The sequence below is a fragment of the Lissotriton vulgaris genome, chromosome 5 (assembly GCF_964263255.1).
Source record: "Lissotriton vulgaris chromosome 5, aLisVul1.2, whole genome shotgun sequence".
Taxonomy (NCBI): domain Eukaryota; kingdom Metazoa; phylum Chordata; class Amphibia; order Caudata; family Salamandridae; genus Lissotriton; species Lissotriton vulgaris.
The window spans coordinates 1805463996-1805752353 of NC_141693.1; positions in this window are offsets into that span (position 1 = coordinate 1805463996).

A 288358-nucleotide genomic window follows, 5' to 3' on the forward strand; every position below is an offset into this window, starting at 1 on the left:
GCAGGGCACAAACACTCCCACTAGAGAGTGCTTGAGAGAGAGGGAGGATGGGAGACAGCAGGGCAAAACACTCCCACTAGAGCGTGCTTGAGAGAGAGAGTGGAGATGGGAGACAGCAGGGCACGAACCCTCCCACTAGAGAGTGCTTCAGAGAGAGAGAGCGAGAGGATGGGAGACAGCAGGTTGAGAGCCCTCCCACTAGAGCGCATCTGAGAGAGGGCGGACAGGAGACAGCAGGGTGAGTGCTCTTTCCTCTGCAGTGTGGGGGCGGCTCCAGTGTGGGCAGGGGCTCGCCTTAGCATGTGTTGATCGTCAGCCGCAGAGTTAGTCATGCACCCCACACTGAGGTGCCTGTAATGTACAAGATGGCTGTGAAAGGGATAGCAGTGAAAGGATGTGGCGTAACCTTCGCCCTTTGTACTGTAGCATGGACTGCAGTAAATATGTTTGGAACTGGAAAAGGGAAATGCAGAATCTCCGCTCCATTTCCAGGCACCTCTTCCGCCTCCTCTCCGTCCTTTGTTTCTATGCGGCAGCGTCCTTGTGGCATTATGCAAGATATTATGTAAGCTCATTCTTTAAAAGTGCTACAAGCATGACCGAGCTCATTCGATACACTCACCACGTCACCGGCCGAGCAAGATAAAAATCTTAGAAGACATGAAGGGAGAAAGGAACACAGAGACAGACAAGCATTTACAAGTGAGGCTTGCGAGGAATGTGGAGGAGCGTGGAGGGTTGCAGTGCCAGGCACGGGTGAGCCCTGCACCCACGGGTGGGCCCCGGGTGAGTGGGAGGGAAAGAGCGGTCTGTGGGGGAGGAGGAAGAGGCGCTATACAGGGAGCAAAGCCTTCACAGTTAGTAAAAGGAGACACGGACAGCGGGGGGGGCAGTAAAAGGAGACACGGGCAGTGGGAGGGGGGGGAACGGAGACACAGACAGCAGGAGGGGGGCAGTAAAAGGAGACACTCCAGCGGGAGGGGGGACGGGAACGGAGACACGGACAGCGGGAGGGGGGGCGGGAACAAAGACACGGTCAGCGGGAAGGGGGCAGGATACAACGGGAACGAGGACACGGACAGCGGGAGGGGGCGGTAACGAGGACAGCGGGAGCGGAAAATAGCAAACAAGCACTCACCTGAAGACGACGGTGGGCCTGAAATGGCTGCCACAAAGCTCTGACATTTTCGCATTCGGGGCGTGTTTTTGCAGTGACGTCAAGATTAAATAACAAGATTAAAAAATTGCAAAAACACGCCCCCAAATCCATTCAAGACGGGGTTTGAACCGAGTGAAGCCCCTGTCCTCCAATGGCTGGCCTCCGTTTTGGAAGCCAGCCATTGCAAGAAAGAGGTGGGTTCAAGCTCCAGTACTGTGAAACATAAAATCTCGGCTGCGCGACACTGCTGCGCAGTGTACACTAGGCCGAGACTTAAAAAAGTAGACAGCAGCGAAGGGGGTTGTGTGGGCAGACGGGGGAAGGGTTCAGCGAAGCCATTGTCTCATGTTACTGAGATCGAGAGTCTGAATACTTGTCAGAGGGGATTACGCGCAGGGTTGGGGTCAGTCAGGAGTATAGCGTCCTCAAAGAGTCGTAAAGCCCTGAGTTTTGAAGGTAGGTAGCGTGCATGTTCTATTTTACAAAGATATTTAACTAAGGGTTGCCAGATGGTGGTGAAGCGGGGGTCACGTGATTGCAGTCGTGCTGTAAATAGTTCCATGGTTACTACGTGCCATAAGCGCACAAACCAAGCGGCAATTGGGGGGGTCTCCACTTTCTTCTAATATAACGCTATAAGTTGTTTAGCAGCTCCAAGCATGTGAAGTGCTATAATCCAATCGCTGTGGGTAAGAGCTTTTAGGTTGTCAGGCTTGAGGCCTAAAAGGACCGTGGCTGTGGACTCAGGCAGGGGGAAGCCTAATACCTCCTTAATATGGCTGAGGACTTCTTTCCAGAGCAGGGTCAGGAGTGGGCAAGCCCACCAAATATGAATGAAGTCTCCAGATGCACTCCAGCACCTCCAGCACAATGGGGATGTGGCAGGAAACATTATGTGCAGTGGAGTAGGCATGTAATACCATTGCGTCATTATCTTGTACACAGTTTCCCGCTGCAAAATACTGTGATAGACCTTTCGAATGTCGCGCCACTGTGCGGGTGTAATTTCCGTGGAGGAAGTCAGTTGCCATTGGCGTTGAAATGGGTGGGCAGTTATTAACGGGGGGTGCTGCACGATCTGGTATGTCCGAGAGAAAAGGCCCTTCGATTCGTCAAAGGAACAAACCAATCGCTCAAAGGGAGTGAATGGGCGAATGGCTGCCTGTTGCATCTCAGGCGAGGACACCCAGTGGCGCAGCTGTGCATACTGGAAGGTGGAATTCCTCTCTACACTGAAAACGTTTTAAGCATTCCCCCTTCGTACAGATTACTGATCACTCTGCATCCCCCTTGTAACCATTTGGCGAATGTCTGCGGGTTAAGGGTGGGAGGAAATAGCGGGTTGCCTGCAATGAGAGTGTGGGGGAGGGAAAGGTCTTAAGTCCCTTACGCATGGCCACTTTGTCCCATATATCAGAACCGTTTTTGTGGGCACTGTAATATATGCGCTACGAGAGCACGCAGTACCGTGGAGCCACGTAAGATCCCAGATGGTACGCCCAGTTACCATCCTTTCCATGTGGAGCCAGATCTTTTCACTTTCAGTGGTTGTCTACCCCGAAACAACACGAAAATGGGCGGCCCAATAATATTCCAGGAGGTTGGGGCATGCTAGCCTTCCTCTGTCTCGCGGGAGCATGAGGACCTTGTGGGAGAATCGTGGTCTATGCCCGCCCCATATGAAACTGGTGAGGTCTGGCTGAAGGCTCTGAATCTGGTGCTCTGGGATAGGGGTGGGAAGGCATTGAAATAAATACAGGATTTTAGAGAGTATCGACATTTTAATATCACTAAGTCGGCCCAGCCAGGACAGGGTCAGAGATTTCCATTCTCTCATATCCTCCAAAACAGTTCTCTTGCACTCCTGCCAGTTTACTTGGGTCCACGTGTCAAGGGAGAAGCCCTAAATATCGAATGTGGTCAGTGGCCCATTGATAAGGAGCGAGCTTTTTCAAGACTGGTATCTGCTCCTCAGGAATTGTAAGGTTCAGAGCCCAGGATTTTCCATGATTAATTTTAAGACCTGTGGTCCGCTCAAAAGACTGTAGTAGGGAGTGGAGCGCCGGGAGGGATATATGTGGACGTGGTAATGTGAGGATAAGGTCATCCTCGAAAAGCGCTACCTTATTCTGCCGACCCCCTAGGGAAAGACCATGTATATCCTCAGCCTGCCTGATCATTTACGCTACAGGCTCTACCACGAGGGCAAACAGCAGAGGAGACAGGGGGCCACCCTGCCCTGTACCCCTGTGAATGGAAAAAGGATCCGTAAGCTGCCCGTTGACCCGTATTCTAGCTTGTGGGGAGAGGTAGGGGGCCATGATCATAGAGATCCTGTTCCGGCCTAGTCCGATTTCAGTGGACACATTTTTAACTGGTTTCGATGCCATTGATCAACCTTGCCAAGTGCCACGCATCTCTCGTTAGAATAACGCATTTTCGTTAATGTCCTTGCATTATCGCAATGCTTGAGTTTGTCACGCAAAAGTGCTACTCCTCGCAGAGCTTGCACAGCTGATCAGATTAAGCTATGCTTTGAACCTGTTCCGAAGTACCTTCCTGCAGCACACAGTCCTCTCACTTCCCCTGTTTGAAAGGAGATCAAGGCTGATCTGCACAGACAGTTAGAGTTGATGGGCGGCCCTTATTCTATGTTCACTGAAGCAACTGGTCCTTCCCCTCTTTGTAACAGCGGGATTCAACATTCTAGCACTCAGCCAACTGCGTGCATTTCTCCCCAGTTCTAGCACAAATGTTGTGAGAGTGGATGTGACGCAGGGCGGGCCACCAGATCGCAAAGACATTTTAGGTGAGCCCTCATGGGGACTTGTCAGTCCTGGCAATTGAATTCTCTCTGTTGCAAGTGGTCAATGCAGCCTGGGCACCTCTAACTTGCATTATGGACAATCTGGAGTTCACACTGAACGTGTCAGTGCACTTTCACCACAAATTAAACTGATATTGATTTCAATGCATGTCATATTCATCTTAGCATGTGTCATATTCCTTTCAATGAATGTTTCATTCATATTAACACATCTTATACTAATTTTAATATAATTCATATCCATTTCAACACATATGAAAATCATGTCAATGTGCATCATATTAATTTCAATGCAAGCCGTAATAATTTTGATAAATGTCATGTTCATTTTAACGTTACTTATATTTATTTTAAAACATGTTAAATTCATTTCAATAAAACTCATATTCATTTCTACTTATGTCATTTTTATTTTAACATGTGTTATATTCCTTTCAACTCATGCGATATTTAGTTGAGTGGATGTAATATTAATATTACCATTTGCCAAATTCATTTTAACATGTCATTAATTCCAACTGGACTTATAGTCATTTCAACATGTCACATTCATCTTAGCATCTGAAATATTCCTTTCACTGGATATCACATTCATATTAACAATTATTTTATTGTTAACACAAGTCATATCCGTTTCAACATATATCATATTTATTTTAATGTGTATCATGCTTTTTTCAATGAAAGCCATATTCATTCTGATGAATGTCACGCTCATTGCAACATTACTCATATTCATTTTAAATCATGTCAAATTCATTTTAACACATGCCATATTCATTTTAACGTGTCATGTTCCTTTAAATTAATGTTAAATTTATTTCAATGGATGTCATATTGATATTAACACTTGTCATATTAATTTTAGGATTCAACGTATCCACTTTAATATATATCATATTCATTTGAATATGTATCATATTAATGTCAATGCATGCCATATTCATTTAGATGAAGGTCATGAGAATTTCAGCTTTGGTCATACTCATTTTAAGGCATGTTAGATTCCATTCAATAGGGCTTATATTAATTTTAACACAACCTATATTCATTTGTAATCATCTCCTATTCATTTCTGTATTTCTCAGATTCATTGCAAACTGGGCAATATTAATTTCAGTGCAAGTCATATACATTGCAACATGTGTTATGTTCGTTTCAGTGTATGTTATATTATTTTCAATGTGTATCATATTCTTTTCAGAATATAATAAATTCATTTTAGTAACTTATATTCATTTCAGTCCATCATATTAATTTCAAAGTATGTAATATTCTTCTTGGCATATGTAGGTCATTTCAAGAAATGTCCCATTCTTCTTGATGCTTATTGCGTTCGTTTTAGTGATTGCTCTATTGTTTACAGTGAAGGCCATATTCACTTCAGTGTGATTGATATATATTTCAGTACATCTTTTATTTAATTTGGAGTGTGTATTACTCATATTAATCACTAAATAGTATATTCACTCTGCCAGGTTTCATATTTGTTTAGACACATGTTGCATTTATTCTGGTGTATCTCAAACTTATTTTGCAGCACTCCATACATTTCAGGAGGTGTCTTATGTGGGGATTTGTAATTTTGACGTGAACGGCTTCCCATAGTCGTGGGCTGTCACAAGAGGCTTCAAAAACCAGAAACCAGACAGTGGCAATTACACATACCAGACGGGCTGCTGGAATGATGAATGAGAGTGGGAAGTAGAAATTAGGGACTGGCTGCGCAGGGGATTATGTAGCCATGGTGAAATTGTTATGAAGTTACTCTATTAAATCAAAAAAGATACACCGTGGAGAAAAGTATTTATTTGTAACACATTTTAGGGCAGATTTACAAGCTCCTTGCGCCACTTTTGCATCACTTTTAACATGGGAAAAGTGACGCAAAAGTGGCGCAAGGGGCTTGTAAATCTGCCCCTTTATGTTTAGGTCCAATCAAGAAAACAAAAAACGCGTCTTTCATTGTGATCACTTAATAAAGCAATGTGATGTGAAAGGACAAATGGTGATAAAAAGTGCTACATTTATTAGAAAAAGGAAGCGTCAGGGTACGGGACGCGATAGAATTAAACTTTATTTCACAAGACAAAAGATTCTATATATGTGAGGATACTTTTTATACTTTTTATCAACTTGTAAAGCCTTTTGGGTGGTATTGACTGGTGGACGCTGTGCGGCCTGAGCTTTCAGTTGTTTTCGTTTGCTCCTGTTTCTGAAAAACATTCATTCCCTCCTCTCTCTCATTGCTCTTTGCACTCTCAACTTACTCTGTCTACCGCACCTCTCTTTCTACCGCTCTCTGAACAAATCTCTTTTTCTCTCGTCTCTGTTTCTGTGTCTCTAACCAAGAACTCTCACTTAAAAGACATCACTTTCTCTCTCTTCCTCTGCGTTCACTTCACCTTTCATTCTCCACCTTACCTATGTCTCTCTATTATCACTTTTCTAACTGCACCCTACTTTCTTTCTTTTGTGTTCCCATGTCTCTCACTTTCTCTCTGCCTCACTACTCTCTTTACCTGACTTTGTCTTGCTACTCTCGCCTAATTTTACCACTCTTTATACTTCACCGCTCTCTCTCTGCCTTGTGTCTCGATCTACTTTTCTCACTACCTCATCTGCACTTCTACACCTCTCTCTGCCTCAACCTCTCTCTAACACACCTCTGCGTCCACCTTACTTCAGTGTATCTCATTACTCACCTTGAATTTGAATTAAAAACTATTTATAAAGCGCACGTTCTCCAGCGGTTTCATGGCGCTACAACTTGCAGATAACAGGGAGGAAATGGCAGAGGCTAAAATAAAGGAATTCGAACTGCAAGAGGGCGGCTAATTGAAGACTTTAGTGAACAAGTGGGCTTTGAGCTGTTTCCTGAATTGCGGATAGAGAGTTAAGGCTCTGAGCTCAGGAGGCAGGGAGTTCCAAAAGAGAGGAGCACGGGTCGCAAATTTCGATCTTCCCCATTTCTTCCTCCGGAATCGCGGGACTGTGAGAAGGAATTGGGTGGTTGAACGTAGTTCCCTGGTAGGGACATAGGGGATAATCTCAGAAGAGATAAAAGCCGGTGCCGTGCCCAGTCGAGCTTGGAAGGTGATAGAGGCCAGCTTGAACTGGACACGTTTACGGACTGGGAGCCAATGCAGAGATTTGAGAAGGGGGGTGACATGGTGGGACTTTAATAATTTAAACACCAGGCGTGCCGCCTGGTTCTGAATCTGCTGCAGCTGCCTTAGACTATATGCAGGTATACTGGCATATAGGGCGTTGCCGTAATCCAGGCGGGAGATGACCATTGCCAGGGTAATCAATTTCAAAGCGTGAAAAGAGAAGAAGCGAGACACCTTGCGTATAGTGCTTCATTTCCTTCTCCATATCTCTAGCTTTTTAACAGTGGCGGCTGGTACGGCACAGAGGTGGGTTGACGGGAGGTGGCGGTACAAAAAGGAAGAAAATGTAAAATTAACCCAACTGAGCAGCCGTCTCTCCGATGTCCTCTCTCCTCCACCAGGAAGCACCCAGGCTCCCATAAGCCAATGCAGCGTTGTGATTGGTTCCCCTAAGCCAATCACAAAGCTGCAATGCATCATTGTGATTGGTCTGAGCATCGTGGTTCGGCGCTCAGATGGGGAATTGGGCAGGGCTGGACTGGGAATCAAAAACGGCCCTGGCAAAGTGCTCAGCCGGCCCACTGGGTGTTTGGGGATGTGACTGAGCTATTTGCCAGGGCCGGTTTCAGGCGATTTTGTTACATGGGCCGATACTGCAGCTATGCTGCAAAAACGGCCCTGTAACAAAAACGCAACCCAGGGGCCCGAAACCGGGGCCCTCCCCAGCTGCCCACCGGGGAAATGCCCAGTGCCTGCTACGGCCAGTCTGGCCCTGAATGAGAGCATGGGCATGTTCTTCATCCAGACTGTAACTGTAATGTAGCTTGGATGGAGAACATGCATAGTGCGTAAGGCTGTTTGGCTGATCCAAGACAGCTGGTCAAACCATCATGTGCACTTTAAAGTGCCGCAACCACGTCAAGCACTGTTATTATCATTTTATTTTTTATTTTACACAGCTCCGGGCGACCACTGCTCTCTATACCATCCTACCTCTCTATCTGAATCTAAAACCTTATGTACCTCTCCACCTCTTGTTCTCTACCTACCTCTTCCTCTTTGTATCTCTCCCTTTGTTTCTGGCTAGGAAAAAACAATCAGATTCCAGCCAATGAAATGGTGACAATCCTTCTAGCAGAGCTTTTGTTTTCTTTCTTTCAGCAAAAAATGACCGTTGTGAAGGGGGATTTATTTGTGATTTGAATATCTGGCACTTACATGTACCTTTTCTTGCACCATGCCCATAAGCTCACATTTTATTATTATGCACTATTCCATGAATAATGAAGTCCATGCCGTGCAAGTACTGGGGTGCATGCGCACAGGGGGCACATCATGTGGGTAACTGCATGGACCCCATGGCACAGAGGCACAAGGAGGCCCTATTGGGCCCCCTGTGTTTCCTCGCCGCCCCACTTTTCATGGCAGTCGCACCACCAGGAAAAATGTGGCATTGAGGAAACTCGTAATATGCTTGGCAGTGCCGCAGCGGCCCCGCCAAGCAGATTGTGGCCACAAGACCGCCATGCCATCGCCTGAGATCTCTAATCCCTAGCAATTGCACTGGTTCGAGGGTGGCCTGACTGCCCTGGTCATAATAGGGCGGTCAGAAAACCGCCACCACCATGCCCCTTTGAGTCTGGCGGTCCATGGACCGCCAGACTCCTAATAATCCCCTTGTTAGTTTTGGGGGTCTCTAGTTGGCACAGGTAGGTATTTGTGATAAATAGGGACCCTTGCCTCTAGTCATGGTAAGGGGGTACACTCCTAAAATAACCCCTGCTCACCCCCTTGGTAGCTTGGCACGAACAGACAGGCTTATCTCAGAGACAGTGTGTAAAGCATTTGTGACCACATACAGTAACCCAGTGACAACACTACATATGGACACCACACAAGGTTTTATATAAAAAATAAGTATACTTTATATAGATTTACCACAAGACCATAAATGATAAAATTACACAATACTGTTACTTTAAAATGGTAGTTTTAGCTTAGTTCAGTTCAGTTCTTAAGATGCAACACTGCGTCAATGAACCTAATGATGCGTTGCGCTTCCACGACAAGCAATGTCGCAGTGATAGAAATGCGGCAAAGTTCCGGTGCAAAAAAATAAAGACGTGAAGATCTTTCAGATGCGGCACGCTTCCCCTGGGATGCGAGAAGTTCTCGGTTCGATGCGTTGACTGCAGCGGCGACACCCTTGTTCAGCAATGCGACGGCAACAGCCTTGGCTGTGACACTCTTCTCCCACATTTGCGGGAAGCTACCGCACGATGCGACAACTACAGCTGCGAATCCTTGTTCAGAAGTTCCGACGGCGGCGCGCTTCTCCTGAGATGCAAGGCGCTTTCCTCGATGCAGTACAATACGACAGTTCCAGCGCAACACCCTTGTTCAGAAGTGCAACGGCAACAACAGCGATGGCGACACACTTCTTCCTCGTTGTAAGACCCTTCTCTTGATGCGGTGCAATGCGACAGCTCCAGCTAAGACACCTTGCGAGACGCTTCTCTCGATGTGGTGCAGTGCGACAGCTCCAGTGGCGACACCCTTGTTCAGAGATGCGACGGCAGCAGCAGCGAAGGCGAAACGCTTCTTCCTAGTTGAGTCGTGCTTCCATCTCCTTGCGACACGCAGTCCCTTAGAAGGCCCAAAACAGCAGCAGGCACTTCCAAAAGAACTCTGGGGAGCTGGGGGTTGAAGTCTATTGTCCCTGAGACTTCAACAGGAGGCAAGCTCTATTGCAAGCCCTTGCCGATCGTTCACAAGTTGAAAGTAAAGCACACAAAGTTCTTTCTCCTTTCTTTGGCAGTCAGGCAACCACTGCAGGCCAATCCCCTAAGCAGCACTTCAGCTTAGGGATAGTTTCTCCTCAGTTTCTTCAGGTTCCTCTCCTCAGCAAAGGTTTCTTCTTGTAGTCCAAAAGTGATCTAATTTCTTGGGATCAGGGTCCCAATACTTATACTCCAAAATCGTTTGTCCTCTGAAGGCAGAGAGGCCTTTGCCCAGTTCAAACCAGTTCTAGAGCACTCTGTTTACAAAACTCCTTCTTTCCTTTCACAGTGCAGGGCAGAAACATCAGACGTCCCACAGAAGGTGGAGCCAGCACTGTGGAAGGCAAGCACAGCCCTGGAGCACTTTGTTGACAGGATTCCTTCTATTCTTTCACTGTGCAGGCAGAGACATCAGACGCACCCCAGGAGGTGGAACCAGCATTGTGGAAGGCAGGCACAGCCCCATTCAAGGTTCAGGTGCAACTCTTCCCTCCCATCTAGATGCAGATCTCTCTTTTCACCACTGGGCTGACTCATTCTGTCTCTTGGAATCCCCCAGCCCTGTCACTCACAAATCCCACACAAAGGAATACACAACCTAGCAGAGGCAGGCTTGAAAGGTTAGGCAAGAAAATACCTACTGTCTAAAAGTGGCATTTTCAAACACAGAATGTTAAAACCAACTTCACTAAAAGATGTATTTTATCATTCTGAGTTCAGGCATACTAAACTCGAATTTCTACCATGTTCTCTGAGTCAGTAAGGATTATAAAAATGTAATAACCTAACAGCCCATTCTGGCCTATTGAGAACAGGTAGCCTTGCAATAATTCCCCTGTTATACATAATATGTGCCATCTGGCATCTATGGGAATATGTTGTCCAAGGACCTCCGACATCACCCGTTTTACCTTCTTCCAAAAATTACATATAATAGGACATTCCCAGAGGATATGGAAAAAGGTGCCTTTTCGGTCACAGCCCCTTACACAAGTATCCGTGTGGATGTGTCCAAGTTTATGCATGAGTGTGGTTGTGGAGTAGGATCTATGAAGGATCCGTAGTTGCACCAGCCTGAATCTTGCTCTAACCGCTACCTCTCTCGGGTTCTGCAGGGCCTCTACCCAGTCATCGTCTTCCAGTAACCCAATATTGGTTTCCCAAGCCTCTCGGAATGTCCCTAGGGGATCAGGTGAGTTATTGATGATCTTTTTATAAGCAAGGGATAGTGCCTTTTCCGGGATTGGGTCCAATAGGAGTCGATCCTCCAGGGGACTTTATTCCAGGATACGTTCTCCCTCTCGGATGTGAGTACTGAGTACATGTCCCAGCTGCATTTACCTAAAACTTCTACCAACTGTAACTCAGACTGTAGGGCTTCAAATTATACAATTGCCAGACCTGCCACACATCACCTAGATCTGCGATATCTAGCAGCTTCCATGTGCTGAAACTCTGTAGTTTCCCTCCTCCTCCAACATATCACTGTCCCAAAGCAGAGTATGTTCCGTCAGCCTATTGTCCCATCCGAGAAACTTGTTAGCCCCTTTCCATGCATCCAAAACTGCCTTAGTATGGGGGGGGCATAGAATTCCCAACTCGTTTGCAATGCAGTGCGGCTGGATAGCCTCCAATGCCCATTACAAAATGGTCCACTCAGTATGCCGGGTCGTTCCTATCTCTGAAGACCCAATCCTTTATGACCATCAGTTGCGATGCCCAGTAATACTTCCTGAGATCTGGCACTGCCATGCCCCCCTCATAAATGCCTCTCTGGAGTTTAGCCAAAGCTATTCACGCAGCACCCTCATCCCATAATAACTTCCGCAATTCGCTATTGACCTCATTAAAAGAAACGTCAGGTATCTTGTACGGAGTGTTCTGGAGGACATGTATCATTCGGGGCGGCGCACGTAGCTGGGGAGGAGATGAATGAATGGATGAATCAACTAGGATTTATAAGGCGCGAACTTAGCCCGAGGGCATCAAGGCGCATCAAGATGGTGCAGCTGAATGAGATGTAAAACATGTGCCGACTACAGGTAAGCTTCTGTCTATAGCCAGGTCTTCAAGGCTTTGCGAAAGAATACGAGAGATGCATGGCCCTTGAGCTCAGCGGGAAGCATGTTCCACAGTCTCGGGGCAAGGGAGAAAAAGGCCCTCCCTCCCCATCTGGCCTTAGCAGATCGAGGAACAGACAAAAGGTTCTTGTTGGCAGAGCGCAACCCCTGCTAGGAGCATAGAAAGACACAAGGGACCTGATGTCTTCTGCTCCAAACCCATATAGGGCACAGTGGGTAAGGCATAAAACCTTAAAGTTTATCCTACCCTGCATGAGCAGCCACTGCAGATATTTTCTAATTGAGGAGCCTGATCAACGTCTAGGGGCATCCGCAATAAACCTGGCTGCCGCATTCTGCACTATTTGTAGGCGTTGAACTAATCTTTTATTTATTCCTAAATATAGTGCGTTGCTGTAGTCCAAACACAAAGAGATAAGGACCACCGTGAACTGTTTCCGGGCTTCCGGGGAAAGGTAATGCGTAATTTTTCTCAGAGTTCTTAGGACGCCACAACAGGTAGAGACCGTCCTGTTGACTTGTTTGTCAAAGGAGAGAGTGGTGTCAAGAATAACCCTGAGGTTACGGGCAGCATGAGAGGGCGTGGGGCAGGTTCCTAGAGCAGGAGGCCACCAGTCAACCGACCAGACCTCTTGTTTACCTCCGAAGATGAGAACCTCGGTCTTTTCCCCATTTAATTTCAGGAAGTTCTTAATCATCCAGCGCGCCACTGCTTCCATGCAGTTCCCGAAATTTAAGGCTGTGATGTTCACTGATTGAGATAAGGATACCATAATCGGGGTGTCGTCAGCATAAGACAAAACTTCCAGTCCAAACGATCTTACTAGCCTGGCGAGTGGGGCCACATAGATGTTAAAAAGTGTGGGGCTCAGGGATGAGCCCTGAGGAGCCCCACACTGTACAGGCTTAACAGGGAGAGGAAGTCACCCAGCTTGACCCTTTGCTTACGCTGGTTGAGAAAGGATGTCAGGAGGCTCAGACTCCCATCTCACTAAGGCGAGTAGCCAGAATGGCGGGGGACAGGGTGTGAAATGCAGCTGTAAGGTCGAGCAGGACCAGAAGGGTAGTCTGGTCACTGTCGACCTTAGCGCGGATGTTATTGACCACCACTGTAAGGGCGGACTCAGTACTATGCGCCTTCCTGAAGCCATGTTGAGAGGGATCAAGCAAGCTGGAGTTGTCCAGGAAGGTGCCCAGGTGGTGGTTGAGGTGGGCCTCGAGCATCTTGGCAGGAGCAGGAAGCAGGGAGATGGGGCGAAAGTTTTTTAAGATTGCAGGATCTAGAGTAGCCTTCTTCAAAAGGGGCTTAACAATCGCCATCTTTCATGACGCCGGGAAGACACCTTCGGAGATCGCCAGGTTCATCACCTCCAGAAGCGGAGGTAGCAGGACGCCCCTACACTCCTTCAAAGTCTTTAGAGGACACGGATCCAAGGGGGATCCGGATTTAAGTTTATCCAAGAGTTGATTAAGATGTTCCAGCGAGAGAGGTGGGAAATTAGAGAAGTCACCGCTAGGTCCATTAGCCGGGTTCTGCATAGGAGGTGTGACCGAGGGTGACGCAACCTCTAAATCTAGGTTAAGGGCTTCCAGGGTTGTGTGAATATCCATAATCTTAATATGAAAAAAGGTGGAAATCTGATCACACAATTCTTGGGATGCCACAATAGGATTGGGCGGTTGAGAAAGGGTCAGAGAATCTACAATTTTAAATAGTTCTCTGGGGGAGCTAAGGGAGGCAGTCAATTTGGTGAAATATGCTTTCTTTTCTGCCAATACTGCGGCTTTATATCCCTTAAGCAGACTTTTATGTTTAGTCCTTTCATTCAGATCAAAATGAGACCTCCAGAGTCTCTTTTGCTTCCTGCACTCCTGCCTTAGCAGTCTAAGGGAGTCTGAATTCCAAGGGGCAGAGGGTCGTTTCCTGGCGGAGTAGTGAGGTTTAGCCGGGGCTAACAGATTCACGGCATTCGAGATAGTGCTGGCGAGATCAAGGGCAGCCGTGTCGGTGTCCTTTGTCGGGGGGTGGGGGGGCAAAGGTTGGCCAACACCGGGCCAAGGGACTCATTATTCAGGCCCCTGTAGTTCCTTTTCAGAACCCAGTTCTTGGTGTCCACTATGGGCACAAAAAGGGGTTGTGGTGTAAACTCAAATGGGACGGCCATATGGTCTGACCAGGATAGGGGGAGAGGGGAATCTATTTCCAACCGGGGGTCGTTGGTAAATACCCCATCCAAGGTATGACCAGCAGAGTGTGTGGAGCTTTCAACTCCAAGACGCCAGCGAGTCTAACAAAGATACTGTGTCAGCCGAGTTCGGGTTTTCCAAATGGAAGTTAAAATCACCAAGGATGGTCAAGTTTGGCTTATCAATATATGGTTCCAGAACTTCCAGAAGGTCCTGGCTAAAAGCAGACCTAGGGCCAGGAGGTCTATAAATCAAAATACCTGCAAAGGACACCGTGGGGGAGGGATTTAAGATGAAGTGCATGGCCTGGAAGGAATCCCGCGGGGAAGGGAGGTGCTCGGTCCGGCATCTTATGCAGCTTTTGTGTAGTATGCCGATACCCCCCCCTTCGACCCACTCTATCCATTCTCGAGAGGGCATATCCCTCGGGGATGGCATTGACAAGTTCGGGCCCGGTGGATTCTGAGGTCCATGTTTCAGTGACAAAGGCCCATGAGGGTTTCCTATCCGAGATTAAATCACTAAATGCAATGTTATTCTTAACTAGGGACCGGGCATTAATAAGAAACCCTGTTTCCTTACTAAGTGAAGGAGAGTTTTGTCCCTTAATTATGGCCGGAATACCTAGAGAATCAGAGCAGATGGAATTATTAACCCCCTCGATGCATCGGCACTCCAAAGTATCCAGCAGTCTCTCGGGCAAAAACCTGTGATGACAAGGCTGCCAGGATGACCTCAGTGCTTGAAGGGCGCTTAGGGGGTAGAGAGGACTTACTGGATCCTGGGTGTAAGTAGCACCAGCCTCCCTGGCCCCTGGCGCTTCCTTGGCGCTGACGGGCGCAGACGGGCTGGACTCAGGCGCGACTCCGGCGCAGGTACGGCGCGTCCGCTGATTGCATCTGCTGTGCAGAGGCATGCCCGTCCCCTTTAATGCTGTCAACTAGAATGCGCGAAAGCGCTTCCTCCCACCCAAGATGGCCGCTATGAAATTTGGCCGCCCGGGACCGTCGGACTCAGCGCCTGACTCGGCTGAGGCTGTCCCAGAGTGCGGAGAAAAGATATTAGGAATTAAAATTGCTGACTATTCAACAAAGTGAGTAAAAACAAGGTTTCAGGTCCGTGACACAACAGGGAGATGACACATGAAGGAATAGTAGCACAACACAGCAACCTCCCGGCTTCCGCCTCAAGAGGGAAATGACAAATAGCAAGGTCTCGCGCCCAGCCTAGAATGCCTTTTTAATGTTGTCAACTAGAATGTGCGAAAGCGCTTCCTCCCACCCAAGACGGCCACTACGAAATTTGGCCGCCCGGGACCGAAGGACTCAGCGCCTGACTCAGCTGAGGCTGGGCCAGAGTGCGGGGAAAAGATATTAGGAATTAAAATTGCTGACTATTCAACAAAGTGCAAAGTGAGTAAAAACAAGGTTTCAGGTCCGTAACACAACAGGGAGATGACACACGAAGGAATAGTAGCACAACACAGCAACCTCCCGGCTTCCGCCTCAGGAGGGAAATGACAGGAGGCATTTGCGGAGTACTATGAGGGGTTTTATGCCTTCATCCCCGCCAGAACGGAAGCAGAATGTCGGGAGTTATTGGTTGACGTCCGGTTGCCTACATTATCCGATGAGGAAGAGGATAGGGAGGATATGGACTTTTTTTTTACGGTCAATGAGATTGAAGGGGCAATCTAGGATTTGTAATCGGGGAAGGCCCCTGGGCTGAGTGGCCTACCAGGGGAATTATTTAAGGCAATGATGAACGTTCTAGCAGAGTACATCCTGTTTATGTTTGAGGAGGCCAGCGGCGTGGGCTGCTTACCAGTGGAGCAGCGGACAGCCACTATTGTGGTCATACCCAAGCCGGGCAACTGTAGCTCCTACAGGCCTATATCCTTACAAACATGGAAGTTAAGATCCTCCCTAAAGTCCTAGTGAAGCGCTTCTCAGGGGTGATCACATCATTGATACATCCTAATCAGTCTGGCTTCATGCCGCACCGGAGTACCAGATTAAATCTACGCTGTTTGTATGGCTTGATGCATTTGACAGAGACTCAACCAGCTGAGGAAGCAGCGTTGCTGTCATTGGACATGTGTATGGCATCCAACAGCATTGAATGGCACTATTTGTTTGCTTTCTTAGACATATTTGAGTTTGGGCCCTGCTTCCAATCCTGGATCCGGCGACTTTATACTAAAACTTTGGCTAGGGTGCTGGTGAATGGTTCCGTCTCTCGCTCCTTCACTTTGCACCGGAGGACGAGAAAGGGATGTCCGCTGTCCCCCGTGTTGTTTGCGCTGGCTCTGGAGCACTTGTGGCATGGGTAAGGGGGGAAACTGTGGCCTCCGGTACCATTGGTAATGGACAGTGGGAGGAGAAAATGTCATTGTACGGTGATGATGTCCTTTTGTATGTGACCAGACCCCGCTTTATGATCAGTAGACTCCTGCAAATTCTTCATTTATCCTGGGGGGTACTGCGGTTATCAAATTAACTGGGATAAGTCCCTTCTGTTTATGGTTTTGAGCTGCCCACCACCGGTTCACCCCGAGGAGATACAACTACAAGTGCATTATCATTTTAAATACTTTGGCATCGTTGTTATCAAAACGGAAACAGAATTCATGGCTTGTAATTTTTTGCCCCAACTAGAATGGCTAAGAAGAGATGTGGCACACTGGAGGACGTTGCCAATCTCCATTATGGGGAGAGCCGTTCTGTTTAACGGCTCTCATTCTAGACGACAAGCTCAAAATGAGAGCTCAAGTCAACCCAGTATGCACCTACTGCTTCCACATCCTAAAGAGACCACCTCTGCCTCCAATGTGTCCCATTTGATCCTCTTTTCTTTTTTGCAGCCCCCCAAATGGGCCTGGATGTGCCCCCGGATCATCGTTTGAACATCCTATTAATCTCTTGGTCTCTGTTATGAAGGGTGACAGCTTGACCCTTTGGGTTCTTCCTGTGAGGAAGGAACAGATCCATATGGGAGTAGATCCTTGTATGCCATTCTTGTGAAGTCTTCTGATGAGGGTGTTATGGGAGACAGTGTTGAAGGCCGCATAGAGGTCAAGCAGAAAAAGGGCCACTGTTTCTCCTTGTTCCAGGATGATTTGAATGTCACCAGTGGCTGTGATGAGAACTGTTTTGGTGCTGCGGTTCTTTTTGAATCCTGATTGAGTGTTGTCTGGAAGATGGCGAAGTTTGATGTGGGTTGTGAGTAGCTTGTTGATGGTATTTTCAATCACTTTGGCTAGAAACGGGGGCAGGGAGATGGGTCGGAACTTGCTCAGTTGATTTGGGTCAGCTGTAAGCTTCTGGAGGATGGCGTTGATTTCTGCAATTTTCAATTTCTCCGGAAAAGTGGCAGACATGATGGAGGTGTTGATGATGTTGTACAGGGTGGTGCTGATTGGTGACATTTCCAGGTTGTAGATATAGTGGGTTCTTGTTTGACAGGCTGTTGTAAAAAAAACTCTGCAGGAAGCCTTTTGCTACAACCAGAATTCTTCCTGTCAATATCACTTTGAACTCACTGTAACCTTTTGATTTTGTAGCTAGAGTTCTTCTGCCACATCGGACGATGTTAGGTTAGAATAAGACACATTCATTTCCAGTTAAGGGATAGTGCAAGAATGGTGCAATAGTTGACATTGTACAAGTCTGAAATGTGATTTGTTCAGCTTTGATCTTATGCTGCGTGGGAAATTTCTATTGACTTTGACTGAATTTGTCCATACACACTGGATTATTTGGAGGTGAGCCAGTCTAGTTTGCCCCAGCAGTAAGGCAGCTGAACTCCGTCAGTCTGTCTCTTTATTTTGACTTATATTTTTGCTTTTAGATTTGGCTTTATGTGAGACTCTCTTCTGCATGTGAGTGAGCCGTTTAATGTTTCCCTATACTGAGTTACGATGTACTTCTGATTAACCTTATATTTCTGTCTTCTGTATGGATCCTTAATTTTAAAATAAACCTTCATGGTTTCAAAATTCATTGGGCTCTATCCTTTTTTATTCAAACTATGCTGATTTATTTGCTTTCAGAACTGTTATCTGCTGGGAGACATTGCCTCATATTTTTTTGAGGTTAACTCCGTCTCCAACCCTGCCAAGGCACTTTATCTTATATTACCTGATAAGATAGTGTCAAACCTTTGTTAAGGTTGTATTTCTGTCTTTGTGTAGTTAGGAATTTGGTAGAGCTCCTTGTTGTGATTTTGAGGCGAGTATACAGATATCTAATCGTTATACAATATTAGATTAGACATAAATGATAGTTCTGACAATAATATATACTTTTAGGTATTTCAACATAGGTTGTTCACTGTTTTTTCAACCTTCATTGAAACTTTAGAACGAGTAATGGAAAGCGCAGTAGTGAAAGGTCCAGCAATTGTTCTGATAAGAATATATGTACTTTTGTTCTTTTTTCACCTTTGGTTTCTGAATTCTCAGTAAATGTGGTTAATATTATGAGATGTATGATATTTGTCACCGGATCAGCAGTGTAATTCAGATACATCTACACTTATTGAATGTCCTGGGATTATTTGGTTGTTGAAAACAAAACGCATATTGTGTGTCGCACAAACACATATAGCATGCTCTAAAAAGTGTGGGCTGGAGTCTAAGGCTGCTGAATGCTTGTTGTATCAGGGAATTATTGTTTGATGTGTGTCCAGTATAGGAACTCCTACACTACTTAGGACCAGACAATTTCATAGTGAGCTGCAAGGAAGGAGACTCCTTTGCTGTGTTACATTATTTTATGTTATATGTATTTTTATAGCACATCCATTAGCGTATCCTGGTGCTTTGGCAGGTGTGTAAGGCTAGTCTCAGTGGGATTTATTCAAAGTCCCACGTATTCATCCTTCTGCGGAATTTAAGAAGGGAGGAGGCTGTAGTGTGGTGTGGGAGGTGTTCCATGCTTTAGGAGTGATGTACAAGAATGCACAACCCCTTGATCTGTTTGTGCCTATGCGTGGGACGTGTGCCAGTGATAGTCCGCTGAATAGAGGTGCCTGCAGTGTTGGTGGAATTGTACGTGGCTGTTCAGGAAGGCTGGGCCTGTGTTGTGTTATGCTCTGTATGTGTGGCTGAGGAGTTTGAATTGTGAGCCAGTGGAGCTCCCTCAGGTGTGGTGCGACATGAAACCAGCATGGGAAGTTGAGGACCAGTTGGCTGCTGTGTTTTGAATGATTTAAGTATTTTTATGAGTTGGTTGGTTGTTTAATTCTACGTAGATGGAGTTCCTGTAGTACAGTCGCCTGGTGATATGCGCTTGGGTGAAGGCTTTTCTGATGTTGTTGGGGAGCCACATGAATATCTTTTTCAGCATCCTCTTGATATGGAAATAGAACATGGTGATGGCGTTGACTTTTACAGACATGCCCAGCTTGATAATGGTTCAGTGGTTTCTTGCTTGTGTGTTGGGGGTGGGACCAAGATCTGTACACCAACAGGCAATGTCCCACGGCAAGGTGTCTTTTTCAAAAATCACCACTTTCGTCTTGTCTGTTTTCAGCTTGAGGTAGCAGAACTTCATCAAGGTGATCACTTCGGCCTTGGATGTTTTGAAGTTGATCCTGTTGCTGGGTGTTTTGTTGGAGAGGGACAATATCAGCTGCATGCTGTCTGTGTGTTGTTAATGTGTGCACAGATGGCATCTGCTAGCGGTGTCATGTAAATGTTGAAGATGGTCGGTATGAAAAAGAAACCCTGTGGAACACCGCAAATGTGTTCCTGTGCTTCTAAGGAGTATGGTGGTATGCTAACTGTTTGTGTCCTTCCAGTGATAATGGTGCGGATCCGTTGGTGGTCAGGTCCTTGGATGCCATTCTCATGGAGTCGTCTGATCAGGATGGGATGAGAGACTGTGCAGAAGGCTGCAGAGAGGTTGAGTAAGGTAGCTGCTGTGGTTTCCCACTGTTGAGGATCATCTGGATGTCACCTGTAGCTTTGATGGGAACAGTATCTGTTCTGTGGTCTGAATCCTGACTGCGTGGCATTGATAAGCTGCTGGCTGGTGGGGTGGTCAGCGAGGCGCTTGTTGATGGCTTTTTCTAAGACCTTAGCTGGTTATGGTAACAGGGAGTTTGGTCGGTAGTTCGCCAGCTTGGCTGGGTGAACTGATGGCTTTTTCAGGAGGGTGTTGACAACTGCATGCTTCCAGGTTTCCAGGGAGATGGCTGTGTTGATAGAGGTGTTGAGGATGAGGGTGAGTGCTTTGCTGATGTGAGTTGTCAAAGGAACTCACGTGGGCACATACTTGTCCAATTCTTCCTGGATTGCCCTCCATCTCCTTTCTAGCTATTTGCAGTGCTGTTTGTTCATTCTGAGTTCCTCCATGTACCAGCTGGCCTGTATTCATGTTCTTGCTACTTGGCTTATTTTCCAAGGGGAAAGGGTGTCGGGAAGGTGGTGATCCAGTCGTTAAAGTTGTTGATGCCTCTGGCTAGGTGGCCTGTGTGCTCAGGTTAGTATTTGTGATGGTGGAAACCCAATCCAACTCTGATATGCCACTGTCAGCAGTCTTGGCCTGTTGTGCTGGATCCTCTGTGTGGGGGGGAGGGAATGTCGACCTGGAAGCTAACAAAGGCATGGTTGGACCAGGTGCGTAGGAGAGTGTGCTGTTTGTGATATTGTTCAGTGAGGTGAAAATGCGGTCCAGGATGTGTCCAGCGCCATGGGTAGGGGCTGAGACATCTTGGGTCGGTTTTATGGCCCAACCCTGAAACTAACAACAGTTTATGCAACTCAATTTAGCTTTAGGATAGCAGTGGTGCTGTGCATATTTGCACACCATGAATTATGCGACTGCAGTGATGCTTTATATTATGTCCGTTTTGTTTCTGACTTGTCAGTGGTGTCTTACATACACGAGTACTGTAGAAACAACCATGTCAGACTTGAACAATGTTGAACCTGGCATCATGGTACTAACAGTAATATAATGGATATTCCAATAGCTAGTGCCTTAGGCATTAGAGCGGCTTGTATCTAGCATTCACCCTGGAGCACAGCCTTAAAGGGCTACCTCACACACTGGGTAGCAAACACCTTGAGGGGTCTTGTGTCAAATGAGCATCAGAGACCATTCTGCACCCTCAAGGAACACATGTATAAGAAAAAAAAGGACTAGTATGTGCTCGCTTTACTAAAGAAAGTGAAACCATTCATCCAGGAAGTTAAGTGTACCGGGTCTCACCGATGCTCAGCGCCGACAGTTCAAACAAGCAGGTGCTCTCTTTTTTTGCCCTCACCCTCAGGGTGAAAGAAAATCTTAACTCTGCAGCAGTGCCACCCTTCACTGCCACTGATGTAACGTCAAAGAGACTCAGTATGCGCTTTCACAGTCTCATTATTTCAGAAAGGAAGCATTTCCCGTATTATATACAATTAAGCCATAGTTGTTGCTTATTTGTCTTATGCAACTAACACCAATTGACAAAGCCAATAGTTCAGGCTTGTTGTAAGTGTAATGTTCACTTGTTGTATTATTTACCTGGAAGCAATAAAAGAAGCAGCAAAATACCAGTCAGGCTGCACACCGTGCTAAGCACAGATTTGTAGCTTCCGTGTTGGTAAGCCACACGCTTAATTAGATTGGCCATACCCCTCTGAGAGACCCCCCCCCCCCAGTCTTTTTATCCCAATTAAAGACCTGACTTCCTCCAAGAAAGCAATTTCAAAACTGTTTTTCTAGGACTAGCACTCTCACACCTGCATAGCGGCAATGCCCAACTCCACAACCTCCAAGACTCCTATCCCCCAACCGCCTTAGGGGCATTATATATATACTTAGTAGCATGCCTCATCGAAGGCAGAAGCAATATTACATTTATCTGCCACCCTGAGGGAGCTCCAGTAATGGCCCTTGCTAGCCTGTACCCATGCTTGCTCAGCTGACAAGTTCTCGTATATGCTGGCTCTCTGCATGTTTGTAGTAAGGACACTAGTGAACTGGAGACAAAGGAGTGCGAAATAGAAAAAATCATAGAAAGCGTCCTTTTAGATTAAGGCTCTGGAATCACATCCCATATTCCATCAAGGCTGCCCCAACCCTGCTCCAATTTAGGAAAGAGCTGAAGACACACCTCTCTAAAGAACACTACACCATGACACACTCATATTTACCAGCGACTTCCAATGACACATGGAGAAGCCTTTGACCCTGTACAGCTCTGGGCTGACTTTTTACTAGGTTTGTACTATGTAAACCTACATACTAGTATACTCCTGAAAAGCTGGCCTCTAAAACAGTACAGTGGTTTCCTCTGACAGGCTGGCATTTTAACCATCATGTTATTAACAGGGCAAACAGCCTGATTCATGATCGGGCCGTTTTGCGAGGCTCAAATAGCGAATCATAAGGAATCGCTATTTGAGACTCGCAAAACGGTAATCATGTAGGAATCGCAATATTAATTGCGATTCCCACTGATTCCTTATTTGCGATTAGCTAATTGCTAATCGCAAATAAGGAATAACTCCCCATGCATTCCTATGGGCCAAAAGGCCCATAGGAATGCATGGGGAGTCATTCCTCATTTGCGATTAGCAATTAGCTAATCGCAAATGAGATTGCGAGTACAAGGGTGCCAGGGGTGTCCAAAGGACACCCTGTAGCACCCCTGCAATGGAAATGAACACAGGTGTTGCACACACACATGTCCAAAGGACATGTGTGTGTGTAACGTGCAACTCAGAAAAATGCATTTAAATGCATTTTTCTGAGTTTTCGCAATTTACCACGAGGTTTGACCTCGCGGTAAATTGCGGCCCGAAATTGCGATTTCGCAATTGTATAATGGATGATGAATTACATTTAAGGAATCTCAAATAGAGATTCCTTAAATGTAAATCCTCGCAAATATGCGAATTAGCAAATAGCGATTTTTGCATTTGGGATGTTGAATCCCAAATGCAAAAATCGCACTCGCAAAGGGCCAGATTCTCAGAATCTGGCCCTTTGCAAGCCGATTAGGCCTTGATGAATAAGGCTGAAAGATTTCCTTCTCACCGACTCGCTATTTAAAATTAAGTATAATTTCTCTTGGCATATAATTTTTGCCCCAGCATTTATTCTGTGGAGCATAGAGCATCTCCAAAGTCCATAAAATTGTTTTGTTTGCTTACTTAGTGCATTGTGGAGCCGGTTTGAACGCTTTTTGCTAGGGTTGATTTGGTTCCTAGCTGTGCATTGCCGTGCAGTGTGTGCCTTGCAAAGATGGAGCATTAGGTTTGGGATATAGCCAATCACTCTGTTTGTCCACAGACACAGGAAACACAATCCACGGAGGATAATGCCCACATTCAATCTTCCCCCATGTCATGAACCGAGCCCTTGAGTGTAGCACAAATATGTATTAGTACTGCAGGCCCCAGAGGTACCCAAACACTCGCCGACGCAAATGTCTTCAGGCAATATTTCCGGTCTCTGTTTTACAGTCGATGTAATAATATATTTGCTTTCTTGCAAATCAGTTGAACGATTTTCAAACACCACTTGAAAAGGGACTGTGTTGTAATCTCTGCTGACAGCCTCACTTGAATCTGACATTTTGCAGACAAATTTTAGTAACCTCACTCACCACGGAATGGTAAGCAAACAGTCTGGTGCTGACTCACGCCACATTTCAGACAAATAAACACTGTTTTTTATCACATACCAGACATCAGCAGGTAGAAACCAGCATTGGCAAAAACAATCCTTTTGGCTTACGTACTGGGTTACCGTTTTTTAGCGTGGCACTGGCAGTATGTTAGAAAGGTCCCATCGTTCAATCAATCAATCAATAATAACATTTGTATAGCGCGATACTCACCCGGAGGGTCTCAAGGCGCTTGGGGTGGGGGGGGGGGGAGGGGTTCGCTACTGCTGGAACAGCCAGGTCTTGAGTTGCTTCCTGAAGGAGAGGTGGTTTGAGGTCAGGCGGAGGTGGATGGGGAGCGAGTTCCAAGTCTTGGCAGCCAGGTAGGAGAAGGATCTTCCTCCCTTTGTGGCTCTTCGGATGCGTGGAACGGAGGCGAGGGCGAGGCTGATCAATCGTAGCTGGCGAGTGGGAGTGTAGAAAGTCAGGCGGTTGTTGAGGTACTTGGGGCCCAGGTCGGGGAGGGCCTTGTGTGCGTGGGTGAGGAGTCTGAACGTGATCCTCTTGCTGACGGGGAGCCAGTGTAGGTCTCTCAGGTGTCCGGAGATGTGGCTGTGTCGGTGGATGTCCAGGATGAGGCGTTCTGGATGCGTTGGAGTCTTTTCTGCAGTTTGGCTGTGGTTCCGGTGTAGAGGGTGTTTCCGTAGTCCAGTCGGCTGGTGACGAGTGCCTGGGTGACCTTCTGCTTGGTTTCGGTGGGGATCCATCGGAAGATCTTTCGGAGCATGCGTAGGATGTTGAAGCATGACGAAGAGACGGCGTTGACTTGTCTGGTAATCGAGAGGGAGGAATCCAGGATGAAGCCCAGGTGCGCGCGTGGTCCGTTGGTTTGGGTGCGCTGCCCAGGGCAGGGGGCCACCAGGAGTCATCCCAGGCGGAGGGTGAGGATCCCAGGATGAGGACTTCTGTCTTGTCTGAATTCAGTTTCAGGCGGCTGTTCTTCATCCACTCGGCTACGTCTTTCATCCCTTCGTGTAGGTTGGTTCTGGCGGTGGCGGGGTCGTTGGTGAGGGAGAGGATCAGCTGGGTGTCGTTGGTGTAGGAGATGATGTTGAGGTTGTGTTGGCGTGCGATGGCCGCGAGGGGGCTCATGTAGATGTTGAAGAGGGTCGGGCTGAGAGATGATCTTTGTGTACGCCGCAGATGACTTCGGTGACCTCGGATCTGAACAGGGGGAGGTGGACTCTCTGGGTTCTTCCGGCAAGGAACGAGATGATCCACTCCAGTGCCTTCGCTTGGATTCCAACGTTTTTGAGGCGCTGCACTAGGGTGTGGTGACAGACAGTGTCGAATGCTGCGGAGAGGTCCAGGAGGATGAGCGCCGCTGTTTCCCCGTTGTCGAGTAGGGCTCGGATGTCGTCATTGGCTGCGATGAGGGCGGTCTCGGTGCTGTGGTTGGCTCGGAAACCGGATTGCGAGTGGTCGAGGGATCCATTCGTCTCGAGGAAGGCGGCCAGCTGTCTGTTGATGGTCTTCTCAATGACTTTGGCAGGAAAAGGGAGGAGCGAGATGGGGCGGTAGTTTTAGAGGTCGGTGGGGTCCGCTGTTGGTTTCTTCAGTAGGGCGCTGAGTTCGGCATGCTTCCGGCTCTCCGGGAAGGTGGCGGTGTTGAAGGAGCAGTTGATGATGTCCCGGAGATGTGGTGCGATGACGGAGCCGGCCTTGTTGAAGACGTGGTGGGGGCAAGGGTTGGATGGTGATCCGGAGTGGATGGTGTTCATCGTGCGGATGGTGTCTTCTGTGCTGACCGGGGTCCAAGCGCGGAGGGTGGTGGTGGGGTGCGTCGTTTCGGTGGTAGTGTGCGTGTGCTGTGTGCTGAAGCTGTTGTGTATGTCTGCGATCTTGCTGTGGAAGAACGAGGCGAGTGCATTGCAGAGGTCTTGCGAGGGGGTGATGTCTTTGTTTCCGGCGCTGGGGTTGGAGAGCTCTTTGACGATGCTGAAGAGCTCCTTGCTGTTGTGGACATTGTTGTCTAGTCGTTCCTTGAATGCTGTCTTCTTGGTGGTGTGGATCAGCTGGTGGTGTTTGCAGGTGGCGTGCTTGAGGGTGGTCATGTTGTCTGTAGTCAGGTCGTTGTGCCAGGCTTTCTCGAGGGTACGGCAGTTCCTCTTGGAGCTTTTGAGTTCGTCCGTGAACCAGGGGGCTTTCTTGCTGCCGGGTCTGCTGGGGGCGGTCTTCAGTGGAGCCAGGTCATCTGTGCAGATGGTGATCCACTGTGAGAGGTTGTTGGCTGCTTGGCTGGGGTCCGTTGATCTTGCGGGGGTGATCTGGGTCAGGGATGTGGTGAGCTGATCAGAGGTGATCTTGTTCCAGCTCCTGCAGGGACCCTGTTGTGGGTGGTGGTGGGTCGTGGTCTTTCGGAAGCTGAAGTGGACGCAGCTGTGGTCTGTCCAGTGAAGTCCAGTGGCATGGCTGAAGGAGATGTACTTGCTGGATGAGAAGACGGGGTCAAGCGTGTGTCCGGCGTAGTGGGTGGAGGTTGTCACCAGTTGCTTGAGTCTGAGGTTGGCGAGGTTGTCCAGCAGGGTGGTGGTGTTGCTGTCATTGTTGTTCTCCAGGTGGAAGTTGAGGTCCCCTAGGAGGATGTAGTCGGCAGAGGGGAGGGCATGCGGGCTGATGAAGTCTGAGATGTCTTCGCTGAAGTATGTGCGGGGTCCAGGGGGTCTGTAGATGAGGGTGCCTCTGAGGGTGTTCTTGGGGTCGGTGTGGGTCTGGAAGTGCAGGTGTTCACCAGCTGTGAGAGTGTCGTCTGTGTTGGTCGTGATGTGGATGGTATTTTTGTGGACGATGGTGATGCCTCCTCCGGTCTGGTTGACGCGGTCCCTCCGGGTGATCTTGTAGCCGTCCGGGATGGCGATGGCGATGTCTGGCGCTGAGGAGGCGTTCATCCAGGTTTCCGTGAGGAAGGCAACGTCTGGAGATATGGTGTCGAGCAGGTTCCAGAGTTCTATGGCGTGTCTGTGGACGGAGCGGGTGTTGAGCAGGATGCACTTCAGGTGGTTGTTGCTGGTGGTCGGTTTTGCAGGTGCCGAGCGGGTCCAGAGGCAGGTGAACTTGCAGGTTCGGCAGGTGACGGGTCCCTGGGTGTGTCTCGGGATGGCTTGGTAGCAGCCGGGGCTCCGGTCGGTGTTGAGTGCGTTGAGGGTGGTGCCGTCGTACGTTCGGCGGGTAGGCTGGAATCTGCGGGGGCCAGGGGTTCTGGCGTTGGGCGCGGTCCAGGCGCGGACGGGCGCAGACGGGCTTGCCTTTGGCGTGCCATCGGCGCACAATCGGCGCTCCCGCTGCACGTGGCCGCTGCGCGTACGCGCGGTCTCCACTTAAGGCGAAGTAGGAGGGAAGGGCAGCTGGGAGGCGGGAGCGGGGAGGGCACAGAAGAAAAGGGGGCGGGCCGCGATGTACGGCGACGGGAAGCGGGGAGCGGGGGTCACAGGGAACAGGGGCTAGAATACAATCACAAAGGGAACAGGGGCTAGAATACAATCACAAAGATACACGGAGCAAAACAGGGGCAAAACAGGCAACAAGTGGAGAGAAAACACGGGCACAGCACTTAGTGGAAAAACGGCAACGATCAGCAGCGAGCGAGGGAGGGGGCACACAGACACAGCTGGAGGGCCGTGCGGCGCGGGGGTGTCCTGAGGACAGGTCACACTCACCTGCGCCGCGCGGTCTCCATTTAAGGACAAGTGGGAGGGAGGGGCAGCTGGGAGGCGGGAGCGGGGAGGGCACAGAAGAAAAGGGGGCGGCCCGCGATGTACAGCGGCAGGAAGCGGGGAGCGGGGGTCACAGGGAACAGGGGCTAGAATACAATCACAAAGGGAACAGGGGCTAGAATACAATCACAAAGATACACGGAGCAAAACAGGGGCAAAACAGGCAACAAGTGAAGAGAAAACACAGGCACAGCACTTAGCGGAAAAACAGCAACGATCAGCAGCGAGCGAGGGAGGGGGCACACAGACACAGCTGGAGAGCCATGCGGCGCAGGGGTGTCCTGAGGACAGGTCACACTCACCTGCGCCGCGCGGTCTCCATTTAAGGACAAGTGGGAGGGAGGGGCAGCTGAGAGGCCGGAGCGGGGAGGGCACAGAAGAAAAGGGGGCGGGGCCACGATGTACGGCGGGGGTCACAGGGAACAGGGTCTAGAATACAATCACAAAGGGAACAGGGGCTAGAATACAATCACAAAGATACACGGAGCAAAACAGGGGCAAAACAGGCAACAAGTGGAGAGAAAACACAGGCACAGCACTTAGCGGAAAAACGGCAACGATCAGCAGCAAGCAAGGGAGGGGGCACACAGACACAGTTGGAGGGCGGTGCGGCGCGGGGGTGTCCTGAGGAGATCGTTGCTGCATAAGTAGTGACAAAGGGCCCGATTTCCAAAGGGCCTCCACACTGGTGGTGGAGACGTGACATTCGTGGCGGGACCTGCATTCTGCAGTTACCCATTGCAAACAAAATGCTTTTTTAGTCTTCAAATGCAAAAGAAGCCAAGGAGGTCAGGGTATTCCTAGCCTGTCCCCTTCTCTTTCTTTAACCTTTTTTGTGGGACTCGGCTGGATCCGAGTCCCAAGATGGCTAGCAGCACTTCCTTGTTGAAGTGTTGGCAGTCAATCACATTTCAGCATAGGCACTGCTCAATCCTCGAAGGATCCGCACCCCTACATATACAAATTTGGATTTCCCTTAATATTTTCAAAACTACTGAATGGATTTACATCAAATCAGAAAAAGGCCCTTCTCTGGACCAATATCTATCTTTTCTATCAAATTTAGTGTAATTCCATTCAGCGGTTCCGGCTGTAGTCGCGTCTAAAATTCCTATGGGAATTAAAATGTCAAACAAATATTTTTGTTACACACCTCTTTTTCTAGGTCCCGCTTGACGAATTCCCCCAAAACGTTACATGCACAACAAGACTCATCGGGGTCCTAACTTTGGAAACTTTCATGAAGATTCGTCAACCTGCGCCAAAGATATAAACAAGTCACAAAATGCTTTTCCTTTTGAAACATTGGCCTAAATATAACTACCTACTGATGACCGCCAGTAGGTAAATTAACCTGTGCTCACCCTCCGGTAGCTTGACACATAGCAGACAGGCTTAACTTAAGGGGCAATATGTAAAGTATTTGCACAACACTTCTACCAGTAACAAAAGTAAAAACACTACAAAAAGACTCCGAACCATTTTAGAAAAATAGCTTATATTTTTATGATAAAAACAAGTCCAACACTAAGCAAAACCAATACGTATAACTAAAGCTTTAAAGAATAAATTGAAATATAGTGATTAAAAGCTTAAAGCACCAATGGGGACATCTGGTCATGCTTAACCAAGGGTAAATCCATAAGGACAGTCTGACGCAATGGAGCATGGGTTGGATACAGGGATCAGCATTGGCCCACTAAAACATACCTGAGATGTGTCGTCGATGGAGACCAGATTAGGCATGGGCAGAAAACTCCATTCCGCTAGCAAATTTCATGAAGTTTTGCACCTAAGGTTCGGGGAAAACCCCGTCAAAAGCTGCCAGAGTGAAGGTTACCGGCGCTCTCTTGTCTCTCACCCAGAGTGACACCTAAAACTCATCATGAAATTAAACAGTGGCCATAAATCCCCCGAGGGCACCAAAGAAGAGCATTTTTAAGTATTTTAGAATGAACCGCAAATCCCACCTTCTTCTCCAGCCTATTACCGAACTCCTCACTTTGATGAGTGGTCTGATACAGCATATGAGAGTATGCCTCTTCCTGCAGTCTATCAACACTTACTTCTGCTGTAGTGAGTTCTTCCTAGCCTATCGAGGCTCACGGTTTTGTAGTTCCTGTTATCCATGCCTGCTCGTCTCACATTTCCTCTGCTGCTCTGTGTTTTTGCCGTCCTTTTGCTACCCTTTGTCTTCGGGACTCAGTGTTGCAAAAAGGACATCTGAGACTATGATGCTGCAGACATGACGCGGTTGCTTGAGGAGTAGGAGGTGACTGGGGAAGAAGAAATGAAAGGGAGCCTTTGGGAGTAGATGAGAACACAGGTGGATCTAGAGATCCCAGGAATGCACAACTCCCCAGACTAGAAGTACTTGGGGGAGCTTTATTTATTGGTTCACAGTCACCGATTGGCAAATTGTGGCAAACTCCGCAGCAAAAAATGAGATGCGCCACCACTTGCAGGCGTCCTTCAAAAGTAAAGGCCAGCTCGTCAGTAGTAAATGCCAGCTCGACATTTGAAACACAGTTCTTCCAGAACAGCAGTCTAGCAGAGTACCAGTCCTTGTAGCAGCGCAACTGTCCTTCTTCCTGGCAGTGATCTTCACAGGTCCAGTAGTAGTGTCTCATTTGGTGGGATCAAAGACACAGTACTAATACCCAGTTGTGCCTTTGAAGTGGAGGTGATTTCAAAGTGGCTTTGCAGTGCTCAAGGGACCTCCCTCCCACCCCTGGCACCAGGCTCACTACAGGTCTTTGTGTGGTGACAGGACACAACCTATTCAGGTGTGAGTCCCAGCCTCTCCCTCCTATCTTGGCCTCGATGGACCATCAGGACGGGGCTGGACACTCAGTAAAACCTAAGCTTCTGTTGTGTGTGTCTGTCTAGAGGGAATGCACAAAGTCAGCAGTCACCAACCCCAGATATTTATTGGGGACAGGCTGCATGCCTAAGAGCAGTAAAATGTCACCTTTATAATAGTGGCATTTTAAAAGGGTAGTGAAAAATTCATTTTTACCAGTAAAAAGGATTTATCATTACCACTCATGGGATATGAAACATGATATATCTACACCTTCTCAATCAGGAATTACAACTTATAAGTGTACTAAGGATTTCCCAATGTTGACCTATGAGTAGGGTTTACCTCACAGTAGGGAAAAATGTAGATGTCATAAAAGTACATGTCCTACCTTTTGATTGCCCTCTGGTCTACCTAGGGCCCACCTTGGGAGTCATGTATATATAAATTGAGGGGAGATTAAGGCTTGGCAAGAGGTTTCAAAAACCAAGTTGACATGACAGTGAAAACTGCATACAAAGTCTCTGCAGTGATAGGCCTAAGACATGTAGACAGTGCTATTTGTGTGGGTGGTGCAATCAGTGCTGCAGGCTCACTAGTAGCATTTCATTTACATGCCCTGGGCACAGGTTGTGCACTCTACTAGGGATGTATGAATAAATGAAATATGCCAATTGTGGATAAGTCAATCAAACCATGTTTTAGGGAGGATGCATATGCACTTAAGCACTGGTGGGCAGTGGTAAAGTGCTCAGTGTCTTAAGACCAACAGAACAATTCAACAAAATTTCTTCGCCACTCTCCTATGTGCTTCTTATTCACAACTGGCTTCTTTATTTATTTATTTATATCTAGAGTTTTGTATAGTGCAGACTTGACCTTGGGTGTCAGAGCGCTTCACAGTTGCACATGGAACATTTGTGATACACTTCGATTGGCTACATAAAACATTTCCTGTACAATATTTTCTTATCAGTTTCAGCAAAACGGCAGCATTGCTAAATAAAATATTCCTGTACAAGACATTCTTATCTGTTTCAGCAAAGTAACATTCCTATCTGTTTCAGCAAAGCAACAGTATTTTGTATACAAGGTTCTGAAGTGCTTTCTGTGGGTTTTACCACAAGACTGGTTCATGATCGATGTTTGGTATTCAATGCTAAAGGGTAGTCTAGGCTTATGGAGGGAACTTGCTCATTAGGAAGCTCTTTGCTTCCTTCTTGAAAGTTGCTATGTTTGGAATTTTTCTGATGTTTGGAGGGAGTGAATTCCAGATTCTGGGGGCTGCTCCGGAGAAAGCTCTGTCATAGGCTTTCTTCTTCCGAAAGATGGGTGGTTTCAGCAGCAGTTTTCTGGCACTCCTAGCTGGTCTGCTTCCCCCTGAAAGCTCTATTTTCTGAGCTAGGTACCTTGGTGTTTTGTAGTGGAGCACTTTGTGAGTAGTACATGCCAGTTTGAATTGAATTCTGGCTTCGTAAGGTAACCAGTTTAATGCTTTCAGGTGGGGGAGATATGGTCATATTTTCTGGATCCAGTAATGAGTCTTGCTGCCGCATTTAGACATGCTTTTAGTGGAGCTGTGGATATTTTTGACAGACCTGCTAGAGTTGTACATCCGTATTCAATCCTTGAGATAACGAAAGACTGGACTGCTAGCATGAAGTCCGCTATAGGGATGAGTGGTTTAATTTTTCTAACATAGTTCAGGTGAAACCGGGCACTTTTTATCATTGATTTGATGTGTGCTTTCATGTCTAGGTTCTGATCAAGTGTGATTCCCAGAGATTTTGCGGATTCCCCTAGTGTAGGGGTGCAGTTTAGTGCTGTGATCATTTTGTTCCATTCTTTCACTCCTGTGTGTTTCTTCGGTGGTGATATTAACAGAAATTCAGTTTTTTGTGCATTTAGTTTCAGATGATTACTAGTTAGCCAGTGTAATGACATTTTTAAGGCCTCATTCATTTTCTTTATGTTGTCCATTGATTTTATCTTGATGTAAATCTGAGTGTCATCAGCGTACATGTGATAAGATATGCATGCGTCTCAGAGAATTTCTGTGAGTGGTTCGACATATAGGTTGAATAGTGAAGGGGATAGTGTTGAACCTTGAGGGACTCCAATTGAATTTGGGCAAGATGGGGAAAGCGTCTGGTTGACTAGGAATCTTTGAGTTCTATTTTGTAGGAATGATTCAAACCATTTCAGAACAACTCCAGATAGTCCCATCCTGTCTTGAAGCCTGGCTAGCAATTTTTCATGGTTTACTGTGTCAAAGGCAGACGACAGGTCAAGAAGTACTGATAGGCATGTTTGATTGTGGTCTAGGGCCTCTAGCGCATTATCCACTATGTGTAGGATTGCTGATTCCGTACTGTGGCCCGGTCTGAGTCCGGATTGGCAGTCGTCCAGCAGCTTGAAAATTGGCGATGTGGTTGCTCAGCTGATTTTTTACACGTTTCTCAATGAGTTTGGTGAGTATTGGGATATTGGATACTGGGCGAAAGTTGTTTCTCCTTTTTGTGGTTACCCCAAATGAAATGACCCATCGTTAGCTACATAGACATTAGAATGAACGGTTTTCTATGGATAGTCTTATGTTGCATTGAAATACTCAGGTACTTCAATTGGCTTAATGCCATAACCTTTTAGTTTTATGCTAGGTGGACTTAATTCTTTGTCTCCTAACTTTACAATTTGGGCATCTCCAATAAGCATATACCTAACACCAGAATTTGTCATGGATAGTACTTCAACCTCATCTATCTTAATATTGAAGAAAGGGCCTTTTTTCATATGTCCCACTTCTAACACTTCAAATATAAATTCTTGTACTTATTCATTGCTTTCCTTTACCTCACTCACTTATGTTTACTTCACTGGCAATTCTATTCCCACTCTGCTGAACTTTGCTAACACAAAGGGCTCTATTCAGAGTCTGGCGAGCCAAAGAGCACCAGAATCATGAGGCAGTCTCATGACCGCCCTATTACAATAAGGGCAGTCGGATTGCCATTGCCCTGCTGCAGCTGCCAAGGAACTGCTGTTCCCTGGCGCTTCTGCGGTGGTCAGGAGGCCGCAATATGCTTCAATATTTGGAAAAGTAATTGCTTAGGAACTCTTCTGCTTTCAGCCTAACCAATGTTTAAGCATAGCTAATTTATGTCTTGAAGTGAAGCTGTTGTCCCATACTGCTTCAACATACACTCTCCATTGACCTCATTTATGTTTGGGATTCCAAGGAGTTAGTAGAAACATAGTAGGAGATCTAATTCCTTCTATTGTAGTAATTGACCCAAGAAACAGAACATTAAAGTGTGTTGAATTTTCCATTCCCAAAATCCTTCCACTTCAAATGATTATACTAATTTGTTCACAAATTTATAATTTGTAATACCATGGAACAATATATATGTGCCCAGTGTATTCCCAAGAGCAAGAACATCATTTATGTGCAATGAAAAAGCAGCACCTCATCTGACTTATGAGCAAAAATTGCCCTCAAGAAGGTTGCGTGTTGGTGGTGACGTCATGTACCAGACACCGTAGTCTTTCTTCTTGGACTAGGTGCACTATTTAGTTCCTGCTGTGTTGCTTCTGCATGAGATGTGACAATTAACCCACATCAAGCACTAATACTAAAGGCACACACACAATACTCCTGCACTGTTGCAGAGATGTGGTGCAGCGGCCAGGGCAACTAACTTCAGAGGACCGGGTTCCCCGTTCGATCCCCTGCTCCTGTGTCAGCTCAGCACCATATGACTCTGGGCAATAGCTCACTTAATTTCCACGACAGCCCCCAGCGCCTTGAGACCCGCAAGGGTGAGTAGTTTGCGCTTTACAAATACAGATTTACAGATTTGTACACTGTTGGATTTCGTGCAGCTTCTGACCTTTGAATCTGACTAAATAGCAAACGCACAAAGTGCAACCAATGTTATGTTATGTTATGTTATAACGTATTTATAAAGCGCGCAGGTACTCAAAAAGAGTGTCCCGGCGCTAGCGAGGCACATCAATTTAATGGAAGCGAAAAAAGTCAGCTCATAAAGGGGGAGAGAATGACTGCTGAAACAGCCACGTTTTAAGTTGTTTCCTAAAAAGCCAGATGTCCGATAGTTCCCTCATTGTGGCAGGAAGTTTGTTCCACAGATGAGCAACTTGAATTTGAAAAGAGCGACCACCTTTGCGAGAGCGTGCAAATTTAGGCACACTCATCACATACAGATGGGATGATTTTAGGATTCTGCCCGGCGAGTAGAAGCTCACTCTTCTCCTGATGTAGTGAGCACCAGAGGCGTGCAGGGCTTTATAAGCCAGTGTCAGGGTCTTAAACTGAATTCTATGGTGGATAGGAAGCCAATGTAGGTTCTTAAGGTGGGAGGAAATGTGGGCCCGAGGGCCCAGCATGAGGATGGCTCTTGCTGCCGCATTCTGCACCACCTAGAGTTTACTTAATAGATATTCCGGAAGACCCTGAAAGAGGACGTTGGCGTAGTCCAGCCGTGATGTAATAAGAGCTTGGACTACCGTCTTTCTGTGTGAGAGTGACAGAAGAGGTAGAAATTTGTGGAGTGTTTTCAAAGTTGCGTAGCAGGTTCCAGCCACTGTTGAACTTGCTTCTTCATGTCCAAAGAATCATTCATTTGTACCCCAAGATTTCTGGCTACCCCCACAGAGGTCTGTGGGGGTGACATATCAGACGGCCACCACTGCCTCCACACATCTGGATCAGAAGCTCCGAAGAGGATCACTTCCGACTTTGCCGAATTACACTGAAGCTGGTTAAAGCTGAACCAGGAGAAGACCTTTCTCAGGCAGCTATTGATGTTCTCACTGTCAAAAACGTCACCTTTTTTACAGGTGAACAATAACTGAGTGTCGTCGGCGTGAGATATAATTAGGGCTCCTGCCTCTTCAGCCAAAGAGGAACGGGAGACTATGTATAAGTTAAACAACAAAGGACTTAAAATAGATCCTTGTGATACCCCCACCTTCATAAGAGGCATACAGGAGGAAAAAGGCGGGTTCAAAATTTCCTGCCTTCTGTTCCCCAGAAAGGAGGAGAACCATTTTAACACCATGCCCTCCACTCCGCAGTCACTCAGTCTCTGAAGGAGTCTATCATGGGCCACGGTGTCAAAAGCGGCTGACAGATCTAACAATATTAAGGCCGCTCTTCCGCCTGAGTCGAGAGTCTCTTTAATGGAATCTGAGATCTCAAGGAGAGCCGTTCCAATGCTAAAATTAGCACGAAACTAGATTGGATCAAGTGAAGGAGGTTGTTCAATTCAATATATTCCACAGTGACTTGGTTCACATATTTTCCAATTGTTTTCGCGAAAAAAGGCAGAAGTGAAATAGGTCTATAGTTAGAGGCTGATAGTGGATCCGCCAAAGGCTTCTTCAGCAGCGGTAAGATTTTAGCCTGTTTCTATATAGAAGGAACCTGGCCGCTGCTTAAAGACAGATTCAGCACTCTGTTGACCTCAATATTAAAAACGTCTGCCACCTTTGCCACAATTTTAGCAGGATAGGGGTCAGATGGAAGGCCAGATTTTAGACTCTTCATAATCGAGAGGGATTGTTCCAAGGTGATCGGAGGGAACTGAAGAAAGGAGACACTACATAGTGGTTTGGCACTAGAAAATTGAGGATTAATTAATGTACTGGAGGAGGAGTTTAACTCCTTGGATGCTCATGACGAGCTGAGCTTGTCATGAGCCACGGCGCTTCGGTGCTCATGACGAGCTCAGCTCGTCATGGCCCGTGCAATGCTCAGGTGCGGGGAGAATTCCCCCGCTGTGCTGAGCGTTCCACGGGAGGCAATACACCTGTGATGAGCTGAGCTCGTCACGAGCACAGGAGCGCCGTAGCTCATGACGAGCTCAGCTCGTCATGAGCATGGGGGCGCTGTGCGCGCACCCCTTGCCCAGCACAGCGGGGGATTAACCCCTGCAGCGAAGGGGTTAAGGACATTTGGATATCAGCTATTTTTTTATAAAAATAAGAGGCCAGCTGGTGTGTCCAACCTTCAGATGCTTCACCTTTGGAGGTGATTGCTGTGGGCGACGTGAAATGTTTTACAATTTAAAAAATGTCTTTACTCTTATTGGCCGATTCCTCAATCTGTGTAGCAAAGAACAGTTTCTTTTCCTCCAAAATTTTATGATGGTACAATTTTAGTTCTTTCTTATATAATGTTTTGATGTCATAGCTAACATTTCTCCTCCACGTCCTTTCCAGACGTTTACAGGAACTTTTACATTTGTGCAGATTTTCATTGAACCAGGGAGCAGATCGGTTTATCGTCCGTTGGGGACGGAGAGACTCGGGCACCAAGAGCTCTGCGCCTTGCTTTATCCAATTTTCTAGATTGATGGCGTCCACCTGTAGCTCATTGCTTCTGGAGAGGGGTTGCGTTGACAGCATAGTGGTCAGTGCCTCAGGGAGTATTTTATGGAAGAGACTTGATTTAAGAGGGGAGTGCTTTTTAAAAATGTGTCTTACCTTCCTGATTTTGGCAATTCTCAGATCTATCAGAGAATGATCGGTTCAAACAAGAGGAATTGGCTCTTCCGTTTGGACAGGAATGTTTGAAAAAAATTGGTCCAAAATGTGACCATTCTCATGTGTGGGGCTGGCTATGAGGGGTAGCATGCCTAAGGAAGCTAAAGCCTCGTATAGTGCAGTGCCTTCCGAGCTCTCGAGATTGTCCATATGGACATTAAAATCTCCTAAGGCCAGGCAGTGATTAAATCTGAGGGCAAGAGGTGCCAACGCATTAATCAGTCCCCTTAGAAAAGGTCCTGCATATCCTGGGGATCTATAAATAAGGGCTCCTCCCAATGATTGGCGGGCGGATATAACCCAATGAAAACCCAAACTTTCCGCCACTTGAATGTCTGCTCTGCAAGCTGCTTTCAATTGGAACGATTTGGTAGAGTTCTATGTGAGAAACTCTCTATGATGTGACTCATGTACAATCGTTCTGCTGTGCAGTTTTTCGGCTCGAAGATTTTCTTTAGTCAAACACCCACCGAGAATGCTGGAGACATGGAGGTCCACGAGCAGAAATACTTAGAGAATATATATATAACACAACACAGTTCCGTCCTGCTTTTCCCATGTTTGCTCTCCCAGAGTTTTATCCCAGTCACCTCTAGGCCTTTCATGGCCTTTCATTTGAAGAAGCAGGTAAGACTCAAAACAATTGGTTAAATACATGTTGCTGTGGGAAGGTGGTTCAGCTTTGAAGCAATCACATGGTCTGGTATGTTTTTCAGTATACTGCCTGCAGAGGTTATTCAATCCCACTCTGTGAGAGAACTCCCAGACTACCATGCGAACATCTGTTAATGTGAAGTCCATTCTCCTGTGAAGCCCAGTCCAGGTGTTATGCCTTTCAATCTTCCCTTCTCTGCCGCTCTGAGTATACTGTTAGGAGATGGTTCACGGTGTAATTCCAAGGTATACTGGGAAAGATGTTTGGTATTGTCATAGACGGCGTGCTGTGCACATCATAATCCTGACATGTTGTATGCTACCATGATCACTGTTTGTACATTAAATGTATGAGAGTGTGGTGTGAAAATTCAGGGTCTAGAAAGCAGGCTTACTCATTTATATAGGGCAGCTAATAAAATATGCTCTCATGAGTCTAATGTTAACAGGGTGTGGAAGGAAAATGTTCAGGCCTCTCTGGTCGAGGTCCAACCTGGCCACAAACTGTGGGTAACGGAGTGCAGGGCCCTTGAAAGAACATTGGTCTGGACCCAGAAGGCAAAGGAGAGAAAGGGGGAGGTCCCTTACTTGGTGGACCGCAACACCCCCAGGAACACCTTAACAGTACTCCATGTAACCTGCCTCAAGCCACACTGGGGAAGGTCGAAAATCATCATGCTCCTGGTTACAGATGATGGGGTGTAACTGGAGAGTGAACCTCTCCCTGAACTCCTATCTTCCAAGGAGCAGGATGGGTGGGTGAAAGATGTCAACTCTTCCCCTACCCTGCCCCCAGGACAGCAGAGGGACTATCACCAGTTGCTGGGGCTGTTTGCCTCCGTGTTCTCGCTCACCCCGGGTTTCACAAACATGTTGATGATGAATAGTTATCCCCACTTTCAGCTGGGAGGGACACATGTTAGACCTGACCTCCTTGGTGTGGTTTTCCCCAGACTTTTTGCTTTCCCTCCTCCTAGTGTGCTGAATTCATTTTGACTGGCTCAGGACTCTTCACACTTTACCAGTGCTAAAGTGCTTGTGCTCCCTCCTCTCCTCTAAACATGGGAAAACAAACTGGCTTACACTCAATTGGCACATTTAATTTTATTGGAAGTCCCTAGAAAAGGGGTACTACATGTACCCAGGGCCTGTAGGATAAATGATTCTAGTAGGTCCACAACACTTATTGTGCCACCACTTAAGTAGCCTTTTATAACATGTCTCCGGCCTGCTACTGTACCTGTGTGTAATTTTAAACTGCTATTTCGATCTGGTAAAATAAACCTTCTGCCAGGCTAAAAACTTCCTTTTTAATACATATAATTAACCCCTAGTATAGGCCCTAAACCACCCTTAGATTAGGGTGCAGTGTATTTAAAAAGTTGGATATGTCCTTTTATATTTTACATGTCCTGGTAGTGAAAAATTCACAAATTATTTTTTCACTACTGTGGGGCCTACCTCTCCCATATATTAAAACTGGGTTATCTTATTACACATAATACGTGTTAACATTTGCTTGGGAATAGGTAGAAAGGTCATGTTTGGTCCCTTCACCTGGAGGCCTCCGGTTGTGGCCTGTGGGGATACCCATGGGGCTCAGCCGGTCCATTTCCCTGAGACCGAGTTGTTCGGAAACGATTCCGACAATGAGTCGGCCGACATCGTAATGAGGTACAAAGTCTTTTAGACACAAACTTGACTCAGATACAATTAATTGGAATCACTTTGGTCTAATTATAATTATATCTCATTAAACAATTGAGTTTGACAATAGGAAAATACATAGTAAAAGCAATTTTTCATAACAAAAGAAACAAGACACCAATTGGTGACTTGTGCCCTGTGTATGTGTCTATTTATATTTCATCCTACATAAGAGATGCACCTAGATGCAGGAATTTCTGAGATTACATTTAATAGACATTCCCCTATTATTACTTCATTGTAATTAATTATGCCAGATTATATAACAAGATTAAATATACTATGCCAAACTAAATGATGAGGAGAGATAAAGATTATCAGCTTGCTTAGGTGAAAAACTCAACATGGCTTTTAAAATTATTAGTGTCTCTTAGTTAGAGAGATACTCCATCCATGCATGTGGGTAAAGTGATTTCTAATTACAGGATGTTAAAATAATCATTCTGTTGCACTTCAGAATAGAAACTCCACATATACGCATGGGGGAAATGTTTACCAAAATGCCTGTCCTCCAGGTTCTCAAAACTTTCACTTAGGCTGCACCTCAGAGGAAGAGCCTATGTGATACAAAGAAAACAGATTAGTGGCGCAACAATATGAGAAAATATTATGCATCCAGGGGGAAATGTGACTTCCTACACGCTAATATAAAAAGAGTATGCACACCAATGTTATTCCTTTATCCCTTTAGATAAGTGGAATAAAGGAACAAAGGTGGATATATTTAAACATTTATGAAATAGGTATCTCAGACTCTTAGCACTAAGATATATATTTTACACCCTAGGGATTCTAATAATTTATAAATATCAAAGGCAGACAAAAAATCTAACAAAGGTAATCTATTTGAATTCAGATACTATTCATGATCAGTTTTGTTCCCAGTTATTGAACACATTCTTAGGTGGTAAAACATGAGACTAGATAAGAGATAATAATGCCCAATGACTAAATGCAATAACCCCAATATACGGTTTATATTGTCGACCAAATGATAAAAATGCTCAGGTGCATGCAGCGAAATAACAACAGTGAGGAAAGATCATCTGTTTGGCAAGAGATGTAGGTTTTGAAAATAAGTTTTAATTTCTTTAAAAGATTAGTAAAGCTTTGAATATATAGTGAATCCCTTTGCAGATTTGTATTATACAGGGTGGGCTATTATACTATAGAGTTGACCATAAAGAGAAAAGTTGCTACTCTATGAATTGCACTAATAAAAAAACCTTTTCAGTTCAAATACCTTTTTCGTACTGACCATAAGGTAAATGGCTATTTGAGACAAGGGGTACAAATGGATGATTAAATCATCTAAAGATTTCATTTTCATTCAATTGTAATTAATTTACACCGACCACGGGGCATTGTGAATTCCAGGCCAAGTCCGGATAGTGAAGAATCCATACATTAAAGAGGAATAACTCCTTCTAAACAAATTATAATAGTTTAGCAGTGAGTGTGTACTTTCTTGTAAGGATTAACCCCATAACAGGTATTAAAATAAGAGGTACAAGAGACACGAGATTAACAATATGGAAATCATTTGTATTTTTTAGAAAACAATATTTACATATTATATTTTATTTATTAACAAACACATCATATTGGATGAAACGTGCTTAAGCAGAATAAGATATTAACAGTCATTACATTATTTGGTTATCCTGATGAATGAAACCAAAACTTTGTACACAAGTTCAATTAAGAGGACAATAAGTGCCCACACAAGAAGAGGAGTCTTTCGATATTGAAGCCAAAGCAAAATGATTATGAAGATTAAAAGTTTCATTACTCTATATTTATAAACGTCCCTTTACCAGAAGAAAAATATGTCATATATGAATGCGTATGGATGTCTGATTATGATTGGTTTTAGTAAATAGTGATGAATTAATGTTTTAGATGTATAATTTTATTGCTCTTTGCATTTTTTGCACTTTTGTTATTCATGAGGTAACATATATTTGTAATTAGTTTGAGTAACTATGATTTTTTCTATATGATACAAATAGAAAAACAAAGATACAAAATTATAGTCACACACTACTAACAAGACGGTCAGTCACACTATTGGAAACACTCTAACCTCTAACAGCAAAGCAAAAATAGCTGGCTGAAAACTGAAAGTGCCTCTTCAATGATTGGTAAGTTTGTACATGCGCTATTGTGGATACGTGAGTGGCTGAATGCCAAAATGTAATAGTTGGTGGGCGACTAGATGCACAGGTGACATCATAAGGGACTACATTAACTGAAGCATCCAGGCACTTTTAGTTGTAAGCAAACCTACTGGTTTTGACAACTCTTGTGTTTTTTATTCAAACATGTATGGGGTAAAATGAGGTGGTATCCTAAATATGCATCATTTGAGCTATGAATGAAGTGAGTGTTAGTACTTTTTACTTAACAGATGTCCTTGCAAGCACAGTCATCATATGCTGTTACTTGAATCTATTGAGAAGTAACAGATGTTTTATTTTTACCACTTCGATGATTGTTGTTATGCTGTTAGAGAGTCACCCACATGTCATTTTGGCCAAGTGCAGAGACGTATGCATAGCCCTGGTCAGGCTTTGACAGGTAGCTGGCAGCTACCTATCTTGGAGGCTTAAGAGGCGGGACCCAGGAATCCCGCGGGAGCTGCTGACATTAGAGAAACACAAGATAGAGATATGGGATAAAAAAGCAGAACAGAACATGACAAAGAAAGAAATGTATTATAAGGTACGGAATGAGTGGGAGCTAGAAGAATGTGTTTGCTAGAGACAATTACAACACACTGGACCCTAGAACTCATATTCTTGGTACTTTCAGTCTTAGTGCCAGATTCTGATCTCAGTCGGAAGGGCTTCGAATCGGATTTGGTTTTACCTAAACCGAACCGGAGCCCTTGTTTCCGACTAACTCGTTCCCCATTCCGAACAACCAAGTACGATGCCTGGGAATCCTTAGAGCTGACCGAATCGTTTCTGAAAGGCATACAGAGATACAGAGCCCTCTGGAGCCAAATTGTACAGCTCTATGAAGTAGGTTTTCCAAGCGAGCAAGTACGATGAACGATTCGGACAGCCTTTACGATTCCTTTTGCCTGCATCAAAAAGGCTGCTGGAATCAATCTTTGGGGCCCCATAGCAGGCCCCCTTCACTCGAAGCCATACCAATCGTGCCTTTGGGGGTACCCAAGGGTTCCCCCTTTCCAACCATCCACAGGGTGTAAAATTATCCCCAACCACCCCTTTTGTCAATGCAAGCCTGTGTATGCGTTCGCTACACAAGCTCCCATTGAAGTCAATGGGATTCCAACCGAATCGTATCCGGATGCACTCAAATGCAGAAAGCATTCCGGACACGATACGGTCCCAATGCTTTCCGAACGAGATCGGAATTGGCCCCTAAGATGTGTTCACAAAGTCATTAAGACTTTCCACAAAAAAAATTCTATGTAGTTATTGAGGGCTATAATTTGCCGATTTATAGCTTTGTAACAAATGTAGCAATTATTTGGACTATTTTCTGTGAACAACAAAAGCCATTGGAATAATTTCTACATTTTTTATTTAAAATAACCTAAATTCATTCATAAATATATTAAGCAAGGTTGAGCTACATACACAACTTCTAAATTCCTACTGTTCCTCCTTGCCAAACCCTGAGTTTAGCACAGTGCCCTAGTAGAAAAGTGTGAATGCTCACCCATAGATGTGTTGTAAATGAATCTAGGACCCTAGTGTAATTTTCCCGATTCATGCCCTTATTTAGGTATAAATTATCCGAACCTTGTATAGGCATAAGTATCATTACCTTATTTAGACTGAGCCTATGCAGCCCAAATACGGCATGGCTACCTCCACTAAGTTCCGAGAATCAACAACGATTTCTTAGAGAAACCCGCCTTCAGCAGCTAGGGACTTCCTCTCGCCTAAATACTAATTTATCTAGAAAATCATGGAGTTTTCACAGAACTGGGTCTTTGGGTGACGTTATTAAGTGCAATCATACGTCAAACTCAGCACCTTCAAAGTATAAATATGTCTATATTTGCCCAGACAAACACACAGTGGTTTGGAGCAGTTCGACTAACTACTTGCCAGACACCTTGCAGAAGCAAGTGCTGAAGGAAGAAGACCCTCCAGCTGACGCACTGAGAGACGCTGTCTTTTCTCTTGCAGAGAAATCCAGCTCGTGTTTCCATGCTACCCTTGCGAGTTGCTTGGAAATCGAGTCCTGAGAGAGAGATACAAGACCTCCTTCATTCTAAAACCAAGGTACGGAGCTGATTAGACCCGTAGAGAATTCTTGGATAGATCCTTGGCAGAGAAATACTAAACTTAAGCTACTCCTCACTTACTCCTTCCCTCGTACTAGACTTAGGTTAAGTACACCGGGGTAGGCGTATTTTAGAAGCACCAGTTGAGTACTTTTAGTCATTATTTTATCACTGTATGTATTTTAAATGTTTTAAGGCAACTTATGGCTTAGAAACCATATCATGCTTTTACAGTACTACTTTATAATACTGTTCGTATTATATGCCTTATACTTTATAACCAGTATTACGATTGTAGCAGTACATTTCTTATGCTTGAGAAAGAAGACTGTTCAATAAATACTTTTTATTGAAAACGCCCGTCTCTCTATTTTCTCAGCACTTCTGGTGAAACGAAGCATGCACAAAAGACTGAGTAAAATAGCTATGTATTGTTTCCGCGACTCTAGAGATACGTTTCTTATCCTGGGGAAACAAAGTTGTCATGTTTATGCCGTTGTCAGAAACTAATCCCTTCTTGTTTATTCAAGAAAGTTTCTAGTGACCTCTGAGCTAGCTGGCAATCACAATTAAGTTTAATATATACGATAGAGACCTAGTCGACCTTAGTCCTACGTCTAAACTATAGTATATGTTGTTCCAATGCGCAGAGCCTATTGGGAATATAGGAACTACACTACATGGCGCCCAACGTTTGGTAAGGCAATAATTTAACGCTAGATACTAGAGTAACTCAGTGGTCCCTTTTTCCCGTAAAATATTCCAATAGACGTCTGGAATGGGTAAAAGGTTAATATCCGCCAAAACTGAGTAGGACGAAAATCCTATGTATTCGTTTTTGGTTTGTTCAACGTTGAAGGATACAGTGTTCCAAAATATTGTGCACCTAATTTTTGTTGCTTTGAACCTATTCTGCAAAATTTTCAGTCAATAAAATAATGATGTCTGACGAAGAATTAGCAGCAGCAGCTCAAGCAGTTTCAGATGCCAGAAATAGGCTACAGAATGACCCTGATGTTATAAACATCCCGGTAAATGTAAGAAAAACTATAACCTACAAACTGATAAATAATGGAGTATCATCAAGAGGTGGTAAAGTAATCTTTGTTATAGAGGCACATGAATATCGGCAAACAGAGGTATTCGATTCATGGGTTCTCTTTCCTCCAGCAGATGGAGGAACACACGAGTTTGTCTACTACAAAGTAGAGGAACATCCAGAGGAATATGTTCCTTACGAGGACATTGAAATTACATTAACTTACCAAGAGCATCAGCTCTGGTTTGAAGGCGCCCTAAAACATGAAAATCACATTACGAGGCTCGGTCCACTAGGTAGACCAGGAGCTACATGGCCGGTACTAGCCAGCTATACACCACATCCTGACATAGATAATGTGACAGGTCGAGAACTGTTAGCTCAGCTGAAACAGTTAATCAAAATACATAGACAATTGGTTCAGTATGTCATGCAGACTTTAACAGTCCAACCTACTGTGAGGATTCCACAGCACACCCCTCACCAGGGGAACACAAACAAAATCACACCACAGACTATACAATCAGTCATTGGTAGATTGCCTGCCAAAAGGGAACAAATTCCGTTTTGGTTAGCACAAAAAATTACTCAAATTGAGGCAGTATTCCTTGATAGTACACCCCATGAGAAACACAGAATTCTGACATTCTGTGTACCAATAGGTATAGCACCACATGTGGAGGACTGTGACACTTGGGGTACAATCTTTGCTTCAATCTACACAAAAACACATGGTGTACCGTCCATGGTGGTAATACCAGACGTTCTGAGGCAGATTCAAAATGAATACAGTCCAGAACCGGCCTTAAATCTGGGTATGAAATTACTGAAAGATTTCAAACAGGTCTCGGCTATATTATTAGCTAACATTAAAGGTGAAGCAGCTTCCATGGCAATACACCAAAAGGTAAAAGAAACAGATATAACAGACCAACCATATGAGCTTGCTAGAATTATTGAAAAGTCTTATGAAGAACTAGGAAGAGATAGTTTGGGTGGGAAACCAGTAAAACACGAATTAACAGAAAATCCTGAAAAGGTGTTTATGAAAAATAATCTCACTACTCCTAAAAAGAAGTGGGAAAATAATAAACAAACACTTTCTAAAGAGAAACGTTCTCAGTCCAGAGGAAGATCTCCCCAACGGGGAGGTAGGTCTCCCCAACGGGAGCCCTCTGAAAATAGGTATAACCTTAGAAATAGGGATACTTTAAGAAAACCTGATAGATATCAAGATACTGATACACATTCCTCTCGTACCTTTCAGACTTCCTTGCAGAAATCCGAGAGGAGAGGACGATCAGAACAGAAAGAGGAACGCGTGAAGTCCAAAGAAGAACAGCACATTCCAAAAAATAAGAAAACTCAATTCACCAAAAAGAAGGCAGCAAGCATAAAAATCAAACATGCCGAGGATCTTGAGGACACAACTCAAGAACGGGGAGTGGGCCCAGACAATGATAGACAGCGCAGCAGAAGTCACCATAGTTCGCAGGATCCTGATGGATCATCTGGAGACAGTGGACTTGAATTAATGCATTCAAGTTGAAACTGCAGACACCAGGGTTAGTGTACCCCAAAAGTTATTTGAAGTAACACTCCGGATGGAGGGGGACATAACTAGAAAAATAACAGCACTCTTTTGGGAGAATCTCTCTAAGGGCTATGACATTCTTCTAGCTGAACAAGACTGGCCACCTGAATTTGTCATGAGTACCCACATGCCGAAGAGACAATTATGCCAGCCTTCTCAAATTATATTCCAATTCACAAAAATACACATATGCCAGAAAATGGGCTGTGGCCCAGGCTCCAGCATTTTATAAAAATCACGCAGGATGGGATTGTTGTAGACGAATCTAGGGCTCTAGTGTAATTTTCCGGATTCATGCCCTTATATAGGTATAACTCATTATATAGGCATTAGAATCATAACCATATTTAGACACAGCCAATGTAGTCCAAATACGGCATGGCTACTTCCACAGATTCTTAGAAATCAGAACGAGTTCTTGGAGAGACCAAACCAAACCTGCTTACAACGAAGCTTGGAAAGTAACGTAAAATGAAACTGCTGAAAAAATACGATAAATTGATCGTATTCATTTGGAAAAAACACTGTCTGTAGTGGACAATGGGTTAACGACTCTGTCCTCCAGAATTTATTCTTTGGACAGCATTGTATCATCTGCTATTGATATAATAGAACAGGATATGCTAATCTTACAACATGGCCAGTCCCAATTACGTTCTATTGTACAGTTAGGCTGGACGTTACAAAATCTCAGTTGAGGCTACGTGCCATGGTGTCTAATCAACACAACGTCACTATTTTCTATCTTTAACCTTACAGATGAACAAATTTCTTTGGCACAAAGAGGAGCAGACTATACGGTGCTGAGCATTGAAAAACTAGAAAGATTACCATTGACAGTTTCCGGAAAGCCTGGATATTACATGGCACCATTACAGTACCAATAACGACATTTCAGTTTCAATATTGCCTAAAGCACATACCAGCGGGCCTGTATGAAATGTTGGGTAAAGGGTACATCAAGTCAACCTGAAATTTACCTTACACACATAGATGTTGGAGTGGGGGGAAAAAAAGAGGTATTTCTTAGTGGTAACAATTGTAAAACTCACTAAGTGGTACACTTCTGTGTCAAGGAATTAACTTGCATGGAGCCTGCGAGTGTTCATCAAATGACCTTTCATGCCACCTGCACGGCACCCCAGCCACACAAATAGAGCCTTTTTTCAGACAACTTTCCAACAACAATTACATTATGTTAAGTGACCACAGCTGTTTTGGCATGTTGCCAGGAACAGCCTATCACGTTAGTGTTACATCCAGGGTCACTTGCTGTATGCAAGTATTGTATCCAAACAGCAAACCAGACAAGGAGGCAACAATATGGCCTTCATTGAATATCTCTTCTATTCAAATTGATAGTTAAAGCAGAATGAAAGCCATTCTTTTACAAAAAACTGTGCCTTTGACCTCGTCCAGAGAGACGTATGATCTGCAAGTCGCAAGGACGTCAGCAGAGATACATGCATTATTATCAACAAATTGCCCTGTGCATTTCGTAGAAATGTTAAGTCAAATCCAGTGGCATCGCACATGTATTTAAGACAATTTTTTCGTGACTATTATCACCCTTTGAAGCAGTCCTGAGCATCTTCCCGAATTTCGTGCACTCTGTGTTTGGCGGCCTGCCTCTCATCTTGGGACTCGTAGCAGGAATTTTATTTTTGTTCCTTCTGCTCCGATATGGCAAGTCCAGTCACAAGCAATACCCAGGTTACCATGGAACAAACGATCCTAGCAATGCGGTACAGAGATAGGATTACCAAAATCCTCGGCTTGGCTCGGCTAAGATATCTGAATACCACATGGTTTCTTTCATTCAGACCAATCTGGCAAGATTGCATCTTACCTGTTCTACGATGCCTGCTCTGCGGAGAAGAATGCATGTTAGACGTCTGTCTCACACTCCCATCAGCAGTACCTATGGATGTCGATACTTTGCTTGGTTCGGTAACGGCTCATGCAACGTGTTGTCCCCAGCGGCTACCAATTCTGATGACGGCATTTGTTGAGACCTCACAGCAACATTCTGGCAGTGAGGTACGAGAGGAAAGCGGCACACAGGTACAACATTCTGTGACCATTGCTGATCTAGACAACGATGACGGCAATGCCTCTGACATATGCACTATTTCTACTTTTTCGAACATGGTCCAACTTTCACCTACTGTTGTAGACAAATTCTTTGCCAGCCTATCTGAATTAATGTTCTCTCCTAACAACGAGAATAAGTTTTAAAAACACGAGCACACAGCGTTCCCTGAACTTTGAATTCGGCCTTAAGTTTTGATAAACAGAACTTTTAAAACTTTGGAACAATTTTTTCCTGAAACGAAATTATTATTTTTTTTATTCCCCAAATATTTACTTTTTTTGGCACAGAGTAATCTGCTTAAAGTAGAACTATTCTTAGAGAACAAGATTTCTATTTTTAAGGAAAAATCTAGAGACAATATTTGAACTCAGCTTCTAGCACATGTACAGTCTTGTATAAATATGTGATGAAATGGTCTCGACATTCTCTTCTGTATTAAGAGCCATTTCATGAATGTAAACTTTTTGTGATTCATTCAGTCAGCATTTCAAATGTAAACTATATGCATTGTTTGAATGATACCACTGTTTAGAAAACGTACAGTACAATACTCATTTTTCACGTACAAACCATTTCAAATGCATCTTATGTATTTTTGGGTGGGATTGTAAACACATGCGTAGATATGTTATACTTGCTTTAGTACTTAGTAAAGATGGACATTCTACGTGGAGTGGGTGTTGTAGACGAATCTAGGGCTCTAGTGTAATTTTCCCGATTCATGCCCTCATATAGGTATAACTCATCTTATCCTTATATATAGGCATTAGAATCATAACCATATTTAGACACAGCCAATGTAGCCCGAATACGGCATGGCTACTTCCACAGATTCCTAGAAATCCCAACAAGTTCTTGGAGAGACCAAACCTCCAGCAGTCCGGGACTTTCCCCTGCTTCTGTATTGATTTGTCCTAGAACTCCTGGAGTCCTAAAAGAACTGCGAGTTCTTAGTGACGTATTATGTCCAACCTTACGTCAAACTCGGCACCTTCCAGGTATAAATATACCAGCATCTGCCCTAGCAAAACACACAGTGGTTTGGAGCAGATCGACTAACTACTTGCCCGACGCCCTGCTGTAGCGAGTGCCGAAGGAAGCCGACCCTCCAGCTGACGCACTGAGAGAGACGCTGTCTTTTCTCTTGCCGAGAAATCCAGCTCCGGTGTTTCCCGGCTACCCTTGTGGGTTACTGGGAGATCGAGTCCTGAGAGAGAGATACAAGACCTCCTACATTCAATAAACAAGGTACGGAGCTGATTAGACTCTTAGAGAATTCTTGGATAGTTCTTGCCAGAAACTATTTTAACTCAAGCTAAATCTCACTTACTCCTTCTCATGTACTAGGCTTAGGTTAGGTACACCAGGGTAGGAGTATCTTAGAAGCACCAGTTGAGTACGTTTAGTCATCTTTTATCATTGTATGTATTTTATCCATTTTAAATATCTTATGGCTTAGAAACCATATAAATGCTTTTACAGTATTATTTCATAATACTCTTTTTACTGTACGCACTTTACTTTATGACAAGTATTGCGATTGTAGCAATTCACTTCTCTTGCATGAGAAAGAAGACTGCTCAATAAATAACCTTTTTATTGAAAACGCCTGTCTCTCTATTTCTCTGCACTTCTGGTGAAACTAAGCATGCACGATTGACTGAGTGAAATAGCCATCTATTGTTTCCACGACTCTGGAGATATATTCCTTATTCTTGCGGAACATAGTTGTCATGTTATATGGTTGTCAGAAACTAATCCCTTCTTGTGTATTCGAGAAAGTTTCTATTGACCTCTGAGCTAGCTGGCATTCACAAATTAAGTCTAACATATTCAATAGAGACCTAGTCGACTTCAGTCCTACGTCTAAACTATCGTTTCTGTTATTCCAATGCGCAGAGCCTATTGGGAATATAGGAACTACACTACAGGATGAGGATTCTCCTCACCATAAAATCCAGTGAATAACTCAACCTACTGCTCAGAGGCAGTATCCAGTTAAGCAAGAGGCTAAAAAACAGGTCAGGGAGATTTTAAATCAACTTCAATACCAAGGGGTGATTGAAACATGCACCTCGTCAATGAACAATCCTTTGTTTCTTGTCCCCTAACCAGACAATTCATATCGTCTAGTTATGGATTACAGACATTTAAACTCCGGTTGCAAAACATTTGCAATACAAAATGCACACAGTGCAGCATTGATGAATAACATTGTGCGGAAAAAATATAAAACCACATTAGATATTTCGAATGGGTTTTTCTGTCAAAACATTGCACCTGAAAGCAGGCATTTGACTGCTTTATCAATTATGGGGACACAGCGACAATTTTGCCGTCTCCCCCAGGGAATCAAGAATAGTCCAGGGTTATTTTCAGCCAGAGCAACAGAGTTACTACAAACGTACGATGATGAGGCATTATCTTATGTCAATGACATCTATCTTACAGACTTCAACTTGGACGTGCACTTGAAAAGAGTGAACACGATAATACTTGGGTTTGCATCTGAGGGGTATAAATTCAATTTTAAGAAATCACGAATTGCCCACCTCAACGTCCTATTTCTAGGCTACAAGTCATCAAGTGAAGGCAAAAGCCTGGCAGCTAACTTTCTAGAGAAATGTGCGCTGCCCCAACCTCCAAAAACGCTGAAAACTTACAGTCAATTCTAGGTTTCCTGAATTTTGGAAGAACTTACATTCTGAATTACGCAGAAAGGGGTAAACCTCTCTACGAATTAATCAAACCTGATTTCAAACCACTTAATTGGACTCAAACCCATACAGAAATTTTGCGTTCAGTGCAAACAGACATGTTAGCAAAAACACAGTTAGAAACACGCTACAATATGCGCAATCTTGTGATCCGAATCATCCCAGGGAGATGCGGATTCACATACCTGACCAATATTGAAGGTGAAAAGGTACTAATAGCATACAAATCACATTTGTACACACAAGCTGAAGTAAAAGTCACTTCTACAGAAAAAATTCTGACAGCGGTTCAAACTGCAGTAGCAAAAGAAAGATCTCTCGCACAGGGAAAACGAATAATGATCATTACACCTGTACCTGCCTTAGAGGCAGTGACGAAAGCAAGCATTCCAAATGCAAAAGCTTTACATCCGAGATGGATACAATGGGTTAACTCTCTTGCTGCCATAGACGTTGAATACGTCTTTGATCCATGCTTGAAAACACAAGAATTCCTACAATACGAAAATGAATGTCCTCTGCCGACCGAGATTCTGCCTCTAGAACATTACGGCTGTATAATCTATACAGAATTATCAGCACAGCCCGCAATTGGGGGTAAACAAGCCTATAGTGCTGCGAGCGCGATTGTTAAAGGTCGCTGGCGCAAAGGTAAATTTAGACCTATGGTCACTAAAACTCAATTACTCAGAGAATGTATAGCTCAGCGAGCTGAACTACAGGCTTTCAAGATGGTGCTCGAAAATACCGATGGCGAGTTCCCCACACTAATAGTGTGCGATTCGTATTTCTGCGTTGAATCTTGAAACGAAAATTTGCAGAACTGGGTTAAAAGCAGGTTCAAAAATTCAAAAGGTGACTCAACTAAGCATAAAACGCTTTGGGAACAAGTAGTTTTTTTAAAGAAAGAACTACAAAAGACTCACATGATTCATACACCGAGTCATCAGCGTGATGGCGTTCACGTTGCAGGGAATTCATTGGCTGATAAAGCCGCAAAGGATGCTGTGCAAACGGCTTCCATAGCTACAATCGCTCGCTCAAAAAGAGTAATAGACGGTGAAACGTTATTAGCAGTAAAAGCCTCAATGGAAGGAAATCATGCTGCTTTACTTCTAAACTATCCACTCGGAAATACATACATAATTGATGCAAACTCCGTTCCTTTTGCTCGAATCCCTGGAGTGGGGGACAGAGTAATTCCATACAGGAACCAGAGAGCTGCTTTGGTACACAAAGCACATATGGGAGAGGGTCTGAGACATCACGGGATCTTAGAATCTCTAATAGAATTAGAAGAGATGTACTGGTGGCCAGGAATGAGCGTCCAAGTTTACGAATTTGGAATAAACCGTGAAACCTGTTACACATATCATAGCTTTAACAACCACCAGATACCTGACTACAGTGTAGCCAGCCCAGTTCAGATACCTTTGTTAGACAGCATTAGACTATCTACACGCAGACATCACCATGTACAAATGCGGTCCCACAACTACTAGGACAAGATTTATTTGGCTGTGTCCCAAGAGCTCGGCTGACGCCAGAACTGTTATAAAGGATTTGTGAGTCTTTATCGGCACATATGCAATCAGCATGCTACATTTGGGCCAGGGTCCTGCGTTTAGCTCTCGAGCTTACAAAGAGGCCATGGCTAGCTTGGACGTTGCATTGCGGTATTCTAGTCCCTTTCATCCTGAGGGTAATGCGGTAGTGGAAAGAAAAAACCATGACATAAGCAATCCATAACAGCTAAGGTATTAGGTTCGGGTGATGGGTGGATCAAACATCTAATAAGTGTCCAACGTAGTCTTAACAATCTGCCAAGAAATTCTCTCACTCCATATGAATTACTGTTTGGTAGTAGAATGATAATCGAAGACCTCGATTGTCAAACTTCAGTGGTGGAACAAAAACCCTTTGATCTCAAAGATCATTTGCCTTCTTTACAGGACTTAAATGAAACAAGAAAAAGTCTGAGTAACACGATACAGAAGCCAACGACCACTGAAGAGAAACCACCTGTCCCAGCAAGACCTGTCTGGATTCCAAAGATTGGGGATCTAGTCAGGGAAAAGCTCGCAGTAAAGAAGGATTTTGGGCCTTCTTTCAGAAAAGCAGTACCTGTCTTGGCAATCCAAGGAACAAGATCAGTAGTACTACCGCCTCTTGCTGGTAAAAGGGAGAACAGAGTTGTGTCCATCGACCTGGTCAAACCACAACATGTGGCCAATAATAAGTAGTAGGCCCAGTGGACTCCCACGATGTATCAGAAGACTAAATCCTGCCACTATCCAAGAGGTTCAAACTGAAAGACTTATCACCTTTGATAAACCTGCAGTAAGAAAAGAAGGACTATGTAACAAAGCCATGGAACTCGTGCCTCTTGAGACCTAAATAACAGTTTGTCAAGAAACACTTGTCTACAATGATGTAGCCTCTGACTATACCAATATGACAAAGGAAGAAGCAACTCCAAAGATTAATAACAATACTGATGCAATTCCAACAATTGACAGAACTGCCTCTGGCTATTTCGTCAATTTCGATGACTTTTCTGAAGATCAAAGTGAACATGAAGAAAAGCCAGCAAACAAAACGTTCAAAGAAAAAGTAACAGAACTCTTTCATCAACTTGGAGAAAAATATCTGATTTCACCATGGATTGAATTGTGGATTGTGTTAGGTGTACTTTTCCTCCTGCTCTGGCTCATTTTAGTTTTAGGCTTGGGAAGAATGATTGATGGAAAATACACAGCAAGTCAGAAAATCAACTTGGTCCTAAAACCTCACAAATCATCTCATCGTGAAAAAAGAGACCTGTCATCAGTAAACATCACAGCCATTCCTATACCTGGTGGTATAGCAAGAGATAGAACTGATTATGACATCTATGGCCCGGTGGAGCTCCTGAAGATTCAACACCAGTTCAAGGTTTCTTTGAGTGACTTTGTATCGTCCAGCACATTTTCTGATGATTGGGACTTTGAGACTATTAATAATATGATGTCAGATTTAGGAATGTCTGCAAAATTTACAGAACATGACTACCTAGAAGGGTCATCAGATTATGAACACATGTATTGTTTTAATCATTATGGTCACCATTATTTGCATAAATCTGCAAGCCCAAGGAATGTTTTTAGATATAATCAATGGGAACTTTGTCCAACGCCGCCAAAGGGCAGCTCAAAAACATTTCATGAAAAATTTCCGTACTTCTCAGGGTTTAATGTGACAAATCCAGAAACCTTTTATTTCAAAAATGTAAATAAGACAGGAATGAAAACAATGTTGACCAATACTAAACAAATTTATTCTGCAAACTTTTATGCTCAGCTGTCTACATTAGGTTTCGACTTTTGGAAAGACAACATTGAGATAAAAACTGTCTGGGGCACGAAAGACTGGCAGGTGCAAGGTTTAGAAGCCTTATTCAGAGCCTGCATTATACCAGAACAAATAATGTTTTTAAATGGCACTGTTCAACAGACTTCTAGTCTTGGCCTGGCTAAGATAAAAGATTTAAATAAACCGTCTATACCTAAACCAACATCTGAGAGTAATGATACTACAGAAAAGGAGGTAGACGTACAATATATTTTAACACACAACAGAACTAATCCTGATTGGAAAAAATGGTTAATCTGGCCCACAGACACTAATAACTGTCATGATAGATTCCTGAACAAAACACAGGGGTTAAAAATGAACAGGCCAAATCCTAGATATTCCCAACAACACCATCCAGGGATAGTAACAACATACAGTGTAGGAAAACTATGCCTTGAGTGGCTATAGACATCCACACTTCCAGAAATCAAACAACACTTATCTTTACTTAAAGAAGGCAATGATTTGGGAGATTTCTTAATGGGGCCTCACAAACCACGCCAAAAACGTTTCATATACGGAGATATATGGAGAAGTGTGGCTCACTGGTTAGAGGAGGCATACCCTGAAGCAGAGGTCAGACCAGGGACCAGGGTTCAATTACCGACGCAGCAGGGTCTGAGCCCAAGTGTCCACGGACTCGATAATTCTCACTTCGGTGCCTACTCGAATCACGGGTTCACACTCTGCAACTCTGGGCAATAGCTTGCTTAATCTCCACTACGGCCCCCCCGCGGCGGGATGCCTGGCTTTCACCTTGGGGATGCCCAGTACGGGTTATCTCACAGGGAAAAGCCAGGACGGGTTCCCAATGCAAGCGCCCAGATGCCCTAGGGTAAGTCGAGCGCTATATAAGAACACACATACATACATACATATACGCCGGTATATACACTGCGTACAATGAAGCTTGGAAAATAACGCAAATGGAAACTAGAAAGAATACGAGAAATTAATCGTATTAATTTAGAGAAAGCACTCTCTGTAGTGGGCAATGGGTTGACGACTCTGTCCTCCAGAATATATTCGTTGGACAGCATTGTATCCTCTGCAATTGACATAATGGAACAGGACTTGCTAGTGGTACAACATGGCCAGTCTCAATTACGTTCTATAATGCAGTTAGGCTGGACATTGCAAAATCTTCATTCAGGCTACGTGCCATGGCGTCTAATCAACACAACGTCATTGTTTGCTGTATTTAACCTTACAGATAAACAAATCTCTTTGGCACAAAGAGGAGCAGATTATACGGTGCTGAGCATTGAAAAACTGGAAAGATTACCATTGACAGTTTCTGAGAAGCCTGTCATTGAATGGATAATACATGGTACCATTACGATACCAGTGACGATTTTCCAATTTCAGTATTGTCTACAGCATATACCAACGGGCCTGTATGAAAGTTTGGGTAAAGAATACATTAAGTCGACCTGGACTTTACCTTACACACACAAATGTTGGAATAAGGGAAAGGAGGTATTCCTTAGTGGTAAAAATTGTAAGAACTCACTAAGTGGTACACTTTTGTGCCAAGGTATTAATTTACATGGAGCCTGCAAAGGTTCTGCAAATAAAGTCTCTTGCCACCTGCACGGTACACCCTCCATAGTGATAGAACCCATTTTCAGGCAGCTATCCAATGGCAGCTACATTATGCTCAATGATCACAGCTGTTGTGGCATGTTGCCAGGAAAACTTTATCTCGTTAGTGTGTCATCCAGGGCCACTTGTTGTATGCAAGTATTGTATCCAAAGAACAAGACAGACAGTGGGACGGCATTATGGCCTTCACTGAATATCTCTTCTATACGAATTGATACTTTAAGCATAATGAAAGTCATTCTTTTGCAAAATATTGTGCCACTGACCTCGTCTAGAGAAACGTATGATCTGCAAGTAGCAAGGACTTATGCAAGAGATACTGCCCAGTACATTTTGCAGAAATGTCAAGTCAAATCTTAAACATGTCTGATACCAGTGGCATCGCACATGTATTAAAGACATTTTTTTCGGGACTGTTAACACCATTTGAAGCAGTCCTCTGCATTTTTCAAAATTTTGTGCACTCTGTGTTCAGCGGTCTGCCTCTCATTTTGGGACTCGTAGCAGGAATTCTATTTTTTTTTTGTTTTTTTTTGTTGTCCTCATATTTGCCCTTGGAAACCAAACAATAACGATCAGTTAGAGGGGGTAACTGAGACACTGACCCAGATTAACTGAGGGGGACTTTCTTGGATCCTACCGGGGTATCCCGCAGTGCCAAGCATCAACACCTCAATGATCGAAAAATGGTACCAACTGGACTAGCGTACTGCTCAATACAACCCAGATTGTAACCGATGTCGCCCTAGTTGGGTATGTATAAAAGGCGAGGATCGAATAGACGACCCAACAGGCAGCGAAATCATAGGTCATGGGGAAAAAAAAAAACCAAAAAAAAAAACCCCATTACCAATTCAAAAGCAGCCAAAATCTTCTCTTGTGTTGGTTACCTTCTCTAGCCATGTCTAATTTAGACATCTGTAGCATTGCTGCACGCCAATCGGTAAAAAGAGGGGGTGTCTTATCTTTCCACCGTCTGCATATTTCTCTTCTGGCTAGCAAACAACTATAGAAAACCAATTTTTTACACATGCCGTCTAGCTCTGGTATAATGCCAAAGAAAATTAACATGGGACTAGGGTTAACATGCGAGCCTATTGCTAACGAGAGAGAAGCACAGATTTCATTCCAAAATAATGATATAAACGGACACTCAAAAAACATATGGATATCTGATGCTGCTACCAAGCCACATCTAGGGCATGCCACTTGATCATTATTGGGGAACTTTGATAGACGCAATGGAGAGTAATACACCCTATGCAGAGTAAACAGGTGGTTGCGACGGAGCCAAGATGGTTTAACGATCTCACCCAAAATCCTACATGATTTTATCCACAGGCCTTCCACGTCGGTGTCGGAGAAAAAGGTTTTCCAAAGCGAAAGGGGTAGCAGAAACTCGCCATCAGTCTCATCCAGAATAAGATTGTACCAAAATGTAATTTCTTTTTTGAAGGGTGGTTTATCCATCAGGTGAGTTAGTAAATTACTCTCGATACCTATTTTAAACCTACCCCTTCCTTGGCTATAGGCCTGTGACCAACTCTGAATTTGGAGATATTTAAATCGTGAAAAACGAGTTCCTATAGTTAGGCTCAACGTCTCCCATGTAAGTAAAGTTCCTTCAACAAATAGATCCCCCCATGATGAAAGTCCGGCTGCCCTAATTGGGAGAGCTAAACTATCTAAGAGCCAAGACGGTGCTCCTGGGGAATCCCAAAGTGGGGCCCTACTAGAATAGTAATCTAATTTGAGTATTCGTCTTAGACTAGCCCATGTTCTAGCCAGGTCCCTTAAAACATTTAGTTTGACCTTCTTGAAATATTTAGGGTCGCCAAATTTTAATAGAAAATTTGTCGGCCCGATTTTTTCCCCCCTTAGAAGTGCTGAGAATAGTTTCCCACATCCAGCATTATTAGGGGCCTTTAAGAGCATCCTGATATGTGAGAGTTGGAAGGCCCAGCCATAGAGTTGCAAGTCTGGTGCTGCAAGACCTCCTTTTTCTCGACGACGTCTAATCTTCTTCCAAGATAGTCTAGGCGTATGACTGTTCCATATGAATCTATTTATTTCAGTTTGAAGTTTGGCAATCAAGGATGAATCAAAAAAAAGAGGGATTGTATTGAATAGGTATGTGATCTTGGGCAAAATGGTCATTTTGACGAGATTAGACCTGCCTATTAGGGAAATAGGGAGAGCAGACCATAATCTCATCGATCTTCGAGCCGCCTTAGCTACTTCAGCAAAGTTTAAGGGGACAATCTTATTGATGTCAGTGTAGATGTTTAACCCAAGATATCTGAGGGTAGAGCTGGGCTGTACTCCTACAGTCGGTACAGGATGATTCCAAACCATGATATCAGTTTTGGATGCATTTACTTCGTATCCGGATATAGCCCCGAATTCTTCCGCAATAGATATAACGGTAGGAAAGGACGAGTTCAGCTCGGATGAAAAAATAAGAACATCATCCGCATACAATGCTACTTTCTTCTCCCATCCTTCAAAAATAAAAGGTTTTATATTAGAGTTATCCCGAATTAACTGAGCAAAAGGTTCAATATATAAATCAAACAAGAGTGGTGAGAGAGGACACCCCTGACGAGTTCCTCGCGAGATGTTAAATGGCTCAGTAAGTTCACCGTTAACAAGTAGTGAGGCAGAAGGGCTTTTATATAGTAACTTAATAGCTCGCCTAAAGTTATCACCTAAGTTAAATTTACTCAACACTTCCTCTAGATAAACCCAGTTTACCCTATCGAAAGCTTTTGTTGCATCAAGGGTAAAGACTGCTAAAGGTAGAGATGCTGATGTGGCCATGTCTATTGCTCCAATAAGGTCGTAAGTCAATTCATAGAGTTGCCTTCCTTTTACAAATCCCTTCTGGTTGACATGTAAGATGTTGTTTGCAACTTCCCCCAATCTGTTTGCGAGGACCGATGTAAAGAGTTTATAATCTGTACAAAGAATTGAGATCGGCCTGTATGACCCACAGCTAGTTGTAGGTTTACCGGGTTTTAAAATCAATGTTATAGAGGCCCTATCCCAGGATGCAGGAGGTAAGGCACCATCGACTAGGATACTGTTAAAGAGGTCTGTTAGATGGGCAAGAATTATAGGGCACAAAATTTTATATATTTCGGAGGGTAGCCCATCGGGACCTGCAGCTTTATTTTTTTTACTTTTAGAGATGGCAAGGTTTACTTCCTCCTGTGTAAAAGGGCGATTTAAGGAAATCCTTTGTTCTAAATTTAAGGATGGTAGAGATATACCAGTTAGCCAGTCCCTTGCTTGACTAGATTGTACCCTCTTATCCTCTTGATATATATCCATACAGAAACTTTTAAAAGCTCCACTGATTTCCTCATCTGTAGAGAATAGAACTCCATCCTTACAAATGGAACTAACATTATTTCGGACCCTATCTGTCTTAGCCTTCCAGGCCAGGAGCTTCCCGGCACCTTCCCCATATTCAAAGTGGGCCAACTTACTAGCCTCCCATCTCTCTAAGACCCGAGCATTTAGAACTGAGGAGAGATCTCCTTTCAAGACCTTTAGTTTATCTTGCAGCTCCACTAGTGGGGACCCTAGGTTTAGATCGATCTCTTCTTGAAGGCCTGCGATCCCTAATTCAAGCGAGGCTACTGCATCCCTGTAGGTCTTATTTTTATGTGAGGATAAGTTGGTTAAATAACCCCTTAGTGTGGCTTTAAAGGCATCCCAGGTGATCCCGGGTGAGGCAGTCCCCTGATTAATCTCCCAAAAGGACTTAGATTCCTGTATTAATGCTTCTACCATATTGGATGAAGCTAGAATTGATCTATCAAAAGACCAATTTCTTAAAGAGGGCCTAGAAGCAGCGTCAAGCTCAAGAAGGATGGCTGTGTGGTCAGAAAGATGAAAAGGTAAATGAGAGATTGATTTTACCTGTTTAACTAAGATATGGCTAATCAATATAAAATCTATCCGAGACTGGTGGTGAAATTTAAAATTCTTAAATGTCACCCCCCTTTGAGACCCATTGAGTTTCCTCCAAATATCAATATAATTCAATTCTTTCATGTTATTTAGTAAATACATCCTAGTTTTGGATAGGGATTTAGCCCTATTAGAGGGTGACTTATCCAATACTGGGTCCAATACTATGTTATAATCGCCTGCCAAGATAACAGGTTCTGGGAATAGGTACAAGTGAGAAAAAAGTGTGGTTAGAACAGATGGATCGTCCTGGTTAGGGCCGTAATACCCTACTATCGTGAATGCTGAGCCCAAAGCAATAACAGAGGCTATTGCCCATCTACCGTAAGGATCTACCTGTTTAGAAATTAGCCTTGCCTTGATAGATTTTTTAAAAAGAATGGCCACCCCCCTAATGTGTGAAGTTTGTGAAGTAATGACCCCAAAGTCTATCCATTTGTTCTTACACAGCAGATTTTGCATTTCAATCTCTGCCAAGTGTGTCTCCTGGAGCACTAATACTTGTGCAACCGAATCTCGTAAATATTGCATGATAATGTTCCTTCTTGGGGTAGTGCGGAGACCATTAGTGTTCCAGGATAAAATGCGTATATTATGCATTATACTGAAACTGAGTTACCAGAACCAAGGGCCAATACCGCCAATCTATGGATAATGAATTGTACATATTCTTAACTTTCCCCTCCAAGAACTGTTTTAAAGGACATTTAAGAGGACAAATTTTGCTTTTTCCCCGCCCCCTACCCCCCTCCCCACCAGACCCCCCACCCGTGGGAAACCCCTACTCTATCTATCTGGATTAACCAGAGAGATAGCACCCTGCTATGGACCCCCGCCACCATCGACAAAGTACCAAAATTTGGAGGGAAGACCTAAAGAGAATCAAAAGTGGAAAAGTGAATCGTGAATAGATATAATATTATTTCCCAGTTTGAGAAAAACCTTTTGACAGGAGATAAAGAGTTCTTTTTTTATTTTTTTATTTATTTATGTATTTTTTTTATTTTTTCTGTTCCTTTCTTCTTTCCCCCATTTTTTTTTCCTCTTTATCTTTTTTTTCTTTTTTTTTCCCTTTCTTTTACCCTTCTTCTTTCTTCTTTCTTCCCCCCCTTTCTATCCCTTTTTTTTTTTTTTTTGCACGTATGCATTTCACTGTGTACTATATACCTCCCATACTATTATATTATTGTATTTATTCTTGTATTTAGAGTGTTTAGTCTCTTTATCTCAATACAAGGAATAGAATCTTAAACCCTTTACGAGATAATCTAAGCAAGCCTCAAAGACTCCACTGAGATCAGACAAGGGAAATAGAAAAGTAACTAGTATATACACAGTATAAACAGAGAAGCAGATAGTGTAGAAAAGTAGACCGAAACTACTTAGGAGACTCCGACCTTCTACCCATACTTAAGAGGAATTCATCTGCGGCCTGCACTGATCTTATATTGTGCATTGTGTTCTTATACATTACTCTTAGTGCCGCAGGGAAGACCAACTGGGCTACGGCCCCCTGACTCCTGAACGCTTCCAACCTCTTACCCAGCTCCCACTGCCTATCCAGCGTTATCCTAGACAGGTCTGATCTGATCTGAAAGTTAAACCCCTTAGCATTTACCACCTTCTGTTTCAATGCTATATTCAGAATGGTTTCTTTAAGGGAGTAGGTAAGAAAGTTGACCAAAACTTTTCTGGGTTTAGTTCTCTGAGGATTCTTTCGAAAAGGCTCTCTATGAATGCGCTGAATGTCCAGAGCTATTTCTTGCTCAGAGAAGTCCAGTCTTAACACTTCCTTTAACAGGGAATTCTATTTTTATTCCTTCTGCTCCGATATGGCAAGTCCAGTCACCAACGAAACCCAGAATACCGTAGAACAATGCCTTGAGGTATCGTGAGAGAATTACACAGATTCTTGGCTTGGCTCGTTTAAGAGATCTGAACACAACTTGGTTTCTATCGTTCAGACCAATCTGGCAAGATTGCATCTTACCTGTTCGACAATGCCTGCTTTGCGGAGAGGAATGCGTGTTGGACATTTGTCTTACACTTCCATCAGTCCTGCCATCGGATGTCGATGCCTTGCTAGGTCCGGTAACGACTCATGTATCGTGTAGTCCCCAACGGCTACCAATCCTGATGACGGCATTCATTGAGGTCTTACCAGTAAGTCTAACTGAGGGTGAGATACGAGGAACAACAGGCACACAGGTACCATCTGATATGAACATTGCTAACGCGGCACTTGGCGCGGACGGCAGTGCTCCTCATCTGTGCACATTTGATCTACTTTATGAAATGGTTCCACTTTCCCCTACTGTGGTAGACGATTTCTTTGCCAGCCTAGACAATCTGATGTTTTCTCCTGACACCGAGAATAACTTCTGATTCATGCACACAGCATTCCATGAATTCTGAAATTCGGCCTTCATTTTTTCAAAACAAAGACTTCTAACTTTGGAACTCTATTTTTTCATAAATAATTGAATTTTTCTCTCCAAAACATTCAACTTTTTGGCACAAAGTAATCTGCTTAAAGTAGAACTATTCTTAGAGAAAAAGAAATTCTTTTTGAACACTTCCTAGAGGAAATATTTGGCCTTTTCCTTATTACTATAAATATTGACATGCTATGTTATATTATGAAATAGTATCGACCTTTTTTTCTGTATTTAAGAGCTATTTTCATAAATGTAAATTACATGGTTCATTCAGTTTGCATTTCAGATATGATAGTTTATGCTTAGAATGACATATTTTCCCTGAAATGTGTACAGTAGAAATGCTAAATTTTTTCGTGTACAACCATTTCAAATGCATTTTATGTATTTTGGGGTGGGATTGTAAACACATGCCTTAGATATGTTCAGTGCTTATACGTTTAGTTTATTGAACTTACTATCGTGGAGTGGGTGTTGTAAATGAATCTAGGACCCTAGTGTAATTTTCCCGATTCATGCCCTTATATAGGTATAAAGTATCCGATCCTAATATAGGCATAAGAATCATTACCTTATTTAGACTGAGCCTATGCAGCCCAAATACGGCATGGCTACTTCCACTAAGTTCCGAGAATCAACAACGATTTCTTGGAGAAACCCACCTTCAGCAGCTAGGGACTTTCCCTCGCCTGAATACCAATTTATCTAGGAAATCATGGAGTTTTCACAGAACTGGGTCTTTGAGTGACGGTATTAAGTCCAATCATACGTCAAACTCGGCACCTTCAAAGTATAAATATGCCTACATTTGCCCAGACGAACACACAGAGGTTTGGAGCAGTTCAACTAACTACTTGCCCGACGCCCTGCAGCAGCAAGTGCCGAAGGAAGCAGACCCTCCAGCTGACACACTGAGAGACGCTGTCTTTTCTCTTGCCGAGAAATCCAGCTCCAGTGTTTCCAGGCTACTCTTGCGGGCTGCTGGGAAATCGAGTCCTGAGAGAGGGATACAAGACCTCCTTCATTTTAAAACCAAGGTACGGAGCTGATTAAACCCTTAGAGAATTCTTGGATAGTTCCTTGGCAGAGAAATACTAAATTAAGCTATTCCTCACTTACTCCTGCCCTCGTACTAAACTTAGGTTAGGTACACTGGGGTAGACGTATTTTAGAAGCACCAGTTGAGTACTGTTAGTCATTATTTTATCACTGTATATATGTTAAATGTTTTAAGGCAACCTATGGCTTAGAAACCATATCATGCTATTACAGTACTACTTTATAATACTGTTCGTATTATATGCCTTGTACTTTATAACCAGTATTACGATTGTAGCAGAACATTTCTTATGCTTGAGAAAGAAGACTGTTCAATAAATACTTTTTATTGAAAACGTGTGTCTCTCTATTTTCTCAGCACCTCTGGTGAAACGAAGCATGCACGATTGACTGAGTAAAATAGCTATCTATTGTTTCCGCGACTCTAGAGATACGTTTCTTATCCTGGGGAAACAAAGTTGTCATGTTTATGCGGTTGTCAGAAACTAATCCCTTCTTGTTTATTCAAGAAAGTTTCTAGTGACCTCCTAGCTAGCTGGCACTCACAATTAAGTTTAATATATACATTAGAGACCTAGTCGACCTCAGTCTTACGTCTAAACTATAGTATATGTTATTCCAATGCGCAGAGCCTATTGGGAATATAGGAATTACACTACAGATGTATCCATTATGGCTCGTTATTAGTTACCTCTTAATTATGATGGGGCTAGTAACAACAGTTGCAGATCCCATCAGAAGTATCAGATCTACAGAAACACCGCAGATCTCTTAATTTCCACCGAAGCAGCTGAGATCTCTGAGGCAATCTATGGCCCAAAATGAAATATTACCTGGGAAATGTGACCCTAGTAATTCCTCATTTCTTAGTGGACACTCGGGGTCCAACTCATAATGGAGCACATTTTCAACACTCCAAGGGTTACTGCTATTGTAACGGAAAACCAGGGGTCTATAGACCGGGCCTCTAATAATGAGGGTCTTTAGGCTGAAAGCTGGGTTTCCCTCAATGGATTACTATTCATAGACCCAAAAACAATTTTGAGATGTTTTTCTCTATGAATTGGAACCTCTTCTAGATAGTTGAAGTTCACTTCAGAAAAACATGGTATGCATTAATAACTATGTCCTCCCTAAAATGGCACCATAACTGGGGGAGTGATGGGAACATTGGGAATAGCTACTATTAAACTATAGGGGTTTAGGGAAAGTTAGGGAGCTGTTTGCGTGGGGACATGATAATACAACCACATACACACCTCCAAGACCTCTTCTATTTATCAAAATGTTCTTATATGGTTACAGTAAAATAAAAGAGAAATCCCAAAGGGTAGCTACTTATATGCATTAAAGTAAGAGAAAAAATTCTCCCATTCACACCTAACTAATTGTCTTGGTCACTATATTCTTTCACACTTCATGCTCTGGTAGGTATTTGTGCCACATATAATAGAGGGACAATATACACAACATATAATTCAATGGCAACAGAACGAATTGAATATAATATCACATTTATTTCATTACAAAAAACAGATTAAAATATTCTATCTGAAGACACTCTGTCTACAGTTTCAACAAATTAAAAACATGAAGATAAAAATAATTACAATTTGTAACAAAGCTCTAAAATAAATATACAATATAGCAGCACGAGCGAGTATCAAACACAGACCAGACTAATTGGTCTTGTAGTTAAAAACATCTATAACAAAACAGGGGCATGTAACTCGCATTGCCAGGTGGTTAGTACATTTTCCTCCTTGTTCCAACAATGCAGAGTGAATAGATTGTGTGTAAAGTTAGGGCATTGACGCGTTTCGATGGTTTTCGTGATTTATTCCATCTTTATCAAGACCAAATAATGACTCTCTTTGTCAATTGTTACGAGGATAAACCTTCACAATAAAGGGAGAAAGCAGCTTCAGTCTTCCAATAGCTCCTGTGATTCTTATAAGGTATGGGCCTTCTGAAGAAAACGTAGTCCTGGTTCACTCTAATTCGAAACTCTTAAATAAAGCAGTTAACACCTTTACAATAACATTTGGGTCAATTTCTTGTGAGTCAATCTTTTCCCTTCAAAAAGGCGAAAATAGGAGGTCCTAACTGTGGAGCCTTTTTCGTAATTTGGTGGCTGTGTGGGTAAATACCGCTGTATCTGACCGTTTTGTAATTTTTATAATTTTGATTGGGCTTGCCCTCCGTCAAGGCGGTCAGGAACATGCACGGACTTCATACGTCTGCTTCGTATCGCTGCGACACGAAGCAGACGTATGAAGTCCGTGCTTTTTTTTTCTCTTACTTTAACACATATAAATAGCTACCCTTTGGGATTTCTCTTTTATTTTACTGTTTAAGTGCCCTAATCCCGTTGGGTCTAAGGGGCTCCTCTTTAATATAAAGCTTATATGGTTACTACAGCCCTGAATGTGTCAACAATGGCTCAATTGTATTTAAACCAAATCTTGCTGGTAAATCAAGCAACAAATATTAGGTTTGCGGATATGGTACAAATTAGGTTTGTTAACTCTGGTTAGTGCCATCTTGGTTTTGGTTAAGCTAGAGACAACGGTCCTTGACAGGAAAGATCAATGTATCAATAATTATAGGCCACAATAAGCACTATAATGAAAAAAAGTCCAGCCGGACTTTGAAATTTATTCAATGTTTGAATATATTAAATCAGACGAACCAACAATTAAACAGTGGGACACAATCCTGCATCCACAATGCTACACATACAATTAAACAATACAAATACTTGGGGTATTTCAGGCATATAGGAATTAGGAGCAAAAAGAACATTTAAAATGCATTTGCTTCACATATGTGGAAAACATTAGAATTTAGGCACATAATAGTACATTATTGTTTAAACCACATATCATGTCAACGGCGTTTCGATCCTACTAGCATTAAAGGATCATCATCAGGACATTCATTGCTTGCCTGAATGAAAAAAGCCTGTATTGACAGGAAGGAAGGGGACATATAACATTTCATTAGCCAACTGTGTTATTCACAGGATTTTTCAACGCAACCTCATGCCAAGTTTTTAAGGTGCTAATTGGTCATTCAGGTGAGCAGGTGTCAGACAACCTGTGCCCACCATACAGGGCGCAGTGGAAGGCAAGCATGCCATGCTCGGAATCAATGCCGTGAACAAGTCGTGTTCAAGTGCCTATAACATGCTCTGGGTGAATTTTGTCAGAATAGTGAAAGGTCTAAGCCGTTTAGTGAACGATTTAGTGAACGATTACCGCGTGGGGATAGAAACCTGGCCAGTGAAAAGGGAGGCATTGATCAGGTTATTGATACCCAATGATTTTCAGGGGAGAATGTTCGAGGCAAGTAGTAAAGCACAGGTTCATTTGAAATTTAGATGATTTTGGTTTGGTTGCCAGATCCACAACATTGTTGGCTTGAAGAAGGTAATGGAATACTGTAGCTGGGGAGGAGAAATGGGGAATGGGAACCTACATGGAGCTCATCAAATATATTAACAGGTTATTGTAATTGTGGCTTCGAGGAGCATGAGGAGGTATGAGCAGTAATGCAAAGATGATCGGGCGGGTCACTTTTAAGTGTGCCTGTGTCGCTCAGTTCCTGGTATGTATTAAATATTTTCAATCTCTGCATCAGCTGTTGTGGTGGATTTCTGGTGGCCTCTCCTGTATCTCTTGAAGCAGATTTTGACCTCCTTGATCTATGACTTATGCCACTGTCATTCCAGGGTTCGGGTCCCATATTTTAGCTCGGCAAGTGCCCCACTGAATCACTTACTGGTAACCTTCTACGACTCTTATGAGGATGGGCGTAGAATCAATGGTATCAGATATGATTTGATGCATTAGAAAAAAATGGATGTTGCTCTGACACGTAGTAAACCTTTAAGATGAAATGTAAAATAGTCCTCATGATGGATGGTGGATGCAAGTGAGCATTAGTGGAGGGCCATTCTGAGACAGCTGAATGAGAGGTCACTATTGTGCAAACTTCTAAGGCTCCAATTGCAATTGAAGAGGAGGTAAATTTCCAGGTGGAATTCTGATCCACTATTAGGGGGAATTCTGATAAGCTCAATAATAAGTCAGCCTTATTCCTGCACTCCGATTTTCCAGGTGCATGAACCCTGGACTCTATTTCACCATCTAGAAAACCCAGCCAGAACAATCGACCTGGAAATAGCACACAGTGTAGCCCAACTACTACCTGATCCCTCGCCTAACCTCCCGATCTTCTAACCCACTCCGCCTTCTTGCACACAGTTACCACCTGCTCAGAGGAGGTGGCAACATTTGTGCAATAACCCCACTGGAATCTGGAATTCCATATGAATTTCCACACAGCATATCAAGGCCCACATTGTTATTCCTCATGCTGTGGGGCTTACCTCCACCAGGAGGAATTATTTGTGGAAATACCAGTAACAATTGTTAATGACAGCCTCCGTATCTCCACAAATGTGGCCAGATGTGCAATCAATCAATCAATCAATCAATCAGAGTACTTGTAAAGTGCGCTACTTACCCGCGAGGGTCTCAAGGCGCTGAGGGGAGGGGTGCCGCTACTGCTCGAGGAGCCAGGTCTTGAGGAGTCTTCTGAAGGCGAGTAGGTCTTGGGTCTGCCGTAGGTGGGTAGGGAGGGTGTTCCAGGTATTGGCGATGAGGTAAGAGAAGGATCTGCCGCCGGAGGTTGTTCGTTGGATGCGGGGGACAGCGGCGAGGGCGAGGCTGGTGGAGCGGAGCTGGCGGGTGGGGGTGTAGAAGCTGAGTCTGCTGTTCAGGTAGGCTGGTTCGGCATTGTGGAGTGCTTTGTGTGCGTGGGTGAGGAGCTTGAAGGTGATCCTCTTGTCGACAGGGAGCCAATGTAGGTCTCTCAGGTGGGGGGTGATGTGACTGCGGCGGGGGACGTTGATGATCAGTCGGGAGGAGGCGTTTTAGATGTGTTGTAGTCGTCGTATGTGTTTGGCTGGGATTCATGCGTAGAGTGCGTTGCCGTAGTCCAGTCTGCTGCTGACGAGGGCCTGTGTCACCATTATTATTATTATTATTATTGCATTTGTACAGCGCACAGCTACCCGAAGGTTTCCCGGCGCTAGAGGACACAGAAGGATGAAGGCTCGACATCTGTGGTAGAGGGGCTACTGATTATTGACCATTCTTCTTGTTTCGGTCGGGATCCACTTGTAGATCCTGCGGAGCATGCGGAGGGTGTTGTAGCAGGAGGAGGAGATGGCGTTGACCTGTTTAGATATGGAGAGGGAGAAGTCGAGGATGAATCCTAGGTTGCATGCGTGGTCGGTGGGTGTCCGTGCTGTTCCCAGTGTGGGCGGCCACCAGGAGTCGTCCCAGGCTGAGGGGGTGGGTCCGAGGATGAGTCTTGTCCGAGTTCAGCTTCAGACGGCTGTTCCTCATCCAGTCAGCGACTGCCTTTTTTTTAACTTGTGGAGGTTGGTTTTGGAGGTGTGTGAGTCCTTGGTGAGGGAGAGGATGAGCTCGGCGTAGGAGATGATGTCGTCGGCGTAGGAGATGATGTTGAGGTCGTGTTAGAGGGCCACTTTTGCGAGGGGGGCCATGTAGACGTTGAACAGCGTCGGGATGAGGGATGAGCCCTGGGGGACACCGCACATGATGTCGGTGGCCTCGGATCGGAAGGGCGGGAGGCGGACGCTCTGGGTTCTGCCGGAGAGGAAGGACGTGGTCCAGTCAAGGGCCTTCTCTTCCGGCTTCTAGGGGGCAAAGGCTTTGAGCTTTCACAAACCGCTGATTTGGTACATCAGAGTGTTTTCATATGCTAAAACGTTTTTCAAATTTACTAAGCCCAGTTAATGATTCAGAAAAGGTTTTCTGAATTGTTAAATGGGTTTAGAAAACTACACTGAATTGGTTTTTGGAAGATACATGTTTAGGGAGTATGTTGCAAATGCGATTCCTAATGGTATGTATTAATGTTGTGTGATAGAAATCCGGTTGCAAAACATGAATATATTAAGGGTAGTGGTAACCCATTCGTAAACGGGTAGGGACCCTTCCCCTTTGAGAATGATGACAAAAATATTTTTTAGGGGTAATCACTGGTCCAATGGACAACTGCGTAGTCTTCTTGCATTTCAATTATTAGTTTTAATAATTATAATTTCTTGGACATATAAAGTCTATATGACAATGAATGGAAATGTTCATGTATATACATCACTGTTACAAGCACATGATTAACTAAATAACAAAACACCCCTTCAATAATTAATTTCAGCAAAAGCTGTTATCGCTTCCCTGCACATCAACAGCGTGCAATATGATTGCGCCTTCTCCTGCACCAAATATCAAATAATGTACTATACAATGATTTTCATTAACTACTTTTAAGAACACTTGTGGCGTAATCCAACTTTGAGGTCCCTGGTTTTGTAGAAACTAAAATCACTGAACCTTCCCCTTGAAATGTAGTTCACAATAAATAAATGTACATTTCTACTTCAGAAAGTTACCCCACCCTCCTTCAAACTTTGCAACTGATCACTTGTGCTACTGCTAAGGCAATAGAGAGCAATTTCTAGGCGTAGAAGAGCATGGAGAATAGTTCTGAACTGGCAATAAGTAGAGCAAATCTCATAAGTGGTGTAGTCACCACGATTTCAGTTTTGAGTGCATTCCAAATTCCATGCCAGAAGTGGGAGAGTATCTTGTATACAAAACATCAAGAGAGAGAAAGGGATTTCCACTGTGTGGAGGGGAGTACTCCTGGTCCCCTTTTCAATCAAGTAAACAAACAATAGGAGGAGTATCACCAAGAGACCACTCAAAGTCTCAAAGTTTTTGGGAGAAGTTGCACAAGAAGGGAAATTATCCTGTCTTAAGAAGACCCCGCACTCACCAACATAGTTGGCGACATGCTTCATCACCGGGGTCCCACTCGAATAGCAGAGTGTCATCCGGGTGTGCTGCGATACCTGATTACAGTGGAGCGGGTTGTTTTTGTGTATGTGAGTGACAAAGTGGTTTAAAAATTGGCCAGATATGACTCACTGAGAAAACGTTATTCCCGAGCAACTGGTCAATATTAAAATTTGATTGGATACCTGTTTAGATTAGATTTACCTCTGGTAACTATAAAGTGAAAAGAAAGTGCCAAAAAGGTGCATTAAAAGGTCTACATGTTTCAACCTGTAGGTGGTATTACCAGGTTTTCGTCAGGACCATGTGTGCATGACCTGGGCGGTATACACGCGCTAAGGTGTATCCTACCTTTGATCACTGATACCTAACCGTGTACTTACAGTTGGGTGTCCTTTCATCCAATAATTTGAAAGGAAAAACCTGAAAAGACAAAAGTAGAAACACAAGCAAACATGATAAGTGCCTGTAACGTAGTGTTTGGATCGTTGCGTGCTCCTTGCTATCCCAATTTTGTGTATTAGGAAAGCGTGACGAATACACAATTATAAATGTCTGTCTCCTGAGGTGAGAGACAGTTTAAGGTAATATTCATACTGTGCACATTCATTCAAGTAACAGAGTCAGTCACTAGGGAATAACGTACCGTTCACTCGTGACATTCAGTCTGGTGGGTGTAGGTGCACATAAGTGGACATGACTTGCCGTGAAATACAAATGCATTCTTCAACTCACATGGATATCAATTGAACCCGTGAGTATATGTTACAACACCACTTTCATTCATGTTACAAAGTGGGTGTCTGCGCTCTCATTACATAGGTGAGGGCGTATTTAAAACAGTATGCATGCCAGTCAACGAGCGTCACATTCAAGGTACCAAGAATCGTAGGAGGAAAATGGGATGCTAACAAAACGAATCACAGCGTTGTGTGCCTCATGGGAGTCGGGTCGTGGTGCTGACTCCATTACACAATCTAGATGAAAGAGCGTGATAAGTGGGAATGGCGGGTATCTCAGAAATCGAGAATCAATTAAAAGTAGGTGTTAAAGCGGAGCCCACCAGCATCTGGTCAAAATACTCACTGTGTATAGTCAATCACAGGCTATTGCGCCTAAGGTTTGCCGCAGCTACCCATGGTAACCACATCGGAGCTGCTCTGCTGGTTAAATGCAGAGAGCTTCCGGGTGCGGGGTCAAGGGGGCGTGGCGACGTGGTCACGGGACCAACATCAGTGCGCAACAGCGCATGTTGCCCAGGGTCGGATTGGGATCACAATTTGGCCCGGGCACTGACGAAAAAGTGGCCCACATTAAGGGGGCGTGGCCTACATTTAAGGGGCGTGGCCTACATTTAAGGGGCGTGGCCTATATTTAAGGGGCGTGGCCCACATTCGAGGGGCATGCCCTTTCATGAAACACCATTTGGTTACTCTTTGAGGTCTAATTTGTAGACAAATATTTAGTAAATTAAGCCTTTTAAAGCTTACAGAGCAAGTAACATTGGTAAAGACTAGGAGCACTGCAGTTCAGATAACTGAATACTTACTTGCAGTCTTAACGCCCTGCACAATGTCGTTGGATACTCTTTCCTAACCAGCTATGTCCTAGACTCTAATCATCACATAAACCAGAAATCTAGTACAAAGTCAAGGAGAAAGGGTAAGACTGGAATCTCTGGTAATAGAACATGTAATAACAAAAGTAAGAATTCACAAACGAGGAAAGGGCAGTCTGGGGTGTAAAGAATGCTGAAAAAATGTATCTGTACAATCTAGTCATACATTTATTTCACAGTCAGCAGGTGATGTCTATATACAAAAAACACAGTTTTATTCATATCTGTTGCTGCCTTAAAGTCTGGGCCATGGGGAGTGAAATAAAACAATTGCCTAGGATCACATGATCTGATTAAGATACAAAACCAGTATTAATGCCAAGTTGTTGGTATCACATTGTGCAATTCAGAAACTAGATGTATATGCCTCACTTCCCTTACACTCACCTTACCCCCAACGGCAACTCATCTGGTATCAACATAGCTCTTGGTCATAACTCAGACCAGATGTTGTTGCTCCTGGCAAAATGTTTGTGAGCACCTATGTTCAGGCCTATATCATAATGTAATACAATCTGGAATAATGCTGCAAAATCATTCCTTGGGTAAATTGTGTACATTAAATTGCAACAACATTTGACGTGGAATTCTGTGTGCAACCTGCCTATTTCTCACATTTTTAGTGGTAAGGGTGATTTGGTTGTTGTTTTGTGAGCTAGCACACAATATCACAATAAACCATACGGGCATTGTGTTTGCAATTGTAGCTTTAGTTATGTTTACTTATGCCATTCTTTCAGCAACAATGAAAACCAATGCGATGTTCTGAGGATTTTCACCATTCCATTGGAGGAAATCTAATAATTTCCTCCTTATATAGAAGAAGCAATACACACACTCTGTTCTCTGAATCATGGTACAAGAGACCTGCAAACAACTAGTGCTATTGGTTTTAAATATTCCAACCGTGTAACAATCCCTCACAATTTTTCGCATGTCCTCCATGTGTAAGACACATTATGTAGCACCAACTCTGAAGCACGTTCTGGGGCCCACATGCATGATAACAAAACACAACCAACCAGAAAAAGTTGTGCAATACCCTAAAAACTAATCCCACCATGGTCCCTTTAAATACCCCTGCACCCCATAATCATAACCCATCCTAACCCTAAAAATACACCCTGCACCCTAAAACCCAAGCCTATCCCTGAACCCTAAAAATACCCCTTTACCCCAAACCCCAAACCTATCCCTGAACCCTACAAATACCCTGTACCCCAAAACCCAAACCTATCCCTGAACCCTAAAAATACCCCTGTACCCCAAAACCCAAACCTATCCCTGAACCCTAAAAATACCCCTGTACCCCAAAACCCAAACCTATCCCTTCACCCTAAAAATACCCCTGTACCCCAAAACCAAAACCTAGTCCTGAAACCTAAAAATACCCCAGTACCCCAAAACTATCCCTGAACCCTTAAAATACCCAATCACCCTAAAACATATACCTCAGAACCCCAAAACATATACCCTATATACCCATACTTACCTTATCCTAACATATACAAAAAAACATGCTTTTATCATTCATGCATTTACGAGTTTCGTTGTAAATGTATGCGTGGTAAAAGCATATAAAATGTAATGCCATGCGTTATAACGGCATTGCGGAGTGCTAGTAGATTCGTAATAAAAGTATGCGGAGTGATGGTATGCGGCAAGAAAGATTCGGGATAATGGGTGTTTACTGTCAGAATGACCTACAAACTACAAAAAAAAACTAACCAAAACTTACTAAATGATATTTTTGGCATATAGAGAAATATGCCCCTTGTCTGCATTTTGGATTAGGCCTTTAAAATAGAGTTAAATTGTTAACTGGCACATGAAATGGAAATTTTGTATCGGAAAAGCTGTGTTAAAAATATGGACATGTTTTTATAAAGTGTCCTCTTTAATTATCATGGTCCCTTTGCAGAATCATAAAGCATGAACAAATGGTTATTTTTTATAATTTTCTTACCATTTGACAGTTTTATGTCGTGTAAATTCAGCCCAAGACAAAGGCTATTTGAGTTCTATTCATGAGTGCCAATTACAGTACACATGATCTGATTTTTTATTTAAGGGCCTGGGCGAGGAAGTGATCTGCCCAGAATCACAGGCTGTTGAGCAGACCCTGGGATTCAAACTTGAATCCCCATCTCTGCAACTCTGGCGTTAGGCCACCTATGCCTATGCAAAGATAAGGAATGAAAGTGGGAGGATACTGTTCTTGCGCAGGACACAGGCCCAAGGTGACAATGGCCTACATGCTGAGCAACTAAAAAAATAGCAAGGCCCCTTTCTGTCACAAAATTATTCAAGAACTTCAGTGCAGGAGCACCTGAAAAGAAGGGAAGCCCCTGCTATTACTAACCTACTTAGCTCAAGAGCACATGAACAGCAGTATGGCCCCTGCAATTAGTAAATTAATCAACCCTCCCCAGCCCTCCAGGCCCCAGGGCAATGTCTTGGCAGGGGAGCACAATGGTAGACAGGGGAAGGCTGAGGTGAAGATGGTGGGAGTTCAAAACATCACCTAGCCCCCACAGCCAGACCCATTTTTCCTCGCCCACTGTGCCCTGAATGTGAAGGGCTGTGGGCGAGGTGTTAAGATTAACACCGTTTCTTGGCTGCGTGGGCCCCAGGGGGGCCGAGGTGGAAATGGCTCAAGGCCTGAGCAACACCTGGCCCCCAGGGAGGCCGATTTTCGCAGACAATCACCGCTCCCCAGCCCACCCTTGGCGTGATTGCTTTTCAGGGGCAGGGGGTGAAGTGAGGCCACAGCTAATAATCACTGCATGGCACACAGTGAAGCGCTTTCATTTCTGTCTCTGTTTCCGTGCGCTCTGTGGGCCGTTTTTTTTTCTCCCCTTCCCAAGTTCACAGAGAGCAGATAGCAGAGAGCACTCTCTGTGAACTGAAAAAGGGGAGAAAAAAACTGGCCCACAGAGGGCACTGAGACAACGGCCCTTCGGCCGTTTCCCGAATGCCCGCCTTGCCAATCCGACCCTGATGTTGCCAAAGTAACAAAGGTAAACGATAGACGCAGTAACGGATATGCAGCGGCTTCAGTGTAAAAGTATGTGGGCCAGGCAAACGCCGGCAGTATAGAGCAGGCAGAGCGTTCTTCGTGTTGCTACGTGGATGTCAAAGTACTACTTAATATTTATAATCACTGGGATCTAAAGAGAACAATAGTAACTGTGTGGAAGTGCAAGTACTTCTTGAAATTCGTATCCAAAGAAATCAAATAAACGCAATCAATGACTGCATGAAGGCTGTTATTGTTGGGAAACTTAGAGATGCCAGTGTAGCAAGTTCTAATTATGATTTATACTGACTGGAATCTAATAAAAGCAATAATGACTATCTGAAAGTGCAAGTTTTTCTTAGGATTTAGTTTCAATGATATGTAGTAAGAGTAATCAAAGACTACATGTAAGTTCTTATTGTAGTGGGGAAATTAAGTAAGAGCAATCAGAGACTGCATGAAAGCTCTTATTGTAGTGGGGAAACTAAGTGAGACCAGTAGTTTATACAGACTTAGTGGTGGTCATTAGATCACAGATTGTATCTAGACTATGCATGATGGCAGGTGTAGATCTAGTCAGAAATGTACTATTGTCTCATCATAAACGTCATGGAAAGTACTCTTGAAGTAGATCTGGATAGGATGTAGGATATGATCTTATTTAGAAAGGACTGAGTTCCACAGAATATTGTTGTTTAATCCTACTTTATGGGTGGATAACCTATATATCCATCGCTGTTCCTTCTCAAACAGGCGTTGTTGGATTATTGTTCCTGGTTTAACTTGTTCGATAATGGTCCATTTGATGTCATTAGTTATATGATTCTTTTAGAGAAAGTGCTCAGTGAGTTTGGTTGTGTTTTTTTTGTATCTGATTGTGCTCCAGTGTTCACAAATCCTCTGTTTTATTTTTCTGCAAGTCATACCCACATATGCAAGGTTGCATGGGAATTTTATCAGATAGACAACGTTGGTGCTGTTGTAGTTTGTGTGGACTCGTTGGTTCCACACTTTTCCTGGTTCCAGTGATAGCATTTTTGTGTTACAAGTCAAGTGGCAGACACTACAATTGCCACATTGATAATGCCCTACGATGTTGGGTAGGCCCCATCCATTGTTATAGTTTGTGTTGTTTCCTGTTTATTTTCCTTAGGGTGTGTGTTCACCAGGGAATCCTTCAGGCTCCTTGATTTCTTGAAGGAAAAACGTGGTTTCTCCCAATGTAAATTGCATGTGTTGATGATAGACCAGTGTTTGTTGATAGATTTGGTCATTAGGTTATAGGCTGTGTTTTATGTTTTTACACATGTCGGTGGTATTCCCTCGTCCTTCTGTATTTTATCTTCCAGAAGTGCCTCTCTGGGTTGGTTGCGCGCTCTTTTCTGACACTTGTTGAGAATCCTATTTGGGTGGCCTCTGTTGGTGAGTTTGTTTGTGAGGTCTGTTGCTTACTGCGGTAGTCACTGATTTTGCTGCAATTGCGACGTAACCTCAGATATTGGCCATAAGGCAAATTCTCTATCAGAGGTCTCGGATGGAAGCTCTTAAATCTAAGTAAATTGTTCCTTGCACTTGGTTTGTGGTATGTCTTCGTCTCTAAGTGGCTGTTCTCCTTGGTGATTGTCACATCCAGGAATATCATTGCATTCGGGCCAACGGTGTTGGTGAACCTCAGGTTTTGGTCACAGGTACTGATCCACATGGTAATGTCAACTAGTGTCTCGATAGGTCCCTGCCAGATCGCAAGGACATCGTCGATATACCTTTTCCAAAATATAATGTTGGAGGAACAAGGGTTTTGTTTGATCAGTATGAATCTCTTCTCAAACTCAAAAACATAGAGCCCTGCCACACTCGGGGCAAAGGTGCTCCCCATCAAAGTGCCCCCCGTCTGGAGGTACAGTGCTCCCTCGTATTCGAAGTAGTTCTTCTTCAATGCCAGTCTGGCACATTCCAGGAAGAAGCCCTTCAGTGTCCTGTATGTCCAGGTGGTCTCATTTAGAGCTTTCTCAAGTACTTCCAGGGTGTCATCCTGTGGGATGCTGGTGTAAAGTCTCTCAATGTCGAAACCAACCAGAATGGTGTTTTCATCCACTGTGATGTCCTCAAGTAGTCTCAGGAGACATTTGGTGTCTTGTAAATAAGTTGTGGTATTTTGTACAAGAGGTTTGAAGAAAAAGTCACAAAAGCATGACAGAGGCTCGAGTAAAGAATTTATACCCGACACAATGGGTCTGCCAGGAGTGGGGATTTTGTTCTTGTGCATTTTGGGAAACGTGTAAAAACAGGGGATCTTGCACTCACTGTTACAAAGAAAATTGGCTTCTTGCTTAGAAATGTGTCCCATTATCTCTGCATGGTCCACAAGGGTTCTGACTTCATGTTTCAGTTCATTGGTGGGGTCAGTCAGTAACTGCCTGTAGTTTCTGGCATCTGAAAAAAAAAAATGACATTCCACACGGCAGGCATCTTTGTCTTGGACCACCACACCACCCCCTTTATCCACTGGTTTTATAAAGATGGAGTCACAAGATTTCAGACTCTACAGGGCCATGTTCTCCTCTTTGCTCATGTTTTGGAATGGGGTTTTGGATCCAGATTCACAATGTCATTAAAGACAGCTTGTTTAAATGTTGCTATCTCTACTGGAATGGTGTGTGGTAGGGGAATGAAGGTGGATTTCACTCGCAATCCGGTCTTGTTGGGATCTTCGGTGGGTAAAGTCTCTCCCTGTTTTTCAAAGAAAGCTTTGAGTCTTAGCTTCCTGAAAAAGCCTGCCAATGCACAATGGAGTTGAAATTTGTCAAGGCGTGATGTCGGGACAAAATCTAGGCCTTTGTTCAAGACTTTTTCTTCCATAGTCGATAAAGGTCTAGTCGCGAGGTTGGTAACTAGGTTCTGTTGTTGCTCGTCCCTGCCTGAGGTTCCTGTGTCTTGCTCCGTGTGTAGCTGCCTACCGGGTCCTCTTCCTCCCAGTGCACTTGATTTGCGCCCTTTCTTCTTCCTCTCCCCCTCCTGCCCCTGCCTAAAAATGGCGGCCTAAAGGTGTTGGGCGGAAATAATGGTTGTGGGAAAGGTGGTTGACACCCATGCAACGGGTAGGTTTGTTGTGGGTTTTAAGGGCCTTGTAATCCAAGTGGCAGGTGCGTATTGTACATAGGCCAATTGTTCTGGGCTCTATTCTTTCCTCTTTGTCTCTGTCTGCCGCTTCTTGTACTGGAGCCACTGCTCCCGGTCGAGTCGATGCTGGAAGCATCTGAGTCATGGTCAGGCCTTGTTGGAGGTATATGTTCTGGATCGGAGTATGGGTATATGGCCTTCTGTTAACATAAAAATAACGATTACAGGCTATACAAAAAGACTGGACGAAGTAAACAAGGTACTAAACGAATACTAGGACAACCCAACTCAACAAAAGGTACAGAAATTCCAAAAAGACCTTAAATGGTTCTCTTACGTTAAGACATACCCATACTCCGATCCGGAATATAAACCTCATGCATGGGCTAACTGAGAAGCTAACCATTATGGCTCAGTATGGGACAGACACAGTCCACACGCAGTTGTCGCAGCATATAGTTTGGAGGCTTTAAGTCTTGGTCTGTTCCCTCTCCAGATAAACTTCCTGATGATCTATTTCTCTAGGATTTAGATCGAAAAAATAACTGAACTTCAAGATCACGTTCATTTTGGCTATTATGAACAATTGGAGGTTAGACCAATTACTTTATCTAGAATGAGGAACATATTGGTTTCATCATGTGAGTAAGCCCTGTCCAGAGGTAAACTGCAAGATATTTGAGACACATTTGTAACCATTTAAATGGAGATTCACCTATCGATGTTCTCTTTGTATATGGGGGTCATCAGAAGCACCTTATCGACCAACGTCAGTGCTTTTATGAAGTCAGGTGGTCGGAGAGAGTTACCAAAATGTCACCTGCATAATATAGTGCTTTATGTTCACCAGCATTTTGATGTTTGTGAGCGGCAATGACCCAGGGCTCAATTGCAAGCAGAAATGGTGCTCCTTTGCATTATACGCATGGTGAAGAGAAACCACTGCAATTTACTATGGCTTTGGGATCACTGTACAGCTAGTGGACTTAATTCATGAAAGAGTCATCCAAGCCCATCCTTGCCATCACTCAAAATAGGTAAAACTATTCCACTCGATTGAATGCCTTCAATGCTGTCAAGCTGTTGCATAATGCTATGTCTATATCTTTTCATGGTAATACCTGGCACTGGCAGTCTGCTTATCTTATCTTATCTTAATAGGAATTTATAAAGTGCACGGTCACCCTAGGGTTTCATGGCGCTGATTAGGCAGATGTCACATCAAAGGGAAGTTACACAAGAGCTTGCTCGTACAGCCAGGTAAGCAATCTTCTGAGCCCCAAGAGATTGTTGCTCATCCGGATTGCTGAAGGCATGGAGTTCCAGAGTTTAGGGGCGAGGTAGGAGAACCTAAGCCCTCCCTGGCGTCTAAGCTTGAAGGTAGGGATAGGCAGGAGATGAAAATGGGCGGATTGAAGGTTGCGGAGAGGAGCGTGCCTTGCTATTAGGCAGCTGATGAATTTGGGGCTACTACCGTACAGGGCTTTAAAGATTATACATCCTGACTTAAAGGCAATGCATTGGGCAATAGGCAGCCAATGAAGTTTATCCAACAAAGTCCAGCAGAAAGACATCTAGGTTGCTTGTGAATTAACCTATCGGCCTGATTTTGTACCAGTTGGAGGCGCTTGAGTAGGCACAAGGGAAGGCCAAGGTAGAGAAACCAGATTCCCAGACCTGAGGCGGAAGCCGGGTTCTGGAGGTACGCTATTCTGCTTTTAAAATTGTACATACTGCTTTTAACTTGTTGACTTGATAACCCTAAAAGCCTACCTGACCACTGTATTCCACCTTTACTCCTCGCAGCCGATTGAGCTCTGCGGCGGTAATTGCTTGTTTGTTGTCATCCAGCGGCCGCCATCGCAGGCGTGCTCGCTAGCCACGCCCCCTTGAGGCCACGCCCCCCTGCCCCGTTATAAGGCGCCGCATCCAAAGCATCTACAGAAACCAGATTCCCAGACCTGAGGCGGAAGCCGGGTTCTGGAGGTACGCTATTCTGCTTTTAAAATTGTACATACTGCTTTTAACTTGTTGACTTGATAACCCTAAAAGCCTACCTGACCACTGTATTCCGCCTTTACTCCTCGCAGCCGATTGAGCTCTGCGGCGGTAATTGCTTGTTTGTTGTCATCCAGCGGCCGCCATCGCAGGCGTGCTCGCTAGCCACGCCCCCTTGAGGCCACGCCCCCTGCCCCGTTATAAGGCGCCGCATCCAAAGCATCTACAGAAACCAGATTCCCAGACCTGAGGCGGAAGCCGGGTTCTGGAGGTACGCTATTCTGCTTTTAAAATTGTACATACTGCTTTTAATTTGTTGACTTGATAACCCTAAAAGCCTACCTGACCACTGTATTCCGCCTTTACGCCTCGCAGCCGATTGAGCGCTGCGGCGGTAATTGTTTGTTTGTTGTCATCCAGCGGCCGCCATCGCACGCCCCTTACTCAACCTTTATCATGTGCTTGGTCAAGAAGCGCAGCGGACGAGCGCAGCGGACGAGCGCAGCGGACGAGCGCAGCGGACGAGCGCAGCGGGAGCGCCGTTTGCGCGCCGAAGGCGCGCCTAAGGCAAGCCCGTCTGCGCCCGTCCGCGCCTGGACGGGCCCAGGGACCAGGCAGAATGAAGAACTCACCAGGTATTCCTCCCTCGAGTTGCATTCTCTTCATAATCCCGCTCTTCAACTCCTCGACCCGATCACTCACGCTCGCCTAAAGGCAAGCAATATCCTTTCCCATCCTCACTTACAAGTACCGACCCCTATCTTATCTCAAAGCTCTAAAAACAATAAACCCTCCCCTAAACCTAATCTCCGGACGCTCCGTTGTCTCTATCTCAACACCAGATCCCTGGTCAAACACCAACTAGATATATTCCTACTCCTGAAATCGGATAGCCCTGACATAATATTTGTCACTGAGACATGGCTAACCACAGACTCCTTGCCAGATATACTCTCGGCCTTACCATCAGACTATTACATCCTGTCCGCAAGTAGAAAATCAGGAAAAGCTGGTGGAGGTGTTGCCGCCATTATTCATAAAGACCACACGTTTACCACCTTATCTCCCCTGGACTTACCAGATACGGAAAACTTAGTCATCAAATCTGACACCGATACAGGCACCATGGCGCTAGCATTAATCTACCGACCACCTACATCCATGCCTTCCTTCCCTGCTTCCTTGTCTGAGCAAATAGCAGGTCTAGTCGTTGACTATGACAAGGTCATAGTCATAGGAGATTTTAATTATTGGTACAATAACTCAGAAGCTGGACCTCACTCCACAGAACTTTTCGAACTCCTCTCTAATCTAAATCTCCACCAACACGTCTTGATCCCCACCCATGAAAAGGGACATATCCTAGACCACATCTGGTCTTACAACATCTCTACCTCTTGTCCCACGGCCTCACCATGCATATGGTCTGACCACTACTTATTGCAATTCTCTATTACCACTCAGAGCCACCCAAAAAACCAAGCACCCCCGGGGGGGTCAGTCAGGAAATGGAGATCCCTAAACCTCCAAGACTTCCTCTACACCCTGACCAACTCCATCCCTACCCAGGGACCAGACATCAATCTGATGGACAAAGCGCACACCGAGTGGCTCCTCTCTGCATGCAACGAACATGCCCCCCTCACCAAGTTCTCCCGCGCCCGCCGTATGAACGCACACAAATGGTTTACCGCTGACCTAAAAAAGCAGAAACTAGAACTCCGTCAACTAGAGAGGAAGTGGAGACATGGCTACCACGCCATAGACAGAGCACTATACAAGACAGCCCGCAAAAATTATAACAACTCTATCTTATCCGCCAAAGCTACTTTTTTCTCAGACAAAATCTCCAACGCCAAAAACAAATCACGGGAAATCTTCAGAGTCGTAAACAACTTATGCAATGACTCCAGAACCTCTCCCTCTCAACCTGCATCACAAATGATGTGCAACCGACTTAACGATTTCTTCAAGGAGAAGATTGATACCATAAAAAACAGCATCCAGACCAACCATGCTGCAACTGACGATCCGGACATCTGTATAAATCCTAATACCCTTCAGGACATCCCCCCCATTGACCCACCCAAATTACTGGAACTAATGACCCGAGTAAAATCGGGCTCACCTAATGATCCCTGCCCCCCGCATATTCTGAAAGAAGTCTATGCCGCACTCCCTCAGGGCATACTTCCCATTTTGAACACCTCCCTATCTCGAGGAATAGTTCCCGATTACTTCAAAAATGCCACCCGGGTTCCTCTAATCAAGAAACCAGGTGCCGATCCCTCTAACCTCTCTAATTACCGCCCCATTTCCCTCCTCCCTTACTGTGCCAAACTGCTGGAAGCCTATGTAACCAGCTGCTTATCTAATTTCATCGAAACATCAGACTATCTGGAACCCAACCAAGCGGGATTCCGCCAGGCACACTCCACTGAAGCAGTGATCCTCGCCGTGCAGAACACTCTAAGGGCCAACGCCGACAATGGAATTCACCAGGCCCTCGTACTTCTTGACCTATCGGCCGCGTTCGACGCGGTGGACCATACCATTCTTTTACACCGTGTCGAACAGGCCGGCCTTAACGGCGCGGCTCTCTCCTGGATTAAGTCCTTCCTGATGGACCGATCCCAGGCTGTAAAGCTGGAGAACTTCACAGCCCCCACACTCCCAACCACTTGCGGTGTCCCACAGGGCTCCTCACTGTCTCCCCTTCTTTTTAATCTGTATCTTAAACCCCTACTGCACTCCCTGAAAAATAGGAAAGTCACTATATATAACTACGCAGACGATCTGCAGCTGGTATTCCCCCTCAATTCCCCGGACTCCGTCGAGGAATTTCAAAAGACCATGCTGCACATTCAGAGTTGGATGGATCAGAACCACCTTAAGCTAAATCCAGGAAAGACTGAGTTGGTACTCCCTTGCAACAGCGCACTCAGCTGGGGCCCCCACTTCTGGCCATCCTCAATGGGCACTCCCCCTTCCCCCTCCCAGTCAGCTAAAAGCCTCGGGGTTACTCTCAGCGCCAATCTCTCACTGAAAACCCAGGCCGGAACAGTGATCTCCTCCTGCTTCTTCCAACTAAGAAAGATCAAAAAAATCGCCCATCTGCTGACCCATTCTGCCCTCATCCAGGTAGTACTTGCACTGGTACTCTCGCGATTAGATTTCTCCAACTCTATCTACCTGGGCCTTCCCCTCACCATCGCTAAACGCCTGCAGATTGTTCAAAATCAAGCAGCCAGACTAATATTCAAGAGCAATCGCAGGAAGTCAGCCAAACCTTTGTTGGCCTCCCTCCATTGGCTCCCCATTTCCCATCGGATCACCTTTAAGACAGGCTGCATAATTTTCAAGGCTCTCCACGGAAAAAGCCCCAGGTTCGTTAACCAACTTATAAACAAACACGAACCTACTCGCGAGCTCCGCTCTGCCCATCTGTCCCTCCTCACGGTGCCGACATTCAAAAAGAAACGACTTGGCGGATCCAGCTTCGCATACCTCGCCCCAAAAACCTGGAAATCACTGCCCTTGTCTATCCGGAACTGCACCAAGCTGACAGAGTTCAGGCGTGCATTGAAGACCTGGCTATTCATACAAGCGTACGGTTAGAGCACGACTCCATCTGCCCCTTCTCTTACCATCCACCATCTGTTTTCTTCAGTGCCATGAAACCCCTGGGTGACCGCGCGCTTAACAAATTCAGCATAAGATAAGATAAGATAAGATGGAGTTGAAAAAGTCTAGACGGGACAAAACCGAAGCAATCACAACCTGTATCAGGGCAGAGTGGGTAAGCAAGTCGGCAATTTTCCAGATCCTGCTCAGCTGAAATAGGCAGGACGAGACCACTGCCCCCACTTAGCCTCTGAGAGAGAGGTCAGTGTTAATGATGACCCCAAGACTTTTTACCGATGAAGAGGGGACAGGAGAGGGACCCAATTCCACCGGCCAATATTGAGGGCCTCAGGAGAGTTCGCTCTTCCCAGGCAAGATTAATTCAGTCTTGCCAGGGTTGAGTTTCAGATAGTTTAAGTCCATCCAGCTCTGAATATGGAGCATAGTTTTTTGGAATTGAAGGATGGAATCAGTGGAACTGTCCAGGGTAAGAACTAGCTGGAGGTCGTCCGCATAGTTAAAGGTAGTAACCTTCATGTTTTTTAAGGAATGAATCAAAGGCCGGAGGTAAAGATTAAACAGGAGTGGGGAAAGGGACGAGCCCTGTGGGACTCCACATGAAGTCGCAAGCTCGGGAGCAGTGAAAGAAGCAAGGCGAACAGCTTGGGTTCTGCCCTCAAGAAAGGATTTAATCCAGTTGTAAGCAGAACCCAATATGCCGGCCTGTCTGACACGGTCCAACACGATTTTATGGTCGACCGTGTCAAACGCGGCCGACAGATCTAGTTGCACTAAAGCCTGAGAGTCACCTTTGTCTGCATTGGCTCTCATAGTATCCATCATAGCCAGAATAACAGCCTCAGTAGAGTGGGCAGGGCAAAGGCCAGCTTGGTGCGGCTCTAGATATTCTGTCTGATCGATAAAGTTGGAGAGGCTCTTAGTCACATGAGCCTCTAAAATCTTAGCAAGGAAAGGGAGGAGAGAGATAGGCCGGTAATTGGAGGGATTCAGAGGATCAGCCCCCAGCTTTTTAAGTAGAGTGACGACAATAGCATTTTTAAAAGCAGGAGGGACCCTGCCTTGCGTGAAAGATTCGTTAAGAAAGGGTAACACGCTGTGAGGTAGGTTGGAAAGAACGTCCCTCATGATATGGGGGGGGGGGGCACAGTCGTTAGGGGAGCCGGATTTGACACGAGTCAGCAAATCAGAAAATGTTGAAGGGCAAATAGTGGGCAGAAGATCCAGAGTGGATACATTAATTATCAGATTATCCAGGGATTCTCTATGCGATGTGATTGAAATTGGAATACTGGCTTTAATGGTGGAGAGATCTTCTCCAGGAAAAGGTTATTCAGAATATCACATAAATCTTGGGTTGGTGTCTGCACGGGAAGGGTCCTCTCGGAATTACATAGGTCATTGACTATTGAAAAAATGTCCTTCGACTTATTCTGGGCGTCTGATATTCTTTGAGAAAAATATGCTGCTTTAGCTCCAAGAATAGCAGTTTTGTATTCTTTAAGACCTAATGAAAACTGGAGTTTGTCTTCCAAGGAGTAGCGGGACCTCCATTTCCTTTCTTTTTGGCGGAGCTCAAGTTTCTGTTTTTTAACTCATCAGAGAACCACTTTTGGGAGTCGGAATGACGAGCACGGGTGAACTTAGTGAGTGGGGCGTGAATATTGCAGGCTGACAGTAACCAAGTGGAGATATTCGCTTCCATGGAGTTAACATCTGAGTTAAAAGTGGGTACTGAACTGGCCAGTGTATCTGCGAAAGCTTGTTTATCTAAAGCCCTCCATTTCCTGGTCACTCCGCCCTCAGATGTGAGGATCTTAGACTTGGAAAGCAGTAAGACATTGAATTGTATTAAATGGTGGTCTGACCATATGCATGGGGAAATAGACAATTCTGTCAGTGTGAGATTGATGGACCCAATTTGGTCCAATGCGTGACCTTTTGTATGAGTGGCAGAGTTAATATGTTGGACAAAATTTAAATTTAAAAGTAAGTCAAGTAGCTCTGTAGCATGTGGCCCACCCAAGGCGTCATTGAACCAATAGTTCAGGTCACCAATAAGTAAGATGTGAGTGAAGCTCATGGCAAGATTAGCCAGATGTTCACATAAAGAGATGGGAAAATTAGGCATGGACTGAGGGGGCCGATAAAGCAGGACAAAAATAAGAGCTCTAAAGCTGGAGTCAAGTTTGATAACTATATTCTCCACCGCCGGCAGGACCAGGGGAGAAGCAGAGGTAGATTTGTGATGTTTAAGTATAATAGCTTTGACTCCACCACCGGGCCTACCTGAGGATCGGTTAGCCTTCAGTACATAGTAGTCCTGGGGAAGGGCGGCCAAAACATCAGGGATAGAGTCCTGAGACAGCCAGGTTTCAGTAAGCAGGAGTATATCTGGTTTGTCTTCAGAAAGCAATAAAAAAATGTCAAGCTGATGTTTAACTAAAGAATGTGTGTTAAGGTACATAATGCGAAGGACAGAATGTTTAGCAATGGTTGGGTCAGGGGTGAGGGAGTGCAGAGGAGTGCAAATTGGGGTAGGGAGTGAACTGTGTGTATGGGAAATTCCGTTAGTCCTGATGCGATAACAAGTGGCTGCATCAAGAGGTGAGCACTGTGTAGAAAAAGATCTAAGTTCCTCAGAGGAATATTTTAGAAAATGGCCATAGTGTCTGGTCCCAGGGCAGGGCCGGCGCTAGGCATGGGCAGTGTGGGCAGCCGCCCAGGGCCTCGCGCTCGGCAAAACACAGGGGGCCTACACAGGGGGCCTCGCGCCCCCGTGAAAGGTCACACGTTCACAGCTCACTACAGGGCCCCCTGCCTCACCTGATCACATTACAGGTGGGGGAAGGTGCAAACAGAATGGGGGGCGGCACAACAGCTGGGCCAGCAATTATGTTGGCTCTCAATGTCAGTGGGGGGCAGCGCCTCGGTTAAGTACCAGCCATTCTAGGCTCTGTTTCTGCATTTTGTTTCCAGGCAACAGAGGCCCCTTAGTTTCTTTCGAGCACCAGCCGGACACAGGTAAGAGGAGGTGGGTGAGGGGAGGAGGGAGCAGCCAGATCAACTGGCTTTTGTTAAACTTCGAATCTTGGTAGGGCAGTGTCTCTTATCTTAATTGAGCAGAATGTTTGAGACCAGAGGGTGGGGCATCTTGTTGTGTTAAGCAAAGGTGGACAGGGGCTGGGCTACCTTGGCAGGGAAGCAGCAGACAGCACAGGACTGGGACAGAATATAGGCTCTGGAACTAAAATAAAAGAGACCCCCATTAGCTTATCAGATAGCTGAAAGTGTGACTCGTTGTACATCGGAGCAGTTTTGAACTTGTAAATCCAAGTTGTGATGGAGTTTTGCACTGTATGGGAGACTGCACGCATTTGTGCTTGTTGCAGGCAATGTTTGAGGTACTGGGGAAATTAACAGTAAAATTCCTCCAGACCTTAAAACTGACCCCAAACACCAAAATAACTGGTCCGCTTACTGACATGTTACACTAGCCCTTCTGGCACTGCTAGATTGCCCTGGTGGCCAGTCCGACTCTGGCAGCAGCTGTCGCATGTGCCGGCGATATTCGGGATTCTTCAGGGAAGCACAGAGCCTAGGTGCCTCGGTGAAGTAGCTGCTCATGCACACAGACTGGGGTCAGGGGCAGAAGGTAATACAAACCTATAGGGCCCCTGCAGAGTGTGTTAAGGGGCCCGAGTCTCGCATAGCCATATGCAAATCAGTCTTGGCCCTGTGCCTCATGGGAACAGTCCAGACCGAACTGCCAAGCCATATCTTCCCTGGACCTGAAATCAAGCATCCTAGGACCGGTTTCTGGCTATCAGCCGCCTTCAGCCAAGATAGCTTGACTCTAGTGGCTTAGTGAGCACGGGACCCACGTCTGGGCATACTCTTCCCACAAAGGGTGAACAGCAAAACACATAAGATGATGGACGGAATGTTGCACAATGGCAAAACATTCACCCCAGTCACAGATCTGGGTATAATCCATCGTTATTTTGCTCACCAAGCCACCCCAGTTCAGACATAGCCATATGCAAATCAGTCTTGGCCCTGTGCCTCATGGGAACAGTCCAGACCGAACTGCCAAGGCCATGCCTTCCCTGGACCGGAATCAAGCATCCGAGGACCGGTTTCTGGCTATAGGAGCACACCTCTGCGAGCCGTATATCAACTCCTAAGCTTTAACTGGGCATGCATGTTTGCGTTATGCATGATACACAGATGTTTGCGATAGCACTCTCCGCACTGAACATTTTTATTGTGTATAGGTGTTTTATGGTGTTTGCACACATGCGTACCTACATGCAGCCAGTACATGAGCGCCAGGAGCACTGTTATGGGTATAGTATGTTGTGACCAGTAGGTGAGACTTTAACCCAAAGTAAACTTGCCGGGATCAAGATCGGTAAACGTCACTTAACCTCAGTTGCTCTGTAGCAGGTGCATTATCCAACCAAGACATTTTATTGGCATGAGTACGCATTGTGTGAAGTTTATACACACACATTCATGCGCATCCCTGAAGCAGGTCCAGGGTCTAATCGAGGAAGCCAACACCGTGCGCTGCGTCTACATCCTGGACCCCTAGTTTGCTGGCTCTTCCCATTATAGCATCAAATGGTTTCTCTAGTTCTATCCATTCGCTCCAGTGGTTTGTTTAGGAAGCTTTATTGAAATCAAAAGAGAAAACATGGTACAGAAATATAAAAAGGAGCATGAAGTACAAATCCAGATACATGACCTTTCCTGAATGAATCAATATCAGGGAGCCACTCAACAGGAATAATCTAGAAAGTTGGAGTTACTCTATTTATGTTTCACTGGACTTGTGGTTTTATGTGTTCATTCTCTCAACGTTGTTTGATTGCAATATTTCATTTTATCTACTTTTTATAATAAATTGATATTTGCTCACCTGTTTCCAACCCCCTCTACTTTTTGTCAATGTTACTGATATCCACATTAGTTAGCTTCCGTGATGCCAAATAAGATCAATAGTACTGCGATGTCGCTTTCTGTGATGTCACTTCTTGTGACGCAATATGCAATTAGGGGGGCCTCGCATCTTCCCTTTCGCCCGGGGCCTCAGAAGGCCTAGGACCGGCCCTGTCCCAGGGCCCATCAGGGCGCGGACGGGCGCAGACGGGCTTGCCTTTGGCGCGCTCCCGCCATGTCGCGTGCATTTAAGCCTAGGCTCCGCCTCCAGCTCCTCCCATCTAGCGGCCGATTGGCTGAGGCCTCGGGGTGGTGTCTGGAGCAACAAGAGGTCAGCAAGTGATTCCCTCGATTTCTAAAGTAAGTGAATTTAAAAAAAACAGAGTCAAAAGAGGAGAAATTCTGAATTAACATCTTTTAAAACAATTTAGCACATATAACAGCCCTTTGGCGTGACTCACAGGCCTAAAATCGCCTGAGGTCGCGCTGCGGTGAGCTTTAAGGCCTAGGCTCCGTCTCCAGCTCCTCCCACCTAGCGGCCGATTGGCTGAGGCCTCGGGGTGGTGTCTGGAGCAACAAGAGGGCAGCAAGTGATTCCCTCGATTTCTAAAGTAAGTGAATTTTAAAAAACAGAGTCAAAAGAGGAGAAATTCTGAAGTAACAGCTTTTAAAACAATTTAGCACATATAACAGCCCTTCGGCATGACACACAGGCCTAAAATCTGCTGCGTACTATGTGGAAGTATTTATTACAATTAGTGGGCAGTACAACGTTTTTGGCCCTCCCCATGCCTAGTCAACCCCTTCTGTATGCCAAATTGGGTGAAAGAAGCAAACCGATCTTGTCTATGTTAAAAATAGTCGCCACCCGGGAAACAGTCAGAACACTGCGGTCTAAAGCATGAGTGTTCCGACTCCGCAAGCCCTACCATGCATGCCTTAACCACGCATATGCTTTAACCACGCATGTGCGTGGTTAAGGCATAGGCGCGGTCTAGCTGCGGAATGGACGGACGGTAGCAGGAAGCAAGGAGAGGTGAGATAAGTGGGGCTGGGGGTGAGTGGGGGTACTTTTGTGGGCTGGGGGTGGGTCTGATTATTTTGTAGGCTGGGAGGGGTTGGGGTACTTTTGTGGGCTGTGAGGGTTGGGGTTGTTTTGTGGTCTGGGGGGTGAGTCCGGGATGTTTTGTGGGCTGGGGGTCGGTCGGGAATCTTTTGTGGGCTACGGGCTGCATTGGACAGAAGCAGAAAGCAGGGAGAGATCTGCTGTGAGGTAAGTGGGGCTGTGGGGTAGGTCGGGATACTTTGGTGGGCTGGGGGGTCGGGGTAGTTTTGTGGGCTAGGGGGTGGGTAGGGGTTGTTTTTTGGACTGAGGGTGAGTCGGGGTTGTTTTGTGGGCTGTGAGTGGGTCGGGTAGTTTGGGCTGGGGTTGGGTCAGGGGTAGTTTTGAGTGTCTGGTAGTTTTGTGGGTTGGGGTGAGTCGGGGTAGTTTTGTAGGCTGGGGATCTGGTCGTTTTCTGGGCTGGGGGTGGGTTGGGGTAGTTTTGTGGGCTAGGGGTTAGGTTGAGGTAGTTTTCTGGGCTGTGGTGGGTCAGGGGGGTAGTTTTGTAGGCTGGGGGTTCGGGCTAGTCTTCAGGGCTGGAGGTACTTTTCAGGTCTGGGGGGTTTGGGGCTATTTTTCAGGGGTGGGGCTAGTTGTCAGGGCTGGGGGTGGGGCACGTTTTCAGGGCTGTGGGAATCAGGAGTAATTTTCAAGGCTGGGGGGGTTGGAGTAGGTTTTAGGGCTGGGGGAATGTAGGGGTAGTTTTTTTTTTAATTAGGGGTTAGGGTATTAGGCCTCAGGTGAGGGGAATGGGTAGTCGGGGTAGTTTTTAGGGCTTAGAGGAGGTCGGGCAGTTTTTAGGGCTGGGTCAGTGCTGGGCAGGGTCAGGTTAAGGGACAGAGTTAAGGTACAGACTTAAGGGACAAGGATTTAGGCATCAGGGTGGGGTGAGGGCACTGTGTGGTGGTTGGGAGGGGGAGAGGTACGTGCACCTCATGGCAGGAAGGGGGTGGGGGGAGTTTGTACCTCAGGGCGGTGGGGAGGGGTGTGGTGACCTTAGCCACAAATGCCCCTTTACCAAAGAGGGAATTTGTTTATACAATTAGTTTGAATTATTTTTACTTTTTACTTAAAGCAAGCTTTTATGATATGCTTGCAAATTAATTTCTTTTGAAACTATTTTCTGTACACAAACAACTCATATAGTTTTAGTTCTCTAAAAATATGAGAACATCAGCACATGGCAGAAGGATATATGAAACAAATTTATCAATGAATAACGTTTCAAAACACGGGTGTATATTGAATAAATAGTTTTTATTGTATTTGAAAAGAAATGTTCAGGGGTACTAGATCATTGAACACACAATGTAACCGGAAGTTGCATACATAAATAGTTGTTCATTGTACTTCTCAGTGACAATTGTGTACACTTTTTTTCAAAATAGAAATAAGGCAAACCAAAAAATAAAGCAAATGGATGTTGCCTATATTAATATTATACAGAAATATAATTATTTCAAAAGAAATTAATTTGCAAGCATATCATAAAAGCTTGCTTCAAGTAAAAAGTAAAAATAATTTAACCTAATTGTATAAACAAATCCCTTGTTGGCACACTTACCTGTTTACTTTATACTACCCAAGCTGTCAAGGGTTGATTGGGTTACCCATTGTATTTTTCTTCTTTTAACATACATGCCTTTTCCACGAAAATTCACAGTAAAGGCATGCGTGGTAAAGAAATGCGTAATTAAGATGTGGTCGTTATTCAGACAGCGTTGTTTAGGCATGTGGGGTTGGGGAATTTGTGGTTGCATCAAACAACCTCGCCACACAGTTAAATTAAAGTCTTCTTTCTATGGTTTCTATGTGGGAAGTCAGCACTGTTAATTGGCTGCGTGGTACAGGTCAATCTTTATTAGAACTAGTATTCAGTATCCTTGATCGCTCTTAGCAGTGTCAACATCTTCGTACTATCATCCTTCCTGCTTCACTCCAGTGTGAGTATAGGAGAGGAGGTCCCCGCATCTATTATTCTCCTACTCTAGTACTGGTTTTCAGTGTTCTCTTGACTATGTCAAATGTAAGGTACCTTCTTGATCACATTTCCATTACAGGAGGTCTTTCATCGTATCAATCTTTCATGTGTCACCAATTGTCGTTCTAGGTCAGTTCTGGAAATGGGTTTCCTATGACTCCTCACAGGCCGCACCGCTAGTGAATACCATTCATGGTGATTAATCTTCTCGCTAGGGAGTCTTGCCAGTGTTGGTAGGACTTCACACACCTATTTCTAGGTATTGTGTGCTTCATACCAGCCCCAAGATGGTGTTTTAATGTACCATTGCCAACTTTGTAGGGGGGCTGTCATAGGATGTGGCAATGCTCCTGTGCATTTGGTACTGGCTCTACTTCATTGTATTAAAAAACATTTTTTTTAAACTTTTCACTTTTTAAAAGAAATCTCATTTTCCTTTAAGGAATACGGGCCGCATCTTAAAACCAATGACAGACATGGTAGTCAACTGAAGCCCGGCAAGCCACCATCAGCACCCTGATGGCAGCAAATCATAGTCGCAATTTGCATCTTACCTCAACATTATTAATGGAAGAGGTCGAATTGCAAACCAATACGATTTGGTATTTTGTAAACCAACCCATTACTACATAGGCTGGGTCGCAAAATACCAATGCATTTGGTAAAAGCCGGTGTGTAAACTGCAGCTGCTTTTATGTTCCCTGAATGCATTCTTATTACACCTGCCCCATAATTCCTCCAAACTCATAATCAAGCCTTAATCTCTAAATGCTAAAAGCTGCTATTCAAAGGAAATGCCCATGCTTGTAAGCGCAGAGTTCTGAGCACTTCTGTGCTTCTTTGTGGGGTATTCCTTATGCAATACTCACAGGCTGATTGCCCACAGTGCAGTGTTTAATGTGTGCCAGTGTTTGCAAGCGCTGAGATCTTGGCCATATTCATGATCCCCTTGAACTGAAAAGAAGTGCTCTTGGTGCAGACATTGGAGTCAACGCCATGGCTGGGCCAGAGTTCTGGCTGTCAGGAAGTAGATCTTCTGCTAGCCTTGCTGACCTACCTATGGGAGGGTGAGCACATAATGCATATTGAGTGCGATGGGCAGGTTCTGGGCGATGCCAGGGAAATAGGGCTGATTTACCAGGTGCAGCACATATGTGGCATCTGATGCTGCCCTCATTGATGCAGCTCTGCTTCAGCTACACTCGCTTTAATTGAAAGAAGATATAACACAGTGTAAGGAGGTAAAATATGTTTAATATTACATTTCTTGCACAGAAGTTGCAAAACAGCTTGCAAGAGGCACACCTAGGTGTTTAAGACATATCCCCAATTGCAAGAGGTGTTACAGTGAGAGAATGCCATCTTCAGTCTTGCTCTGCTATGCTACATTTAGGATTTGAACTTTTTCTAATTATGAGTCTCCCCTCATAAGCACACAATCTCAAGTGCTGGCATTGACAGGGGGTGTTGCCACCGACATCACCTGAGCTCTGGTATCTATTATCTTACAAATTCAACACTCCCCTAAAACATGTTGTCATCTTGGACTGATCTATTTTTTCCCACGTCACGAGTTGCCAAGTGGATGTTGGCCCTACAAGAGCATGGCTGTGAATTTGAGCATCTGGGCGTTAAAGGCTGAGCCTTGTAGGTGCTGAACGTGTGCCTGTGGTCTGAGGAGGTTTGTGTCTTGTTTTTGGGCGTGCATTCGGGATTGTTGCTTTCTTTTATCTGAAATGGATCAGAAGCATTCTCGAGTCCCAGGGTTGATATGTGCTAGGGTCTTTCATGCTGGTGTTCATTTTTGGAAGCCCACATAGATATCCGTGGCAAGGTTTGAGTTTTGGGTTTTGCTCGTGTATGTGTTTGTGGGTGTTGTATTGGTTGAGTGGGGTGAAACCTGTCTGTGGAAAATTCAGTAGCATTTGTGCGTTCACTTCTGTAAAATAACTTTTTCAAGGATTTGTTGTGGCTATTACTTTGTTTTTCTGGGCTTTTCATGATTTCCTCTGTGTAGAAACCTCTTAAGATCATCTTCAGTAGCCTTGGTTGACCATAGTATTATTTGTGTTGTGTTTAAGGTATACATTGATGGATGCCTCCAGTCCAGTGACAAGAATAACACATAACACTAAGTAATCATCTGCAAACGCTTCCTGTTTTCCTTCATCTCTAGCACTACTTCCTACACTCATAAATGCTATTGTGAATCAGCCCCTATGTTTATTGGTGTAGCCCAGAACATCTACTGCTAGCGAACCCACAAGCACTAGGCAGACACACTAGTGCTCAATTGATGCCACACAAGTGATGGTAACACAACATAGCACAACCTAATCTAACAAGCTGTTGTTCATGCAGGAATCGTGGCATTTTGCTTCATCTAGCAAGCACCCCCACTGCAATGCATGCTTCTTAACGCTTGTCGTTTGCATGGCATCCTGTTCCTTCTTCTTCTTTTTTCTGGTGCTCTGGAGTGGGTCAGCCCTTGCAGCAATTTAAGTGCATGAGAGCATGACAAACACGACCTGGCGTCCATGTCAAGCAGCTTTCAACAACAGCGCAAAGCAGAGATAACACCTTCGCTTCAAGCAAAATCCAGAGTTCCACCCTTTTCCTTGGCACGCGCACACAAGCTGACACACATACACACACACTTACATACCTACTACTGTTCAAATGCTACATCCTTTCAATCCAATAGCAATTATAATAGGAATTACTACCGACAGAAGTGCCTATTTTGGTCCCCTTATAAGAAAACAAAACGTTTGCATTAGTAGGAAGAAGATTAATCCATGGCCCTCCTACTACCCTCAAGTAACTACGATCAGAGCATTGCACAGCGAGCTGTATCACCAGCTGTGCAGACCTGCGGACAAATGTAACTGCTCGGCTGACAAGATCATTTATGGAGTTAATACACCTGCTGGAAAATGTATCTGTATAAATGTATCTAGCAACCTTCAGGGTATAATGAATGTCACTGGAATTATGCAGTAATTTAATGCAGCAACAATGACCAAATATATGCAGCAAGGAAAGGCAAATTATTGGAGCAAAGGAAGCCAAATTGAGGCAAATAATGCAGCCAAAAATGTATAAAGTGAATAAAGGAAATGTGGGCAGCAAATTCTGTGCAATTATTATCCAGCTAATAGGAAAGGCTAAGATGCGTTGATACAAATAGGATAGGATAGGGAATTATAAGCCGCACTGAACCCCGAGGCTGTTAAGGCGCTGAGCAGACGGAAAGAGGAGAGGAAAATGAGGGGCTGCTGACTAAACTGAGAAAAGCCAGGTCTTCAGTAGTTTTTTGAACCCCTGAAGGGGTTCCACCTAGGAGATCGAGGAGGGTAGAGTATTCCAAAAATTGACCACCTCCACAGAGAAGAAGCGGCTGCCCCATCTGGCCTTGTGAACTCTAGGGATGTTCCGTTTTCTCTGGGATGAAGTTCTGTAAGTCTTCCCAGGCGTGTACCATTTAAACATGGTTTTCAGCTGTTGCGAACCTATATCATGCAGGGCCTTGTGAACTGTACACGAGGTTTTGAAAAAGATTTACTTCCTAAAAGGGAGCCAGTGCAGAGTGCGAAGCCCCTCATTTGCAGAATGCGTTTTTGGGATATTAAGGATCAGCCTAGCAGCCCTATTTTGTATGGCCTGAAGCCTGTTCAGGGAGGCAGTACTAGTATTCAAATACAAGGCATTACAGTTCTCAAGCCGGGCGGTAACCAGTGCAATGACTTGACTGTGGGCCGGTGGAGTGCTGATGGAATATACGGGGGAACCTTTCTGAGAGTCTTCAGAATGTTGGAGCAAGTACTGAAAGTGCAACTGACCTGAGCCTTAAAAGTCAGATCCGCATCCAAAATAACCCCCAAGTTTTTGACTGTCTTGGAGGGAACAGGAAGGGGACCAGAAGCTCCGGGCCACCAGGCATTTGACCAAATTGAAGTCTGAGGACCAAAAGCTAGGAACTCGTTTTTTTCTGCATTGATCTTAAGGGAGGTATTTTGCATCCACCTGATAATACTAGCCATGCACTGGTTACATTTCCTGGCGACCAATTGCAAATCATGAGAAATGGAAACAATGATCTGAATGTTGTCACTGTAGGAGATCACCTGAAACCCAAAGGATTTGACCAGCTTGACCAGCGGGGCAAAGTACACATGACAGAGGGTGAGGCTCTTGGATGAGCCCTGGGGAACGCCACAGGGTAGGCTAAAAGCCTTAGATCTGTAATCCCCACAACTAACAACATTAGTTCTATCTGTCAGGAAGGAGTGGAGGACCTGCAGGACGTGACCTGAGATTCCCACCTCTTTCAGATGTTGAACCATTCGAGTGGGAGAGATGGTGTCAAAAGCCACCGACAAATCGAGTATTATCAGCACTACCTACCCACCCTGATCGACCTGCATGCGGGAAGGGACTGTGCCTCCCAGCCCCAGCAATGTGCCCTGGAAAGATGCTGCCCTTCACAATAGTGGAGGGATTCTGGCAGACTTTAAACAGAATCAACGAGTGGTCGACTCAGCTAAGTGGCTTAACCTCTTCAATCGTTGGACTGCAGTGATTGGTGAAAACGCTGTCCAAGATATGAATGAAATTAAAGGATATTTATAGAGCGCATGGCTACCCGAGGCCTCCCAGCGCTAGGCAGAACTACTCAATAAGTGGACAGGGAGGGAGGGGGGGGCTACGGGAAGAGGAGGGTTTTCACCTGCTTCCCAAAGATGCCATGACTGGGTTGATTTCGGAGTTGAAGGGGGAGGGCATTCCACAGTCTGCCTGCGTTCAGGGAGAACAGTCTACCGCCACTCCTGGCTCAGTTGATTCTTGGGGTGGCGAGGAGGCGGAGTCCGTCCGTACGCAGTTTACTCCTGGCCTTGTAGGGATGGATTATGGCAGAGAGTAGGGGCGGCCCTTTACCCTGAAGAGATTTGTGGACGATACAGAGTGACTTAAAGCTGATTCTCTCTTTCACAGGGAGCCAATGAAGGAGGGGCAGGGCGGGTTTGGCAGAAGAGATTTTGGGTGTACCAGTGAGCAATCTGGCTGCGTAGTTCTGGATGATCTGTAATCAGTTAATGGCCAAGGTAGGGGCACCCAGATAAAGTGCATTGCAATAGTCCAGTCTGGAGAGGATGATAGACTGGACCATGATTTTCTTAGCTTGGGGGGGAGGGAGGAGCAGGGAGAGGACATTCCTTGTCCTGCTCTTTCTCAAGGTGGTAGTTAAAATCTCCGAGGATGGTGGTATGAGAAGTAGTGACAAGTGGCTCTAAAAGTTTGCACCAAGACTCCAAACATCCGGGTCTAGGGCCCAGGGGATGGTACACTAGTACGCCAGTATTGGTGTGGTTTTTGGACAAAGGAGGCAGCTCCCTCCGTAGAAGCAAAATCCTTTTCCACCATGGTTAGGGTGAATTTCAGAGAGTCACGGGCCACCAGGGCGAGACTCCACCCCCCTCCTTCCCCTAGGCTTTATGCGGTCACATCTGAGAATTATATACCCAGGGGGAACAGCATCCACCAAGTCCGGGCCCAAGCTCTTATTGGCCCATGTCTCCGTAGTAAGGACCGAGCATTCAGCAGTTCTCCTTTAATAGTCCTGGATTTATGACCAGGGGAAATGTTAGTACTGACGCTGGACTTGTCAGTCCCCGTGCTCTGACCGCTGTGTAAGGGCTGGACCCAGACACCAATTCATTGGTGAGTCTGAGGTTACAATGATGGCAGTGTGCTTGACCTCTCAAAGAGGGGTCCAATATGACAATGGATTTCGTAAAATGGCAGTTTGGATTTAACTCCAGGATCTCAGCCCTGGAGTAGGTTCTGACCTTATTGCTCCTGTGACCTGGAGAGGACTGGGCAGAGTGCCTGGTCCCTGGTGCCGTCCAAGAACGGACGGGCACAGACGGGCTTGCCTTTGATGCTGGAGCGGCACACCAGCTCCGCTCGACCACTGCACGCCTAGGGTTGGACTGGCACTTAAATGCCCTGACCTGGAAGTGTATGCCAGCTGGGAACAGGTTCCGGTGCATGGGACTCTCTCGGCGCCATTGGGAAAACCCATGGCGACATGAGAGCCCCTGAGGGAACTTAAGAATTAAAATGCTGCCTGGAATACCCCAGAGAAAGCAACAGAAGCCGAAGCGGAACAACAGATGAGAAGGCGCAGGCTACAATGAATGGCTGATTAAAACAGCGAGTGCACTAAGGTAAGGATTCAAATAGAATTTTTAAAATGAAACAAATTATGCCCAGATATCAGCAAGCGTAAGCAGGGATTCACCTAACAGCTTTTCCGCGAATACAAATGTTGTAATACATATAAAGGCTTCTTCAGAAAGGCATTCATATGTGTTCATCAGTTCATATTCAAAACGTTTTTCAACAACAAGTAATGCTTTATTTTGCATGCCATTTTATTACCACTCTTTTTGTACCGCCCAGAGTATAATAGGTTGCATAAAACATGTGTTCGCCCCGGAACGCCTCCCTATGGCGCAGGGCTTTACAAGGTGACGCATCTCCCAGATGCTTCACGTTGTAAATACCCTGCACCATGGCGCATCTTTTGCCCTGCCGCTGCTTCACAAAAGTGCACCATGCTCAAGACTCTTCTAATTCATAATGCCCTGTTACAAAGCGGCTGCTTTGACAACAGGGTGTGAATGAGTTGCTGCGTTGTAAACAGTGTCTGTGATAGAAGCATGAATTGGGATAAATAGCGAAAAAAGAATTTAAAGACAAATGCGGATTATGACTTTCCACCATGTTTTAATGTAAATATTTAAGGGTGTTGATCAAGCTCCTTCTCGCTGTCCACCAATTAGATACAAATATGTGGGTTTAAGTACGGTAAATCTACAATTTACCTATGCATATTTATCCTCCTACTATTTTTGTAGCGATATTCTGGATACAATATTTTTGCTGCAGAATATTTAAAACATGATATTCTAATATAGTGCAGTGAGTACTATAGCGCAGTGGGTTCCTGCATTTCTTGCAGCGATCATGTGGACTGCATGACACTAGAGCGAGGTAGATAATATCGACCTACAACAATATTGTTTGCCCTATATTATTCTAACCACTACGTCACAGGTAAGTATATCATTATTATTCTTAAATCGGAATCTATTAATGAATACTTATTGTGTGATGTAGTGGTTACGTGGATGTGATATTATTACAATGCAGTATAAGAGATTCAGTAGTGTGAGTATTTACTATCCTGTGTAACTTCAGATATAAGATCCAGTCCAGGCATGTGGTTTAGTAGGATCCATGCTGTGAGAGGCTGGCCTGGCATTTGATGTCCACTAATGTAAGTGGGCACCCTGCACCAGTCCAGGCATGCCTTATGGTGATTTAAGAGGTCTTAGACAACCGTAGAAAGCTCTCGAAGTGGTAGCTGTGGAGAGCAGCTTTCAGGCTTAGTCCTCAAGAAGTGTAAAGCAGCTTGTTTTACCAGAATGCAATCTTATAGTATAGATTAAGTGGAAAGAACCACACCAAGTATTTATCAAAAATATGTATTTACGAAATAATACTCTCTAGAATGTTCAAGTATGTCCAACATGGAGATATACACAATGCACACAATACTTTAGCAAAGACACAAAGTAAACAGCATGAAATACACAGTGGCGACGGGGGTGGGAGGGGGACCAAACCACACACTAAAAAAGTGGTATAGAACCAAGACTCGAGTGAAGACAGTGTCGAGAGGGTGTAGAATTGCTGGGGATCCACAGAAGCACCCAAGGTAAGTAGGTGGGGACCCCACGGAGAGCGTGTGCAGTGTGGGAACATGGCTGTGGGCTCCCTACAAGTCTATGTGCAAGTCGGAGTTGGATTTTGGAAGATTAAGGAACCTTTCAAGTGGACCCGGAAGAAAACCTATGGAAGACAGATGGTTGGAGAGACATCCCACCCATGGATACCCTAGTACCCATGTTAACTGCACCAGGGAAGCCAGGTGCATACATATGGAGTGCTGTCAGAAACTGCTCTCAAACCCAATGGAGGAATTCAGGAAAGTGCTGCTGCTGGAAGAGGATAAAATGTCATTGGGAATCCAAACTTAGATTCTTGAAGAGGAGTACCTGAAAGCAGAGGGGACAGAGCCTATGTTACTCTGGGGTGACCACGAGACTTGGAAGACGAATGCCCTCCGATGTCGGGTGCTTCAGGAAAGATGACCATGAACTTAACTCTGCAGCTGTGAGGACCAGGCAATGCTGAGGAACACCAGGACCCGGATACGAGCTGTCTCACAAAGGATGTCGAGTGCTGAGGGGTTGGTGTCTGGCGGGAGCATCAACAAGCCTTGGCAAATGAAGCTCATGCAGGAAGTCAAGAAGGTGCAAGATTGGGACAAGCAAGGTACAAGGGACTCACCACATGCAGGGGAGTCAGGGCAGGCCCCAGGCAATCAGGGGAGCCCAAGAGAAACAAAGGTGACCCTCAAATGGACCCACAGGCTGTAGGCACAGGAATCGTGAGAGGACCTCAAGCAGCTCACTAAAGGAGCAGGCCACGGTGCCCATGAGGCGGTGTGGCTGAAGATCTTGGTAGAAGTTGCCGGAGGTTGGGGCTACTTGGAGCCCAATGCACTTGTTGCAAAGTTGCTAACAAGCTTTTGCACTTGCAAAAGAACGCGGTGCACAGGGTTTCAGTCTCCACGAGGGCTACAGGCCTCAAACTCAGTGAGAGGCCAGTTCAGGCCTCGAGGGATGTAGAAAACCACCACCTGTGTTGTTGAACCGTTCAGAGTCCGCAGGAGCTTGGGATCTGGAGTTGGTCAGCAGTGTTAAGGGGCCTGTGAATGCAGGGAAGTGACTCTCTCACTTCAAGGGAGATTCCTTCAAGTGTCTTTGATGCTCCACAGGCCTTGGTGGGTTTCTGTACAAAGCACGGGTACAAACGATGCAGCAGACAAGCAGGGAGATGAAGTTGGACACTTACGAAGTCCAGCGAAGTCCAGACGTTAGAAGTGCAGTGGTGTCTGATCTGAGTCTAATCCAATGACAAATCGAGGGACCTACACCCAGGTAAGCCCTAAAGTACCCTAGGGAAAGTGTTGGCAAGATTCAGGGAACCCTCCCAGGGGAGGGTCTGGACAGGGTTGTGGTTACTCCCATGTCAGAGCCAACGGCTCCCAGAACTGGTTTCAACAGGACTATGTACAGGGACACCAAATGTGCCCCTCATGCAGACTTTCAGGTGCTGGCAAGCACAGCCACACAGTCCTAATACACGAAATTTTGTCTGGGAGGGGGTCACACCTCTCTGTGACATGATGCCTATTGTTCCACCTTCCTCTGCTTGAGCTTGGCTCAGCAGCAGGAGTGCAGAAATGTGTCTCTGGTTGGCAGCAACCATTTTGAGTTGTTGGCACTGAGAACACTGAGAGCCTAACGGAGGGCTCTTCCAGTGCTTGTGACTAGAAGGGTGGCCTAGGTACGCAACCTTACTTTGCCCTATCTGGCATTTAGTGGCCTTGATAGTAAGACCTGCTTTCTGAAAAGCCTCCAAAACATTCTTTAGGTGGACCAGGTGATCTTCCCAGGTGGAGCTAAAGACAGCTATTTCATCAAGATAGGCTGCACTATAGGCTTCCATGCCTGTGAGAACTTTATTCACCAACCTCTGCAATGTGCGGCAGGGGCATTCTTCAAGCCAAAGGGCATCACAATAAATTGATCATGCCCACTAGGGGTTGACAATGCTGTTTTTGGTTTGGCATCCTCAGCTAGTCTGATTTGCCAATAACCAGCAGTAAGGTCACATGTGCTTAAGAACTCGGCTGAGGCCAAGGAGTCAACAAGCTCATATGCCCTTGGAATTGGATAAGCATGAATCCTAGTGACTGCATTGAGTCCCCTGTAGTCAACACAAAACTTCATCTCTCTCTTTTTACCCTTGGTGTGAGGATTTGGTACCAGGACTACTGGACTAGCCCAAGAGCTATCTGAGGGCTCAATTACTCCCAATTCAAGCACCCTTTAGACCTCTGTCCTGATGCAATTGCTGATGTGGTCAGGCTGCATGTAGATCTTATTCTTCACAGGTAGACTCTCACCTGTGTCCACTACATGGGTACACCAGGTGGTCTGACTTGGAGTCAGAGAGTACATATGCCTAAATTGATTGAGGACCTTCCTGCAATGATTCTGCTGTTGATCCGTGAGGCTGCCTGCCAAGGCTACTCCATCAACTGATCAATCATCAGGGTTTTGTGAGAGGAGATCGGGGAGGGGGGTCACTCTCTTCCTCCTGTCCTTCATCAGTTGCCATGAGCAAGCCCATGTCAGCCCTGTTCACAAAAGGTTTTAGCCTGTTCCCATGAAGCACCCTATGGGGCTTCTGGGAGTACCAAGGTCCACCAGGTATGTAACCTCACCCTTTTGTTCAAATATGGTGTGGGGTCCACTCCATTTGTTCCGGAGAGCTGCTGGGGCCACTGACTCCAACACCCACACCTTCAGGCCTGTTTGATAGACAGCCAGGACAGCCTTTTGGTCATGCCAAACTTTTTGGAGTTCTTGACTTGCCATATGTTTTTTACTTGTCTTCTTCACGTATTCAGCCATCCTGGAGCGGAGACCAAGTACATAGTCCACTATGTCTTGTTTGGGAGGTTTGAGAGGTAACTCCCATCCCTACTTCACCAGACACAAGGGGACCCCTAACTTGATGCCCAAAGAGAAGTAAAAGGGCTGTAGCCAACCCCCTTCGAGGGACCTCTCTGTAGGCAAAGAGAAGGCAGGGCAGAAGGAAATCCCATTGTTGCCTAAGCTTTTCTGGGAGGCCCATGAACAAGGCCTTTAAGGTTTTAATGAATCTTCCAACTAACCCATTGCATTGAGGATGATAGGGTGTGGTGGATTTGTAATTCACACCACACTCCTTCCACATTGCAGTAATATAACTGAACATGAAGTTTGTACCTCTGTCAGTTAAGACCTCCTTAGCGAAGCCCGCCCTGGAAAAAAATTCCTAAGAGGGCCGTTGCCAGGAGCTGTAGTGGTCCTAAGGGGATGGCTTCTGGGTACTTAGTGGCATGGTCCACCACCACTAGTATGTAAATGTGCCCAGATTCTGTCGGAGAGTTTATGGGACTAATTATATCAACCCTCTCAAAGGGAACCCCCACCACTGGAAATGGGATGGGGGCCTTTGTAGTGCCACCTGCCTTACCACTGGCTTGGCAAGTGGCACAGGAGCGACAAAACTCCTTTGTGTCCTCAGCCATGTGAGGCTAAGTGTCATGTGCTAGGGTGAGTAGGAATGCCCTAAACGTCAGAGGTATAACCAAGCTCCTGGTGGCACCAGGCTTGGAGTCTCTACCCTCTGAGTAAAGAAATCCATCATCCCAGAAGATCCTGTGGGGCCCACTGACATTCCAAGCAGCCTGAGCAGCAGCTTGCTGTCTTAAGGGTTCAAGAGAGGGGCAGGTTTGCTGTTCAACACTCAAGTCTGCACTGGAACGGCCCCCGTCCCAAGAACTGATCCTGGTCAGGCTCAAGTTCATCTGAGACTAAGATCATCTCCCTCAAGAGACTGATTCTCACAGCCTGGAGGAAGACACAGCCTTACCCCTCCTGCTCCATCTCTTGGAAGGCACCTGGTACATTGTTCCAGGGCCTGTTCAGTGGATGCCAGTTTGGCTTGTGACTTGGTCACAGCAAACACATCTGCAGAGATGCCTAACATTGCTCCATGAGTCCTTAATTCAACCTCAGCCCAGCCTGAAGTTTCCAAATCATTGCTCAACAAACCCTCTGAGTGGCCTACATCTCCTAAGCGCCCCCTGAAATATGGTTGAGCCCACCTTGACCTTTAGGAGTTAGGGTGAACCCGATGATGAAGCATACCAATAGGTTGTGTGAGGGTAAATAACAAAAGGAATTATTTCCTTCCCGCTATTGTGGTACACACCACCTAAGGAGTTGAGAAGGTCTTTTTGAGCCAATTCAGGGACACGATACACCGTTGTGAGTAGTGGTACAGCACTTGTCAGTGGCCTTGTGTGGTGCTAGATTTATTCCAAGGCTCGAGTTCAAGTGCATTTACTACTGTTTTATCACCATTAGTGTTAGAAATTGGGTTACTGGTTGACTGAGGTGGGAGACCTGGTCAAAGGGCAATCACATTCCTAGTCAGGGTAAGGCACAAGCAAGCCCCAAATTAACCTGTGCTCCCCCCGACCCCCCACCCCCATTAGCTTGAAACAGAGTAGTCAGGCTTAACTCAGAGGCAGTGTGTAAAGTATTTGTGCAACACTTCAAACAGTAAACCAGTGAAAACACCAAAAAAGTATCTCACACCATCAACAAATAGATCAGAATTTAATAAATAAAACAAGACCAAAATGACAAAAATACAATTAGTAGAACCAGAGTTATGCATTTTCAAAGAATACACTAAAAAATAGCTCCATAGAAGCCAAAAATCGCCATCCACAGCTATCTGGTCACGCTAGACCGGGTCAACGGCAAAAGTTCATGGTGGCCGCTATGGAGTGCGGATCTTACACAGTCTCAAATTAGTCCTTCAGAAGTTTTTCTTTCTCAGGTTTTGTGCCAAGAGTCCTGTTTGTGTTGGAGAGGGTCAAAGGGAGCAAAGAGTGTGTTCTGAGTGGTGGCGGCGTGGCGCGAAAAACAGGCCGGGCGTCACAGACCGGTAGACTGGAGCTTTGCAGAGGCAGTTCTCTGTGGGCGATCGGTGCTGGCTGTGCAAAGAGAAGGGCTACCGGCAGCTCATGCTGAATTTCGGTGCTACCAGAGTGGTCTGGCTTAAACGGGACCATGTGCACTCATGAAGAGTCCAAAAGATTGATGAAAAAAGTGTGTGAGCCACACCAACGGTCCTGGACCTGAAAGGCACCACTTGGGGTCAGCAACTCACTGCAGCTAGGTTGGTGAGCCTTTTATGTCCTTGAGGCTCAGATCAGGAGGCCAACAGGCATGTTTTTTGAGTCACTCGTGGGTCCTGGGTTCAAGATGACACTGCAGATCCAATTCTTCCCCAGGCAAAAGGCCAGCACAGCAGGGCAGTTGTTCCTTCAGAGCTGTCATGGCCAGTATGGCTAACATGCGGGGGGGGGGGTCCCGGTGGGGGTGACGGTGGGGGTACGGGTGACTGGTCGTGAGGGAAGGGGGTCATGCGGGGTGGGGGTGTTAAATAATAATATATATTTCTTTAACTTACCTTTACCGGGTCCTGCGTCTTCACTGCTGTGTCTGCTCCTGCTTTCCTGCCTACGCAGGAACATGAAGCAGGCAGCCTCCCTCCCCTCCCCTAAGCCAACCACAACACTGCAATGGCAGGGTTGTGATTGGCTGGGACACTGACCACACAGGCGTCTATAGGGAGGCCATTTTCTCCATGTAGGCTGCATGCAACCTACATGGAGAAAAAGGAGAGTGCGCATGATTGATTTGGACAGGGCCCGCAACATTGGGCTAGCCACTCCTCCACTGCCCTCAAGCAGGACTGCCCACTCGCCGACCCCAACCAAACCCTTCTTCTGCTTTCTCACAGTGCGAGAAGCAGAAACATAAAGTGGTATTTATAATACCATTTTATGTTTCTGCTTCTCGCACTGCGAGAAATCAGTGGGATGACACTCATCTGCCCGCATGCAGGAGCCACCCATGAGTAGCAGTCCAGTAGAGCTGCAGCCCTCATAGCAGCACAGCAGACCTTCTTCCTGGCAGAGCATTCACAGGTCCTGAATGTACTGAAGTGGTGATGTCTGAGGTCCTTCTTATATACACAGTTGTGCCTTTGAATTGGGGAGAAGCTTCTGGAGGCATGCCTTTGAAGTGCTTAGATGTCGTGCCGTCCTGGCCCTAGCTCCAGACTCACTACAGGAGGTTATGCAACCCTTTCTATGGAGGCATGACAAAGCATATTTAGGTGTAAGTGAGGCTGGGCCCAGCTCCTCCCTTTCATCCTACCAGTGATAGTCCATCCCGGACAGGCACACCTAAACTCCTATTGTGTGTGGCTGTCTAGGAGGAAAACACAAAAGCCCAACTGTCAACTACACCCAGTCATGCGAGTAGGGACAGGCATCAAATAGCTATGACAAAAAAATGCCAACTTTTTAAAAGTGGCTTTTTAAAAATGTTAATTTAGGATCTGATCTTACCATTAGTTAAGATTTTAAATTAGGTTTCCAGAGACACTAAACACGATCATTAAATCTCCTCCCATTTGGAAATTATAAGTCAACTCCAATGTTATCCTAATGGGAGAGATAGGATTTGCAGTAGTAAAAAACAGATTTAGGAGTTTATCACTTCCAGGATGTAAAACTTAAAAGTACATGGCCAACCTTTTTAATACACTATATCCTGCCTTTTGGCTGTCCCGGGCCTAACTCAGGGGTGACTTATTTGTATTAAAAAGGAAAGTTTGGGCCTGGCAAAAGGTTTATTTTCCCAGGTTGAAATGGCAGTTTAAACTGCACACACAGGCTTCTCAATGGCAGGCCTGAGACATTTTAAAAGTGCTAGTTCAGCACAGTTAGTGCTGCAGACCCACTACTAGTATTTAATTTACTGGTCCTGGCACATTGAGGGCACTTTAGTAGGGACTTATAGGTAAATTAAATATGTCAATAGGGTATAAGCCAATGTTACCATGTTGTGGGCAGTGAAACAAGGACTTTAGCACTGGTTAGCAGTGGTAAAGTGCGTAGAGTCCTAAGGCCAGCAAAAATGAAGTCAGCAAAAACAGGAGATCTGAAGACAAAATGTTTGGGGCTGACCATGCAGAAAGGGACAGGTCCAACACAACCCCCCTCCAGCCTAAAGCCAGGGGAGATGAGCCAATACGTTGATGGACTTCCCTGCTTAATCAATAGAATGTGGAAAATGGCCCTCTACTGCAGGGGCATTTGTCAGTTCTAAGCCTCTTTGAACTAGGTTGCATCCCTCTGTCTATACTCTCCTGAGCCACTGAACTGATACATAGGATTCCTTCTCCTCATCTGTGGGCACCATCTGTGCAGCACCTAACCTTAACTTGCTAACAGATGCATCCAAGTAGGCAGATCGTACCATCATGGCCAACAAAGTGATGTGGCCTACTCCACCACTTAGAATAATAATTATGTAAATTGTTTATTACATATATTTTTTATGTCATATATTAGGTGCAGGCCATATTGTGTAGTTTGGGAAGTTATTTAAGTAATAATTAATTAACAATTAATTCTTCATTTATTAATAATTATTTAATTGAAAATTAAATATGTTAATTGTGTTATATGTCTTTATTTTAGCTACATTTTAAGTGTGGGCTGCTCGGTTTGTGGGAGTATAGTGTGGGAACTATATTAAACAATAACTTATTAACATTTTTTACTCCAAAATTAATTATTACAATTTTTGATATTCATGTAAATTGTTTAATTAAAAAGAATTATATATATCATTTTTATATTAAGAGTTTTATAATTCTGGTCAACTGATAGGGTTATTAAAATATGTTATGCGCTTGAAGTGAAGTATTTTCTCTATTGCTGTACAGACGGGAGTGGGAATAGCACATATTACCCCTCTTGAGTCCAACACTTTCCCTACTCTTGCACAGACTGGAAGGGAAATAGTAAATTTGACCCAACCGAAGTCCAACGCTTTTCCTACTGTTGCACGGACAGGAGTGGGAATAGTAAATGATGCCCTTCTGAAGTCCAACGCTTTCCCTAATTGTTGGGTTTTACATCTGTATTTCAGCTTTAGATTGGATATTTCTGTTATCTCATCTTTCTATGTGATGTAACAGGATTCTGCTATAGAATGTAGGGTTGCAGGGGAATCAGTTCAGTCTAGACAGTTGATGGAGTTGGAGGGTATTGTGCTGTATGAAATAAACCTGTTACCTCAAATATGCTTTCTGGCCTCTGCATACATTTAACAAGAGGCGACGAGGATGGACTGGAGTTGGAATAGTAAGTTTTACCTCTCCGAAGTCGAACGCTTTCCCTACTTTTGCACAGAATGGAGTTGGTATAGTAAATTGTACCTCTCCAAAGTCCAACGTTTTCCCTACTGTTGCACAGACTGGAGTGGGAATAGTCAATTTAACCACCCTTAAAATCCAACTCTTTCCCTACTGTTGCACAGACTGGAGTTGGAAGAGTAAATGTAACCCCTTTGAAGTCCAACGCTTTCCCTACTGAGGTACAGAGTGGAGTTTGAATAGTAAATGTTATCTCTCCAAAGTGCAACGCGTTCCGTACCGTTGTACAGACTGGAGTGGTAATAGTAAATGTAACACCTCTAAAGTCCAACGCTTTCCCTACTGTTTCAAAGACTAAACTTGGAACAGTAATTATTAACTCTCTAAAGTCCAAAGCTTTGCCTACTGTTGTAGACTGGAGTGGGATTAGTACATTTGACAACCTCTGAAATCCAACTCTTTCCCTACTGTTGCACAGACGGGAGAGGAATAGTAAATGTTGGTGCTTTGTATTTAAATGCTTTTTCTGCTGTTGCACATTCTGGAGTGGGAATAGTAAATTTAACCCCTCCACTGTTCAACTCTTTTCCTACTGTTGCACAGACTGGAGGAGAATAGTATATTTTATACCTTTGAATTCCAACGCTTTTTCTACTGTTTCATAGGCTGGAGTGGGAATAGTAAATGTTATCCCTTTCAAGTCCAACACTTTACCTACTGTTGCACAGACTGGAGTAGGCCTCTGTACCCTCTGCTGTGGAGTGGTACCCCCATAAAACAGAACTGGTAGGGCAGGTTGGGCGACCGCCCAACCCTGATCCCCTGACAGTGTAGCAGTCCCACCAGTGGATGGTGTCTTGGTACAGACCAGGTTCCTCTATGTGTGCCCCCTCTGGAAGCAACCCAACTACTGGAACTGAAAATATGGCATCCTGGACCTTAGCCCACCAAAACCTCCCTTTTTACTCTTAGAAGATACATAGGAACCCTATCCCCCCTTAATTTACTGGTACCTGTCTGGGTTAAAATGTACTTCTCCTTACTCCGATGGGGGAACCTGAGGCATGCTCCTAAGGATTACTTTCCAATGCGTTTCCAGATGTCTGGTACTCACCCAAAGGTCTGCATCCTTTGTAAGCTCCTTGGGTTCAGTGAGCTTACAATCAACTAGGTGTTGGCATAGCTTTGGGAAACAGTGCCTGAGCATGTGCTCTCTGGTGATAACATTTTACAGCCCCTGATAGGAGTTTACCCCACTACCCTTACCGACCACGCAATGACTTACATAAGTAACCCACAAAATCCCCCAAGTACTGATGAGACCGTTTCTGACTGTCCCTGAACCTCAACCTGTACTCTTCTGGGGTGAATCCATATCTCTTGACAAGGGTCTCCTTCATGGTCGGATACCTCATCCGATCCCCCTTCTTTAGCGCAAGTAGGGCATTCCTTCCATCACTAGGTATATGCTGTGAGAAGTTGGCCTGATATGCAGTGCTCACTATTCTAGTGATCACTATGTATCAGTCCAAACAACCCTTATTGATGATTGGTTGTAAGTCAACCTTTTAGACCAGCTATCCTAGTAGCATGGACAAGAGCAGTCTTTAGGCTAAACTCTAGAGGGCGTGTTAAGCCAGCTGTTATACCATCACATATACCCCTTGAACACCAAGTGAAAGGACACCACACAAGTTTTTATGAAAATAAAAGGATATTTATTATAACACAACAGCCCTGGACTCTTTATGAGGACAGGGCGCTAAGCACAATACAAAGCTCTTAAAGAATTTCTGAAAGTCGCACAATTTACACAAATGCCCGAGGGGCACGGAAAACCATATACTACAAAAGTGGAATGCGAAATACTAGCAGGTAAGTAACTAGTCTCAAAGGCTTTAGGATCACTAGGACTGGACTACTGAACCTTCAGATTACGAGCAGGAGGCCTAGGGAGATCGGGTGCAGAGTGTGCACTCTCACGCGGGATGCGGGACAAAGTCTATGGATGCTAGATTTCGTAAAGTTAGTGTTATCGGACGAATCCGACTAGGTAGAGCTGAAACAAAAAAGGATCTGGACACTTAGATAGTTAAGCTATGCTGGAGCACCGTGATGCTCAGGTTACCTAGCCCAGGGGCTGCGGCTGCATAGGTCTCAAAAGACGTCGGGAATCCTCGTTGCAGTCTATGGAGCCTGAAAGAAGAAGTTGCTGGCAGGCGACCAGTAAAGAGATTCGGAGGGATCCAAGCCTGGATCAATGATGAAGGACACCTGTAAGCAGAGGGGACCAAGTTCTGAATCACTAGCCAGTGATTAGATGGGCACCAGGATGGCACCGGACGAAGTCACCTCGACCAGGTGAGTGGGCGACGCTGGGCTCTGCAATCTCTCGGATCAGGAGGCGTTGTCGGTGACCGGGATGGAGGTGCGAGCTGTCCCACGATGGTATCTGCTGTCGACGTCGCTGGACCCAGGATTGGGTCAACAACTCTTGGCAAATGCAAGCCCACGCGGTGGACTCAAAATGGCGTCTGGAGTGGACCAGGAGGGTCCGGGGTGCTCCTCTGTTGGAGGGGAGCAAGGGCCAGTCTGGAGCACCAAGACCAGCAGTGGAAGTGTCGTCATTCGTCGTCAAGAGGGCTACAAGCCAGCAGGCAAGTGGCCGGACAACGCGGTGAGCAGCAAAGAGCAGAAGGGCCCCACGCAGATCTCGTGGATGCTGGGGGGCTGGACTTCGGTGCTGGAGCTGCTCAGGGTTAGGGCTTCTCAAACCCAAAAGCACTCACTCGAGGATCCCTCGGCGGTCGTGCGGGATAAGCGTCGTGCAGTTCTGAAGATGGCCGGTCCCTCGAGGTCTCGTCACACCCACGGATCTCAGCTGGGCTGATGATGTAGGTAGAGGTCAGAGGTGCCAGGGAAGCCGGGTCTCGTCGTGCTGGTCGGTCGGATTCCGGAGGAAGGACGTGCAGCAAACCGCAGTGTTCTTAGTTGGTGCCCGCAGATGCAGGGTGACTACTCCTTAGTCACAAGGGAGAAATCTTGAGAAGAAGTCTTGAGTTCCTTTCGTAGAAAGTAGTTTCAGGATTCAAAGATGATCTGATCTGGAAGGGTCCCCGCTCCTACCTTTATTCTAAAGAAAGGGGCTGGCACGCGACTAGGTCCTGCCCATGGGTGGGACCAGGAAGGGGGGTGGTTACACCCCTCTCCCCTGCCGGACTTTCCCCAGCTCAGGGGCTGGTGTGCCCCTGGAACTGGTTCAAGCCGGCATATGCACAGTGAGGACCGGGGTGCCACTTGCAGTCACCTTCCTCTAAAGCCCTGCCTACCTGGGATACACAAAACCCTGTCTTGGATGGTGCTAGCACCGCCCCTGACAGGAAACCCTTTGTCCAAGCTCTCCTCGCTGGAAGGACTCCCAGCAGCAGGAGGTCAGACTTGTGTCTGTGGTGGCAGCATCCATTTTGTGATGCTGAGGCTCGAGTTAACTTTAACCGGGGTTCACAGTTACATACATGTCGTGTCCCTCTAGAAGGGTGGAATGCTAACCCCGTCGCCAGAATTGGCGAGGGGTTAGTATTCCAATTCGTATGACACCTTACTCGACATGTTTTGATAAAGCGATACCAAAGATAGCAAATAACCACGAGGATTATAATGCACTTAAGAGTATATGGTACGCGTTATCATAGAACAGCTATTAGGACTTGGTTCCGCAAGCTGCAGACGGGCTCAGCTCATGCCAGAGCACCATCTCACATAATTCCAAGCACTCTGCCTTCAGGATTGTTAAGGCCTGCCATAGGAGTGACTGATAGGAATACATGTGTCCATTTTAGGGAATACTATATCTAAAGCAAAGGGTGATTACACCACCTTGCCCCAGCTGTCGTGCAGCCTGTTGTGTCAGATTTAGATGGCCAGCCAGGGGTGGCATAATACATGCTGCAGCCCCTGGTAGGCCCTGGGTGCACCTATGCCCTGGGTACCTAAGGTACACTGTACAGGGGCTGATAAGGTGACTCAGTATCCAATTAGATATGTACCTAAGGTACATGGAATCCATTTTACAGAGAGAGCAGTAGGCCTGGGGTCCTGAATAGCAGGGCCCCAGGTCAACTAAGTCAGAAAAACCAGCAAACCACCAGGCAAAAAGTTGGGGGCAACCATAGTCAGGTATCCACCTTCCTACATATGCCTCCAAAGGCCAGCTCCCCAATCCTCCTCAGGGAGCTTGTGCATCTCTAGAGTGACTTCATAGGCTTCAAATCACCTGTCTATGTCATCTCCCACCTCAAAGTCAGGCACCCAGTCATGGGTTCTTTCAGAACTGGACACTGTTCTTTAGCTGCCACCATTCCTGCTGGACTTTAACAGCTGTTTGGCCTTCAGGTCCAGTTCTTTAAGACTCAGTATTATTCTTATTATGAAACTTGTGGTGCGTACAGCTACCCCATAGGGTTTCCCGGCACAGTGCATGAGTAGAAAAAGATACAAAAGGAGCAATGGCATTGTTGAAAATGGCCCTTTTTGCAGGGTTATCCCCAAATGTTTTGCTTCTTCCTCCTATTTTTTTCCTGACCTGTTGTTGTTGGCTATAGGACTCTGGGCACTTTACCACTGCTGATCAGCTCTAAAGTGCATATGCTCCCTGTGTAAATTGATACTGTGATTACTTCTTCCTGATTGACATATTTGTTTTACCAGTTGGTCCCTAGTAAAGTGCACGGAGTGTGCCTGGGCCGGTTAATCAAATGCTACTAGTGGACTGAGAAGAGGTCTCAGGCCTGCCACTGGGGTGCCTGTTCGCAATTGTTAACTGCCATGTCAACTTGGCAAGTGCACCCACTTGCCAGGCCCTACCCTTCCCTTTTCTTACACATAGGACACCCCTATGGGAGGCCCAAGGTACCTCCCTGGGCAAGGTGCAGTGTATGTGAAAGGTAGGACGTGTCCTGATAGTGAAATACTGCCAATTTTGTTTTTTACTATTGACATGAAACAATCATCCTGGGACCGGTTTCCCGCTAACAGTCTCATCAGCAGGCTAGCTTGAATCCAGTGGCATCTCCTTGTGTTTGCTTTGTTTGCCCTAAGTTGGCAGGGTATGCCCAGACGTGCTCACTTTGCCACTGGATTCAAGCTAGCCTGGCTGATGAGGGCTGTTAGCCCGAAACCGGTCCAAGGATGCTTGTTTACAGTCCAGGGAAGACATGGCTTGGCAGTTCCGCCTGGATTGTTCCCATGAGGCACAGGGTCAGGAATGATTTGCATATAGCTGTGTCTGAACTGGGGTGGTGAAGTGAGCTAAAGTACGATGATGGATTCAACCCAGATCTGTGACTGGGGGTGAGTGTCTGAAAAGTTTCAGCGCTCTGTCCATCATCTCCTTGTGTTTGCTGTGTATAAAGTTAAGCACATCAAGAAGAGGTGATCAGTCACAGTACAACACAATGAATGCAAACAACTAAGGATTGTGATTACTAATGATGCAAATCATAGGTAAAGATTAAGTACATAGGGCCAGATGTAGGAAGCCTAATACCGCTCGGTAACGGCCGAAATTACCGAATTTAGGCCGTTACCGACCGGTATTAGGCTTATCAGATGTAGGAAGCCACATTTCAGGATTAATCGGTAACTTAAGAAATTGATAAATTACCGAATTCTTAAAACACCGATTCAGTAAATTACCGAATCCTGAAATGTAGGGAGCACTCAAGTGAGTGCTTCTTACATTTAAGGATTTGTTATTTACCACCAACTATTAGTTGGTGGTAAATGACGAATTCCTTTTAAAATGCAATTTTTTGCTTTTTATTCAGTGGCATGTGGCAGACATACATTCCTTCAGGGCATGTATGTGTGTCACATGTGCACCCATGCACTTTTCAGGGGTTCAACAGGGTGTCAATGTGACACCCTCCCCCCCTTGATAGGGTATTTACCGAATCAGTATTTACTGAATCGGTAATTCCCATTCATTCCTAGGGGCCTCCAGGCCCATAGGAATGAATGTCAATTAACGAATCGGTATTTACCGATTCAGTAAATACCGAATCAGTAAATACCAATTCTTAATTACCGAATCTTACCGATTCGGTAAATTTTACCGAAAAATTATCTACATCACATTTACCTATTCTTAAATACCGAATCGGTAAAATTCGGTATTTAAGAATAGGTAAATTGAGATTACCTACATCTGGCCCAAGGTCACTAAAAATCGGTTTGTGTGCTTATTTTCTCCAAAGAAATATGTATCTATGATCTACGGAGATATTGTTTTTTTTTTTTGCGTTGCCTGTGAATAGAGCGCAAAAAGGCTCCATCTAGAGGTTGAAGATTAAAGAACACAGTGTGGAATCCTGGGGGACTCCACAGGCGATAGGGATCTTTTGGGTCCTGGAGGTGTCCAGGTGAACAAACTAGTCTCAGTTGAAAAGGTCGAAAGAAAAGTAGGAGGAGAACCTGTGAAGGACATTGCTGGTACATATGAGGGTGGATGGCCGTATGTGTGTGGGATAGTCACATGTATGTGTTAATGATATATCTCCCCTAGAGGAAGATATCATTAAGCTAGAGATTGACAATTTTCTACAAAGTTAGGAAAAAGATGGAGTCAGAAAAAAATGAAGGATAATACTTCTGCCCTGACAGGCAGTAAATATAGACCACATCACCGATATATGATCCAAATGTTTTATTGCAACCTGATTGGGCTTACATTAATTAATAAAAATGGGTCAAAGGTGTTCCAAATGTGGGAAAAGTGAGAAAGATATGATAAATGTGTTTTATTCTTGTGCATGTCTGAGAATGTATTAGCGAAATGAAAATCATGGCAGGTTGCCTTTTAGCCTTATTTGTGGTAACTGGTTATTTTTACCTTTTAGCCCAAGACTTGCAGGTTACAGTTCTTATTGGGGTGCATAGCATACCCTGATCCCCGTCTTATTTTGAGTAGTGGCTTAAATTGTTATATGATACTTGTCAGATCAGAACAAGCTCTCTTGATCGTCGTACATTTGAAAACGTTTCTAAAATTTTTTTAAATCATTTTGGAAGGTAAAACATTTTTTAACCTTTGACAAACAACGCATATTACTGGATGGACAGTGAAAACATGTAATGGACTGTATCATGACTTGCTTCTGTACGCCCGTGCCTAGATGCTCCTGAGAAGAGTACCCCTTTTATTAGGTCTCGCCTGTCGATGCGCATGCGCATCAAGCTTGCGAGACTATGGGGGCTTAACCACTCTTTAACTGACTTGCAAGGAATCGTGGCGATTCCTTGCAGTGCCCGTGACTTTTAAGCTCAATGCGCATGCGCATTGAGCTTAAAAGCGCGTGCACATCAGTTCCCTCAGCCGCACTCCAGGCCCCCGCTCCACCCCCTCCCCTGCCCGCCGTGTTGCATTTCTCCTCTCCCCTCCCCCCTCCCCTTATCTGCCTTCCCTCCGTCTGTTCCCTCCCCCCGCTCCGCCCCCTCCCCTGCCCGCCGTGTCGCATTTCTCCTCCCCCCTCCCCTTCTCTCTCTTCCCTCCGTCTGTTCCCTCTCCCCGCTCCGCCCCCTCCCCTGCCCGCCGTGTCGCATTTCTCCTCCCCCTTCCCCTTCTCTCTCTTACCTCCGTCTGTTCCCTCTCCCCGCTCCGCCCCCTCCCCTGCCCGCCGTGTCGCATTTCTCTTCCCCCCTCCCCTTCTCTCTCTTCCCTCCGTCTTGTTTTTTTAGTAGTTAAATTGAACCAGAATTCAGACAGTTACAACTCTATGCTGACACCAGTGAAAGCGCTGCGCAAGTTCGCCACGTTCAACTGTACGGCGCTTTCAAACGAAGACACATTTGCAGAATTCAGACAGTTACAACTCTATGCTGACACCAGTGAAAGCGCTGCGCAAGTTCGCCATGTTCAACTGTACGGCGCTTTCAAACGAAGACACATTTGCATGTTAAAACTAGGTGGGCACTGTACACTTTTGACACACGTAAGATGGCGTCTTTGCCCACCCCGCTGCTGTGCAGCATTTTAATGTTCCGACGTGGTCCCGTCGCCGAGCGCTTCATGATTCCGGAGCTGGCTTTGACGTGGCAGCCTGGATGGAAGAGCTCAGCTGAGCCTCAAGCTATCGTATGGACAGAAGGGGGCAGCAGAGCCGACTGTACCTGTGAGTACCTAGTTTCATGCCAAGTATAAATCACCCCATGCCACTTCTTTTCAACAGGACAAGAGGCGCTATAGCCTAAGGACAAGACGATCCTCTCAGTCCCGGCCCCACCTTGACACCAAGTGTACTCCTTTGCCACTTTTCTAGCTTTCATGATGCTTTACTCCTGGATGGACCCTTGTAGAGCAGAATCTTAACTTTGCACTTTAAAAAGAAAGCGTTTATAGTGTTTAATACTAATTGGTCTGAGAAATCTATCCCCAAATTGGAAAGGTTCTTTTTTCTAACGTTATTTTAATTTGCGTCCCCGTCCAAATTTTAAATGTTTCAATTTTGAGTCCGATAAAAAAAATTGTTGCCACTCCCATTCAAAATGTACCAATTATAGATTTTGACTATGCTCATTATTTTCTCAATATTATGACGGTCGTAAAAGGGGATCGAATTGCTGGGTCGTAATTTCATCTTTTGACGCGTAATTCTGGTATACTCAAACCAGTTAGAGAACTCTCTTCTTTGTCTCCACTATAATTGGCCTGTCATATGTTCTATCCAGTTTCAACATTTTTGCACAAGTCATGATTTTTAACACCACGATCATGACTATTGCAAAAAAATCACAATGGGATAACTAGATGCTGCTTGATCATTGAACATAATTTAAAAAAAAATAATAATACTTACTTTTTGTAACGCTTCATACTATACTTTTGCTGTTTCCGAGCACTGCAAATAACTGGCTTTACTACAACTCAGTTTAATGGTAGTAAAATTACCCACACTTGTAGGCTAAGTTGGCTTTTCCTGTATTCTAACTCATGACTACACTAATAGTGCTCGCCTTCAAAACACATGCACGCTCGAATTCTGAAAGTCATATTTCACTGACGCATACTTCAAACCGTACATGCTACCTATGGCTTGTAACCAGTCATGGGCAAGAAATACATATCCTCCATGCAGCCAATTAGTACAGGCATGCTCAGCACCGAGAACTAGAGGCACCTATAACCTCATCCGAAATCAAAGATGTGAAATGCTAACTTGCCAAGGCAAAAATCAGACTCCCGCCGGAACTTTACCAAGCATATGCTGACTTCCTAGTCCCAAAACTGGATAAACTGTACAGTCAGCAGCAACTGAAGTCACCCGACTGCCCAACCTTAGGGAGGCCCTTTTGGTCTCGATCCCCAAGCTTGGCAAAGACACTACTGATCCCTCGTTTTACAGACCATTAGCAATCTTACTCTCGGATTACAAAATTATGAGCTGAATTCTCGCAGATCTCATGCTAACATTGATTTCTCACTTCTGCAAACTAATTTGGTGCAATGGTTGCCACAGAGCGGCACTAGCTAAACTTGAATGCCCCACTGATGGAGGCAGCCTGGGAATAACAAACTTTGAGCACTACTACCTTGCATAGCAGCTACAATGGGTTTGCCGCTGGTGTCACTCATCTCAACAATAAGGACACAGCACCAGCGGCATAGTAAGTGGAAATAGTATTGCACCACTTATGTCAGTTTGTGCATTCTGTCCCTCCTTGCTACGGCTTAATAGCAGTGCTACACATGTTTTCATAGACGTTTACATATCACTGCACAGACCCCCTTCCTATGCACGACCATCCTACTTCAGAGCAAATTAAACCCTGAAACTGTCTAAACCGCAGCTAACCTGAAGCAGTGGCACTGTGCAGGATTAGTGACTGTGGTTGGCGTGTTTCACTATGAACATCTTTTGTCCTTTCATTCGATTATGGACCAATCCAACATCCACAGAGGTGAATTCTTAACCTACAACACTTTGACTCGCAATCTTCAATCTAAATGGAATACTGTACTTGATGAACAGCAAACACATGTGGTCATACAAAAGTGTTCATACTATGGGCTCTGGCCGACGTCTCCGCTAGGTGACCAAGGCGCTTGGTGCTCACATAGATCACCTTGGAATGGCTCCAAGACAAATGAAAAACAGAGTTGGGGAGGGCTTTAAATAACACAGAATGAGAGAACACTGGCGTACCCAGCAACAGTTTCCAGAAACACAACATTCAAACGTGTACAGTTCTTTGTAATGCACAGAGCCCATTTTGCTGCTGGGAAAATACATATTTTTTTCCCTTTGAATAAATGCCCACTGCCGATTTCAGACATGTTGGACATGCTATGGTCATGTCCCTCTCAATCAAATTTCTGACTGAAAGTCACCTCTGACCTAGAACAGATAACAGGACATACCACTTAGCATACCTGGGAAGTTTGCGTTCTAGGCATATTAATCAATTGAATTGGGCATTTGCTTAGTATTTTCTTTAGTCTTCAACATGACTGGAGCAAATCTTCCATCCAAGCCCTAACAAATATAGATTTTTGTAATGTATTAAAATGTATGACATTTTGCTTGTTTCTGAACAGCAAGAGATTTTTCATTCTTTGCCTACAAAACAATAACGTTGGCATTTTCCCTGCTTACCTCCCTGCCCGTATTATATCCATTGGTGCATAACCATCCATTTAACCACTTTTCTTAGGTTATAGCTCCTCTGCCTGAAAACTGGAAGCCAGTTTTCTGTGTTTTTAGCAGCAAGGAAGGTATTTAGACAACAGTCCATCAGTAAAGTCAGTCAAAGACTAGGGGGCACCACCACCACATCCACCACATCCACCGCATCCACCACCACATCCACCACCGCATCCACATCCACCACTTCCACTGCATCCACCACTTCCACCACATCCACCACCACCACATCCACCACTTACACCGCATCCACCACCACCACATCCACAACCACCACCACCACATCCACCACCACTTTCACCACATCCACCACCACCACATCACATTTGTATTTGTTAGATGAATAGATCTAAGTCACGTACATACAAAACATGTTGCATTACAAATGGTATAGGTGTCACATTTGAAAAAGTTTAAAGTATTGGCATTGTAAATGACAAAGCTATTAATTTGGCTATTTTCAAGACCAACACATAAAAAAAAAATGTATTTACAAAACCAATAGCTCCAACTTTTCTAATGCGAGACCTATTGCATTTCCAATGCTTGTTATGTGTTCTCGTAGGGACCACATCCGAGAAATGGATTATGGAGGCCGTCGTTGGACAAAAAGTGAACGATAAGTTATACGAAAATAAACTAAAGTATAAATGTTTGAACCAGAGCTGTCAATGAGTTTCTCCTTTTCAGAAGAAGTGAAAAAGATTTCGACTAACTCTGAACGTGCAGATAGAAGGTTTGAGAGAGTTATTTCGTTTGACTCAGAAAGCGACTGATCGAAATGAGATAAGAGGTTGTTTAGTAAAGGCGTGTGATGCGTTACCAAATAAAGAGCAGGCGCCGCACGGGCTTGTACCCACACCACCCAGTCCAACCACAGGAGACACCCAGAGAGTACCACAGGCCCTGATGCTAAACACCCTACCTCAAAGAGTGGGAGTCTGCTTGTTGACAAAATCATTAACGCGTGGGAGTGGTGAGCACGTGCGGAGTGACATCATCCCCCGGGGCAGCGCGGGAGAAGTCAGGGCGGGGAAAAGTCGAAGAGCCTGGGTGGCGGAGGGTAAACACCAGGGACACTTGCTCCTTATTGGCAAGGGGCCTGCTTGCCTGCTACTGCCTGTAGCCACATTCTGACTGACGCGGGAGCTTTAAAATTTTAAAATCAGACAAAAAGAACTTTAAGCCTGATTGTTCTCCCAACCTGGTAATTTTCTGCTGGGCCTTAGGCTCGAGGGGATTCTTTCAGAGACGGATAGTCTGCCATAACCAAGCCATGCTCCCGTGGACATGTTCTTCATGCAAGCACCCTGCTTTGTGGGGCTTGCTGAACATTTTTAACAGGGCCTATGTTGGTTTTTAGTTCACTCCTGGCTGCCTTTCCATTGCAAAGACAAAACTCGAAATCTCGTTGAAAATGCAATGCAATACCACGAGGTGACATAAAGCATGGAACTCCCTTGACCACAGGTCAACCATTTTACATTCCTTCCAGGCAATTAATTAGATGGTTTGGGGTTTATGTCTGCAAAATGGCTCAGGGACCTAACTGTTCTTTCCTAATATGTGCTGTGGCATACAAGCCACAATATTACATTCCTTCCAAGGCTGGCCTTGAACAGAAAATAGACCTAGTAGCCACCAAAAGAGAATAGTGTCCAACCTGTTAATACCAAGGTGGGATCCTTTTTTTGAGTGCGTGTTGTAATGTTGCCTGACTCTCTCTCCAAACTCGGACATTTCAAAATACTTATCCAGCAGCAAGAGGTTTGACCAAGCCTGTATATAAGCACACCCATTATGTGAGTTCATTGCAGCGGTTCTTCACTTATTTGCGTGTATTAGACTTCTGTCCGGGAGATCCCGAATGAGAGAGGTGCTGTTGATTATACAGCAAGTGTTGATGAACCCAGTTAGTAATTACTGCCCAAACAGTAATGCATAAGTGCTCCCTTATTAGTAATCCATTATTGGGCCTTGCAATAATTAGGGGAGTGCACCGTTTTTATTATGCAAGCTTAGACTTGCAGGGTTCCTCATTAATGTCCTACATGTTGTTGACGAGTTTTCTCCTTTGCCTGCAAACTTGAATAGCTTTCTTTTGCAAGTGTTAGTTGCTGCTGCTAAACCACAAGTATTTTGTTTGTTACTATAACCTTGCTCACACGTTTCTCACAACTACTCTGAAAATGTGTCATGTGTGTAACCTGCAATCATATTGTACAGACGTACATACCTTGCTTAGATTTTCTTCTTGAGTTACTTAATGCAAATTACGTTGGAGACCAAAATACTTATGAAAGCCCTGATTTTCACACAAAATGCCAACTCACATGTCACTTATGACCCTTAAATATTTTTCATGTATTTTGTTAGAAGTAACCACGATTTTTGTGAAGATTTTTGCATCTTTGCACACCCTTAGCAATGCTCTCCATCAATGGACGCAGGCAGTATATTCATGTCGTCTCGTGCCATCAGTTTCAATGTAAGGAGTACAGCTGTAAGTCAGAAGACCAGGATAACCGCTGCGTTGTATGAAGGCTCTTTTATATGGATATTTCAAAACAATAGCATGCCTTTAGAACATCTGGACCTACACTAGGCAAACCAGTCGTAGACAACCTGTGCATCAAATGCCTCAGCTAATATATGTTCTGTGGCCACAGGCAGTATATGCATTAATGGACTCAGGTAGTAGATGTGTATTAACAGCCCCAAAAAATAACTGACCAGCTGCAATAGTTGCTTAATGTGTGGAATTAATGACACCACACAGCAATGAGCTTTACCAGCTCAGCTCAGTAACCAGCAATAACGTGACACATTAATGCCCGCACAAAGTAACGAGCATTTAAGGTTGCATGTATTAACAAGCATTAATAGCCCTACACAGTAACCTGCTTTATTGGCCAATGCTGAAATGAACATTGATGCACAGTATAGAGAAGTAACAGTTCAGTAGTGTAACACACATGAATTGCCCCAACCATAGTGAACATCAATGGACCCACACAGCAAGCATCACTGGACAGATCCTTCAGCCAAAGACAGTTCTAAGTATAGCTGAGCAATGATAGCTGCTGTTGTCAGCCTTTGGGGAGTTTGAGCACCCTGAGGTGCTCTGGGTGGGTGCTGGCTGCTCAACAAGCAGTTTGCCTACAGGACCATTTGGGGTCACAGATACGATGGGCAGCTGTTCAAGGTAAGCTGCTGGAAAAGTACAGACGCATCTGCAACAAGGTATGTGGTATGAGCTGGTGAGATCGAATAATGGTGAAGTAATTATTTTTGTGTGTACAATGCAAGTGAAAAGATATTCTTTGGCACATGCTTGATATCATTTTGTTTTCCTTGGTAACCGCTCAGAACACCAGTTCACTTTACCAAGTTGCTTTAGGGAAAATACCTGCATTTGTTTTCCTTTCTACTTTTTTCAAGGTGGAAATTCGACCATTTTCACTGATGAGGTCCTAAAACATCCGTAAGTCCAAAATAAAGGGTGTGCACAGCCTTAGAAACATTTTATTTAGTGAGTGTAAGGAAGTGTGTTATTAATTGGGGGAGGTTGCGAGTCCTCCACGAGTAATAATTCCACAGACGTGATAGGTCACACGCACTCCATTAAATAAACCAGGGCATCCCCCTGTAATATTGTGGGATGTAGTCTAGTGGTTGGGGGGTGGAGTCAGAGGGAGGGGCAGGAACAGGAGGAGCCGGGGAACAGGAACCAGGGACAGTTAGAGTAGGGACAAGATAGGGGTAAGATGTACACAATAATGCTCCACGTTAATAGTAAGAGGTGTCCGTGTTTATTGTAGCAGGACGCTACAACTGGCGACGAGGGTGGGATGAGCAAAACCCACAGACCCCAACACCTTGTGAAAACACCCTGTCCCGAGCAGCAGCCTACATCGAGCTGTAGGGCGTGACCGAACTGCTGCCTCGACTGAAGAGGCCATCAGCAGGCGACCCGGCCCCTCTGCAGACGAGGAGGGAGCTGAGAGGAGTGAGTGAAAAGAGCGCTGAAACGCTCGGTGCCAGAGAAGAGCCCTTCGCGCTCAAAACGCGAGTCACGCCGGCAGCGTGTGCAGTGAGTAGCCCCCACAACGACAGGAGTCGGGAGCCCACTCCGACCCTGCTAGACCCCCAGAGACCTGGAATAGGCGCCCGGCGGTGGGAGAATCGGTCCCTGAAGGACCGGCTGCGGAGCGCGACTGAACGCCGGAGAACAAGAGCCTGAATGCCCGTGATCGGAAGAAATCCTCACGCCCGATGCGTGTAACTCGGCAGGGTGTCGGTGCTGAGGCGCGCGAAGAGCGCAGAATAAGGCGGGAGCCCACCCCAACCTCATCTGGTGGCCCTGGCAAGCAAGGGAAGACGAATCCTGGTGAGTGCTGTCCCCAGAATTGGCCCGGTGAAGAGTTGTGACTGGAGAGAGCAAGCCTCGTGGATGAATGGTGGCGGCCATCTTGGAGTCAGGCGACCCTGAAGACAAACCCTGTGTGAAAGTGTTGCCGCCATCTTTGAGTCAGGCGGGTTTCAAGGACATACCCTGTGTGATTCATAGGCGGCCATCTTGGAGTCAGGCAACAGCAACAAAAGTGAACAAGCATTGGCAAAGTGAACAAGCATTGGCAAAAGTGAACAAGCTTTGGCAAAAGTGAACAAGCATTGGCAAAAGTGAACAAGCATTGGCAAAAGTGATACATGCAATTAGACAAACATTGACGCATGCAAATCAACAAGCACTGGTACGTGCAAAGAAACAAGCCTTGATCCATACAAAGAGACACAAGCATTGGTACATGCAGATCAACAAGTATTAGATAAATCGCGGCAAAGAAAGAAAACAAGTATTGCTGAAGACCAAACAAGCACTGGCGAACATAATAGAGTCAAGCATTAGCGAAAACCAAGCGAGCGCTGGCGAAGGCCAAACAAGCATTGCCAACGTCCCAGCACATGACCAGACCGCAGGTTTCGACTAAAGAAGATCAATTACGAAGACGAGAAGACGAATGAACAGCCCATGCCCTGCGAATATGATCCATCAAAATCCTCCTCTTATGGCGGGGGAAGAAGTCGCACAACGGTTCAATCCCTGCTTTGAAGTACCACCCCCAGGGATGCGAACGGACACCTGGAGTCTGTGTCTCAAACGGAACCAATGGCTGGCCACATTGAGTGATTTCCTGGACGCCAATGGTGAACAAAGAGAGAGGAAATGTCTAATGCTGCTCCTCCATTTGGTGGGTCCAAAGGGCCGAAGCCCCAATCGAAACATTTTCCGAAGAAGACACAGACATCTATAAAAGACTCCAAGAGAGGCTATGTGCCCGTCTCTCCTCACAAGCGGAAGTGGATCGAGAGCGCATCACCTTCAACACAGCTCGGCAGGAACCAGGTGAACCACTGCCAACTTTCATCACTCGGTTAAAAAACCTGGTACAAGGCTGCCACTTCAACACCTTTACGAACGAGGACGCAGTTCGACTCCGGATAATTGAAGGCTGCGCAAACCCCGACACGAAGCTCAAGATCTTGCGAGGAAAGTGGTCACTGGAAGAAATCATCAGGAAGGCCGAAATTGGAATGCACGTCAAAGTAAGAGACAAATCAAAGGACCCGAATCTGACGGCAAATCACCAAGACGCCTGGACGGATAAAACTCGAAAATCAGACAAAACAAAAAATAGAGAGAGGGATGGCAGATCAATGACAAGACAACGTGAGAGACACAGTGACAAGGAGTACTCTGAGTCAATCAGTCAAAAGTCAACCTCAAGGAGTTCTTCACCCTCAAGGCGTCATTCAAAGTCTGACCAACGGGAGAGACACAGTGACAAGGAATACTCCGAGTCAATCAGTCAAAGGACAACCTCAAGGAGTTTGTCACCCTCGAGATGTCATTCAAAGTCTGACGAGGAGGGAGCGTCCAGTGGGACAGATCACACCCCTGGACAAGATAGCACCTTACACAACAAGAGAGTAAAGAAGACGAACTATAGAAGGAGAGCCCAAAATAGTCAAAACTGGAAGTCGGCGCAGGAACACTTTTCATCAAGTTGGGAAGATGAGTCTGAAGGAACATCATCCAGCAGGAGAACACATCACACCCACATCATGGGTGTCCGAGCACCAAGTAAGTGGGAAGAAGAAATAGGTCGCATGAGACGAACTGACCCTCCCCAACAACAAACAGGAAAAGACCAACATATCAATGACACCGGAGACAACGAAGAAACTGAGAAGACGTCGTTGACATGTGAGCAAGGCAAAGATGGAAAATCTCAAGAGCAATCACAAAGAACAAGCACGTGGTTGTCGATCAACTTCTCAAATGAAACAGTGCCAAAGACAAGTCGACGAAGGCGCCCGGAGAATCGCGTTAAAGACAACCCTGAGTCACCGAACAACGTGTCACGGCCCACTCATTTCAGACATCCACTACCCGATACACCCTCCAAGGGACGCTTCAAAAGGAGTATGGCCAGGAACTCCTCTGATTCAGAGAGCACGTCCGTTCGATCCTGGAGGTCGACAAAAGACTTCTCTGACCCAGAAAGCACGTCTATGACCAGGAACTCCTCTGGTTCAGAGAGCACGTCTGTCCGATCCTGGAAATCGACGAGAGACTTCTCTGACCCAGAGTGCTCATCTGTTCAATCCCGTGAGTCGACCGAGTCATGGTCCCGACAACAGTCATGGCGTCAACCACCCAAACGCACCATGGAAACAAAGGACACCCTTCACGTCAAGAGCAACACGTCACACACTCAGGACTCTGAATACTCAGTCATGTCACAAGACAACCTGTCATGTCAGTCACAAGTATATCTGGACACAGGTCAGACACCGTCACCCCTGAAGGGGTCCGCTAGGCTGACTCAAAGGATCTACAAAAGGAAAACAGAGACACTAGACCTCAATCACCAGACGGGAAGGGACCAGCCATTCACTCCACAAGGAAAACTGGACGTGTCAGTAGAGAGAGATCATCTGATAAGAGAGGAACATGCCTATGCACAGATAGCTCACGAGTCCGCCAGACAACCCGAGGCTGTGAAGGAACATGCCTATGCACAGATAGCTCACGAGTCCGCCAGACAACCCGAGGCTGTGAATGAGTTATTGAATCAAACCAAGATAGTCTCGTCAGATAGCACCACATTGTCGGGTGTACATGACCCTGAATTGGAGGTCGGTGTTGCCCTCAATCGGACCTGCCAAAAGGAAGTAAAGGTAAATGCGGTGAATGAGTTACTGAACCAAGCCAAGACAGTCTCATCCGATAGCACCATACTGTCTGATATACATGACTCTGAATTGGAGGACAGTGTTGCCCTCTACCGGACAAGACAAACAGAAGTAAAAGTAGATGCGGGTGCTCGGAAGAGAACCAGAACATTATTCACTCATGAAAGAGATCAAGCATCTGAACCAACAGTAGTTACACCACTGGAAGGAGACATGCTGGCTGCGGAATGTGAGAGCAGACAGTTCACACGCAACGTGATCGAGAATGCCCCGAGTAAGACAACAGAAAGATTAACCAAAGTCAAGCCCCCCGTTGATTCGACACTACTGAGGCTTGAAAAACAGGCTGTCCGCCAACCCGTGTGGTGGATTGAAGAACTGCGAACACTGAGGACATTAAGCTAATTTTGTTAAGAAAGGGGGAGATGTAATATTGTGGGATGTAGTCTAGTGGTTGGGGGGTGGAGTCAGAGGGAGGGGCAGGAACAGGAGGAGCCGGGGAACAGGAACCAGGGACAGTTAGAGTAGGGACAGGATAGGGGTAAGATGTACACAATAAAGCTCCACGTTAATAGTAAGAGGTGTCCGTGTTTATTGTAGCAGGACGCTACACCCCCTGAGTAGCTATGACAGAGACCAGCCAGGCTAAACCTAGAGCTGTTGATCACAACCTAGGCGCAAGGTCAGTATGACAAAGATGTACCATGTTGCACTGGAGACCAGCTAAGCCTACAAGGTAAACTCATTCACAGAGTTTAACTTCCTGCTCAGTCTTTTTTCTGAACGTATCCAGCTGGACATGGTTAAAGGCTGTATCCGAAGATGGCCTCTCGAGTTGGATATGCATAAGATACGGTCCTGCTGATCCAGAGTTCTATGTTAGGACTTGGACTCCTTTTGGCGCTCATAATTCTCCAGCGGGATGAGCCGGGAAGCTGTTGGCAGGCAGGAAGCACCAAAGCTGGATACCTTAGCCATGAGGGTCAATTGATTTCTTATTTTGAATGCCAAAAAAGCTCTGAGCTGGTCCAAACTGATTTTCTTGCCCACCGAGGTTGCGCTTTGATCAGGTAGCCTTGCTGGTTTGCCCTTGTCCTCAAGAGTTTAAAAGCTTTCGAAGTCTCAAGTTTGTTTTCTTCTTGGAGCAGTTTCTCTTGGCCATTTCTAAGGCTTCCAGGACCTCAGGGACAGCACTTAGAGGCGAGGGTCCATATTACTAGTAGGGCGCACTGTCCTAGTTTGTGCCACAGCTCACATTTAAACAGGTGCACTGGGAACAAACAAGGATAGTGCATCCTATTTCAATGAGTGTCCTGCTCCCAGGGCAGCTGCAAACTCGCCCTGCCCTGGGGAAGCACAATCAGTGAAATTCAAAGCAGCTGCTTCAAAGCTGCTTTGTGTCCAGAGGGCAGGCACCAGCCAACTTAAACTTTGAAAAGGGAAGAAAGTGACTGCACCTACCTGCAAGGGGACATCTGTGGGGTCCTTAGGACGCCTTCGCCCTCTTTGTAGCGTGTTGTGCACCTGCAGCCACACAGTAGTTCAGCAAGCTGACCCACTGAGTTCAGTTGTGACCTCTGTTCTACGCCAATACTGCAAAAATAGTGTTATAATTTCCTTTAGTTTTAATATTAGATGCAGAGAAATAGCATTGGAGGTTATTCACCTTAGGAAAACGTCAACCTTTAATTTTTACATGCTCTACTTTTAAATGCTGAGCACCCTGCCTTCTGTGCTGCAAGGCCTACTTAGGGGTGACTCATTTACTATATAAAAGCAGACTTTTCTTCTGTCAAAAAGGGTTTGTTTTGACAGGTCTGTCTGTTTTTAAGCTGCAGCAAACAGGCTACATATGTAGGAATAAAGTCATGTTTTCCTGGCTCGCGTGCTGTCCACAGGTGATAGTTACCTCCCTTAACAGTGGTGCACTTCCTTGATGGAAAGTTAAATATATCAAATATGGTTTCACCAGTTTTTCTATTTTTAAGGGTCGGAGAACAGGCAATTGAAATTTGACTGCAGTGCCCCTGTGAGCAGAGCACAACAACTTAACATCATCAGTGCAAAAATATACATGAGGTTTGCCACTGAGATGTGAGAAATTTGAGTAATTTGCTTTTGTGTCATTACACCAAAGTTGCCCAGAATCTGTGAAATGCAAATCTGTCATTTTGAGTTATATTTGAGCATTAAATGCATCTTTACATCACTTTTTATCACAAGGATAGCTTTAAATAAGAGTACCATGTAAGACAGCAGCTTGTTGTTTCTAAATGTGTGCAGTAAATGTTTACCATGAATACCCATTAATTGTGCCATTTGCAGCAAATTTTAACAATGGATCACACAAAATAACGCAAAATTGCATAAACGCGTAATTTTGCATATCAAGCATAACACAAAATTCCTGACGTTACCTGAATTACGCTGGCATAATTTACAATTCTTCTAGGTCTCATGACCACTCAAAAAGTACAGCATGGAAGAAGGTATGTTTGACAAAGTGAAGGTAGTACTTTTGGCAAGCTTACTTTGTTTATCCTGCTTCTCGAAGCATTTATACTCTTGGTGACTCAAGATCCTACTTCATGTGCAGAAGTGTTGGAACTTACACATTGCCCCATTTGAGCATGTATATCTTTTGTCATTGTTTATTCCTGGTCCAAAAGAATGTTTCGAACTTGTATTGCTCAAAATAGCTATGATGATTTCTCTCTGATCCCATGCCATCTCTCATCTGCTGGCTCACACCAGTTTAAACTTAATTTTGTCATCATCAATCATTGACTGAGAATTACTTTTACAAATGTGGCATAAGTGTTTGATAAGTGAAAATCTGAGGAAAAAACAATAAATATTTTTAAATCACTGTGGTGTAAAATGGACAATCCTGTATTGCAGAGTGTCAAGACTGATTGGTTGATTCATTGAAGTACTTCTTAAACACATAGTTAACAGCAGGTGTTCTAGAGCTATACTGAAACCCCCCAGAAAAAAACAGATATAACTATATTGAAAACACATTTTTTTAAGATGACTAAAGAGAAGATTAAGAAAAAACTCATTCTAGATGAAGGCCAAAAAGCAGCCGTCCAAATTAACTTTTTTAATACTAGGAATGAACAACAGTCCTTTGGTTGTAGAATGAAGAGTCTGAAAAAGACGGTATGTATGTCAAAAGATTATATATAGAACTCTATGTCATACTCAGTGAAATCTGGCAGTTGGATATGTCTTACTTAGAATATGTGGCAAGCAATCTGTAAAGTGGAGTGTCAAATTGAACTATTTATTTATGTATGGGATGAATGCCTACAAATCGGTTGCCAATCCAATCAATCAATAATTTATTTATTTTCATCTTGTCATCTGATGATGACAACAAATTATACAAAATACATTCTGTTAAAGCAATGATAATGTGACCACATCAAACCAGTTTTATAAAACTATTAAAAGATGTAAACATGTTATAAGAAACAAATGAATCAGGCGGCGATTTATGAAGTGATATAAGGCTTTGTACTGTGATTATATTATATCTACTATGAATAGGGTTTAAATGCCGATATGTGGCCTTGACCAGTGTCGGATTTGGACATTCAAACAGGACGTGTGGTAAGTCCTACACTCCCCCTTTACATAAATCACAAGTGCTGGTGGTATTTTCGAAGGTGTTCCACTTTGATGTAAAAGCTTTTAATGGAAAATCTCTAGATGTAATAAAATAATTCAACACCGGACTCCTTGAACTAAGGTAAAAAAAAAGTATAACGTTGCTGGATTGTATATTCTATTGATTATGCATACAGTTCATAATGTTTTAATTGAGAGCAGTGTTTAACATCAAAATCGAAACTTATTCTCGGGGTCAGGTGTTTTAAAGAAAGCTTTAAGTGAGTAGTTGTCCAGGATTTCAAAAGTTCTAATGTGCAATTTGAGAAGTAAAGTGCTGCGTTTAAATTCTGTTTAAAAGTATATTGCAATGATTTCTTACCAAAAGTCTCCAATTTTAATATACACCATAAGGATCCCTGTTCAACATGTAGAGGATTATAAGCCCATTTTATGATGTTGGAGATGGCTCTGGCGTAAGAACTAACTAGAGAAAGCTTGAGGCGCAAAGCTTGAGCTGGAACTGCTTGGTTGGCTTTTATCAATTTGCGAAGGATATTCCCATCTTGTATTTTTACTGGATGCCAATTTTTTATTGGAATGTATTTTAAGGCATATGATAAAATAGGAGACATTTTTGAACTACAGACCTCTAGAAGGGTGTGAAAATGTCTGTTCCCAGAGGAGGAGTATAAATGTTGCAGTATGCCAACATGAGCATCTGCTTTGCGCGCTATGTGCTGATGTTGGGAAGAATGTTGTAGTATTTGTGTGAAGATTCACCCCAGGTATGTGTATTCTTTAACCAGCTCAATGAATTTTCCCACAGTGACTAGCTAAATTGAGTAAATTGCTTTCTTCCTCTGAGTGGAACTGCTTTTGTTTTAGACATGTTTGGCACAAAAAAATTTGAATTTGAATTTAAAATTATTTTTAAAGCGCACGTACACCAGCGGTTTCTTGGCGCTACAACTAACAAAGAACCGGAGCTGGATAGGCAAAAAGCATACTGCTGGAGGGTTAATTGAAAGACTTCTTGAACAGATGAGCCTTGAGCTGCTTCCGGAATTGCGGATAGAGGGTTAAGGCTCTGAGCTCAGGGGGCAGGGAGTTCCAGAGGAGCGGGGCGAGGGTCGCAAATTTCGAACCTCCCCATTTCTTTCTCCGGAACCGTGGGATGGTAAGGAGGGACTGGGTAGATGAGCGTAGTTCCCTGGTGGGAACGTAAGGGGTGATCTCAGATGAGATGAAAGCCGGTGCCGTGCCCAGTCGAGCTTGAAAGGCGATGGAGGCGAGCTTAAACTGGACACGGGCACGAACGGGGAGCCAATGTAGAGACTTCAAGAGGGGGGTGGTGTGGTGAAATTTCGGGAGTTTGAAGACCAGGCGCGCCGCCTGGTTTTGGATCTGTTGCAGACGCCGTAGGCTATATGCAGGTATGCCTGCATATAGGGCGTTGCCGTAGTCCAGGCAGGAGACCACCATGGCCAGAGTGATCAGTTTGAGGGCAGCAAAGGAAGAAAAAAAAATCCTCTGTGTAACTGGTGAGTGCCTGTAAGTTCCTTCGTAGGCCGATTGGCATGAGATCTAACATAACCACATCGTCGGTGTACATTAAAATATGCATGTTACTAGAAGATAATTTTTGGGGAAAATTATTAATTTTTATAAAGCAGTCGGGGAGGTCATTTATATAAAGAGAAAATAAGAACGTGGCTAAAAGACTACATTGCCTCAGACCATGCAGCGTAGCTATTGGTCGGGAAAGTCCATTCTCCCTCCACATTTGCATTCTACACTTTGTTGCTGTGTTTAGTGATATGATTATCTTAAGACATTTATCAGGCATGCCTAGTTTTTCTAGCCTCTTCCAAAGTGTAGGTCTATCTACTCTGTCAAAAGCTGATGTAAAGTCAACAAAAACACAATAGACCTGCGATTTTGACACTACATATTAATGGGTTATTTGTAGTCTTTACAGTTTACAATTACAAAAAATATACATCAAATGTACTTATTCAGGTCAAATCACAATGCCTAAATGTATGATCCTTCTTATCACTTGAGCTCAAAAATCTAAATTGTATAAAGTTATTTATTGAATGCTATGTATGCAATTTTCATCAATGCACCTAAATAAATCTAGTTTTCAAAGCCAGAGTTAAAGTTAATATACATTTGTTGGGGTGTTCAAATATAGTTATAATCTCTTGTTATTAAAAACTGAAGTTTTACTTTTTACCTAAATTGTATTGTTTCTAACCTCTAAAAATAAGGTTCCTTCAAGACTGAATAAATAAAGAAAAGAAAACAATACATACACATTCAGTCGCCTTTGTCTGCTTCACAAACCACACTTATGATTTGCCTATTCAGTCTTGGGAGCAAATGCAATTCATTCTTCTGCCAAGTCCACCATAACTCCAAAATCAAAAAAGTCAAAACCTTTATTTAACAAATGACAGAGAAATTGCTATTGAATGCTAATTTTCAGAGATAGTGTGATGAGAGAATCATGATTTTATTTTTTATTTTAAAGAGTTTATATTGAAGATATTTGTAATACAGTACAGTGGTAATGCGGGGGCACATACAGATGAGATACAGGCATCTTGTGGGTGCATTCGGTATTTAGGCATGGCGGCTGATATTGGTAGACGGCGTATCTGTAAGCCCCAAGAGACTAGAAAGAAAGTGAGAAGGGAGGTTAGGTGGGGTAGGGGGGGACAGACCATTAGCTATATGGTTCACCTCTAGCCTGCGACGGGTTACCACCAACGGAGCTGGGCGGTTATCTGTCTACGGGGATTTGTGTGCGTCTAGGGCGGCCCACATCTCGCTTCTTGCTGTGTGACTGGTTGAGTAACTTGCTGTGATGTTGTCCGCCGCCCTGAGGAAGGTTACCCAGTTGACCCATCTCTTAAATGTCGCCTTGCCGGTGTTCTTCCAGTTCGCTAAAACTGTTTTAGCTGCAGCTGTGAGTAGAAGGTCAACCAGGTCCCTGTCCTCCTTAGATTCTCGGTCTGGGGCCATGAAAGTGGTGGCTAGTCCATCGAGACCTTCCTGTATGGTTCCCCCCACTACTGTGTTTATGAACTTGTTTATCTTGTACCAAAAGTACCTGACCTTCGGGCACTCGTATATGAGGTGGGCCAGATCCCCCTTTGCTTTATGACAGTTCCAGCATGTGTCCCGCTCTGTGACACCGACTGCAGCTAGGCGGGCCGGCGTCCAGAACGCTCTATGCAGTAGCCAGTACTTTGTTTGCGCTAGTTGGGGGGATACTTTGTTCTTGGAGGCTGAGACCCAGAGCCGGGATTTCTCTTCTTCGCTAAAGTGTCTGTTATGCATTATTTCCCAGAACGCTATTGTTTTGGCGTTGACGTGTGTGGGCTTAGGAGTTTGTACAGGTGGGCGGTTTGATGTCCGAGCCTGCAAGCAGAAGGTTTGGCTTCAGTACCCAATTAGGTAGGGAATGGAAGAGCAAGCGCTATCGATTATATTCTACTGTCTGCTCCATTAGTTTTGTTCACTGAGGAATTAATTTTCACCTGGTCATGTTTTAGCAACCATAATCCCCTTACTGTTGCTCTATCATTATCTGTTATCGAAACTAAAGAACCTACCACTTGTTTAACAACCAAAGATATTAGAACCAAAGGTTTTGCATGTATTGTACGATGGAGGGGGTCACTTTGGTCAGGTTTGCTTTTGTGATAGCTGCTTTGATCTTTAGGAATTCATAGAATTCTATGTTGGGTAGGTTATAGGCTAGTTTGAGCATGTTGAATGTAAATGGTGTGCCGTCCTTCCCTATCTGAGCAGGTGTGGTGATCCCCCTCCCGTACCACGCCTTGTTGGCAAGTGTCCTACCTCTGTATTGTATTTTTGAGTTAAACTAGATTGATTCCCAGCTCGATCTCTTGATACTTTGTGCCATATTCCTGTCTACCTTCAAGAGTGCTATTCTAGTGTTCTTGAGGACAGCGTTATTTGCTTCCGGGTGCTTGTTGGCTGTGAGTATGGCTACAGGGTCTGCACCTTCCAGGATGTCCCTCTCTAATGCGAGCCATACTGGTGTGTATTCCTGGTTTGGGATGAGCCAGAATATTCCCTGCTTTGCCAGGCATGCCGTTTGGAATACCTTGAAGTTTGTGATGTTTAGCCCTCCTAATTCCCTGCACAGTCCCAGTTTTTGTAGGCTGATCCTAGGTTTCTTCTCTTTCCACAAGAACTTGTTAATAATATTATCCAGCCTCTTGTGGAAATCTTCAGTGAGTGTGAGTGGTAGCATACCTAGCATATAGTTAGTTGATCATGGGTGCTATCATCATCTTGATCGTCTCCACCCGTCCCCACCAACTGATGAATTTGGGGGACCAGGAGTCCAGTTTCCCTTTTTCTTTGTTTAAGATGGCTTCTTTGTTATGGTCAAGGATTGACCTCAGATCTCTTCCGAAAAGGAGGCCTAGATACTTTAAGGGCTTCTTATTGGTTAATATACTACAGAAATGAATTCAAATGATTCAAGAAAGCATAGGTAATAGCTGGTGTTATGTCCCAAATACAAATCAGCTATCACATTATCCCACTGTGGAGATACATTCACTTTCTAAAATGTGTTGCCTTCACGGTTTTGGCTAAGCTGGAAATAGACTGTGCAAGTTAAGTTTATGCTATATTAATTTATTTTTATTGCTCAAAACTGTCAACATAAATAGCATACTAGCACTTGAACAGATATCAAATACACAACATTCAACTTCTGAACTCCCCAATATTTCTCCAAATCCACCACAGGTGGTTGGTCTTTCAATACCTATGTCCAATCACCTTGAATGTATACCCCTCGTAAATGGATAAGTAACCTAACCTAACATTCATCAGAAAACATCTCATCTGTGTGTTTCCCAGCATCATTGCTAAAGAGGGGAGCTGCAGCTCCTAATCATAATTTTCCTGCCCAAATACAGTTGTTTAACCCAGATAATAGATATATAGCAAAAACCCATTGTTTTTTTATTATCTTTTTATTTGTGAGTAACTTATTCAATTGAATACAAACAGTTATGACTTAGCCAACGTTCATTTCAAATTCAATTCGCAATAACAAATGCCGCCTATTTAGTATGCCAGAACTTTTTGCTTTTTGATCACCCTGTTTTTGGACTTTTATTATAAGGCCGAGCCTCACTACCCAATTGTCACTCACAGTAATTGCATACTAATTTGACTGCACATGTGTACTACCAGTACTCCTTTTATGATAAGGCTGATGTGATGCAGCTAGTGTAAGGGCAATGGCCTGGTTACACATGAACACATATACACATGCATGTGTGCACGTGTGCATGCTGTACATAAGAGCTACTGTTGTGGGCACTTGGTAGCAGCAGACAGGTAATCTGCCAGTGAAAGTTTTAAATGGCAAATTCGACCTGTAAAAATAACCCTATTGGCAGGTGTAAACCTTCCTTTTAAATATTAATAAGCCACCCATATGTTGGCCGTATTGTCCATAAAGGCAGGATGCATTATTTTTAAAAGTAGGACATGCAGAAATTAATGTTGAAAATGACACCACCACTACTATGCGTGGTGGTGCAAAAAAAAAAAATTCCTTACAGTGAAATAGCCCCAAAACCAATTTTCACTGCATAAAGGCTGGCTGCTGCCATAGGGAATCATTGGGCTATATTGTTGCATTTATGAAAGGCTAAATTGAGATTGGTAGCAGATAGAGAAATATTTCAAGTATTCATTTTAATCTCATTATACAATCCAAATAATGGTCAAATTGGATTTTAAATTGCTATTTTGAAAATGACACTGTTAGAAAATTGTCAATTTACTACCTAAGCTAAATGTGCTTTTCTGCCAGTGTCCTGGGTCACTTTACTGTTAATAGCTCTCCTGGGGTGTGATGTGTGATGTTTATTGTTCCCAGACAGCAGACACAAAGCCTGGGAATGAGTAGGTGTGGGTCATCCTAACATAATGGCCATGGAGGAGCTGTGCTCCTGCCCTGAATAAACTTCAAGGGGCCTGCCCTGGCACACATAGAGTAACCTAATACCAGCCCTACCCCTGCTTTTGTTTTATGACCCAGGCTGGACCCAGTCCCATAGGAAAAGAAAGAAACTGACCAGGACCAATTTTTGAGTTAGACAAAGGGGTGTGCGCCACCCACAGGTTGTCACTGGACATAAAAGTGGCATCCCCAGAACCTGAAAGGAGCGCAAGATCCTGGACCTGGATGGTGATGGCAGCAGCATTATGGACTGCTGGAAGGACAAGTCACCTGATACCCTGATAGAATAAGGACTCTGTCTGCAGCTACCTCCCATGACAAGATGGGTCTCTAGGGCCAGAGACACTGGCCCCCTTATGCTCCTGCCCCCGAGGATCAGTTGGAGTATGATTTTAACTCTCCGGTCTTTCAGATGCCCTTCAAGTTTGTCAGGAGGCAATGGGGTCCGTGAAGAGCAAAGCAGAGGAGAATACTGGTGCAGGGAGCCAGTTAAAACCAGCCCCCTCAAGGAGCACCCTTCGAATGCCATGGGACCTGCTGAAAATGCTCCTGGTGGCTGGAGCTCGCTGCCAAGAGCAAAATGGGCTCAAGATGTTAAAATCTGCACAATGGGCCCACTCCTTCTCCTGGGTAATAGAAATGAAGGAAGGACTGCCCTAAATATAAATACCTGGGTGAGGAAGTGCAGCCCTGAGTATACAAATGGAGATTCTGTGTCTAGTGGCTGACATCCTGGAAAAGGGACTGAAAGAAAGGAAGATAATCCGATAAATGGTATAAGACGTTGAAAAGTGTATTATTATGAAAATAGCAAATACAAGAATTGCAAATGAAAGGAGAAAAGGTGTTACAATGATGTGAAACTGATGAGACACCGGGGGACTACCCATATGTGCACGTAAAGAAATTCCAAACAATATGCAGTCCATTAAGTTAAGGGAACATGTCTCTGTGCCAGTTCAAATTAAATTAGTCCATTCTTATTGTTGATTTAGCTCGGTTTTCACAGTGTGTGTGCCTTGAGAATCTATCTTCATTCTTCTTTATTAAGCAATTGTTCCATATTTCCATATTCCCTTCTCTTTCAGGTAATCTGAGGACACTGATCACTTGCCATTGGATCTCTTTTTCTGTGTGGCCCCCAGTTAAGTAATGCTCTACTAAAGGAGCAGTGGGGACTGAGATGGCATGTTGGGAAAAAAATAGATTGGGATGTGGCCCGAGCAATCGCCAGTGACTGAGATTAATTCAAGCACTCCATCCATCATCTTGTTGTTGCAGTTTACATCTTAAGTGCGACTGTTAGGCCCAGACATGGGTTCCGTGTTCACTGTGCCACTGGAATCAAGCTATACCTGGCTGATGATCCCTTATGAAGGCAACATTGGTCATAGGTTGTTTGTAATCCAGTTCAGTAAGGACTTGGCAGTTCAGGCTGGTCTGTTCTCATGAGGAGCAAGCTTGATTTACATATTGCGGGGTCCAAACTGAGGTGGCATAAGTGGCAAAAAACAATGGATTGGGATGCAGCCCGACCCAATGCCAGTGGCTGAGAATAATTCAAGCATTCCATCCACCGCCCTGTTGTTGCAGTTGGCGCCCTAAGGGCACGGGTATGCCCAGACATGGGTCTTTTGCTCTCTGTGCCAGTGGAATCAAGCTATACCTAGTTGATGAGCCCTTATCAGGGAAAAACCTTCCCGAGGTTGCTTGTATTCTAGTACAGGGTGAACGTGGCTGAGCAGTTCGGGCTGGACTGTTCCGATGGGGAGCAGGGTCAAGGCTGATTTGCAAGTGGTTGGGTCCAAACTGAGGTGGCTTGGTGAGTGAAAAATGACGAATTGGTATGCAACCCCAAGCGATTGCCAGTGGCTGAGATTAGTTCAATCATTCATCTATCACCTTGTTATTGTTTCATTTTATACATAGTCAGGGAGGCAATTTATTATAACATTTAGGAGTACATGAAGTATTACTGTAGGAGTACTCTTTTACATACCTTTAACGTGCCTTTGTGAATCAGCCCCGAAACATACTAATCCCTATAGTAAAAGTGAAGAGGGGCCACCGTTTTTTTGTTTGTTTGTACTAACTGCGTATGGATATCACTCAAACACTCCCATTTTAAATGTTTTGGGGCTAAAACCCAAAGCAATTTCAGAGTACGTAAAATAGTACTACAAGAGAAATCTTCCACATACTTTTACATGCCTTTGTGAGTCAGCTCCACAGTGAATACTTGTATTAGGAGAAAGTCTTAAAAAGTTCAATTAAAAGTGAAAAAATGGATGGATGAATGAATTTACCATTTATACTGCGCACACTCCTCATTTTTAGGTCTCTTAGGGCCACACCAAGTTAAAAATAGGTCTGTCCCAATCAGAAGCTAAGATGGAAGAAAGGATTCCCGCCTGCAGTGAAAAAGAATCCCATAGCATTAGGCGTATGGAAGAGATAGCACTTCAACCCTCTATACTTAACTTTTCTTGGGGTGCAAAGCGGCCTTTTATCCTGTCTCAGTAGTTCTTTAGCTTTCTTGTGTGATGGGATCCGATTGAACTGATGGATGGTTAAGGGACTGTCAAAATTATATATTTGCTAAAATAGCAATGTGAATCTACAGTGCATTCCCCATGAAATTGAAACCACTGCACCCTCTTTCTCCATCAAAAGGTCTACCTTAGAATCAGGTTAGCAGAAGTCATAATCTATTCTTAAAGAAGACATGCATGCACACAGTGCCTGTTCCATGGGCATGGAGATCAAGACCCTGGGGATGGTGGGAGGGTATAGGCTGTGGTTGTGTAGCTTTCATGGGAGTTTTGATGACATAGCTTGTATCTCATGTTTCTTTGCAAATCTTGGATTTTGACTGGGACTGTCTGCAAAGGGTAGGGAACACAGGGAAAATTATTGACGCAAAGACTAATAGGATAAAAAAGGGAGCGCCTAGACACACTCAGACAGGGCTGTCTCAAGATATTTTGTCACCGTAGATAATGTCCAGTGTTTGCTCGTTTCCTTTGCTCCCCTTTTTGTTTGAATACCAAAGGTGGTAGCTTGGAAAGTTGGATCTGATATGGCATAAGTATTTATGTAGTCCGAACCACCCTTGAGGCGCTGAATCACTTTGCAGATTAGTAACATGCTACTCCATTTGAACATAGAGTTGCATTTCAAACACACAAAATCGAAACCGGCCTTGGGTTGCTTGTGAGCTGGTTCATGGAGTACATAGAATTGCTGTGCAGGCTGGACTGTTCCAATAGGAGTTGGGTCAAGTCTGATTTGCATATGGCTGGTTCCAAACTGAGGTGGCACAGTGGGCAATAAATGATGTGTTGGAATGCTACCCCAAGCGATTGTCAGTGCTGAGACAAATTGCCAGCATTCTTCCCATCAACCTTTAGGTGTTTAAGGGCTGCACTTTGTGATGCTGTTTTCATACCACATCATGAATTTTGCAATATGCATCTCGTGCAAAGTTATTGTGCAATTCCCTTAATAGGGTAATTATTGTGGTGTTTTGAGTCATACAGGATGCTTCACACCATTAGGAACTTTGACATTGCACTGTTTTGCACTAGAATTGATATAATGCTCTGTACCTCTGATGAGATGTTGAAACGCCTTGCTGATGAGTAGCATATTACTACTTGCAAAACTAGACTCTTTTGTCACGCAAATTGTTGCACTATGTCATGATGTCTATTACAAAGTTTGTAATTAGCTTACCATTAATTTGTTTATGCATTCTGTTATATGAGACTGTTGTAAACTGTCATGCAGGCAGTCATTCAGGATATTGCACATGTTGTTATATGGTGATCATCTGACTGGTCATGTAAGCAGACATATAAGCGTATAGATACCATAGGACAATAGAGGGGCCAATCAAATATCATGTGCAGTCATTCCAGAAGCAATAGAACCCCCATCCCCTTTTGCTAGCACTGAGCTACCAGGAACTACATTATAGAGTCACCCCAGGAGTAAACGAAGACTAGCCCCTGGAGTGGTATTAAACTATGGAGGCATACAAAGAATTCTATTCGAGTGAAATACAAAGCACCTTTGTAGATGATCTGTGGTTTAATCCGAGCAGTATTAATTTATGAGGTGGACCCATTAGTCAGCTGAGGCAACATCTGTCAAGGTCTGTACGAGGAATGTGTCAGTCTGAGAGAGTGAGGGAGAAGGGGTAAAAGAATACGATTCAGGTCAAAAGGGTAAGTGATGCTATAACCTATTTATTTATTTATTTTATTTTTAGGTTTTATAGACCGCGAACTTGACCCATGAGGGTATCAGAGCGCTTTACAGGTTCATAGAATAATACAGAAAAGACGGTTATCACATGAGACCAATACATCGGAGAGCTATACAGAATCAAGGGTCATATGGTAGGCAGGGTGTCAAAGGGTACTGTGCAATGGAGGGAGGGGGTGCTGGGTACTAGAGTGAAGGGTGAAAACTGTACATAGGATCATTTTACAGATTAGAGGGTCATACAATAGGCAAGATATTGCAGGGGTGCTTTACATTAGGGGACGGACAAAGAAAACTATACAACAGGGTAATTTACAGAGTCGAGGATCATACAATAGGCAGGATATCACAATGGTACTAAGTCTCTCAGTGGCTGTGGAGCGGGTTTAGCCTAGGAATTTACCCATGAGGAAGGATTTAGCCTCTTTTTTGAAGCGTGTCAGGGAGTGGATTCTTCTGATGTCAGGAGGGACGGAGTTCCATATTCTTGGAGCAAACCCGGTGAAAGCCCGATTGTAGTTTTTTTTCTTAAAGCGTGCAGGCCGGAGTAGGAAGGCATTTGTCGATCATGAGTTTCTGCTTCCTCCCGATATCACAAGCTTCTGTGCTAGATACGCTGGGGAGTTAGAGTGTAAGGCCTTGTGCGTGAAGCATGCCAGCTTGAGGTGAATCCTAGCCTCGAGGGGAAGCCAGTTCAACGCTTTCAGGTGAGGAGTGATGTGATCGAAATTTCTAGAGACTGTAAGTAATCTGGCGGCTGCATTGAGGCAGGTTTTAAGGGTGCCAGAGAGACCTTGGGTAGACCGGAGAGGGTGGAGCAACCATATTCCAGCCGAGAGATAACTAATGATTGGACTGCAAGTTTTAGGTCGGGAGCAGCTAGAAAGGGTTTCAGTTTCCATAGGTAGCTCAGGTGGAATCTGGCAGATTTGGCCATTGAGTTGATGTGGTCTTGCATGTTTAGGTTGTAATCCAAGGTAATTCCCAGAGATTTGGCCGAGTCCACAATGGTCGGGGGACAGTTTAAGGCTGTGATAGCTTTGATCCATGTCTGGATCTCAGAGTTGCTCTTGGGCGGGGAGATTAGAAGTAACTCAGTTTTATTAGCATTGAGTTTGAGTTGGTTTGAGGAGAGCCATCGGACGGTCTGCTTCAGGGCCTCATTCAAGGTGTGGATCTCCGCAAGAGATGAGATTTTTATGTAGATCTGAGTGTCATCAGCGTACATATGGAAGGAGATGTTTGCAGTGCGAAGGACTTTGGCAAGGGGTTCTAAATAGAGATTAAAAAGGGTGGGGGACAACGTTGATCCATGAGGGACCCCCACCGTGACCATGGAGGGGGCAGAAAGTTTGCCATTGATTAGAAATCTCTGAGATCTGTTTTGGAGGAATGTCTGACAAATCTCACAAAAATATCGAAAAAATAATATCGTAGTACAAAAATATCGGAATCCAAAAATATCGTTTTTTTAAATGTATTAATAATAATGTAAAAATAATTTTAAAATACATATAATTTTACAAATATTAAATAAAAATATTAAAACAAAATTAAAACTAATACATATACATTTAAAATAAATAAAACACTTAATAATTTAATGTAAATTTTTTTTAATGTTATTTATTTGATTTAATGTAATATTTTTTTGTTTTTACCCTGTACGCCTGTACCCCAAAAACCCAAAACTGACCCTGAACCCTAAAAATATCCCTGTACCCCAAAAACCCAAAACTGACCCTGAACCCTAAAAATACCCCTTTACCCAAAAACTGAAAACTGACCCTGAACCCTAAAAATACCCCTTTACCCAAAAACTGAAAACTGACCCTGAACCCTAAAAATACCCCTTTACCCATGAACTGAAAACTGACCCTTATCCCTAAAAATACCCCTTTCCCCAAAAACTGAAAACTGACCCTGAACCCTAAAAATACCCATTTACCCAAAAACTGAAAACTGACCCTGAACCCTAAAAATACCCCTTTACCCAAAAACTGAAAACTGACCCTGAACCCTAAAAATACCCCTTTACCCATGAACTGAAAACTGACCCTGAACCCTAAAAATACCCCTTTACCCAAAAACTGAAAACTGACCCAGAACCCTAAAAATACCCCTTTACCCAAAAACTGAAAACTGACCCTGAACCCTAAAAATACCCCTTTACCCAAAAACTGAAAACTGACCCTGAACCCTAAAAATACTCCTTTACCCAAAATTAATTAATATTATTTAATTACCAATTAATTATTAATTAACAATAACAATAAAGTAAATATATTAGCACATTAGCTGTAATTATTTTAATTTAATATTTAATATTATTTTTCCCAATTAATTAAAATAACAAAAAATTATATATAAAAAGAATTACTATAATTAATGTAATTAAATAATTAATATTAATTAATTACCAACTAATTAATAATTAAAAATATGTACAAAATTATATTAATTAATTAACTAATTAATACAAAATAATTACCAATTAATTATTAATTAAAATATGTACAAGCATATATTAATTAATTAATTATTATTAAATTACTTCCCACCCTATTCCCCTATAAACCCATAACCTGCTACAGAACATATTTATCAATTAATCAATTAATTAAAATTAATTAAAAATTATTTCTCAATTAATTAATTAATAATTCCTACTAATTAATAATTAATTTAACATAATTAAATTACTTCCCACCCTATTCCCCTATAAACCCACAACCCGCTACAGTAGTAAAAGACAATATTTAATTAAATTACATTAAAAATAAATAATAAAACATAATTAATACAATATAATATACACTAAATCTATTTAATAATTGATATTAGTAACATCGAAGTTATTTATTTCGATATTATTGACATCGATATTTAAAACTTCGATATTACTGATATCATACTAATATCGATATTAAGACTGTCGATATTACTTACCTTCGATATTTTGTCCCATCGATATTTAAACTTCGATAATATTGTATATCGATATTTAAAACTCAATATTTTGTCTGTGTACCGTTTTGGAGGTAGGAACTAAACCAATCAAGTACTGTGCCATCTAATCCCATCCTAAGTTTGAGGCGTTCGAGTAGCATTTCGTGGTTGACAGTATCGAAGGCCGAGGATAGATCAAGGAGGATTTGGAGACAGGTTTTGTCTTGGTCAAGGGCTTGAAGAGCATCATCGACAATGTGGAGCATGGTGGTTTCAGTGCTATGTCCCGGTCGGAAGCCGGATTGGCAGTCAATGAGTAGATGGAAGTTGTTGATGTGGTGACTTAGCTGTATTTGAACACACTTTTCCAGCACTTTCGCCAAGAGGGGAATGTTGGAAATTGGTCTAAAGTTATCTTGGGAGGCTAGGTCCAGCAACAGCTTTTTCAGAATGGGGAGGACTTGGCCTGCTTTCAGCGAGGTCAGGATTGATCCCTGCCGGAGAGAGGAGTTGATTATCCCAGTCCAGCAAGGAATAATGGATTTGGCAGCGGTCACAAGACAGTTAGAGTGGAGCGGGTCGTTGAAATGGTTATTCGGGTTCAAGGTGGAAAGGATATTTGCGACGGAGTCTTCATCGAAGGGTGAGAATTCGGACCAGTGCGCTAGATTCTTGGGTGAGGTCAGTGTTGGTAGGGATGGAGGAGGCAGAGGGTCAAGGGGGCATATTACCAAGCAATAGCGATAATTATCGCTATTGCTTGGTTAGAGACAAAAATTTACCGCTGAGCTGCGGCGATTTTTACCGCAAATAAACCTTGGTATAAATCCCTGCAATGCATGAATATCACTGAAAAGTCTGCGATATTCATGCATTACCGAGCTAATTCTCTTAGCCATGTTATCCACCTCCCATTGGATAACGTGGCTAGGAACTGCTCAGGGCAGGTGTTAGCTTTTGGAGATATTCGCGCTTAGCGCGAATATCTCCAAATGTTGGAAATAGGAGATAGCGATGTTAGCGACTGTTTTCAGTCGCTAACATCTTGGCACGCCCACTTTGCATATCATTAGTGATAAATATCACTGACATGCAAAGTGGGGCCCGAGATGGTCGCTATCTCCTACTAGCTGTTGCTAACTGGTGTTAGCGACAGCTAGGTAATAGGGAGATAATTTTATCTCTGCTTTCTTAGCTTTTAAAGCCGAAAACGCGGAGATAAACCCCCTTGATAATATGCCCCAAGGTTCGGTGGGGGGAGTGAGGCAGCCTTGAGTTCGGTACCTAAGGATTTGATTTTGTTTGCGAAAAATGAGGAGAAGTCCTCGGAGGAGATGAGAGACTTGGGGTTTTCTTTCGCTGTTTTGGACAGTTTGTTCGATTGGAGTTTGATCACCTCAAAGAGTTTGCGTGGCCTGTTCTGGGCATTTCCTAGTTCCGCTCTGAAAAACCCTTTTTTTGAGTTGAGGATGTTTTTGTTGTAAGCATTTCTGTCCTGGCGAAGAAGTTTTAGGTGATCTGCCGATGGGTGCTGTCTCCAGATTCTTTCGGCTTGTCGGAGGGATCTCCTCTCGTCGTTGAGGGAACCAGTGAACCATGGGTTTCTATCTTTGACTTGAGTTCTTTTTAGTTTAAGAGGAGCTAGGTCATCCAAAATGTTCGACATCGTAACAGAGTAGTGATCATTGGGGTCACTGACCGAGGTGATGTGGGGAGGGGGGGTCAGATTTGCAGCGGGTCTCGATTTCATTTAGGTCTATGTTTTTGTTGTCTCTGACCCAGCATTTTGGGGACACTGGTTGTGAAGCCCATGTCTTGAGGGTGTCGGGTAGAAGGAAGGCGATGGCATGGTGGTCTGACCAGTCGCAGGGGTCCGTGGATATGAGCTTGACGGTTTTCTCATTAGAGATGATCCAGTCTAGAGTAGCCCCTTTTCGAGTGGGTTGGGAGTGGGCAAGCTTGGGTCAGGGCTAGATCAGTCGTGAGGTCTTTAATGGCGTTGGCATGAGGATCCTTAAGGTCGTTCCAGTGCAGGTTGAAGTCACCGAGGAAGATATCTTTGGTGTTGGGGGAGTTCTTAGCCTTGATAATTTCCATGAGGTAGTCAGTAAATTGCCTGGGGGGTGGTAAAAAGTGTGCAGGTTGCATAGGTGTGTGGTGCTACTACAGACTGAGAGGGCTAGATATTTGCAGGAATCAGAGGCATCCGTTAGAAGCTCTGTGACAAGGAGGTTGGAGCAATAGATGCAGGCGATTCCGCCATCTTTTTTGTTAAGTGGTCCGTCTAGTCTGGCAATGCTAAAATTGGGGGGGACTAAGAGGTTGAGGCATGGGGATGATGCATCATTAAGCCATGATTCAGTTAGGATGGCTAGGTCAGTGTTATTTTCAGAATGAGAGCAGCGACATCGGCGGCATGCTTTACTGCAGAGCGGCAGTTGATTAAGAGACCTGTCAGACCAGGGAGGGAGGTGGCAGTGGGAGTCGGGGCAGTCAGGGGTACGGGTGCAAGATGGCTTCTGACCGCCCTTCTATTACAGAGGGGTGCCGATCTGTGTGGGTCGATAGCGACCGTGCAGAGGGAGTGTGCGGCACTCACTAATCACTAATTTCCAGCTTGTAAATTGTATTCACCTCTTTTTTAGAGAGAGTTGGCAGTGATGCATATTTTAGACTCTGCTTCCTAAGTTCCACCCAGGATAGTCATAGCCACCGCCCGTGGCATGCTCTGGTTACAGACAGCCAGGTTAAATGCCCTTTGGGCCCACCCAGAAGCAACAGAGGCGGAGCACACTGCGTGCCCTCTTTACAGGCTGCCAGATAAATCCTCCTTGTGTTTATTTATTTTAAGTTTTTATATGGAGCAAACATGGCCCATTAGTATTACAGGGCTATATATGAGTACCAGATGACATTCCACAAGGGCAGACACATTTTTTGAAAGGCAGGGGAAGACTGCGTGATTTGCCCTGAGTCACACGATGATGATCTGACACGGGGACATGCTTTCCCGGCTGTTAGGCAATATCTGCTCCCAGCAGTGACAGAGGAGCATTACAAGGTGTGCACAGCTTACAAAGAGGCAGATAAAAGTTCATTAATTCCACCCCAAAGCGATAGAAGAGTATCAGATGGCATGCAATAGTTACAGGCAACCAGAGAAATGCCTGCTGATTATAGGCAGCCAGATAAATGTCCACTGATTATGGGCAGACAGATAAATATCCACGGTTTACAGGCAGCCAGATAAATGCCTATAGGGTCCACCCAGAAGCAGCAGAGAAAATATTGGTCTATAAACAGATGTAGCTCTGAAATGTTAATAGTTGAAAAAGTTATACTTTACCATGCTCTGTCTGGATGGCAAATGGATTGTTCCTTGTGGGTCTTGACGTTGGTGGGTGTTTTATGTTCTTGGTGGGCATGGTGTATCTTGCCATCACAGGAGCAGGGGTTCAGGCCCAAAGACCTTCTGTGTCCTAAGAGGTTTGAATAAGGGTATCACTTCCATGCTCTTTCATGTCCAGGCATATCCAAGCTATCATACATGTGTTTGGAAACAGCCCTACCACAGTTCATCATTTCTTCATTTATGCCCCTGTGCTGTTTTGTGCTAAATTTTGCTTATGGAAGCAATATGCATGCGCATGTTTGTCATATGAATGTAATCCTTGCAAAAGTAGTACAATGACCAGTACTGTAACTCCTCAACATGGTCTGAACACTTTTTAAAGTAGTGCAGTACCACTTCCCAGAAGGGTCAGAAATACTTTGAAAGAGTAAAGCACTTATAAGTAGACTTCTAATACTTCCGATGGGGCGGTCAATGGAGAGCCATTACTTACAATGGGACAGTACAGGTAATTTCTGCAGTGTCCAGGTACTATACGTGACACAGCCATGGCTCTTCCGATACGGGTTGTTTATACAAGGTGACACATCACGGGTTCAGATACTTTTAGTAACCTGTACAACTATTTTTCAGAACAATTACCATTTTTTGGAACAATGTGGCACTTCACGTTGGACAGTCGATACTGACAATAATGGCAAATCAACAGGATCCATATAAGTTGAAGGAGTACTGCTACCTTATCTGTATCAAAATACGGTCAATGAAATAGCACAGGCACTTAACGGCACGCACCCCGCCCATTCCCGGAACCGTACCATACCCGTGTACATGTATTACTACACACAGCCAACAGACATTGTTTTTGTGGTGGTTGTTGGCCGTAGTTTTATTACTCATGACATGTGTCATATTTGTACCACTCCCCTGGATACCTTCTCAGGCCGGGGTCATAAATCATTATCATACATTATCACAATTGGTTATCGCTCAGTGTGTGGTATTCCTATTGCTATTCTCTAGTACCAGAATTGCATGTGTGCTTAAGTTCCATCCTAGCATAGTATGGAATGTTCTGATGTCATTAGGTGTTTGAAGGATGATGCTCAGTTGAAGCTTACTCTGGCAGCTGTTGGATGGGATCCCTTGTACCTGAATACATTTCTAAAGAAGTCTGCAATGTTTCCTCCATTTTATGGAAATTCTACACTGGCGTAGTCGGCAGCTTCACCAAAGAATCTCAACTCAGGAACTGTCTTCTATTTATGCAATAATGATTTTATTACAATTTCATATTTGCATTTAAGGTGAGGATTTTAAAGTTCACCTTTCAATTGACTTAGTGGTTACTCATTTTCTAAGGATATTAAGCTACTTGAGTCTAGTGGGATTAGAGCTTCGCCACATATTGCTTTATATGGAATGCATGATTTTTTTTGGGCTCATCCTAGAACTCATCATCCTTTGATTAAATGATAACAGCGGCTGCATGATTTTTCTTTATTCTCTGAACCATAATTTCCATTCAAATTTCTCAGAATGGTTGCTCGAGATTTGGTACCTTTGTGGAAATAAGAAGAATTCAAGGAAAACTACTTGCTGAGGGTTTAGCATTGGAAAGTGATTTGCTGAATGCCCTTATTTTTTTCAGAAAGCAGCTTGCTGTGGGCTTTTATTGGCATGATGTTTCAAACAACAAAAGAGTATCGCTTTTATATGTTTAAGCACAGACACATTAGGTCGGTTAGCCAGAGGTGGTAAAATCGCCTTGGATTTTAATGAAGCCCTCACTCACCACCCTGGTTGGTGACATGCTTCATCATTGGGCTCACCAGGAGGAGCCGAGTGCCTCCCCGGTGTGCTACGATGCCAGGATACTGCGGAGCTGGTTTTTGTGGCAATAGTGTGAAAAAAGTGTTCTAAAAATGTCACAGTTGAATACCACGCAAAAAAACTTTATTCAGTGGTCAATGTGACATGTTAAAATATGTGTGAGGAAATTACCAAATTAAATTGTTTGGGTATTTCCACTTAAAGTGGGGTCGACATGTGTCTGCCCTTGATGTGTTATTTACTGGGCTTTCTTCAGGACCATGGGGAATGTACCTCGGCGGTATGGACGCGATAAGGCCCACCCTGACCAGAGGACGTGAAAGTTAAATATAGGTGTAAAAACTATAAGTGCAAACAAAAAAGAGAACAAACCAACAAATTGTGGGATTTACCTCATTATTAGAGGAACCTGTATGATCTGAAAAAGAAAAGGAGACAGACATACATTTAAACAGGACAGACATATAATAATAAACACTGTCTTCTAGGTTCTCTACAAAGGACCGATCTCATGGAAGACGTGCTTAAAGTGGTGGGCCCAATAATGAAGCATGTCACCAACCAGGGTGATGAGTTAGGGCTTCATTAAAATCCAATGCTATTTTATCACCTCTGGCTAACCGACCTCATGTGTCTGTGCTTACACATATAATAAGCGATACTCTTTTGTTGTTTGAAACATATGCATCTGGGGGACTAAGAGTGTCCTTTTCCTCCCTCTCCTGTTGTTTATATTTAATTTTTTTTATTGGCATGATTCAGTTTTAATACTGTACGTGTTGTGACTCAAACTTTTCAAAGAAAACGTTTAACTTTGCATCAAATATCATTTGCTGGATACCTAGATTTGCTGATATGTTCAAATTTATACATTTGAAGACTTTGGATTCACTCGGAACTGGTAAAGTCAAAGATAAACTCCTACCTACTTATCAGGGACGTTAAACTGCCAAGAAGTCACTCGTGAACTGCATTCAAAAGATGCACTTTATTTGAGCTGACGCTGTCATTGTTCTTCTGTGCTTCGGCGCTGCTGGACGCTCCATCTTCGCATCTTCACAGGTGTCATCACGCATGTGTACGTGTCATCGCGTACGTGCACTACTTGTCGCGTCAAGACGCGTAGTGCGTGGTGACGTCAGAGTGGCGGCCATCTTTGATATTTGGTTGCTAAGGAACCCAGCATTATCATTTGCTAAACCATTTCACTAATTTATTTCCTGACCATGACAGCGTTTTGCACGTTTATCACAAGATAAAGGTACAGTGGTGCAAATATTTATTTTATGATTTCAGCGGATTAGTGACAACAGTGTATAATAGATACACTCTGTGGCAAATCATTTTTAAAACATATCAACATCGATTTGCACGCTCACATCAGTATTTTATTTCCTCTACGGTGACTGTTATTTGCATGCTTATCAGAGGATAAAGGTACTGTGGGGCAAATATTAAATGTTATGGTTATAGCAATTTGGTGCCATTTAGTAAGTGCACTCTGTGTTCTTAAGAATGGTGATGTAAAAGAGGAAAATGTTCATTCAGTTAAAAGTAAATTTCACAAATCTAATCCAGTTGTGGAAGATAAAACCAAAAGAGAAGTTAAAAATGAAAGATTTAAAAATAAGGAGAAGTTCACCACATTGAAATGTTTTAGATGCGATAAGGTAGGGCATTTAGCTAATGATAGCAGTTGTCCTGCGCTAAATCACATATGCTCCAAATGCAAGAAAAAAGGTCACTTATCTAAAACATGTAGGACGAAAATATCTCCCAGGGTGAAGAAAGTAGAGGTGTACGAAAGTGATATGAGTGTGGGCAGATAGTTGTCCAGATTCAAGATATGTCCAAGAAGAGAAATTGTCCTTTTGACGACATACTCATTGAAGGTGAATCTACGAGAGTCCTTTTTGACTCTGGGGCAAAGATAACTATAGTTTCTAATGAATTCTATAATTTAAAGCTTAAGAATAAAATCAAACTTGTAAAACTTGATATTATTCCATTAGCTTATGGAGGTGAACCAATTAAGCTTCATGGATACTTCATGGGTGTGATTGAGTACAAGGACAAAATGATTGCAGGGAAGATTTATATATCTAAGAAAGGAGATAGTTTATTAAGTTGGTTACATCAAGGAGATCTAGGTGTGTTTCTGGATCCCAATGCGGATCCTCCTATACAAATCAGAGAAAATGTTTCAGTAATTCAGAAATCTAGTTTTAGTTCTAGTTCAACACTTGAAAGTGATAGCAGGAAGGTTCTAGATTTGAAGCATGAACACACTTCCACACCTGTCAGTATCAAGGGTAAGGACAATGAATTTGTGTTATCTCTCATTGAAAACTTTCCTAATGTATTCAAACATGAGTTGAGATGCTTGAAATGGTATCAACATAAAGTCAAGCTAAAGAATGGATCAATTCCCGTATGTTGCAAAGTGAGGAATGTTCCTTTGTCTGTAAAAGATGATATGCAAAAAGAATTAAAGAAGTTGATGGATGGTGGAATTATTGAGGAGGATGAGGGAACGGAATGGTTGGCCCCGGTGGTGCGTCAACTAAACAAAAATGTGGTGATCGATAAATATCCTTTACCCAATATTCAATCAATCAATCAATCAGTGACACTTATAAAGCGCGCTACAAACCCGTAGGGTCTCAAGGCGCTGGGGGGGGGGGGGGGTGCCGCTACTGCTCGAACAGCCAGGTCTTCAGCTTCTTCCTGAAGGAGAGGTGGTCTTGGGTCAGGCGCAGGTCGGACGGGAGGGAGTTCCAGGTCTTGGCGGCCAGGTAGGAGAAGGACCTTCCTCCTGTAGTCGCTCTTCGGATGCGGGGGACGGCGGCGAGGGCGTGGTTGGCTGATTGGAGGTGGCGTTTGGGAGCGTAGAAGTTGACTCGGCTGTTGAGGTAGCTCGGGCCTTGGTCGTGTAGGGCTTTGTGTGCGTGGGTGAGGAGGCGGAAGGTGATTCTCTTGTTGACGGGGAGCCAGTGAAGGTCTCTCAGATGTCCGGAGATGTGGCTGGATTGTGGGATGTCGAGGATGAGTCTGGCTGAGGCGTTTTGGATCCGCTGGAGTCTCTTCTGGAGCTTGGCGGTGGTCCCGGCGTAGAGGGCGTTGCCGTAGTCCAGTCGGCTGGTGACGAGGGCCTGGGTGACGGTCTTCCTGGTCTCTGTGGGGATCCACCAGAAGATCTTCCGTAGCATGCGTAGGATGTTGAAGCACGCCGAGGAGACGCTGTTGACTTGCCTGGTCATGGAGAGGGAGGAGTCCAGGATGAAGCCCAGGTTTCGTGCATGGTCTGTCGGTTTGGGTGCGGTGCCCAGGGCGGGAGGCCACCAGGAGTCGTCCCAGGCGGAGGGTGAGGAGCCCAGGATGAGGACCTCCGTCTTGTCCGAGTTCAGTTTCAGGCGGCTGGTCGTCATCCACTTGGCTACCTCTTTCATCCCTTCGTGCAGGTTGGCTCTGGCGGCGGCGGGGTCGTTGGTCAGGGAGAGGATCAGCTGGGTGTCGTCGGCGTAGGAGATTATGCTGAGGTGGTGTTTGCGTACGATGGCCGCGAGGGGGCTCATGTAGACGTTGAAGAGGGTGGGGCTCAGGGATGATCCTTGGGGGACGCCGCAGATGACTTCGGAGGCCTCTGACTTGTACGGTGGTAGGCGGACTCTCTGTGTTCTTCCGTCGAGGAAGGAGATGATCCATTCCAGCGCCTTGTCCCGGATTCCGATGTTGCTGAGGCGCCGTACTAGGGTGCAGTGGCAGACCGTGTCGAATGCCGCGGAGAGGTCTAGGAGGATGAGGGCCGCTGTTTCTCCATTGTCCATCAGGGCTCGGATGTCATCGGTGGCGGCGATGAGGGCGGTCTCGGTGCTGTGTTTGGCTCGGAAGCCGGACTGTGAGGGGTCGAGGGATCCGTTCGTCTCGAGGAAGGCGGCCATCTGCTTGTTGACGGTCTTCTCGATGACTTTGGCTGGAAACAGGAGAAGCGAGATGGGGCGGTAATTCTTGAGGTCGGTGGGGTCCGCTGTTGGTTTCTTGAGTAGAGCGCTGAGTTCGGCGTGTTTCCAGCTTTCAGGGAAGATGGCGGTGTCGAAGGAGGTGTTGATGATGTCTCGCAGGTGGGGTGCGATGACAGCGTCGGCCTTGTTGAAGACGTGGTGAGGGCAGGGGTCGGTCGGTGATCCGGAGTGGATGGAGTTCATCGTGCGGATGGTGTCTTCGGTGCTGATCGGGGTCCAGGCGTGGAGGGTGGTGGTGGGGGGGGGTGGCTGGTCGGTCGTGGTGTGCGTTGGTTGGTTGTTGAAACTGCTGTGTATGTCCGTGATCTTGTTGTGGAAGTATGAGGCGAGGGAGTTGCAGAGGTCTTGCGATGGGGTGATGTCGTTGTTTCCTGCGCTGGGGTTGGAAAGCTCTTTCACGATGTTGAAGAGTTCCTTGCAGTTGTGTGCGTTGTTGTCCAACCGGTCCTTGAATGCTGTTTTCTTGGCGGCGCGGATCAGCTGGTGGTGTTTCCGGGTGGCAAGTTTGTAGGAGGTCCTGTTGTCCGGTGTCGGTTCCCTTTTCCAGACTTTCTCGAGGGCTCGGCAGTTCTTCTTGGAGCTCTTGAGTTCGTCGGTGAACCATGGGGCCTTCTTGCTGCCGGGTCTGCTAGGCGGGGTCCTCAGCGGGGCAGTTCGTAATCAATATTAATGAACTGTTAGTTTTATTGGGTGGTGCTAAGGTATTTAGCACCATTGATTTAACATCTGCGTATCACCAGATAGAGTTGGAGCAAAACAGCAGAGACTTAACAGCCTTCATTACGCCTTTTGGCACTTTTAGATTGAAAAGAATGCCATTTGGTCTAGTTTCGGCCTCATCAGTATTTCAGAGAGTAATGGAGAGAGTGTTGAAGGGATTAACCGGTGTGTGCGTTTATCAGGATGGCATTTTGGTATTTGCCAACAATATGGTTGAGCATGATGGTAGATTAAGGGCAGTGTTACGCAATTTGAATGAATGTAATCTCACGGTGAAAAAGGAAAAGTGTAAATTTAGTGCAGACCCCATAAATTATTTGGGTCATATGATAGATGCAAACGGGATTAGACCAAAAGAAGTCATGGTTGACGTTATTCAGAAAATGAGTCCCCCCCCAAGAATAAGGAAGAACTTATGCAGTTCTTAGGCATGGTGGAATACTATGCTAAGTTTGTAAAAAACTTTGCTGAGATGACTGTCAATATGAGATGTTTATTAAGAAAAGCTGTAATGCAGAATTTGCTGGTGTCAAGGACTATTTAAAAAATGCTCCATCTTTACAAAGTTTTGATACCTCTCTCAGAGCTATTCTCACGACGGATGCTAGTAAGAGGGGTTTAGGTGTTGTATTGCAGCAATGCGGTCCATCAGGTACTAAAACTATAATGTTCTTGTCTCAAAGTCTTAGGGAACCTGAGACTAGATATTCAGTTGTAGAAAGAGAGGCTTTCGCAGTTTTTTGGGATGTGAGAAAGTTGAAAAAGTTTATATGGGAAACAGAATTAGAGATTAGGACAGACCACAAACCCTTGGTGGAAATCTTTGAAAAAAAGGGCCTGGATTTGATTTCATGCCGAATTACCAAATGTATAATGGGGCTGCAAGAATATTCTTTTCGCATTAGATATATTCCTGGGGGGGAGAATAAAATAGCGGATGTTCTTTCTCGTCTTGTTCCTGAGGTCGGTTTTGAAGTTTCAGATGTTGATTAAGAGTTTGAGGGCGTTGACAATGAGTTTGAAGAGGAATGGGTTTTTGCTTTGGATTTGGCAAGTATAACTGAAGAGAGATGGGTTAATGAAGTTGGTTCAGATGAAACGTTGAGTGAAGTTTTGTCTTTGTTAAGTGGTAACTGGTTTAGTGCTAAGGCAGGAGCTTTGCCTACAAGTCCGTTTTGGTACGTGAGGCATGAATTATTGGTCAATAGAGGTATACTGTTTCGAGGCCCTGGATTAGTTCCCCCGGCCAGTCTTAGGAAGGAAATGCTGGCCATGGCTCATATTTCACATTCCGGTATCAAAAAAATTAAAAGAGAGGTTATGGAGCGCGTATTGGTGGCCCGGTATGGACAAGTTCACAGAGAGAGTGTCTGGAGAGTGTGTTCCTTGTGGATTATGTGATAAATCCAAATTTCTTAGAACCCAACCCATGGTAGTGAGAAGACATCCTACGCGTCCGTGGGAAGGCCTTGCATTGGACATTTTAGGACCCTTTCATAGTGATGGTTCCCAAACGTTTCTTTTGGTCATCATGGACATGTTTTCTAGGTGGCCTAAGGTTTTCTTTTTATCCAGTGTGGAGACACAAAGTGTGATAAGGTGTTTGAGAGATTTATTTTCGGGAGAGGGTAAACCAAGATCTATTCTGTCAGACAATGGCGTTCAGCTAATATCCAAAGAATTGGAGGATTTTCTGATGAAAAATAATATTGTGAATAAAACCTGTCCGTTATATCATCCTTAGGGTAATGGAATGATTGAGAGGTACAACAGAGTATTAAATGAAACTATTACTCTTGCAAAATCTATGCATCTAGACTGGAATTGTGAAGTACGTAAAAAAAAGTCGAGGAGTATAGATTAACCCATCACTCTACGACTGGAAAATCGCCTTTCTTTCTTTTTCAGGAAGGTTTGGAACCATTTTGGGTTCATGATTATTGTAGACTTAAAGGAAGAGTTGAAAGTGTGGATGGTCAAGATTTAAATGATAGAGAGGAACATAAGGCTCAGCAAAGGGAAAGGAATTTTAATGCAAAATAATCTGTGAAAAGAACGGTTGTTAAGGTTGGAGATTGGGTAGCTAGCTATTAGGCAACCTTATTTATTTGGTGGTGGGAACTCTAAATATCTCATTTCAATAACGCTGTGAAAACTCAGGATCACAGGATATGTAATCTTAATAGAGTGATCATTGTAAGATCAAAATCAAATGGAAATGATGGTTGTGGTGATGGTTCTGAAAACAAAAAGGATTCTCACTCTGGGGAGAGTCAACGTGCTTCAACGTGCTTCTACCAGTGGAAGCCAAGATGAACATTCTTATAATACCAGAGGTGAGCACAATTATCTTCGACATTCCTTGAGGACTTCAAAACGTCCATCATATCTAAAGAATTATGTATAATGTTTTGAAAATGTTGGACTTTGTATATACTTATTATAGGAGGGAGATGTGTGGTATTCCTATTGCTATTCTCTATTACCAGAATTGTATGTGTGCTTAAGTTCAATCCTAGCATCGTATGGAATATTCTGATATCATTAGGGGTTTGAGAGATGCTGCTCAGTTGAAGCTTACTCTGGCAGCTGTTGGATGGGATCCTTTGTACCTGAATACATTTCTAAAGAAGTCTACAAAGTTTCCTCCATTTTATGGAAATTCTACACAGTGTCATTTGGACATCATAAATTGTGGGTCATAAATCATTGGGTATCATAAATCATTCTGTCACAAATCGGTCATCATCTTGTTGTCATAAATCGCTCTGCCTGATCGTCATAAATCAGCCTCCCTAAATTATGGTCATAAATAATCGGGCTGCCAAAAATCATTTGGTCCCAAATCTGTCATCATTTTGTTATCACAAAACATTCTGTATGGACATCATAAATCATCAGCCATAAATCATCAGCTGACCATAAACCACTGGTTTGTCTTTTGCTCGTTTGGATATCCTAGGGTCGTAAATCACCCTGACAGCTTGTGTATTGTTCTTTGTAGTTTTCACGCCCCTTTGCGTGTGGGGGTAGCCTTTTTCGGAGCCAGGCCCAACTCGCTACCTTGCTAGTCTCTCATGCGCCCTGCCGTCTAGCGGGGGACTGGGCTGTGAGTGCCATCTCTGTTTGCTACCCTGATTTTTCGTCAGGCATACTCACCCAGCTGTAAGGCATCTGAGAGTGAGTGGCCCTCCTTTAAACACACCGCCCTGTCAATGTGTTTCCACAACCAAACCAATACACTTTTTGTTTCCACCATACCGCTAGGGAGGCTTCCGTCTTCCTGTGGCTCCCCTTAACCTGTGTCGACTCTTTGCCCCTCTGTTCCTTTTTCTGTAGACCTGCACATGCTGTTGTACCACTCGAGCGCTGGGGTACCCACCTCTAGCTGTATCTCCAGGAGGCTGGTGTCTGGAAAGCTCTGACGGCACTCTTCCCCACAAACGCCATGGTGTGCTCTGCTCCGTCCTTGTCATTCTGCGTGGCACTCTTGTGTCCCGGTTGGCGTTCTACAGCACCGTCTCCTCTCACCATGGGTCGTACATGAAATTAGAAATTGGGACACAGTCAGATGCCGCTTGTGGAGGCGTGATACATTACTGTGCATTTTGTTGTGGCACTTTCGCATTGGACATTTTCCTTTTCATCCTGTCCACTGCACTGTCATTATTCCTTACTGTGGGGCCGGCCCGAGCCCCGTGCTTGTCCTGCTGCCAGTGCAGGTGAGGGTGTAGAACTACTGCCTGTGTTGTAATTTATTTCTCCTCTGTTGGGGTCATCTCGCCCTATGCTGCTTGTGCAGTGCCCCGTTCGGGTGCATGCTCCTCCTTTCTTACTCTCCCCACGCAGCGCACACCACTTTAGTACTTGTTTCCTATCTTGGAAGGATGAGATCCTGAGTAGAAGCTGCCGGGGTGTAGGGGGCCACACCTATGTGTTTGCTCTAGGTTGTGTTAGTACATTCTTGTACTAACATGTTAGACCCTTTTTGTATACATGCCACCCCGCTGAACTGTGCATGTTTCTATTTTCATGAGTTAGCACAGCCAGGGTCCCCGGGTACATAATCCTGCCTGTTTTTAGAATGCATGTCCACCCCATCTAGGCACTGGATACAGGTGTTTATTGTTGCCCTACTCATGGTACTGATTTAGTATCAGCCCGCATAATCTTCCTGCATTTTACCTGTTCTGTGCAGCTGGCCTCATAAGCATGGGCGAATTTTGCGAATCTGGCGTTCGCGAATTTTGCGAATTTGCGAACTCGCAATCCGCAAAATCCGGGAATTCTCGCGAATTTGCGGATTTTTTTTGTGTTTGCAAGGGTTTCTGCCAGTTCGTGAGGGTTTGGTACTAGTTCGCAATTGCCAACATACTTGTCGGCTCGCAACGGTCGTGACTAGGTTGTTTCTACGTCTGGTTCATCATCACAGGTTCCCAGCACCCTCTGTTTCACCACTGCCACCCTGTTTCACCCATGCCACCCTCTGTTACATCAATGCCACCCTCTGGTTCATCATCACTGTAGATTATGGGGGGGAAAGCAAGCACACCTGCCCTGCTTCAACTGACATGAATTAATTTGGGGTTAGTTTATTAATGTGTCACTGTTTTAAAATTCCAGGTTTGGCACCTGCTTCCTTATCAGTAATTTGCTTTCTGTTGCAGTGCAATTTTTTTTCCAGGACCTTTGTGGCCTACTTGTAGCTATTCTATGAGCCTGCTGTGAGGGTCAGAGCAGGGTCATACAATTGTTGCAACTAGCAACTGAACTCTGGAGGGGCCCCAGTCAGGAAGCACTACAGGGAATGGTTACTAATGATGAGTTTGAACTCTTGCACCTGCCGAGTGCTTTCAGTTTGTCAAAACTCGTTTTTCTGCAATTTCGCGGTATTCGTGGGCGCGAACACGTGCAAAATCGGATTCGGAAGCCGCAAATTCGTGCAAATATGCGATTTCTTTTTTTGTGGCGTGTTAGTTCGCAAGGTTTTGTGCGTTTTCGCGAGCCGCTTGTAGCGCAAGGCACGAAGTTACCCTCGCGGTCGTTCAAGGGCGTGGCCATCTTGTTTGCATGATGTAGTTCCGTTTCCGGGCGCGAAGTGTAATCTCGCAAAGTGTGCGGCTCGCCAGTACAATTTTGCGAGTGTTCGCGAGGAACTTACCCGCGCGGTCGTGAACGGGCGCGGCCATCTTGTTTCTCATTCATTGCTATGGTTCTGGGCATGCTTCTTGTATCCTCTCTAAATCTCTGCCATCCTTTGCTTGTTTGAAGTTTTCTTTGATCTATTTTACTTATTATCTATCCCTCTATTTTTCTAGCCCTATATTTTTGTGTTTACTGCTACTTTTGGTTAATTTTAAACTACTTTTTTTAAACTCTTTTCTTTTCTTCTCTTTGCTATTCTATTTTCTTTATTCCTTTCCGCCCAGACCATGGTGAAGGGAGCCGGGAAGCATCCCGAGAAGGGGAAGGGTCCCGCACCCCGTGCCCGGCTCCCGTGCGGGCGTTTGAGGGGGGAGCTAGTGATGCCACGGGAGATCTTTAGCGCGGAGGAGGTGGCCCCACTAGTGTTCTATGTACAGCGCCACCTCCCCAGGACAATCATGGCAGGCGGGTATGGGATGCGGGAGCGCCGGAAGCGGTGGGAGAAGGTGTGCCGGGCCATGTACCACCACTCTCGGGTCCGGCGCACCTACAACCAGGCCACCCACCGCTGGACGGATGTCCTGACCCGTGAACGAGATCTGCTCGACCTGCTTGGCCTCGAGATCCCCGGGCTTGGTGAGTAGTAGTATCTATTTCTTTACTACTCTGTTTTCTCCTGCTGTGTTATTATATTGCAATTTTTGGTTTTTTACCAAGAGCAATAATGCTGCTCATTACATTGTAGGTAAATTATATTTCAAAATCTTCTGTGCATTTTAGGTGCACTGCTCTCCTTCTCAGTAGTGTTGCTACTATGCTTATTTGTTTTCGATTTTGTGTTCATTTCATTGGCCTGTGAAATTATGTATGAGTGTAGTTTAAAGAACTGCGTAATGCTACCCACTAAGGTTCAGATTTTTAATTACCGGCGCATCCCTGCAAAGTAGCAGGGATGCGCCAGTAATTGTGCGCCACGCCACTATCACCCATGGTGCGCCGTATTTACAATGCGGCGCACCATGGGCACAAAACGTCACCAAAGCGTTACGCATCTGTGCCGTAAGGGCGGCGCATTCCTGGAGTTGCGTCGCAACGATGGCGCAGCTCCATCAATGCTCTGGGGTGCCCTTTCTCCCCAATGCTGCGTCAAGCCGTACGTCTGCTTCAAGCAGGCGCAGGGTTTGAGTCACGCATCATTGTCGTTAAAGTGAGTGATTGAAATCTTGTAGATTTCCCTCAGCCATTTTTAGGATGCGTTCCTGCGCAGGAACGCCCTCCCTTGCGCCGGAACGCCCCCTGATGGCGCAGGGCTTTACAACGTGATGCATCTCCCATATGCGTCACGTTGTTAACATACGCCGCACCATTGCGCCTCTTTTGTGCTGCCGCTGCGCCACAAAAGTCACGCAACAATGGAGCAAAAGAGCCGCAAGGGGCTTCTAAATCAGCCCCTGCAGACTCAAGTCCAGTCCTTCCTTTGTACACATGGCGATTAGAAGAAATAGTGGTGGTGGATTGATAGTTTGAGTATTTTAATGACTGGTTAATGTAGTAGGAAACTTTAGTGCTGTCGCTTATCTGCAATCACGATGGACTTTGGCTGTCACTTCGCGTGCTGCGGACTGCTGCCTGCCAATCCTAGGCAAACCTTTTTAGTACTTTGTTTAGTGAGTTACATAAGAAGTTTCCAATTCGACGGTCCGCAAATCAAGCAGTACTAATAACGTAGTAGACCACATGAGATTGGTCAATAATATATCCCGTGGAATAGTTGTCTATTTGCTATTTCGCTAAAATATTTTGTTAGTTCTTTTGAAATGTTTGATTTGGTTGACAAATATCATCCATGTTTTCTGTTTTTCTTTCTTTCATGTTGTACATCAGATTCCCCCAGGGGCAAGAGGAGGACACAGGAGGAGGAGGAGGAGAAGGGTGCTGTTCAGGATGCAGGCCAGGATCAGGCAGGCGAGGGCTCCTTTGCTGGCCCCAGTAAGTTTTAATTTTAATATAGAGTACTTATTTTTTCCCAGCGTTCCTCATTCGATTTTTTCTAAATCGTCTTTGATCTTCTTGTAGACTAGATCTAAATTCTTCTCCTGCCTCGACTATGACTCCGTGTGGTATTACTAGATTATTTTTATTAGTCTGTCTGTGTAGCTAACTAAGATTGCACATTTGGCAATTCCATTGGACTCCTATTCTAGTCAGCAATAGCTCTATGCACTGAGTGCAGTCCTCTGGGATTGTCCATAATGTCTTTTCAAGTCTTCTAAATTTTTATGCTTTGACAATTGCCAACAATAAAAAGGTGAATGACCACCAAGAAAGAATAAGATACTACTTTACTTTTGGTTTGGATAGGAGGACAATCCATTCTACTACTGTTGCAGGGACAAATCTGCACATACAGAACTAAGGACACTAAATAATGCATTGCTTAGCTTATCAATTATAATAGGTGCTGTTAGACTTTCCACATACCTCAGTTATAACAGACTTTGTAGTTGAACCCCCAATCTCCTTACTGACTAGATAGTGTGGCAGAGTCATTTAGCTCCCAAAGTCACCGATGATTATTCCCCAATGATGTCAGAGGCACTGACTCATGCTTGCAAAAATTGCAAAACCTTTAGCTCATCCACTCTAGTCTGGGGGACCAAATACCACAGAGTCTATTTAAGTTTAAAAGCTTTATTAAAAGTAAACACATTTATTAAAATCAAGCTTGTCATAAAAGTAAACGTTTAACTGAAAATCGAAAAGTGCTTAGTGCTGACGATTAATTAAACACATTTCTTGTGGTCGAGCCGAGCTCTCACCTGGTTTGAACTTGATCCTGCTTGTGTTCTTAGAAGTCAAGCTTTTGTCTGTTAGGAGAAAAAGTGGTGCGTGTTAAAAATAAAAAGCAAGCATTCATCAGTTGTGCCAAAAAGTGCAGCAAGACAACAGCCTTTCCTAGAAAAAGGGATATTTTTACTGTAGAGTAGACAGTCACAAATTATTAAATTGTATACTGTTTTTTCACATTTCTTTCTTCCTCCTAGACCAAATATTATATAGTAGTGAGTGGTGTATTCTAACATTATTAAATGTACTTTGTAGGTGGAACATCTGGAGGCGGGGCCAGCGCGGAGGTGATGGTGGCATTGGACGAGGACAACTCTGGGGAGGAGGTGGTGGAAGTGCTGGACAATTCTGTGGGGGATGACACGGTGGTGGCGGGCAGAGGTAAGCTATATATTCCTTACTTATTGAGATTGAAGACTGCAGAGTTTGTTTTTTGCACGGGTGTATTATAAATAAACCAGGTAGTAGCCTCCTCTAAATGTACTTCGACTTAGCTGTGAAGTTTTTGGCGAGAAGAATCCCAATCAGATCTGAGATGAACTTGATGGATGGGATGAACGAAAAGCGAAAGAAGGGTGTAAGTAAGTGTGGAAGGACGAGAAATGTAATGATGACTGGCAAAGAAGAATGATATGTGTTTGCTTGGTCCCCGAGGTGGCTGGGAAGGAAATAATATGGTATGGTGCATGGCTGGGTGAATGATGAAGCAAGGATGGGTGGAAGGAGAACAGCCTGGGTGGGTGAAACAGAAACTGTATGTGTGCATATACTTTGAATGGATGGATGCCTGGATCATTCATGGTACTATCTGACTCTTAGATAGCATATGTGTATCTAGAGAGAGTAGACGGTCACTGGATGAACTAAGTGTTACTTTGAAGAGCATGTAACACCGCACCCGCACGTCCGTTCCAGTGCAGGAAAGGCAAGGAAAAGAAGTTGTAATTTTGTCCAAATACTACCATGAATAGTAGCAGTAGTTTGTATTGCAACTGCAAGCACAGCATATATCTGGTTATTATGGTGGACACTCCCTACCTCTCTTAATAACTTTAGTTTAGTAGTAGTACGTCATTCATGTGTGGGTGTATCACTGTTCACTCAATAATAAGCAAAGCACCTAAAGTCATCCCATATGTCATCAAATACGTCCCATGTGAAGTGATAGATAATCAGATTATTTAGCTTCTTCATTTTCCTTTTCTAATACTCATTTGCACTTTAGGGTGAAAGCTAAATTAATTAAGCAGTAGCCCTTTTAACAGAGTATTCTCATTGCCACCCGTAATAGAAAAGTAAGAGCTTCACCACCTGCATGTACTGGACCGGTACAGTAATGCAAGTCTGTCTCACTCACCATGGTGTGGGTCTGTTTTTCTCGGGTGCAAGTTCACTGCACTGGCATTATGCCGGCTTGCATAAGATAACATACCAATTTTCCTAAACAATAGAGAGAAGAAGAATAAGACTGGTGTACTGTACTGTCATAGTCGACTGTAATGGAAGTCCATAATGCTCGTAGAATTTGTTCTTTAAACTCCCACTAATGTTAGAGCAAGGATGAAGAAGTCGGAGGTTACATAGATACTGTCCTCAATAGTTATGTATTGTGCTTTCAATTTGCTACCTGTACTGTGACACAACTTTCTGCTCAATCATTTTGTGTTCATCTTAAGAAGCATTGGTTACAGACTATGTCTTTCTTTCTTCATATAGTTGCTCCTTCCAAATCCAAGAGACCATCAAGGAGGAGGGAGCTGGCTCGAATGGCCCGGCAACGGAGGCTGGATGCCACTGTCGCTGAATATCGGCGGCTGGTGGCCGTGGAGGAGGAGGAGACGCAGTCTGGTACTACAACAACATCCACTAGGACAGCTGCATCCCCTCCATGCGGGCTTCCAGCCAGCGCAGTGCTCCAGCCGTACGGAGCCAGGCTACCAAAGCCAAGCGCCACCGCCGAGCAGCAAAGACAGCAGCTGCCCCCCACAGGATTTGCAAGGCACGCCGGCGCCGCTTATCCCTCAGACTGTCCTACCTGGAGCAGGAGGTCCTGAACTATAAGAACTTGGTGGAGGGCCTCCGCTTCGAACATGCCACCCTCCGCAAGGGGCATGATGCCCTGGCTACTAAAGTCAACAGCACCCTGCCGTAGTGTCCCTTGCCCCTTTTTTAGAGACTTTTGGGGGGTGGGAATTGGGAGTTGGGTTTTCGGGGACTTTTGAAGGACAATCGTTGGGGTTAGGGAGGGTCTTGCGGGAGATTATTTTGTTAGGGCTATAAAAATATACTTTTTTAAACTTTATCTGACCATACCTGTTTTTTACTGCTTTTGAGTCTGGTGGGTGGGGGTTTAACAGTAAGTTTGTGTTCCTGAATAGTCCTAGGACTTTAGTAGTACTACCGTCAATCTCTCGTCTCTCCTAATACTCCATTATACTACCTCCAACCAAACGCTTTTCTTACCTGTAATTTCTGTTTGAAAGTAGGGCTAGGCCCAGGGCTGGCTCCACGGGAAATGGCGATTAAGGTTGCAATCCAGGGCGGCTGAAATTTCCTCTTCATTGCGGTGGTACTAGTGGTGTGACACAGTGGTAGTTGCATGGCTATGGAAAAAAAGAAAATGAAACCTGGTTTGTCCTTACTGTAGCATTATAACGGTACGATAGTGAATATAGCAGGTGACAGTACACTAGACTACAACAGTGCCACAATGTAGCCTAACAAATGGCAAAGTATTGATAGTATAACTTGTACTTGTGTATGATTTCTTTGACATTGGCTACTACTACAAGAAATAGTACTGAAGCTGAGTAAGTCTAGAATATATCCTCGGATTCCTTCACCAGCCTGTTGCTATGACCTTATCCTCCCCAGCAAGTGTGTGCAATTATTGATGTCATTTAGTCACACATCAAGCAAAACCACACAACCCGGGGGAAGAGGGTTAGGGTTTGTAAAATGGATGGGAATGGGGGTTTCTTTTTGGGTAGGTTTTGTTGAGAGAAAAAAAAAGCACAGCATGGACAAACAACAATTGAACATAAAGAAATTTTCGGGTACAAAGCTAACCATAAATGTTTTACGTGACATAAAGGAAGTGCATGCACTACTGAGTGCATTGTTACAGAAAAGTAAGTAGTACTTTCGACAGCCGTGAATGACAGAATGCGACAGTACAGGGCTACATTAAATTAGGTTTAAAAAATAGCCGAAGTAAAACCTATAGAATGGCTGTAGGGATCAATTTAGAAGCAGAGAGAGATCCAAGAAATGCAGTCACACACACTCATTGAAGAAAAGAATGGATACTGTATCTGTATTGTTGTAGTTGTCCTGTTGAATTTGGTAAGTAAGTTGCATGCAGCAAACAATTCCTCTTATTAGCGGCACTCCTCCATTCCAGCTGATACTTCGTCCATCAATGTTGGTGACCAGAAGACACCCTGTACACTGCCTGCCTGGCGGATAATGAATTGCGGCTCGCTTATGTGAAGCCTGACTCCATCCTTTTTTCCCCATTGCACAGACTGAAACCCGGCCTGTAATTATTGAACGAAAAACAGCACTGATAAATGAATATAAGGTATGTACGCTGTGTAGTGCAAAAAGTCACACTTTGATTTTCCTAATAGACAGTACAACATTTTTGAAAGTGCATACTCTGTCTGAGTCACCTTTTGAAGGATAAATAAGTATGGGCAAATTAATTTAGCGGATCTTTCCCCTCAAGCTAGGTGTACTGTAAACTGTGTTTTAGAACAAAATTAGACCTTCCCAGCAGTGCTTCCACCCAGACCCTTACTAAAGCCAGTTGCAAAAATGTAGAAGACCCCCAATCAGATCTCAAAAAATGAGGCCTAGCAGAAAACTGGGGACAAAACGTACTTCGAAAGTAAAAGTAGGCCCAAATACACCCTTAAACACCGTGGATTGTATTCAAACCACTTGCAAGCAAGCAAAAGTATCCATAGCCAGCATCGCTCTAAGACTCGAAAAAACCCCCACCAAAACACATGCAATAGAAATACTGCTAACCCTAACGAGCCCTAAGTTAAAAATAGTGGCAGAGGCTTTCTTTAACTATGCCAAATCCCCCCTTTCCCACTGTGGATTTTCTTCAAATGACTTGCAACCAAAATTACACATTCTCACGAGTGCTCTAAGACCCCAGAACTCAGTTGCAAAAATCTAGAACACCCCAAAACACATGCAATCCTGCTGCTAGGGCTAACCCTAACGAACCCTAAGTTACAAAAAGTGCCAAAAGGCTTTTCCTTATGGATTTTGTCCCAACCACTTCTATCTGGTATTAGACCTTCCCAGGAATGCCCCAAGACCCGCCAACCCACCCGCCAAAAAGCACAACACCCCCAAACAGCCCAAAAGCAAAATCTCATACTTACAATATTTCTAGGCCTTCGGTTCAAACGCGCTGTGCAGCTAGGCCATAACTCCAGTTTTCCACAACGGATTTCCTGAGAAGCAAATGCAATCAAGATTAGAGTGTCCCAGCAGTGCTCCCAGACCCTGAAACCCACCCCCAAACAGTCGGAAACCCGCCAAAGAGCTCCTCAAAGGCAAGCAAGTCAGCAAAAACACAAAAATAATTCCGCCTCCGATTTGGTCCAAACCACTTTTATTCGGTATTAGAGCTTCCCAGCAATGGCCCCAGAGCCGTCAACCCAGGAGAAAACGAGTAGAAGACCCCCAAACAGCCAAAGAGCAAAAGTACAAAAATGGGGACTTAGTCATTTTTTTGTCAATTTCCCAAATCACTCCGCGCGCGCTCTGCAGCTAGGCCCTAACTCCCCTCTGCCACCATGGATTTGCTTCAAACCTCTTGCAAACTAAAGTATCCATAGCCAGCATTGCTCCCAGACCCCGAAACCCACCCACAAACACCAGGAAGCCCCCCAAACATGCCCCCGAAAACGCTACATTGAGCAAAATGTCAGAAATAGCAACAACAAAAAATCAGCGTGGATTTTGTCCCAACCACTTCTATCCGGTATTAGACCCACCCAGGAATGCCCCAAGACCCGCCAACCCACCCGCCAAAAAGCACAACACCCCAAAAAGTCCAAAAGCAAAATCTCATACTTACAATATTTCTCGGCCTTCGGTCCAAACGCGCTGTGCAGCTTGGCCATAACTCCAGTTTTCCACCACGGATTTCCTGAAAAGCAAATGCAATCAAGATTAGAGTGTCCCAGCAGTGCTCCCAGACCCCAAAACTCACCCACAAACAGCCGGAACCCCCCCAAAGAGCACCTCAAAGGCAAGCAAGTCAGCAAAAACACAAAATAATTCCGCCTCCGATTTGGTCCAAACCACTTTTATCCGGTATTAGAGCTTCCCAGCAATGGCCCCAGAGCTGTCAACCCAGGAGAAAACGAGTAGAAGACCCCCAAACAGCCAAAGAGCAAAAGTACAAAAATGGGGACTTAGTCATTTTTTTGCCAATTTCCCAAATCACTCCGCGCGCGCTCTGCAGCTAGGCCCTAACTCCCCTCTGCCACCATGGATTTGCTTCAAACCTCTTGCAAACTAAAGTATCCTTAGCCAGCATTGCTCCCAGACCCCGAAACCCACCCACAAACACCAGGAAGCCCCCCAAACAGGCCCCCGAAAACGCTACATTGAGCAAAATGTCAGCAATACCAACAAAAAAAAATCAGCGTGGATTTTGTCCCAACCATTTCTATCCGGTATTAGACCCACCCAGGAATGCCCCAAGACCCGCCAACCCACCCGCCAAAAAGCACAACACCCCCAAACAGCCCAAAAGCAAAATCTCATACTTACAATATTTCTCGGCCTTCGGTCCAAATGCGCTGTGCAGCTAGGCCATAACTCCAGTTTTCCACCACGGATTTCCTGAAAAGCAAATGCAATCAAGATTAGAGTGTCCCAGCAGTGCTCCCAGACCCCGAAACCCACCCACAAACAGCCGGAACCCCCCCAAAGAGCACCTCAAAGGCAAGCAAGTCAGCAAAAACACAAAAGATTTCCGCCTCCAATTTGGTCCAAACCACTTTTATCCGGTATTAGAGCTTCCCAGCAATGGCCCCAGAGCCGTCAACTCGCCCGCAAAGAAGTAGAACACCCCCACAAGTGCTGAGTCTTTCTTAATTGGGCGTAAACCAGCCCTCTGCTTTGATGGAAAAAGGAGTCTGGAGGAGAAGGATAGAGGAGCATGTTCTTCTAAACTTGTGAACCTGAGGAATGCAGACTGCGGCACCTTCAAATCAATAAGCAAACAAGTGAAGACAGTTCTGCTGATGGGCTTGTTTTTGTGATTAGGTGATTAAAGTTTAAATTATATTAACTGTGCACAACAAAGAAAGACAGACACACAGGAATAAAAGTGAATAAGGAAGAAAAAGAAAGTTATTGATTCATTGTCTCATTTTCAGGGCTCGGTGTCAGGGTCCACGAATAAGAATAAGGCTTTGTCATCATACTCTGCGAATTCAGGCAGGGTGAGCTCAGTGTCACCTGACAGAGTAGAAATTCCCTCATCTACAGTGCTGTCCACCTCGTCTTCATCCGGCGTGCTTTCTCGTACTCTGTAATCTGGTGGTATGAGGTGCTGATTCATCTTGATCATTGTTAACCTCTTCACATTTTTGGGCAAGAGGCGGCTCCGTTTGGAAGTTACAATGCCACCAGCAGCACTGAAAACACGTTCAGAAGACACGCTTGCGAGTGGGCAAGACAAGTAGTTTAAAGCCAGGTTGGAGAGCTGTGGCCACAATTCTTTTTTCCCATGCCAATACGCCAATGGGTCAGCATTAACATAGACCTCTGTTGAGTCATTCAGATAGTCCTTCACCATCGACTCAAGGTCCTCCTCCAAGCTTCCTCCACTTTGCTTAGCTGTTGCTGTGACCTTTTGAGAAGCAAACCCAAGCCGAGCTAGCCAATCCTCTTCAGCCTCCAATGTTACTGTTGTGTCTGGTGCAGATGATCCAGTTGCCGGTGTCTTTAACGGCTGAGAGGTCACTTGTGCCACAGCCACAGGTGCAGAAGTGGATTGTTTTGACTGGGGATGGCCTGCTGATGCTGATGTACTGCCTTTTCCTTCAATTTTCTGCCGTTCTCTTTCAAACCTCTTGGCTGAGAAGGCTAGCCACTGTTTGTACTTTGCAACATCTTCATCAGCAAAAGGAAAGAATGCTCGGCCTGCCAGCGCCTTTTTGTAGCGTGGATCCAGAATAGTAGCACAAATGTAATGCTGGTTTGAGTGGATCATTTTAAGACGTTCATTACCTTGTAGGCGCTCTAATAATTTCTCCGCCAAAACAAAAGGGTCTTGGTTTTTTTCATCTTTTTGAAACACAGAACACACCTCCTTCAGTTGGTGCTCCAGCATGTACAACAATGGGATAGCTTTTCCCAAATTACAGTCCTCCTTGCTGACTGCACGCGTGAAGAGCTCAAAAGGACGAAGCATGCGTGTCAGGCTTTTAACTATGTCCCATTGCGCCGCACCCATCCTCAGGTCCTCCTTCTGAGCTGTACCCTGTGTTAAGAAATAGTGATCGAGTACCGTATACTGCTCATACAGACGCTCAAGCATGTAGAAGGTTGAGTTCCAACGTGTTGCCACCTCCTGGATGAGTGCTTTCACTGGCATTCGACGTTCATGTAGCAGGCTCCTCAGATGCTTCCGGGCCTTAAAAGAATGGCTGAAATGGTTGCACATTTTTCAGCAGGTGTCCACTACCCTGTACGCTGCACTGTCTTTATCACTCAAGAATTTTTTGACAACCAGGTTTATACAGTGCGCCAAACACGGCACTCTGAAATAGTCACCCAGCTCCATGGCCTTAAATACATTGGCGCCATTATCCGTGGAAACATAACCAATCTGGCGTTTTTTTGGGGACAACCAGTCAAGGACCTTTGTGTTAAACTCATCCAAAATGTTTTCTGCTGTGTGACGTTTCTCCAAACCAAACATGGCTAGTGTTGCATGTTTCTGAGAAGCTTTAAAAACTTGGTCCGGGTCAACACCTGCGTTTAGCTTTGCTTTAACCCCTGAAAAAGATACCCAGTGTGCAGTGATGCACATGTAATCAGCGCCTGCGCCTCTGGTCCACATGTCTGTTGTCAGATGTATAGTGTGAACAGCACTCTTCTGCAAAGCTGCCCCATTCACCTCCAGAACATCTTCATGTAGTGCTGGAACCGCAACTCGGGCAAAATAGAACCGCTAGGAACCTTCCATTTAGGGCAGAGCGCTGCCACTAATTCTAGAAAACCAACCCCTTCTACAAAAGAAAAAGGGAGAAGATCCAGAGCTAGCATTTTAGCCAGCTTAGTGTGATACAGACGCGTCAGTGGGTGGTTGCGTTCATATTGCGCTTCTGTAAACAACATCTTTTTAATGTTGCCCTGGACCAAGCATTTACGGGATAATGATGATGATGATATCTTCGACCCAGTTACGCTGCCTGAGGAACTTTTTCGCATTGGTGTCTCACTCTCTCCCACACTCTTAGTGTGGCTCACATGGGGTGTGCTGCTGACAGGGGTACTGGGTGTAAGTGAAGTGTTTGACACGTCTTCCTTCTCCTCGTCATCATCAGATGAAAAATCAACGTTTTCATTACGTGCAATCAGGGCTTCCTTGATCGCCTGTAGGTGCGCAAACCATTGGACAGGGTGTTGTCTCTTAAGATGACCTCTCTGGCCTCCGGTACCATAGTTGGTACCAAACTTACCACGACTAACTGCAACCTTACAAATGCTACAAATGGCAAAGTTTTCCCTTTTTGAGCAGACACTAAAGAAGTCCCAAGCTGGGGACTTGAATTGTCTGTGGGGGCCAGAGGAGGCGGCGATACTGTGGTGGCGGTGGTCTTGCTGCTAATGCCAGATGAAGTGGAGGATGTGGATTGGCGAACTTTAGTACGTTGTGCACTTTCACCACCACTAATTGAGGTCGAGGTGGATGGAGGTCCCTTCTTGCGAGGAAGAAATATGGAAGCGGTACGTGTTGGTGTACTAGTTAACTCCAATGGCTGTTGAGTTTCCATTGCCTCCTCGTCGACATCATCATCACGCTCAGCAGCTTCTCGGGCTAGGGTCAAAATGTCTCTTTGCTGCATGCCCGCTGGGGCTGCAGTGACCTTTATGATGACTGGCTCGTCGTCATGAGAGGCTTTATCAGCAGCAGTATCCGCCACTTCTTGTTGAGCCTCATCACACTCCATAACTATGAGTTTTTCGACGACCTTCCTTTTACGCTTAAGTACCTTTGTCAGATCATGGTGTGCCTCACTCTCAGACGGCCGTGGTGGTTCCCAATTTTTATCCAGTTCATAAGAAGGAGGTGGGCTTGAAGAAGATGTAGACACCCCCCTTGATCTTTTCCTTGCTAGGGATGTAGAAGACAATGAATGATCATCAGGAGGAGTGGCTTCCTCAAATGATACCTCGGCTTGATTGTCGATTTCCTGATGTGCCCCTACTTCGGGAGGAACAACTATTGTGGGCACTTGTGACCATCCATGCACCTCTGCTTGCGCATCTCCTTGCGCTGCCTCTCCTTCCACATGTACTTGGGCTTGTACTTGCACATGTCGTTGTTGTTGCGGCTGTGGTTGTTCAACACTTGTCAGATGAGTTACAACAACCTGTGTTGATTCAGGGACATTGCTGCTACTTTCTTGCGATGAGCCAACATCACTAGTCGATGGTGATTGAAGAAGTACACTGACTGCCTCTGCAGCACTCAAGGGCTTGGACTTAAGTTGGCGTGGTGGTGGCGGCACTAAGCCCAATGGAGCGGGGGTGCTGCTCCCAGCTTGGTCCCCAGCAGATCCCACTGCTGCTGCAGGCGTACTTGTTTTTTTACTCCCAAAAAACGTGGCGGCCGGCACACCAGCCTCATTGCTAACTTGCTTCTTCTGCTCCTTACTGGCAACTTTCTTGCTAGAGGAGCTACGGGGACCTTTTTTTGAGGCCATCTTCTTCAGAGCAGGTCAGAACAGCAGGCCGCAGTTGCACAAGTTGCAGAGTTGTTTGTGGCCAGACGTGACGTTGCCTGACGTTATGCTGCACACACACACCGCTGCAGGACTTCTTCCTGGCACTGGTGGTTCTCTTGAGTCTTGTGCACCTAAAAGCAATGGAAGACAGAGGAACATCAGTTCAGTTATACACCCCAAAAAAATCGAAAAAACACAGAAAAATCAGCACAATCCCATGCCCTCCATGATGTTTAAATTCAAGACACCCCACAGAAAGACTAGGTCCATGCAACACTCACTAGTCACTACCCCTGGTGAATAGGCCACAACAACAGGCCAAAAAATGAAAATCACAGAAAAATCAGCACAATCCCAAGCCATCCAGCCCCTCCATGATGTTTAAATTCAAGACAACCCATAGAAAGACTAGGCCCATGCAACACTCACTACCCCTGGTGAAAAGGCCACAACAACAGGCCAAAAAACGAAAATCACAGAAAAATCAGCACAATCCCAAGCCATCCAGCCCCTCCATGATGTTTAAATTCAAAACACCCCACAGAAAGACTCAGTGCACCCACCACTGAGTACCCCTGGGCAAAAGGCCCCAAAACAGCCCAAAAATCGAAAATTCCAAAATTGTAGTTGCAGCAACTGTAATGCCCCAAACAAACTTACTTGTGAAATTTCTAATCCAAAAGTGATCCAAAGAAAGTCAAAAAGGCCTCAAATACTGTGGGGCACTTCCTGCCTTACACCCCCCCCCCCCTCCAAAATGGACTCCTCGCAAAAAAAGTGCAGGCAAATGTCAACCTGAGGAGTTATTCAGATAAAAATCATCATTTCCAGAAGGTTTATGCTGCTTGCTGGTGGATTTCTTGTGCAGAATTGCAAATTTTGTATTTTCGCGAGTGCGAGATTGTTGCTGCTCGCCGCATCTACAAGCTCGCAATTGCAAAATCCCGCGATACGTGATCACGGCGTACTCGCGTTGACAAACTCTCGCTGTGCAAGTTGGCAAGCCGCGATGACGTAATCGCGCTCGCCAAATTCCCGCGGGATCCCGCAGCAAGATCCAAAATGGTGCAGCACTCACAAAATATCGAGAAAAACAACTCGGCAAACGCTGAATGACGGTAAGTAAACGCCGCGCGCCGCAAAATTGTATCACCAAGAAAAAAAAATCCGCTGCGTGCGAATTTGCGGATTTTCGGTAAATTCGCGAGCGTTTGCGGATTGCGAATTTACTGAAAATATGCAAAATCCGCGAGCGTAACGTATTTTCCTCCCATGTTACTCATAACCCTCACTGCTGCATGCCCTGAATAGACTGAGACCCCTCTCGCTCAGATCGTGCCTTGAAACACATGTTCTAGGACTGTTGGCAGCGTGGACTCTCGACTGCTTTAAGGCTAGATTTGCTGTGGCACCGTTATGGTTTCACTATTGTGGTAGCGTGCTTGTTCCTGGGCCTCAAGGGGTACCTGCCCTTAATTAGCGCTTGTTGCGACATTGATCTCCACCGTTACCCAGACTTGGTGCCAATTACCTTGCAAAAGGAAAAACGTACATCCCCAGGAATTGACTAGAACTCGTCTGCCACTGGGCGCCCTACGGTGACCTGCCCCCCCAGCGTGGTCCGCTTCAACCATTAGGTTAGTGCGTTTGACTGCAGGAACTACGGGGGGGCTAATATTCTTATTTCCTACTAGCAGTTCAGTGCTTCATTCAACCTCCTCACCTAAATGTGGGTGGAATAGATTCCCCCCATGCCCCTTGTGCTCCCGAGAACAGGAACGGTCAGAGATACTTAATTAGCTATTAACTCGCTCTGATGTCACCAAAGGGGAGGCTTCCATCAGCACTGGATGCCCGCTCCGAGGAATAACTCACTTTAATAACAAAAAAACTGAAAAAACTCAAGCACACAGCAGCTGGGGGTCTCCCATCCAAGTACTAACCAAGCCGAACCCTGCTTAGCTTCTGAGATCGGGCAAATTTAGGGTGGTAAGGCCCTAGGCTGCACAGCTAACGTTTTACTTGATTTGGCATCTATAGGCACCGAGTCCTGTGCTTTAATGCACTACGTGGTTGCTAGTACCTTCCTTCACTGACTGCATTGGTCTGCATATTGAAAATGACATGTTTTGGTGCTCTATGCTGGACCCCATTGCAGCCCAAATGTTTACTTTCCCCATACCATGTTGCTGCTGAGGCACCCGTTGGTCAAACGGTCTTGTACAGCGCACTGACACCTTCGGGGAAAATCCACGCTATATCAATATGCACAAATAAATAGCAGCTCAACTTCAAGGGAGCTCGTGTTTCGGGTTTGTATATCGCAAACGCCGAGCGCTTCACCTGGACACCAGTTACATTACACAAGACATCTTCCTTTTCAAAATTAATACTAAATATACATATTTTTTTTTAAACAAGACTCGTTTATGCCTGGAAAGTACCCGGTACAAAAGGGGGTGGTGATGGACGGAGCATCTGAATCAATCAAACACTCACACCCAGTCAAAAGATCTGGGTTTAATCCATCACCGTTCTTTAGCCCCCTCTGCCACCCCAGTTCAGACATGGCTATATGCAAATCAGTCTGACCCTGTGCCTCATGGGAACAGTCCAGCCCGAACTGCCAAGCCATGTCTTCCCTGGACCGGAAACAAGCTTCCGAGGACCGGTTTCTGGCATTCCAGCCGTCTTCAGCCCGGCTTGCTTGAATCCAGTGGCAAAGTCAGCAAGGGACTCACGTCTGAGCATACCCTGCCAAACTTATGGCGGCCAAAAAGCGGTACAAAAGGGGGTGGTGATGGACGGAGCATATGAATCAATCAAACACTCACACCCAGTCAAAAGATCTGGGTTTAATCCATCACCGTTCTTTAGCCCACTCTGCCACCCCAGTTCAGACATGGCTATATGCAAATCAGTCTGACCCTGTGCCTCATGGGAACAGTCCAGCCCGAACTGCCAAGCCATGTCTTCCCTGGACCGGAAACAAACTTCCGAGGACCGGTTTCTGGCATTCCAGCAGTCTTCAGCCCGGCTTGCTTGAATCCAGTGGCAAAGTGAGCAAGGGACTCACATCTGAGCATACCCTGCCACACTTATGGCGGCCAAAAAGCGGTACAAAAGGGGGTGGTGATGGACGGAGCATCTGAATCAATCACACACTCACACCCAGTCAAAAGATCTGGGTTTAATCCATCACCGTTCTTTAGCCCACTCTGCCACCCCAGTTCAGACATGGCTATATGCAAATCAGTCTGACCCTGTGCCTCATGGGAACAGTCCAGCCCGAACTGCCAAGCCATGTCTTCCCTGGACCGGAAACAAGCTTCCGAGGACCGGTTTCTGGCATTCCAGCCATCTTCAGCCCGGCTTGCTTGAATCCAGTGGCAAAGTGAGCAAGGGACTCACGTCTGAGCATACCCTCCCACACTTATGGCGGCCAAAAAGCGGTACAAAAGGGGGTGGTGATGGACGGAGCATCTGAATCAATCAAACACTCACACCCAGTCAAAAGATCTGGGTTTCATCCATCCCCGTTCTTTAGCCCACTCTGCCACCCCAGTTCAGACATGGCTATATGCAAATCAGTCTGACCCTGTGCCTCATGGGAACAGTCCAGCCCGAACTGCCAAGCCATATCTTCCCTGGACCGGAAACAAGCTTCCGAGGACCGGTTTCTGGCATTACAGCTGTTTTCAGCCCGGCTTGCTTGAATCCAGTGGCAAAGTGAGCAAGGGACTCACGTCTGAGCATACCCTGCCACACCTATGGCGGCCAAAAAGCGGTACAAAAGAGGGTGGTGATGGACGGAGCATCTGAATCAATCAAACACTCACACCCAGTCAAAAGATCTGGGTTTAATGATAATCCATCACTGTTCTTTAGCCCACTCTGCCACCCCAGTTCAGACATGGCTATATGCAAATCAGCCTGACCCTGTGCCTCATGGGAACAGTCCAGCCCGAACTTTCAAGCCATGTCTTCCCTGGACCGGAAACAAGCTTCCGAGGACCGGTTTCTGGCATTCCAGCCGTCTTCAGCCCGGCTTGCTTGAATCCAGTGGCAAAGTGAGCAAGGGACTCACGTCTGAGCACACCCTGCCACACCTATGGCGCCCTAAAAGCGGTACAAAAGGGGGTGGTGAAGGACGGAGCATCTGAATCAATCAAACACTCGCACCCAGTCAAAAGATCTGGGTTTAATCCATCCCCGTTCTTTAGCCCACTCTTCCACCCCAGTTCAGACATGGCTATATGCAAATCAGTCTGACCCTGTGCCTCATGGGAACAGTCCAGCCCGAACTGCCAAGCCATGTCTTCCCTGGACCGGAAACAAGCTTCCGAGGACCGGTTTCTGGCATTCCTGCCGTCTTCAGCCCGGCTTGCTTGAATCCAGTGGCAAAGTGAGCCAGGGACTCACGTCTGAGCATACCCTGCCACACCTATGGCGGCCTAAAAGCGGTACAAAAGGGGGTGGTGATGGACGGAGCATCTGAATCAATCAAACACTCACACCCAGTCAAAAGATCTGGGTTTATCCATCACCGTTCTTTAGCCCAATCTGCCACCCCAGTTCAGACATGGCTATGTGCAAATCAGTCTGACCCTGTGCCTCATGGGAACAGTCCAGTCCGAACTGCCAAGCCATGTCTTCCCTGGACCGGAAACAAGCTTCCGAGGACCGGTTTCTGGCATTCCAGCCGTCTTCAGCCCGGCTTGCTTGAATCCAGTGGCAAAGTGAGCAAGGGACTCACGTCTGAGCATACCCTGCCACACTTATGGCGGCCAAAAAGCGGTACAAAAGGGGGTGGTGATGGACGGAGAATCTGAATCAATCAAACACTCACACCCAGTCAAAAGATCTGGGTTTAATCCATCACCGTTCTTTAGCCCACTCTGCCACCCCAGTTCAGACATGGCTATATGCAAATCAGTCTGACCCTGCGCCTCATGGGAACAGTCCAGCCCGAACTGCCAAGCCATGTCTTCCCTGGACGGGAAACAAGCTTCTGAGGACCGGTTTCTGGCATTCCAGCCGTCTTCAGCCCGGCTTGCTTGAATCCAGTGGCAAAGTGAGCAAGGGACTCACGTATGAGAATACCCTGCCACACTTATGGCGGCCAAAAAGCGGTACAAAAGGGGGTGGTGATGGACGGAGCATCTGAATCAATCAAACACTCACACCCAGTCAAAAGATGTGGGTTTAATCCATCACCGTTCTTTAGCTCACTCTGCCACCCCGGGTTCAGACATGGCTGGCTATATGCAAATCAGTCTGACCCTGTGCCTCATGGGAACAGTCCAGCCCGAACTGCCAAGCCATGTCTTCCCTGGACCGGAAACGAGCTTCCGAGGACCGGTTTTTGGCATTCCAGCCGTCTTCAGCCCGGCTTGCTTGAATCCAGTGGCAAAGTGAGCAAGGGACTCACGTCTGAGCATACCCTGCCACACTTATGGCGGCCAAAAAGCGGTACAAAAGGGGGTGGTGATGGACGGAGCATCTGAATCAATCAAACACTCACACCCAGTCAAAAGATCTGGGTTTAATCCATCACCGTTCTTTAGCCAACTCTGCCACCCCAGTTCAGACATGGCTATATGCAAATCAGTCTGACCCGGTGCCTCATGGGAACAGTCCAGCCCGGACTGCCAAGCCATGTCTTCCCTGGACCGGAAACAAGCTTCTGAGGACCGGTTTCTGGCATTCCAGCCGTCTTCAGCCCGGCTTGCTTGAATCCAGTGGCAAAGTGAGCAAGGGACTCACGTCTGAGCATACCCTGCCACACTTACGGCGGCCAAAAAGCGGTACAAAAGGGGGTGGTGATGGATGGAGCATCTGAATCAAACAAACACTCACACCCAGTCAAAAGATCTGGGTTTAATCCATCACCGTTCTTTAGCCCACTCTACCACCCCAGTTCAGACATGGCTATATGCAAATGAGTCTGACCCTGTGCCTCATGGGAACAGTCCAGCCTGAACTGCCAAGCCATGTCTTCCCTGGACTGGAAACAAGCTTCCGAGGACCGGTTTCTGGCATTCTAGCCGTCTTCAGCCTGGCTTGCTTGAATCCAGTGGCAAAGTGAGCAAGGGACTCACGTCTGAGCATACCCTGCCACACTTATGGCGGCCAAAAAGCGGTACAAAAGGGGGTGGTGATGGACGGAGCATCTGAATCAATCAAATACTCACACCCAGTCAAAGGATCTGGGTTTAATCCATCACCGTTCTTTAGCTCACTCTGCCACCCCAGTTCAGACATGGCTATATGCAAATCAGTCTGACCCTGTGCCTCATGGGAACAGTCCAGCCCGAACTGCCAAGGCATGTCTTCCCTGGACCGGAAACAAGCTTCCGAGGACCGGTTTCTGTCATTCCAGCCGTCTTCAGCCCGGCTTGCTTGAATCCAGTGGCAAAGTGAGCAAGGGACTCACGTCTGAGCATACCCTCCCACACTTATGGCGGCCAAAAAGCGGTACAAAAGGGGGTGGTGATGGACGGAGCATCTGAATCAATCAAACACTCACACCCAGTTAAAATATCTCGGTTTAATCCATCACCGTTCTTTATCCCACTCTGCCACCCCAGTTCAGACATGGCTATATGCAAATCAGTCTGACCCTGTACTGCTTTTGGAAAGTACCCGGGCATCTTCATTGTAGTGAAACTTTTATTCCATAGATCTTCCCCCTCTTATCAGCCACATAAAATCTGGGTCCCCCAATGACTTCCTTCCTGCCAAAATGGTTGCCCCTCTGATCACCCTCTTAGGACCTTCCATTCAGTCTGTGATGAACATCTCACTGACAGAAGGACAGGTCCCCATGGAATGGAAGAAAGCGGTGGTGAACCCAATAAGGAAAAAAGCGGCATCCCCATGGACAGATCTTTCGAATCTCCGGGCCATCTCCCTCCTTCCGTACATCAGTAAGATGACCGAGAAGCACGTGAACACCCATTTATCCAAACATATTGAAGCAACAGAGGGCCTGGACTACTCACAATCTGGGTTCAGGCCCAACCACAGCACGGAATCAGCCCTCCTAACAGTGACCAATAACATCAGGATGACGCTGGACGGAGGGGGGTCCATGATTCTGGTGCTGTTGGATCTATCCGCTGCTTTCGATACGGTATCACAAGAGGTGCTTCTCGGTCGTCTGAGGGATGTGGGACTAGGGGGTGTGGCTCTGTCCTGGATTGAGAGCTATCTTTCAGGCCGCTCTCAAGAAGTCAGGTTGGGCTTCCACAAATCCATCTCTAGGGAGCTCACCCAGGGAGTGCCACAGGGCTCATGCCTAAGCCCCACATTATTTAATGTGTACGTGGCCCCCTTGGCTGACTTAGTGAGATCCTTTGGGTTCACCCCGGTGTCGTATGCCAACGACACCCAACTTCTGTTCCCTTTTAAGACCTTCACGCCTGCACTAAAAAAATCGTTTGCAGATGGAATGAGGGCAGTGTCAGAGTGGATGGCTAAGAACTGCCTACAATGTAATGTAGGAAAAAACGGAAGTAATGTTGTTTGGGGAGGCAGCTACACTATGGTCCCCCGAGTGGTGGCCCTTGGAACTGGGACCTGTCCCCAGTCCTAAACAGACCGTTAAAAACTTGGGGGTGCTATTAGATCAAGCACTAACATTGAAATATCATGTAAACCAAGTGGCTGGCACCTGTTTTCGTGCCATTGGACTGCTGAGAAGGGTTTTTCCATACTTACCTGACAGTCATAGGAAGACACTGGTCCAGGCGTTAGTTATCAGCAGATTGGACTATTGCAATGGTCTTCTCTTATCAGCTAATGAAGAACATCTCAACAAATTGCAAATAATCCAAAATATCATGGCGAGGCTTGTCCTTAACGTTCCACCCAGGACTCCCTCCCGCCCTCTGCTGACTAAACTCCACTGGCTCCCAGTGCGGCAACGCATTAAGTTCAAAATCTTATGCACTATTCACAAATGTCTGTCAGGTATCGGTCCCAAGTATCTGACAAAAGCTTTCTTACCTTATGTTCCTGGACGCTCCTTACGTTCCAGTAATCTGCAGTTAATACAGTTACCCAGAATTAAAAAATCCAGGCAGGGAGGCCGCGCCCTGGCCCACACTGGACCTGTCCTCTGGAACTCACTGCCTCATATACTGAGACAAATCACTAACCACCTAACCTTCGGAAAGTCTCTCAAAACTCATTTATTCATAAACATCTAAACCACATAATCATAATCAAAGTCTAATTATCCCTCTGACCATGGATCAGCACGAGTTATATTCTTCCACTGGCAAAAGCGCGGAGATACCCCTTCGGGGGTCGAATCAGGCGCTATATAAGAATATAAAAAAAAACAAAAAACAACGATCCCTTTGTAAATTAAATACTATATATATCAGTGATCAAGCCAGTGTCGTGGCGAAATGCGTTGTGAATTAAATCAACACAAACTGAGATTGGGAAGTGGTGTCTTTTGTCCTGAGAGCGTGCTGCATTACTGTTCATTTGGAATATTGGATTGCCGGGTGACTCCGCCGGCGTGCACGCCACTCTTCAAGGGTCGCCAGCCAGGGGTCCGGGAGGAGTACTATGTTTGGATATATATACATATTAATGCCTGGATATTACCTGGGCATCTTCATCTGCTATTAATGCGCAGCCTTTTTAACATCAAAGTACTGCAACTAAACTCGCTAAGCGGCGACACGACGCTGCATGCATGCCTCGTTTAATAGCTCTCCTTCATTCAGACCGTGATACTGGGCATTCTTGCTACCTGCGCCCCCTTGCACTCGAGCCACCAGCTGTGACTGTTGTTACAGTGCAAGGTCAATTTCAGCAGAAAGTATTGCAACCCGTTATATATGCGGGGCGCAAGCATAAATGTCTTAACATCGACACTCAGTATATACAATAGCAACCTATTATCACAGTCTATAACCCGTCCTACTTTGGTTATATTTAGTATGACTAACAAACATCCTACTAGCTTCACTTTACTTGGCACTCTTTTGGCCTCGAAAACTTGGGCCCTGCTTGGCACTGACGTTCGGCCCACATATTGCCCCTTGTCTCAATTGTTAGTGCCGTCTGCGGTGCCTAATACACCCTTCAGCTTATGCTCTAGGCAGCGCTCCAACCTTGGTTGCATGTGGGCTGGAGGCAGGCACGAAATAAGTCTACGGATTCGACTGTACTTAAAAGCGTAATTGTAGTGCCTTGAAAATTCAAGGCTGCCCCCAGCATGTGCCACGGTCAGGGGCGCAAAGACCGTCTCCCGCCTGCACTTAAAAAAAATAATAATAGAGCTTTACCTAAGCCCTTTCGCACTACACAAAGGCGCCTTCATTTCTGCTAGGAAGGGGGGGGGGGGGGGGGATTTGTTCAGAAAACGGATGCGGAGCATCATTGCCCTGAGCTTGAGACCGGGGGCCTTATTTATGAAGGCCTTGCGCCACCGGTGCGTCACTTTTAACATGGGAAAAAGTGACGCACCGGCGGCGCAAGGCCTTCATAAATAAGGCCCCGGGTCCGCAGCTTTAGCAAGCGATCATTGCCCTATTAGTGAGGCCAAGTCCTCTCCTTACGAGAAATTTTTTCGCCACCAGGCAAGTCAAGACTCTGGCCTTCTTTCTTTCTTTGGAAGAAATTGGCAGATAGCGCTGGCCCCACCAAACATCTGTGCAATGACTTTCCACCCAGGGAGACGATTCTGCGCAGTTCGGATACTCCCACTCTTGCCCGCCACACTCCAGGGGTAATCATGAATACTGGGGTAATTTTTTTAATTCAACAACTCTCTACAGTACAGCTATGTCCCCGCTTGTATAGATGATCGACAATACAAGAAGGGGGGGCATACCTACATTGCGGCCCCTTCACTTGAAACCACACACGTATATGTCGTGCTAACACTATCAAATTATTATCATTAATACATTTCTTTTTCTTTTTCCCGGGCTCTACACTCTGATGCCCTTCCCTTGTTTTGCTTCTGTTTAAGTAAGAGCTCCATCGCGTTCCCTAATGTTTGTTATATGTTAGAGATCTTTGGCATGTCTCAGCTTTGCCGCCCATACTTTATCTGCTTTATTAGATTTTTTCTAAGATCATTGTTTAAGTTATAATAAGACTCTGCTGAATTTTCTGTCTATAATAGGTCCAGCTGACTTCATATTTTAGTAACTTCTGTTTGGAGTGACATAGTCTTCCACTCTTTATTTTGCTGCTGTTTTACCTTTAGATCTGACTGTAAGTTGCTTTTCGTCAGGTAGCGCCGTACCTCAACCAGTGCGGGCCGGCCCCACTGACACATGAGCACTGCTGAGTGCCTGATTTTACGTGCTAGGCTGGCACACGCCATTGCTGGATTCACATCATGCCAGCGACTCACTCGCACCTCGCTCCATCAAGCGCTTAGCCCACTTCAACATTTGCGTTATCGTGCGACTACTGCTGTCCATTCCCCACCCGGATCGCGCAATAACCACTCCACGCATCAGTTTGCGTAAAAGGCCATTTATTAGGATAGGCATGACAGCTTACAAAACATAATATTATCAACTTAACAATCCCCCCAACATCCTGCCTTTCAACCGTCATCCACTCTCGTGCTCCACCAGCCATTCCCAAATCACACCACAACCTCTTTGCATCCCATTCACTTCCCCTTTCCACTTTCTGACTCCTCGGTCATTTCCATCCATCGCACTCCCGTCTACCACTCTCTCCCATCCTGCGCCTGTAACACCCTCCCTGTAAGGGTGATTCTGCCCGTCATGGACTCCCCACCCCTCCCAGTTCCCGCCACCCAGGGAACCCCCGGAGGGCGGTTACCTGCCCCACCAAGCGTGCACCTTTCGAACTCAGTCCCGCACACACCAGATTGACTCATTCCAAAGACAACTAATCAAGTCCCGCAGTTCCATGAGGTAAAATGCATTTCCCATGTGAGAAAGGTGCACGCCGTCGTCCCTGAAAAGAAGAGGTTGTTCCAGCTGGAGCCCGACATGAGCCAGCACTTTAATCCCCCGATCCGCACAAAAGAGTCTCATAGCCCGGTTCAGTTTCCTGCGGGCCCTTTCCACGGCCGCAGGCTTGAGTGCACCCCTCCAAATCCTCCTTGGTACAAACTCAGTCCACACAATGCAGGCGCCAGCCAGATTGCGCTTCATCACCTCCAAGTCCCTCTGCATCAAATGCAACAGTGACACCCCCGATTGCTTCACCAAGTCATTTTCCCCCAGGTGGACGATGATCATGTCCGGGCAGCCCAGCTGTGACACTTTCCTTGTCAGCCACAGCAACAATTCACCCCATCTCATTCCACTCTTACCCCACCATTGAACCTCATGATGGCTGCTCCTCAGGCCCAGGCTACGACCGTACACCTGCCTGTCAGCATACTTCGAAGCCCAATGCACAAAAGAGTGCCCCACGACCCAAGTGACCGTCTTGGCCCCCGGTCTACGAACACAACCTACGAAGAAAAGGATATTAGTACCAAGGCATGACAAGAAAATACGCCAAGGAGCGCCGCCGTCCAAGCGTTGCGCCCCCGCCCTCACTTGCGCACATAGCGCTCACAGCACCGCGACCTCCAGCGACCAATCCTCCTGATCTCCTCCCATGACCAACCCAAACCCGCCGCCGCCGTAGCCGCCCCAATCCGAAAGGAATGCGTGCCAAACCGAGCCGGATCCCTGCCCAGCCTCCTCAAAGCCATCCGTAACACTGCCAACAACTGACCCGACGTCAAACGCTTCCGTGACGCATGCACAAAGATTTCCCCCTCCGTCCGCCGCACTTTCTGCCCAAAGCTCAGCCATTCTCGCACCGGACACACACCTGCACACCCACTCACCGACAACCACACCCATTTACCCCGTCCCTACTGGTCAGTCTTGGACCTCCCCAACCAAATGCCCAACCGGAACCCATCCACACGCACATCAGCAAACAACCTACCCGGCGCCCCCAAGCCCCCAGCAGCTCTGACACCCGAAACGCTCCAAAAAACATCCAGATCATGCATAGGCGAAAAAGCGCCACCTCCCCCCTGTCGTAGCAACAAAAAACCAATTCCTGCAAAACCAACTTCAATAAGTCAAACGTGACCGCCTCTCTAGGCAACTCCCTGCCCCCCAACTCTGCCCGTACCCTCCCCCAACCCTTCAACATTCGGCTCAGCAGATCCGAACTAGCCGGATCAAAACCCAAATACACCATGCAGTAGAAAGACACACCTGCCAACTTGCCAGCAATCGTTGTCTGCGACAACCCCCTATCCATGCAATCCAACACAAAGTGCACCACCCGCCTTTCGCACTCCTCCTTTGGCAAACACAGCACACCCGTCCCCAGGCCCACAAACTTCCCAAACTCACTCCAAGCCAATCTGTACGCCCGCCTAGTAGACTCCGCCAACGACCTCTCCACCAGACCAACCACTCTCACTCCCCCATGCCCAGATACCCTCCGGAACCTTGGTCTTGCAAGCCTCCCCTCCCGGCGCCAGCTCCCTGAAGCGCAGCCACTGCGAACGAGATAACGCATCCGCAATTTCGTTACTTGCGCCAGGCACATGTTGCGCGCGAAACAGCACATTGTAACGCAGACATAGCAGCATGAAGCTTCGCAGCAAGCGCAGCACCCTCAGATCTCTCGCTTTCTGATTGTTGACCAAGTCCACCACCGTCATATTGTCCACGTGAAACAACACAGACCTGTTCTTGAACTCCGGGCCCCACACCAGCAACGCCACCAACAAGGGAAAGAACTCCAAGAACGCAATGCTCCTGCCCTGACGCAGCCAATGATCCGGCCACCTTTCCGCGCACCAGCGACCGTCCCAGAAAATTCCGAAACCAGCCGCCCCCGCCGCGTCCGAGTAGAGTTGAACCTGCCACACCATCCTGTCCCGCACGAAATCCAAGGACACGCCATTGAAGTCCTTGAGGAAAACCAGCCACACTCGTAAGTCCGACCGGACCCCCAGCGTAATCCTGACCCTGTGATGTGAGAGGGCCACGCCCGACATGGCCATGCCAAGCCGCCTACAAAATGTCCTCCCAGCCCTCACTACTCTGCAGGCAAAGTTCAACAACCCCAGCAAACGCTGCACAGATCTCAACTCCAGCTTCTGAACCGTGATGGCGCCCTTCAAAGCATCTTGCATCTCAGCCACCTTCGCCACCGGTAAACGCGCCTGCCAGGTCACCGAATCCAATTCAATGCCGAGGAACGTCAGACAACAACTGGGCCCTTCCGTCTTCTCTGGTGCCAACGGCACCCCAAAATCTTGAGCCAACAACTGAAACTGCTGCAGAGCCTGACCATATTCGCCAGAACGTCCAGATCCCACAAACAGAAAGTCATCCAAATAGTGAGACACCAGCCGGTGCCCACTGCGGTCCACAAAGGCCCACTACAAAAAGGAGCTAAAAGTCTCGAAGAGCGCGCAGGAAATCGCACACCCCATTGGCAACACCATGTCCACAAAAATGGCCCCATCAAACTGCATACCCAATAGAGGAAAATCCGCCGGATGAATGGGAAGAAGCCGAAAGGCCGACTTGATGTCGCACTTGGCCATCTCCGCCCCCCTCCGGCATGACCGTACCAACCCAATGGCATCGTCCACCGAAGCGTACAACACTCTCGAGTTTTCCTCAGCAATGAAATCATTCACCGACCCACCCTCCGGCCAAGACAAGTGATGGATTTATTTATTTATTTTGAAAGTTTTATATAGCGCGAACAAGATCTTTGCAGATATCAGAGCGCTTTACAAAGAGAGGGTACATGATCATAGCCAAACAGGTAAGTCGGTAGAGCTAACAGTACAAATAGGTGTAAGGCAATAAAACAAATAATACAAATAAGCAAAGACGATAAAACAAATAATACAAATAAGCAGAGAGGTCGAACAGGTAGAAGAGATCTGTGCAGATTCTTTAAGAGTCCGAAGTGGTAGTTCAGGTGTATTTAGCCATGAGGATAGCTTTGACTTCTTTCTTAAAACGAATAGTGGAGGAGATGAGCCTGATTTCAGGAGGGAGTCAACCTGTATTCCCCCTTCTTCTTCTTGGGCACAACCCCCAAAGGTGACACGATGAGATCTGACAGTGGCCACTCCGAGAAAGGACCTGCAATCCTGCCCTCCGAAACCTCCTTCACCAACTTACGCGCCACCACCTCCAGCAACTCCTTAGCAGACCGCAAATTCTCAGCCCAACGCCTCTCCCTGGGCCCCTGATAACCAATCTGAAAACCTTCCACAAACCCCCAATACAAACGCAACGCCGCCTCCTTATCAGGGTACCGGGAGAGCCACGGACCCATGGCCTCCACCTTAACCGGAGTACGGGCCCTTCGGCCCAGGCTGCCCCCTACCCTTGGTAAATTTCCACTGCTCTGATGGCGTAGCCAAGGTGAGGCACTGCGTGACCGGGTGACGCCCCCCACACTTTGAACACTCATGCTTGAACTTACAAGAGGGGCTTTGTTAAACCCCCAGCAGGCCCCTGAAGCGACCGGCTTGTACTGTTGTCCTGCTGAGCCAGACCACACAGGCTGGCTCCCATGTCCACTTGGAGCTCCCTGGTTACCCGCCCCAGATTGGGCGGGACGCGGCTGAAAAGACCGATACGTGACCGGAAGACCACTGGCTGTATGGGTAGACGCCGCCGCCTGCCATCCACTGAATCCAAAGCTCCTGATCCACATCCCCCCACGGCTTGTCAGGGTTAACGCTGACCCTAGCCCTAAACTCCTCGTCGTAGCTCAACCAGGCAAAACCCCCAAAATGAAGCTGCGCCTTCCTTATCACGTCCATATATTTAAACAATGCTATAGCCCGATCCCCATGCTTCTCACAATATATACTCGCATAAATCAGGAATGCAGATGTCCAATTCTCCATTGTAACCGGCACCCTCGGCCGCCTGGTCAATTCCCATTCCTCTTCTTTACACCATTCTTTCACCTGAATCTCCCTGTGTAAGAGCTTAAACACATCCACATACTCGTGCCTCCAAATCCTTGCCTTAGTCTTTTCCGACAAATGTGACCCCAGGGGCATCCCCAGCCCCATGTACGGCAACTTCTTTCTCAGCTTCTCCACCCCACTCACACCTTCCTCATTCCCTTCCAGGTCTTCCACCTTGTCCGTCTGCGCGCTGGCCGTCGCGACCTGCTTGCCCCCACCAGCCTTCACAGGCTCCACACCACCTTGGGCTCCTGCCCGCACAGACCCATCCCCCACCCCCACCGACCGGCAGGGCTTCTTTCTCCCCCCATTCCCCCCATCCAGCCAGGCGTCCCACCAAGAGCCCTCACCTGACAAAGTTGCAGGAGCCTCCCGCTCCTGTCGCCGTGCGTCCGCCGGCCTCAACATCCCTCTGCTGGCCCGACTGGCGCCATCCCGTGCCTCTTGAGAAGCACCAACCTTGGTCGCTGCCCCCTTAGCCTTACACCCACGTCCAGGCTCACGCAACTCACCCTCTTCCAACTCATCCTCATCATCCTCATAATCCAACCATTCATCCTGAACATCCAGCGGTACCACTTCAGTCACGACTCTCTTAGCACCCTTCCCTTTCACACCAGGCGTAAATTCACACTCCAACATGGTCGGTGCCCGCTCCCTCGATGGAGGGCAGGCCGCCGCGGACCCCCCTGCTTCTTCGTCCTGGCGTTTGGAGGCCGTTTTGCGCCCCGCCGGCCCACCCCGGCCTCTGCCAGCTGACCCTGCTGGCCTGACCCCCCCCCCCCCGAGCCGTATGCGCTCGGGGAGGCCCCGGTGCCACCAGGTCTCTGATCCGTCAAGGCAGTCCCTGCACTCTCCACCCAGACCCACTGCCCTTGCGTCCCCGGGACCCCCCTACCTCGGCCACTGGCCGACAACCTGCCACGCCCTGGTGCCTGGGCCCCATCGCCCATGGGCACCCCTCCCGCCTTCTCCTCCCTGGCTGAAACAATTATTTCTAGATGGCCTAAGAAGGTCCAGATAAGAGGGATTATTTCTGGTAGGTAAGTTAGACTTGGGAGACAGTTTTGTAAGGTTACAGGTAAAGGACTTTATTAATACTTACACAGTTAGTTTTTTTTTGAAAGTTTCAGGTGCTCACACATGTGACAAAGGTGCTTATAGTGACTGAGTGAAATATAAAAAGGCTATATACAAGGTGTCACAAACAAGGGTATTCCCCGAAAAATTTATATACAGTAGGGAAGGGGAGTTTTCCTTGCAAGAGTCGACGGCGTTTCGATCTGACATGACTTTAGATCATCATCAGGACGTGAGCTTTCTTTGCAGGTTGTACTAACTCGCTCGGTTGTACTAACTAAGAGCGCTCGCATTAGCAGCAGGACTGAAGCAGAGGTAGTCGCGCCACGGACCGCGGCGATCAATTCCCGCCGGAACGTAGGACATCAAATGTTTACCGGATAAATAAACCCGCTCTCATTGAATATCTCTACCTCTGCAATACGAATAAATGGACCATTACTGATTCCAAAAACCCCCCCCCTTTTCTTGAGCTAGAACGTGCCTAGAAGTATGAATAACTAATATTTCATGACAGAATAAAACCTAATTGGACCATATACCTTTGAGGAAACCCTCTTCTTGAGCTAGAACGTGCCTAGAAATATGAATACCTAATATTCCTTGGCAAAACAAAAACCTAATTGGACCATATACCTCAAAGTACCTCAAAGTATCAACAACTTGACCGTTGAGCGAGTTAGTACAACCTGCAAAGAAAGCTCACGTCCTGATGATGATCTAAAGTCATGTCAGATCGAAACGCCGTCGACTCTTGCAAGGAAAACTCCCCTTCCCTACTGTATATAAATTTTTCGGGGAATACCCTTGTTTGTGACACCTTGTATATAGCCTTTTTATATTTCACTCAGTCACTATAAGCACCTTTGTCACATGTGTGAGCACCTGAAACTTTCAAAAAAAACCTAACTGTGTAAGTATTAATAAAGTCCTTTACCTGTAACCTTACAAAACTGTCTCCCAAGTCTAACTTACCTACCAGAAATAATCCCTCTTATCTGGACCTTCTTAGGCCATCTAGAAATAATTGTTTCAACCAGGACCTTATCAGGCCACCCATGACCATTGTTCCTCTTACCCATACTTTGACCCCAGGTCTTTACTAAAGGGGTACCCTTGTTTCCCATAATTAATTTCTCCTCCCTGGCGGCACATAGGCGCTGCCACTCCCTCTCATACTCCTCAACGACACGCCGCGGGTCCCTCGCTCTCTCCTCCTCAGTCATCTGGGCCCACCGGTCGAACATCGATGACTGCCCCGGCCCCCCCGGGTCTCCTTTCCCAGGCAAGGGTGCCGCAGCACCTCCCGCCCCCTGCCCTGCCCCTCCGCGCTGCTGTACCTTCAGGGGGCCCTTGCCCTTGGAACTCTGGGACTTCACCACCCCCTTCCGGCCCCCCGACAGGTCGTCCGGCTGCTCCATGGCGGTGAAACTAACCTCCCCCCCAGACTCCTCCCCAGACAGCATGAGGGCAAAATCCGCCCCAGCAGCCACCTCCCACTCATCAGAGTCCTCCCCCCCACTACCCTCGCTGCTCTCCCCGTACCCCACCAACTGGCTCAAGCTCCTGGACAGCCTGGCCTGCGACGCCAGTGGAGCCTGGTCCTGCACGTGCTCCTCAACTGCCAGCTCGGGGCCCTCTGGCCCCCCACCCACGGCCCCCCCCTTCCTCCTCCATGACCACCTCCCCCCCTGCCCCGACCTTGGCAGGGAGACTCAACCTCCTCCCCCCCTTCTTGGGGGGCTCCTGCGGCTTCTTGGCTTTCCCCTTCCTGGGCCCCCCTCCCGTGACCCAGAAGGCTCATCCTTGCATGCAGCCACCACTGCCGCCACCCCTGCTGACGCAGACCTGGTCGGGCGGGTCATGCCGACCCAAGCCTGGTCCAGGACACCGGGCTGGAGGAGATCAGCCCTCCCAGCCCGGCCAAGTACAAGCAATGCAGCCCTCACCGCCTCAGCGTCAGGGACAGCCATGTGAAATTCGACAAAAATGCCCTCCGTGTGATGCGTGAGGTTCGGCACCCGCTCGTTCCGTCCGCGAGATGCGTGACGTTTAGCACCCTGTCGCTCGCCGCCCGGAGCTCCCGCTCCGATATAAGCAAATAATCACTAAATCACACCCAACCTAAATGCGCCGTAAGAAACTAGCCTAACCGCCGTCCTGGGGCACCAGAACGACGAGCCAAACACTAAATCACACTCCGCCTACCTACAAAAGCACTCCGCCTACGCTCTAAAACCTAACTCTTCCCTGAGGCACCGGGGACAGGAAAAGGAAGTTGTTCCTCTCCTGTCCCCCCTAAAATAGCCTCCTATCTAACCCCTCCCACCCCTGGCCTAACCCCCTGACCTAACTTCCGCCTGCCGTGTCCTCGCACGAACACCCCGGGGGAAGACTAGTCTGCCGACCTGCATTCCCCTGGAGGCCGCATCGTGGCTGGAGGCACACGCTGCCTGGGGAGCTGGGAGTCATGGGCACGTTTCTTGCTATCAAGGCCTGTTTGCTGTTCCGGGTCACTCCACACTTCGCACGTCTTTATCTCTGGGATGAGGCAATGGCCCTTTTTCGATACCAGCTGTTGGTTGCGAGCCGGGCCGCTCAGCCGGCATTACCACTCACCGCCAATAACGACCCGCAGGCCTGAAGGAGTGCTCATTGAAAACACTGCAGACAGGATGCCACACCGTCCAAGCACCCATGGGGCTACGCTCAGTCCCTGGAGCGAGTAGCGCCGGTAATTGAATCGGGTTATGAGGCGCGTTGAGTTACCTCCTCACATATTTTTGGCGCCCACTCCACTCAAAATTGTAGGTGCCGCTCTCCCAGCTCCCTGATGAAAAAAGTTGAACTGCCCAGGGGAAGTGTCGCCTTATATCCCCCACCCCCTTCCATCTTCCCTTTGTTCTTGGGGAGGGCCCAGGGCGCTTTTCGCCGCACGGGAATTTCTGGTGGCGCTAACCTGCGCAAACTGGATTTGTTCCTTATGGGCTCGGGCGGCCGTTAATGCGCTGCCCCTTGAGGCCCCCTTCGGGGGCAGCCTCTGCTATATCAGCAGCACTTTTGTCTTTCAGTGAGTCAGTACTTGGACTTTTTTTTTTTAAACTATTTTTATTGCACATTTTCTTTCAATATATAACACCCATTCCTCCCTTCCCTCCCCATCTCCCCATGCTCCGATAATGGAAAAGAGGAAGAACAAAATAATTCATGGCCGTCAAGATGATAATAAATTTACTGAATACTATAAAAATGTCATCAATTAATCTAGGAGTCAAAACATTTCTGTACGACCTGTCAGTGTGAAATACGAATAAACTGTAGGAAGGTGGATACCTGACTATGGTTACCCCAGATTTTTTGCCTAGTGTTTAGCTGGTTTTTGACTTAGTTTGCCTCGGATCCTGCTAATCAGGGCCCCAGGCTATCTGCTCTCACTGTAAAATGGACTCCATGTACTTTAGGTACATTTCCAATTGAATATTGGGTCACCTTATGAGCCCCTGTATAGTGTACCATAGGTACCCAGGGCATCGGTGCATCCAAGGCCTACCAGGGGCTGCAGCATGTATTATGCCACCCCTGGCTGGCCAGCCAAATTGACACAACTGGCTGATCACTCAGCTGGGGCAAGGTGATGTAATCACCCTTTGCTTTAGATATAGTATACCTATATCTAACCTTATATATAGACACATATACACCTATAAGTCACTCCTATGGCAGGCCTTAACAATCCTGGAGGCAGAGTGCTTGGATTTATGTGAGATGGTGCTCTAGCATGAGTTGAGCCTGTCTGCAGCTTTCGGAACCATATCCTTAGAGCTGTTCTAGGATATAGCCATACCACATGCTCTTAAGTGCATTATCACTCGCTGTTCAATGCTAACTTTGGTTTGGCTTTATCAAAACATGTCGTGTGAGGTGTCATACAATTTGGAATACTACCCCCTCCCCAGTTCTGATGGGGGTTGCATTCCACCCTTCTAGAGGGAGAAGACATGTTGTTCCTACTAATCCCGGTTAAAGTTAACCAGAGCCGCAGCATCACAAAATGGATGCTGCTGCCACAGACACAAGTCTGACCTCCTGCTGCTGGGAGTCCTTCCAGCGAGGGAGGCTTGGAAAATAGGTTTCCTGTCTTGTGAAGTGCTAGCACCACCCCAGACAGGCCGTAGTGTATTAGGGCAGGGAGGGCTTAATGAAATGAGACACTGCCTGGGGCACACAAGGTGTCCCATGCATAGCCCGGTTCAAACCAGTTGCTGGGGCACTCCAGCCCCAGCTCTGGAGCAAAACTGGACAAAGCGAAAGGGGTGTAACCACCCCCTTCCCTGGTCCCACCCATAGGAGGGACCTAGCAGGTAATCCAGCCCCTCAGATCGGTATATAGGTAGGAGCTGAGTCAAGAGACTTTAGATTTATCCTGAACTGAAACTTGAAATGAAACTCTAGACCGTCGACATTCTATTTGTAGTTCCGTGGTTTGAAGGTCCGTGGTTTCGGTTCCGAACCCGTTCAATAAAGGTCGTCGGAAATAGACGATTTTGGTGTCAGCGGACCGCAAATCACGAGTGCGGTATGTACGAGTGTTTTCGCATTAATTGATCAATGAGAACATTGCGTATTTAGAGATTTTGTTCAAACCTTCGGGTTCCATTTTGTGTACGGCAGCCATTTTGTGTGGTTGCCCTCACGTAGGCCGATGACTGCGGCCGAACGAGTCTTTGGGGACACGTACACCTTAGCTGACTTCTGAATGACCTGGCCAAACTGACTCCCTTGCCCGAGCCTGACCTCGTTGAGCCAGTTCCTTGTTAAGCAGCTGGTCAGATAAAGATCAAAGAGCAGGACATGCTGAAGTTTATAGTACACTGCACCCAACTTTCTATCTTGCTTCCAATCTGTTTCTGCTCCTTCCTTTACGACATAATCACTGATTTGGGTTGAGGGTCTTATGATGGGTTTGTCCGGCCTGACTGAACAGGATAATGGAATGTGCTTGGTCATTTCTGGTGGGCTGGACAATGGAAAGTGGGATTGTCGTCATATGCTACCTTTAAAATGTCATGTTCCTATTGGTCAGTTTGTATGAACCCAATGCTAATTTGAAATGTTGCCTGAGGCTTGATTTTTGGCATAAAAGACCATGCTCCGCTCATTGAATTAGTGCAGTCTCTAGCGAACCACCCGTGTTGTGCTTAGTAGACCTCTGCTCCTGGTTGCAGCCAATAAACTTTGGTCTTTGACGTCATCAAGAAGTGTCCAGTGTCTCTGTTTGCCAAGGCAGGGGAACTCGAAGGCATCAGGCGATTTCCCTGATGCCGCTGGGTTCTAAAACCAGGTCCTTCAGTTGGCGCGCAACGTGGGGCGACTTCAGCGGTACCGGTCCAAGCCCGAAGATCGTGGAGAGCTTCGTGTGCAAATTCTGGAGGAAGGCCAACCACTTCATCGACCCCTGTATGTCGTCGTGGTCCGAAAGTCTTTGCTGCGAGGTTCCCCGCTTTCCGACAGCTACGAAGGACTGCTGCCCTGACTGTCGCCCTGTCTTGGAGCCTTAGACGTTTGTAGAGTGAGACGATTGACGGGTCTTCTGGTGACGCCATCGAACCATATCCTTAGAGCTGTTCTAGGATATAGCCATACCATATGCTCTTAAGTGCATTATCACTCGCGGTTCAATGCTAACTTTGGTTTGGCTTTATCAAAACATGTCGTGTGAGGTGTCATACAATTTGGAATACTACCCCCTCGCCAGTTCTGATGGGGGTTGCATTCCACCCTTCTAGAGGGAGAAGACATGTTGTTCCTACTAATCCCGGTTAAAGTTAACCAGAGCCTCAGCAACACAAAATGGATGCTGCTGCCACAGACACAAGTCTGACCTCCTGCTGCTGGGAGTCCTTCCAGCGAGGGAGGCTTAGAAAATAGGTTTCCTGTCTTGTGAAGTGCTAGCACCACCCCAGACAGGCCTTAGTGTATTAGGGCAGGGAGGGCTTAATGAAATGAGACACTGCCTGGGGCACACAAGGTGTACCATGCATAGCCCGGTTCAAACCAGTTGCTGGGGCACTCCAGCCCCAGCTCTGGAGCAAAACTGGACAAAGGGAAAGGGGTGTAACCACCCCCTTCCCTGGTCCCACCCATAGGAGGGACCTAGCAAGTAATCCAGCCCCTCAGATCGGTATATAGGTAGGAGCTGAGTCAAGAGACTTTAGATTTATTCTGAACTGAAACTTGAAATGAAACTCTAGACCGTCGACATTCTATTTGTAGTTCCGTGGTTTGAAGGTCCGTGGTTTCGGTTCCGAACCCGTTCAATAAAGGTCGTCGGAAATAGACGATTTTGGTGTCAGCGGACCGCAAATCACGAGTGCGGTATGTACGAGTGTTTTCGCATTAATTGATCAATGAGAACATTACGTATTTAGAGATTTTGTTCAAACCTTCGGGTTCCATTTTGTGTACGGCAGCCATTTTGTGTGGTTGCCCTCACGTAGGCCGATGACTGCGGCCGAACGAGTCTTTGGGGACACGTACACCTTAGCTGACTTCTGAATGACCTGGCCAAACTGATTCCCTTGCCCGAGCCTGACCTCGTTGAGCCAGTTCCTTGTTAAGCAGCTGGTCAGATAAAGATCAAAGAGCAGGACATGCTGAAGTTTATAGTACACTGCACCCAACTTTCTATCTTGCTTCCAATCTGTTTCTGCTCCTTCCTTTACGACATAATCACTGATTTGGGTTGAGGGTCTTAAGATGGGTTTGTCCGGCCTGACTGAACAGGATAATGGAATGTGCTTGGTCATTTCTGGTGGGCTGGACAATGGAAAGTGGGATTGTCGTCATATGCTACCTTTAAAATGTCATGTTCCTATTGGTCAGTTTGTATGAACCCAATGCTAATTTGGAATGTTGCCTGAGGCTTGATTTTTGGCATAAAAGACCATGCTCCGGTCATTGAATTAGTGCAGTCTCTAGCGAACCACCCGTGTTGTGCTTAGTAGACCTCTGTTCCTGGTTGCAGCCAATAAACTTTGGTCTTTGACGTCATCAAGAAGTGTCCAGTGTCTCTGTTTGCCAAGGCAGGGGAACTCGAAGGCATCGGGCGATTGCCCTGATGCCGCTGGGTTCTAAAACCAGGTCCTTCAGTTGGCGCGCAACGTGGGGCGACTTCAGCGGTACCAGTCCAAGCCCGAAGATCGTGGAGAGCTTCGTGTGAAAATTCTGGAGGAAGGCCAACCACTTCATCGACCCCTGTATGTCGTCGTGGTCCGAAAGTCTTTGCTGCGAGGTTCCCCGCTTTCCGACAGCTACGAAGGACTGCTGCCCTGACTGTCGCCCTGTCTTGGAGCCTTAGACGTTTGTAGAGTGAGACGATTGACGGGTCTTCTGGTGACGCCATCGACATTTCAGTTAAGTATGAGTGGAGCGTCTCCTATTCCTTAGTTTGTTTTGGTATCCCTTTAGTGGATCGCTTTGATTTGGTACCTGCAGGCCCCAAAGCCAAGGGACTTGTGTATTCACGAGATTATCGTTTTCGGATTTCCCTTGTAGTTTGAAGCTAGACTAGTGAGCAAGAAGCCTGGTCTTAGCAGACTTGGAAAGTTATTTAGTTGTGGTTGTTCTAAGGATTCCCGTTTAGAGGATTCGTGTCCGGTTCCTCCAATTGGAACTCCTACATATGAATTATACGTGAAGCATGGTGTGGGTCCTATTGGTTATAATGAGATCTGGGTGAAGTATACGAGGAAAGACGGTGTCCTACAGTGGCCCCGTTACAGTAGTTTTGAAACTGAGATTCTAGACAATCTTGAAGTGAAATTGTTTAAGAAGAAAGCCCGGCCGGCAATGTTTGACTCTTTCCGCATATGGCGCAAAGAAGCCAAACAGAAAGAAATTAAATTAGCGAAGAAGAATAAACGAGAGCGAGGTATGTCAATGGTGCAAGCTGCTATTGCATATAGGGATAATAAGGAAGAGCAAGAGAGCAAACAGATACTTAGAGTTAAGAAGCTAGCGGTAGATAGATGCTACCCAGTTTTGCCGCCTAAAGAACAGGAAGAAAAGAAAGATCTTGCGAAAGATCCTTTAATGTCGCATCTATGAGTTCGCCACCCCCTTATGCACAGAGTGCTACGGCACCACCACCACCAGTTGTGGCTGTGCAACCTCCAGTTGTAGTGCCACCTGTAATTCCTCCACAGCCACCTCCTCTTCCGTTGGCTATTGTTCCTTTGGCGCAGCCTTCTCAAGGGCTGCCAACTTTGCTTCCTTCTTCGCCTGCTACTACTACACCTACCTATAATACTCCTTCTGTTCCGACTTTGGATTCTTCTACTATTGTTCCATCTTCTCTTATTCTTCCATCTTCTCCTTTTACTAGACAGAGAGTGACTGCTGCTTTTTCTGCTTTTCTTTCTCCTTTGTTGGGCCAATTGGGTATGTCTCCTGTTAATGAGCGTAGACAATCACGTAGTCAGTTGCCTGGTATAGACGAGCGTACAGTTTTGAATCACATGGCATGTAGATGGGTTACGTACACTTCTCAGTACGATATTGGAAGTGTTATGGATGCTTTTCGCCAATGGGAAGCACTGACACAGCGATATGTCTTTGAGATGATGTGTGTGTTCCTCCATGAACAATGGGTTGACGAAGTTGGTAAAGCTCCTGAAGAATTGTATCGAGTGTGTTCCGAGTTTGCAAAAGGGACCATTGTGAGTCTCCATGACATTGAGAGAGCAATTGCGAAGTTGTTGTCATTCCATAATAACACTCCTTCTGAGCGATTGTTTGAGCCTGATTCGTCAGTTAGGAGAAAAGCGTGTCAATATCCGACGCATGAGGTCCCTCCAGTTACTACTCTTGCGCATTTCCAGCGAGTATGGGTACATGTTCCTTGGAAGCGTGCAGAAGTCTTAGCGCTTAAGCAGTCTTTACCTGATCCGCGCAAAAATCCGGCGGGATATTATAAAGAGCTCACTCAAACTGTGGGTTTGTGTATCATGAATTTAGCGGACATAGATATGTTGTTTGGAAATGTCGTCCCACAGCCTATCTGGAGTACGATTCGACATACGCATCATGATAATGAATTGGGTGATACATGGGTTAATATTGTTGCCACGAATGATAGACAAGTTGGAGGTGCTAAGCCTGAAGATCTTATCACTCAACTTCCCGGTAGGATAATTAACTATATGAAGACTTTGATGCCCGAAGTGCGTGTTAATTGAGACAAGTTGTCTGCATGTAAGCAGAAGAAAGACGAGACGGTGCCCGACTTTTTCACGCGGTTTGAAGAGACGTTTGTAGATCATAGTGGTCAGGATATGGCTACTGAGGGTGGCCAGAGATTGTTCGTCGACAAATTTGTACATAATTTGCTTCCTGAGTTGTGCACTAAGTTGAAGGATTCCGAGAGTGCTTGGGCTGTTTCTACGTCAGCGCAGATTTTAGCTACAACCCAGTACTATGAAAATAGGCGCAAAGATGAGTTAGAGAAAGCGGATAAGAAGACTAAGGAATTGAAGACTAAAGTTCTTCTACAACAAGCTTATCCACCCTGTTCTAATAATCAGCACGATTATCAGCAACCTCAGGAATATTCGAGAAACTCGCAAAGGAACGAGTCTTCTCAACAGCGTTTTCCGTATGGGCCTAATCAGTGTGCGTATTGCAAAGAAAAGGGCCATTTCAAGAATAGTTGTCCGGTTTTGTTACAGCGCAGGAATGGTGTTTCTGGTATGAGAGGTAGAGGTGCTCAACAAGTGCCTAGAGGTAGAGGTCGAGGACAAAACGGACGTCCTTTTCTCTCCACAGAATTTAATGAATAGTTTTGATCAGCAGCAAGGTTCGTCTAGTAGGACAGCGCAGCACTATATGGATGATTACTATGTTGAAGGTGAGGAAGTGGATGGTAATGATTGTTAGGACAGCCATGGACAAAGAGAGGGAGTTGTTTCAGTTCCAGTAGATCAGAGTGGACCTTATGTTGAAGTGATTGAATCAGGTGTGTCAGAACCTTTTCTGCTAGATACTGGTGCTACAAAGAGTTCTATCATGCACTCTAAACTCCCTGGCGCACCTTTGTATGGCTTTGACAATGTTTCTGTAGGTTTTCTGGCGCCCCGGTTAAGAATCCGTTTTCTGCTCCATTGTCTATTTCTGTTGGATCTCGTAAGTTTGGAGCACCCCTTCTTTTGACTGCAGGTTGTAATGAGAATTTGTTGGGATTGGATTTATTGAAGAGATTGTATGCGACGCTGTATTGTTCTCTGTCAGGAGTACATCTTACCTTGGGTGAGAGAGTGATCTCTCCGATGTACATGTCGAAAGACAGACTTCCACCTGAATTGTCTTCTTTACCGGATTTATTATGGGCTACAGGTCCGAATGATGTATGTCTTTTAGAAATTCCTCTATATGTTATGACACTGAAGGCAAATGCTAATTTACCACGCATTCCACAGTACCGTCTCTCGAGTGATGGTGAGAGAGCACTTTTGGTGATTATTTATGATCTGATCGAACAGGGTGTAATTGAGGAAACGAGAGGTAATGTGTGCAATAGTCCCGTTCTGCCTGTTCTGAAGAGAACAGATTCTTCACAACCTCCTGTATATAGGTTTGTGATCGATCTTCGCGAAGTGAACAAGATCGTTGTTCCACAGTTTCCTGTTGTGCCTGATATTACTGTCTTGTTGACTCTGATTCCGGCTACGGCCATGTGGTTTTCGGTGATTGACTTGAAGAATGCTTTCTTCAGCATCCCGATTGCTATGGAAAGTAGAGATATTTTTGGATTCTCTTTAGGAGGACGAAGTTTCCGCTTTAAGCTCGCTCCTCAAGGCTATTGCGAGAGTCCATCGATCTATAGTCAAGCTTTGAAAACCCAACTTGATCTGTTGGTTTTACCTGATGGTGCAGCCCTTATTCAATATGTTGATGACTTGCTAGTTGCCGCTGATACTGAGGAGATTTGTAGAGAGGCTACTTTGTCATTGTTACGCCACTTGTCTGATTTTCATCACAAAGTTTCTCTCTCCAAGTTGCAATATTGTCGACAAGAAGTAACCTACTTAGGTCACCTCTTATCGAAGGAGGGAAGGAAACTGACCCCAGGGAGAATTCAAGCTATTGTGAAAATGAGTGTGCCTACGACACAGAGAGAAGTACGTGCGTTTTTGGGTATTACGTCGTACTGTAGACAGTGGATTCCTAATTTTTCTTTGCTAGCGAAGCCTTTGATAGCTCTTACTGTTAAGGATACTCCAAATCCTATTCCTTGGACTGATGAATGTCAGAAGAGCTTTTCTGAGTTACGCAATGCGTTGTGTTCGGCTCCTGTGTTGGGTACTCCCGACTACAGTAAGCCTTTCACATTGTATGTCCACGAGAGAGAGGGATGTACATTGTCAGTCTTGACTCAGCAGTTCGGTGATAAGCAGCCTCCATGTGCATACTTTTCGTCGACTTTGGATCCGGTAGCAAGGGCGTTGCTGAGTTGCTTAAGAGCAACAGCCGCAGCGGCTGTATCAATTCGACAGTCTGCTGGTTTGGTTATGGACAATACGTTAGTGGTAATGGTTCTACATGCAGTGGATACCTTGTTGAACCGTACCAAGACACAGCACTTAACTAGCGCTCGGTTGTCGGGTTACGAGTTGACCTTGTTAGCGAGTCATGTGCACATTAAACGATGCAACACGTTGAATCCAGCCACGTTGTTGCCAATTTCAGTTGAGAAAGATATTGAAGAACAACATGATTGTTTTCTGAGAACTGAAGAAGAAACGAAAGGGAGGATCGACCTTAGGGATACTCCTCTTCCAGAATGTGATGGTACTTTGTGGGTTGATGGTTCGTGTTTTAAGTTGCCGAATGGTGATACGACTGCGGCATATGCTGTTACGACTTTGCATACGATTGTTGAAGCTGCACGTATCCCACATAATTCAGCACAAGCAGCGGAGTTGATTGCATTAACAAGAGCATGTATGTTGGCGAAAGGTAAACGAGTGAATGTGTACACTGACAGTCAGAATGCATTTGGTGTGGCTCATAGCTTTGGACGTTTGTGGCGTGAACGAGGATTTTTGACTTCGCATGGAATGAAGATCCAGCTTGGGCAGTTGGTGAATGAACTCCTTGAATCTCTTACTTTGCCATTGCAAGCAGCAATTGTGAAATGCAGTGCCCATAAGAAAGTTACGGATGATGTTGATCGTGGAAATGCGTTTGCGGATGAAGTTGCGAAAGAAACTGTGAGAATTGTGATGAGTCGAATGAATGTTGCAGGTCCGGCGAGATGGGTTCCAGAGAAGAGTATGTGTGAAGATACGATTGAGAGTGTGAAATCCATTCAAGCTGAAGCTACAGAGAAAGAGTTGACTGAATGGAGAGAAAGTAAGGGTAGATTGGACTCGAATGTTTGTTGGACTGATTTGTCCGAGCATCAGAGATGGTTGTTGCCTGACGCGTATGTGCTTCCGGTTGTTACAATGGCTCATGGCATGGCACATATCAGCGTGAAAGGAATTTGCAAGTTGTTGGCTCCGGTTTGGCAAAATGCGGGAATTCCAAAATGTGCAGAGAACTTGGTTAAGAACTGTATGGTGTGTTTGAGGTATAATCCTGGTAAGGGAACTCCAACACCAGCTGGTCATTTTGCTCCTCCAACGCATCCGTTCGACTCTTAGCAGCTAGACTTTATCCACATGGAGAGATGCAACAACTTGAAATATGTTTTAGTGGTTGTTTGCTCCTTTTCTAGATGGGTAGAAGCTTATCCCCTTAAGGACAATACTGCCTTGTCCACAGCGAAAGCCCTAATCAAGGAATTTTTCCCTAGGTTTGGAATGCCGAGAATCATCTGGAGTGACAATGGGAGTGAATTTGTGGGTCAAATTATGAAGAGAGTGTGTGAGGGATTAGGAATCCGGCAGAAATTCCATGCTGCAAATCACCCCCAATCAGCTGGTTTAGTTGAGTGCCATAATGGCACCTTGAAGCTAAAGTTAGCTAAAATCCAAGCGAGCATGGTTTGAAATGGCCAGATGCTTTGCCTTTAGCGCTTTTGTCTACAAGAATGACTGTGCATTCGAGAATGGCTCTGAGTCCATACAAGATTGTGTTTGGTCGCCCAGCGAATATTTGGGGTGTACCAAGGCCAACTAAGTTCAGTGAAATTGAGTACCCTGTGTTGCCTGATTACTTGCACGAACTGACGGCTAAACTGCGTGTTTTATACCAACAGGTTTATAACAGTTTGCCACAAGCTTCTGAAGATCCAGGCCACGCTATTGAACCTGGAAGCTGGGTCCTTGTGAAGAATTTTCAGCGGAGCAAGAACGATCAGCCCCGCTGGATAGGACCCTACCAATTGCTCCTGTCTACCCGTTCTGCAGTTCGAGTGCAAGGCAAGAAAAACTAGATCCACGGCGTACATTGTAAGCGAGCACCATTGCCCTTAGCGTACGATCAGTGGGTCCAGGAAGGACTTCCAGACTCTGAAACAGACACTGTTCCACGATTTTTGCCATTCAGCGATGCCCGTCTGAGAGGTGCAAACTTTGAGAAAGAAAGTGACGATCTTTTACAAGAAGCTGTGCCTCCTTCAAATCGATTGAACACTACTGAGCCTGATTTGTTGTTTAAGGACCAAACATTGCCCAGAAAGGATCATTATAATTTGCGACCAAGAGTCGTGGGACAAATAAAGTACAAATAAAGTTTTTATGATTTTTCTGTTTGCAGGTTAACTCTCCACCGAGTATCTAATCATTTTTGTTTTTCGAACCGCCATCCGGGTTCAGCTGTAGGGTCGCAGTGCCAGGTCTTTGGAGTGCAAGCCTGAGACACTAGGTCGAAGGTTCTGGTTGGCCTAAGGAAGTTGCCCTGGGTTGACAGAGGCATTCCTTAGCATAGAACACCCTACCATCGCGAGCAGCATATTTAGTTAGGATGGATTTCTTCGAGTTGGAGAGACAGGCAAGGACAATAATTTTTAAAAAGAAGATATGCAAACTGATATCAAAGAAAAAAAATGTAATACCGTGTTTGTTTTTGCTATTGAGTTTAATGATATTTTTAATTGGTTATGTGACATTCTCTTTCAAAGAGAAGTTTTATTCCCACTGTGCAACCTACACATCCACCCACTATTTCTTCTCATTCTTTTCATCCTTTGCCTGAACATGAGGTAGTTAGACGATTGGAATTTGCCAATAATTCCTTTATTCAACTTTTGCACCAACACCAGTTAGTGATGAACACAACGAATTGTTGGATTTGTGGTCTAATGCCCCATACAACCGATAAAGGTATTCCGTACTTGGTTTTGCCTTTTAGTTTAAATGGTTCTATTTGTGATTATAGAACGATGTTCATCTATGCCCATAGTGTCTATCCCTTACGTTCACCGAAAGACAATCCGAAGAATAGTGCTGTAGCTAGAGGTATAGTTTACATGGGTAAAGGAACTAATGCAGTTGAAACTATTCCGACCGATGAGAAGCAACCATATAGTGGTTGGGATATTACTGGGTACGGAGATAGTCTGAGTGTTAACTAGCGAGCGAAAAGTTCTCCACCGATTTGGATATTGCCCCATCAGGGTCGCTATTGTCTGCAGGGTAATGGCAAGAACTCGAGAGCTCAGCTAGGGAAGAGCGTTTGTACTGACACTTACGTATTTACGTCTCAGTCTTCCCCAGCATTTTTAGCTGCTAAGGGTACCTTCTTTCTTTGCTACGAGAAAGCGTATACATGGTTGCCCCCTGATTTTTCGGGCACATGTTTTGTTTCTTTCCTGTTGCCCCCCACTTTTACAGCTGCGGCAGATTACCATAAGAAGAGAGTTGCCAGAGGTGTCTTTAGTCAGGAAGACACTGCAGGGCAAGAGTTGGGAGATTTCTTTAAGGGTTTTCTGCCGTTTTGGGGACCGATGGCAACAGCAGGAACATTCGCCAATTGACGGGAGTGGTTGAGTCCACCATAGTCAAAACTGCTGGTGCCCAAAGTAACTTGACTGCTGAGCTCCAGTCGGATAGACTTATGACACTTCAAAATAGGGTTGCCCTTGATGTCATACTAGCAGATCGAGGTGGAGTATGTAAACTGATTCAATCGAGCTGCTGCGTTTTCATTCCAGACAACGCTCCGTCAGTCTTCCAGGCCATTTCCAAGCTACATAAGATCTCCGATTCTGTCCATTTGGATAAAGGAGATTGGTCGTTGATGGGATGGTTATGGGGATTGATATCCACTTGGGGTTGGAAAATTCTGATGGTCAGTGGGATGTCCTTTTCCTGTTCTGTCTCTGTGTACAGTGTGCTCCTGCTATTTGTGGCCTTTGTGCTACTTTGTGTGCAAGGAGACCTGTCCAAAGAGAGGTACTAAGTAATAGGATGATGCTACAACAACATATTGATGATCTGATGAATATAGATCCAGATTCAGACTGACATGAGTTTGGGTTTGTTGCCTATGTAAGGGCAAAAGAAGGGTCTGTTGTTCCGTGGTTTGAAGGTCCATGGTTTCGGTTCCGAACCCGTTCAATAAAGGTTGTTGGAAATAGACGATTTTCGTGTCAGCGGACCGCAAATCACGAGTGCGGTATGTACGAGTGTTTTCTCATTAATCAATCAATGAGAACATTACGTATTTAGAGATTTTGTTCAAACCTTCGGGTTCCATTTTGTGTACGGCAGCCATTTTGTGTGGTTGCCCTCACATAGGCCGATGACTGCGGCCGAACGAGTCTTTGGGGACACGTACACCTTAGCTGACTTCTGAATGACCTGGCCGAACTGACTCCCTTGCCCGAGGCTGACCTCGTTGAGCCAGTTCCTTGTTAAGCAGCTGGTCAGATAAAGATCAAAGAGCAGGACATGCTGAAGTTTATAGTACACTGCACCCAACTTTCTATCTTGCTTCCAATCTGTTTCTGCTCCTTCCTTTACGACATAATCACTGATTTGGGTTGAGGGTTTTATGATGGGTTTGTCCGGCCTGACTGAACAGGATAATGGAATGTGCTTGGTCATTTCTGGTGGGCTGGACAACGGAAAGTGGGATTGTCGTCATACGCTACCTTTAAAATGTCATGTTCCTATTGGTCAGTTTGTATGAATCCAATGCTAATTTGGAATGTTGCCTGAGGCTTGATTTTTGGCATAAAAGACCATGCTCCGCTCATTGAATTTGTGCAGTCTCCAGCGAACCACCCGTGTTGTGCTTCGTAGACCTCTGTTCCTGGTTGCAGCCAATAAACTTTGGTCTTTGACGTCATCAAGAAGTGTCCTGTGTCTCTGTTTGCCAAGGCAGGGGAACTCGAAGGCATCGGGCGTTTTCCCTGACGCCGCTGGGTTCTAAAACCCGGTCCTTCATATTGCAAATAGAAGACTGAAGAATCTCCCCTGTGGTCAAGGAGTGACCACCCTGTGCAAACAGGCACCATTTAGTGATCTGCGGTTTGCTTTGTCAACGCTCCCGCCGGAGCCCGAGCACACAGCCTGACAAAAACCAGACTTCCAGACTTCCTTGAGCCTGATCCATAGCCACAGCAAAGCTGAGACCCGTGTAGGCGACGAGAGACGTGGGACCGGCCATCTTGAAAAACCTGCACCTTGCTGCTTGTGCAGCTCCAGAGGCACCCTCGAAACTGTGCATTGAAGATTGAGAAGCCCCAGCCCCGAGCACCTTCTACACCGATGCACAGCCCTCCACACTCCACGAGTGCTGCGTGGGGCCTGCTAGTGTTTTTGTGCTTGATGCGTCTGTCCAGTCACTTGCCTGTTGGCTAGTGGCCTCTGTGATGACAAATCTACACTGCTGGCCTGGTTGCTCCAGGCTGGCCTTTGCTTCTCTGAAAAGGAGAAGTCCTTCAGACCTTGCTGGTCTACACCGGAAGCCATCTTCTATTTCTGCGTGGGTTGCCTTTGCCAAGGCTTGTTGACTCAAATTCAGAAGCCTACACCGCCGACAGCGAAATCCTTTGTGGGACAGTCAGTCCCCAGCTTCTGGTCATCGTCGACACCTCCTGGTCCACGTGGCTGCAGAGACAAGCTTCACAACATTACCTGATTGCTTCACGACATCGCCTGGTTCCTTCCTGGTTCCTTCCTTGTTCCTTCCTGGTCACTGGCTAACGACCCAGACTCTGTCCCCTCTGCTTTCAGGTATTCTTCATCCTCAATCCGCCCTTGGATCCAACCGGACACTTCTCTCCTGGTCACCTGCAGCATCTTTTAACAGGTCTCCGTAGTATTCAGCGCCGAAACCCGACACACTTTGACACCTATGCACCCGGCTCCTGTGGGCAAGGTAACGCGAGTACTCCGGTGCTACTGTGGGTATTGACTATCCTAGTGTCCTAGTTTTCAGTGGCTTTCTCCTAGTCCTTCCGGAAGTGTCCTAAAAGAACTAGTTTCCAATTCTTTTGTTCCCATTGTATTTCTATGGTAACTCGCGTGTGTGTTTAGACACTGCACATGCTCCCCGTGGGCCTCCGGCTTCCTAACCTTTGGTAGTACAGCGTAGCCCCAGCGATTCCCTAGGCCCTAGGCCTATTCCTTGTTCGTGACGTGGTTCTTATACCACTATTGTAGTATATGGTTTTACGTGCCCCTAGGACCCTACTGTATATTGTGCAACTTATTGTATGATAATTAAGTATCTTGTTATGTGCTTGTGCCTCTGACCTCATAAAGAGTTCAGAGGGGTTGTGTTAATAATAAATACATATATATTTTATATATAACCGGTGTGGTGTCCTTTCATTTGGAATTTAAGGGGTTACATATGGTAAAACAGCTGGCTTCACATGCCCTCTTGAGTTTAGCCTAAGACTGCTTTGTCCATGCTACCACTAGGATAGTTGGTCTATAAGGTTGACTTTACAACCATCACCATAAGGGTTGTTTGGACTGTTACAGGGTGCCCACTAGAATAGTGGACATCACATATCAGGCAAACTTCTCACATAAACATCCAACAAATTAAAGTGCATTGTGCTACAGAGGAGGAGATTACAGAGCTTCCACCATACTGGACAGCAAATTTACATGTTATATTTATTTTCCCATCTTGATAAAGGAGCCCAAATTAGCTGTCCTTTTTTCCTTGCGTAATGGCCTTTCATAGTGTATACCGCTTTCTCTAGATTGGAAACTGCTAGCAGGCAAGCCAACCACTGTTGAAACAATGGTGGTTGTGGGTCTAGCCATGCCGAGGCATTAGCAAGTCTTAATATCGCCATTGGAACGACAAGACAATATTCTGTTTCTTGCACTACTTCATCATAGAGTACTCTTAGCAAAATTAATTTTGGGATCAATAAAAGTTCTATATTTAGTTTGCCATATATAAAAATTGTATTTCATTCTTAACAGGATTTAAGGAAGTAGCAAACATATGGGCTATATTGGCAAAGGGGGTTGCGTGCCAAGGACAATTAGTTCCCTGGTCTGTGCCCCATTTCGCAATTCTAGCTGGTGTGCAATACAACATAAAACAAGTTTTAAAAAACTGCACTTGTAAATTATCCGACATTAACACTGTTTGAGATAGATTAAGAGCTTTTGTAAATTCTACTTTTGACATCACAATCTACTCTTGCCATTTATAATAGACTTTGTCAAGATAGTCCTTCATTTAATGGATTAGTAAGTGATGGATTGCACTGATACGAATGTGCTATTGAAATTTCCACCTGTAAATTTCAAAGCCATTAAGTCCCCCCCTTTACGCTGTAGATAATCCTTTATTTGCAGGTACTTAAAAAACTCCTTATTATTAATACCAAACTCTGCCTTCAGTTCTTTGAATGTAACCAGTCCAAAAGGAGAAAAAAAGGTACCTAGTTCGTCTACACCTACCAGGGCCCAGTTTTGTATGTAATCATCCCTAAAGATTTCTGGCAGGTTTGAGGTTGTTCTGAATCAGGGTATAGCAATTCAATCTCCCTTGGCCCAACAGTTTCCAAAGAGCTGACCCTGCCTTGAAAGCTCCCAGGAGATACTTGAACCATACTTTTTTGTAATAACTAACCCTGGGTGGAGCTAACGTAGTAGTACTCCGTGGAATTTCACAGAGTTACTACAAAACTAGATGAAATTCCGCTGGGTACCGTGGCTGGTGGAGTCACATATTCCTCCCCCTGTAGCCCTCCGCAACCCCTGCTAAACTCCTGGCCTGCCCTTCTGCTAAAACCCCTAGGTCCCCGCCTCCTTCCTGCTAAACCTCAGTCCATTTGCCCCCCCTTCTCCCTCGTAGTATAAGGCCTGCACTGCAGTAGTGCTGGCCAGGAAACTTACCTTGGCTTCTTCCTAGTCCCAAGGTGTCCTGCTCCTGCCTGCTCCAACGGCTCCACTTGTTTTCCGTTGTGCTGCTCTGCCGCTCCGGAATTCATTAACAGGAAACCAGGAAGAACTGTAGTGCGCAAGGCGTACTGCGTGAAGGCATGTCTAACATCAGGCATGCCTTCACGCAGTACACCATGTGAACTGCAGTTCTTCCTGGTTTCCGGTAATGAATTTAACCAGAGTGGCAGGCAGCAGAAGGCAAGTGGAACCGCAGGAGCAGGACAGGACTCAAAAGGTAAGTGCTACTCCGCTCCACTGCGTTTGCGGAGTTTTGGAAAACTTTGCACTCCAAATGGGGTGCAGAGTTTTAAAAATCTGAAAACTTCGCTGGCCCAGAGGAGTTATCTACCCAGTCTTAGTAATAACTTAGCTCTAATTGTATCCAAAGGCACCCCCAGGCCTCCTTTCCAATTAACAATTCAAATATAGTGGGGGTGGATTGTGGGGGATCATTCAATAATGGTTCCGTCAGTAGAATACAGCTATATTGCAGCATGGTGGCCCAATAATATAATTCTGAGATTAGGGAGAGCCCATCCTCCTCTCTCTTTTGGGAGTGATAAATACTTCAGAGCTCTTCTAGGTTTGGAATAAGCCCATACAAAATCTCATAAAAATACTATCAAATGCTTTCAGGCATTGATTTGTGAATCCCAAAGGGATAGATCTAAAAACAAATAGAACATTTTGGGGAAGAAAATCATTTTTATAAGATTGCATTGGCCAATCATTGTGAGATGGAGATTATTCAGCCTTGATATCTCTTTTCTAGTCGTCACTAGCAAGGGCTCTAAATTTTGATTTCCAATTTTATTGATATTGGAAGATATGCAGACACCCAAATATACTGCTTTCTCGACAACTTGTATATAGACTTTGTAATAGAATCTTATCATTGATAACGATTAGGGTTTTTTATTTTTTCAATGAAAGCCAGAGATGTTTCCAAAAAAAGAGGCTTTTTCCTCTATTACTTTGAGGGCAATTTCTGGGTTGGGAGTCACTACTGCGACATCATCCATGTATGCCAAAAGTTTGCTTTTATATCCCTGCAAGATTATTGGGGTGATGTTTTGAGCTAATTTTTGTATAAGCGGATCGATATACAGCGAGAGCAAGTGGAGCAAGGGCATCCCTGTCGAGTTCTACAGGCAATCTTCACCAGCCCTGTCATACCCCCGGAGATACAAATATTTGCTACAAGTTCATAATATGAGGCTTTAATTCCCAGGATGAACCTTGGACCGTTATCCCTTGCTTGCATTAACTGACAGAGATAGTGCTAGGAGACCCTATCAAATGTCTTTTCTGCATCCAGTGAAATCAAGGTCATAGGGTCTGCTGACACTTGTACTGCATCAAAAACTGAGATGACTCTCCTAATGTGGTCTGCAGTATCGCTCCCTGCAATTAATCCATGTTGTTGGTTCACCACAAATTTAACACCATGTGTATATATATAAAAAAAAATTAAACTTGATATCACATTGTATATTGTTTATACATTTTTTCCAGCCTTGAAAAAGTCCTTGTGTAGGACGAAACACGTGTTGGTGATCTCTATTTTTTGCTGGGAATATCTGTTTTTATGGAAATTGAAAGAATAAAGATTGAAGAAAACGAAATAAGTGGACTATATTTTGAAAACCCTTGTGTCGACAACTTCTATTGAATACAACTTTGTCATCTGTTTCCTTTTTGAATACTCTATAACTAGTAGAGCTTGATATATTGGAGCCAAGCAGGGCTTATAACTTATGCCCTAACTGTTAGCATTATTTGTCTATAGGAGTGCTGTCAATAGTTTCTCAAAATTTTGTTTGAATGTATGTGTCACACTTTTGTGTGCACTAACGGCACCTCTAGGTGGTAGGTGCCCTGAGTTTCTGTAGCACCCTCTTAATGATTACTTTCCTTATAAGACATAGACTATCTGATGTGTACTAAATGTTGAGATAATAAGATTGTTTTGTAGAGTGTGTGCGGACGTTTCCCTTTGGGAACACTACCACCTGTCTTTTGCGGACAAATTTTGTTATAACCTGGGCCAATCGTACGGCTGATACTTTAGAGTACATTTTAGAGTCTCCATTTATTAATGTTTTTGGACGATATGACCTAATTCTACCAATGGCTTATTCGTTTTCAAAAATACTACAATTTTGGCGATGGACCATGAGCCCGGGAGTGTGGTGGGGCTCCACTATATATTTGATTAAATAACGCGGTCATCTGGTATTTTAGTTGGGGAGTGAATATTCTATAAAATTCTGAGGGGATTGCATCAACTCCTGCAGCTTTACTAGAGAGAAGACTGGAATTTGCAAGGTAGATCTCTTCCCATAGTACATCTCCTTCTAGGGATTCCCCCTCATTGATAGACAGTTTATTTGCAAGCGTTGGTTTAAGGAACTCTTCAGTCTGCATCATGCTATTGCTAGTATCTTCGGTATATAGAGCTTCATAATATGCTTTGAATGCATCTCTGATTTTACTTGTGTCTGATGCTAAACCAAGAATAGGATCCCGAGCTTCTCTCATCTCGCCACTCGTGCTTTTCTGCCTTGCTCTGACTGTAATATGGTGCCCAACTTGCTCACTACACTTATACGTTCTTTCCTTCCAAGCTGTATACTTTTCGGCTGCCCTGTTTGCAAAAATCGCCTCTATTGCTGCCCTAGCTATTATTACCCTGAATTATAAACACTCCTTGTTGCAAGACTCTTATCAAGTTTTCTTCCGCAGCCATTAAACTGTCTTGTTTGCCTTGGATGATTTGTCTCTCTTTCTTTCCCCATTTCAATGAGAACCTGAGTGTGCCCCCCCCCCCCCTGTAGACAGGCCTTGAATGTAACCCACACCATGTTTAAAGAGGTGCTACCACTATTCTTATTAAAGAATATTGAGATCCACTTGCTAATATACCCACAATATTCTTCATTAGCAAGAAGAGAACGCTCAAAATGTACATGTTTTTTGTGCTTTCCCCCCTATTCCTCGTATTTCTAATACCAGTGAGTTATGGTCCGAGAGATACCATGGAAATCGCTCAATCTTACAAGTTGTGTTAAACTTATTTGACACAAAAAAATAGTTAAGACGGGCGTGTGTAGATTGTGGAGCAGAAAAATATGTGTAGCCATGCTCCATCGGTTTCTCTCTGTCTCCAACATCAATAAGGCCATGATCCTTACACACCCCTTCTAGGGTTTGAACTACTTTGGGTTTATATCCCAATTATCAGGGAGATTGATGTTGACATCCCCGCAAAAAACTATAGGTAGGTGCCGATAAGTCAAATCACAAGATATCTGGTTAATAACAGAGGGGTTGTCGTGTATGCTACCATAGATTGTACACAGAGTGAATTTATTTCCACAGTGGGTATGACAAACTGCAGCAACCCATCGGCCCTGTGTATCAACCCCTACTTATGCAAACATTATCAAATTGGGATCCCCCCGGTATGTGCCGCTTGTGAGGTCCCACCTACAAGTTTGTAGCCTATAGTGTCTAAAACATTCCTTTGTGACGCTTCAATATGCATCTCTTGCAGATACACAATATCTGCTTTCAGAAACTGTAACCCTATTGAAATTCTTGCTATTTTTTTGTGATCATTCAGGCCAAAAATATTAACAGAGGCAATACAAATCTTCTGATTATCACCCATTATCTTGCTTTGTAAAGAATCCTTGTCTCTTGGCTGTTGGCATTATGATAACTACATACCAGCGCTTATTTTCCCTCTTAACCAATCTCCCAATTCATCGTGTTTTTCTCCTGAGCGTGAAGGATCCCCTCTCCCTTCTCCCTCTCCCCTTCCCAAACGCCCCCTCTGACCTTACACCTACCGGTGAAGACCCCGCCCACGCCCTCTGAGGGATACCCCCATCCCCTGACCCTTTCCCAACCAATGAGCAACCAGACTTGGCCTGTTTGATGACTTCTAAGGTACCAAACCCACCTATCTGTTCTTTTCTATCGCCTCACTCAATGCTCCATTATGACCGTCTATCATTGAGTGTCAAATAGATTCACTTTTCTTTTTGTTGTATATCCCTTTTTCTTTTCTTTTTTCCTCCCACCTTTTAACATTCTCAAACTGGTGGGTCGTCTTCCTTTTTCCCTTCCCCTATTTGGATTACTACCTTTGAGTTTGGCTCTTACATCAAGAACCCCCCCACCTCCCTGCTGCTCATCCATATATTCCTTGGCCTGCACCTTTGAAAAAAAGCTTTGTGTGCAACCTTTAACAGCAGTTTCAATTTGGCAGGATTTTGTAGGTATACGTCGACTCCTAGTTTCTGGAAAGGAGAAAACATTGGTCTCATGTGCCATTTCCGCTCCACTGATGCATGGGCAAAGTCTGGCCGTGCAAAGAAAGAAACTCCCTCAAACTCTCTTTTAGTAATTAGGGTGTGCCGAATCGTAAATGCTCTGCCTTAATAGAAAATTGCCAAAGTACACTAGCACCGCCCGGGGGGTATGTAGTATTACCTGCTTGTTGTTTCTTGAGGGTAAGGGGGAATAGGTGTGCCCTCTTTATTTCTTTTTCCCAGTCACAGGCTATAAGCTCTGGAAAGGCACCCTTTAAAATTGTAACTATGTAGCTTATGGGGTTCTCTCCCTCAGCACCTCTGGGGATGCCCAGCAATCTCCAATTATTTCTTCTCTGTCTGTCCTCTTGTTCCTCAAGTTTCAACACCATATCCGTGAGCTTAGGATCCTGGGAGATACGCAAAGTTTTTAATTTGGCGACCTCCATTTCAAGGGTTTATATACGAGCTTCCACCATAGTCAATCTTTCTTATATCTCGGAACTGATTTTGCTTATCTTTCTGACAACGCCCTGTAATTTTTTTGAGGCTTGCCGAGCCCGACGGTTATCGTTCCTGACCTCCTCTTGCATCTGCTTGATAGAGGCCAAAATAATGGAAGGTGAGGGCTTTATCAAACCACTAGGTGCTGGTCCTGCTATAATTCCTGTTGGTTGTGATAGATCCACTGAAGTAAACCCCTCAACTCCCCCCCTTGCTAATCTAGTAGTTAGATTGACGAGTAGTCCCATCTTAACCTGGGGGTATCTTTCGGGGGTGAGCCTTCATGTCGTAAGTTCTTGTTCTTGCCGCTTGCTGTTTATTTCTTTGTCAGGCTCATAGACTTCCTCTTACCCTTCCCTCCACCAGGCCAACTCTTTTGTCTGGTGCTGACAACAGATTCATCCAGGGATCTACTGCTAGTTGAGCATGACAGTGTGTGGAATGAAGATTCTAGATCTAGCATTGAGAAGTCTGATTCATGAGTTAAGGAAAATAATTTCTCTCCACCACCCATAGGTTCCGGAGAAGCTATCACTTTTGCATTTCGCAGAGAACTATAATGTAGCAGGGTAAAGCTTACTTATCCTGCTCAGGTGAGAAGGGGATCCTCCCTCACCTCTTGTTCAGCCTTCTCGCTAACTGCAGAATTAATCAGTGGTTGTTCTGTGAGTAGTTCACCCACTGATCCCAGCAGAGCCAAACTTGAGCTGTTTACATAATCCTTATCCCCACTTACTCTTTGGCTTTCAGTGGAATGTGGCTCCTCTACCGCTGCCTCAGTCATCCGGGCAGGCACAGCTACGGTAACTGGCAGGGGAGCACCTACAGTCACGTCCTGGTTTTTTGTGCCTTTGATATGCATGAGTGGGAATGAATCAGAAATTGCAGGTTGTCGTTCTACGGGTGCGATGGTGTTACTCCTGCATGCCGATCACTGAGCTGGTTTCCCTTCTGTGCTGGTCGAGTCATCAGCACTCCTCCTGCCCCATACCACTGAATTGGTCCCTCTGGAGTGCTCTGGGTACACGGCCGTCCAGGAAGTGCTGGCTGGGAGTAAGCCTGCAGTCGCAGCCGCAGTGGCTGTGGTCTTCAATTTCGGCATCCTTGCCCCTCATCCCACCATCTGTCCTGTAAAGCCTGCTCACCCAGCTTCGATGATAATCAGCTGCAGCTCCCTTACCGATGTCAGGAGAGCTACAGAAATTAGTACTACACCGTACTTTCTGGCCACATTGCACCTCGGGTTCCGCAATTATAGCGTTCCTCTCTTCTTCGGGGGGAATCAAAGCTCCACCACTTTTCCAGCATTTCATCAAGCTGCCCTGCTTGCGGTCCACCGTAGAACCGAGGATGTAAGGAGAGGAGTGTTACGGGTGTGCTACACAGACGCCATCTTGTTCCTCTGCCAGGGCCCAGTACTTGGACTTCCTAACGTAATGGTGGTAGGCTCAATGATAAAGAACAGCACACCTCAAGAACAACCTGATACTTCCAATGGGATAGTGTAGGCTTGAAGTAGAATTGCTAAATGTTGTATACTTATTGTAAGAAATTGGGTTACAGGTTGAGGGGGGAGAAATACTTCGCAAGCAGCAATCACAATTCTTCTCAGGGTGAAGTCACCAGCAAACCCTACATTAAACTGTGCTCAACCCTTGGGTGGCTTGGCACCAAGCAGGCAAGCTTAACTCAAGCAGTAAAACAGTGAAAACACACCAAAAAGGAGCCTAAGCCAGGTTATAAAAATAGAGTAATTTTTAATAAATTAAACAGAACCAAAACAACATAAAACCGATTCAGTGGCTCCGGAGATATTCAATTGAATTTTTTTTAGTACAAATAGTGCCAAAAGACATAAAGCACCACCTGTTGATGTCTAGTCGCACTAGACCAGAAAGAAAGTCACATGTTTAAGCTAACCGCAATTGAGTGCAGGCCGGTTACAGGGATCTAGTTAGGGCCACTGAAGAAAGTACCTTAAAACCTGGTTAGCGGAGTGCTGTGATGAGCTGCGTTTAAGATGCATCACGCAGCCGAAGTAGTGCATCGGTTCTGACAAGCAGTGAGGTTGTGGTGCATGGCCCTGCATCGTCGTTGGGGATCCCATCGACAGGGGCCTCCAATGTACAGTCCAGCTTTAAAAAAGCATCGCACAGGCTGGCAGATGCGCCTGTTTCGAGGAGCTGTAAGGCTGAAATGCAGGTCTAGTGTGGTCGTTGAGGCTGCCATCGATGAGGAATGATAGGGCCTGCACCAAGGATGTGTTTCGATGCGGCGATGGGCTGTGATGTGATGCAGGTCTTCGCAGCAGTTTCAATCCATGCATTAGCGGCGATGCTTCAGCTCTACTTGGGGTTGTGCCGCACAGCAGAGGAGATGTGTCATTTCCATTTGCTTAACAGAGACTGGCAGAATACCATAGGTCTACTTCCAAGGGTCCAGGACTAGGGTGGCACCACTTAGCAGGGTAGACTCACAGATGGCTGAGTCCAGGTACAGATGCAAAGTTGTTGGAAGCCTGCTATGTCCCTGAGGTTTCAGGTCAGGAGGCCCACCAACTAGCCCTTGGAGTCACTCTGGGGTTCTGGGTTCAAGAGATGCAGGGCCAGTCCTTCTCACCCAGGCAAGGTGGCAGCAGACAGCAGGTCTGCACAGCAAGGCAGCAGTCCAGCAAGGAAGTAGTCCAGCAGGGCAGAAGTCCAGCAGAGTGGCAGTCCTTCAGCAGCACAGCAGTACTGCTACCTGGCAGAGTACCCACAGGTCCAGAAGTGTACTGAAGAGTTGGTTTTGCTGTCGGAGGTCTAGTATTTATACCCAGTTGTACGTTTGAAGTGGGATAGAAGCTTCTAGATGTTTCACTTTGATGTCCCAAGACATCCTGCCTCCCCTGTCCTGGCTCCAGACTAACAACAGGGGGTATGCAGCCCTTTGTGTGAAGGCAGGCACCGTCTAAAAAAAGTGAAAGTGGGGCTGTGCCCAGCTACTTCATCATTTCTTGCCAGTTATGGTCCATCCAGGCACACCTAAGCTCCCTGTTATGTGTGGCTGTTTAGGAGGACTACACAAAGCTCAACTGCCAGCTTTGTCAGGCACTAAATGGCTAGGGCAGGAAAATGCCAATGTCACCATAAGTTGGGATTTTTTATGGCAATTCCTAAGTCATGAAACATGAACTGAGTACCTGCTCCCATGTGGAAATTACAGCTTATTAAATATAAGAAGGTAACTCCAATGTTAGTCAATGGGAGAGGTAGGCCTTGCAGTAGTTCAACACTAATTTAAGAGTTTTTCACAACCAGGGCAGTTAAAGCTTAAAAGTACATGTCCCACAATTCAAATACACTGCACCCTGCCCTCTGGGCTGTCGAGGGCCTAACCCAGGGGTGAGTTATATGTATTAAAAAGGATGATTTTGGTCTAGCAAATGATTTATGTTGTGAGGTTGAAATGTCAGTTGAAAACTGCACACACACATGCAGCAATGGCAGGCCTGAGACATGTCTGAAGAATTTCTGAAGTGGGTGGTGTAATTAGTGCTGCAGGACCACTAGTAGAATTTAATTTACAGGTCCTGGGCACATGCAGTGCCACTTTACTAGGGACTTAAAAGTACATTAATTATGCCCACTAGGGATAAACGAGCAGTGGTAAAGAGCATAGATTCCTTAAGGCTTCTCAAGAGCATCCTGATACTTCCAGTGGATTGGTATGGCACTTCTCAAGAGCATCCCTATACTTCCAGCGGGTTGGTACTGGCACTTCTCAAGAGCATCCCTATACTTCCAGCGGGTTGGTACTGGCACTTCTCAAGAGCATCCCTATACTTCCAGCGGGTTGGTACTGGCACTTCTCAAGAGCATCCTCAAATTTCCAGTGGAATGTACAGGTACTTCTCAAGGGTATCCTGATACTTCCAGTGGATTGTACAGGCACTTCTCATGAGCATCCTGATACTTTCCGTGGGACTGAACATGCACATATTAATTGCATCCTGATACTTCGTTTGGGATCGTACAGGCATTTCTCAAGAGCATCCTCATACTTCCAGTTGATAGCATGGGCATGGCTCAAGGGCATCCTTACACTTCCAGTGAGCCTGTACATGCATGTCCCAAGAGCCTCCTAATATTCCAGTGGATAGTACAAGCATATCTCAAGAGCATCCTGATACTTCCAGTGGAATCTTGAGATACTTCTCAAGAGCATCCTGAGGCTTCCAATGGTTGTACAGGCACTTCTCAAGAGCATTCAGATATTTGCATTGGGATTATACAGACACTTCTCAAGACCATCCTATTACTGTTAGTAAACTGTACAGGTGCGTCTACTAAAGCATCCTGATTCTTCATCTTGGGATTGTTTAGGCACTTCTCAAGAGCATCCTTTTACTTACAATGAGTTGACAGGCATGTCTCAAGAGCGTCCTGATATTTCCAGTGGATTGTGCAGACATGTCTCAAGAACAACCTGATACTTCCAGTGGATTTTAGAGGTACATCTCATGAGCATCTGGATACTTATAGTGGAATGTACAGACGCCTCTCAGGAGCATCCTAATACTTCCACTGTGATTGTAAAGGCACTTATAAAGAGCATCCTGATACTTCCACTGTAATTGTACAGGCATGTCTCATGAGCGTCCTGATACTTCCAGTGGATGTTATACAATAAAAAAGTACCCCTACTTTCCACTTATGGTTCCTAGTGAAGGGCAAAAGCTATTATTAGGTATTTGTCCCCCCCGCAACCTTATTCTTCCATCAGTATTCACAATATTTAATTCATCCATACCAATAAATATGTGAGCCTTAAACCATGGTATTGTTTCCCTTTTTATTTTTTACGTATTTTTTTTATCATTCCATTTCTGTTAATACAACGTATCAAAACTACATATGAACAAGTCTATAGAAGACATGTCACTCCACTTGTTAACCTTTAGACATTCGACACGGGTCAAAGATATAGGTCAAAAAAGCCAGAAGTATCACTGCTATATTTTCTTTAAAACATCGCATACCATATTCATTCATTCATATACTTGTCATTCAATCTTCATTTGTCCCGTAGTTCACCTCCATGCCTCATACTCTCAGATTCATAAAAACAGTGATCATTAACAAATTTCAAAACATGTTTTGAATAATCACATCACATTCTACAATTTCTATGCATTCCTGTTTTGTATTCCTTTAGTGTATCCACTCAAAAGGAATTTTCATATTCCACACTATTTACTTAAGCATTCTTTATAAATCTTTATACATCTATTAGTCCAATGCTTTCGTGCGTTATCTTCTTGGTTGTGAATTTCATATTTACTCGCATTTTGGAGATCAAACACTCCCTTCTTCAGGATTGCCACAAAACAAGACCCCTTCGTACTTCTCAGACCTATAAAATTATGTCAAAAACCTTACTGTGCCACACATATCGTCACCCAGTTTTTGCAACTCAACCACACCAGGTGCTTGTGTGCTACCAAGTGTTACCATTTATATTGGTATGGATGTGAACTACTGATGGAAGAATAAGGTTGCCGTGAGCCTAATCTCTAATAATAACTTCCAGTGGATTGTACGGACACGTCTATATATCATCCTGATATGTCCGGTGGGATTTTACAGGCAGGTCATGAGCATCCAGTGGATTGCATCAAAACATCTCAAGAGCATCCTGATACATCCATTGGATTGTACAGACGTGTCTCAAGAGCATCCTTCCTGATACTTCCATTGGATTGCACACATGTGTTTCAAAAGCATCCTTCCTGAAACTTCCATTGGATTGTACAGCCACATCTCAAGAGCATCCTGGTACTTCTATTGGATTGCACACATGTGTCTCAAGAGTATCCTTCCTGATACTTCCATTGGATTTTACAGACACATCTCAAGAGCATCCTGGTTCTTATATTGGATTGCACAGACGTTTCTCAAGATCATCCTGATACGTCCAGTGGGATTGCACAGATACGTCATGAGCATTGTGATACTTCCAGAGTATAGCGTTGACACCTCTTAAGGGCATCCTGATACCTCCAGTGGACTGTACAAGCATATCTGAAGAGCTATTCCACTGAAGAGTACTTTTATTGGGATAGTTTAGACACTTTTCAACACCATCATTATATGTCAAATGAGTCATATTGTTCGGCTGCATTCAGATACTTCCAATATTCATTAGCGGCCCTGCTCAAGATGATCCTGATACTAGCAAAGAGATAGTACTGGTACTTCTGCACATGGTACCCGTATGTAATAGGTGAGCAAATGCAATTCTCTGTAGGGTCGCGGTTTTTAAATTAGTGCTTCTCATTTGGATCAGAATTCTTCCAAGGGGACAGTCTGGCTAGTTCTCTTGGGGACAGATTTACAGTGCTAGTGTGATCACTCACAACAATTGTGTTTTGAATAGTCCAGCACTGATAGTGATCGGAAGTCTGTGGGAAGGACAGGCCCCACCATGATGGGGCAGGCTGGTTCAGTGAGATCAATGCTCACCACTGGCCAATCCAGTGTTCGAGAATTCATGAGTCCAGACAAGGCACGATAAGCCTTCCATGGATTCATCCTCCTTTCAAGGGCGGTTAATTAAGAACCAAAAAGAGTGCCCTCTGATCTTAGAGTACTTAGATCCAGCAGAATTGCAGTAAATATTGCTACATAAAATTAACGGTATAAGCAACTGCATGAGTAGTAACCCTGGGCGAAGTACTACGCTACGCTCACGTAGTGTGCGAAGGTTGCTCTACTTCGCACTATGCGAATTGCACGTAGCACAGTGCAAACACGCGTAGTGTAGCAGTCATTTTTTGCTTGCTCGCGGTCCTCAACGTCAAGTTGGCGACCGCGAGTGAACAAAATTACATCCCGGCAAGACTTTTTCCTTGTTCGCGATCAGCAACATCAAGTTGCCGATCGCGAGCATGGAAAATAAACCTTGCAGCGAGATTCTCAACGCGGGAATGTCAGGTTTCTCATTGCCTGTGGTCGCGTATGCTCGCGTCCGCTCACAATGAGAAACTACCAGACCGCGTTGAGAAAGCAGCCGCTCGAGTAGAAATCTACTCGAGCGGCAGAAAACAAGCGCTTGCACTGTGCAAGATGCGGTTTGCACTGATTGCACCGTGCGGACAAGCATCCGGCACTGTGCAATCAGTGTGGACAGCATTTTGCACAGTCACTACGCAGTTCGCGTAGCTCGCGTAGTGCGAAGTGCACTTCATGTAGCTACGCGTAGAGCTACTACGCGAACTTCACCCAGGGTTAATTAGTAGTAGAGATAAATTATTACACAGTGCTTCCTACCAGTCTAATAGTTTCAAGACGCTATGCATAACAGGTGTTACCACAAGGGACAAAAAGCACCGTCCACAAATCTGTTTCCAGTAAGCACCAAAAATCGAGTAGCAATGCCTGAAGAATTGATGAATGCACGAACTAGAAACAAATACAATTTTATCATGGCAAATGATACCACAAGCAGGTAAGATGTGAGACACCGTGGTCTCTGTGTGGTGGCTCCTCCTCGTCGCCAAGTTATATCATGGCGAATTATACACCAAGCAGGTAAGACGTGACGAAGTAGAGGGAATATTGTCAAGCACAGCGTTACCATTATCGCCGCTTTAGCGGCAGAAAACTGCCGCTAAAGCGGTGATAATGACTTTGATAATATGCCGTAGAGAATTACCATAGAAGCCCATGTTCACACCAGAACATGGGCTTCAATGGGAATTCACAAGGGCGTATTATCAAGCCCATTACGCTAGTTTTGCAGCAGTTTTCAGCCGCTAAAGTGGCAATAATGTTAACGCTGTTTCTTGATAATATGCCCCTAAGTCTTTAATTAATTTAAAAACATAAATCGTCAAGGAGCACCGCCTTGCTCTCGTCCAGCTCTGCTCAAACAGTGGGACGTGGCTTCGACCAGCACAGGAGAGGAACCTCGAGATAACATTCTAATTCAGCACTCGGCATTCTGCTCAGAGAAATATTTAGCATAACAAACAGTTTTAAATGTAGAGGTGCCAAATGTGAATGTGAGACTTCGACAAAAGTAACATAGGAGGCAAGGACTGATCTCCGGACTTTTTTCTCAGTGAATTGCTTTTCAGGCACCGTCAGATGTCTCCAAAGCTCTGCCCTTCCCCCTCTCCTCCACCTGTAAACGTTTGGGAACAGGTGTTGAGAACATGTTATTCTTGGCACCTCCTAGTGTGCGTAAATTCTCTGCTCTATGGGTGTAACAATGAGGGGAGGTGCAGCTCAGAACCTGTAGATCAGTATCGAGCATGACGTCGACGTGAGAGGTGTGAGTGGCCACGTGGCAGCCAGAGAGTGCTGAACATGAAATGCTCACAATCACTCAGGAATGTGGAAGCAACCATTGTCAATGTCTCTGTGTAGTATCAATATGAATCATTTAGAGTCTGAGGTGTTGCAATGCATAGGGAAATGGTCAGTGGTAAACCTCTGCCATTTTAAAGACCCTTTGTCGCCTCTTCAAGGGTAGTAAGCGGTATATAAATGCAATTACAATAAAATACTATATCTGGGAGACACATTTTAACAAAAATATTCCGGATCTTCGAGCAGTTTATGAGAAAAAAGAATTTGTCAATTGGCTTATTCACATTTGCTCTTGTACAAGAAATCGCACACAAGCAGACTAAGCATCCAGTGGTGGCTGGTGACTTTTTATAGTGGTAGGGCATAAAAGTTAGGGGCGAGTTTGACTATGGAGGAAGCCCAGCTAACCTAAAGGAGGTTGAAGGGCTTATCATTGACGAACAAGGCCTATGTTTGTAAGCAGTCGTTTATAATAATTTCATGTTACATGGTGATGGCTGCTACAGCATTGCAGCTTGGTGGATTTTTGTCCCTATAAATCACACTTATTACTGTCACCTAACTCTGTGATAGGCTCAGTCAGCTCACCGGAACTTGGAGTGTGATCAGGAGATGGAAAGGAGCTCTATGCAGCAGATTTATTAACCCACCAAGCTAACTGTAGTGCCATAATAGGGTCTAATATCGAGAGATGGCAGTAGAGTTTGACGAAATCAAAAGATATTAGATCAGAAGTTTGGACCCTCGTTTTGTTCACATTTTTATTTAAAACGTACACCTTTTCTTCTGTGTGTCTCCTGAAATATGATTTTTGTCCAGGCCATTTCAACGGGAAGGTAAGGTCTTGATCATCAGTAGCTCTTTCAAAAGTTGGCTTCTATCATTTAGTGTTGCCATATCACTGATTGTTTATTCTTACTGGACTTTTATGTTTTAAACCATTAGTATCTGGTATGTCAGGCCATTTAATTCAATGAAAGAACTACAACTCCCAGAATTCTTTAGGTTGTCGAGTGAAAACCGGGTTCTGGAAACATAGGGGCATATTACCAAGCAATAGCGATAATTATCGCTATTGCTTGGTTAGAGACAAAAGTTTACCGCTGAGCTGCGGCAATTTTTACCGCAAATATACCTTGGTATTACCAAGGTTTATCGCAAATGCGATAAAAATCGCCGCAATGCATGAATATCGCTGAAAAGTCAGCGATATTCATGCACTACCGAGCTAATGCTCTTAGCTATGTTATCCACCTCCCATTGGATAACATGGCTAAGAACTGCTCAGGGCAGGTGTTAGCTTTTGGAGATATTCGCGCTTAGCGCGAATATCTCCAAAAGTTGGTAATAAGAGATAGCAATGTTAGCGACTGTTTCCAGTCTCCAACATCTTGGCACGCCCACTTTGCATGTCATTAGTGATAAATATCACTGGCATGCAAAGTGGGGCCCAAGATGGTCGCTATCTCCTACTAGCTGTCGCTGACTGGTGTTAGCGACAGTTAGGTAATAGGGAGATAATTTTATCTCCGCTTTCGTGGCTTTTAAAGCCAAAAAAGCGGAGATAAACCCCCTTGATAATATGCCCCACAGTGTCCTCAGGACACAGAGCTTTCTAGCAACTTTGTGAATGTTCTCACCCTTCCTATTTTCTACAAAAAGAACCTTCAAAGTTTCTGTGAAACACAAATTATAGTTGTTAACGCGGGGTCAAACTGCTTTAAGCTTTTTCTGCAAATTTTTATGTGGAATAACTAAATTACACTAAGAAGAGCCAAATTCAAAGCACTAGAGAGTGTTCTGCAATAGATAACGCCTGTGTCTGTCGAGGAGCCTTTTACTAATAAATGTTTTAATATTAATGTTTTATTGACATGCAGGATGACCTGTGAGACACTGCGCAACCCATTCACAGAGCCATTTACTGACGAGAAACCGTACGGGCAAAAGTGGTGCCGTTTAAGCCTGTCATCTTCCCACAAAAGGAAACTTGTCAGGCGAAAATGATTTTGGTACTGTGTAATTGTACAGCTCAACTGCATTCAGTTACACAGTACAAACACCTTCTCAAAGAGCGCAAGCGTGAAGATCAAGGCAGTCGTTGCTTTGGAAATGTATTAAGCTTGCAAACCTGTGTTTGTGACGTTCATCAACTCATTTGCGACCCTGTTCTACGCTGGAAATATTTGGAGATTTACCCCTGCAAATGGCTGGCAGTAGCGGCTCGCCGAGATGAGGAGGGGTTGGCACGGGTGTGGGTGCTAGGGAATTAAATAGAAAATAGAAAACTTACCTCACAGCCGGTCCGTCCCACCTCTGTTCCCCTTGGCGCTGGAGCTGACTGGCAACCTCTCTCTGCCAATCCTGGCACTGCCAGCAGCGCCAGGATTGCCTTAGGACAGAGTTAATCTTCGCCAGCCGCCTGCCCATTAGGGGCCCGAAGGGCTCCTAATGGGCATGCGCAAACAAGTGCAAACACAAGTGTGCATGACTGGGCACGGGCAAAAAATTTGCTCACCTTCCCCACTAATGCGCACTTGTGCTGCTGCCTGTTGCCCCTGGTCTAACAATCATGTCAGTCAACATGACGCCAGACCGCCCACCTACTTCAGACTCTGAAGGGGTGAGCGGTCCGACTTCGTGACACAGAAAAAAAGGATCCCAATAGAGAAAGGAAAGTTTAGTTTGTGCCTGGGAGAAAACACAAAGTTTTCTGTAAAACCCACACCTACCAGGGTTACCCCTTGGCGACATGCTTCATCACAGGGTTCTTTCCGTTCAGCTGCAGAACGAGCATTCTGCGACCTATGGGTTACGCAGGAGCATTTAAAATGACTATGAAAGAGAAGATGGTCAATGAGGGATGAGTGGGAAAGGAGGAGAGAAATAGATCTTTAAAAATACCTGGCTAGTGGGTTAGTCCGACCCCTAGTCAGTATGGTTAAAAAAACTCAGGAGATATTAGGAAAAAAAGGGGATAATGGGCCACATGCATCAAAGTAGGGAATTGCAAATCCCTAATAGCGATTATTAAGGAATTACTATTAGGGAGTCGCAATTACCTATGCATGTAGGTTTCGCAAACAAATTGCGATTCCTACATATTCCTTAAAAGTGAATCGCAAATTGCGAATCGCTATTAAGGAATGCCTTCCCATTCATTCGTATGGGCCTAGATGCCCATAGGATCGAAAGGGAAGGCATTCGCAATTTGCGAGTACCAAATAGGTACTCACAAATTGCAAATGTACTTGAAAGGGTGATGGAGTCCAAAAGGCCAGCCTGAGGCACCCCCAAAACGTATAAGTGTGCACATGTGGCTCACATACATGCCCTTAGTGCATGTGTGTGCACCACATGGCACTTAAAAAATGCATTTTTCTATGGATTTGTAACTTACCAACAACCTGAAGTTGGTGGTAAATTGCGTTTCCTTAATCCAGGGTCGCAATTTTATAATGCTTCCTGCATTGCATGAGGGAATCGCAAATTGCAATTCCCTGAATGCTTTAGCAAAATAGGAAATCTCAAAAATTGTAATTCACTATTTTGCAAATTGTTTTGGGCTTGCTGCATCCCAAATGGCAAAATACCAGTCGCAAAGGGGCAGATTCTGCAAATTGGCCCATTTGTGACCGGTGTTGAGCCAAGTTATTGTAATAACATCGATTTCCAAGCGCTTAGAGACCTGCAGGTGATTGGGCGCGTTACAAATCCAAATTAGCAATAACAATATTTTGCTTGATGCATGTGGCCCAATGGTCCAATTTCCTAATGTTCAACATATTTCTAGCCATACCATGATTGGCTATTCTTCAGAACCTAGGGAATTAATTACTTTCTAGAAATCCTCAAAACACCTGGTTCCACTCCTGTTGTCATACAATGGACAAACATCAAACCTGCATGTTAGTTGGAAAGGCGCATATACTTATACCACCTGTCTTTTGTTCATATTATTGGATTCTGAAAAGATAAATAGGGAGAAAATAAGCTTTCATAGTATCAGGGTTAAAATCACAAATGTAAACCCAGATTCATTTAATAACCTGTACCATAGGAGCGTAGCTTGATGCAGACGGCGGATGGCGGTCTCTTAGTGAAGTTCTTCAGGACGACACGGACCGCATCCAATTTGATGCCGTTTTGAGAACTTTGGCGAATAGCGGAAGACGGCAGAAGATGGGCAGACAGGGTGAGATGCTTTGGTGAGCACTTTTCAGACCAGAGCTTGGCTTGTTTTTAACTTTTACTTCAAGCTTCGCAGGTCGCGATTTACTGCCTCCATTTTGGGCTGATGCTCCTTAGCCTACGTGATGTGTGAGGAGATTTGTTTACCAGCTCACCGCTATGAGAACGGGCATTATTAATATGGCTCTTGTCAAAATCAATGCTCAAACAGCTGCCAATTGCCCAATGGTCTTGAATTTTCCCTTACCTTCTTGTGCTATGTGATTTATGGTTGAATGCATGTCTCTTGGGAACTTGATTAAAGCAGAATATGGCGTTTCTACCATTTTGAGAGATCTGCTTACTTTTTCCTCAACATAAGAAGCACCAGCAGTCATAACTTTGGATAGTTTATATTACTGTTGGACTTCAATTTGTTTTTCCTCACTTTTGCTTTATATGGGATGTTTGAAAAAATTGGGGCCCCCCACTTCAAGCTCCACGCAGTCCTTCATTAAAAATTCAAAAGCATTTACGGAATTCTCCAAAATGGAGGATTCTATGGTCTCTTTTTCTAAAAGCTCATCGCCTACAGGCTCTGTCCCCCCTGCCACAGGGAAAGTCACTATCAAATGTTTGAAAAAAGAACCACATACCCCACCAAAGCTTGCTTCTCCTGTCTCCCTCGACACACTATTGGAAGAGATACAAGCACTTCGTCCATTTATGGAAGAAACAAATTCCAAACTACAGTTCCTTACAGAGAATTGGTTGTAAATGAACAAACATCTTACAACAGTAGAGCATAATGTCTCCTCCTTTGGTCCCACCATCGACAAAGTTAACACACTCTGAGATCCCTACACTACAGAAGCAAGTTGAGGATCTTCAGAATCGAAACAGAAGAAACACTCGACGTATATACGGTCTTTCGGAAAATTCAAAAGGCCCAGACCCCTTATCCTTCTTCAAGGCATTACTTACTAGACTGTTGCAGTTACCAGAAGGAACTTCACTTAATAGTCAACAAGCTCACAGGCTTAGCTGTCAACAATCAGGTACAACCCCTTCTCGGAGAGAAGTTATCCTGTATTTCTTTGAATATAAAGACTTACTCAAAGTTCTTTCAGCAGTCAAATCAATCCAAAGAATCTTCATATTTCACTCAGGATTACGTCAGAATTACAGCAAATAGGCATAAAGAATTTCTCAGCATGAGACTTGATCTACGTTCTTTAGGGGCTCCATATGGGCTCTTTCCTCCATGTATGTTCATGGTTACCTACAAGAAAAAGACCTCAACATATGAAGCTCCAATTAAACTGCAAAGTTTCATAAATTCATGCAAGCCCGAAGTTATGGACTTTTCTAGAGCATCGTCATGTTAGTGTGTTTTGCTGTTATTTAACTTTTGATAGTTGCTTCTGTTCTCATTTCTTATTTAAAAATGTAACTCACAGTTTAACGATTTATAAATTTTCTTTTCTAGTTTCTCTATTTTGTAATCTTCCACTGTTTAGTGCTTTTACTAATTATTTTCTTCTTCTTCCCCTTTTATAGGATTGTTGATGTCTACGTCTGCCCCAACATATTTGTGATTCTCGAGTTGGTATGATCCCTTCTCGTATCTTGTTGTGTTCGGTCCAAACGTTTCATCCATTCCATGTTGCTTCAAACCCCTTACTTTATGGTGTTCTTAGGTATGTGTGTCTTTTTTACGTTTCCTTCTTCCTCTATCCCTTCTTTGTCTTTTTTTTTCCTTTTCTTCACATACATCTTTTTTCATCAGCTACTTTTCTTGTATTACTTCTTTAATTATGCATATAATCAGATTGTTCTCTGGTATGTTTTTTGCCATTTAAAAGTTTACATTGGTTGTCGTATTCTACATATTTTTGTTTCTGCCTCATGTCTTTGAAATGTGTATCTTGGAACGTCAGGGGTTTAAATTCTCCTATTAAAAGGCAAAGGGATTTAACTCATTTGGCTAAATTGGAAACTGACATAGCTTGTATACAGGAGTCTCATCTAACATCAGAGGAATCTTTAAAATTGAAAAGAGGTTGGGTAGGGAAGGTTTTTTCTCACCAGGGGATGGTAAAATGAATGGGGTTTTAACTCTTTGTCGTAAATCCCTTACTGTTAAATTACTTTTTCAATCCTCTAATGGTAATGGATGTTGGTTATTTACCAAATTGTTGATTGGGAATGCTCTGGTTTCTTTACTTAACATATATGATCCTACCAATGGGGAGCCCTCTTTTTGTACTTCTCTGGCTCAACAAATTACACATTGTATTGATGATAACTTTATTCTTGCAGAAGATTGCAATCAAGTCGTAAACCCGTTTTTAGACCCTAACTCAATGGTTTCTTTTGTTCCCCATAAAGCTCATAAACTTTTTCTTCAGACTATTGAACAATACAAACGTATTGATGCTTGGAGGCTCGGCAACCCTACTACAAGAGAATATACTTATTATTCTCCAACCCATCACACTCAATCTCGATTAGATTACTTTTTCATTTCCCATAATATCTCCCAATCATTGATAGCTGCAGATATTGGATCAATTCTATTATTTGATCATGCTCCTACCAGTATTCAACTCAATATTTTACAGAAACCTAACACTGCCAGAAGATGGCGTTTTAATAATGCCCTTCTTTTAGATACAACATTTACTTCCTCTTTTATCCCCTTCTCCAATGAATACTTTTTATTCAATCAATCCGATACTCTACCTTTTTTTGTTATATGGGATGCTTTTAAAGCGGCAACTAGGGATTTTATCATTGGTTATGTGCAAACTCTCGTGTGAACTAACTAAATCCATTATAATCAAGTTAAAGAACTTGGAGCATTCCTATTACTCTTCAAAGTCAAAGGATTGTTTAACTGTACTTATGAATGCTAAACCTCGATTTAATAAGGATTCAACAGATAATGCTTCAAAATATTTATTAAAATCCAATGCGAAATTTTAGGGTGGCCAGAACAAAACGGGAAACTATTAGCCAACTACCTCAAAGTCAAACATAACAAACGTAAAATTATTATGGATAAGCAACATACATTGAAATTTAAAGACACCAAAATCCTGGATGAGTTTCTTCATTTTTATAAGACACTTTACATGTCAGAGGAAGAGCCCCCTACTTCAGAAAACCAGATTTCCCTGTTTTTTTCTGATATCCAAAAACGCTCTGACACCGAATCGGGTTTTACACTCTTAGAATCTGACTTATCGCAAAAAGAACTCCTTACCACTTTACAGACACTCAAGACAGACAAAGCTCCAGGAGCAGATGGTTTTACTGTTGAGTTTTTTTCATCCTTTGCTCAATTGTTACTCCCCAAATTATACAATCTTTTGGATTTCTTCTAACATTCAGGTAGATCGGCTGGATCTTTTTCAGATGCATTAATTTGTCTAATTCCCAAGGAAGGAAAGGACCTAATATTTCCGACCTATTTCCTTAGCTAACACTGACTTTCAAAAGCTTTGGCTACACGTTTAGAATCTTATTTACCCAAATTATTAGGAAAGGAACAATCTGGATTTGTAAAGGGCCGTCTCATCAATGACAATACCTGTTTATTTTTTGATATTTTGTCCAAATCTTCCAAAGTTCTTCACTCTCTAGCGGCAATAGCCTTAAACGCGGAAAAAGCGTTTGACAGAGTGGAATGGCTTACCTTTTTCTTACACTTCATTGGTTTGGTTTTGGACCTAAAATTATATCTTTAATATCCATTCTTTACTCTAATCCACAAGCTGCAGTAGGAGCAAATGGGAGCAAATGGGAACATATCACCATTTTTCGAATTAGGTAGAGGTGTCCATCAAGGCTGCCCTTTGTCTCCACTCCTAGTTAATTTATCCTTAGAACCATTTTTGTCCAAGATACGTCAGAATCACAATATACATGGATTTGATTTTCAAGACACTCACATCAAATTGGCAGCATATGCTGATGATATATTATTATTTATTTCACAGCCTTAATCTTCTATTCCTGGATTTCTACAAGAAGTTCATTCCTTTGCTGCTGTCTCAGGATATTAGTTAAACAAAGACAAGTGTGAAATATTACCTCTAATAAATTGCACTTGTAAAGATGATTTTGCTGTCTCAAATTTTACATGGAACCCAAAAGATATAATATATTTAGGTTTATATTTTGCTCCTTCCATCCCGGATACAGTCTCTCGTTGTATGGATAATTGAATAGCAAATAATTTCCACATTGACTGCCAAATGGCACACCTGGTGAGGTCATTTGGATACTCTAAAAATGATGCTGACTCCTATATTATTGTATACCATTTCTAATATACCAGTATCTAATTCTCCAAAGCTTTTTAAGAAAATAAATTCTGTGTTATCCACTTTTTCTATGTAGGTATCAAGGACCCCCTGGTTAGGATATGGCTCCTGGGTCAGAGAAAACAATTTTTATGTAAAGGTATATGCCCAGGCAGACTCACAACACAAGAAACTGGCTTTTTCAAAAACACATTATATAAACATAAATCAAGAAATTAGCGCAATGGACTGTAATGATATCAAAAAATATTTTTTAATTCTGATGTTAAAAAATGAATAAATACATATAGATCTGTATACAAGATATACACAATAAAAGCTAATGATTCTTACTATGACCTTTCTTTAACATATCATAAGAATTCATGACAGTTAGCAATAAAAAATTATCCCTGATTATGGAGAAAATGGGCTGTGTATGTCAACGCGTTTCGACAATGTCTTTTGTCTTCATCAGGACAAATGAATATTCAGCCACTTTTCTAAACAAAATAAAACAATGTTTTAGATGACATCAAAATGACAGTGCATTGCATCTTTGTTAATTATATACATCAAATGTTTCTGAACAAAATATCATTTGTTTGATAAAAATCTTCATAGCCAGACATGTATTTTGGTGCGAACTGTTAAAAAAGAGAGGTTGGAAAACATTTATATCTCATAATGTCGATAGTTCATGATATTTCCAAAGGGGTAACTAACAATTTGGACATTAAAAAACACACATTCAGTGCTATTATCTAGAGGTCGGCGTAACATTTTACTTTATAACATCAAAAGGTGTCTATAGCGGTAATTGTGATTCAGTATATTCAAAAGTCCTTCTAAATTTATTCCCTATTTAGTTTTCTAACAATATATATATGTTTATATAATGTGTTTTTGAAAAAGCCAGTTTCTTATCCACTTTTTCTGGCATAACAAAATATCATGTATGTCACTGTCAAAACTAACACGTCCAAAATCAGAAGGTGGTGTCAATTTTCCTGACTCGCATATATCACAAATCCTTTTTACTACTTCAATCTTCCAGATGGCTGGCTGAGTCTTTTGAGGATTCCCCTTTATGGGTTGAGCATGAACACTCTCTTCTTTCTCCCTTCTCCATTCTCCTTTCAAGAATATTTATCCTTTTTACACAATCCCTGTCCACTCCTATACTTAAATACACATGCAAAATATTGGAATCCAACTTATCTCTAACACCTATGGATATAGATTCTTTTTTTCAGTTTTACACTATGGCATAAAAAGATGACATTAATATGTGGTAAACCTGTGTATTAGAAGTCTTGGAGCTAGAGGGGTTTAATTTGGATACATCAATTGTGTGTATGAGATGAGATCATGACCTTTTTACAAATCAGCGGATTCTTTAACTTACCTACTTCTTTTCAATCCAAATATAACCTTTTGAGACAGGCTATTCTAACTGCATATACTCAGTTTACATCCTCTAATGTCCCCACCTCTTCACCAGTTAACAAATTAAATACTCTTCTTAGTTCTAGCCACAAAGCTTCTGATATTTATAATTATTTACGTACTTCACACATCACTAGAGATAAAACCAAAGTGGAACTTACATGGGAACAGGATCTAGAGATATGTTGGTCAACGTCTCTTTGGAACAAAATATGGACTAAAATCAGGAAATCTTCCAGATTGGCCAACACTACTCAAACACTCTTTTTTCATATACAATAGACTTCTTTTATGCCCGGTTGCTTTAAATAAAAGGTATTCAAATCTCTCAGGCACTTGTTGGCCATGCTCTTTCCCACATGCAGATTTATGCCATTTACTCTTTACTTGCCGCTTGTACATAACTTTTAGAAGAATGTATGGTCTCAAGTTAATTTAATCTTCGTATCTAATCACCCTTTTTCTATCATTAATGTGTTTTTAGGAAGTCTTTCTCCTGTTTGGACTAATTGCACCTCTAATACAAAGATTATAGACCTGTTGATGGCGGTTGCTTTCCAACAAATAACTAAAAACTGGGAAAGATTTCAACAAGTTATCTTATCAGGCATGGTGGTATGCTGTTTGTCATAAACATAGGTTAGATACAACTTTCGTATATCCTATTCATATGGCTACAAAAAGATTGAATTTATGGTTACCTATCACACTGTTTATTGATGCCAGTTCCTAAAGATCCTTTTCCTTAACATCTTTTCAACAGGAAGTTTCTCAACCTCCTTGACTTTCCTCATGTTGATATTACACTAATTTGATTGTTCAAGACTTATTGTTGCAATCATTTACAATCATTTACATTTTTCTTTATTCACTCCAATCCAGTTTGTATTTCTTTTTCACTTTCTTTTTTTTCAGGATATGCTTATCTGACTTTTGCACTTAATTATTTATCCCTAAGATTAATTTGGATTTATATGCCATTCATTGCCTATATGTATTGTGTAATAATACTTTGAAAATTGTTTTTGTTGCCGTTTTCTTTTTTTCCCTCAATAAACTTATTTTGAACTTAAAAATACCTTGTACCATCAGAAAGCACCTTCCGGGTGAAACAGACAACATTTTTTGACTCATCAACAAACATGTGGCAATCTGTGGCACATCTAGTGTGAAATCAAATGGAAAAAATTGCTGAGTGATCGAAATATTTCAAAAGTATTTTTAACACACATAAATATATACATACACTTACACACAATATATACATATACATAGACAGAGACGAAAAACACACCACGTATGTATGTAATATTCAGCGAATGCTCCATGGTTCAACCTGTGGAGAGTGAAGTCTGTAGTCACACTCTCTGGGAGAGAGCATATTAGAGTTACCGGGTAAGAAACCATCTGAGTGTTCGTTGTTACAAGATAGTTTTAGCTATAGCGTCATGTTGTGGGGAGACTCACTGCTAACTCTTCATTGTTATATACAAGGATTCAGTGGAAGGAATTATGTGTGTGATTACCTCACCAAGACCGCTACTTTGCTTTCTCACCTACTTGGGAGCCGCATGGGAACCACATATTGCCGGTTTCCAGGACTCCGGTAGATTAAATCAGATCAAGGACGTTCATACGTAGCTTCCTTGCGTCTTAATGTCTTGACTGCTAAACAAACAAGATGGCGGTCTTGAGGTGGAACAAATCTCAGTCTCCATAGGTGGTTTATTAATATTGTTGTATTTAAGAAAGACAGAAAACATTGTACAGGCTCTACCATCATATAGGAAAGGAGTATTTCCCGCAATGTACAATGTATGTACAGTCAGTTTTTTACCAACGGGGAAGGACAGTTTTTCGCCAATGTGGAAGAAAACTTTTTTCATAACCACATCTCTGCCATCCACAATCAAAAAATAGTATTTCTCTACTATGATCTGGACATCTATGACTCACATTCAACCCTAGTAACCTTGTTGAAACAGCATAGAGATTGCACTAAACTAAAACATCAGGCAACTAAACGTTTACTTGATGTTCTTTCACTGAATTTGGGACTACTTCTGATAATATGAATGGTCGGATAACCATCTTTGAGAGCCCAGAATGCCAATAAAATATTGCTCACAAAACATAGACAGTCCTAGTTCACTTGATCTCTGGACTCTTGTCAGCCTTAATATTAACCAGTCCTCTATATTTTCTCTTCTGAAAACTGAAATAGTCTTGGCAATCTTTCGTGCACTAACCTTTCTTGTTTTTGTAAATGCTGGCATGTGTTGTTCTGTGGAAAAGTATCCAGTTGTTGGCATGGTGCACTGTGTTTCTGTTATTTTAGTGCAGGCAAAGAATAGGCATGTTGAAGTGTTTATATGTGTCCTCAAGTGTCTATCTGGGTGCGGACTGTTTTATATTTCTGAGGTGCATTGCTTTGACAGCTTTTTGGTATTGTTGTCGAGTTATCGTGTAAAAATGTCAAGGAAACTTCTGGAATGCAAATGTCACCTGCATGGTGTGCTGGTAATGTAATGTAATGTAAGTGCCAATTTATATCGCGCGGCAATCGCTCCAAGGAGCATCTAGGCGCCCAGAAAGGACCACCAGGTGTTAGGTAGTTCCTATGCTTACTTGACCGAGACCCGAATTACACTAGGCTTCTGGCAGTCATATCTTGTAGATTAAAGATACAGGTTTTTAGATGTTTACGGAAGTCTATTTCTTTATCCAGTAATCTCAACTGGGGGGGAAGAGTATTCCATGCTTTTGCTCCCAGTACCGCCAGGGATTTACCCCCTCGAGTTTTAAGTCTGAAACTTGGGACGGTAAGCAGGTTGGCCGTTGAAGAACGCAGTGCTCTGGTTGGACAGTATCTGCTGAATTTTTTCCTCAGATAGGATGGGCCTAGGTTGTGAACAGCTCTAAAAGTAATTAAGAGTACTTTGAACAAAACCCTTTTTGTAATAGGCAGCCAATGTAATGCCTTAAGGGCTTTGGTTGCAGATGATCTTTTCGGACATTTTAGAACCAACCTCGCAGCTGCATGTTGCACCATCTGAAGTTTGTGTGTGACAGCTTTATTTGTACCAGCGTAGAGGCTATTGCAGTAATCGATGCGTGATGTTACAAGTGCAACCGTAACTGTTTTCCTTGCTTCAAGGGGCAGAAGATCAAAGAACTTTCTCAGTCCCTTTATCACCCCAAAGCACATGCCTGCCACTCTAGCCGCTTGTTGTCTAAAAGACAGGTCAGAGTCAAAATGCACCCCCAGATTACGGGCCAAGTTGGTTGTATGAGGTGGTATTTCAGCTTTTTCTGGCCACCATAATCGTGGGATGAACTCATTTTTTGGGCCTATAGGCATGATCTCTGTTTTGCCTGTGTTGCATTTCAGATGATTTAGACGCATCCATTCAAAGGTGGCCGTTCAAAGGTATTCCTTGACACTAAATGCCCATCTATGAGTTTCTGAAATCTTGGTTTTGAGTTTGGTCCCAGCTTCATGCTAAGCTAGCATGTGCATGAAGGTTTAGGCCTGTGCTTTGGCATGGGTAAGATCCTGAATATATCTTTGACCCAGAGGGGTGCAAAAGCATCCCCTCAGTTGCTGGACAGTGCCCTACCTTCCCTCCCATGGGTTTAGCATGTGGAGCGGTAATGGCAGAATACATTGTTTTGTGAAAATAGTTGAGACCAGACCTTTTTATCAGTGTCATAAGAGTGGAGGTCTACTATCCCACTTGTTTAAAGTTCCACTGCTTGATATTCTAATCCAGGTCCCAGTGCAAACGGTCCAGAGCATATTTGCATGTATTTACATATGTGGCCTTTGTGGTGCATACACATCAAGCATGAGTGAACCAGAGTATTTATAGGCCTGTGGGATCCATTTTGAAAGTCCCTAGCCTGGTCATGTGAACAAGATGGAAGGGAGGTTGTTTTCCCAAACAGTGGAAGTGTGTTGCTGGAAACCCTGTCGTTGGAGTGAGGAGACCTAGAATCTAGAATGGAGAAAGAGGTGACAAGGCTCCCTTTAGAAATTCAATTAGGTCCTTTTGCTGCAAGGATCCTATGATTACTCTTTCGGAGCACTGACATTTAGTTGATTGTGGGGTGAAATGTAAGACTGCGCACTGTATTCAGAGTGTGAAGGGCTCATATGTGAGGTCAGCATTTTGTCTCTCCTCTTGATTACTGTTAAGTGTAACTGTTGTTAGCGAGGTGCAGAATGCCCACTCCTCTTTTGTGCCTCTGTTGTGGATGCTCCATCCTAATGACAACACTGCTGTGAAGAGCTTAAATCTATTCAAACGCCTGGAAACTTGCCTGGAAAGAACAGTTAAAAGGAGAGCCTACCAAAACTGTTTATCAAAGTACAGACAGAGAATGCACATACCTGTCTGCTGTCCCTATGTAAAAGTGGAAACTGTCGACCAACTTGCTGTTCCAGTTCAAACTCAGCTCCATCGAGATGATGAGCTTCATTCAGAATCTACCTTAAGAGGCAGAAAGGCAATTTCACTGTCATGTTCTATAGTTGGGATGTTGAAAACCAATGTCTGCTGGTAATGGATGCCAATGCCAGCTTCCAAGCCAGATAGAAATATGATAAATACATTTTTCTGTTGGAGGATGTGGGGTAAGCGCAGAAGGGCATGATGCCATGACTGCATCCTGATGATGTGAGGAGGGTCACATAAAGTTCTGATCCTCCTTTCTGGAGTGACCTACCAGCCTAGCCAAAATACATGGACACTTTTGAATGGGAGGGTGGAGTTACAGTGAGAGAAACACAGTTAAATGTATCCAGCCAGGCAAGGATCTCAGGTGGGAACCCAGTTTAAAAAGCATGTGCACATTAACTTGCAAAGCAATACACACAGACTGTCTCCACCACAGCTGACGCTGTTTGTGTGGAGGGTGGACACGCACAGCCTTACACCCCCTGGCACGTCTGAACCCTCCTTGCTAGACGTCAGGGAAACCAGTACTTAACCCGGCAGGACTGAGCGCGCAGCGGACGAATTGTGAGTGCTGGGAGTGCTGCTATGTTTTTAAAATTACTAAAACCTTATTTTAATATTTATATTGTACCTTACTGTGTTCACGGATCCCATTTGCACTAGGCACTTTTCTTAAACTTTGCCGCAGGCGCGTGTGCTCCGGCCCCGGTCCACCACAGCTGACCCTGCTTGTGTGGAGGTCAGACACGCATGGCATGACACACCCCCTGGCACGTCTGACGCCTCGTTGCTAGACGGCAGGGAAACCAGCACTTAACCCAGCAGGACCGAGCGCGCAGCAGACGAATTGTGAGTCCTACGAGCGCTGCTTTGTTTTTAAAATTACTAAAACCTTCTTTTAATAATTATATTGTACCTTACTGTGTTCACGGATCCAATTTCCGCTAGGCACTTTTCTTAAATTTTGCCGGGGGCGCGTGTGCTCCGGCCCTGGTCCACCACAGCTGACACTGCTTGTGTGGAGGGCGGACACGCATGGCCTGACACACCCCCTGGCACGTCTGACGCCTCGTTGCTAGACGGCAGGGAAACCAGTACTTAACCCGGCAGGACCGAGTGTGCAGCGGACGAATTGTGAGTGCTGCGAGCGCTGCTTTGTTTTTAAAATTACTAAAACCTTCTTTTAATAATTATATTGTACCTTACTGTGTTCACGGATCCCATTTGCACTAGGCACTTTTCTTAAACTTTGCCACAGGCGCGTGTGCTCCAGCCCCGGTCCACCACAGCTGACGCTGCTTGTGTGGAGGGCGGACACGCACGGCCTGACACACCCCCTTGCACGTCTGACGCCTTGTTGCTAGACGGTAGGGAAACTAGTACTTAACCCACCATGAAAAGAGCGCGCAGTGGATGCGTGCAGCAGGCGCGCCGCTGGCACGTCAAAGGCAAGCCCGTCTGCGCCTGTCCGAGCCCGACCGGGACCAGGGGCCCCGGTCGGGCTCGCCTGAAGGGGTCGCCCCGCTACTACACGGCTGGGCAGTTGGCCAGCCTCAGGGGTTCACAGGTTTGGCAACACAGACTTGGGCCTCCTTTCATAACTAACAAATGCCCACACTGCCCCCTAGTCCTGGACGCTGATAGGCCACTTGACAAAACCTCCCCACCCACCGGAGATTTCAAAATGCTCCTGCTGAATTGCAGGTCAATGTCTAAACATGCCATAGAAATTAGGCTGATCCTGGAAGAGAAGGACCCTGATGTGATGTTCCTGATGGAAACATGGCTCAACAACTGGTCAGATCCTGTGGTTGTCCAGGCTCTTCCACCAGGCTGCAGCATACAAAGGCAAGATCGCCCACTTATTAGAGGAGGAGGTCTCGCTATCATATATAGGGACACCTTTAGCTACCGCTTGAATGAAGGGTCGATTTGTGACTGTGAAAGCCTTGTTTTCACCATCGGGTTCTCAAAGACATGCACCTTTTCTGGGGTCCTAATTTACCGACCTCCGGGAGCACTTGGAAACTTTAATATTGATATTCCCACAAATATAGCCACCTTAGTTAGCTCCCGGTCCAACTTTTCGATACTAGGAGATCTAAATATTCATTTTGATGACGCCTCCTCATCCAGCACTGAGGATTAGGTGGATAATATAGGGGCCTTAGCCCTTGACCTAATAGGGAATGGCCCTACCCATCTTAAAGGGCACTTACTGGACCCCATTTTAACTAATACCAACCTAATAGCTGACAGCCCAATTCCTTTACCTTGGAGTGACCACTATCTAATACCCTTTACTTGGTCAACACCGACTAAGAAGCAATCTGAACCTTCTGTAAAAAAAACTTGGTCGGAATTGGGCTAGGATTCCTGTTGAGCCCTGGGCAGAAATCCTAAATAACACTCGACCATTGTTAAAAGGGGATCCAGAATCAGCCAATCTGGAATTTAACCCTTTCGATGCTCATGACGAGCTCAGCTCGTCATGATGCACAGTTGAGCTGTGCTGATGACGAGCTGAGCTCGTCATGAAAGAATGGAAATAATCAAAAGTCAGCACAGGAGGGGAAAACGCCTAGCAGCCAAGGTGTTAATGGCTGGCTTGAAGCCTCTCTAGACTTGGTGGCCCCTAAGAAACTTAGGAAAGATAAGAAAGGCTTTAAAAAATTAGCATGGTATACCCCAGGCCTTAGAGAACTTAAACTTAAGTGTAAACAATCAGAGAGACAGTGGAGGAAAGATTTTTCAAAAGAAACAAAGCAAACTACAGAGAAGCTATACAAATTGCAAATTTGCAAAACCCAAGTTAAATACTACGAAACTAAAATCTCCTCAGCTGCCAGTGCCCCGCGTGAAATGTTTAGGATCTTTAAAACTATCACTACCCCAACACTACCATCTCCTCCTGTAGCTAACACATTAAAACGCTGTAATGACATTGCGGAATTTTTACACACAAAAATTCAGTTCATCTATCTAACTTTTTCATCTCACAAAACCCCCCACAGATGGATACTGAGAGGAGCCAGTTAGCAACAGTCTTAGCGGTGTTTCCTCCTATGAACCTGGAATCCCTAAAATCCCATCTTAATAAATTAAAATCAGGCTCCCCAGGAGACATGGCCCCTCCTACCGTCATAAATCAAGTCTCTCTCACAGTCACCCCTACCATATTAGAACTCATGAATCTATCATTAAGCACAGGCAAGGTCCAATCCTCATGGAAGCAAGCCATGGTTAGAGCACTACTTAAAAAAGTAGGAGCCGACTCAGAAGTCCTCTCGAACTATCTCCCCATCTCTTTGCTGCCAGGAAGTGCCAAAATCACAGAGAAACATGTGAATGCCATACTTTCCACATATCTTGAAGGAAACGGTTGTCTGCACCCTACACAAAAAGGCTTCAGACCCCAACAAGGCACAGAGACAGCCTTGATCGCTGTCACGGAGGAAACCAGAAAAATCATGGACTCCGGAGGACCAGTGGCCATTCTCCTCCTGGACCTGAGTGCAGCCTTCGATACCATTAACCATCATCTGCTTATCTCCAGGATTAGAGAGGCAGGGGTATCGGGGGTTGCACTGAGATGGCTGGAGTCCTTTCTTGAGGGCCGGTCATTCCAAGTATTCGAGGAAAACTGCACCTCCAGGAGCATGCCTTTGAAATGTGGGGTGCCACAGGGCTCATCCCTGAGCTCCACCCTTTTTAACATTTATATGATCCCCTTGGCCAAAATAGTTAATCCTTTGGAATCCGAATCGTTACCTATTGTTGGAACCTGGGATGTCAGGTCACCTAGGGTAGCCTGGCCTAGGGTAAGACATGCAATTCTAGAGGCACAAGTGTGAAGGTTGCAAACCACCCAGCAGTAAATCCACGCAATAACACACAAAAATAACACTACACCAAAGTATGGTAAAATAAGAGCTGCTTTATAAAAATATATCTCTGCTCTTCGGTTTAGAAATACAGTTTAGTATTCTACAGCTTGTTTTGAGAATAAATGATATTACCTTCAAGATTACCAAATCAATTCATTACTTTGCATCAACAGTTCACTTCAATACTCTTTCAATTTCAGTAAGAATCACAATAGACCTTCTATGTTCTACAGTTTCATGACATTACAATTCAATAAAGGGGGAAGCAGAACAGATGGGCACTGAAGAAATCCTCTATAACTTCCTCCACGTACACCCCTCTGTCCCACACACTTTATAGTAAAGGGGGTACAGTCATTGAGCAATTGACTGGAGTGGGGAAGATCAATAACCTCAGTTACTTAAGTGACACCCTAGCAAGGTCATAAGAGGTAGGTTTCTCCAGGCAGTCAACCCAAGGATGGCACCCTGTAGGACGGCTAGGATCACTCCTTTGACACCTTTTTTTTACCAGGCCTTCTCCTGATCCAGTTCTAGGATCAGAGGCTCTTACGATTCCTGTCGACTTATAATCCTTGATGTCAAACTGAGAGGGTTCTGGAATCCACCTCCTGTACAAGGGACTCTATGCCGGCAGAAGAGGCTCCCTGCCCTCTGGCTTCCCACACCCCCACTCTCCTTACTTCAATGAGGGCCCCTTGTCACGCTGAGCAGAATTACTGGAGGGAGGAGGGAACAAAGGATCAAAAGAGGAGCTCCTCGAGGGCGGCTCGCTTCCTCCGCCGGTCCCCTCAGTCCAGCCACGCTCCCTCAGCACCACGTTAGGAGAGGGGCTCCCTAAGCAGCGAGGGACGAGGGCGCTTCCCGCCTGATCCGGTGAAGAGGAGCTTCTCTGCCTCCCGTCGGATCTCAACACAGGAATCCTCTGGCCTCTCACTAGGCCTGCGCGTCACCTGGACGCTTCCGACTCTCTCACAGGCCACCTGCACACCGAGGCGGCTCGCCTCGGAGACACGCTCCACACTCGGCCCCACCTCCCGCAGGCCTGCGCATCACTTGGGCTGCTTCCTCAGACAGGGTGTGAGGCAGCGCAGGCGCGAGGGACTAGTGTTCCCGCTTGGCGTCGCCCTACTCGCTGCTCGCTCTGTCTCTGCTCCTAAGCCCGCAGTCTCTCCTCTCACCTGGCTCCACTGATGGCACTGTCCAGAGCGGAACGCTCACTTCCCCAGGGCCACGAAGGCTCCGCAGACACACGCCTCCCCCTCACAGCTTCGGGGAAATACAGGGCACCACACCTTGCTCGGATCCGCTTCCTCCACAACGCTGGTAGGTGAAGCTCTGCCAAAGGGGAAATAGGGAGAAGTCTCCCAGCAAGAGCGTAACGACAGGGGACAGTGGGGCCAAGGGTTAGAGGGGGGGTTTCCACCACAGTCAGACCGATCTTCACAGCAGAAGAAGGCGGTTGGGAGGGATTGGTCAGGGGTTGAAGGGGGAACGTCTCCCTGTAGTGGCTGTCTGTCACAAGGACAAACTAACTGCTCCCAGTGCGTCCTCCTCCTCTCACCACTGCCTCTCTCCTCCACTCTCTGGTCTACACAAAATGGCTCCCTGACCTATGCCCTTTTATAGCCAAGCCACAAAGGGTCCAGTAGGGCCCAGAAAGTTCTGGAAGGCCTAAGGTTAACCTATGGGGCAGTCTAAGATGTGGTAGTTGGAAACAGTTAGTGGCCACCATTTTGTGAACTACAGCATTTTCCTGTCAGTAAAGGCCTCTAGGCCTGAGGTGAAAAATTATGAGGGGGAAAAGAACACCTATCCCCTTGACCAACACCTCGAAAAAGTTAGTGGACAAAAAAAATTAATAAAGGTATGAGGGCAAAAAGGGGACAAAATAAATAATTAATTGGAGGGACTACGCAAAAAGCCAGACAGGTCTAACACCTATGCTGACGATACCCAACTAAAAGTATCCCTCAACCAACCAGGACAAAGCTTCGAAATTCTAGCCAATATTCTCAAAACAATTTCAGCCTGGATGGAAGGGTCCTTCCTCCAACTTAATAGAGCAAAAACTGAACTGATGCTTCTGGGTAAACCGCATCCAGAGGGGACTACCCCCTTTGTGGCCAAAGTGTTTAGGAAATGCTCCTTCCCCCAAAGATCAAATAAAAGGTCTGGGAGTCTGGCTTGACAACAAACTAAATATGAAAGTCCAAGCACAGAAAGTCGCAGGATGCTGCTTTGGATTACTAAAAATGATGAGGAAAGGTTTCCCAATTTTATCCAGGGGGACTAAAAAACTAGTGGTCCAAGCGCTCCCGCTTGGACTATGCCAATGCTCTTCATGCCGGATCACCACAATCCACAATAATGAGACTTCAGGCAGTTCAGAATTGTGCAGCTAGACTGGTCCTAAGCATCCCCCGCAGAGAATCAGCTTGAGGAGCCATAGCCTAACTTCATTGGCTTCCCGTCGCAGAGAGGATTCCGTTCAAAACCCTCTGTGTCACCCACAAGATCATGACTGCAAAAAGTCTGCCAATACTTCAGTCAATAATTGTCCCCTTTCATCCAAATAGAGCTCTTCACTCTGGAAACAAACGGCTGGCGACCATTCCGAGAATTTGCAAAACCAGAATCGGAGGACAGCGATTCTCCTATGTTGCCTCCAGAAGATGGAACACTCTTCCGGATCAGATCGTCTGGAAGAGATTACCATCTGGTCTTTCGTAAACTGCTGAAAACATTGTTATTCCCATCTAGCTAAAGTATGTACTCACAGTTCAGATTCTCAGCACTGGGAGGCCTCATGGTAGCCATGCACTTTACAAGTACCTTTCCATTCCATTCCATTCCATTCTCCTTTTATTCTTTTCACTCTCTATATCTCTCTGGCTGGAGTGGTCTTTGCACAGATGGGTCAAAAGATCTCAGTCCCAGGATTAAAAAGGCTGTACCCCCAAATTACAGTGCCCCAGACACGCAATGATGCTCACGCCTGACTTTCAGCAAAGCCTGCTATCCGGTTGGATCACACACAGCTCTGCAAATTCACTCCAGTGCTGACTTTCAGTGCTCCATGTTATTCCAATCCCAAGCCATAAACAAAGGGGTCTCTGAAGGCACCTTGCTTACAGCTCCTTTTGGTATCCATTAGAGCCAAACACAATTTTGCCAATGCTTCTCAGTATTGACTTGAATCTGTCACAGATCTTTCTCCCCCAAGCACATTATTTTCTGTCTTTCACTCTTTCCCGGTTGACACGCACAGTTCTGTTGGTGCGCTCACCTGGCCACCTATAGTCTGTGCGATTCCTCACCTGATGGAAAGATGTGGTCATTGCAGCTCTTTAGTCTTGACCATTTAAGCACACTGATTCTTCCAGTGCAGAGTGCCAAACAGAGCTCTGCACTGCCACATTTGCCAGGTGTGGGGATGACTAGCTGCTATAGTTTAGGGGGCTTATTAACAAGCGCATTTCATCGCTGGCGCATCACTTTTATTGATGCATTGGCAGCGCAATGGACTTCCTCATATTTACAAGGCCACATAGTCACCCGTGTGACTTTTCATGGCCTTGTAAATATTGGACCCTTTTACTCAACCATGGAACTTGACGCATTTCCAGATTGACAAAATTTTGTAAACCTGGGAATGCATCAAAATGCAACTCCTCCCCAGTGAAGGAGCAACAAGGAGAAATACTGTAATTTCGTTTTTGCCCCTTTCTATGAGTGCTGTCTTCTGCAGCACACATAGAAAGAGGAAAATGCCTTTAATGATTGTTTATGTGCAGGAAGGTGTCCTTTACTCCCCTCCCACCGCACCCGAGGATATGCCCCTGCTGACAGAGGCACTTTCAAGAAAACATCAGCTATGGTCTCCTTCACCTCAGCACTTTATTTGGTCGAGCCTGGGCAGCACATGAGCTGATCTGTGAGGTATGCTGTGTTAGGGTACTGACTTGAAGCTCCACTCACTCTCCACCCATATTTTTCATAGGCATGTATCATTGTCCTTTGTAAATGCTGGCTTCTGGATTGTTAATAGGCGTATTAGTGCCTCCCTGTCTTCTGTTGTTACCTCTCATGAGGACTGGCTCTCTTACATGTGTTGTTACTCAGGCGCTTTCATTAGCAGTTCCAAGAACTCCTTACTTTACATACATAGCACTCAGTGGACAGGCTAGCCGCCGCTTCCTAACAGACTTTGCATTTTTTTGTTGTTGTCATAAGTATTCTCACGCTGCACTGCATCTGCCTGCCTTCCTCTTTTAAATTGTACCTAGACAACAATAAATAGCAGGCTTTTGCCACTGTTTTACTGAATGTTTCATACTCAACATGTGTCCACGATCCCTAGTTCCAAATTACCCAGCTTTGAATGTTATGCCACATAGGGGCATATTATCAAGAAAGGGCGTTACATTATCGCCGATTCTATCGGCAGGAAACTGCCGATAAAGCGGCGATGATGGGCTTGATAATATGCTCTATGAATTCCAATCGAAGCCCACGTTAGATGTCTTCACATCTAACATGGGCTTCGATTGAAATTCATAGAGCATATTATCAAGCCCATTATCGCCGCTTTATCGGCAGTTTCCTGCCGATAGAAGCGGCGATAATGTAACGCCCTTTCTTGATAATATGCCCCATAGTTTCTCCAAATGAACCACCTTTTTACAGGGGTATCTCCGTTTCCTTCAGTCACCCACCCTTAAACCTTTTCTCCCTTTTGTTTCCCTGAGCACCAAAATTGCAGAACCGTGTACCCGGAAAGTCTCTCCTGGGGTCCGTCCCTTCCAGCCCTCCCAACATCCACACGCTGCTGCACATAGCTTATCTCCTCTCTCTCGTTGTCAAGGTGTGTTACAAATGCTTCTCTTTCGTGATTTCAACTTCTATATTTCAGGCTGCCAAAAAAGCAGTGTGTAAAAGGTCAGGTAAGAGCCAGTTGAATCCTATTATGCACCCAGGCAGGGCATTAACCCCTTCGCCGCGGGGCTAATTCCCCCGTGGTGCGGGGGGAAGGGGGGCCGCGCACGGCACCGCGGTGCTGATGACGAGCCCAGGCTCGTCATGCAACACGGTGCTCGTGTGCTCATGACGAGCCTGGGCTCGTCATGAACCCGCCCGCGCAATGGAACGCTCAGCACAGCGGGAGAATTAGCCCCGCGTGTGAGCGTTCCACGGCTCATGACGAGCCCAGGCTCGTCATGAGCACACAAGCACCGTGCTGCATGACGAGCCTGGGCTCATCAGCACTGAAGGGGTTAAGTGGGATGAAAAAATTGAGAGTCTCTAAAAGGGGCGTGGACAATGTAATAAAGGGCTTGGCTTAAAAACACGTAAGCTAAAAATCTGTGCTTATTGTGTCGCCCGACTTGTATTTTGCTGTTTCTGTTATTGCATCCAGATATGATACAACAAGTAAAATCATACCTACAACAAGTCAGGCCTATTGGCTTTGTCAATGGTTGTTAGTTGCATAAAATAAATAAGCTGCAACTATGGCTTGAATATAATATTGAACAGTTTCCACTTAAAGCCCTTGTGACACCAGGACAATGTTGCTGCTCCTAAGTTTCAAAAAGCGAAGGGAAGTCCAGAGAGAAAATTACTCTCTTGAAAGGATTTCCCTTCCCCTACAATGCTCACCTCACATGATGTCATGCCGTAACGTCTCCACTAGTGAGAAGTAAGCAGTGTGAGCACACGCACGCTGTCACTGAAGTCCGGAAAAAAATGGACCGCCAGTGCCAGGGCACAAATCAGAGCCCGATAGAGACCCGTTTCGAGGCACACATTAAAAAACTGCTGGTGCTCGGCACCGGGGAGACCCGGCCCACTTAAAGCCCTGCACCCTGGAACAGGGTATTCTTCTCGAGGTATTTCCCAAATGAATTACAAAAGGTAAAGCTATCTGTTTTTTCTGTCCACTTCATTTAATTAGCAAGAACTCACATGTTCGTTAACTACATCTTTTTTTCCTTCCCCGGGTTGATTAGTTGGAATGTTTCAAACCACATCCACCCTGAGTGGGTGTACTGACCTGCAGGCATTATAAACTATCACTCTGGTAATCACATTAAATAAAGTTATCGAGTGCTGTTAGAGACCTCTTCCATGATTGGACGAACCAAGACAGGTAAAAGGAAGTTATTGCCTTTGACCATTCAGTCGATTCTACACAGGAAGCTTCTGTGAGTTTTCACATTTTGACAATCAGTTTTTAGGTTTCAGCAGTTAGTCAAAAACCAAAACGTAAGCTAAGCACGCCCTTCAGAGACAACATTTACATGCATATTAAATAGGATATGGAAATAGGACAGAGGCTTCAGGTGGAACTCCCAAAGCAAGTTGAATGAATAAAACCTGGACTTCCTTCTTAATTTAACCAGTTGCGGCCAAATTATGGAGAAATGCATTCATCTTGACTTAAAACTGTCGAAAATGGATGACCTACACTGCACTTTAATTGCCACTTTTACATCTATTGCCTTTGTTATCAACAGTGCTGCAGAATTACAGATTGCTGTATGCTGCACATTTTAAATTTTAACCAAAACCTTTCTAGCACAAAAGGTAATAAAGTTGCAGCTATACATGTTGCTGCGAAACACCTTCTGCAAAGGTTGACTGATCATCGTTTAGTTGCTTACTAGTGTATTTGGATGTTAAACTGGTACCAATTAGGTTAAACCTTTGCCCAAAGTTATTGTGTGAATATGCCAAAGAAAGTTAAGTAAGTCGTATATTTTGCTTTTACTTGCCATAAAATCTCTTCAACCCTGCCGCATAATTTGTTCCTCCCGGTACTGCATAATTTCAGTGCCTTAAGCTAATAATTGTTAGACCGCAGTGCCAGTGTGGATACAATGTTAAATCTGCAGTGTTTCCCACTATTCCATAGCCTGTAGTTGACAGTTATCCAGTCCAATCAAGTTAAAAGCTCAGTTACTTAGGCATTCATTCTAAGGGAGATAGTCCTACTTTAACTGAGACTCAATTGGAAGTTGGCATGTCTGCTTGTTGTGTATTTACGATATCTTGCATGTGCTATTTCTCGTGTTATCTCTCGTGCTTATATCCTCGCGCATGTATTACCTTTCAATTGTACCTCGTGCATGTATTATCTTTTAAATGTATGTGTCTCGCTACACGGCATGATATGTTATCGTGCCGTTCCACACTGTTCAGTTATTGTTAAGGCAGTTGCTGTTGACTGTCCGGAGCCTTCAGATGTGTGCTGGGAGTGCTTCCTTACCTACAATTAAACTTCTTCAATCATCATCATATTTCGTGGTTATTGACTCAACAATTTGGCGACGAGGGACGGAGCATTTTGGAAGCATTTCCTGGTTTTATTCAAAATAAAACTCGTTTTTCTACGAGCATCGGAAATTTATGTTCACGACTTCAAATGCTGGTGATACATTCAAGACCTACAAAGTGAAGCCTGGAGTTTCTTTACTCACCCTTTCTTCGATATTTGACGCGTCTCTCCCTCAGCTCTCTACTTTGCGCTATGTGTGCGAACATCGTCATCGTTTTTGACATGTGATTACGGTGCTGACGTACGAATAATTTTGGGCAAAGGTGATTGGTTCATTTCATTTGGGACGCTACTCCTCCGTTTTTACTACGGAAAGAAAAGAGGTGACTTCATTTTCTTCTGGTTTGAGCACCAATTACGAGGGGAAAAGGAAAAAAAAGTGAACTACACGTTCAAGGATTGAGTGACTGTTTGTTTCTTCTACGATCATTTGTCATCTCCTTGTACTGTTCCTGATAAGTTATTTTTCTCTTCATCGACTGAACTTATCAAGAGTTCGTGAATATTTATGATACATCGTCTTTATTTATTTATTTGCCTGAGTTTAATTTAGTAATTTCATTAGCTATTTAGTTATTTAATTATCCTTACTTTCAGACCATCATTATTATTACTAGGTGTGATTTTAGTTCCACATTTTCCTCATTATATGTGCACAAGGTTACACTCTTTCTCCACCTCAAAGCTATTGGTCAGCAGGTAGTTCTCCTTGTATGCCTTGGGTTGAATGAAAAGCTTATTTTTTAAACTATATTGAAACTTTAGATGCCAATGGAAAGATGAAAGCTCCAGAAAAAAAAGGTATTTTCTTACATTGTTTAGGACCTGAAGGTTTAAAGGCTTTTAATCAATTGCCCATATCACAAGCTAGTGGTGATATGAATGTTTTTGATAAGGCTGTATATGACTTTGATAAATATTGTTCTCCTAAGGTATGTATAGGGATCTCTAGATATACATTTTTTCAGAGGAAACAATTAAGTGAGGAATCTGTAGACAATTTTGTCTCTTCTCTTAAAACTCTGGCTTTAGATTGTAAATTTGGAAATTTACAAGAGGATCTTATTAGAGATCAGGTGGTTATGCATTAAAGTAACGAAACCATACAGGAAAGATTATGGATCAATGGTGATGAAAATTTAGATTTTGTTATAGCCATTGTAAGAAAGGCAGAACTTTCCTGTAGGAGTGCGCAACAGGTCAAAGGCAAAGAAGTCTCTGTTAGTAAAGATATTGTTTCCAAGATAAATCCTAAATATGATAATAAGAATAAGGATTTTTCTAAAAAGAAACAAACCTTTACTCCCAAAGGGAATTCTGAGGAGTTCAAAGGTAATTTTAAGTGTTTCCGATGCAACAGCAAATCACATTTGGCCAATAACAAAACCTGTCCTGGTTTGAAACAGAAATGTTCGAATTGTGGTTTAATGGGGCATTTTACTTCTGCATGCAGAAGGGGTAAAATTAATCAAAAAGTGAAATGTATTGAGCAAAGTGACAACAGTGAAGATGAAACTTTTTCAAATGACTCTAACAACTGTTCTTTTGTGTTAAATGTAAAAGAGTCTGTAATTCTGAATGTTAATGATACTGTGATTAAGAAAAAACCATTATGTGACATGGTTATTGGAGGTGTAAAAATCAATATGTATGCTGATTCTGGTTCACCTTATTCTATTGTATGTGAATATGTCTGCAAAAAATTATTTGTGGACAGATTAGGTAGCCATTTAGAGAAAAGTGATATTAATCCCGAAGGGTACTCTGGAGGAAGGATAGATATTTTAGGATTTAGAACATTAGTTTTCAGATTCAAAAACAGAAAGTGTATTGCAAAGTTGTATGTTTCTAAAAAAGGCCCTTCAGTGCTTAGCTGGTTTGATCAGGGTAAGCTTGATATTATTTTGAATCCTAATAGTCCTAATCCTGTAATGTTAGTTGATGAACAAAATGGAATTTCTACTTTGATGTTGAATAAGTTTCCAAATGTTTTTTCAAAAAGCATTGGGAGGTTAACCAATTTTAAACATGAAATTCGCTTGAAGGAAAATGCCTGTCCTAAAGTACACAAAGCTCGTAATATTCCTTTTGCTGTTCGAGAGGAAGTGAAAAATGAATTAGATGCTTTAGTTGAAGGCGGCATAATAGAAAGAATTGAATCATCTGAATGGGTTTCTCCCATAGTGGTTGCCAGATGAGCCAATGGCAAGGTCAGACTCTGTATTGACCTTCGCCATCTTAACAATAACATTGTTGTGGATCAATTTCCCCTTCCCCGCATTTCTGAAATGTTATCGGCTGTTCGTGGTTCAAAATTTTTCTCAACCATAGACTTATCTGCTGCCTACCACCAGATAGAGCTTAATGAAAAGAGTAAGGACCTCACTGCATTTATCACCCCATTTGGGTGTTTTAGATTTAACAGGATGCCTTTTGGTTTGGCGTCAGCAGCGGCCATTTTTCAGGGGGTAATGCAAGACATCCTAAAGGATTGCAAAAATGCCATCTGTGTCCAAGATGACATTTTGGTTTTTAATGACGACAGGGATAAGCACATTGCTGCTTTAGAAGAGGTTTTAGGCACACTCAATCTACATGGTCTTACCATTAAGTATGAGAAATGTAAATTTGATGTTCATTCTGTTAATTATTTAGGCCATGAACTATGTGAAGAAGGTATCAAACCAAAAACTACTCAGTCTAAGGATGATGTAAGATCCTTTTTAGGACTAGTTGAGTTTTATGCCAGATATGTACCTGATTTTTCTTGTAGGACATTTAATATAAGACAATTAATTAAGAATAGGGTTACTTTTGAGTGGACAGAAGAGTGTGAGAAAGAATTTTGTGATGTGAAGAGTGCTATTTGTTCTGCTAATGCACTTTCTTGTTTTTATTCTTCTTTACAAAATATTATTACCACTGATGCTAGCTCAAAAGGGCTGGGGGCTGTTTTTACTCAAAGAACTAAGGAGGGTAAAGAAGTCATTATTGCACATGCCTCCAGAGCTCTTACTCCTTCTGAGGAGAAGTATTCCACAATAGAAAGGGAGACGATAGCCTGCATTTGGGCTTTGGAACATTTCAGCGTGTTTGTTTGGGGTAAGGAGTGTATATTGAGGAGTGATCATAAACCCTTAGTACGTCTTCTCACTACTGAAGGGATGTTGAGAGCTTCAGCCCGCATTGCACGCATGTCCATGCGCTTACAGGATTTTATTTATGACATACAATATGTACCTGGAAGAGAGAATGTTTCCACTGATTTTCTGTCAAGGATGCCTTTACCTATTCAAGAAGATTTGTACAATGAGTGGGATGATTTTCAGATTGCTATGATTCATGATGAGGGTCCTATTTCTATTGATCAGACTTTATGGAGGGAGAAATTTGAGGATGATGAGATTTTGAAGAATGTTGCAAGTTACATCACTGGTGTTTGGCCTGATAAGAAGTACATTAGTTCAGAGCTGAAGAGTTTCTGGGAAGTAAGATCAGAACTTTCATATAGTGATAGTGTCATTAAAAGAGGTGAACGTATTATTCCACCGGTGGGTGTGAGAAAGATCATAGTTTTACAGAGTCATGAAGGTCATAGTGGCATGGTCAGGACTAAACAACAAGTTAAACATTTATTTTGGTGGCCAGGCATAGATGTGTTTATTGAACGTTTAGTTAGGAATTGTGTTACTTGCGCAAACTCTGACAAGTCCTTGATTACTCTTAAACCCAATATGGGTGTGCACATCATTCCTGATAATCCATGGGAAACTATTGCTATGGACATTATGGGTCCCATTGGATGTGATTCCAAGTACATTATTGCGGCTATTGACATTTTTTCTAAATGGCCTATTATCAAGATTGTTCATAAGATAGATACTGACTCTGTTTTGTGTTTTTTGGATAAGGTTTTCATTGAAGAAGGGCTACCAGTGAGACTCATAACTGATAATGGAGTTCAATTCAATTCCAATAAAGCAAAGGATTACTTTACAAGGCTTGGCATAGTGCATTCCACCACTTCTCTCTATAACCCAATTGGGAATGGAGTGATAGAGAGGTTCAATAGAGTTTTGAAAAGTGCTATACAGTCTGTTGGTAGTGAAGACAAAAAATGGGAAGTGGAAATTTTTAAGAAGGTGTGGATGTACAGAACAACTATGAATTCCATGACTGGATATTCTCCTTTCGAAATCATGAGGGGAAGACTTCCCAGAACTAAAGTGAATCCGTCATGGTTAGTTAAGTCAACTTTTTCCAATGTAGATTTGGGAAAGGTTAAAGAGAATCTTGCTCGTACCCATAGTATCAATAAGAAGTATTTTGATGAGAAGTTTGGTTCTAGAACTGATCCGAAAGTAGAAGTTGGTATGATGGTTAAAGTAAAAAACCTTGGAAGGTCAGGAAAGGTGAAAGTTTGTTCATGGGTCCTTTTGAAGTTACTGAAATTCTAAGAAACTCAGTGAGATTATCAGACAATAAAGTTTGGAATCTCAGTAGGATTGCTATTCTCAAGGCTGATAAGGATGTTTACTGTAAGGGATCTACTTTGAACCATTCTGATTATTCGTATTTGGATGAGGATTTGAGTGAAAGTGTAATTGATAATGGTATTGGTGCAACACCCAGTTGTTCCAGTGGGGAAAATAAAATCACTCAGAATGTGGATGTCCAATCTCAACCTCAATCTCAATCTACCTATAGCAATAATGGGTTTTTGCAAAAAAGAACTACAAGAAAACCAAATTGGTCAGACTTTGTTGCTTGTGTGAAAGATAAATTTGAAATTTAGCATGTTTTTTTTCTTATTATTGTTTTTTTGTTTCATTTTATAAGTGAGGAAGGTGTGTTGTGTATTTACGATATCTTGCATGTGCTCTTTCTCGTGTTATCTCTCGCGCTTATATCCTCGCACATGTATTACCTTTCAATTGTACCTCGTGCATGTATTATCTTTTATGTGTCTCGGTACATGGCACGATATGTTATCTTGCCGTTCCACACTGTTCAGTTATTGTTAAGGCAGTTGCTGTTGACTGTCTGGAGCCTTCAGATGTGTGCTGGGAGTGCTTCCTTACCTACAATTAAACTTCTTCAATCATCATCATATTTCGTGGTTATTGACTCAACACTGCTGCATAATACCACCCTAGTTTCCATTGCGCTAATTCTGGAAAGGTACGTGTTATACCTTATGTAGCTGTTCACTTTGCTTTACTGCACTGTTGATGTTATGCTCTGTGCTTATAATGTTCTAAGAATGTTTCTGGCTCCTAGCATCTGTGCTGTGATTCAGTTGAGCTGAAGCTGTTATGGGAGTTGGTGGTCACCTTCTCTCTCCTCCATGTAGCCTTAATAAATCCTTATACGTCAACCCTGGCCAGCGTGATCACTACAAAATTACTGGTGACGATCTAAGGCCACATGGCACTACTGTCGCGATCTCTCTCGCCATCACGGCGAGGAAAGAACGGAAAGGCAAAATAACGCAATCTCTCCAAACGGACTACATGTCCCAGAAGGCAAAGCGGCTCTGGAGATCAGGAAAGAAGGCTGAGCCTATATAAGCTCCTCCTCTGCAACAGAACGGCGCTTGACAATTGTTATGGTGGTTTAGGTATTGGCGGATGGTGTTTTCCCCGCCGGATATATACCGAGAAGAAACCCTGCGCTGACGAAGAGCCTGCGTGTTCAGAGTCCAGACAAGCCTACGCCGAAGAAAAGCCTGCGTGTTCAGATTCCAGACAAGCCTACGCCGAAGAAGAGCCTGCGAGGTCAGAGGAGTGGTGTTAACTTCCGACGAATCGCAAGTATCATGAAAGAAGAACGGGATCGTTCTTCTTCCCCAGTATTTTTCCTTTCTTTCTAAGTTCCCGCGTCATACGCATCTTGGGTTCACTTGTTTCCCCAGAAGATATCACGTCCAGTATGACAAGAATTTTTCTTCTTTTGTGTTCAGGATTATTGTAACTCAACACGTCATTGTTGTTCTCAAGAACTATTGAGAACAAGAGCCTGAGAGGTACTAATCTTTCTATTATCCGAGAAAAGCCTAGTCCCATCGGATACTTAGCCATTGAGAAAGTGAAGATAACTTTCCTTTCACCTATCCGGTTATCTTGGATTGAGGAACTGCTTGTTAGCATTCAAAGACGAGAGAGTTGTGTCTCTGGTAAGTGTCATTCTTTGGGGCCAGGGGAGGGAAGAGGCATCGAAGAGACCAGACGCTTATACCTGTTCCTTGTCTCTCCACGCTGCAGCCTGTCCCTCAACCGAGTATTGCGGATAACCCCGACCCAGAAGGCAACAGCCCAAAGCTCTTCTACCAAAACCTTCTAACCTCCCGGCTTCTCGCAATACTCCCTCAGAAGGTGATTCCCTCGTCACCTCTGGGGGTGGTGTTTAGACAAGTCGAGGGGACTTTCGTCTCATCGTTCCTGCTGGCCAGATTCCTCAGGTTAGTGGCGCGCGACTGTATTTGCGCCGCTTGCAATCCCGACAGATTGTCAAGCCCACGAATACTCACCAGCCCGAACGATGGACGTCGATGCTACTCTCGCTTCCCTGCTGGAAAGTTTCACAGAACTCCGTCAGGAGGTCCTTACTTCCCGAGCCGAGAACCAATCCTTATACCAAGAAGTTACACAGATGCGCAAGGAGTTGTCCGACTTAGCACTTAAGGAACCAGTGGTAAGACCCCTACTCAAACCAGCCACCTTACCCCCTCCTGCTTCATCCCGGACCGGGGGTTATTTTTTGCCTTTATCTACTCCTGCTACAACCACTGATACCTTACCGACTGTTCAAATCATTCAGAACACGGGGATACCTCTGGCCCCACCGGAGAGGTTTTATGGGGATCCTCGTAAGTTCGAAACATTTCTAAATCAGTGCCGACTTCATTTTTTGTGTAAGCCCGCAGTCTTCCAGGAGGAAGCGACTAAAACGGCATTTATGATGTCCTACATGGGAGGGAATGCGTCAAGTTGGACCATACCCTTGTTGGAACGTAACGACCCTGTGTTACATAACTTTTCTGATTTTTGTCTCGAGTTGAGAAAATTATTCGATAGGAAATCCCACATGTTAACTCTTGATAGGGAAATCATGACACTTCGACAGGGTTCACAGGATCTGTTATCTTACATTACCACCTTTAATCGCCTGTTAGTGGAAACGGATTGGCCGGTGGAAAAAAGGATTTCCCTCTTTTATCAGGGTTTGAGAGGAGAATTAAAAGATGTATTGGCCCAAGTGGTGCAATTACCCACAACGGTATCGGAACTTATCGATCTCACTGTCCAGTTAGATCACCGTCTGCTAGAAAGAAAAGGAGAAAGACCCAGAGGAGACAATCGCTTCTACTATCCTGTTCCCCGACCCAGAACCGGAGGTGAGGAGAAAACTAAGGTGGCTGAAGAGTCTGAACCCATGCAGATTGGAGGGATCAGAGGTCCTCTTACTCCCGAAGAAAAAGATAAAAGAAGACGTCTGAAACTTTGCCTTTATTGCGGTAAAGGAGGACATTTTATTAAGGAATGTCGAGCCCGGAATTACGTTCCCGGACGCTCTACCCTTCCCCGAGTTCAAGCTACCATGAAGAACGCGGAACCGTCGGAAAACTGAAGATCTCAAATCAGACGGAGGTCTCTGACTTGAGATGCCAACTTCCCATGATCTCCCCCGTTCTTGCTAACACCCTTCATCCTGCTGTGGCCCACATGAATATAAGTGTGTCTCTCTGGATATCCTCTCATCACAAACTGCAGATTGATGCTCTCCTTGACTCTGGGGCCACCGGTAATTACATCGACCAAGAATTTGCTTTAAGGATGGGCATCCCTTGCGAAAAGAAGCCACGACCCGAAACGGTAAAAGCCGTGGACGGCACCATTCTTTCCTCCGGACCGGTGGTGTATAATACTCTTTCCCTATTGATGGAGTTTGGGGAAGACCATCAAGAACATATACAATTTGGCCTGATAGATGCCCCGCAGTTCCGACTCATCCTGGGTATGCCATGGCTTACGTTGCACGATCCTTTTGTGAGTTGGTCATCCCGTACAGTCAATATGACCTCTTCCTATTGTAAAGAACATTGTAAGAAACATGAACTACAGTCTTCACTCACCGAACCCTCACCTGCCACCTTTTTGGCGAACGCCTGCACCATTGAGAAGTTCTGTTGTGCCACAGTACTTCCCGTAGAATACCAGGAATTTAAAGCCTTGTTCGACAAACAACAAGCAGCCCAGTTACCACCCCATAGGGTCTATGACTGTCGAGTTGACCTGGTACCGGGGGCGGATATCCCATGCAGCAGGGTGTATGCCTTGACGGAAAAAGAGACCCAATACTTAAAAAAGTATATTGATGATAACTTGGCTACTGGGTTTATCCGACACTCAACCTCCCCTGCGTCTTCACCGATGTTTTTTATTGCCAAGAAGGACTGCGATGAGCTAAGACCTTGCATCGATTACAGGGCGATTAACAAGGTAACGATAAAAAACCGCTATCCTCTCCCCTTGATTCCAGTCCTGATGGATCAGTTGAAGGGAGCCCGATATTTCACAAAGCTCGATCTTCGGGGGGCCTACCATCTTGTGCGGGTGCAAAAAGGGGATGAGTGGAAGACAGCCTTCAGGACCAAATTTGGTTTGTTTGAATACCGGGTAATGCCCTTTGGTCTCTGCAACGCCCCCGCAGCCTTCCAATTCTTCATGGATGAGGTGCTGAGAGGATGTCTGGAATCATACTGTGTAGTCTATATTGACGATATTTTGATCTATTCAACAACAATGTCCGAACATATCGTCCATGTAAAAACAGTCCTGCGGAAGCTACAACAAAATTCGTTGTATGCTAAGTTGGAGAAATGTCTTTTCCATGTGCAAGAAGAAGCCTTCTTGGGGTACATTATCGACGCCCAAGGGTTCCGGATGGATATGAGCAAAGTTGAGGTAATCCTTAACTGGAAAACCCCACATAATGTGAAGGCAGTGCAGAGTTTTCTTGGCTTTGCCAAATACTATTGGCGCTTTATTCAGGACTTCTCGAAAACTATCCACCCCATCACATCCCTCCTCCGAAAAAACGTGCCGTTTGTATGGGGAACAGAAGCAGAACAGTCTTTTCAACATCTCAAGGACAGGTTCACCCAGGCACCGATTCTCAGGCATCCGGATCCTCATCGGCCGTATATCCTCGAAACTGACGCCTCCCAATACGCCCTGGGAGGAATCTTGTCACAAAGACATCCGGACACGGGGCAGTTGCATCCAGTGGCATACTACTCAAGAAAACTTACACCCTGTGAGATAAACTACTCTATCACGGATAAGGAACTCCTTGCCATCAAAAGGGCATGCGAGGAGTGGCGACATTACCTCCTAGGTGCTTTACACACTGTGGAGATCATCACGGATCATCGAAACTTGTTGTTCCTCAAAACGGCTAAAGCCTTGACTCCGAGGCAGCTTCGATGGACTTTGTTTTTCTCCGACTATGATTTCGTAATCAAATACAGGCCTGGGTCTCGCAATGGGAAAGCGGACGCCTTATCCCGCCTGGGAGAAGAAGAACCGGTGAAACCTGAGGAATCTCCATATATCCTGCAAGAAGCAGAAGACTCCAGTCACCTGCTGGCCCTGGTCACATCCGAAGACTTCTTGGACGACGTTAAAGTGGCCCTCGCTGATTATGATATTGCCACTTGGATACAAGAGGAGCCGGAGCATCGACACATGGAAAACGATCTGGCATACCATTTCCATGCGTTGGACATACCCCAGACAGCGTTGCAACAACAAGTGTTAAAGTGGGCGCATGATTCTGTACTAAGTGGACACATGGGTATCTACAAAACCACAGCCAATGTGGAGCGGTCCTTTTGGTGGAAGAATGTTCGAGGGGATGTGAAAGAATACGTTAAGACCTGTGCGATTTGTGCTCAAGGCAAATCCGTCCATACTAAACCATCGGGCTTCCTCCGTCCTTTGCCGATTCCACCTAAACCTTGGCATACCTTATCCATGGACTTTATAGTAGAGATGCCTCGTTGCGGTAATCAAACTGTTATCCTGGTGGTAGTAGACCATCTCACCAAAATGGGTCACTTCATTTCCTTGCTGGGCTTACCTTCATCTATAGAGTTGGCTAAAGTGTTCCTCCAACACGTCGTGCGGGCACATGGATTGCCCAGTGTGCTGATCACTGATCGCGGCACGCAATTTACGTCGCAATTTTGGAAAGCTCTCTGTGCCATTTTGCGAATCGATGCAAGACTATCCTCTAGCTACCATCCCCAGACGGATGGTAAAACCGAACGCCTCAATCAGACTCTGGAGCAATACCTCCGCTGTTTTACAATGCAGAATGCCACGGATTGGACCACACTTTTGTGGTTGGCGGAGTTCGCATATAACAATGCTGTTCATACCACCTTGGGGTGCTCTCCCTTCTTCTGCCTTTACGGTTTCCATCCGAACATGCTTCCGTTCGACTGGCCTGCGGAATCTTTGGTTCCTTCCATACATGAGCATCATGCCCATTTGAGGGCCATCCTCATCGATGCTCGTAACTGTTTGGAGACGGCGCAAGCGGCTCTTAAAGTGTTTGCGGACAGGAGGAGGTCCGAGGAGCCGGCGTATAAGGTGGGGGATACGGTGTGGCTTTCCACACGTAACCTTCATCTGAAAGGGGTGAATAAACTGAAGCCTAAGTTTGTCGGACCATATAGCATCTGTGAGGTTGTGAATCCGGTGGCCATTAAACTGTCCCTACCACTTTCATGGTCGATCCATCCTGTGTTCCATGTTTCGCTCCTCCGGCCTTGTCCATTGAGTATGCGATTGCCAGAGCGTCCCCCTGCTCTGGAGGTGGAAGGCCAGGAGGAGTATGAGGTGCAACGGGTACTGGACTCTCGTATGGTGCGTGGCCGGATCCAGTATCTGGTCGATTGGAAAGGGTATGGACCCGAAGACCGGACATGGGAACCGGTGGACCATCTGCATTGCCCGGATCTGGTTGCTGAATTTCACGAGCAATTCCCTGGGAAACCGGGCCGACCGCCGGGACGGCAGTCCTCGAGAGGGGGTTCTGTCGCGATGTCTCTCGCCATCACGGCGAGGAAAGAACGGAAAGGCAAAATAACGCGATCTCTCCAAACGGACTACATGTCCCAGAAGGCAAAGCGGCTCTGGAGATCAGGAAAGAAGGCTGAGCCTATATAAGCTCCTCTTCTGCAACAGAACGGCGCTTGACAATTGTTATGGTGGTTTAGGTATTGGCGGATGGTGTTTTCCCCGCCGGATATATACCGAGAAGAAACCCTGCGCTGACGAAGAGCCTGCGTGTTCAAAGTCCAGACAAGCCTACGCCAAAGAAAAGCCTGCGTGTTCAGATTCCAGACAAGCCTACGCCGAAGAAGAGCCTGCGAGGTCAGAGGAGTGGTGTTAACTTCCGACGAATCGCAAGTATCATGAAAGAAGAACGGGATCGTTCTTCTTCCCCAGTATTTTTCCTTTCTTTCTAAGTTCCCGCGTCATACGCATCTTGGGTTCACTTGTTCCCCAGAAGATATCACGTCCAGTATGACAAGAGTTTTTCTTCTTTTGTGTTCAGGATTATTGTAACTCAACACGTCATTGTTGTTCTCAAGAAGTATTGAGAACAAGAGTCTGAGAGGAACTAATCTTTCTATTATCCGAGAAAAGCCTAGTCCCATCGGATACTTAGCCATTGAGAAAGTGAAGATAACTTTCCTTTCACCTATCCGGTTATCTTGGATTGAGGAACTGCTTGTTAGCATTCAAAGACGAGAGAGTTGTGTCTCTGGTAAGTGTCATTCTTTGGGGCCCGGGGAGGGAAGAGGCATCGAAGAGACCAGACGCTTATACCTGTTCCTTGTCTCTCCACGCTGCAGCCCGTCCCTCAACCGAGTATTGCGGATAACCCCGACCCAGAAGGCAACAGCCCAAAGCTCTTCTACCAAAACCTTCTTACCTCCCGGCTTCTCGCAATACTCCCTCAGAAGGTGATTCCCTCGTCACCTCTGGGGGTGGTGTTTAGACAAGTCGAGGGGACTTTCGTCTCATCGTTCCTGCTGGCCAGATTCCTCAGGTTAGTGGCGCGTGACTGTATTTGCGCCGCTTGCAATCCCGACAACTACCCTCGCTTGTGACGCCATTAAAGATCTAGAACCTTTCTATGAACCTTCAATCAACTCAAAAGCAAGTTGCCTTTTCACTTTCAATCAAGTCAAAGAAGGAACCTGCATCTACTACACTGTGAGTACTGCATCCTTCAACTGTGTACCTTTACACCATAAAAAACAGTAGGACTTTTACTTTTTGCCTTTCGCCTGCCTTTCTAACTCTCATTCGTGCGCATGGAAGCAATTAACTTGAGTTTCACATCAATTGTGAACTCGCTCAAACAAATTGACTTCACCGTAACTTCGATTTGAGTTGCTTCTCCTAAACTTTATTCTAACTTGCCCACTTTTCTCGAGATATACAGCGCGCAAGCTGCATTTTCCAAATGTGCCTCTCGCTCGTGTTTACTCATGAGCCTTGAACGCTGCCTAGTAACTCACTCCCCTGGAAACATCCTTGACTGCGCCGGCAATCTCTATTCAACACTCTTCTGCTTGTGATGACTTCCCTCTGACGACACCTCTTCACTACGTGCCGTCTTCACGTAACTTCACACTGCGGCCGATATATTGGATTGGGTCAATTTCAATTGACTTAACTTTAGATAAACAGTATAGCACACAGTGATACACACACCTTATATGTAAAGTTGGATACAAGTCTGTGCAGTCTTCACGTAACTTCACAGTGCGGGCCATCTTGGATTTGGGTCAATATCGATTGACTTTACTTTTGGCAAACGGTGTATCACACGGTGATACACACACCTCATATGTCAAGTTGGATACAAGTTTGCCACTACATCTCCCTCCAAGCTCAAATTACTACATTCAACGCAGTGACACACACACCTTTCTTGCATTGTGTGTACGGCTTCTACATGTTTTCGGTGACACACACACTATTGTTTCTTTGTGGGTTCTACCACCATCTCATTACTCAATGTTTCCATGATACATGTCGTAATTACTACATTCATATTAACAGTAGTGCTATATACTTCACGCTGATCAATATATTCATATATTTTTTTTAATCTTCTTCTTCACAAATGTGCACCTTTCAATCGGTAACTCCTCCTCCTGCATTTTTTGATTCTGCAGGAGATCCACCTGTTTGTTGGGAAATTTGGCTTGATGCTTTCGAAACGTACTTGGGTGCCATTGGTGCTTCTTGTTTCGCTGCAGAGAGGAAGAAATGTTTACTACTCCGTTCATTAGGATTTGAAGGAAGGTCCATCTTCAAACATTTACCACCTTTAACACAAGAAGAGTCCCAAGACTTAGATGAATATCAGCAGACAATGTTAAAGCTAAAACACAGATACAACAAAAAACCTAGCCTCATGGTTTTGAGACATACATTTTTCAAGAAAAAATAAACAGAATTTGAAGACGTAGATTCCGACATTTCAACTTTATACAAACTTGCTGCTAATTGTAAGTTTGACAATTTCACCGATCAATTGATCAGAGATCAGTTTGTTTGCCATTGTAAAGACAAGAATATCAGACAGAAACTTTTGAGAATTGCTGATCCTTCTTTGGAAGAGACTATAAAAATTGCCATAAGCCTTGAAATGTCAATGGTTTCTCTCAAAGAACTTGATGAGATGTTGTTAACGTTGTCAATGTTAATAATTCTTCCAAGCAACAGGTCAAGCCCATTGCTGGTTCATCCAATGTTTTTTCTAAGCCTAAACCTCAAAACTCCAATTGTATTAAGGGTAGTAGTAGCATGTTTGAGAGGTGGGAATTCGTTCCATCAAAAAAGGGACCAGATGTCCTGCTATGAACGTAATGTGTAACTATTGTAAAAAAAAAGGGAATTTTCCGAAAGTATGACTCAAGAAAAGGAACTTCAAAAAACCTACTGTTTGTTCGATTGAATCAGATAGTGATAATGACTCTAAAGTCATATCTGTAGTCACGTGTGATAGAAACAATGTTATTGTGGATTCTCAAGGAGTTGTTGAGGGTGATCCATCCTCATGCATTGATCTTGTTGTTGATATTGGTGTAGGTCCACATACCATTAAGCTATTAGTTGACTCAGGGGCTAAGATAACGATGATAACACAAAAACTCTTTGGAGAAGTTTGGCAGGGATTTCAAGTCCTCTGCCTTCCTGATAGGTCACCTGTGTCCTACGAAGGACGTAAAATTGATCTGTTGGGTTCTTTGAGGATGAGTTGACATTCAAAGACAGAGGGATCAAAGGAAAGATATATGTTTCTGTCAAAGGACTCAACATTTTGGGGTGGTTTCACCAGGGACTTTTTGGCATGACACTTAAGCCAGGTGCCAAGGAACAGGTCCTAGTTGTTGGGAACGAGGAAGAGAGTCAGGTTTGGAAGTATCCAGAGGTTTTTGGTAACTCTTTCGGCAAAATTAACGGTTTTAAACAAAAGTTTGTCGTACAAAATGGAGCCACTCCAGTTAAACACAAGCTTGGAGGTGTTCCGTTTAGTGTTGGGGATGACTTAGACAAAGAGCTTAAAAGTCTTTGCTCTAGAGGAATCATTGAGCCCACAGAGTCTTCTTTGTGGTTTTTGCCTCTAGTCATGGCCAGAAAGAGGGGGGCAGGGGGATCTATGTGTCTGTATGGATTTGAGTTCTTTGAACAAGTACATCTGGGTAGATTGCCATCCTTTACCTAGGATTAGTGATCTCCTTGCCTCCATCAAAGATGCTCGTTATTTCACCAAGTTAGACCTAGCTAGTGCTTACCACCAAGTAGAATTAGACCCTGGATCTCGTCATTTGACTTCTTTTGTCTCCCAGTCGGACACGTTCCGTTACTGTTGCATGCCTTTTGGGCTTGTGTCAGCAGCCTCAGTTTTTCAGAGGATCATGGTCAACATCCTTAAAGGAGTTGAGGTTGTCTTAGTCTTTCAAGATGACGTACTAGTTTTTTTGAAAGATTTGGTCTCTCATAACACCACACTTGACAAGGTTCACTCTCTATTTATGAAGAATGGTGGTGTGCTAAAGGAAGAGAAGTGTGAGTTATTGCGTTCCAAAGTGGATTATTTGGGTCATGTCCTTTCTAATGAGGGTGCCAGTCCTAAATCTGGTGTTAACAGCTATGACAGATGCCCCTCCTACGATAGACAAGGCAGGAGTCAAATCTCTGTTGGGTCTGTGCAAGTATTACTCGAGATTTGTGCCAAACTTTGCTTCGATTGTGAGACCCATCAGCTGTTTGCTCAAGAAAGGGGTGACATTCAAATGGTGTAGTGACTGTGAGGTTGCCCTATATACCATCAAATCTTCTTTAAAAAGTGTGTCGACACTTAACCATTTGACCCCAATATTCCCTGCTGTGTCACTGTAGATGCCAGTAAACTTGGTCTAGGTGCCATGTTGACTCAGACTTACAGAGGTGTTCAAAACACTATGGGCCAGATGTTACCAGTCGGTAAAGTCCGAAATTACCGAATTTCGGCCGTTATCGACCGGCATTGGGCATTTGGGATGTAGGTGGCCTAAATTGCAAATTCGGTAATTTACCGATTCGGTATTTTAAGGAATCAGTAAATTACTGCTTCCATAAAATACCGAATCGGTAAATTACCGAATTTGCAATGTAGGGAGCACTCAAATGAGTGCTTTTCCCATTTTAGGATACGTTCTTTACCACCAACTATAAGTTGGTGGTAAATAAGGAATACCTTTGAAAATGCAAATCTCTGCATTTTCAACTGTGCCATGTGGCAGACATACATGCCCTTAGGGCATGTATGTGTGCCACATCTGCACATAAGCATGATTCAGGGGTGCAACAGGGTGTCAAAGTGACACCCTGGCACCCTTGAATGTTTCCCCCATTTTACCGAATCGGTTTTTACCGATTCCGTAATTGCCATTCATTCCTATGGGCCTCCAGGCCTGGTTGGATGACTAAGTGGGTAAAGTCTGAATCAGATGTTTCTAAACTGATGTCCACAGTTATCAAAAACATGACTGATTCTCAGGTCAAACAAAAGGAACGGTTTAAAGTCAAGAAAGCAGCGAAGTCTGTTCCTCTCGTGATAGGGGACATGGTCAAAATAAAATCTCCTGTGTATACAAGGAAAGGTGACTGTAAATTCAGTGAACCCGTTAAAGTTATTAAGATTGTTGGCAATACTGTTAAGGTCTTGGGAGGACATTGGTGGAACCTTAACAGGATTGTGAAGGTCCGCAAAAAAGCCTCAGTCTCCCCTTGTCTAGCCTATGAACCCTCCTGCTCAGACCAAACCATTGTCAGACGGAGTTTCAGACAAATAGTTATACCTGCTAGATATAGATCCTAAATCTTTCTTCTTTTGTTGTTTTGTTGTTTTGGGAAGAAGGAAGATATGTTATACCTTATGTAGCTGTTCACTTTGCTCTACTGCACTGTTAATGTTATGCTCCGTGCTTACAACGTTCTTAGAATGTTTCTGGCTCCTAGCAACTGTGCTGTGATTCAATTGAGCTGGAGCTGTTGTGGGAGTTGGTGGTCACCTTCTCTCTCCTCCATGTAGTCTTAATAAATCTTTATACTTTGACCCTGGCCAGCGTGATCACTACAGTAAGTGTACCACTAGGGACCTTGTGAGGAGCGGCCCGATATTTGTGCCAATGTTAATCATACCCAGGGCTCGAGTCGGGGGTACCACGCGGGTGGACGGAGTCCCCCCACTTATTTTACCTGGTGGATGCCATCCCCCCTGCCAAACAGGAGGACTTCACTCTTTGGCCTCTCTGGGACGAGATCGGAGCGCACCTTTCGTGACGTCACTTCCGGTGACAGCGTGCCCCCACTTCTCTTTTTAGGACTCGTGCCCTGATCATACTTAATAAAACCCATCTATCTCTGCAAGCTCGGAATGTACACGAATAACTCAGGAGACTCCATGTATTATACACAGCAAAACAAATTATTTTGGATTAGCACTCAGCCACAGTTACTTTAATATTCCTATCTTTCCCTAGAACAATGCGTTGCAGCCAGTCATTTTGAGGTCTTCCCAATTGTGGCGATTATAATGGTACAACATCGGTGCTATTCACACTAGCCTATCAATAGGGCTTGAATGCTGATGGATCCCGGACATCTCCAGGATTAGAGAGGCAGGGGTATCGGGGGTTGCGCTGAGATGGCTGGAGTCCTTCCTTGAGGGCTGGTCATTCCAAGTATTCGAGAAAAACTGCACCTCCAGGAGCATGCCTTTGAAATGTGGAGTGCCACAGGGCTCATCTCTGAGCCCCACCCTTTTTAACATTTATATGAGCTCCTTGGCCAAAAAAGTGGAACCCTTTGGAATTCAAATCGTTACCTATGCTGACGATACCCAACTAATAGTATCCCTCAACCAACCAGGATGAAGCTCTGAAAAACTAGCCAATTGTCTTAAAACAATTTCAGCCTGGATGGAAGGCTCCTTCCTCCAAATTAATGGAGCAAAAACTGAACTGATGCTTCTGGGTAAACCGCATCCAGAGGGGGCTACCCCTTTGTGGCTAAACTGTTTAGGAAATGCTCCTTCCCTCAAAGATCAAATAAAAAGTCTGGGAGTCTGGCTGGACAACAAACTAAATATGAAAGTCCAAGCACAGAAAATGGCAAGATGCTGCTTTGGATTACTAAGGATGATGAGGAAAGTTTTCCCAATTTTATCCAGGGGGACTAAAAAACTAGTGGTCCAAGCGCTAATTCTCTCCCGCTTGGACTATGCCAAAGCTCTTTATGCCGGATCACCACGATCCACAATAATGAGACTTCAGACAATTCAGAATTGTGCATCTAGACTGGTTATAAGCATCCCCCGCAGAGAATCAGCTCGAGGAGCCATAGCCTCACTTCACTGGCTTCCCGTCACAGAGAGGATTCAGTTCAAAGCCCTCTGTGTCACCCACAAGATCATGACTGCAAATATTCCGCCAATAGTTCAGTCAATCATTGTCCCCTATCATCCGAATAGAGCTCTTCGCTCTGGAAAAAAACACCCGGCGACCATTCGGAGAATTCGCAAAACCAGAAGCGGAGGACAGCGATTCTCCTATGTTGCTTCCAGAAGATGGAACACTCTTCCGGATCAGATCTATCTGGAAGATGACCATCTGGTCTTTCGTAAACTGCTGAAAACATTGTTATTCCCATCTAGCTAAAGTATGTACTCACAGTTCAGACTCTCAGCGCTGGGAGGCCTCATGGTAGCCATGCGCTTTACAAGTACCTTTCCATTCCATTCCATTCTCCTTTTTCTCTTTTGACTCTCTATGGGGCAAATGCATCAAATGAAATTGCATTCGCAAATGGTGCGAATCGCAAAATTCGTCCTTTTGCGAATGCAATTCCCATTTTTGGGATGCATTAACATTTTTGTAATTTTCGCACTTTAAGAAATTGCAAAATAGCGATTTCTTAAATTGCGATTGCATTTAAGGAATCTCAAATTGAGATTCCTTAAATGCAATGCATCAAAATCTAAAAATTTGCGAATTCGCAAATAAGGGGAGCAAATTACTATGAAGTTGACCTTCATGGTAATTTGCAAAAACTTAGAAAAATGCACAAAAGTGCATTTTTCAAAGTTCCATTTTACACACACACATGCTCTTGGGGCATGTGAGTGTGCCAAATGTACTCCTAAGCAGATTTCAGGGGTGCAACAGGGTGTCCTTTGGACACCCCTGCACCCTTGAAATTGCATTCTTAATTTGCGAATTTCTAATGGTGAATTGCAAATTAAGAATGTCTTCCATTCATTCCTATGGGCCTCTAGCCCCATAGGAATGGATGGGGAGGTATTTCTTAATTGTGATTCTCAATTAGAGAATCGCAATGAAGGAATTTTAAGAAATCGCTATTTTTATAGCGAGTTCTTGATGCATTGCAGTTTGAAATTCCTTAATTGCGATTCCTTATTTTTCGCAATTAAGGAATCGCAAAATGCAATATTGATACATGTGCCCAATATCTCTCTGGCTGGAGGTGACAACAGTGGTCTTTGCACAGATAGTTCAAAAGATCTCAGTCCCAGGATTAAAAAAGCTGTACCCCCAAATTACAGTGCCCCAGACACGCAATGACGCTCACTCGTGACTTTCAGAAAAGCCTGCTATCCGGTTGGATCACACACAGCTCTGCAACTTCACACCAGTGCTGATTTTCAGTGCTCCATGTTATTCCAATCCCAAGCCATAAACAAAGGGGTCTCTGTAGGCACCATGCTTACAGCTCCTTTTGGTATCCTTTAGAGCCAAACACAATTTTGCCAATGCTTCTCAGTATTGACTTGAATCTGTCACAGATCTTTCTCCCCCAAGCACATTATTTTCTGTCTTTCACTCTTTCCTGGTTGACACGCACAGTTCTGTTGGTGCACTCACCTGGCCAGCTATAGTCTGTGCTATTCCTCACCTGATGAAAAGATGTGGTCATTGCAGCTCTTTAGTCTTGACCATTTAAGCACACTGATTCTTCCAGTGCAGAGTGCCAAACAGAGCTCTGCACTGCCACATTTGCCAGGTGTGGGGATGACTAGCTGCTATAGTTTAGGGGGCTTATTAACAAGCGCATTGCATCGCTGGCGCATCACTTTCATTGATGCATTGGCAGCGCAATGGACTTCCTCATATTTACAAGGCCACATAGTCACCCGTGTGTGACATTTCATGGCCTTGTAAATATTGGACCCTTTTACGCAACCATGGATCTCGACGCATTTCCAGATTTACAACATTTTGTAAACCTGGGAATGCATCAAAATGTAAATCCTCCCCAGGGAAGGAGCGACAAGGAGAAATACTGTAATTTCGTGTTTGCCCCTTTCTATGAGTGCTGTCTTCTGCAGCACACATAGAAAGAGGAAAATGCCTTTAATGATTGTTTATGTGCAGGAAGGTGTCCTTTACTCCCCTCCCACCGCACCCGAGGATATGCCCCTGCTGACAGAGGCACTTTCAAGAAAACATCAGCTATGGTTCTCCTCACCTCAGCACTTTATTTGGTCGAGCCTGGGCAGCACATGAGCTGATCTGTGAGGTATGCTGTATTTGGGTACTGACTTGAAGCTCCACTCACTCTCCACCCATATTTTTCATAGGCATGTATCATTGTCCTTTGTAAATGCTGGCTTCTGGATTGTTAATAGGCGTATTAGTGCCTCCCTGTCTTCTGTTGTTACCTCTCATGAGGACTGTCTCTCTTACATGTGTTGTTATTCAGGCGCTTTCATTAGCAGTTCCAAGAACTACTTACTTAAGATACATGGCACTCAGTGGACCGGCTGGCCGCCGCTTCCTAACTTTGCATAATTTTGGGGTTGTCATAAGTATTCTCACGCTGCACTGCATCTGCCTGCCTTCCCCTTTTAAATTGTACCTAGACAACAATAAATAGCAGGCTTTTGCCACTGTTTTACTGAATGTTTCATACTCAACATGTGTCCACGATCCCCAGTTCCAAATTCCCCAGCTTTGAATGTTATGCCACGTAGTTTCTCCAAATGAACCACCCTTTTACAGGGGGTTATCTCCGTTTCCTTCAGTCACCCTTCCATCAGGCACCCACCCTTAAACCTTTTCTCCCTTTTGTTTCCCTGAGCACCAAACTTGTAGAACCTCGCCCCGGAAAGTCTGTCCTGGGGCCCACTCCCTTCCAGCACTCACAACATCCACACACTGCTGCACATAGCTTATCTCCTCTCTCTCGTTGTCAAGGTGTGTTGCAAATGCTTCTCTTTCCTGATTTCAACTGCTATGTTTCAGGTCTGCCAAAAAAGCAGTGTGTCAAAGGTCAGGTAAGAGCCAGTTGAATCCCATTATGCACCCAGGCAGGGCATTAACCCCTTCGCCACGGGGCTAATTCCCCCGTGGTGCGGGGGGGGGGGGGGGGGGGGGACACACCAAGTCAGGCCTATTGGCTTTGTCAATGGTTGTTAGTTGCATAAAATAAATAAGCTGCAACTATGGCTTGAATATAATATTGAACAGTTTCCACTTAAAGCCCTTGTGACACCAGGACAATGTTGCTGTTCCTGAGTTTCAAAAAGCGAAAGGAAGTCCAGAGAGAAAATTACTCTCTTGAAAGGATTTCCCTTCCCCTACAATGCTCACCTCACATGATGTCATGCCGTAACGTCTCCACTAGTGAGAAGTAAGCAGTGTGAGCACACGCACGCTGTCACTGAAGTCCGGAAAAAAATGGACCGCCAGTGCCAGGGCACAAATCAGAGCCCGTTAGAGACCCGTTTCGAGGCCCCCATTAAAAAACTGCTGGTCCTCAGCACCGGGGAGACCCTGCCCACTTAAAGCCCTGCACCCAAGAACAGGGACTTCTTCTCGAGGTATTTCCCAAACGAATTACAAAAGGTAAAGCTATCTGTTTTTTTTCTGTCCACTTCATCTCATTAGCAAGAACTCACGTGTTCGTTAACTACATCTTTTTTTCCTTTCCCGGTTTGATTAGTTGGAATGTTTCAAACCAAATCCACCCTGAGTGGGTGTACTGACCTGCAGTCATTATAAACTATCACTCTGGTAATCACATTAAATACAGTTATCGAGTGCTGTTGGAGACCTCTTCCATGATTGGACGAACCAAGACAGGTAAAAGGAAGCTATTGCCTTTGACCATTCAGTCGATTCTACACAGTAAGCTAAGCACGCCCTTCAGAGACAACATTTACATGCATATTAAATAGGATATGGAAATAGGACAGAGGCTTCAGGTGGAACTCACAAAACAAGTTGAATGAATAAAACCTGGACTTCCTTCTTAATTTAACCAGTTGCGGCCATATTATGCAGAATGCGTTCATCTTGACTTAAAACTGTCGAAGATCGATGACCTTCACTGCACTTTAATTGCCACTTTTACATCTATTGCCTTTGCTATCAACAGTGCTGCAGAATTACAGATTGCTGTATGCTGCACATTTTAAATTTTAACCAAAACCTTTCTAGCACAAAAGGTACTAAAGTTGCAGCTATACATGTTGCTGCGAAACACCTTCTGCAAAGGTTGACTGATCATCGTTTAGTTGCTTACTAGTGTATTTGGATGTTAAACTGGTACCATTTAGGTTAAATCTTTGCCCAAAGTTATTGTGTGAATATGCCAAAGTTAAGTAAATCATATATTTTGCTTTTACTTGCCATAAAATCTCTTCAACCCGGCCGCATAATTTGTTCCTCCCGGTACTGCATAATTTCAGTGCCTTTAGCTATTAATTGTTAGACCGCAGTGCCAGTGTGGATACAATGTTAAATCTGCAGTGTTTCCCACTATTCCATAGCCTGTAGTTGACAGTTATCCAGTCCTATCAAGTTAAACGCTCAGTTACTTGTGTTTTCATTCTAAGGGAGGTAGGGGCAGATGTATCAAACTGTTTTTTTATCGCAAACGCTGCGAATGGCAAAATAGCAGTGTTTGCGACAAAAAAAATCAGAAAATGCGATGTATCATTGAAATCGCATCGCAAACTTAAGGAATCGCAAAATTTGCGATTCCTTACGTTTGCGTCAGCATTTAAGGAATCGCAAATTGTGATTCCTTAAATGCTATGTATGAAGCATTGTGGTTTTGCGAATTTACACTAAGAAATCGCAAATTACCACCAACTTGTTGTTGGTGTTAATTTGCGAATTCTTTTACAAATGCACTTTTTGACATTTGTAAAGGTGCCATGTGGCTGTATGTGCACCATATGCGCACACATGTAAATTTCACGGGTGCAGCAGGGTGTCCTTATGACACCCTTGCACCCTTGAGATTATTCTCAATTTGCGATTAGCAAATTGCGAATCGCAAATTGAGAATAACTTCCCATTCCTTCCAATGGGCCTCCTGGCCCATAGAAATGAATGGGAAATTGTTCCTTAATTGCGATTAGCAATTTGCTAATCGCAATTAAGGAATTTTAAGAAATCGCTAAAAAATAGCGAATTTTTATATACATACCATTTTGCTATTCTAAAATAGCGATTCTCAAAAAATCTTAATTTGAGAATTGCAAATAGGTATTTTGATCTGCCCCCTAGTCCTACTTTAACTGAGACTCAATTGGAAGTTGCCATGTCTGCTGCATATTACCACCCCAGTTTCCATTACGCTAATTCTGGAACGGTACGTGTTATACCTTATGTAGCTGTTCACTTTGCTTTACTGCACTGTTGATGTTATGCTCTGTGCTTATAATGTTCTTAGAATGTTTCTGGCTCCTAGCAACTGTGCTGTGATTCAGTTGAGCTGGAGCTGTTATGGGAGTTGGTGGTCACCTTCTCTCTCCTCCATGTAGCCTTAATAAATCCTTATACGTCAACCCTGGCCAGCGTGATCACTACAAAATTACTGGCGACGATCTAAGGCTACATGGCACTTCCCTCGCGTGTGACGCCATTAAAGATCAAGAATCTTTGTACGAACCTTCAATCAGCTCACAAGCAAGTTGCCTTTTCACTTTCAAGCAAGTCAAAGAAGGAACCTGCATCTACTACACTGTGAGTGCTGCATCCTTCAACTGTGTACCTTTACACCATCAAAAACGGTAGGACGTTTACTTTTTGCCTTTCGCCTGCCTTTCTAACACTCATTCGTGCGCATCAAGGCAATTAACTTGAGTTTCACATCAATTGTGAACTCGCTCAAACAAATTGACTTCACGGTAACTTCGATTTGAGTTGCTTCTCCTAAACTTTATTCTAACTAGCTCACTTTTCTCGAGCTATACAGCGTGCAAGCTGCATTTTCCAAATGTGCCTCTTGCTCGTGTTTACTCACGAGCCTTGAACACTGCCTAGTAACTCACTCCCCTGGCAACATCCTTGACTGCGCCGGCATTCTGATCCGAGCTTTCGCTTCTCTCCTCATTCAACACTCTTCTGCTTGTGATGACTTCCCTCTGACGACACCTCTTCACTATGTGCCGTCTTCAGGTAACTTCACACGGCGGTCGCCATCTTGGATTGGGTCAATTTCAATTAACTTTACTTTTGACAAACAGTATATCACACAGTGATACACACACCTCATATGTCAAGTTGGATACAAGTTTGTGCCGTCTTTACGTAACTACACACTGCGAGCCATCTTGGATTTGGGTCAATATCGATTGACTTTACTTTTGGCAAACGGTGTATCACACGATGATACACACACCTCATATGTCAAGTTGGATACAAGTTTGCCACTACATCTTCCTCCAAGCTCAAATTACTACATTCAACGCAGTGACACACACACCAGTCTTGCATTGTGTGTACTGCTTCTACATGTTTTCAGTGACACACACACCTTTGTGACATTTTGTGCTATTTACAGATACTACGGTGATACACACACCATTGTTTCTTTGTGTGTTCTACTACCATCTCATTACTAGATGTTTCCCTGATACACGTTGTAATTACTACATTCATATTAACAGTAGTGTTATATACTTATGTTTTTATCCTTCACGCTGATCAAAAATTCATATATATATTTTTTTTTATCTTCTTCTTCACAAATGTGCACCTTGCAATCGGTAACTCCTCCTCCTGCATTTTTGGATTCTGCAGGAGATCCACCTGTTCGTTGGGAAATTTGGCATGATGCTTTCGAAACGTACTTGGGTGCCATTGGTGCTTCTTGTTTCGCTGCAGAGAGGAAGAAATGTTTACTACTCCATTCATTAGGATTTGAAGGAAGGTCCATCTTCAAATATTTACCACCTTTAACACAAGAAGAGTCCCAAGTCTTAGATGAATATCAGTAGACAGTGTTAAAGCTAAAACACAGATTCGACAAACAACCTAGGCCATGGTTTTGAGACATACATTTCTCAAGAAAAAACAAACAGAATTTGAAGGCGTAGATTCCGACATTTCGACTTTATGCAAACTTGCTGCTAATTGTAAGTTTGACAATTTCACCGATCAATTGATCAGAGATCAGTTTGTCTGCCATTGTAAAGACAAGATTATCAGACAGAAACTTTTGAGTATTGCAGATCCTTCTTTGGAAGAGACTATAAAAATCACCAAAAGCCTTGAAATTTCAATGGTTTCTCTCAAAGAACTTGCAGCCAGATTCATGAATGTAAAATCGGCTCGCAAAGGGCCAGATTTGCGAGCGCTTTTATTGCATTTGGGATTCATCATCCCAAATGCAATAATCGTAAAATCTGAAATCTCTAAATTGCGAAAAATTGCATTTAAGGAATCTCTATTTGAGATTCCTTAAATGCAATTCATGAACCATTTTAGAATTGCGAATTCGCAATTTTTGGCCGCTATTTACCGCGAAGTCTGACTTCGTGGTAAATAGCGAAAACTTAGAAAAATGCACTTTAGTGATTTTTTCTAAGTTGGATTTTACACACACACATGTCCTTTGGGCATGTGTGTGCCCAACACCAGTGTAAATCACCATTTTAGGGGTGCAACACCAGTGTAAATCACCATTTTAGGGGTGCTTTGGACACCCTGGCGCCCTTGAAATCGTTTCCTTATTTGCGATTCGCTAGTTTCTAATCGCAAATAAGGATTGACTCCCCATTCCTTCCTATGGGCCTTTGGTTATTCCAATTAGCGAATCGCAAATAAGGAAGATGTAGAAATCGCTATAAATTTTGCGATTTCTACATACATCCCGTTTTGCGAGTCTTTAATAGTGATTCAATAATAATCGCTATTGAGGACTCGCAAAAGAGGAGCATGATGAATCTGGGGGTTGAAGAAAAACTTCATGATGTTGTTAACGTTGTCAATATTAATCATTCTTCCAAGCAACATGTCAAGCCTGTTGCTGGTTCATCCAATATTTCTTCTAAGCCTAAACCTCAAAACTCCAATTTTATTAAGGGTAGTAGTAACATGTTTGGGAGGTGGGAATTCAATCCATCAAAAAAAGGTCCAGATGTCCTGCTATGGACGTAATGTGTAACTATTGTAGAAAAAATGGGACATTTTGCTAAAGTATGTCTCAAGAAAAGGAACTTCAAAAAACCTACTGTTTGTTCGATTGAATCAGATAGTGATACTGACTCTAAAGTCATATCTGTAGTCACGTGTGATGGAAACAATGTTATTGTGGATTCTCAAGGAGTTGTTGACGGTGATCCATCCTCATGCATTGATCTTGTTGTTGACATTGGTGTAGGTCCACATACCATTAAGCTATTAGTTGCCTCAGGGGCTAAGATAACGATGATAACATAAAAACTCTTTGAAGAAGTTTGTCAGGGATCTCAAGTCCTCTGCCTTCCTGATAGGTCAGCGGTGTCCTACGAAGGACGTAAAATTGATCTGTTGGGCTTCTTTGACATTCAAAGACAGAGGGATCAAAGGAAAGATATATGTTTCTGTCAAAGGGCTCAACATTTTGGGGTGGTTTCACCAGGGACTTTTTGGCATGATACTTAAGCCAGGTGCCAAAGAACAGGTTCTAGTTGTTGGGAATGAGTAAGAGAGTCAAATCAAATCAAATACTTTATTCGGTTTTCTTTGATAGAAACCATAAAGGTCACACTGTAAAAAACAACACATGCACTTTAAAACCATGATACAGTAGCTAAAATCAATTATTGTATAGTAACGACAAAATTGACACACAAGGCAGGAAGGGCTAAAAACAACATCAGTGGGCTCAAGTAGAATGCCATGATATTAAAAGTCCAAACATTTTCTATATTTCATTGCGCATTTAAGAAACCCGACCACAAATGGAATACAGTCAAAATTAAGCAGTTTCAAGTATAAAAGAGCGGGACATACTTGGACAAAATTATGTCTCTTTAAAAGAGGTAATAAATAGATAGTCCTGGGTGTTATATAATATTTACAAAAGAATAAAAAATGGAGCAGGTCCTGTGGAGACAAATTGTCGCAGCCACAGGGTGCTAACACCATCCCACCATTACTAATAAGAGAGTCAGGTTTGGAAGTATTCAGAGGTTTTTGGTAACTCTTTAGGCAAAATTAAAGGTTTTAAACATAAGTTTGTCGTAGAAAATGGAGCCATTCCAGTTAAACACAAGCTTGGAGGTGTTCTGTTTAGTGTTAGGGATGACTTAGACAAAGAGCTTAAAAGTCTTTGCTCTAGAGGAATCACTGAGCCCACAGAGTCTTCTCTGTGGTTGTTGCCTTTAGTCATGGCCAGAAAGAGGGAGGAGGATCTCTGTGTCTGTGTGGATTTAAGGTCTTTGAACAAGGAGAACTGGGTAGATTCCCATCATTTACCAAGGATTAGTGATCTCCTTGCCTCCACCAAAGATGCTCGTTATAAGTTATTTCACCAAGTTAGACCAAGCTAGTCCTTATCACCAGGTAGAATTAGACCCAGGATCTCGTCATTTGACTTCTTTTGTCTTCCCGTTGGGTACGTTCCGTTACTGTTGCATGCCTTTTGGGGTTGTATCAGCAGCCTCAGTTTTTCAGAGGATCATGGTCAACATCCTTAAAGGAGTTGAGGGTGTCTTAGTCTTTCAAGATGACGTGATAGTTTTTTTGAAAGATTTGTTCTCTCATAACACCACACTTGACAACGTTCACTCTCTATTTAAGAAGAATGGTGTTGTGCTTAAGGAAGAGAAGTGTGAGTTCTTGCGTTCCAAAGTTAATTATTTGGGTCATGTCATTTCTAATGAGGGTACCAGTCCTAAATCTGGTTTGGTAACAGCTAATAGAGGTGTGGTGCCGCGGCCAAGGCGACTGACGCTGGAAGCTGGGGATCACGGTTTGATTACCGGCACCAGCAGCAGATTAGCCCAGCACCATGTGACTCTGGGCAATAGCTTGTTTAATCTTCCCGGTGGCCCCCAGCGCCTGGAGTCCCTTACGGGTGATTGTTCGCACTTTACAAAGGTGGATTGTTATTATTACAGATGCCCCTCCTCCGCTAGACAAGGCAGGAGTCAAATCTCTGTTGGGTCTGTGCAAGTATTACTCGAGATTTGTCCCAAACTTTGCTTCGATTGGGAGACCCATCAGCTGTTTGATCATGAAAGGGGTGAAGTTCGAATGGTGCAGTGACTGTGAGGTTGCCCTAAATGCCATCAAGTCTTCTTTAATAAGTGTTTTGACACTTAAACCATTTGACCCCAATCTTCCCTGCTGTGTCACTGTAGATGCCAGTCAAGTTGGTTGAGGTGCCACGTTGACTCAGACTTACAGAGGTGTTCAAAACACTATGGGCCTCATTTATGAAAGCCTTGCACCACCGGTGCGTCACTTTTTCCCATGTTAAAAGTGACGCACCTGCGGCACAAGGCCTTCATAAATAAGGCCCTATATGTTTTGCTTCTAGAGTTCTGAGATCTGCTGAGCTTCAGTACTCGGTTATAGAGAAGGAGTTGTTAGCCTGTACTTGGGCCATTGAGAAGTTTCGCTCTTATATTTGGGGCACACGCTTTTTGTTGCAGACTGACCACAAACCCTTAGTCGATATTCTCGGTGGTGGGGTTAGAAAATGCTTCACTCCTAGGATTTTACGCATGGTTTCAAAACTTCTCCAGTACCAGTTTAATGTTCAACATATCTCTGGAGGAAGAAATGGATGAGCTAACGTTTTGTCCAGATTCCCTGTCAAGTCTGAAGAACTTGAGAATGTCAATCTGCATGATTTTTCAAATGAAGATTGTGAAGACTGTTTAGTGGCAGTGTTGGAGGTACCCTGTATGAATCTATGTTCAGAGAATTAATAGATGCGAGCTATGGAGTCTGATTGCGTGCTACAAGAAGTGTGCTCTCATGTTATTGAGGGGTGGCCTAGGGAGAAAACTGTTACCGATCTTGTTCAGCCTTTCTGGAAGGTAGAAGATGAACTTTCTTTGGAGGATGGTTTTCTCCTTAGAGGTGACACATTTATTCCACCCCATGTTTTTCGCAATGAGATAATACAGAGGGCTCACGAAGGTCATCTTGGATGCACTCTCACTAAGCGTCGGATAGGAGACATTTATTGGTGGCCAAGGATGGACACTGAGATAGAGGATGCTGTTTCAAATTGTTATGTCTGTGGTGTGCCTGATAAAAGTTTCAAAGTGTCAGTCCCTCCCTTGATTCCAATTGAGTTCCCACAGTGAGTATGGTTGAAGCTTGGAATTGACATCATGGGACCCTATGACAATCTTCAAGGGGGTTTTCGGTTTGTATTGGTTCTCATGGACTACACATCCAAATTGTCTGAGGTTAAGTTGGTCGAGGAGGCTAACACCAAGGCCATTATCTCATTTCTGAAAGAAGTGTGGTTGAGGGAGGGGTGCCCCGAAATCCTTGTCCCCAATAATGGCACACAATTTGTGAGGCATGTGTTCCAAAGTTTTCTGTTAGAATCAGGAGTCAAACACATTAAAACATCTTTGTATCATCCCCAGTCAAACGGACTTGCGGAGAGAATGAATCAAGTGATTGCGGAGTGCATTAGGTGGGCAAGAGCGCGGAATCATGATGTTCAGAGGGCTCTTGACAGCTTAGTTTGATTCTATAGGACGACGCCTCACTTTTTCACCAAAGTTTGTCCCTTCGAGTTTTTAAGAGGGAGAAAGGCCAATACCAGTTATAGGCCGGGTTGGATGACTAAGTGGGTAAAGTCTGAATCAGATGTTTCCAAACTGATGTCCACAGTTATCAAAAACATGACTGATTCTCGGGTCAAACAAAAGGAATGGTTTGACGTCAAGAAAGCAGCGAAGTCTGTTCCTCTCGTGATAAGGGACATGGTCAAAATAAAATCTCCTCTGTATACAAGGAAAGGTGACTGTAAATTCAGTGAACCCATTAAAGTTATTAAGATTTTTGGCAATGCTGTTAAGGTCTTGGGAGGATATTGGTGGAACCTTAGATTGTGAAGGTCCGCACAAAAGTCTCAGTCTCCCCTTGTCTAGCCTCTGACCCCCCTCACCCTGAAGCCGTTTCCCTCCCTACCGCATACCCGGTGCTTTCAGGGTGGGGGGAAAATGTCTTCTAATCTTTTCTCATTTGTGTTGCAGGCGGAGTTACAGGGCGATCCAGAGGCGGAAAGGTACCCAGGAGTACCCTCTTCAGGAGCACAAAGGATGCTGAGGCCTAATATCCCCAGGAAGTCTGTGCGGTGGACCCTGGGGGTGCGACGGCGCCCCGCTATCCTAAGGGCGGTTGGAAAACCTGTACAACCGGGGGTCGCATGAACGCTCTGCCCCTCGTAGGGGGGCGTGAGCAAGAGGGTGGACCAATGGTTCACCGGAAATGGGAGGGGCTATCTCCTCACTATAACCGCTAAGCAACGATTGGCTAAGGCCACGTTGCAAATTGGCCCATCAGGTGGTAGGCCGCAAGAGGCGGCTTGCCTTTGGATCGTCTGTAAGATAACCCACCTTGTTGGTATGTGTATATGCTAATAAACCTGCAGCTACTTTTCTCCAACAAAAAAGTTGTCTGTCTGCTTATTTCTGCGACATGCATGTTGCTGCGAGCGGGCTGGTGAGTGGGCTGATATTGGCACTATGTCATTTGCAATGCCAATAGTTCTAACTTAAGCAAGTGCAAGAAGACCTATTGCTATTCCAATGCTTGTGGATAACTATCACAATGCAAGGCACCATCGACTACTCAATTCAGTCTCATGTCCCAGAATGACGTAGCTTGCCACTCCTTAATGTTGATGAGATGCCCTGTTAGGGGCAGCAGCCCATGCCCACTCTCAGACATGCAGGATGGCGGAACATGCAAACATTCACAGTCAGAAGCACAGTGATTGGCCAATGTGCTGCAGGCGCCCACCACCTCCCCCTTCTCCGCGTGGGTTTCTATTCCTTTGCCTACGTTGCTATTAGTGTTTCAACGGAGTTGCTTCAGAAGACAGAGGACCAAAGGCAAAAAGCATCCTTGTGGAGATTAGCCCAATTGAAGGATGGGTTTGAGGAGGTATCAAAATGTGATGCGCGTAACCCTTACTGCAGGACTAGAACTGGAGAAAACAGAGAAAACCAGAGACAACGGGAGGAATCTGAACATCGAAACTCGAGTTGAGGGGCTGAAGCTCGTAGGGCTTGAACCTTCAGGACTGCAGCTTCCAGAGAGTGCCAGAGGGGACAGCCAGACCCATCAAGAGAGGGGGCCGAAGAGCTGCAATGCAGTGAAGCAGAGATCCATGACTGCCCGGGGATCGGGTGAAAGTAAAGCCCTTGGCATGAAGAGTTAGCCCAACAGCAGCCATGATGATGCTTTAAGCAAAGCCAACATTAACGTAGGCAGCAGCGTTTAGCACCACGGAACTAGGAACTGTAATTTTACGAACGACGAACGAAATATCCGTCTGTGTTAATTCCCCCATTCAGTGGTTTTAACTGTAATTATAAACAGGGTCGGAATGATCGTACAGTAATAGTAAAATTACAGGCCATTTACTGTTACCTCAGTACCACAATGAAGGCCTCAGTGTCCGTCTTGAGGGCCATCAGCTGCTGCGCATGCTGGTCAGAGATCAGTGGAGAAGAACCAGGCTGAGGGCTGAAGGGAGCAGGGCTCATAGCAAGAGGTTTAACACTGGAAGTCCGAACCCGGAGGCCTGGCAGTAATACTATTTACCAATCACCAGCCGTAGACTAGCCACCGAGGCTTACAGCGGAGAGTCCTCACGCTGCACTGTCCCTGGGTGTTCCTATTCGGGGGGATCAGCCGCAGCATGTCCTCCTCGCTACCACGTCACCATGACAGGACCGCAAAGAATGCCTCTGCCTTTCATCTCCATTGTAGTAAAATCCATGCGCTTACATTGCTTAAGTGGCTCCGGCTTAAGAGACAGAACATCCTGTCACTGGAGTAATTCGTGTCAGGTGAGGTCATGGTGGAGACTGCACAAACAGGAAATGGACCTGACCTTAAGGGCAAAGCTGCACGTACCGCAGACTCATGAGGGATCCGGTTGTATTATGTATTTTATGTATTTATTTGTTTCTTTTTCTTTTTATCTATTTACTTATGTGTCTTTTTCTGTATTTATTTCTTTATTTAAGACATTTTATATAGGGTGAGCATGGGGCGAAGGTGTTAGAGCGCTTTACAAGAAAATGACAACACTGCCAGCACAGTAGAAACAAGTAATAACAGGGTATTTGCCCTAAATGACACATCAATAAATATCAGGCCAACCATGAAGCAAAATGTACAATTATGAGAAAGAGCCTGCGGTCAAACTCGGGGGTTTATCATACTGATGGAAAGAACAAAGTGGGGCTGAGGAGGGAGACTGGTCCACCTTCCGCCTGCAGTGCTACAATTGGGCCATCGTTGGTTCCCGTTTAAAGCTTTTTTTCAGTGATAAGGATGGAATCGGGTCAGATGCAGCATGTGACTGCCACCAAAGTGATAACTGAGAAGAGAACAGCGGCTAGCACTGTACTAAAGTTCGCTCTCTGTGACTCACCACACGTGTTTGTGGCATAAAAACTTGGGGGATATTCTCAAGGACCGGCAATACCTACCACAAACGCCAGTTAGCGGCCGTTTTTTTATCGCCGCCTAACCCTGAAAACTATCGCCATGTTAGCGATGTATTACCAAGCCGTCGCTACATGGGGATAGTATCAGGGAACGGCAGTGAAAACCATCGCTAACATCAGCACAATGGCAATAGGAAATCCGGCATTAGCGGGCCATAACTACCGATAGGCCCATTAGCAGCAAAAAAACTCATGCTAGTAAGCCCAAGAGATTGTTAGACCTGTGTCTGGAGCCTGGATGCCTCGTTGGACCTGCGCCTGGGGCCTGGATGCCTTGCTGGACCTGCGTCTGGAGCCTGGAGTGGGATGCAGAGGAGCTCTGGAGTCGAGGAGATGTGGCGGTAGACATTAAGGCGAGACGATCGCCCGTACCTGGTTAAGAAGCCTGGCAGGTCGCTCGGAGATATGTTGCTGACCTGTGTGAGAAGACTGCCTTGCGGGCTGTCAATAGTAGAAGCGCTCCTGCACCACAACATAGGGAGGTCTGCATCGCTTACTACAATCCACCACTACACCAGGGTGCACAGAGGGGATTTACCATTGGTGGGTGCTGCCTCTCTGCATCACAGGCCGGATGATATTGGTCTGGCTGCACGAGTGGAGGGTGAGCTGCGCCGTACTTGTATGCGTGAGTGCTGCAACTTCACACCTAAGGGGGCCCTGCTGCATCAACTGCATCGGGAGGTTCACCAGCAGACTTGGCAGCGACTGCTTTACCCAGGCTTGTGAAATGCCTCCTGGCTGAGGCTCCTGCTGGCTGAGTCACAGATTTGGAGAGAGTGCAGCAGATTGCTCCACTGTGTCAATGTGCAGGTAAGGAGGTGGTGGGATGAATAGCACAGGATGCCTCGGGGTCGAATCCCCCAGGCCTAGCACGCGTAGATGACGCACCCCCCTGTCAGCTCATCCGTTATGGTGGAAGAGCGTCGCCCCACTGCTTTCAAGCAGTGCAGAGGAGGAACAGTTATCAGATGATGATAACTTACTTATGTGACCGTGCTATGTTTCCCTTGCAGGTGGGAGGGTGGTTAGGACTGCTCCGAGCACGGGGCAAGGCATGGGCGGATCGGCATGCCCACTCAAGTTAAGTCAAGTAAAGCTTTATTCAACTGCATTTTCTAACAATCATAAAAGCTTGAAACTCATGAAATTACACACAGTTCAAAAGATCACACACAGTAAAATAGCAAAAGTTTAAAATTCAGTATAAAATCAATATAGAGATAATAAAAAAACATCTAAAAAGCGGAAAATGTCTATTCAATTACAATTCATTAGTTATAATACTTTTCCTATGATGGAGTACCTTCTTCAAGAACATTGCTAAGCACCATGCTATGTGGACCTTCTCCAAAAACTGAAGTTTAATCAGTGACGGGTGGCATTGCCTCAACCCCTGATGTTTTAAAAGAAAAGGACCCATACTTTTAATTAATGCTATATAAAATTTACAAAATTAAATTAAATGAATAGTGGACTGGTCAGAATGATTATCACACGGACATGATTGCAGTATCCGTGATCAGTCATTCATTATTGGAAAAGTCACAAGTCTGTGGACAATACCCAGCCTAAACTTGGTTAGTAACCGGCTGTCAAAACCACCAGGTACAAATGTTAAATAAGGTTTCATATCTAAAGTGGGCTTTAAAATCTCTCCTAACATTCTTGTTGTGGCCAGTAACTGGAGACCCTCCGTTTTACATTCTTTCTGGTAATTACCTGCATTGATCTTGGGTCAGAAAAATATTCTGCGCGCCCTAGGTCATTCATAAAATCACGCAGGTACCTAACCCAGGACATTTTTAAAACCCCCTCCAATTTAAGGCAATCTGTAGAATATCCCTGTTTAACTTGGTTTGCTCTTTTGACCATATCCTGTGCCACAGGAGGATGTGTTCCAGTTTTATAAGGTCGGAGATAAAAGGAAGGACCAGCTCGTCATGGCAGGCGTAAGAAGAGGGGGCTGGCGGAGACTGATAAAATATATCTTAAAAAGGAGTTTTACACTATTTGGATCGTGTGGGTATTAGCAAAGCTCCAGACTCCCGCCCCGTACATTGCAGTTGTAATGCATTTGGCTTTATAAATTTGGAAACGCTCTCCTGGCGGCTTCCTGCCTAGCTTCTTAGAGAAAGAAGAGAGGGCAGCTGTTGTCTTAGTAAACGCCAGTTTTTTTGCAGATATAGCTTGAGCCCATGAATCTCCTTGATTAAATAGAATGTCGAGGTTTGAAAAACTCTTTGTCAATGTTAGCTTCAGCCCGTCCATGTACATGCCTCTTAACCTTTGGCTTCCACGACCACAATTCATAATATATGTATTCAATATATTAATAGAGAGACCTAGATCCTTCATAAAATCAGTCAAAATTGTCCAGGACCCTCTGGAGACCAATTTGTGTTCTAGACATTAGTACTGCATTGTCCGCATAGCGGGTATGGGTCGACCGCCGACTAAGGGGAAATCTTGATTATTCCTAAGCAATGCTTGATCCAGACCATTAATATAAAAATTAAAAAGAAAGGGTGCCAGTACACAACCTTGCCTGACGCCCCTTCTATTGGGAAAGGAAGCTGTGCGCTCACCACCAAATCCAAAATGCATGCTCGCTGTTGTGCCGCTATACAGATGCCAAAGAAAAAGGATAATGTGGGGGGCCAACCCCTACAGTCTCAAGAACCTCCCACAAATTGTCATGCTTACAAGTCGAAGGCCGCTGTGAGGTCCACAAATGCTAGAAACTAGCTTCCCTTCTTTGCTCTATTATATTTTCCCAGTAGTAAGGCCAGGTTTACACTCTGCTCCATCGTTCCCAATCCCTCTCGAAAGCCCTATTGTATATCTGAAGGCACCTGACTGTCATCTGCCCATGCTTGCAGGTGCTCCAAAATGACTCGACCAGCTACTTTTACCTTGGAGTCCAATAGCGAGATGGACCTGTAACACCCAGGATCATTACGGTCCCCTTTTTTGAAAATAGGAACAATAATGGATTCCACCCAGGTCTTTGGCATTGAGTCCGAACAACTAGTGTTAAAAACCTGGGTTGCTATGGGCCCCCAAAGAACGATATTTGCCTTAACCAGGCCCACTGGTACTCCGTCAGGGCTGGGAGCTTTACCTTCCTGGCTCACTGAAAGAGCTATTTCCACGTAATCCAGCGTTTACTTCATGTCTACTTTATCAATATTATCCTCTAACATATCAGTAACAGGTGCATTGAGGGGCTCCTGCCCGTTGTACACCTTTGAAAAGTGTCTAACCCAGGATTCCTCAGGTATAGCGATTTCTGTAGAGGGACCGCCTACAGGTTGTAAAAACAGCATTTTCACTGCTCTCCAAAAGGCGGAGCTGTCTTTCTGTAGTGTCTCACTATGAAGGAATTACCTGGCTTCGCTTCTCATAGGACACCTTCTCTCCTTAAGGGCCAGCCTGTAATCCGTTCTTGACTGCCTGACATTATTAGGGGTTCTGGGCTGCCTATGTAGCTTATTTTTAAGGTTGGTGTATGCTTGTCTGCATTTACTGTCGAACCACCCCTGACTCTTGACTTTATTACGAAGTTGAACAAATAATAACTCCCTAACCCCGGCTGATAGTTTTTGAAAAGAGGATAAAATACTGTTGTGGGGGACTGACTCACTCAAACAAGTATCAAAGGCAGTTTTATACTTCATTACTAGTTGTTTCGTTGCCACATCAGGGTCTACCTTGTACCGTTCATTTTTTCATGATTTACCCTTCCTGTAGCTTCTATGGCATTGTCCACACTTTCAGACCTATGTGATGGCAGGTTAATCTTTAGGCATAGGGGAAAGTGGTCACTCATGGGGTTATCACCAACTTTAAAAGAGTGCAGCCTCGATGCGTAGTTACGAGATACTAATATGTAGTCTATGGTTGAGGATAAACCTCTACCATTAAATGTGTGAGGCATGGGGATCGGGCAGGCCAGTAGATCATTCACACAGCCCAGCTCATTGCTCAAGATCAGGTCATTAAACAAATCCCCCGCCAATGAGTGGCAGATGGTTGGTGTATGCTTGTCTGCATTTGCGGGTTCTGGTGACGGACGCTTAAACGTTAAAAGAGCACTGTTGAGCTGTTGAGCTGTGCAAGCGGCAGAAGCAGCGAGAGGAGCAGTGAGTGGAGCGGCGAGGGAGCCGAGGGAACCTGAACCCCGAGCCTGGATAGGAGCCCCGAGCTTGAGCCTGAGCGAGGGGGCACCCGAGCATGACCATCCGAGCGTGAGCGAGGTGAGGAGCAGCAAGTGGCAAGGGGGCGGAGGCGGGCAGCAACAGCGGTGAGGAGCCCGAGGTTTTAGCCAGTCTGTGGCTCACCTTCCACACCGTCACGCTGCGGCCCCGCCTTGCTCCTTCTCGTGTGTGCAGGGCCAGTGACAGCTTCTTGCTCACAGCTTTTGCCTCCCACGCTGCTTTTGCTGCTATATGCCCTGGTTGCCCAGGCTGTCCACACTGTCTGCAGCCTCTTGCCATTGCCTTGCTAATTACACCACCATCCATCACAACCTGACTACTGCCTATCTGCTTGACCATTGTTCAGCTGACTGCTGTACCTAGAAAATACTAAAGGAGAGCACGGTAAGTGTGGCTGCCTTTTAGTTTGTGGCTGCAGCAAGTGGGAGCAGCAAGTGGGAGCCCTTACAGCGCTGCAACCCAGTTAGACCAGATACAGCCTGGTACAGCCGGTGATTCCCCTAGTGTGCTCCCCCTGGCCTCTCTCCAAAACTGGTTCCTCACCAAAGGGGACAACCAGCACCCGGAAAAATATTGTGAGGCATTAACTGCAGGGCTACAGTTTCACATGTTGAGATGTGCATTTTGAAGTGAAGAGGAGGAACAGGAGAGGGAGAGGGGATCAGTCAACAAAGCCACCTACAAACAACAAAGCCACCTAATCAACCACTTAAACAACTTCATCAATCAACTATCTCATCCATTTCAATCATCCAACCATTCAATTAATTAATCCAATCCAAGCAATCCGATTGGTCAAGCCAAGCGGATTCTAACTGGGCTATTGGGCTACTCAAACGACACAACTGGGAGATCTGGCACATTACTGCAGCTATTAAGTCCTATCAAATAAAGCCATCACCGACCTGTTGAGATCTAATCAAACACTACAAAATACTACAAAAAGTTCCCTAGGTGCTATATAACTACAAAAATACCATGAGGTCAGGGAGAGTACGCGAGGCAGTAAAAAAAAACGCCAAAGGCACAAGTAAAAGCACAAGTAGCGCAAGTACCACAAGCAAGCAAAAAAGGAAGTAAAAAATATCCGCCGAGTGTGAGGGGGAACCTCATGCAAAAATCCGACCTGCATAACAGGACAAAGGCACTATGGGGCATATTACCAAGCAATAGCGATAATTATCGCTATTGCTTGGTTAGCGGGAAAAAAATATCGCCGAGCACCGAGGATTTTTACCACTGAGATACCTTGATATTATCAAGGTTTATCTCAAAAGTGGTAAAAATCCTGCGAAATGCATGAATATCGCTGAAAAATCAGCGATATTCATGCATTATCGTGACAATGCTCTTTGCCATGTTATCCACCTTCCATTGGATAACATGGCTAAGAACTGCTTTTAGCAGGCGTTATCTTTTGGAGATATTCGCGCTTAGCGCGAATATTTCCAAAAGTTGTTAATAGGAGTTCGAGATGTTAGCGACTGTTTTCAGTCGCTAACATCTTGGCACGCCCACTTTGCATGTCATTAGCGATAATTATCGCTGACATGCAAAGTGGGCTCCTAAATGCCCGCTATCGCCTACAAGCTGTCGCTAACTGGTGTTAGCGACAGCTTGGTAATAGGGCGATAAAATTATCGCCGCAGTAGCGGTAAAAAGTCCGGCTAATGCGGCGATAATGCCCTTGGTAATATGCCCCTATATTTGTAATAACACCTGAACCAAGTAATACAACACAAGAGAGCACAACGGAAAAGCATTGTCTTTTTCAGCCCAAAATCGATACAAAATGTTGTTTTTTTTAAAACCCGGGCGACACCCTGCTCTCACGTCCCACCACAGTTGCAGGGCTTCAGTCTCCACTCCCGCCTATACGACAAGAGGTCAGCAGCAAGGGAGAGAAGGTTTGTCAATAGTCCGAATCATTAACTCCCCACAGTATACGCATTCAGCTGCCACAATGTCATCAATATCTGCCTTAATATGTTCACGAGTTTGCTGACCCTTTCCAAGACTGATAGTATCTTCCTCCTTGGGTTGGTGCCGACTTTTGACTGGCGGATTTGAGGTTAACAGCTTCTTTTGAAGATCTTCAAAAGAGGCAGGGGGGATTCGCCGGGATCTGACAGCACCAAACCAGCCATATATGGCCAAGACCCCCATGAAACTCGAATTCTAAAGGCCCTGGAGACCCTTGAGAAAAGACTTGAGGAACGATACAAAGAGGCAATTCAAGAGGCAGCACTAGCAAGAGAAAAAAACCTGAGACAAAAGGAACAAAGGGACCATGAGAACACTTCACAAAAATATCAAGTGAAAAGTGTAAGCCTGAGATTACTCCATGGGCCTTTAATGTCACAACGCCTAAGCTCACTGACCAATACAAACACGATGGGGGTAATTGTGTGTTAACAGACCCATTAGATATACATGAGCTTGAAAAGCCAATAGGAGACGCACTGATGAGAACCAAATTTAACCTAACAATGGCCAGCTCGGAGGAATGGAAGACCCCACGGGGAGCACTGGAAAATCTAAAGGAAACCCTGGTCACAGAAGATGAAGTTCCGTCCGATCCATCTCATAACAAGAAAATAATAACTAAAACTAGATTGACAGAAGACCAGGATGTCCTGGATGTGTCAGAGCAATACTCATATCTCAAAAAGGACGAATGGGAGGCCCTCCTGGCAACCTATCAGGTGGAGTCGTGCAGGTGCGAATCCCCTGTAAATTCTCATTTAAAAACAGAGGGAAGCAAGGAAAACGAGACACACCACCCAGCAGAGGGGCTTCTTTCACCACTAAATAGCATATCTGAATGCACAGGGGGCTCACAAAAAATCCATCAATGTGATATAGAAAAACCATCATATAGCGGTGACATTGAAAAAGATGCGTAGTAAAAACCAGCCCACGGAGACGCCTGGGCAAGGCTGCTTAAAACTGTGCAGCTTCTAGTAGAGGCTCTGCAATATCAGACCGACAAAATGGACTTACAACTAACCCTACTGAATACCCTGGCAGTTTTTGTGGTAGCAATCGATGGCAAATTGGGCACGCTAAACACTACACTGCAAAGTTTCAAGGAGCATTTGCCAGTCGAGCATCATGTCTGCGGTTGCGGCCCAATTGTGGACTAACTAGCAACCCTACCATCAATGCTGACGGACTTATGTTCAGAACTGAAAAAAGGATTGAATCAGGTACAACCACAGCCTAGCGGAGGGCACACCCGAAGGGTCTAGGAACGATATAGCGATTCATCGGACTGTGACAATGAACCAGAGTCTTCTAACTATTGCTAAAACTGAAATCAGCAAGCAAACACAAACCTTGAATCTTAATTAAAGTCATATCCCGGAACTTGCCAACGCAGATAGAGGGGAAATGAAATTAAACACAAAGCAAAGACGGGCACTAAAACGGAAGGGTAGGAATCAAAAACAAAGCCTCAATATGGACTGGTTTCAACGACTCTTTGGGGCAATGCCAGTGCAAAAAGGTCCAATGGACCAACATAATCTAACTTTAGAAACATCAAACACAGTGTGCATTACCAACAGGCCGAGTACGTTCCAAAATCCTCCAGGTGGTAAACAAGAAAGCATTGCGCTTAAGTATGTGTGTGAGACAGAGAGAGTCGATTCATCCCAGCTTCACCCAAATGGAATTACCGCTGGAAATCCCACTGAAGGTAAACTCAGAAATAGAATCGAAACAAAAACAACAAAATGCTCTCAATTGAATGAGACAAAGCAAGACTTTACGCCCTATGAAAATCCTCGGACTTCAATCACCCTTGATTCAATCCCTGAAGGCAGAAACATCACTTTGGGGAACTCGATCAACCCCGAAAGTAGACACACCATCAACAAGGAAGAAGAGAAGGCATGGAATAGGCAACTCTTGAAGAAAAGCATAACCAACTTCAAATTTCCTGTCACAACCTCTGAGTCATCCCAAGTGCTCAACCATACCGTCGTTGAAACCAGTCCATATTGAGGCTTTGTTTTTGATTCCTACCCTTCCGTTTTAAAGTGCCCGTCTTTGCTTTGCGTTTAATTTCATTTCCCCTCTATCTGCGTTGGCAAGTTCCGGGATATGACTTTAATTAAGATTCAAGGTTTGTGTTTGCTTGCTGATTTCAGTTTTAGCAATAATTAGAAGACTCTGGTTCATTGTCACAGTCCGATGAATCGCTATATCGTTCCTAGACCCTTCGGGTGTGCCCTCCGCTAGGCTGTGGTTGTACCTGATTCAATCCTTTTTTCAGTTCTGAACATAAGTCCGTCAGCATTGATGGTAGGGTTGCTAGGCATAAAACTAGGCATAAAACTTCAAGGAAGTATGAAACATGGGACAGATAGGGTCGCTCATGTGCAAGCCGCCCATATGGACTGGGAGCGAGTGGGAAAAGAATGTCCCCAAACAGAGACCATCTTCCACAGGAGGCCAATACAATATACTCAAAGGGGTAGGAGGGACTGAAACAAACGCCATCTGGTTCATCCCAGAATACAGCTCTAAAGGAAGACACCAAGGGCCCGATGTAGGTAAATCTACATTTACCACTTCATAAATACCGAATCATACCGAATCGGTATTTATGAAGTGGTAAATTAGAGGGGGGAGATGTAGGTATTTCAGATTCGGTAAATACCGAATCTGTAAGATTCGGTATTTACCGATTCTGTAAATACCGATTCGGTATCCCCCATTGCTTCCTATGGGCCTTGAAGCCCATAGGAATCAATGGGCATTACCGAATCGGTAATTACCGATTCGGTAATTACCGATTTGTGCAAGGGTGCAGGGGGTGTCACTTTGACACCCTTCAGCACCTCAAAAAAAGGCATGTGAGCCATGTGGCACACAGACATGCCCTAAGGGCATGTCTGTCTGTCACATGGCATAGGTGTGCATGCACACATGTGCATGCACACCTGGATTCGGTATTTTAACACCCAATTGGATTGGGTGTTAAAATACCGAATCTGAAGGGCCTGTGGGACTGAAAGTAGTCCCACCTACATCCCAAATTAAAAAAATCGGTAAAATTACCGATTCGGTATTTTTGCGATTCGGTAATTTTACCGAATCGGTAAAATACCAAATCGGACAAAAAAAGGTCCCCTACATCTCAGTAGGCCAAATACCGGTCGGAAGCGGCCGAAAACGGCCGTTTCCGACCGGTATTTGGTACCTACATCGGGCCCAACGTCTTGAACCGAGGCAATATTTTGCGGCTCCTATCCCACATACTATCTCTGTCAGAGATAAGGACGACAGACCTGGAATCAATAGAGTTCATTAAAGGTATGGATCACTCGGCAGGAGATAAAACAAGAGCAACATGGACCACCTCAATAACTGTACATAAAATTCTCCTGGAAAGTATGATTTTAAAGTCTTGGGGGATAATCATTGCTCCGTATACCAAACCAGGCTATTCAGATCCATTAAGCCCACAGTTTACGAGGGGATCTGAGGGGACTGGAAATAAACAAGTCATGTCGGTATTAAAAGGAGCAATAGGGCACTGCAACATGGACATAGTACAACAGCTGGAGGGACCGAGAATTTGTCGTAAACCCCTTACATTTCAGGAACGGGAAATTGATACAAGCTGGATCTCGAGAACCATAAATAATAAAAAGGATTGACGAGATCTCTGCTCCTCTCAGAGGGCCAATGCAAATGGGTTAGTATGGCTTTACTCCTGGAATGTACATGGGCTCCTTAATAAAATAGCAGATCTGTAATTTGTTACCTATGTCAGGGCCTTCAACAAAGTAGTTCTGCAAGAAACCTGGGCATTGGAGCCACCACATCTTCAAGGTTTTTTACATTTCTACAAAGGAGCAACGAAGACTGCAAAATTTGGCCGCCTCCAAGGAGATTCAGGGCCAGATGTAGGTAATTCATATTTACCGACTCTTAAATACCAAATTTTACCGATTCGGTATTTAAGAGTCGGTAAATATGAAGGGGGGAGATGTAGGTAATTCGATTTTCAGAATTACCGAATCGGTAGGATTCGGTATTTAGCGATTCGGTAAATACCGAATCGGTATTGCCCACTGATTCCTATGGGCCATGAAGCCCATAGGAATCAATGGGCAATATCAATTCGGTATTTACCGAATCGGTAAATACCGAATCCTGCAAGGGTGCAGGGGGTGTCACTTTGACACCCTCTAGCACCCCAATTCCGGACTTGTGTGCCATGTGGCACACAGACATGCCCTAAGGGCATGTCTGTGTGTCACATTGCACAGGTGTGCATGCACAGATGTGCATGCACACCTGAATTTGGTATTTTACCACCCAATTGGATTGGGTGGTAAAATACCGATTCTTAAGGGCCTGTGACACTCTTAGGAGTGTCACCTACATTTGGATTTACCGAATCGGTAAAATTACCGATTCGGTATTTTACAGAATTGGTAAATTTACCGATTCTGTAAAATGATGGCCCCTACATGCCGAATCCTGAATACCGGTCGGTAACGGCCGAAATCGGCCATTACCGACCGGTATTTACTCTCCTACATCTGGCCTAATGTCATATATGTTGCAAACACAATTACTCTCACTGCCCGCACTTGTGGTCCTAAAACTCAATCATCATTAGCTGTAACCGTATCCTTTCCATCAAAAACAAACACAAGGAACAGCAACATCACAATAATAAATGTGTACATCCAACCAAAAAATAAAATTAAACTAACTAAGAAAATGTGCAGTTTTGTGGAAATGTGCATAAGAGAAGGCCCTAATGCTGACCTCATCCACACCGGGGACTTAAACTATAAT